At 42.6% G+C, this 288,358-nt stretch overlaps 1 protein-coding gene and 2 long non-coding RNA genes across 7 annotated transcripts; 1 reads left to right on the plus strand and 2 right to left on the minus strand.

The window, feature by feature from the left end:
• Window positions 1-13,663: 13,663 nt before the first annotated feature.
• Window positions 13,664-22,015, minus strand: LOC115947295 (uncharacterized). Of its 3 annotated transcripts, none has more exons than XR_004549599.1 (4): window positions 21,899-22,015; window positions 19,705-19,833; window positions 15,145-15,474; window positions 13,664-15,054 (listed from the first exon to the last, which is right to left on the minus strand). It is a non-coding gene; the product is annotated as an uncharacterized lncRNA (long non-coding RNA). The 3 variants fall into 3 exon arrangements; XR_004081236.2 differs by having other exon boundaries at window positions 13,664-14,447; window positions 14,728-15,474; XR_004549598.1 differs by having other exon boundaries at window positions 13,664-15,474.
• A 662-nt stretch (window positions 22,016-22,677) lies between these two features.
• On the minus strand, window positions 22,678-220,066 carry GLI2 (GLI family zinc finger 2). 3 transcript variants are annotated; one of them, XM_031053149.2, is made up of 14 exons: window positions 219,894-220,066; window positions 167,704-167,866; window positions 91,173-91,278; window positions 64,609-64,811; window positions 62,755-62,946; window positions 52,021-52,222; window positions 49,470-49,683; window positions 47,774-47,887; window positions 44,240-44,371; window positions 40,462-40,611; window positions 36,676-36,840; window positions 32,364-32,645; window positions 28,970-29,306; window positions 25,562-27,918 (listed from the first exon to the last, which is right to left on the minus strand). In XM_031053149.2, the coding sequence occupies exons 2-14, from the start codon at window positions 167,834-167,836 to the stop codon at window positions 25,562-25,564; spliced, it is 4,587 nt and encodes a 1,528-aa protein (XP_030909009.2). In that variant the 5' UTR covers window positions 167,837-167,866; window positions 219,894-220,066. The 3 variants fall into 3 exon arrangements, with proteins under 3 accessions (XP_005153866.2, XP_030909009.2, XP_030909010.2); XM_005153809.4 differs by lacking the exon at window positions 219,894-220,066 and having other exon boundaries at window positions 22,678-27,918; window positions 167,704-167,836; XM_031053150.2 differs by lacking the exons at window positions 91,173-91,278; window positions 167,704-167,866; window positions 219,894-220,066 and adding an exon at window positions 65,626-65,683.
• On the plus strand, window positions 51,926-56,906 carry LOC115947254 (uncharacterized). The gene is made up of 3 exons (XR_004081202.2): window positions 51,926-52,156; window positions 54,986-55,098; window positions 56,152-56,906. It is a non-coding gene; the product is annotated as an uncharacterized lncRNA (long non-coding RNA).
• Window positions 220,067-288,358: the final 68,292 nt, after the last annotated feature.

The following is a 288,358-nucleotide window of genomic DNA, read 5'->3' on the forward strand; positions in this document are numbered from 1 at the left end:
ATCTTAAGAAGGTGATGCTTCTCATTTTGATCTCCAGTGCTCTCAGTAGTAACCCAGGGCTGGCTTTCACAGCAGCTCCAGGTGATTGGTGTGCCTGGGCTGCTTCAATGCATCCTGGAAGATCAGAGGAGCAGCAGAGGCCTGAAGAGGCCACACTTGAAGGCAGGATCAAATACACCCAGCTCCTGCCCAACGTGTATTTATCAATCTGACTGGGACTTAAGGATCTCTAACGGGGAAATATTGAAGCTTCCCCACAGTCTGCATTACCCTTATCACTAGAGAGATTTTCTTCATAACCTGATTTTTTTTTGATGCCCTTCATGTCCCTGACTTCTTATGCCATACAACCTGCACCGGAACAGTATTTTTCCTTTCCACTGTAGATTATTGTGTATCTGATGCCCACCACACCTGCACTCAGAAGTCTATTTTCTGGCCTATCCTGTATACTTCACACTCATCTTCCACACATCCTTCCCTGTCATTCAGATCTTTGTTGAAGTTCAGGCTCAGTGGGACTGGGCAAAGTGGCAGATGCGCCTAGGACCCGTGACACTACTAGATCAAAGTTTGGCTTGAATTTTTCAGCCCCTGCTCACTTTAGTTTGTGCTTGCCAGGCTCCTTTGTGGGGATTCAGAGCTGGACCCTCCAGCAAGAGGCTCAGGCATGGAGCAAGGCACCAGCCTCAGCATCCCATGCTTTCCCCCTGGCTCTAGTGTATCACATTTTGCTTTAGGAATTCTTTGCACTATCTAAAATAATAATTGAAAGGAGGAAGGGTGACAGGTGCTGTGGACTGGGCTATGTCAGGAACCCGTAATTCAAAAGCCACCTCTAATTCAGAGAAGGTTGGAAGCACTGGCTCTGTTTCTTTGAATTTTCTGAAGACTCCATGGATGAACTACATGTCATGGCATGAAAGCAGGCACCCTCTCAAGCTCCTCTGGGCAACATGGATGAATTGGAGGTGTGCAGCTGAGCAGTTAGGGCTGGTCTCACTCTGGAATGCTCATGGTCCCAGCACTGTGCTGGCATGCATAATGCTGTCTTGGATACCTACATTTCTCGTGCAGTTTATTTTCTAAGCATGATAACCTTGGTTGGATGATGTATAATGAAAGTCTAACCCAACTGAGAGGAAGTACCAGTGATGTGTTTGAATCTGAAGGTACCTGCAATCACTTTGGAAGGTCCCTAGAGCCCTGAAGTAGTTGTTTTCTTTGCATAAGGATTCAGAGGCAGTGTGTCCTGAGCTTACATGTCCAAGATGAGTGCATAAATAGAAGCAGCTCAGTTTTCTTCAGACAGGCTCATGATAATGGTAGACATTTTCTAATAGAGCTCAGGAGACGGTGGACCTGAATTTAGGGGTTTTGTAAGTTGGAGGAGACCTGACTATAGTATTAACTGCCACAGGGAGAAAGGTCCCCAGTCAGAAATATGGCATCATGGGTCCAGAAGGAAAATAAATGTGCAGCATGATGCTGCAGACTGAACCGGACAGTGTTCAGCCTGCAGCTGGATCCACGCTTCTTAAAGAGTGGCTGCCACATGTGAAAATGATAGATCTTGGAAGGCCCATTGTCCTGTGCTAAAATACCACAGTCCCCATGTGATGTGACCCTGTCCAATGCATACTGTGCCAAAACACACTGTTAGAGTGAGATTTCCTCCAGGAGGGGCAGAGCTAGAAGTCTTCAGGTTTGAACAATGGTGAAGTGGAAGGAAGAAGGGTCATGTGCTTCAGGAGCAGGATTATATTGCAAAGAGGTCTCTAGCCCTAACCCTGCAGGAGGTTTCTGCCAAGGTTTTTCAGAGGTGCCTGGTGGGTTTGGAGGCTCAATGTGAGCTACCCTGAAGCCATAATAGAGCCAGGCAGAGGAGTGACAGCTTTGACCCCATGTGGCTGAGCCCTTTCAGACTATGTGGCTCCAGGCTTTGCATTTGGGTCAAAGAAGAGGGAAGTCTGTGTCCACCAGCCTTTGCCCACAAGGAGATATCCGAGTTGTTTGCAGTAAAGGCTCCTTGGGGGGTTCAGTAGGCTTCACTTCTTCTTGACCACAGTGTTCACAATAGTTTCCAAACCTTTTATTCCTGAGAGCATTCTTATATGCCCACACACACTAAGCAGTCCCCTCTGGACCACAGAGATGCATTTATTCTGCTTTAATTTTAACCTTCAAATCTCCCTTGGACAGGAACAATATAGAATAAACAAACCTTATGTTGAAACACACTCCTTCACAGTGCCATATTGATCTTCTAACTTGCTTTCTGTTTGGAGAATCTTGACACACTTCGTTCTTTAATGCATTAATCTTCACAGCATCTCAGAGATGCCAGGAAATGTTACTTCTCTCTTCCTTTTGCTTTTTCATACAGGGAACTGTGGCATGGATTAGTTAGGTGGATTATTTGGGGTCAGGGAGCAAAACCCATGGCAAGGCATAACTTGAGATCTTAGGTGTCTCACATTGCCTAAATGCCTTCCAAAGTGCTTGCTTTCTACCTTTCCAAAAAACCCAGCAACCAAGCTCAGCAGGGTGTGAGCCAGGATGCAGAAGGACTTGGAAGCTTTGTTTTTCTCAGATGGTTTCATCTGAGATGATTATGGATTAGATGGATTAGACCCAGAATTGATTGGAGTGGAAGGCTTGGGTTGGCCTGAGGGATTTTTTCCTGCCGGAGAAGGTCTGAAGCTCCTGCTGGGCATTGCTTGCCTCCCAGCATGGAGGAAAGCCAGTGTCCCCTGGAAATGGAAATCAGCAGCTTTCCTGCAGATTTCAGGGTGTCCCTCTCCTTTTCAATTAGTGTGTTACCAACCAGAGCAGCAGTTTTGAGACTGCTACTTTAAGGCCTTGAAGCAGTCAGGCAGGCCTCCAGGCCCTGCCTGCTCTGACACAGCGGGACTTCTCTTTTCCCTCTTTAGTTTCTTGAAGTAAGGAGCTTTCCAGACAGTTGTAACATCAAGTGTCCATGTTGGTGAGAAGGGGTGAGATTGGATCCTGTATCACTGATAGTGCTACCGGACCCCCCAAAAAGCTGAGAGCTTGGAAAGCATCTGCACAGTTGGTCGCTTCCCCAGACTATCTGTGCTTCATGAGCCTCCAGCTCATGAATCTTGGAAGGAAAGACCTTCTCTTGAGATTTGTGGTGCATCCAGTCCCAGCTAGAAATACCACAAGAAAAGCCTCTCTTGGGGAGATCCCAGCTATAACCAGGAAATGCAGAGTGATGTGAGAGCGAGAAAAATTCCAGATGTGGCCACTCTCTGCTTTATTTTTCTCTGGGAAACCAAGCTCTCCTCTGTGGAGTGTAATTTTGTCAAGCATCATTCTCAAGCGTATCTAACCTTTGTATTTGCCAGCTATAATTAAGTCAGACCCACATATCAAAGCTGTGTGTGTGTGTGTGTGTGTCTGCAAGCCTGTGTGTATGAAGACAGCTTCCAACAGATCACTTTCAGTTATCTTTCTGCTAACAGACTGAACGGAGCTGCTCACTCCCACATACAGACAGCTGCCTTGGGAGAAGCGTTGGCTTTTCTCCTGTTGGGCCAGTGTTGCATTTTCTAATTACTTTAACAAGTTCTTCAATATTCAAGTTTTTCAAAGTGAAGCAATATCTCCATCACCAAGCCTTTGTTCTCTTGCACAGTTCAGTTTTCTTTGCAGTGTTACCTTGCTTGCAGTCCCAGGCCAGCCTGTGAAACACCTTGTGTACTTTAATACTGAGGAAAGTACCTCTTTCCTTCCAAAAGAGTCCCGTTGGTGTGAGTGACAGCTACCCAGGGGGTCAGAGATGTTTGCTGGATTTTGGAGAGTTTGGTGGTGGACTCAGGCTCTGGACGGGTGTTTGCAGGGAAGGAAAACATCCTGAATTTGCCTGGTAAGTGCAAACCTGAAGATAAGTTTGGTAAGTATGTTGCGACCTCAGGTGACGGTGCTTGCTCTGCTGTGCGAGCTCTGCTTCTCTTGGCCATTGGTCTCTGCAATAACTGTGATGTCTAGGCTCTTACGGTGTCAGGGAGCAGGGGACCATCATATTAATACTCATGAGCAGCCGGATCTTCATTAAACCTCAAAAAATCATTACTCTCACCCATATACTTGCTATTTTTTATGTTAGGTAGAGAGTAGATACCCTCAGATTTCTGGCAGGTCATACTTACAATTAAGGTGAATAACAGGAACAACAAAGCGGAACTGCTGGCCATAACTCCCCCACCCCTAGCACACTTGTTTTGAGTGCATTCAGTTGGCCCCAAACCAAAAGTGCTAGTCCCTGGCAGAAACTTTCCAACATTTATTCATCGCATAGAGAGTCGACAATTGCCTCCAATTCTCTAGTTGCCAATGCACTAATGAACATCTGCCAGTGTCTCCTGCAAGTTCAAGGACTAGGGCAGGGAGTAGGGACTGAGTTTGTGTGTCTGAACAAGGGGGAAAACAGATATTACACTGTGGCAGAGCTTTGGTCTAGGGTCCCCCATGTTTCTCAGATAATGGTTTCCAAAGTCCAGCCCCTTTGGTTTACAGTTTCTTTTGGTAAGTGGGGCTTTGAATAAAGAAGTAAATGTATCTTCATCTGTCGGGAGAATAAGAGATGGGGATAATTTTTTGTTTGTAGGCTAAACTACTGTAAGTAGGTAGTCATTGCTGTTGCTAGTCCTGGAAAACCTGAGAGCTTCTGGTTGATCTTGCTTTACTACTCCTTGCTGGTGGAAATGTAAAAATTGCCCAGCAATGAATATGCAGTCAAACCAGCCATTAAGCCCCATGGTGAAGGTCTCTGAAGGACAGCTAATTACTTCTCCAAAAGCTGGGAATACTGCTCTGGAGAAGTATCCTGTACAGCTGTAATTGCTATAGAGCTTCTGCCATATCATGTTTGCACTGTTGTGTTGCTGGATGTTGGTGCAAAATTCAGCTTTGCCTTAACCAGTAGGATTAACGGCAGGTATGAATTGGGGTGGCATTTAACTCAGTCTCCTAAAACGTCGTGTGTGTGCGTTTAATGATTTCTGTCCATTTTCCTTTATAACCAGCCTTTTAACTCCCTCATTCTGTGCCTTGTCACTTACTACCATCCAGCCTGTTTTTTCCCAGTGTGAAGCTGGGGTGCAGAAATGTCTGGAAATAAGGAAACCAGCTTAAAGGACTATGTAATACCTGGTGTGTATTGCTCAGCTGTGCAAGGAAACCTAATAGCTCTGAAAAATAAGAAAGATCCACATGAAAGTTGATGTATTTAACCACTGGGGTATCTCCTTTAGGAGGTCATTGTCAGCATTTTTCTTCCAGGTTGGAGCTGTCTGTCGCTGGTTGGTTACAGGTGCCTGTGCACTGCAGGGTGGTAGTGTCAGTACGAACTGCTGTGCAGCACACAAATCATTTCTGATGAAAATTAAATACCCGAAAAAGAAATTCCACTACCAATGGTGTGAGCAAATCATTCACAAATGACTAATAAATAGCACTGCAGTCTCTCCTTAAGCTGTGATTTATCTGTCTGGAGACTTATTAAAGAAATGTTCCTGCTGTTTGCACAATTTTTATCATGGTGCTGCCTTTTGACACACTCAAGTGTCAGAAATCTCTTTCCCCTCTCTGGCAGTCCCAGCAAAAATCGCACATATGGCCCCTCCAATGTGCAGTGTCTATGAGCAAGCATACGTGTTCCCTGACATCCTGGCTCTGCTCTCCCTGGCCTTACATTGTTGTTATTTGCTGCAGCGAGACGTCCTGGTTGTGATCTGTGACAGTGAATGAGGTCTCTGTGTTCTGCCTCTTCCTGCTTTTCCCTTTCCCAGGATTATTGCATTGCTGCTGGGGGGGCAGCTTATGCAAGTATTCCCTCTTTTTTTCCCCAGGCAAAACCCACTCAAGTCTGTTCAGACCAGTAGCATATCGAGTGAGAGCAGGTCAGGCTGTGTGGGGCAAAACTAGGAGAGCAGTAGATCTTGCTGGAGAGGTCAAAGCAGGAGCTGGGGACCACAGCCCATTTTACGTGGTGTTGAAGTGTTGAAGTGTGACCACCTCTGTGGTTAGTGACCAAGTTCTGCTGTTTCAGAGGACCAGACTGATGTCCCTGCTACCGCATTACCTCTTCCCACATATCCTTCTAATCCCCATCACCTTTCAAGCAGTCCACAGCCTATTGCCCGCTGCAATCCCAAGCATAACCCCCCACGCACCTAGAGGCTTTACTTGGATTTTCACTCTGTCTGTGCACATCTGGGTAAGAGGGATATCCTTGCTCTTACCAAGCAAGGAGGTGGGTTAAACTTTCCTTATGATAAGTCAGTTGGTATAAATAAAATAGGCAAAAGTAAGATGGTTACTGGTACAAATTATTTTAGAAATTAAAAGTATACAAGCTTCCTTGTCCCACTCCCGGGAACTGCGTTGTGGCTTGGAACACTGGCTCCATCCCTCACCTTGCCTGCAGCACCAGAGTTGCAGGCTGACTGTTTTGGTACCCAAAGAAAACAAGCCAGGCATTTTCTCTGAAAATGCCACAGGTTTTCTTGCCACTTCTCATTTGTTTTGCATCCTGATGGCCTATAAGCAGGACAGGGAAATGCAGCCATGATGGCGTCAGCTAGCCCACGGCTGTTCCTACCCCAGAGGAAGGGGAGGAATGGGGGATCCAAGAATAGGAGGGGGGTCTCCAGCTGGTATTGCCCTGTGGCAATGCCAGACCCTGGGACTGGCCACTCTCTAGCCCCAGCCTCCACCTGGGTTGCTGCCTTTGTTTTTGCAATGCTCTGTGCATGCCTAGCCACTGCTGCCCCCTTGTTCATCAAGGGCTTTCTCTGCACTCTTCAGTGAGCTCAGAAATACTGAGCTAAAGCCAGATAGAGGAAAATCTCAAATACAGGACTTTAAAAACACATCTCTGTTTCCTTTGCTTTTTTCTTTCTTTTAGCTGTACAAGTACAGTTTGCATTGCTGGCTCACAAGTTGCAGCATGTTTGGGGCCAGCAATACTTTGAGGATGCCAGTGTCTTGCTGACATTATCGAATGATGGGATGGTGGGACTGTATGTTTTTGATATGTGGGACATGGCATAAGCAGCTATAGTTCTTCTGACTCAGCCTTCAAGCACTTCTGCCATCAAAGTGCAGACATAGGCAATGCTGGATGATCAGGAGTTTGTGTTGGATCTTCTTTTCTCACTGCTGTCTGGGGAAAAAAGTATTTAGCTGCCAATAAGGTTGATTTTAACTCTGACAACAGTTCCCCCTGGAGAATATATAGCATTCTGTGATGTGTAAAATTGGGGTATGATGTAATTTAGAGGTTTCTGTTCTCTATAAGATGCACATCCTATGCACATATCCTTTGAATATGCAACAAAGTATTTTCCTAAATAATGCTCAGAGTAGGAAATGCGAGGGAGAGAAAGGATCTTGGGTGGATAGCAGCTTTTATTGCCCTTTGCAGTAGTAGGACAGGGGATATTTGCACTTATGTGTCTGTCTTCACAGATCCATTGGTCGTAAGTGTCTCCAACCTTTAGCTCCCTCACAGCTGAATGAGCAGGTCTGGCTGCCTGCCTCCCTCCTCTCTCTGAAGGACCATGGCTGAAGGACTGTCCCAGGAGCCAGCCACTTCTGTTGTCTCCACACTTGACAATCCCAGGTCTTCACACGGGAGTCACACTGCAGATTGGTCTGTTGCGTTTCTGACTGTAGGCAGGTCTGCAGAGGCTGAAATCTTGTAACAGCAATGCTGGGAACAGCAGAAATAAGGTTTATTTCATAAAGGAGCTGATGCAGATGATGCTCTTCAATAAGCCAGACAACTCTAGATCAATCTCTTTTCCTTGATTTATATTATTTCAAAATCATGATTCTTTCTGTCAGGACCTTCAGGAGTACCATCACCCTTCCAGCACCAGCTGGGCAGGAGCTAGGGCTGCTGGAAACCATCATCTGGGCAGTGATCAGAGATACTGCTGCCCAGCTGTGGTCATCAGTTCCCAGTCTCTGTGGGGTCCTGTAGCACTGCACACGTGCTCATATGCAGACAAATACACATGACTGAGAAAGATTGAAAATTTCCTGCTTAATGTCTGCTGTCAGAAAACACTGCTCTGGTAAAATTGAACTATCCCATGGGAGCGTGTCAGTTCGGACAAACAAGTTTTGGGGAAAAAAATCAGAGTAACTCATTTCAATAAACTCACAGCAGTCAGAAGTCAGCTGTCAGAATGGGACATTTCAAGTTTTCAGTCTGAAATGACTTCTCTTTGGCACCTCTGTGCATTACTGTATACCATAGTATGAATTCTGACATGAAATAATGCAAAATGAATTATGAAATGGAATAATACTACACAAATCTGGACTGGAATAGAAACATGGACTACTTAAAATATGAAATATACAGTAACTATAAACATAACATAATGGAAAACATATAAAAGAAATAATCAAAAAAATGCGAACAGATGTTTCAATTGACCTGAAGGGAAGTGTTTCTAGAATATTGTATTGTAAGGATTGTTGATGAACCCTACTTTTACCTTTCCTGTTTAGTTTTTAGTCTTACATAAGAAATCTTAGATGAGTGGAAACACAGGGCAATAGGTGCATGAATATTTTCCTAAACATACGCAGATATAACTGCACGTTCTTTTATTTTGTTTGTCTGCCTTTGTCATAGAAAGTAAAGCCATCTTCAGTTTTCAGAATGGGACAAAAAACAAAGAAGCAAATTTACTTACAACGCAATCAATTGACTTAGTTATTTATGCAAGCTGTGGTCATATCATGGATGCTAAGGTGAGCTTGTAGAGCAGGACAAGCAGCACAACCTCTCCTAGACTAGCACATTTTTCAGTGGGCTGTGGTTAAGTCCTGAATCTGGAGTAAATCACTCTGCTGCCTGGAAAAGCTGCAGAAGACCCACTATTAGCTGTGTTTTCTTGAGGTGTGTCTCCATGCTACCTGTGAGCACTCACACACACTGGGATCATTGGCAAATGCTTCAAGTGCCCCCTTTTTCCCCCTCATGTCACAGCTGTGGCAAAGACTAGTGGTAGCCCTTACTCAGCAAACCCCACAGACACAGCTAAGACATATTATGGAGTCTCTAGAGCCCACACTGTAGTTAAATGCCCTTCTCTGAAAAAGTAAGGACCAAGGTGAAGAGAGCTCTCTCCTCCAGGGTGTTTCCTGCCCATATCTGGGCCAGAGGCTGGTCTGGTTGCACAAGGGATGTGGATGTTTGATCCAGTGGTCTGACACACACTTTTTCTCCCCAGCTCTGGGCTGCATTGTGCCCTCTCCAGTGCAGGATGCTGCCATTTACCTAGGTAGGTGGGAAGGTTAATCTCTTTCAATTTTTCTGCTTCCAGGGGTCTTTGGTGATCACAGTCCTTGTGGATGCTGGTGAATATGACTTGTGCTGCAGGCACGAGCAGCAAACTCAGTACCAGTGTACCTGCATATGGGAGCTCAGGTATCATGTATACGTGGAGGAGGTAAGTGCAGCTCCTGCTGTTTTGCCACATTTCTGCAAGGCTCGGGAGACATGAGGTGCTTCTTTGTGGGGCTGAGAAGAGGAAATATTACTTTACTGTAAACAAATTAATGTAAGAGTGGCCAAACCTGCATCCAGCAGTGACTCCCCTGCATTCCCACAGGTCAAGGGCAGGGTGTCTGTTTGAAGGTGGATGTTTCCTAATGCACAGTCATTGGTAACCTAAAGTAGGTTTATGACAGAGCCAAGACCAGGCATTAATGCAATAGACTGGTAATTCAATCACTTTATAGAAGTTGATCTGTCCTTTTTATTACAATTATTGTCAGCCGGGGTGTTTCGTTCCATCACTGAAAATAAACATCATTTATCATACTTGTAAAGATTAGCCCCTGACAGCTCCAGCTCTGCTTTGCATAAATGTGTATTAATGTTGGCTCTGTCTGAAGTGGAGAGAGAAGTCTGTATTTCACAAGAATGATTAGACAGTGTCACCACTGCTTTAAGTAATGTCTTATCCCGATGGATAATCAAAGTGTGGGGGGGGAAAAACCACCAAAAAAAGGCAATTTATTGCATATGTATTTTTTTTGCAATTTGTATTGAGCTCAGAAATAGCAATAGATTTGCTGCTGCGGTTTTGAGGTGCATGATGTCAGGGCTCAGGCCTGGTGATGCTTCTCCGGGTTTCAGGAGGCATGTGTGTCACAGCTTATCGGCAGAGCTGGGACTTCCACCTCTCTGCAAGGCTGCCAGAGTCTCTTCCCTTTTGAAGACCCAGCAGTCTACAACTTTGCCAGACTCTTAATGGCCCCTGCCTCAGGCTGAATTTGATTTGGAAAGTTTCAGCTAAAACCATGATGTAATTTCTGAGAGTGAGATTAAGGGAAAATATCATGCTCAGGCTAAAATATTCTTACAGACATTTTCCAGAGAAACTCTAGGGCTCCTGGACATCGGAGAAAGACCTCAACAGTTGGCACATGCCTACTTCTCAGGTCAGGGCTGTGCTTTTGCTGCTCCCATCAAAGTGCACCCACATTAATTACTGGGGTGGGGAAGGAAATCTGTTTGTCAGTGTGTACATTAGAGATGTCAGAGCTCAGCAGCCAAACTTGCATCTCCATGAGCTTGGTGAGTGCTCCAACCCCTACACAAAAGTGCGTATACCACCGCCCCAGCCAGACCAAGCCTGCATCCCTGAGCTGCAGGAATAACAGGGCTTTTGTTGGGAATTCTGCTGGTGTCAGTGTGTGTGCGGTCTGAGCTGACAGCAGGGACTCAATTCTGGGAGCACTGTGTACCCAGAGTCACCACGGTCAACATCTGCCTGGCATCCAGAAGGATCAAGAATAACTGAAGACATGAGCCGAAGTCTTGCTCTTTGCCAGTTGAGCCAGGGAGATGCCAAGAACACTCTCTTGCTTGCTGAACTGTGCATTCATTGAGAGACAAATGCACATGGCCACTAATGTCCATCACACATCGACTGTAAGTCAGATAACTGCTGTGGTGCAGCAAAAAAAGAGCTGAAGAAAAGTCCATCTCATCAGTTTTAGGTTTGGTGTTGGGACTAGTTTCATCGGTTTTAGAAACTGAGGAAATGAAACCAAATCCCATGTGTGATTTCAAGTGTCATTTTTGGTGAGCTTAGGAAGTTTGAGGATTGCACTGGCAATGCTTGTGATTTCTGGACATTACATCTGGGTTTTATGAAAGCCCCAGGTTAGGGAGTAGGGGTGCTTGTGTGAGAGTATCTGCTATCGTTGCTGGTTTTAAAAAGTTATTTCTAGTGCTTATGCCTTCAGGGGGAAAAAAATAAACCACCCAACAACATGGAGGCAGAGATCCTCAAAAGAAAATGTCATATGAAACATTTGATTTATAATCTTATAATTTCTGAGCCAGCCACCTTATTTCAGAAGGCTTGTGATTGAGATCAGTGTTAATTGAAGATGGCGCCTTAAAATTAGCCCACTGTGGAGGTATCTCATTGAATCAGATCCTAAAGGAGCAATAATACATCAAATATCATACATGAAAATAAATAGACCTCTTCCCTGCATAACTAGCAGCTACTTCTGCTATTAAAACTAAAGCATTAAAAACATGGGAACTATACTGAGTGCTTATACTGCAATTTTCTCCTTTTATTTGAATGTCAGCCCCAGTTTATTCCCTCTCAGGTTATAGTTACCACCAGTTTCACCTTCTCTGCTCTGGTTTGGTGCCGGAGGTGGTGCACACATAAAACACTGTGGTGCAGCCTGCCCTTTGCCAAAGAACCTGAAGCTTGACTCCAGAATAAAACTGAAAAAAACCCAAAACTATAACCTGAAGAAAACAAAAAGCCAAGTGTCTGCCTCAAAGTAGCCTGGGTGAAGAAGCCAGTTGTCAGTGGTGAAGGGAAGGAATGGGTGAGGATGGCATTGGGACCATTAGCCATTGTAGCACTGCTGATTTTAGCCAGTGGTATTAGTGACTGACGCTTTTTGAAGTGCTAAAAGCTTTGGACACAGATTACTATGTGCATATTTCAATTTCCCTTAAATCCAGGGAGATTTCCTCTTAAAGCATGCTCTCTTTCTTTCTTTTTTTTTTCTTTCCTTTCCTTTTTTTATTTGGCTAGATTGTGCTTGATGGGGACCGTTAACTGAATGCAGCATATTATATATTGCTTCGATAAATCTCCGACAGCCGAAGCATTCAATATCATGCAGAGCAGTAATCAGGGGAAGTCTTAATCACACTTTAAATGGTTTGGATTTATGTTCTGCTTTCCACAGGCTCCTGTCACTGCTGGAAAGGCACAGAGGCATGGTTCTGTGGTGGTCTGCCAGGACCTGGTCCAGTGCAGTGCCAGGGGCTGGGAGCACAGCCAGGGCACAGGGTTTGTGCCAGGGGTGCAGTGCTTGGGCCAACGAGGATGAACAGCCACAGGGTTATTCCTGGAGCTATTTGTACCTATTCAAAGTCCTATTTATGTTGCTTGCAGATTTTGGGGTAAAAAGGTTTTACTCTGGTGATGTAAACAGCTGCTCTTATTGCATCAAGGTTGCACAGATGTGTGGCAAGTCCTGGCTTTTTTCTGACAATGAAAAAGTACTTTAACATAGATTTTATATATATATATATATATATATATATTGAAGACATCCTCAGATAAAATCAAACCCAGCTTCTGTAATCTTTGGATTTTGCTGCTCCAGCCTTTTGCATTTGGTCCAGGAGATTAGAAACGCCTCCTGGATTTTTGTCAGGGAGTGGGAGAAGCAAAGAGCAACGACTGGCTTAAAAAATCCCAAACAAACCACAAAACCCCTAAATATAATTTTTAAACAAATTGATTTATGATTGATGACCCAACAGGACTTTCCATGAAAGTAAAACTTTCCAGCTGAGGGTCGTAGGCACAAGATGCGTGTGGGTCAGCTCACCGGCAGCCACTGCAGAGTATGGGAACCTTCCTCCCCAGCACCATCATGCACTCGACCTTCACCTTCACCCTCGCAATGATATGCAGATGTGCATGATGTCATCTCTCCTGGCCACAGGGAGAAAAAGAGGAGAAATCCTAGCAGAAAACAATAGCCCTTTTTGGGGGAAATTAACTGATTTGGTTAACTCCGCGCCCTGGAGCATGAGTGCAGCCACCAGGCATTGCCACTAGCTGGGGACTCTTGTTGGCGGGGGGGAGGTTAAAGGGCTTGTTAACCACATCTGGCTGGGAGAGCCCTGGGCTGTGGCTGGCTTTTCCAGCTCAGAAATACTTCGAGGGCCCTTTCAGCTGGAGAGAAGGATCCCCAACCCCCCTGCACCACATTACAAGTAGTTACACTGCCTGTGCCATAAATTACTGCTCTTGCAGTGGAAATTTGAACAAGACCCAAGTGGAGCTGAGACGCAGCAACTGAGACAGTTAAACAATAGTCCTACACACAGGAAACACTCAACATAATGGTGGATATAAGTTCCAAGGAGCTTTAGTATCTGACTGCTGAGTTCGTCCCCTCCACCTTTCGTTTTGTTTTTCATTCAGTTCCATGTTGTTCATGTCTCTTAATAGGGCATCTTTCATTATCATTATCCCTAATAGTGGTTTATTGTATTAGTTACAGTTAATTTAAATGTTACCGAAGCATTGAAAACAGATTGCAGATGTTTTGAAACAGATGTTATTTTAATGTTAAAACAAAATCATGAATATTTATGGATCATTATTGCCTGGGTTGAATTAGGCTCTTTAAATAGTAATGTATGGGCTTAACATCTTTTAGAGGAAATGCTCCAAAAAAGGTGAATGGAAAAACAGTGTCATATAGAGATGTGTAAATCATTTCTTCTGGCAATACTGAGTTTTCCTTCACGAACAGTCAACATTAATTACTGTTGTATTACTAAACCAGGTACTGTTCTTGTTCTATAGTTGTAGTTAACATATGACAAATTTTTTTGGAAACACTTTTCCAGCTCTCTATTCCATGGAGAAGGGGCCCACCAGCTCTGTGCAAGCAGACCTAAAACCCTAAGAATATTTTGAGGTGGAGTCATCTGTATTAAAGCAAAATAAAGTGCAGATGACGCAAGTGCACAACTCACTTGGTGTCAGTCTTTCCTACAGAAACACAAAGAGAGTTTGTTAATGCCACATGCAGACTGTCTCTGAGTCATATTTCTTTCTTTATGGAGATGAAGTTAGTCTTTAAAACATCAGCTCAAAATGGCCTTTCATTCATTACAAAGTTATTTAGTTACGGGTAGGTAACTCTAAATGACATTTCTACATCTTGCACTTTATTAGTTGATCCTAGCTGTTAAATGACATGGAGAGCTCAGCAGACTATGGCAGGGAGTTCAGTGTGTTTTGGCCAAATTTGGATGGGATCCAACCTTCTGGAGTTGAAATTTTGCCTCTGAGATGATGAGCCTCCGCACCTTCCTCTGGGAGAGCCTGGGGGCAGGGAGCGGGAAGAGAAAAGAAAAAAGAAAATACAGAAATAAGGTGAAAAATATAAAAAGTCTAAACACAGGGATGATTCCCTGCTCTGCAAAGAGGCAAGCAAGCGCTTCTGCTGCCTCTGACAAGTTGTGTCCTGTTCAGGAGAGGAACAGCCTGACAGCTTGTCAGCACTGACTTGGGGGGTGATACTGGGGTGGGAAGCAATGGGACATGTAACCACCACCCATCTTACTGCACTTTGCTTGTGTCTACTGGGATGATGTGCTCTAACCTGCAACATTGAGCATTTTTCTTTCTCCCCCTGCTCCAAATTTACTGCTTTGGAGGAAAGCCTGAGTTCTCCTGAAGCTGGCAGAACTCCTTGTCTACAGGCACAAAATCCCAGAGCAGATGGCCACACGTTTTGGCTAACCGCAGTGGCAGTTGTTGAGCATTAGGGTCTGTAATCTCATCCAGGAACATCTGAACAGCCTCCTTTGCTTCTCCCTCAGCTGAGAGGAGTGAGCATCACCCACACTTCTTGGGCTGACGTCAACCATAAACATCACCACTTTGCTGCCACAGTGCACAGCAGCGTTTTGCCCCAAGGCCTCATAACCTGCATTGTCGGGAAAGGACAGCAGTTATTATACAAGACTTTTCAGCTTCCACAGTGTGATCTATGTATAGATCACATTTTGCTACTGACCTGAGTGGTGGCATATAGCAGCCATGACTGCTGAGTTATCTTGGTGGCTGAGGGACAGCCACCATCCCTGAAGGGTTTGGTTGTGTTGAGGTCCATGGAGCTCTACCAATTGACTGCATTGAGGCGCCTGGCTACAGAGAACTTGCAGACTCACAGAAATGTTAGATTTTTTTTCTTCATTTCCAGAAACTGTCCAAGGAAGTTTTCTGTTGCAGTCAAATCTCTTGATTTAAAAGCTACACTGAGAAATACAACCAAGTGAAGAGGTGCTCCTTCAACAGCTTGAACTTGCACCTGCACTGCTTTCTTGTCCTGAGGATCATGGAAAACCTGGTACAGTACAGTACATTACATTAAGTAGGCTGCCAGAAAGGGAGTTCATTTAGTTTGATGACAGATTAATACTGATTCACAAATTAATTTTGTCTCTTTGTATATCAAGGGTGTCCGCAACTTATTTAATTTGTAATAAATATAATTATAGAAATGAATGAGCTATCAAGATTTTTAAAGTATGATCCATCAGTGTTGGCATGACTTGTAATCCTGGTCATTATAAATAAAATGGGTCTTTTGCAATATGGAATACAATTTTCCCTGTAGTTTGTCTCATTATTTTCTGACATGTGGGTTAATATTAAATTACTATGCCTTAATTTTCAAATCAGGCTCAATTTGTAAATAAGAGGTTAATAAATAACCTTTCCAGCTGGAGGCCTTATTGTGACTCCATTAAAATAAACTTTTAATTGAGATATTTGCCTCTTGGTTGAAGCCTTGACGGTACCAGCATTGTCCCATCCTGTACCTTGCAAAACAAAAAAGACACTTGCATGGCTGCCAGAAACCCCAATCCAAATTCCAATATATTCATATGGTCTTTTAGATGTCCAACATAACTATGTTATACCCTGACTTGCTCCACCTCCAGCTTCCTGACACACAGAGCGCATACAGAGCTGTTCTTCATTGTATGTGACCTTGCGCGCACTGTGAAAGCTGCAGGTGGTTGGAGCCTGCTGTCATATATTGTGCTGTACATCTTGGTGGTCTCTCTGGAAAACTCTGAGTTCTCCATTGAAGGCACCTCCAACTGGTGTTGTCTGGGCCCTGAACATAAACTAAGCTGGTTTGTGCTTTTCCCATTGCGGCTTGGCAAGCTTGGACAAAGTGCATTTCCCTTGTAGCAACATAATACACAAGTTCATTAAGGAAAAAAAACAACCAACCCCAAGACAACAGCTCTAAGATACAGTAGGAAAACTCAAAATCTCCCAGCCCACTCTTCAAGGAAGCAGATAGTTGCTCTATGAGACAGAAGTTGAACTAAGGAGCTTGTAACAGCAAATAGGCAATTTGAAACAGCAAATTTTCAGGCCTGAGCATTTGAGAAACTATTTTCAGAAGAGACCAACATGTTCATGTCTCTTTGCTTTGACCAGATCAGATCCACATCTTTCAACACCTGCCTGCAGCAAGCAGCCTTAGTCGCATGAGTGCTGTCTCTCTGTGCTTTCTTCAGCTATGAACAGTGGTAGGCTCAAAATTTGTTGTCTTGAGCAAAAAACAAACCACCACCACCAGAAGAAACATAACAGCTCAGGACTGGCTTCAAGCCCTTTTCTGTATTAATTATATGGTCTAGATTTAAGAAATGCTAATAGCTGCCAGCGTGGTGACAAAACCCCTGGAGGGGGTCTGGCTTTGCTGACAGGGAAGAAGTTTTGTCAGATTGAGAGTTCAGCAGTGTAAGAAGAGGGTGAAAGGCACAGGGAGTGTGAACAGCAGTTCTCTGCAGAGGACAGCTCTCTACTACAATGTGCAGGAGGAGGTCAACCCACCATGGGCTATCAGCCACTCCAGTGGGGTGGTCATTTGCCAAGCAAGTGGGAACCTCGAGGTAACAGTCCTCCTGGAGGCGAGTCACAATGGTTGGACCTCTACTCCATCCTTGTACTCACCTTTCTTCTTCATAGTACTGTTAAAATATGGTCTTTCACATTTCATCTGTTTTCCATTCTTTACACAGCCAAAGTGTTCTCATTGGATCCTCAAGTGTGACAGGATGGCCATGTGGTAATATAGCTAAATGAGACAAATTATGCTGCCTCGCTTGCACTATTTATGCTAGAGGAGAATCTTCTTTGGTTTTCAGCCTGATACCCACTTTGGTTCATCTGAAGATTTTTTTCCCCCTAATCTGATTAGGTTTTGTTTAATCTAACAGAGAGCACTGATTCATGTACACAAGACCAAGATTACAGTTCCAACCCTCATGGTTCTGTTGTAATTTTTTTTTCAAAGACCAGTAATGCAGCAATGTCATTCTTTAATAGCAGTTGTTTGATATAACTTAAAGTAAAAAAACCTTCTCCCCTCCATTCATGGGGTTTATTCTGAGGAGAAAAGACCTGCTTTGTTCGCCAGTTGTGCTCCAAAATGAACCATTTCTGAGCCCTGTTGAATCTGTAGAAACATCTGTAGACCAGAGCTTTTCCTGAAGTACCTTCAGCACTGAAATAAGGGCTGGGAAAGATGTTTTATCTTAGGCAATCTAATTGCAACACAGTACAATACTTTGTGTGTTAGCTGGAATAATTTTAAACAACACTTAACGTGGTTTTTCCTGTTGTAGGGAGAGACGATGCTAATCTAAAAGGCCCTCAGACCCTGACTTTATTTCACACCTTCTTCTTTTGGGAGATCTGCTTGAACTCAGCTTCTTACAAGTGAAACAGCTTTGTGGGAAGAGCAGGGGTGGAAAACAGCTTCTTGTGGGCTCCTTAGAGACTTGACTTTTCTGATACTGATTCACCCATGATGAAGCCAGCCCAGCTATCTGCATACTAAATTGCTTTAAAAAAATATAAATGACAGCTAAAACATTAATAAAGAAATATACTGATAATATTTTAGCTGAAAATACTTTTGATGTCACTTTTACAAGACTACTTGAGAAGTTATGCCTCAGCCCCATACTCTTCTAAATTCACGGTTTAGCTTTGGAAGATTTTAGGCTAAACTGTAGTTGTGCTACTAATACGTGTTAAATTTGGGAAGGCTTTTTGAATGGCATCAGATTCTAAATTCCCCTTCTAATCTGGGCAACTACAGGCCATTTTTTGGAAGTGTTCAATGATCACAAAGCTGCTCTCATCTCTAAGAAAACCCTTCTTAACTACTTTGGTGGCATTGATGCCTTCAACACCTGGACCACTGCTGATCTGTTCAAAAGGCTCCCACTTCCAGTTAGTGACGGAAATGCTGGGATTTCTTTCTTTTTTTTTCAAATTAAGTAGAAACCTTCACCTGGCTCAGCCCCAGTTTCTATTCCCTGAAAACATTCTTCATTTTCACTGACAGATCTCCTGACATTGCTAAGACAAGTGATCATTTCCTGAGAGCTCCTCAAGCAAGGTGAGACCTGTTCAGTTCTTGGATGGCTGCTAACAAGGGAAACTCACTGGCCTGCAGGAAGTGATTAGGATCACCATTTGGAGCACCCTCCTCAGCCTTTGCTGGTGTTACAGGGGTGCAGCCTCTTAGACTGGAGAGCAAAACCTGTTTTCTTCTCCTTAAGATCTCTCAGATACGGTAATGCCACCCACTTTTGGTGTGCCTGAAGAGACGTTTAATCCTCTGTGCACTTCATGTAGCACTATTGAATTTCACTTATCGTCATTATTGATGAGTGACACAGAGGTTAAATTATTCGCATCAAGACATTTAGCTCAAAAAAAAAAGAAAAAATTAATACATCACTTTTCAGTCAGTTGAGACACTTTGCTCAGATGCCAGTCAGATGGGTAAGAGCAACAGGGAGGTACCTTCTCAGTGGGCTGCTATGCCAGCTAGGAAATGGGGTCAATAAAGCCACCTGATTTACCAGGCTCTTGCTATATGATAACTGTGCAGCCAGGGGGAAGCGTGTTAGTTTCCAGCAGCACGGCCGAGGCGCAGAGACTGGGAGTGCCTTTGCTCCAAGGTCTGCAGCCAAGGGCAGGATGCTGGCGTTGCCAAAGGGTGGGGCAGCCCACCTACAGACTGTGGGCCTGGGGCTGCTTTGCCTTTCCAGGCTTGCTGCGAATCAGCCCCAGCAGTGCACCTCAGTCGCTGTTGCTGCCGTGGCTGTTTCCATCTGGGCAGGTGGCTGAAGCCCTTCACACACTGTACGACTGCTGTGCCACCACAGTCACACTGCCTTTTCAGGTGATGGCTGCTTGAGCGACAGGTCAACTGAGCAGTGAGCAAAAGAGGTAACAGATAAAAACGGTGCTTTTTTTTTTTTTTCTCTGAAAATCCTTTATATAAAGCTCTTACAGAGCTAAACTCTTCAAAAATAGATCTCTCATAGTTACATAAACATCACTACTTTGTTTTGTTTTCATCAGGGCCAGTAACCCCTCATGGTCCCTGGAATTTTGCAGATGGGAGATGCACTGGGAGACACAAAGCCATGAAGAATATCAGCTGTGCTTTGTCCAGAGTTTTGCTTCCTTCCCTGCTGCTCCCCTCATTTCATCTGACCTATTTTAACCACACAACCACTGTTGTACAAACCTTGGTACTTTGGCCAACATCCAGCTGTGAAATATGTGCTCTTCTTCTACATGATTCCCTCTGCAGGTGTCAGGAAAGCTGTTCCTCATGCTCCAGCATCAAAAAGCATAACTGTCTGTCTGTCAAACCCTGGCAGAGAGGATATTTGTGTGTGCAGAGCACTCTGGGGTCTTTCCCAAAGAGGAACAGGAAAGTCATAGCGACAGGGGAGAGAAAGGGTATTTGTGAAGGTTGTCTTTAACCGCAGGCTTTCTGTAGAGTGAACAGAGAGACAAAGGAAAGGGAAAGAGAGACTCCTTTAGAAGACATTAGGAGCATCAGACCAAGCTTCTGCTTGAAAGTCCTTCCTTAAACATCCTTTTTTTATGGAAACCAACCTGAGCTATACTTTATAAGAATTAAGACTAGCCAGAGCAACCTAGACCAAATATTTATGAAACCCTGTGCCCTGTTTGGTGGTGCAGGAGCAGGTATTGCCATGCCTGCTGCTCCTTTCTGAATACAGCCCTATAAAAGGTGGTAAAAATGTGATGGCAAAATAGCCTCTGATGGACAGACATAGCAGCCAGAGTTTACTTTTCAGTAAGCCATTGATACTTAGAGAGACATCCCCAGCAAGTTCATTATAGTTGAGCACAGCAGCTCTTTCAAAGTTGACAGCAGTCAGGCCACCATGCCCCCTGCATATCTGCCCAACTTGCCAAAGTTGGCAAAGATAATGGAAATAGGGAGGTGAAGAAACCTTTGTAATGAACCAGTGGTGCTAGTGCAATTGGAGGAATCTACAGTGGTCACAAGCCTTCAGCATGTGTGAAAGCATCACTTTTTTCTTTTTTTTTTAATTTTATTTTTACAGCAAACATATTTAATATAGCCATTTTAAGTTTTACATGAAACATAAATCAAGGAGAAATAAGTATATTGGCCACAACATAGGTTGTTTTGTAGCTTCTAAATTTCTTGAGTGTTAGGTCATTTTACTTGCAAGTTAAATAGCTGTCTGCAAGAGGCCTTGGTTGGTCATAAATTGTCCTTCCAATAATATAAAACACACCATTTATTTACAACATGTATGCTCTTCCAAGTAGATCCAACAGCTCATAAAGAACAAGAGTGCCTATGTCATCCCTACTGAGACCATTGCAATAAAGAACCATTGGAATAACTCTGTGCAATCAGATCCAGCAACAGTAGCTTTTATGGGCTCTTTCTCCCCTCCAGGAAAACCTGAGATATTAGTGCAATATTAAAGAGCTGTGATGGTTTTACCCATAGTGGGATCTTAATCCTCCTATGCTCCCACTGGTTTTGGGAGTGGAGTGAGGTTAACACTCACTGAAGAGGGTCAGAATCAGCCTTGTTAGGATGGTTTGCTTTCATAAGGGATATGATTGATTGAAAAGAAGGTTAATTGGATCTTATGCAGATGCCACAGTAGTATAAACTCCAATCTCTGGCTTATAAACAACATTTGCTGCAGAAGGGTTTTTAGCCACTAACAATTGGAGCAATGAGCCTTTTGATCCCTGTGTATTCCAGGATGGCCAAGCAGTAAAAACAGACGTGCTGGTACCTGACCTTGGGTAGGCTCTTAGGAAATCTTAGCCCAGTTTAAGTAATAAATATGCTCATATGCTGGTAGAGGTGTGCCCTGATCAAACTCTGAAGTGAAATACCCCCTAAAAGGAGCATTTGATCTAGATTAGAAACCCACTTTAAGTGTTTAAAGTAGAAAAGCAGTAGGAGCTGATCTGAGTCCCCAAAGCCTTTTGTCAACAGAAAAGCTCTGAACAATTTCCTTTTAATAATATTACTGCATTTTTTTAAACATGATTTCTGTAGTTTTTGGACTGTACAGAGGGGTGAGATATTTATCCCATGGATTTGCAGACTAACAGGATCATTAACTCATTAATCAACATCTTGTTCACTGGCTCAACCTCAGACAGTGCTGAGAGTGACTAGCTTGATGCAAGAGCTTCACAGCACTGTGGGATTCATCTCTCCCTGCTGGTGAAGGTACCTAATATAAACTGGCTACATGGTGTCTCCGTGCAATGTTTTGCAGAGGAAAAGTCACCCCATCCTACATGTCTAAACAGGGAAAGTTAATTCTATCTTAGGATAAGTCAACCTTTTGCCATGGATTATGAGAGAACCCTGATGATAGGGTAAGGATTTGTCCCAAACATACCTGATTTTACCAATCAGCTCAGCAGAGAACCTGCATGGAGGAAAATGAAGACATCCCCTTCAGTAGCTTCTGCATGAAACTGCTGGTTCCTTTGCACCAGGTGTTATGGATGATTCAATGGCCAACTGCTTTGCTCAACAGCTGACTTCATTCCAAGCTCATTGCTCTGCCCATGAGGATCACCTCTGAACAGCTTCCCCACCCTCCCTTAAAGCTGTAGCCCTATCTACACCAGCCCACTTCTATGAAACCAAGTTGAAAGTCATTCTCTTGAAACTACAAACCCTTGATCACAACCAGTGTATCTGTTGCTCACTGTATCACTGCTTCCCATCATATACATAATGGACAGATTCATTTCTCCTTCCTCCAAAACCAGTATTCAGCTTGTTGCTGTCATGGCCTATCACAGCTCTGCTGATCTGTCCTGTTTCTGTCTCTTTTGGGGCACTGATCAAGACAGTCAACAAGCAATTTTACCATGAATCTTCTGGTTGCCAAATTTCTCCAGCCCTTGTTTTAATTCCTTCTCCTGTGCTTTCTTACTGCAGTGTCATCCTCTGCCTCACTGCCTGTTTTTCTGCATCCCTATCACATTGTTGACTGGAAGCTCAAGGCAAGATCATTGCACATCCGTGCAGTGACTCACACACCAGCCCCATCAGCTCCTCACCAGCTGCTCCCAAGCATCACCAGAGTCCACTGACTGTGTTGATGTGATGACAGACCAAGACAAACCACCATTATCAACAAAAAGCAGCAACAACAGACACAAGGGATTATGAAAAAAATTACTTTTTAATGTACAAAAGGTTTATATACAGGTTCAGCATGTTACCTCCATTCTTATGATGTAGAAAACAGCTAAAAATGTTCTTAAGATATAAATTTGACAGAACAATTCACCTACAGTACTTTTAGCAATGATGTCTTCTATACATAATATATACAGTGCTGGAATGGTTATTTTAATACTTTTTCAGTAAATGAAAGAAGACCACCACTGAAAAGTCTGAGAAATCTCTAGTCATTGGAGATTTGGTTTTGCTTTTGTATTTGATCTTTTGCTAATGAGATATCTGTGAAGAGGAACTCAGTAGCCATCATTGCCCTATGCAGCTGTTCAAAAAAATCAGATTAGCAGTTGAAGGACACACAAAAGCCTGATCCATCTCAGCACAAGGGATGCCCAGTTGTACTCCAAGCATCCAGGACAACATACAATGTCCTAAAATATGTACTGCCCTTTTTCATAAATGCAAAGGCAAGGGCAAGGTCAGTAACTACAGGAGGATATATACAGCGGACTATAAAACAATCCCTTTAGACACAGCTTTCATGGGAGACACAAACAGCCAGGCACCTTGCTTTGACTTCCTGTCCTCATGCGCCCTGGACATCGGCAAGAGTCATGGGGGCCTTGAGGGGTGAAGGGTGGAGGTGAGTGTTCTGTGTGCACCCTCTGCATTTGGGATGAGGACGGGTGAGATTACAGGATGCAGAGTAGCACCTCCCTGAAACAGCCATACCCAGGACTACCCGGCAGTAACTCTGCCCCAGCCCACCACTGCCAAGCATGGTTGCTGGTGTACTGATATCACAAGGTTTGCCTGGACGTAACACATGGCATTTTCATGCCAGCCCCTGGTGATGCTTTGAAGAGTGAGCCTGACATCAGTTTGTGCAAAAGGAAAACAGACACCAGAAAGCACCTCTATAGAGCTGTCCCTGTCCTGTGCAGGTTACAGAGGCAGATGGAAATGAGAACACCACACACATATGAGGGGAGGAGGGGATACAGGAAGGGGAAAGTGAAGCTTGTCTAGTCAAACTGTGAGAACCTGGGGAGGGATGTCACACTTGTTCCCTGCCCTTCAACATATGGGATACAAAGCACTGGATGCTACCAAAGCAGGATGAGGAGAGCTTCGTCCAATGCAGTCAGAAGTTAAGCAAAGCCTCCTTTCCAAGCACATGCATCCCACCACTTCTACCCTTTTGCCTAATGACAGTAAAAATAAATAATGCAACTAAGACTTAATTCAGTGCCAGATCGGACAGGTCTGGAAACAGCTGGTCATTATTACAAGCAGTTATATTTTGGTGGAGGATTTGGCTTTGGGAGCTCCTGCTCCTCGCATCTCTTCCCCAAGGACATTTACAGGAGATTCCCACTAACCAAACTACTATTTTGACTCAAATACCTGTTTTGCTATTATCCAGATGTTTGCTTACACTGTAGACTGCAGGTGCAGTGCTGAATGGTACCAGGCAGAGTACAAAGAGTATATATATACTGTAGCACAAAGTACTAGCCAAACTAATGTCCTGGGCTTTCCATGGTATATTTTTTGGATACAGCAGCTCTTTTGATGCTGACCAAAGCTGTGGGACATGTTAATGTAGCAGCGGGTGCGTGCCAACCAGTGTCCTTGTAGGGCAGCGTGTATTAGCTCATGCTTGGCCTTGCATCAGTGCGGCCACGCACCTATTGCATGCATGGAGCCCAGGCAGAGCCCTGCATGGAGCATATTACACAGACAAAATCTGGACAGATAAACCAGCTCCTACAGTGCTGCCACAGTGCTGACCGAGCTGAAACGATCATAAAATTCTCTCCATCACCATCACTTTTGTATGCAAGCACCTCAACAAGGAAAACCCAACAGAAAGCGAAGCCATTGCAAAGCTGCACAGGGATATGGTAATGCATACTTCAGAGATCTGAAATTACAGATGCACGCGGGGCCCCCGCAGAAAGTCACTGTGCTCAGAAGGCGCAAAGTTATGCGTGTGTGTCAGTCTGCACGCTGGAGCCTTCTTGCCACGGGGGGATTATTTCCCAGTGATTGCTGTTCCCAGGCCTCTGCTCCACTCTGCACATGAGATAAACCACGTTGTAAACACATCTGATCAAAGTATGCATTCACCTTTTATGTGTCTCATCAATGTGTCTTTCCAATGTTTTCTCAGAAACACCACTATGTTTTTATAAATGTACATTTTATATACGCTTCTGGCAATACACTATGTTTGATTTTTAAAGGAAGAGAGGCCTCGGCTACTTAGCAAGAAAGCATGGTAAGGCACTTTGCTGAGAAGCTGTTTGGAATCAATGCTCTTTGCAAGGTACAAAGGTATTTACGGTATAAAACAATACTGCTGGCAGAGGGCTTGTTTGGAGACATAACTAAACCCTACTCTCATCAGAGCAGAATATATAGTATGGCTTTTATTCTGATCAAAACCACATCCTCCCATTTCTTTCTGGGGTGGGTTGAAATGTGAATTTTTGCAAACATAACTAAGGGAAAATGGTGGGGAGTGCTATTTACAGGGCTGCTGGGGAGGGAGGGTTTCATCTCTAACCACGCTCATGCTGTCTCCTAGCTTGGTGGTGATATCGTTCAGTGCTCTGGCAAACCAAGCCAGAAACTAATACTAGAGGTGCACCCATGTGGTGCTGAACTGCATGGGTATAGTTTACATAGTTCTGTACAGAGACTTTAAAAAAGAATTATTTTTAATCCCTTTAAAGTATTTAATACTTATAAAAAAACCCAAAAACCTATGCTATTGAAACAGATCATTTTTGAAAAGCACATTCATAAAACTGCTTCATGCAGAGCCCCTTAGATAGCACTAAGGCTTTGTGCTTTACTGTTATGACATCATGTTTAGAAATTTACTCTCTTCTGCCAGCGTGGTTAGCATGGAGCTCATATCGCCTATTGCCATATTGCTTATTCCCGTGGGTATGGTGGGCAGTGTCAGAGAGTTTCGTGGAGTCGTCAGGCGAGAGGAGTTCTGGGAGAGGTTCTGAAGGATGCTGGGGCTCAGGGTTCCTGACATCAGGCTTGAATGATCCCCATCGTCCATGATGGCATCAAAATCTATCTGGGGTGGCTCAAGACCTTGTGAGTCCACTGTACTGGACACCTGGTTCGCACCCGGAGAAGGCAGAGTGGCCGGCTTGCTGTTCAGTGCGCACTGCTGCTGTCTGACCCGGCAGTCTGTGTGATTATCAAAGCTGCTGTTCTGTTCGTACATGTGGATTTGACCGTAATAGTACATCAAGTTGTTTTCCCTTGTGCTGTCCGTGCACTGCTGGGCTGGTGCTGGCAACATGTCATTGGTTCTTTTATGCATGGTCTCTGCTGCCTCCTGGCCTGGGCTAATATTGTTTGTAGGGTGGGGAGTTCTCATGTAGCCCAGCTGTTGCACAGTGCGGAGGCCTCGGGATCTGTTGGCTGGGCTGGGCTCTGGTGGAGGATGAGGCTGGACCATGCTGGGTGCATACGCCTGCGCCACTGAGCCCATCATGCTCTGCTGAGGCTCAAAGCTGGGCTGGCTGGAGGTCATGACGGGCTGATGAAAGGCCTCTTGAGTCATGGGGAAGTTCAGGTGGGTTGCCTGAGCTGAGTAGTTCTGCTGACTCGGCTCGTGCATGACCTGGCCCAGCATTGTGTTCTCGCTGTTGCTGCCAACCATTAAAGAAGGGTCAGCTGCCATATCCATTTGCTGAGGGTGAAGGTGGGGTCCAGACTTTGCTGCCATGCTACTACAAGAAGGAGTGATCTGATTTGGGTTGCCACTAATTGCACTGGGGCTCAGCATCTGATGAGGTTGGTTATACCCAGTGTGCAAGCCCAGATCAGGGCTCATACCAGTGCCTAGGCTCATTGGCTGCTGCCGCAGCTGCATACAATTTAGCCTTTGGCCATCCATGCTCACATTTCTTTGCATAAAGCTCTGCTGTGTTACGTTCATACTGTTCTCCGGCAGCTGCATCTGTTGCTGATTGTAGTTCTGGTACTGACCAAAGTTTTGCTTCTGCTGGACCACTGCTAAGTTCCCTTGTGAAAATTGTTGCTTCGACTGATTAGACATCATATCAACTGTACCTGAGCTGACTTCATTCCACTGGACCGGCATGTTATTTTTATTCATGTCTGAGGAAGCATCAAAGCTCATGGGACACTCTGTCATCATGGGTCCCAAGTGGCTCATGCTCGCCTCAGCCACAGCCATCCTGCGCTGGCTGGGCAAGGCTGGAGGTTGCAGCTTCCCGCTTCCCTGGAAGCTCTGCATCTCGTTGCCATACCCCATGGAAGTGCTCTCAACTGCTGTCCCATTGCTCTGGGATTTGATGTACTGCACCACGTCATCTGGCAGCATAATGTCGTCATCTCCGATGGACGCCTCCGTCTCCCCAGACATGGCCTCCATGGCAATGTTTTCGCTGATGCTCAGTGGCCGGGGTGAGTAGGTGTGCCGGGGCAGGCTCCCGTCTGAGCGCCCGTAGCTCTGGAGGCCAAAATTCCTCCTGTCAGCGGGGTGTGGAGGATGGAAGGGGTTCATGCTGCTGGTGCTGTTGAAGCGGTGAACTCGTTGGAGGGCCTGGGGGTCTCCAGCAGGTCTCCTCACCGGGTCACTTGCCCGCCTCGTGCAGTTGCCCTGCACCTCATGAGGAAATGCGGCAGCTGATGGGTAGCCATAGGTGTTACCATCGCTGCAACGCCTGGGTCCTGGGGGGAGGCGGACGGAGGGCAAGGTGGGGTCTGGTCCATCCATTAGTGAGATCCTGTTCTTCAGGGTCATCCTCTCCATGTTTGGCAGGGGAGTTGGGGGAGGGCCCCCTGTGGCAGCAGCGTACTTGGCTTTCAGCCTATAGTGCTGAGCTGGTGTGAGGTTCAGCAGACCCGGCATGCCGCTGCACTGGCTTGCCTCACTCGAACGACGGGAGGCATCCGTCGAAATTGGGTCATAGGAGTCAGCAGAGCTTGTGTTATTGGGACGGTGCCCAAGCTGCGAAGCCTCGCTGGAACGGCGGCTGGAGAAGTAGGGGGAGATCCCTGATGATCTGCGGCTGACGGTGTAGGCAGAGCTGATGGTGCTTGTTGTGCTATCACGGCGCTCGTTGAGTTGGTTCAGCATTGTAACCTCATTGACAGACAGCTCCATTATTCTGGGATTAGGCAGCGTAGCAGAAGAACCACCACTGTTTTCTAGAATGGAGCCTGAGAGAAAGTTTACAGGGAAGAAAAGGTTCAATTAGCTGAGAAATTTCACTTACGAGTTCTTAGTGCCAAATACAGACACACATAGCCAACCCCAAATATTTTATTGGAACGATAGTGAATTTCATTTGCTGTCAGTGAATTCAAAGCTTCTTCTCCAGCATTGTGTCCATGCACAAAGAGCAAGAAGGCTGAGGGAGAAAACAAGAAGTCCCTACTGCAGTCTTTGCAATGTGTACCTCATTGATACTCAGCTGCTGAGGAAGTACTTCCACATGGGCTTCTCTTAGAAGGAAAATGTAGGACTGGTGTGAACAGAGCCAGAGGGACAGCACATAGCTACAACCACAGCTGCTCACCAGCACAGATGCACAGCAGTCAGGGATAGGAGGCTGAGAGCCCAAAAGTTGACATTCAAAGGCTCTTCCCAGAGTACACCAATAAGCTCCAATATACTAAGCCCCAAGGTTTAGTAAAACCCAGGCCCTATGCCTTATGACTTCTTGGCAAAGCTAGAGGAGCACTGAAGGGTTCATAAAAATGCCTTTATCAGGAATCCCCAGCCAGGGGGAACTAGAATATGAAGCTGCAGGCAACAGACAGGAGCTCTCAAAGTGACAAAAGGCCTGTCAGAGCAAGATCAGGGACGGAGGGCTTGTCTGGATTGCTGCTGTGCTCCAGCAGTCTCCTAGGAGGCACGTTTGCCCTGGGGGAACTGTTACTGCTGGAAAAAACCTCAAGCAGTCTTGCGCCTGCCACCAGGACAGTGAGGGCAGCTGTGGCTGGGTCCTGCGCAAGCCCAGAAACATGGACACCAACACCTCTGACTCCCTCTATAGCTCCACAGCACTCAGCATCTGGGCTTCTGTTGCACATCACCAGATGGCTGTGCTTACACCCAAGCTCTGCATTTTACCTGACATCTCTATCCAGCAAGGGCTGACTCAGAGGCAATAAGAAATGATCCTCCTCCAGGGCAGACTCTCAGTTATGAAACCTGAGTCAGACTCTGGAGGGTTCCTACAGCAGATGGCCCACACCCAGGGCTTACCATTTCCTGAGATGGGAGGCAGCTTGATGTTTCTGGCTTGTGGAGCTGGGCTCACCCATGAGCAGGAATCCTTAACTGTCTTGAGTTTCTCTTTCTTCAGCTGTTCAAGTCGTTGCATCGTCGTCATGTGTTTCCTTAGGTGCAGGCTGACTGTTGAATTACCAGATGAGACTGTTGAGTCCACAACAGGAGCATTGTCATCCAGCGCTGTCAGATCTCCCAGACTTCCCCCACTGTGCATGTTCATTTCTACTCCACTGTCATTGTTGTTGGTGCTGCCAAGGGGTGACGGTTCACTGCTGCATGACGACTGGCCACCAGGACTGGACTGACACATCTTGGGGAAGCAAAAGAGATGAAGTTGGGCCGGTGGAAATATTGATGGAAAGAAACCAGGAGCCCCACATCCCCAGCAGGCTCCACATGCTGTGCCCTATCGCAGGCTCTCCCCTCTCTTGTTACCCTTCCCTGCTGCAGAATCTCAGCTCTAGCAGAGGGCAGGGGCACCTTCTCTGGGGTTGGAGGGAAGGGCAGAACCCCACAGGTAGAAAAACTATGGTAGATTCAACTGGAGGATGGAGAGAATCCAAATGCTGTTCCTCCAAAAGATTAAGGACAGATGCTTCTCGAAGAAAATCATCACGTTACCTGGTTGTGCAAGGTATATTGCAGCAAGTACCAGCTTATCTAACATAAGATCAAGGCCTAAGTATTTCAGACACAACGTATGTCTGTCTTTAAAACACCCTAACATATAATTAGGTTAGCTGACAAACTTCCCAGTCGGATAAAAACCTGGTTCACTGTTTGCAAACTCCCACTTGCAGATAAGTCAGATAAGCACCATAAATATTAATTTCATTTACATTAGGAATTGCATATCATATTGAATAGTTTATTTGCAGCAGACACTAAATGGTCTGAACTTGCTGCTACCAGACAGGACGCCTTGACTTCTCTGCTCCAGCAAAAAAAGGGAGTGCTGAAAAGGCAGTGTACTTTGCCCCAAGCCAAAGTGGGAGTGCAAGGTGATGCAGTGTTTTACTTTGCTCTGTAGCAGCCCCTATGGGCAGGGCTGACTGGCTCTGATGGCCTCACTGCCCTTAAATCTGGATGATGGAGATTGCAATCCCAGGATTTAATAGCAAGCTGTGATGCTATAAGTTGTCAAAGGGAATCCTCATGCACTGTGTCCTCCCCCTTTCTGCACTCAAGCAAATATCCCCTCCCCCTCCCCACTGCTCCCCATGCCTCTGCCTGCACCCTGTGGGGGTTAGCTGGAGACAGCTATTTTAACACAAAGGATTTCTTTGCTCACCTTAGTACCGACTGTCCTTAGGAAGGTAGAGTAAGGAAGGGTAAGTGGGAATAAAGAACAGGTTGTTAGGACAAAGACAGCAGAAACAGAAAGGACCATGTTAGTAAAAAGAGGAAGAGGGGAGTGCAGAATACAACACAAATTGCCAACTTTTCCCTTCCCCCCCCCCCCCCCCCCCCCCGTATCACATCTTCCCTGCCTACCCTTTCTGGGGGCCCAGATAAAAAACCCTAGGAGAGACTTCCCACCCATCTCCATCTGTCTGGGATGAGACCCAAAGACGGGTCAAAACAATGGGCCTCGGAGTGGTCTGAAGCAGTGAAACCTAACCCTAACCCTACCAGCATCCTGATCTTAACCAGGAAACAGGAGATGGACATGGGCCTGCCAGGTCAGATGTTGCCCGTTAGATGTGCACAAGTAAATACACAGCTCTGGATGGGAAGAGCGGACAGGGATATCTGACTCATGGCCCTGCTGCCGGAGAGACTGCTTGACTGCAACCCCAGGAGCACAGAGCCCTAGGAAAGCAACCTCACACCTTCAGAGAAACAGGGTGGGGAGCAGTGATTGTGTCCATGTTTTCATAGTTAAAAACCAGCAAAACACATGGAGAAGAGTATTGGAGAGAGGTCATTCTGTCCAGTGGTTCTCACACTCAGTCTTTGTAACCCAATATAGAGCCTCACCACAGTAAAACTGTTCCTTCAGTCATTTAGAGACACTTTGGATGTGAAAATCCACAGTTCCTTCCAAACTGAAACATGCTGCTCCTTAGTAATGTGTCCAGCAGCACCTCCCTTAACATTTTTGAGAAAAATCTTTGAAGCTTCAGGGCATGTTGTTTCATAGGAATAACAATCTTTTCACCTGGATTCAAATCAACAAAAGCTTTGGAGCTCAGAGTTCTTCCAGTGCTAGTGAGAAGTCTGGGGACTATGGGAACACCCTCCTTTGCAGGTTAATGTCTTTACTCCTGTATCCAGACCATACGCTGCCCCACTCTAAGCTGGTGCAGCAGACCAGAACTTCTGAGTATGAAAGTGAAGAAAAACATCAAAAGGTAAAAGTGACTTGGGTGCTGCAATGATCCATCTCCTCCACCAGCAGTGGTGGGCTGAGGTGGGCTCCCTGTATGGGGTGGAAGAGACTTGAATGTGTTTGGACCCATCACTATACATACCTCATTAGCACCATCAAGCACACAACTGCCTACTAAGGAAGGTGCTGTAATGGCCAGGAGGCTGATAAATGGCCTTTGTTTCTGCTGGTGGCTGTATCTGCATGGGGCTGTAAAGCGTGACCACAGTTGACTGCAAGCCTGTACTCTGTGGGCCACAGCATTGTTCCCATATTTATCCCTGGTTTCACTTCCCTGCCTCATCATCCCACTACAACTTTCTGTGGCAGCTGGGAGTCCTGTGCTCCTGTAGACTACAGTACTCCTGTACTTTGAGCAACCAGCTGACCTTGCTGGAACAGGGAGGTTGGACTAGACAATCACAAGAAGTCCCTGCCAACCCCAGAGATTCTGTGCTTCTCAGTATTGAATTGAAATTGCTTTAAGATCCCAACAAAAGTAAACCAGTTACTTTTATTCCCACTGGTTTCATCAGACAGCCCACAACAAAGTTGTGCCACGAAAACTGCTGTGCAGCAGCAGCCTGAAAAGAAAACCAGTGAAGGACACAAGGAGGAGGAGAAAAGGGACCGCTTAAGCCAGGACTTCTGCTTCAGCTGTTGCTCAGTTTAAATTGGTGAGGTAAATAAAGCTCTTTTGACCACAACACTCCGAGTTTTACCATCTTTAACCACACAGGGAGGCCAAGCTCAACACTGGGCATCACACGGCCCCCATGACTGCATGGGTGAGAATTTGTGATGCTAGGTAGGAAGGCACAAAATGTACTGAACTGTGCTCTGACTTGCAGCTTCATCTCTGGACATGAACTTTAGGGTGTTGGCAGGTGACGGGAAACTGCCCCTAGAGGTAAATGGCATGCAAATGCTTCATGCCCCCATTGCATTGGAGAAACTAGGGGCCATGTCATTTCTGCCAAGAGCAACTGCTCTTACCACAGAATTCTCCGTCTTTATCGTTTTGACTTGTAAGCAATCTTCTGAGCTCCTTGTGGTGCTGTTGGCCTCAGGGCTCTCCTCTGAAACCTTGCTGCTCTGCTTGGCGCTTGCCTCATTGTCCCCATTTTCCTTGAGTGGAGGTGGCCTTGGGTGAACATCATTGCGCTGCTTCTTCGTGACGTGGGCATCAGGCCCGTGCACGGTCTTGACGTGTTTCCTGAGGGAGCTAGGGTCTGTGTACCGCTTTGTGCAGCCAGGGATTTTACAGACATAGGGTTTCTGTCAATAGAAGCAAATCTTGGGTTATATTTAGAACAGGTCCAAATATTCCAGTGTATGGGCCAAGCAAATACAATGAGCATAGCAGCTGCCAGCAGCAAAATGTGGAGCATCTGTTCTGGAGGATTCTGTAAGACTGGGATCACTAAGATGTGATATATGGACTGCTGCTGACCCACACACACCTGGCCAGTCATTTTATGTTGGCTGAACACCTTGTTTTCAGTTTCTGGATTAAAAGACAGCTAAGAATTCATAAAATATTTTCCTAATATTACTTTCCCGTGTATGTGTTTGCTTGGGTGGCCACAGGAATGTTTCCTGATTATGGATGGGAGGGAGGTGATGTAGGGACTGAGCAGAACACATTCTCTCTGCTAAGGTGGGGTCTACACCGAGTAAATGTCTGAGATCTTCTGGCTGATGGAATTCCAGGGAAACCAAGCCAGACTGGATTCACCCTACCCAATTTATCATACCACTCCAGCACCTGTCACCTTGAAATCTGTTATTGTGCAAAACAAACCACAGGCATGCAATGTTTTTTTCAGACGACAGCACTCTAGTCCCAAATTCATGAATCATTGATTGCCACAGGAAAACAAGGCTGAAGCCACACTTCTGAAAACAGAAGTCAGCAAACAGATGCTTTTCTTCTTTCAACTTTTATTTTATTTTTTTATTATTGAGTTTCCAATTCCAAAGTGTATTAGTGCTGCAGTTGTTTGAGCTGATGCTGCTACTCTGGAAGCTCTGAACTCATGACAAGTTCCGCTTTCAGCCTCACAGCTACTCCAAGTACTTTTCTGCCAATACACTAGGATAGGTCCATGAAAAAAATCAGATGGATGTTGTTTGAAGGCTACCCAAAATGACCATTCCTATTCTCTTTTTTTATCTGTTTTGCAATTTCATCCAGAAGCTTCAGTGTAAAAATACAAAGGATTATATATTCTTTGGAGAAAGCCAGCATCATCACATGAAAAACATTGGAAGCCTGGTTTTTATTCAACAGCATGCTTCCTGACTGATCTTGGCACATCAGTTGAACAAACTAAATCCTCGTAACACTCCACTGATGTAAATATTTAAAAATTTTAAAGCTGAGTATACCAAAGCATAGAAGGTAAAATAGTTCGTTTATGAATCTCATGCAACCTTTTGGACAAGGCATTATAGAAATATTACTGGTGCTAGTAAAACCTATTCTAAAGAACAGAACCCCCACCACACCTGCTAAAAAAACTCTACATAAAACAGTTCAAGAATTTTTTATAAAGACCCTTTCAGCACAAAAGTTCTGATTTTTCAGACACTTGTAATTAGGGTAACACAATCACTGTTGCTTGGACAGCAGACCCTCCACCAACATTATTATCCTCTTCATCAGGCCATAGCTCCTGCAAGTGAACTGAGCACAACTGCTTTTTTTGTTGGCATGCCTTCATATATCCCCTGAGTTACCTAGGTTTTGACATCTAATGTAGTGTATGCCCTACTGAAGTTAACAATTTGGGTATCTCAGATGCCTTCCTACTCCTATACACATACAACATGACAGTTCTCAGGGTGGGAGAACTGGAGGCACCCAGCAGAACTGAATTTCTGCAATTTTATCCATGTTTAGCTTGAACTGGAAAAAATGTCACTGAGTCTTTGGCTTGCTGTGAATTTGTGCCACTCTTTTGTATATGCACTGGAGACCGGTCATGGGAGGAAAGCCTTTTTCCCAGTAGTAACTTTGAAGGTATCCCCTGAAGGGATTCAAATAGTCACTGAAAATTTAAAATGAAATAACACGTAGGACATCTCAGCAGTCAAACAAAAGCCAGTGTGGTAATATATTCCAAGCCTTGAACTGCAGCATGTTTGGACCATACACCTATATCCTATTAAAGATCGATGGAGACAAACACAGGGAACCTGGAACTTCCCCCTTAGAGGACTACTGAATGACTAATTCTGAAACTGTGGTGTATCCCATGTAAACACTGCAAGCTGAGGGAAATATTTAGTAGCTAGCTAGGAACCACAACAGAGTTACTGATGGGTAATGTGAAATATTCACAGCCCATGTGGTTTTGTGAGCCAAGGTCTCAGTGCAGTTTGCTAACCTACTTGTCATGGACACAGCTGATTGCAGGACCCTCACTCACCTGCTTCTGCTGCCCAATACAATGAGCTTTGCCTAGAGGGATGCCAACTGTTGCAAAGGATCATTTTGTACATTCCTCAAAAAAAGGGTGTGAAATATACATGGCCCAGAGAACCATTACATACAGCCTCTTACAGATCTCCCACAAGTCTTGAGGCATGCCTGTGTTGCATCAAGGAGGATCACTTGGGAAAATGAACCCATCAAAGAAACAGCATTTAATAATACAGCCGAAGCCAAAATTCTGCATGTAGGGACATGGGGACACCAGGTGGCCCAACAAGAAGAGAAACTCTGGCCTGCCCAGGAAGGATCCTGGAAAAGCTCTAGGGAGCCATGCTCAAGTGATCTATGGGCAAAACCCAGCTCATGTACTGCTTCAGTGTGCACAAACCGGGCAAAGTGAGTCTGTATCCAGCACTGAAAGTTGTAGTGGTAGGCTTGATCCATCTACATGAGAATCCTTAGGGATGGAAGAGAGATGTAAAATGGATTTAAGGGCAGGAAAAAACGCTGCAGTAAAGGGAAACTTCAGTGTCTTGATTGACTTACTCAGCTTATGAGAAAGAAGATGGAGAGTGACTTAATACTGTAGTGTTATGAGGTGGAAATGGCAACACTGGACATTGGATCCAGCACTGGAGGAAGGCAGAGAAAGCATCCAGGGCTGGAAAACAAGCAATTTCTAATACCTGAAGTGTGAGATTAAATCACAACTGCCTACCTTTCAAAGGAAGAAGCATTACAATGAGAGCAAACAATGTTTTAGTCGAACACCAGTTACTGGGATTGAAGGTTGCTGAGTGAATGGGTGGTTGCACAACTTGTTGGTCCCTCCTGGCCTCAAGGTTGGTGTATCCTTAAACCAGTCCTAAACTACCCAGTGCCAGTGTGGATATAGATTAATTTTAACCTGTGTCCTGCTGGTGAAGGACAATTCTGATGGTTAGGTTTGAATACAAACCAATTAAAGTAACACTGGGATCTGAGTCATTCATTGGGTACATCTCAGCATCACACAGCATGAAAGTGCATCCTAGACTTTGAGTCCTTATTCCGACTCTAACAGAATCTCTGAAACCTAAAAAGCTTTGGTTATCACCGATTCCTGTTATGCCAGATATAGAAATGCTCCCAACAAGCCCTTTGTAGACACAACATCACTTTGAAAAGCTGTCATCCATATCAATTGTGTTCCATTCTCCAATAGTCTATATTTAACTGCTGCAAATTAGGCTACACACTGAATTCTTCATGGCTGCAAACACTATTAGAACTTTGGAATATTGTTTTTAATTCCCCTGTCAGCTAATTAGTGGTAATATAAATTTCAGTTGTTGGCTGTGGTTGATTGCAACAGACCATCACACGCGTTACAATAAAGGCAATTTCCTCTGCTCCGCAACTACTAATAGTAAGTCTTAATTAGCCAAGGTTAACAAAGCATTGCATTGTGCTCTGTCACTGTACATCAAACGATGGAGGGAGTATTATTTCCAGAGTGTCAGGATCCAGGGTAGCAGTTATACTACTGCAAGTTTGCTCCACAGTAATATTAAACACCACATGCACAACTGTAGAATCCTATTTGCACTATTAAAAATTATAAATCTGGAAATGCATTTTTTAATTTCCAAAGCCAATTAAAAAGTTTGCATACTTTAACATCTGTTTATGATTTCAAACATGGCTTTCACAGATATAAAGCTAATGTGGTCTGGCTTTCCAGCAAAATAAATCCCATTAAAAAATAAGAAAAACCTCTCATTACAGTAGGTTTCTTTTCACATGAGTCCAGCATGTAAAGTGTATGTTTATTGTCAGCAAAATAAAAAAACCCAACCCTCCACTGAGCTGCAGTGAGTCCAGGCTTACCTCATTGGAATGTGTCCTGTTCTGGTGCTTGGCTCTGTCTGAGGCATTGGAAAAGGCTTTATTGCAGCCTTCATGTTCACAGACGTAAGGTTTTTCTCCAGTGTGGGACCTCAGGTGTGTCTTTAAGTTCTCCAGGCGGGAATAGGCTTTGGAGCAACCCTCAAACTAAAATAAAAAACATAAGAAGAGTGATTAATTAACCAGAAAAAAATTATTCTCCCCCTGCTTAAACTCTTCTCATCTGTTTCTCATTCTTTCTTTTTCCTTCCCTTTAAAGGACTTGTGTTTTAGGGAACAACATCCACTTTGTTGGGAAAACTCACTTCCCTAGGCTGGCTGAGAGTTTCAGCAGTGAGTCATATTTAAGGTGCTGCTCCTTGTTGGGTACCCACCTGACATTTCAACAAGAGACTCTTTTTTCCAGCAGGGTTTAACACCCCTCCATTCCTACAAGGGCTCTCTTAGCCCTTCCCGCCATCTGTCTGCAGCTAACACATTTAGAAGCAGAGGACCTCTGCCTCTCACCAGACAACTGACAGCTTCTTGACAGTGTGATCAGCCTTGCAAACTCACTAGCACCAGCACTAGAGATGCCAGACCATTCTGTAACACACAAGCAGAAATCTAGCAAGCTTTGAAGTTTCCAAATTACAACTTGGGACTGCCCTCAGAGGATACTGTGGTCAGGTGGTTCGACATTACCAGTTTAAAAAACAAGACTCTCAGTGTTGAAGACAGATGGATATTTGGATGACAGAACAGGCCAGGAAGCTTCCTACTGGAAGGAACCCAGCTGCCCACACAACGAGAAGGAGCAGCTTAGGAAACATGGTGAGGCTTTGGATGATGTAAGTCCTGACACCCTACACTTTGGCTGGGCTGGAGGCTTCTACCTGCACCTGCCCTGTCTGCGGTGGGGGGGGGGGGGGGTTCGCCTCAAACCGAGAAAGCCACCTTAAACACTTTTTGACCAAACAAGTGGGAACTTACAAATACTGGAAGAAGTTTAAAGAAGTGCAACACTCTCTTCTAGCTAAATGCTGCACTCACTGTTCAGCTGGGAGAATTGAAAAGTCCATGTTGCACTTCCTATGCAAGCACCTTAAAGCATACTCTAAACTTCAACAAGTAGTCTCTTCTGTTGTAATGTATGCAAGCCTCAAGGTATCGTATTTTAGTCAGATCACTCAAATGCTTCTGCAAGTTCAGTCCAGATGTGACAGGACTTCACATGGCTATGTTGGGTCTTGGTCAGTGAAGAAACTGGTATCAGAGAAGGATAGATCATGCAAAGCATCTGATTATCCTGTGGGCAGCTGTGCAGTTCTATGTGTCCAGAAATCTGGCCCTTTCGGGTAGAGGACAAAGACAGCTGCATGCAATAGCAACAGTACTTGTCTCTTTGTGCTCCATGGGCATAGGACTCATCTGCACTGCTAAGGGGCCAGGCAAACATGCAGCCCATGAAACCCATTAAGCATGGGGGCACAGGCTGATCCCGTATAACTTTGTTGTGCTGGAAAAGAAGTAGGGTTACTTCAGCTTCATTTTAAGGTCTGCAATAGGTATGATGGACTTAAAGCAATTTTTCCCCACTTTCTTGAGATATCTAGTTCTGTTCAATGACAGTAGGGGCATCCTGAAAGAGCTGATTTCTTCCATAGCTTCGTCAGGGTGGGATGGATCCAGTATCCTTTCCTCAGACAACTTTCATTAGCCCATTTGGACCACAGAATATGCCACAGCTTTGAGGTAGTACAGTATATCCTGTTCTCTTACCCTGTACAAAGAGTCCTTTACAACTCAAATTGCTTACAGTTATTGAAATACATAATTCCACTTGCTGGAAAACAAAGAGAACTCAGCATGAGGCCACTTATGTGTCCATTCTGGTTTTGCTAGATACTGACACAAAAATGCACAGTTATTAAGAACAAAAGTACAGAGGCCACATTTTCAAATAAGATCCTCTCAGCAAAGCACCCTGCGCATGTTCAAAGCAGTCGTTCCCACTCTTACGTGTGGATTTGATTATATCAGTGGGAGTTCTGGCTGTCATCTGTTGAAATAATCCTTGACAAAATCCCAGGCTGCAATTTGGCTCATCTGTAGTTTTATGTACACCACAAACTTCTTGTCTGAAATAAAAGGCACTTTGAAAAAAATCACTGACAGACTTGGACAAAGAATGCTGTGCCACAGAAGGGCACTGTCTGCAGAGCTGCCATGTATCCCGGGCAATTGGAAACCAGTGGTGCTCCAGTTCAGAGAGAGCTGCTGCAACATACTGCATTTGAAGGACTGCAGTTCTCCAGGAGGCACAGGATGACTTGAGATTCAAACACACACAGCCTTTCTATTGCTCCAGTTTGTCACAACTAAGGCTTGAAAGAAGCAGGACTGTGCAGCAGACTGAACTTTTTCCTGCTCCATTACAGCACTGAAGAAGATTCAGTCCCTGTCGCTTTTTGTCTTCTGAGTCTTTCTACCAGCAATGGCAGGGCTAGACTTTGTCTCACTGCTTTCTTTGTAGCACATCGATGATCAATATCCCTTGATACTTTTAAGCAACACTGTCAACAAAGGACATAGCCCTCTGCCCCAGGGAACTTATATTCTGAATTTGATGAACACAGGGCTGGAAGATTGATAAAGGAACCATGCAGCAAGCAAATCATACACATCCTAATATTTGTAAGCAGGAGCTGGAGCAGAGCCAGGGAGGGAGCAGGGCTGGAAGTGACTAATGGAGAAGAGGAAGAAGATATGGGAGGAGGGGTCAAACAGCTGCTGAGCAGAGGGACTCATTCCTGAGACTCTGGGGAGAGGAACAGTGTAATGCTGACGGTGGAGGAGGTATGAAAAACCGGCAGGAGAAGAAGACAGGGAGCAGAGGATGAAGGCAGGGATCAAAAGACAGGGATGGACCTTCAGGAGGAAAAAGGGCTGAAGCATATGTGAAAAGAGATGGCGAACACCTCTTCTACCAATTGATCACAGCCACTAAACTCCACAGCTTGCTTCTCTTTTGTGCATCATCAGGCATCCTTGGCTGCTCCATGTCAGAAAAGAGGGCAGTGGCAGACTCCATGTGTGAGGGCAAATAAGGGCTTTAATATCTTTAGGTCGAGGTGGAGGTGAGCCCTGCTCTCTCACAGGGCTGAGAGACAAAACAGCACTCCATGCTCCTTCTCAGGCAGTGTTTAACACCAGGTACAGTACTTCTTGCATGCAGAAAGTCTGGGGACTGAGATCCTCGTGGGGCTTAAGCACTCAGTGGTTGACCTCATCTCTGGATTAAGAAAGCAGAGGCAGGAGATGTTGGCCAGCATCCCAGGCTGGATACAAGCTTGTATGCACACTCATGCATGTGAGTGAGGGAAACTTGCAGTCCCAGCAGCAGCACTGGGTGATGCCGAGTTAGACATGACTAGGGTTAAGTGGTTCCCCACAGTGTGCTGGTACTGGATTTCCTTCTTTGATGTAAACAATTAAATTGGCTACTTTTCCACCTTAAGTGACTTGTCTTGAGTCACTCTGGATCTCTCAGGTGAACTAATTTTTCCCAGCTAACACCTTGACCACTTGCCCCTTCCCTAGGGTGTAACCTGCAAGTAGCTATAACCCAGATACGGACTGGTGCACTGATCCTAAACAGAGCACCAGCAGGTACCTTGGAAGAGCCCTGCTTGCAGTCATGCCTGTGTCTGCACACACATTTTTGTGACCACCAGAGTCCAAGGTCCACTTGCCAAGCTGAGATGCACCATATCCCTGCCAGCTCACCGTGCACTTGTGTGGCTTCTCTCCAGTGTGCCTTCGCATGTGTACCACCAACATGTACTGAGCCTTGAAGGGCTTCTGCTCCCGTGTGCAGTCCTGCCAGCGGCAGACAAACTCCTTCTTCTCGCCATGGATGTGATCGTTGTTGATGTGCTGGTAAGACAGAAGGGAGAAGTAGGTCACTCCTAGAAGAGCTGATGCCAGCAAAACGCGGTACAAGGAAAGCCTCCACTGTACTTGTGGTCCAGCACTGCACCTGGGTCCCAGGTGCACAGATAACACAAGGGACACAGGAGTCAGCTCTGTGGTCTAGTGTGTCCTGCAGGAGAAGGTGCACAGCATCCAGTTCACCTGTCACTAGGTCCAAAGCATCTATGAACAGGAAATTTGCAAAAGCAATGGCACCCATAATATCAGGGAATGAGAAGCACTGTTGGTGTCTCTGGAGCTTCCTGATACCGCTGCTGGGGAGGATGACCAAGTCATTTTTGTGTCTGCTGAATCTTCCTGTGCCATATTTATGCAGCTGGGACCCTTTCCTGGGGTGCTGCTGCAGGATGGGGGAGAGGAGGAGAAAAGCTTCAGTTAGAATCAATGATCTTAAAATCTTTTCCAACCTAAATGACTATGATTCTAAGCCTGCTTGTGCACCAGCCCAGACTCCAGCCCTAAGACATCCACCTGCTGTCCAGAGCTGGCGGCTAGCAGGAAATGACAGCATCTGTGAGCTATGAGCCAGGGAAAGCTCGGCAGCCTCAATTACTGCTAGTTACTTGGGTCCCTGAAATCCTGCACTGGAGTGTTGAAGAGCCAGTCCCAGAACAGTGCCTTCCTCCATCCTGGGGGGAAGATGAGAGTCACTTTTTCCCAGCCCAGGGCAGATGAAGCCCTGCTGAAACCAAATAGAGCTGGAGATGAGACCATCAGCAGCGGTGTTCCTGCGGCAGCCCTGTCTCTCTGAATGGGGTCTTGCTGCCAAAAATAATGCCTGTCCTTGCTCCTGTGTTTTCAGCAGACATTCTCTGACAGGAAATCCTAAAATAAACCACTTTGGGTTTGGGGTTTGTTTTTTTTTTATTTTGTGCTGAGATTTTTTTCCAGCCCCCGCCTTCATCTCTGGGGCCAAGGCCAGGCACACATGTTGTGGCTTGGGATGAGACTTTCTTGGGGTGGTGAGGCAGCATGAGGACACAAAACCACATTAAAAGAGAATCACTGACCTTCATGGTCCCAGCCAAATCCAGCCCCAGTATTCTGTGTGCTGTGGCCCAATCCTGGGGGCAGGGACCTGCTGCTTGGGGCACCAGGTCTACCCAGAGGCAAGAGAAGGTGCATGATGGTCAGCTGGGCCATCAAGCACCACAGTTAAAAACTAAGAGTTAAAGTTGCATCTTGGGAGAGTCAGGGGAGGCTGGGTTTGGAGCTCAGCTGCCTATAGTTCTGGTTTTACAACACATTAGTGTGTGATGTTAGCCTCAAATGGTGGAAATCTGGTGAACTCCCCAGGAAACCATGGGCACACTAACACTAAACCACATCCAGGCCAGACTAGGAAATAATTCTCTTGGCTCTGTTTGTGTGAAAGTCAGTCTGACTTATAACCAAGACTACGCAGGACAATGCTAGGAGCTGGGGAGTACAGAGGTTCACTGCTTGGTCCTGTTTGGGCCAGAGGAAGACACATTTATGGGAGGGGGACTGCCGCCTCCTGACCAATTAACTCACTGGGCAACATCTACTTCCCATCACACAGTGGAGGAGCAGTTACACAACTTAACCACTCTTCAGCTATGGCTCCATAGACCCCATCAAATCCCTACCTGCGTGGAGGGCTTTGCTTAGGTTTCTCTCAAGTTAAGTGTGACCTTTGAGGCTGGGAGAAGCTATGCTGCTTGCAAAAATATATCTTCACTCCTGCTGTTCCCCATTGAAACTCAGTTTACTTACAAGCGTGTTGCCCACTCTTTATGGAGAATGCACCCTGCACATCCATGCATTTTGCTCTGCAGACAAACTAGTTTTTCCATGCATGGTGGGATGCCACCTTCTCAGAAGTTGGCCCATGACATCTGTATTTCATTTTCATGTATATTTTGGGCATCCCAAATCCACAACCCCATGTTGCTAGTAACCATAGTACAGAAGCCTCTGTTTTTATAACCTTCCAAATGTAGGAAAATCTTAGACATTCTTTCAAATATTTTTCTTTGGGTTTTTTCTGGAAATAAATTGTGCTGAGGTGCCTGGATCTGCCCTGCACTTTGATCTGGGCAGAGTTAGAGTTTTTCTTATGTCTGACAGGAAAACACACAAATACTGCTGGACAAGTATGAGCACAGCCCATCTGACAGGGCTGCTCTGGTTTAACCCCAGAAAAGCAACGCCCTGTGGCATGCAATATGCAACCTATTAAGCACCTTATCACTCACTTGGCTCTGAAAACCATTTCCAAATCTGTCTATACTCAAGGACTTTTTGCACTGAACCACTGGCAGAGGTGGGCAGGCACTAGCCTTGGATGAAGAGCACAACCCCAAATTATCATTTAGAATGTGGTCCCTCTAGGCTAAGATAATGTTCATATGCAGAGCTTGGGGAAATGGAGACTAATGCCTACTTGGTGGTGTCTAACCATGACTAAAATGAAGATGTATGAAAAATGGTGAGAGCAGACACGAGCCCTCAGGAAGAAGGCTACACATCAGTCGCACATGGGTGGCCCCTAGCAGGCTTGGAGCCCGGCTGAGGCAAGGAGCAAAAGGCTAAAAGGAAAGGAGAAGGTAGCAGGTCCTGTCACAAAATTTGCTTATTCTAACATTTTTCTGCAAGCAGCAGCATTGCTGGGGCTGGTGAATTCCCAGAAGCTCTGGGCTGGCTTCAAACAAATGGGGCTTACACCACAGACCCAAAATGAGTACTGGGAGGGTACTGGGCTGGTGGCACAATGGGTCTCAGACACAGATCATGTCTGATTTCACAGGCACTCACTCAGAGTTTGAGTGATTTGTTGACCCCAGAAACCAAAGGAAACCAAACGGTGGATTCCCAGGTGAAGCAGAGCACACAAAAGGTTCTTGGAATTAATTAGAACTGAAAATCTGATTAATGACTTGGTCTGGGGATCCTTCAGAGAGAAGTTTTGACACTGGTTTGGGGACATCTCTGTGATTACAGAAGCCGTATTTCCCAATTTTTAAAAAAATCAACCCACTTTCTATATTTTGTGCCCTGATACAGACTCTGAAGCATGTCTCCAAACTCTGGAAATGCTCTATTTGTGTGGGAGGAATTAGCTGAGTGGGTTAACAGCCCCTGAGTGATATGGCTCCACAGTTCATGTCACAGCAGCATAAAAGACTTCCATGGCTTAAACAAGGACTGAGGACAGTATGGGCAATCCCTGACCCATTGCTAGTGTAGGTGCATGAGGAGGCTCAGCAAATACGAGCAGTGAAGAGGGAAGGTCTCAGGCCCCTTCCTCATTTTCTGATCAGGTCCTCTGCACACAGCCTTCTGTCACTGGCTTGTGCACGAGGGAAACCGAAACTGCAGCCTCAGCAGCTGAGAAGAGAGCACATCAAATAATCTATGAAAGGCTTCTTGCAGCTAAACTTGGGAGCAGTGACCTGCTTTGGCAGTGTTTACACACCGTGTCTCTGATTTGCACCTTTAGTAGCTCCCAGAGTGAGCTCTGGCTGTACAGCAGCTAGTGATAAAAAATGAGGACAAGTGCACAGAAACCCAAATTTATCACTGGGGTTTCCTCCCAACCATTACTCACATGGACGAGCTGCTCTTGAGTGTCATATTCCTTTGTGCACCCTTCCCAGTGACAGTTCGTCTCATAAATAACCTCAGGCTCCTGTTTACATTCATCCTTATCTAGATCTTCTTTCAGGTCTGTCAGATGCTCCTGCAACACACAATGGTGCATTGTATAAGGTGAACTTCTTTCATCTGAATTCCTCCATCACTCATAGATTACAGGGCAGGTATCAACTGATCACAAAACTGTGCTCATTGTGACAACATAACATCCTCGATTACTGTGAAATAATGAGTTACAGAGTTTTGGTAGAAATGGATCAGAGTTAAGGACAAGATATGAAACACCCTGAGGCCATTGTCCCAGCAGTGCCTGGCTCCAGCCAGGTAGTGGGCAGTCCCAGGAAAGGCTTTTGACCTTTGGCTATGTTCTTTGCTGAAGCAAAACTTCTGATCTGGGGGCAGCGGGGAAATATAAGCATGAAGAAACCACAGAGCAATCAGAGCCTTATGGTTACCACACTCACTTTACGTGGGTTGAGGAGAGGGGATTCTGTTTTCTGCATCTCTGAATAGATGAGAAAATTACACCTAATTCTTATCCAAAGATTTAATGCCTGCAGAGTGCTCCACAGGGACAAAGTGGTGAGCCTTCAAAGCATTTCTCTGAGACAGGGAAATCTGGGAAGCCTGAGCAAGACCCAGTGAAGAGCAGAGCTCTGGGGGCTCTGGACTTGTAAATGAGTTACTTTAATACTGGGCATCCTGTGAGCTCTTTCCTTAACTTCTCTGTCTAGCCAGCTCCTCAGTGCTAAATGAAGCACTGAAGACTTTTCTTATGGCTATTCTGAGGATTAAAGCATAGGCAGCTACACCGTAGTATAACATACTGTATAATTAGTACAAGTCAGAGGTAAGGACAACTGTTGGTTCTGCATGCATCAGACACTTCCACTACTGTCACGCAATCAGCAGTCAATATTGGCCTAGTAATTTAGCAACACAAAACCCAGCAGGTTTTGACCCCTTCAGTCCTTTTCCTCCCAATTACTACTACTGCCTAGCACAGAGCATCCTGCCTCCAGGATGTTACTGACCATATCAGACACTGTTCCTCATGATCTGTTGGCCCTGTAAGTGTATAGACACAGCAGATCTGCTTCAGACTGCTTCTGACCTGCCCAAACAGGCCTATCTGGTTGCCATCTCCTTCCCTAACAACACCTTTGTAATGCCTACTGAGGAGCTGCCATGACTTAATGACTTAATGGCACTATATGACTTGGGAAGTGAGAGGTACTGTACAAGAGTTCAACAATTTTCATTAAATAGCTCTTGACATACATGCCAGCTGTGACTTTTCAATTCACTATTTAAAATATGGAGACAAAGAGACTTGCTTTAATTAGCTCCTAATTTCTTAAAAGAATATTGTAAGGTGGCTCTTGGGACAGGAAACTGTAGTAATTTACAGAAAGATTTCTGGAGATTCAAACTGTATCTCAGCCCAGAGCATCAGTCTGAGAAAGTTCAAAGAGCAGGTTGGATTTTTTCTCCCTGCAACTCCTATTTGGTTGAGCTGTGAACATTATTTGAACATTATTTTTGTTGGACTGCTTCTCTACAGGCAAAGTGTGGTCCCTGGAAAAGTGAATTTTTCTCCTAAAAAATCTTATTTTGTCAAAATTTTTGCATTTTCTTTTGGAAAAATGATATTTAAACAATTTTAATTTATTGAAGAGGATTACATAGTTTCATTTTTGTCAAGCTGAACATCAATCTGAATCTGTACTGGAGCTATAGTGGTATCACAAGGGTACACTAACTCAGGTCTCTCATGGCTGGTGCTCCACTGTGTTTCACAAACCTTGTCTGGATTGTTTTTTTTATAGTACAAGCCATCATGGGAGATACAGTTTGGCCAAGGATTTTAAACACCCAAACCATAACTCACATGAGGCGTTTCCAGTACAGTGTTTCCAAAACAAAATACACACATGAATGCTTTTTTGTGAATGGATGAGCTTTATACTCTGCAAAAAATGTATCAGTCAATAATTAACTGACTATAACTCAACTTTTCAGCACAGTCTCCTGCAGAACAGGAATCCCCAAATTTAACAAGTTGCTGTTGCTTAGACCAACTGAAGAGGAGACACCCACTGCGTTCAGTCTTTTAACCTGTTCTTCTTGCCAAGAACAGGCTGTCTCTCATAAGGTGCTTTCCAGTAATTTCCCGGTCGATACTGAAATGCTGCAAGACATGAAGTCTACGTGTCCCTTGAGGTATCACTTCATACACCTTCTTGTTAGGAACTATTAGACTACATTCTTCTCTTAATTTTGCCTTGCTATTCTAATTAAACCTCTTTGTACCGTTTTAAACTACTCCCCCCCTTCTTTCAGCACTTATTTCACATTTGACCCAGTGGATGAAACTCTGGAGCAAGGCTGCAGGGGTGGGCCAGGCTGATGTTACCAAAGCACTCCCTGAGGTTGGGTGCACACCTTTTCACATTACAGTGAGAACAGAGGATGACAGCCCTTGAGGAAGCAGCTGTCTGTCCCATGGCTCCTCTGCTATAGATGTTGGGAAAGCAGGTGATGGCTTTCAAATCTTTTTTAATTTGCTGCAAGAAATAAACCTGTAGCCCTATTAGCCTGGGTGATAGCCAGATTGTTTTTCAGGGCATGCATTTTTGCAGCAGCATGTAGGTGCACTCTTAAACTCAAAGCTCCAGAGAGGTGCCTCTTTGCCCTAATCATGCTGACTACAGCATGTTTATCTTTCCCTGATATGCTATCTTCATCAATTTTACCGGGCCCCTGATGACTACACACGTTGCTGTCCCCATGCATCATGCTGAGACCTGCTCCTGAACCAGGGCAGAAGGAGAAATTTGTCATCAACTCTTCCATTCACTTGACAATAACACAGCCTAATATTTCATGAAAATGAAGTGCCCAGAGCACTCCTGATAGTTTACAGTTGTGATAAAGGACAGTCAGATGGATACTGTCAGCCATTAAGCAGTTTGCAATCACAGAGCTCCGCAAAGAAAGCAAAGGCCTTTGGGCCCTTCTTGGTGTCAAATGTTGTGTCACCAGTGTAAAGGATGTTTCTAGGAGCAGTTCCTGGTTGAATCAAGAGGCTGTGCCATTTTTTGCAAGCTTTCTACCTACATGCAAGATTCCCTCATAATCTATGTTTGCTCAGAGACACTAATGCTGCTTGCTTTGCAGCACAGTAACCTCGGACATCATTTTTAAACTAACACGCTTGAAATATTTTCTCTCTCTTTTTTTCTATCTGAGCACAGCAACAGCAAGCTGAATCCCAAGCACCCACTGAATGCTTCATTCAGTCACTGTAGCTCTGCCCTGTACTTTGCTGGGCCTATACTCCGTGAGACACCCCACCTGCCTGGCAGACTTCGATACCTTGCTCCCACATGCAGCAAAAAGTGTCAAGAGTATCATTCCCAAAGACAACAAGACCCAGCAGCTCATAGCTTCAGCCCCACAACATATCTCGCACCGGGAAGATTACCTGTGTGGTTGGGGATGCTGGAGGCAAGCCCTCAACTTCAGTCTTGACTTTGCTGCGCTTGTTAATTACTGGATTGACTGTGCTGCTCACGGCTGACTCACTGCTCTGCTTGCTCTAGGAAAGAAAACCAGGCAAGATATGGCATCAGGGTTTTGGATGAGAGACAGACTGCAGCCCACCTCCTCATTAAATATTAACTTAAAAATCAGTCAACGTTGAACCTCAGGAGTGGCTGGGGACAACAGAGTACTGGCCTGCTGGCCCAGGTTTCACATGAAAATTAGCTGTGTGGGTTTGTGCAAGGCAGGGATGGAAAATAGGGAAGAGTCAAGGGCAGCATCAGCTTGATCTCACTGCTGCTGCTCCGTTTCAGAACAATCCAGTCCCTGTCAAAGCCATCAAAACCTTATGAAACCTCCACCAAAGCCATGGTTTTATTTCTCAACACTATGAAATGATTTGCTGAGAAAATGAATTCCTGGGGGAAGAGAGGAGCTCTGGTTCTGTGCGAGGGCTCCGGCCTGCTGGGTGCATGAAAGGCAATGTGATATATTTTGCTAAGCTTTTAAAAAATTAGAACAGCTTCAGAAGAAAAAAACATCTCATTGTATGTGCATAAAATTGGAACATTAACATTTTAAATACACTCTTGCTAATTACTCAAGATTGGTCCTGCAAGTTATTAAACAGAGGCATAACTCCTGCCAGCCACATTATTTTGGTAGCCAGTTTGTAAGAAGAAAACAAAGCCAATCAATCAAATAACCTTTAATAACAAACAGAGTTTGCAGCACAGCAGCCATGAGAAACCCTAAAACAATAAACCAATCTGAAAAGTTCAGTATGATACAACTTAAACAGCGATTTGAAATGGGTGTGAAATGAAGTGAAATAAATCTTTGGGGAGAAAAGCAATTCCAATTCAAACTTCCAAGGAATGAAAATGGGAAAGAAACATGATTAAAAATGTGCTAGACTTTTTCACTAGCCCTGTGCATGTAAAGGGCTTGTGCATACATGCATGTGTGAACTCATATCTAATTCTCAGGACACCTTTGGGGTGTGGGATTTTGTACACATCATGGCATTCCTAGTTTTCAAAAGCTGGCTCCTGGTTTTGCAAACCTTAACAGTAAAACCCAACAGCAGGGATACCCCAACAGAGAAGATACTGAAGAAGATAGAAAGACAGATGAAAAGGCTAGACATCCTAGGTGATGTACTTTGTTAAAGAGGAAGGGAATAAGGTGTGGAATGTGGTTCACATCAGTAGAAAAAAGGAAGGAAGGATTGATGAAGCAACTGATGAATCTTGGTTTACAGGGCTCAGGTGCTTATCTGGCAAAGCACTCCAGAGTGTGCCAATATCCCTTGATTTCAATAGCACACAACATACATATTTAAGAAGATTTGCTGCCTGAGATGACCATACATACCATGTATAATGCTTTAATGAATCAAGGCTTTTATTTCCTGCATGGGTAGGTACATGTATGTGCAAGGAATGGAGGCTGGTGCAAAACTTGGCTGTGACTAGTCCAGAAACTTTGCCAGGAAGAAGAAATAGCAATGCAAAGGGAGAGCATGAGTAAAAAGAGAGTGGGCAGAACTCCCACAGCCACCGTGAAGGGCAGTGCTCATCCCGCAGAGAACATTTCTCTGTGTGCCATTCAAAGAGAGAGCCAGATGTCCTTACCTGGCTGGAGTCAGAGATGCAGTTGCTGTTGCTGCTGATCTGTGCAGGTGGTGGGTTGATGGAGATGACTGCCATGTGCTGCCGTGGGGCGAAGGTTGGGGACGGCTGGATCAAGGGAGGAGTGTGTCCAAAGGCTGAGCTCAGGCCTCTCTGCTGGGTCAGGATCTGCTGGTATGTCACGGGGTTAATGGGGTGGGGGAAGCTGAATGCCGGGCTGCAGCAATGGGAGGAGGAAAAATGATGAGGAATTATTTTAAACAATATTTATCACATTAGTTAGCAACTGGTTCAAGTTTGGCTTCCTGGAGGCCCTAGGAGACAGGCTGCAATGCCCCAGCTAGGTGCCTTCAATGCCACAACAAGTCTGACAGTGTACTTTACTGTAAATACAGGATTTATGCTATGTGTGCCTCAGTTAACTGCTGAATCATTTTGACCCATGTATCAGGCTGATTGTAATTTGTTTCCTATATTTAAAAACAGCCAAAGCCCTTGGCAGTGAGTGCAGAAGAGGTGGGACTTGGACATATCTGGCTTTGCAACCTCCAAGGCTTCCAGGTTTTCCCAGGCAGACCTATTCTGCAGATTCACAACCTTAGGGTTATGCTACCCTGGATATAAAAAACCAGCATCACCTGGCTCACCTGGCACAGATCACAGCAGGGATGAATAACTATTCATTTAACATAGTCCAAACCCACACAACTTATTCTGCATTCAGGTGAGGGGAGTGCTGGCTCAGGGGACCGCTGAAGTATGTCACCCTTCATATGTAGGCCACTGGTTCATCTCTAATCTAGGTCAGCAGTGACCAGACACACCAGCAGCTCCTGGTTGCTTGGGAGCTAACTGAGAGCAACATGTCTGAGCCAGGATGCAGAGGTCAACAGCATTAAAAATGAGACTCTGCTTTTGAAAAGAAGGGGTTCACTTCCAGGAGTGAACCCCCTTGGCAGAGATGGAGAAGCATGGGAGATGCTCTGTTCCCTGTATGCTAGGCACGTAATACACAAACCACTAACAGGCCAAAAATTGTATATTTACCACCTTTAAGAGGTGGGCACCCTGAGCCTTTACCTTCAACAGTATTTTGTCTCACATCACTAACATTGCCCTCGGTGTGAGTGCTCAGAAAATGGGACCATAATTAGCAACATGCTTCATTTCCAATTTTGCTTTAGGGAAAATACTTATTGCTTGTGATCACACAATTAGTATGTCTGTTCCAAACCAGTTAATGACAACTTGACCAAAAGAATAAAGGGCAAAAATCACTACAGTGTTAAAAGAACTCTTGGGGTTAAAAATGCACTGCAGCAAATGAGGTGTGATAACAGGCTGGTGGACAGAATTGTTATGTTACAGCAAAGTCTAAAAATGACTTTCTGAAGTGCCACTAAGATCTGGGTCTGAGCAGGTGACAAAGTATTTAATTCCTGCCACTAAGATGCTGTTAAAATAATAACAAAAAAGTCTTTTCACCCTAAATTGCTGACAGTTCTCCTGTTCTACATATAACCCATTTTACAACTTCTGACATTCAAGATATACCTTTAGAACACTGAGAAGAGTTAAAAATTCTTTAGTATTACTTGATTATTCCCTCAGAGGCCAGCAAATGAACATTGGATCAAACTCCTACTGATTTGTTAAAAATACCTGATGCTACCCTGAAAAGCTTAAAATCTGATTATGAGATGCTATAGGTATGCTCGGTTAATGACAAGTGAAAAGACTAGAAAAATACAATTACCAGGCAAGGAGTTGCAATTTGTTTAAGTTAGAATTACGCTTGATTTCACAGTCAATTTCTAAATGATGCTGCTGGATAAGTAACTTAGAGAATGAATGTTACAGTTACTAATGACAATATCTCTTTTTTTTCCCACAAATTTTAGGAGTGTATGATCTTTATAAAGCCTTGCTTTGCAATATCAGTGTTAATTAGATCTAACATTTTTAACCGTGAAGTAATAAAAAGAATAATAACATTGTGAAACTTGGGTGAAGCAATCATGGCAGGAATTGGCAACAATGAGCTGCCTAGTGTAAGTGCTTTTTAATTAAGATTTGAACAAAACTTTACTCAAGGGCTTAGATTTATTTGAAATATGGTTTTAGAATTAGGCTCTTCAATCCACCCAGACAACATTTTTTTAAGAATGTGGACCAATAATTTGGAGAATACTTTGGGACAATCTCTTAAATCAGAGGATTTCTTAACCAGTCTAACTGCTCACAATGAGAATTTTGTTAGATGAATTTACTCTCTGTTTCTGCTTGCAGGGAGGCATGACCATACTGCAATTACTGGAAACACGTTAACCAATAATCCCAATAGAGCAACCCCCCCCCCCCCCCCCCACACACACACATATGCCACAAAGTACCCTTCCACATGCAAAACCAGATGGGGACTTTGATTTAATACATTACACAGCCCCAGTGCACAAAAGCAAAGGCTGTGAGGAAGAGGCCTCCCTTGCTGGAGGACCACTGCACCTTAGGAGGATGGTTATGTGTCCGAACGGAGCTGGTCCCAGAGCTTTACCTGATTGTACCGGCAGATAAATGACCATAGGAGCCACTTGCCGCTGAACTGCTTCTGGAGTTGTTGATATACGCCACGAGAGAGTTTGGGGAGGTCCTGATCATCGTCTGGAGATCAATGCTGGCATCAGACAGTGGTGAGATAGACAGCGCTCGTTTTCGGCTTAACCTCGGAGTCACCCGTGGGCTGGAAAACCGGGAGACTGTGGAAAGAGAGACTTTGTCAAAAAAAGCAGCAGGCTGCTCTCTTCCTGCAGGGGGGTGGGAGGCACTGAGACCTGCTGCATTCGTGACTGCTGTGGGATGTTCAGGAGCCAGGAGCAGTGCAGGGACCAGCTGCAATTTGATGGGAGGTTTCCTCTCTGCTGGGTTCTGAATGACAAGAAGTCAGGCAGCACTGTGAATGCCTGCTTGCTTCTCCCTCCTTGAGGGATAAACAGAAGCCTGTCCATCACCCCCTTTCACTGTCACTAAATTAACTTAAAATTAAAAGGGAAAAGGCCCCACAAGGTTTCCATGAGGGCAGCCATCTCTGTTGACTCTGTGGCAGAAGCAGCGGGCCAGAAGAGCCTAACGTCAGAGGTGGGATGACCCTTGGTGTATGTGTTTGTGTGTGGAGGGAGCGGAAACCAAATGAACACAAGCACAATGCTGACCATCCAATTAATGAATGAGGCGAGGCTCCAAGAGCCCCGAAAGTAAATGAAGAGTTTTAAGAAAACCAATTTGGCAGCTCAGGCACAAAGTTCAAGCTCTCCCCCCCTCCCCCCAAGGGGATGTGCCAGTGCCTGGACCCTATTAGCAATTGTCAATCATTCGGGCATGAAGTCATTTCCAACCCTGTCCCGTGGCAAGTTACTACTGTACAAATGTGGCCTCCCCCAGCATTTCAGCACTGCTAACTGGAACAAATTACTTCATTCAGAGGAAACTTTGCCCAGGCCTGACCCACCTGCAAATCTCTGGGGTGGCATGGACAGGAGGTGGGGATGAGTCATATCACAACATTCCCTGATACCAGGGTACCAGATCCAAAGCCTGCCTGAGCTCTAGCCCTGTTTGGAATGTCTCATCTCTCCAAAGCAATGAAAGCAGCATTTAGGTTGTCTATTTTTTTTTATATATTTTTAAGGGTAAAATACACCACTCAGCCATGGGGCTGGCTGGTAAGCCCCATCAGCCACTCTGGGGTGCAGGAGGGCTCAGCTGCTCCAGCTCCTTTCCTTGATGAGCACAACACTGTGTTGCTACCTGGCTTTTCCAACAGCAGTCCCTCCAGAAAGCTTGCTGTGAGTTTATCTTATTAAACATGGTGAATAAAACAGTACCTTGCCCAGACAGGCAATATAAACTGTTTTACTCTAGTTGGTTGGAGGGACTGAGTTTGGTTGCGTATCACCAAATATAAGCCTTGTACTTTGCAAGAGCATAAACTTTCCATCCTGATGACAGTGCTGGTATGTGAGAGGGTGAATGGGACATACAAGGAGGTAAAATATACCCTGCCAGTGTGACCACATAGCTCCTTGATTTGTGGTGGCTTGCAGAAGTTTGTGTCAACATTTCCCTGAGACCAGTGGCTTGGTTGCAGTCTCCCAGTCTCCACATGACTCACCCGTGTACCTAAGTGGCTCTGTCATTACCATGCCTGTGTGCTGTGTTATTGATGGGGTTTACTACTACTGTCCCTTTATTACCTATAATGTCCCTTGTTGCACAATATGAGTGACTCGCCCAAGGTCTCACTGGAAGTCTAAGGCTAAGCTGGTACTTGAACTATGCACTCTTATGACTTTTGTCCTACACCTAATAAACTTAAAGAGTTGCTAGCTGCAATGTTTTTACTGCAATACTGCTATATTGGGAATTTCTCTTGAAAATTAGAATGCTACATATACACTGAATGTGCTCTTTTTATGGTATTTTGTAAAGCTACATTTTGCAGCCTCATGGGGTGTGCAGATGCTAGAAAACATGATTCAAGGATCAGGTAGAAAACAGACAGAGCACACACTGGTCTATAAAAAAATCACCTCCTAAGTGTTAAAGCTGTTCCATGGCTTGGAGGGACTAGTTTCAAAGTTTCCTATTTCTTGTGGCTGGCAGACTCCAGCCCATCCTGTCATAATGAGTGGCACTTCTCCTGGGAGCTGGAAAAGGAGCAGACAGTTTGTAGAGGTACTATGGATGCAAAATGAAAATGAGCAAATAAACTACCCTCAGCAAAGGCTGGTCCTGCCTAAAGGCTGGAGTGGAGCATACCCAAACTTCACATCTGGTTCATGAAATCTGAGCCCTGACAGGGCCCTGGACCAAGCAACATAAGGGTTGCTTGTGTCTAGATCATAAGGGTCAAAACCTTGCTCTGTCTGCAGTATATTATATATTATACTATAATATATATTATATATAAATTATTACATTAATACCATATATTACAGTATTAATATAATTGATTTGAACTAATTAAACTTTTTTCTTCCTCCCCCACCCCATCCACATTTTGATTCAATACATGGGCCACAACCTACAAAAGCCTGGGTGCTGCCCCTAGTCCTACCCAGCCATACCTCCTTGAGCAAGTTGCTGCTTCTTTCTGTGCTTCTGTTTCCCAGTGTCATCTATTTAGATGAGTTCCTTTAGATAGGGTTTGTGTTTTATTATGTATGTATTGCACCAAGCGCAATGGGGCTCCATCTCAGCTGAGTTGTCAGTGTTTCTGTCCTACAAATAATATGCGTCTTTAAAGATACAGATATTGTTTTCTGCATTTGCATTCCCACAGTCTCCTCCTCCTCTAACAGAGGGAAGCAGGCCAGATTTGACAGTCATATTTATCTCTGTTACTCCCACACCTCAAGGGAGATCTGTTTATTAATGTGCCACTTCCCTTGATAAATTACTAAATAGAAAGAAAAGCCTTGTACTCATTTCTTGCTGTTCCTTCCTGTGATTTATGTCCACAGAGCTGGTTCAGCCATTGGTTCCCATTAATTTGTGAAGAGAAGAAGTCCTGATGTCTAACAGACACATGGGTTTTAGCATAACCAAAGTGGGCATCCCTCCCTGCTGCACACAGGTACATAATTTTTTTTCCCATATAAAACTCTGCTGTCAAATTTGCACGCTGGCCGGAGAATTCTCCAGCCCAAAACCAGTAATATGTATTGCTAGTGTCTGCTCTAATTTAGATCTTGCGAATATTGTGGGTTATATGAAATGTTTGATAGCAGATCCAACAGGTCGGGCTCTTGCTTTACACAAAAGCTTCTTAGGTCTTGCAGGCTTCCAGGGAAAACTGTGACCTAAAATCATACCATGGATGAACAATTCCTCTCTTCTCAGTGACAGCCTACCCAAGGTCCCTGGGAAAGGAAGTGTCCCAGAAATGGAGAATGAATTTCACCATGAGAAGTGCTCACTGATGCATTTAGGAAGAGGGAATCTTCTCAAAATTATTACTCAAAAGCAGATTAGTAGCACAGGGATCATTCTTAATAATAAAATTGGCCTGACCTAATCTCCTAATCTGAGGGCACTGAGCACAAACATTAAATGATACCAGACAGCAGCTAAGATAAGCATTACTATAGCTGTACACATAGGCAAGGTGTTCAGTATGGGCTGACTGACAGCCACTTGAATGTATAAGCAAAATTTTCTGTTGCCTGAGGTCCAGTGATGTTTCAAAGGAAAACCACGTATGAATTCTTCAGTAGCAGCTGTGCCCAGAGAAGTAAATGAAGGCAGGGTCCATTGTTCAGATGCAGAGACAGAGACCCTCGGGAGGATTTATCTCTAAAACTCCTTCTCTCATCTCCCCTTCAAAAATGCTGATTTATCAAAATGAACAGGGTTAGTTTCAAGACCTTTTTGATGTTTACGAAATATGCTGGGGGAATTTTCCGAACTGTCGGAGTACCCCCTTCAACATTCTCGAAAGAAAAAGACCTGGTACTGTTGTGTTGTTATTCTAAAAGATTTTTTTTTCAGACACCTAAAATCAAATTTTTGAAAGTCACATAAAACTGGGAAATTATTTTAAAATTAAGAAATGATTTTAAAATTAATTCCACTATTCTACCAGCATTTCAGTTTTTAAAATTAATTTCTCTGTGCCTTTCTACCTCAGATGGAGACTGTTTTACCTTCAATTTCTTCCCCTTGAATACAAGTGAGAGATGGGAAAACTTATTCTCAACCAGGTCCAGAAAAAAGTGATGGGCCAAAGCCTGCACAATGAAACCAGACAACTCCAAGAGAGACTGTATTGTTGCCTCCTCTGGTGTGCGATAATATTTCCAGCCAAGTACTTATACCGCATGCCCAGGATAGGTGATGGCTCTTCCTGCACCAATTTGCTCTGCATCTACCTCTCATCGTCAATGAACACCTATTAAAGCCAGCAGATGCTTTCCATTGATTCCTTTGGCTTTGGTACATGGAATAATTAGGAATTTAAAAGCTGACCTACCAACACCCTTGTTTGGGATATCCTGAGTTTGAGATATCTCGACTTCATTTTCAAACTAATTCTTTCCTACTTGGAAAAGGTGCTACATTTATACGCTCAGCTTTTGGGCATAGCAACAGCTTGGGTTTTATTTATTTGGAGTATATGAAGCAAATTAGCACCAAAAGGAAGAAACATAATTTTCTTTTTGTTTTTGGAAAGGCTAAAGATACCTTCTTAGAAATCAAAACTATTTCAGATCTCAAGCAATAACAAAAATATCCTTTGGGCTGAATTAACACTCAGGAAAGCCTAAGGCAAAAGACTGTCCAATCTCTCTTTGTGTTAGGAGGAGATTAAAGTGGAAATGTGAACTGGTGAATGGAAAGGTGCAATAAAGGTTAACCCAAAGCTCTGAGCATGGTCATAGTGTTGTGGATGGCAGTCCATGAATGTAAATAAAAAAATTACCATAAGCCTTTCCCCCTGCTTCCTCTCCTTACAAAAAGTCATCTCTGGATACAGTTTACAGTGTTTTTAGAGGGTTTGAACCCAGATACACCAACCATCACAGGCACAGCTCTACATGCCAGAGAATAAATATTACCCACATATTTTAAGACACTATTTAAAACTGCCTAGAATAACTTTTCAGTAGAAGAAACTTGACCTTATAGCAGCATTATCTTTGCAGGGTAAATGTAAAAGCCACAGCTCACAACTGAAAGATGTTCCTATCCTCGGGGAGTAAATACCCTGTTTCTAAATGAGAAAGAATTCAAGACTGAATTTTCAAGTGACACTGGCCACATCTACCAAATGGCCCTGCACAGTCCTCCAGACAGCCCACAGCTGGGGGGAAACTCGATTTCTTGGTAAAAAGATAAAAGTTTCCTTGGCAGTGTCTGACAGTGTCTATGAATTGTCACATCCGGTGGGTTGCTTGGGAACTGGGATTTTCTTCCCAAATTTAGATTTATCCACAATAGGCCAGCAATGAGCCAAATGGTCAGCTTTTACACATGTGGAGCCTGTGGTCTGACTCCAGCGGACATTCTAGTGCTATTGTGCCAAAGAATGGGATCAGATTTGGCTCATGTGGAAGGCAGGAGCAGAGGCTCCTACTCTGACCACTCACCACGGCCATGGGCCATCAGAGGGACATTACAAGAGGTGGTTTTCCTGCAGGAAAATTTCAGACCTTGCATCACACTAGAAACAGTGGCAGCAAAGCCCTCCTGAAAGGAAATGGCAGGCACTCAGTGGGAGTTCCTTCAAGGCTCCTTCAGGGCAAGGAAATCTCAGTCATCTCTTTATGGACAAGTATGTTGTCATCATCTTGACTGCAGAAGGACATCAGGGGAAATTGCTTCCAAAGGCCAAGCCTGTAAGGCACGTGGGCAGCAGATGGCTCGCCCCCTCCTTCTCCCTGAAAGATCCTCTAGAAAGAACCCTGGATCCCCTAGCAAGGCCCTGGAATAAATATACTGTTATCAAAATGGCCCCTCTTCCTGACAACTCACCAGGAAAACTCCACTCAAAGCATACAGAAATATCCCCCTCCTCCAGTCATCAGATTAAATGCAAGGGCAGCATAAAACCACACAGTGATCCCTTAATCAATAAGCAGCAGCAATAAACTGCTAACACTCTTCACATAACCAGTTCCTTACTCCCCTCTCCACTTCTGCAGCAGCAACACACATCTTACTTAGACTGCAGCAGATGCTGGACATTTGTACTGGCACCAGATGTTGTCCTGGGACCCTTCTTTTTTCCCTCCCTGGGCCTATCAACTTTGCAGTTCAAGGAATAGTAATGCTTCCCTCAAATCCTTGCTGAAAGACAAGGCTGCATTCTTCTACTCCCAATCCACAAGGTAACTGTTTAGATGACCCAACTTGCATATGTAAATTGAATTCTTTAGAAACCAGAGTGCAGCAGAATTCCAGTCAGAGCACTTATGGGATGCTCTGGGACCTTTTCTCTCTTCTGCACATATTTTTCTGGGGAAGAAAACAGTGTTGCTGGCTAGAAATGGATGAGAAATTGTTTCTCATTCTCTGAGCCTTTTCTGAGATTTCAGCATGTTTCCATTCTGTGCTGGGACAAAGAAAACAAAACAATAACAGCAAAAAAACCCCCAAAATCTTTCAGAATTTTTAAGGAAGTGACTACAGGGTGCGCCGTCTGCCCAGAGTAGCCAACAGTTGGCTTGTCATCTGTGATCTAGCATATCCAGCCTGCAAGCCCGCAGCTGCTGGTCCCTCAAGCCGCCGGTGAGGCACTTCTTTCCTAGGTCACTGAGAGGCTGGGCTCTCTCCATCTATCCTGATGTATCAATCATTTCACATAAACCTGCTGGAGGAGAGTCCTGAGCTCACCTCTCAGACTGTGGTAACCACTGGGCGGCACTGCCAGCCCTGCTCCTTATGCTGATGGCTATTAAATCCTTTACTTGAAGTAGAAAGGCTCCAATAACACTGACTGAAAGAGGCCATTGATGCTGAATGACTGTTTGATTTGGGGAAATAAAGTCCTGCTTGATGATTTGCCCATGTCTCAGGCAACTGTGCCAGACACTGGCTTTTTTGGCTATGCTGGGCTGAACAAAACTTTTTCCCAGTTAAGCTGATGGTTGTAAGTCAATACATTTGTGAGTCCCATGCACCAAGCAGCAAGAAACAGGTCAGGGTTCCTCCCTCTAGCTCCAGAACTCAGCTAAATGTCATGACAGCACTGCAGATTCATCCCTGCTGTTGGTAACTGTAAGGTTGCACAAATACAGCCCTCCTGAACTGAGCAACTACCTCTGTGCAGCACTGCTTGGACCCAAGTTGAATTTGAGATGTTTTTCCCCCATTGCCCATTCAGCATGGGCAACCAAATCACACTTTGACACTGTGCAAGCAGAAGTCATAAAGATGATCTCTACTTCCCACTCTGGCCATGACAGTCTTATTCTGAAGATCTTCATTCTTATTATATCTGAAGATCTGAATTCTTATTCCTAGAATTGCCACTGCTCTGTTCACTGATCATTTTGTCTTTATCTTTGGAGTCTCTAGTGATGAAGTAGCTTTGGTTTGTACAGTACTCTGACATCTTCTGTTGTACAGGGCTATAACAGTACAAGCATTGAGTCACCCTGGATACACTCCTCTTGAGAGAAAAAGACACCTCCTGAAGGGCTGTGGGTAATCACAGGAGCACTTGTGCTTAGGGAAAAAAAGAAGTTGGATGTACTAAACGTGCTCAGAAAGTTGTAGTCATCTCCAGGTTCATCTGTGCTCCTCATCAGTCTTTACTGCCCCAGGGATGCTCTGTGCAAGCACTCTGTCATCTGGAATAATTCACCATGTGGTACCCACTTCTAAAATAGAAATGCAAAAGATAGTTTTGATCTGGTGAATAGATCCTGTATAGTCTCAGAGGTGACCCATCAGCAATGTTGTGCCATTGGAAAGCAGTTAACTTTTGATTTGAAAGTGTAGGCTTTCCAGAAAATGGATTTAAGCCTGGATTCAAACTCCATTCTTGGATTTAGAGTCCTCTTTGGATGACAGAATGAAACATGACAGCTAACTGAAGGGTAATTTAGTCACCACTGGAACTGGCTTGAAGACTCCAGCAGTCTGCTGCATGAAACTTGGTCTAAATTCTCGTGGTATAAGTACTTCTAACTGCACAGTTAAAACCCTGCCAAAGAAATGCACCTCTGGTGCACTGTATCTCAACCACCATTTAAACACTCAGCAGTCCTGACACATGGTCAGTACCAACAAGCTCAAGCTGACCTTTATGTCCTATTATTTTTCCTGACCCTAGACACCTGATGGGGTGAAAAAAACACTGACAAACATGGAGGCACTGAGAAATTCTCCATGAAATGCAATTCCAGCAACCAGAAGGGCCCAGGTACGTGCCTGTGAAGAGCTACCATACAGTCTAGGGCTCCTGTGGGTCTGCAGATGTTTGGAGGTGATGTGACTCTGAATAGGCCAGTTTTAATATATGCTTATCTGCTGCTTTTTCTTTTGCAGGTGCCAGTGTTACCACAGGTGTGTGATAATGCTGTGTGTGGTTTAACAGAAGCTACCTGCATTTTCAGCAAACTAATTCTTGTAAAGTTATTATGTTCTAGAGCTCTCTGGAAAGAAGAGGGCTCTCTGAAAGACAGATGCTGAGGTGGTGACTCACTGGGGTTTTATGCATGCTACTGATATTCTTGTCTCAGAAAAGCACCGTAAGAAGATGCTTTATTAAATTATCTGTTCAACTATTTATTTACTTAGGCCCTGCTGATTTAAATTTTTGAAGCGACTTTCTAAAAAGAGAGAGACTCTGGTTCCTCAGCCAGCATTTCAGAGACATCCATGTGAGTTTCCGTCTCGAAATTCTCTCTTCAATCCAGCTGATGGATAAACCCAAACACATAGACCAGAGATTGGCACTGGGCTCCTGCTCCTTTTCACATTCTTAAAAAGTATCCTTCTAGTGTCGCATCGTCACATTTCCATGACATCTGAAAGTTTTCATCTCATGCAGAGCATGTGAAGGCCCAGAAAAGGCTTTCCAGTTACTCATCAACAAAGCTTGACTGAAAGATCAAAATAAATGTTTGGTGAGCCCTGGCTTTGCAGTGAATAAAGGCTATGAGCTTGGCCACATGAAACCAGGACCTTTGATGTGTGAGCCATTTTCAGAAGGCAAACAGTAAGAGAATCTTCTGACAAGGGGAGTATCTCAGATGACTTCAGGTAAAGACTGATCTTCAACAAACCAGAGGACGAGCATCTTGGTGTGTCAAGAGTCAGCCTGCATTAGCATCAAAACGGTTGTGTTTCCTTCCCTCATTGGCTGTTCATCTGGCACTTCACTGAGGCACTGCTGGTCAGAGATGGACTAATAAGGAGGAAAGCAGGAAAGAGTCTTGTTCATGAGCCCGAGGAGAACTTGGCAGTGCTGGTTTGCACCCATCTGTTATAACCACAGACATTAACTCTTTGGAGGGAAGACAGAGTGGTCTTACTGACCAGCTGCTTTGTAGCAGAGAAGCCCAGTATATATTCTGGGTGTCGTAGGCAGGATGGTACCAAGGAGCATGTCTCTCCCTTTCTGACTGGGATCCGGGTTCATGAATAATCCAGCAATTGGCAGCAAAAATGACTATTCAGGTAAAACAACCACAACAGCTGCAGACAAGAAACTGTTTGGGTTTTTCATTTTTTTTTTTTTTATTAGAAATATCTATAAGCCCCCATCACTGAAGAGCCAAAACAGCTTTTATCATTCTAAACCAGTCACTTTATGAAACAGCAAGACCACAGAGTCTTTCATCTTGAAACTTTGAAGCGGTAATGAAATGATGCAGATCTCCACTCCAAAAATTGTAATGTCCACACACAAATCAGAAGGCAGCACAGGAAACAGAAGCCAGGATCTGAAAGTTGAGCCAAGTTTCTTGCAGCAAGAAATAATCCCCAAACTGCCCTCTGTAATATCTGTGCAACCCCAGTTCTTACGAGATGTGCCATAAAGTGATAGGAAAGAAATTTCTGACAGCTCTGAAAATCATCTGTACTTCACATATGCTTCCAGATAGACTTTACCCATCTCACCAGGGAGGTGGTCAGGCCGCAGGGGTGACTCAGCACCACAGTGCCTAACATGGTTTTATTTCTTCTTCATTTAGGCAGAAGTGAGAACTTTCTAGGTTTAGAATGCCCTATACTAGCATAAATACCACATTCCTGCAATTTTTTTTCCCCACAAAGTACTAACATATCCTCTCCATTATGGTTCCCCGTAAACATATTTTTAATCCTTGGGGACCTGAGAGGTCCCAGCCAAGATGAGAGGTCCATCGTGCTCTACAGCTACACATGGAAATGGCCAACCTTTGCCCCAGACACCAACCACACTAAACATGGGGTGAGATGGGGAGCCAGAGATGGAGTTTGTCTCCAGGTACGCTGTGGTCACCCATGGCCAAACCAGTGGGATGGCAGCAATGCCCTGGTCACTGGACCAGCCCATCTAACCATACAGCAGCCATGCTATCCTCCCAAAGAGGCCACAATGTGTATATTTTAAACTATGTATATTTTATACATACACATACGGAACAAGGTGACCTTTTAAGCCAAAAATTACAGTGTAGCACCCATGGGTTTCAACAGGGCAGAGCTACCACCTGTAGCAACCTTCACCCGGGGGAGAGCCCCATCCATCTCTCCCAGAATTCCAGCCATGCCAGGGAGGACACAGACCACTACTCACCATCAACAGGGCTGAGGTAATCATGGATGTGGGCTGTGCTGGCTGCTCCACCACTCTGCATCAGAAGGTCCCCATAGGGATTTGGGTGGCCGGCCATCAGCGTCATTTGGTGGTAGTAGTCAGCAGGGTTGGCTCCTGGCGGTGGCGCGGGCAGCCCAAAAAGACCTCGCTCCTTCAGGTGCTCGTGAGCTGCTGCCGGAGCCACAGGCAAGGAGAAAAACATGGGGAGAAGGTTCCCACTGCAATGTTAGACCTCAGTGCTGACGTTGCCAGCCCCGTCTCCCCCCACGTCCCCCGCCAGCCCCGGCCGCACGGCTCCACGTAGGGCTCTCGTGACGTGCGCTTGGGCGTGCTTTTGCGGACAAAAGAAACTAAGCTGGGGCCTCTGCATTCCTCCATTTCCGCAAATTTATAAACAATCTCTCGTTCCCCCTTCTAATAATCCTCCCGTTTGGACACAGCCGGCACCCCAGGGAAGGGCGAGAGGGCCCAGCCCGCCAGCAGCAGTAACCCTGTCAGCATTAACATCCCTGCCTATTAGGAAGGAAAGACAAATGCAGCCCAGTTCCCGATAGCAGCGTGAGGAAATTAAAGCCAAGGTCTAATGCATAGAGCTAGGTTTAGTGTCTGGCAGCATAAAACCATTTTGGCTGCCAAAGCCAATTACACTCACTTTCTCCCAGCTGTAATTTTTCAAACCTGCCTCCCCACCCGCTTGCCCCATTAACTTATTTACCACTGCCTTACAAAAAAAAAAAAAAGAAAAAAAGAAATGAAGGAAAAAATAAAGAACAAAAGTAAAAAAAAAAGAGAAAAGTAACCCAAAACACAATGCCTCTTTTTCACAGGAAAGAACGAAACTGGTTTTGGAAGGAGAGGGATGGGACAGAGCACACGCACACCAGCCATCTGACCTCTCCATGATGGGCAGCTCAGAGCACCGATGACGCTCTGTGGAAGGGAAGAAGACACATCCATCTCCCCATCACCCTAGGGATGTTTTTTTAGACACTGAAGATGGTTTTATGTTGCCAGAGTCTAAGCTGAGAGACTTGTCACTCCGGTGTGCTTTGCAATGGAGAAGGGCTGCTTGCCCCTGCAGCAGATCAGGAACCAAGAGATGCTGGGGTTTGCTTGGTATGCAGAAACTGGGTCCCCAAACCCTGGCTGCTCCCTGAGCACTAAGCCTGATGTCTGCAACTGTGTAATGAAGCAGTTCTGACGAAGTAAGGCATAACTTGAACCTCCCCAATGAAAGCAGAGTTGTGTTTTCCTCTTTCCCTGCTCAGACTTTTTTTGTCCCCTGCTCCCCAGTAGGGGGTCTGCCAGGGCTTGGGGAGCATCAGTACCTCTGCATGCATCCAGTGCCAGCTCCCCCTCAGAACTGCTGCATGGCAGCTTAGGAGTAAGGAGGAAGAAAGTATGCCCCAAGACACAAAGCCAATAGGGGATAACCCAGCCAGCATTGCCTCATCTTGGCAACATCAATCCCAGCCAGGCCAGGCAGCTGGAGAGATGTGACCTTCCTTGGGGAAAGCAGAGCTCCCAGTAGACATAAGAGTAGGCAAGCTCATAAGAGAGCGGAGAGTGCTGTAGAAAGGAACGTACTTTAAGCAAAATATTTATAATATGATCCAGTGGTAATAGCTATTCTCACGCTCTGCTTTCTCTGTGCAGTGATGCAAAACAAATGTGTAGTTAAAGGGGAAAAAAAAGAAAAAAAAAGAAAGAGACAGCTCTCCCACTTCAGAGAGCAGCTGCAAAGCCTTTGCGGCTGTAAATCCCCAGGGTTTGGGGGATTTCAGTGCCGGTGAGCTACAGAATCGCTGCAGTACCAGTAGCACCCTGTCTTACCGTCAGCAGGGCTGAGGCCTCTGGCAGCAGAGATGACGGAGAGTGTGGGGCTGCCGTGGACAGAGCGGAGGTAGTGCTCCATGTGGGGTGCCACGTAGGGGTGCGGCGGGCTGAAGGGTGACTCGCTGGGCCCGGCAGGGTGCGGAGACAGGCGGATGAGGGAGATGTCAGAGATGACAGGGCTGCCACTCAGAGGAGGAGGCCTGGGAAGGAAACAGAGACACACCGTGACACATGTGCCACATGTATTTGTGGAAGGTGTCTTTCCCCCTGGGCTGTCATGAAAAAGGGCAGTGGAGAGCACGCCCCATGTTGGAGATCTCCATCTTCCTGCAGGGGGAGGCTGGCTGCATGAAGATGCTTGAGGCAAAGCCGGGGCTTGCAAGTTCCTCGGTGCCACTGGGTATCCAGATGTTTACTGCTGCCACGTGCAGACAAATCCCCAGGCAGCGCTGCCTATGAGAAGATGTAAATGGCACAAAAAGTACTTATATGATCTTGAGGCAAGCCATGCTTTGCTTGGCCCAGCATGCGTGGCTCGGCCAGCACCGGCAGAGCAGCCCTCCCTGCCTGCGTCCATCACGGCTTGCACAAACCTCCTTGACAGGTCGGCGGTACAGTTCAGAGGGCAAAAGTTCATGAGAGGTTCTATTGCATGCTTTCTGGGGGCCACCTCTGTTAAATCCCTCAGATCTTCCTCAGGCCATGCACTACCTGAGAAAGAAGTCAGTAAATGCTGAGGGGTTCAGCAGGTAATAAAAAAATAGTTACAGGCATGTTTTGGCACTTAGAAGTTTTTGCAGGGTGAGCGAGGATGGAAGAGAACGCATGTGGACATCTTCCAGATGTACCCTCCAGCCTTTTAGGTAAACCACAAAGGGTGCAAGGAGAGAAAAAAAAGTTAAAAACCTGACCTGAGAAGCAGAAAATCTGAGCTAGATGCCAAAAGAGTCAGAGCTGTCATTAGGCAAAACAAAAGAGCAAAATCTGCTTTGCATTAGCTCCCTCTGTACTTACAGACTGCTCGAAGCAGAGCTGGTGGCAGACACAGGTCACAGCAGGGACGGTGTTTTGTGCTTTGGCAAAGCTGAGGGAGATAGATGTGCACTTCATGGGCTGCACCCCCTGCACGGGAGACCATGGGGGTTCAGGGCTGCAGAGGTCAGGGATCTGGGATGTGGGCTCAGCTAAGAGACAGTATTAGAAAGGTCCTTCCCTAAGAATACCCAAGTATGCCATTAAGAAGTGCATGTAATATCTGTGTCTTCATGCACAGACAACCACAAACCCAAGGGTCTGAGCAGTTGAGACATGCCACCTGCACTTCAGGATCTCAGTCCCACCCTGCCTTATCAACACTTCAGGTGCATTTTAAATTATTTGTAATACCTACATATCAACAAAACCACACAGAAATGTAATACAAGCTTTGCAGACTTATTCAGCAGTTTACGAGCACGTTTGTCTTTGTTTGATCTTCCTTGTGTTTCTCTGTCTTTCTGATAAATTAGTAAACCTTGTGGCTTTTTGAACACTTTCTGTTGATGGGTAGTAAATTAAATGCCTTTTAAAATATTTATAGTCCAAAGTACTTTCCTGTAGCAGTACACTCTGTGGTTCACTGGTGTGAAATACCAGGCACTGAAAACGTATCAGATCTAAAGGACTCAGGGAAATACACACCCAGTGCAACACAAATGCTCGTCGGACTCAGACTGCGGTTTTGCTAGAGAAGCACCCACCAGCATCAAGCTTGTTTTCCTTTATGGCACTGAAACACAAACCTATGACGGCATGGCTACTTCAGACCTCACAACCTCCCCACCTGCGTTGCCATAGTCTTTCACTGCCAGAATTATGGGGCAACCCAAGTCCCTCTCCAAATCCCCCTCCGGTGCCTCTTGCCATGACGTCAGCCACTGCGGTGGCAAAGCTCGGGAAAGCTGCAGCCAAGGCTGCCGGGGCTGGTTTCTGTCGAGGTTGCTAATAAAGGCGGCCGAGCACGGAGCCGACCAATTTATTTCTACCGGGGAGGAGGGAGAAGTGAATCAAAGTCCCTGTTTCAGATTTAGTTTCAATTCATTTCTAATAATCTCCAGCGCCTCATCTGGAAAAAATGAAACAGGATTAAAAAAAATGATGTCATTAAGAAAACATCTGACTAATTTTTCTTCTGATGAAGCCTTAATATAAGTGAGGGGGGATGTAAATTAAAAGCAGCCCCAGTCTTCCTTGGGCCACAGAGCCTGCCTTAATACATAAGCCATGAAAGAAGTTTTCTTACATATACAATAAGTTCCCTCTTTCATCAGTACTCACAGCTTCTCCCAAAAGGGTTGTGAACCTCTTTGATGCAGTCTTGAAACTATGTATTACCAGGTTTATGAGCCTTTGGAGCCTCTACTGATCAAACTGTGAGGCCAACATCTAAAATGTGTATAACAATATGAAGGGTTTGCTGTTCATTTTCTCCATGCTAAATTGGGCAGAAATGCTGTAGTCCCTCAGAACAGGAAAACTCCACCCTGGCCAAAAAGGTAACACTGGGAAAGAGATCAAGAATTCACCCAAAATGCATCCAGCTGGAGAGCTGGGTGGTGTTTTAATATGAAGCTGGACCTCTGCAGAAAGACTGGGGTGGAGAACAGACTTCTCCTTATGGTGCTGCTTAAAGCCTCTCCTTACCCATCTGTGGATTAGGACAGAAGTGTTCTCAGCCAGGCCTGGCTCCTGGAAGCCCTTCCAGTCAGGGATAACCTGTCACTATTGTACACCCACAATTCCAGCAAAGCATCATCCCATGCTGCAGCCTGTCCCAGAAGCATGACTTCCAGTAGCTGCCTACCAGGAACGGCTCAATTGGCCAGAGGGATGCCTTGCTCCTAACTCCCCAAATGTCTGATTTCCCCCCCCCATTTTTTCCCCACTCATGTCACTGGCATTATTTCGCATCTAATCCCCAAGTCCCATGTTGTGCCATTGCATCAGCACTCTGCAAATACACAGTGAGAGGCAGCCATAGATTCACAGGTCTGCTCCTGGCAGAGGAGAACAATTAGCTGGCGTTTTTTAGGGGCAGTGGCTTATATAGATGAGAGATGAAGCAACACTGGGCAGCTCTAGCCAACATGTAGCTCACCTCCTGGGCAAGCAGAGCTCCTCACCCCCATGCCCCGAACGCCACAGCAGAGCAATCACCAGCTTGGTGTAGTGAACCAGCCTGTGCAATGGTGCCATGATGACAAATCTGGGTTTCTCAGTTTGTCCATAGAGTTTCCTGCTCAGACCTTTGCTATCCATGTATCACTCCCAACTCTTTCCCTAGATTCTGTGATGGCATAAGGAAAGCACCACAGTGACTGGGGGAGAGCTACTGGCTTTGCTGAAGCCAATGTTGTGAAAATCTCACTGTCTGCAGTGGGATGAGGGATTTCACCTGACCACATATATTTCTGAAGGAACTGGGATTCTGGTTTTCAAATAAGCTAAGGGAATTGGGCGTCCAAACGCCATTAAATTTAATGGGAGCTGGGGGCCTGTTTTCCCTGCGGTTCTGGTGAGAAGCCCATGCTCTATAATTAATGCTCACAACTTATAGAGCAATTTGCATCTCTGACGAAGCATGTGAACGTGGATTCATTTCTTCCCCCCACTCAGGAGAGGCTCTTTCCCTGCTTTCTAACAGAGGGAGACACTAAGGTGGGGGAGACATTACCTTATCCCATCTAAGGGCTGCAGAGCCTCGTGATGATGCTGAGTGCATGCACACTGCTGAAGGCTTTACATAGCAGGCTTTTACTGGTGCAGTGGATATCTCCCCTTGGAAACCAGAAATCCTTGCACTATTTACCTGGTTCCAGCCCCCTGCAGAGCAGGACTGTAAGGCAGTGAGTACACACAGCAGCGGAGGAGCATCACCAGTGCAAGGAGAGCTACTGGTGTTTGAAATGTGACATACACTGCTGGTAGCACACTGGGAGATTCTTGGTGGTTTCCCAGGAGTTGGTCGCCCATTAACTGCTCTACATCAGGAAAAAGGGGTATGTTTCACTTTCCCGCTGCCTGGGTCTTGTTGAAAGCAGCTTGTCTGAAGCCCTACAGTCTCATCCCAAAGTCTTGGGGAAGGAGCTTCTAAGTTTTTTTTGGAATGCAAGGCAAAAAATATCATCCTGGAGTTTTTAGTGGGGCAGAGCAGTGTGTCCCTGTGTGTGCTCTGGGAGCCGGTAGGCTCCTGTCTCCAACGCCACTGCTCATAGGTGTGTGTGCTGAGCTCGGTGCATTGCAGCTGGACGCTATGCTGAGGAAGGATCCTTGTGGTCTCATGGTGGAGGAGCAGCACTGTGTCTGAAGAGCTGGGCTGGCCTCCTGGGAAGGGAAATCCCTCAGGGATTGGCAAAACCAGTGCTGGCTGCTATGAATAGCGTCCTTGGGGTGACTTTTTCTCATCTTGCTCTCCCCCTGTGGTCACACATGAACAATCCCAAAATCTTGCGTGGGAGAAATGTGACACCATCTCCCTGCCACTGCGTGTGGGTCTACAGCCTCTGCAAGCAGCATCCAGCAATGAATGCAACAGATAAAGAAGTAGCATATTTCTGAAATAATCTCCATCGGGTAAATAAACTCCAGAAAAATGGGGACAATTAACCAGCACTAATGTCCCATGACTAGTCTAAATTAATACTTATGTGGCAAATATATTCATTTAGTGGAAAACAAAGGGCTGAATACTTTTCCATATGCTTAATGGAATATGGACACTTGCAGGCAATTGTTTTGCTGTACAATAAAAAAACTGTATAGCTGCTACACAGAGATAGAAGCTAAGAACAGAGCTGCTCACGGGGAGGGGTATCATAGCCTGGTACAGCTTTGCTATTGGAAAAAAGCTTTTAAAGCTAGCAATCCCACCTAAACCCCACATAAAAATCTGTGCTTTAGTTTTGTTTTAAATAAAGCTTCCTAGCTTGGTCTTTGCGAGTCCTGTGTACCCAGAACACCATCCGATGCCTGCAGGAGATAGACGAGAAACACAGGGATGCCTGAAAATTGACTGTGCTCATGGCAGACACTCTACATATAAGACGTAAACCTGCATCCAGCAGGAGACCTAAAATGCCCCAGTATTCATGCTAAACAATTCAGTCTAAACAGCTCTCAACAGCCCCTCAACTTCACCTCTGTTTATTTCTGATTTAAAGTCCCTTACAACAGGAAGGGCGAGAGGTCGTGACACTTTTGCAGTACCCTCAGGATCAAATCCTACAAAGTCCCTCAAAACAAAGTACGTTTCAGAGGTCAAACCTGGGCCACAACTATCAAATTCACACGGCATTTGATCACTCACAAAGATCTCTTCCCTCTCCCATTTATTTTGGCTCAGAGAGTGGAGGATGCTCTGGAAGGAGCAGGATGGAGCTGCCTTGCAGCTGCCTCTCCCCATCACCCACTGCCAGAGGGTGCTGAGCAGCCTGGTAATGAGGTGCCAGGGAATCACCCACATTTCCCAGTTCTCCCAGAACTACAAGTTGATAATTTTCCAGTAAAGTGACCTGATGCTCAAATATAGGACTAGATGCCAACTTATGTGTCCTGATAAGAAGATATCGGGATGGGGACTCAAGAGACACGACTGCTAAGTTTCAGCCCTCCCCTGCCGGGATGTTCAGCACAAGGGTTTTTATTTCTTTTTTGTTTGTTTTCACAGCTCTAAAATGGGGTTAATAATACAATTTCTTTTTCTTCTCCATACTCACAGAGATGAATATACAGATAATCAGAACTACCTTTGCGAATTCAGCAATTCACTTCTGAGAAGCTGTTAGGGAGACTGTGAAGCTGGACAAAAATTGCTACAGCTTCAATGCATAAATTTAACAGGCATGTTTCAAGCAGTTCCTGTTTTCTCCTATCCCCTCAACTATGGCTTTGAGGCATGAAAAGTATGGAAAATTAAAAAAACACTTTAACAGCAAGGACAGGTTCCTATTAGACATGTTTATGGACAGAAGTGGTAAATTCATCACTGCTGCAAGACTACAGCAAAACTAGATGGCTTTCTGAAAGATGGGTTCTAAGTGTACTGCAAGGTTTGGAGTTTTAATAGCAGGAAAGAGTAATTTCTCCACTGTAGAAATTAAAGAGGGAACCCTAAGGCCAGTATCACAGATGTCAGATCAGACAACTGAGGTAATTCCCTTGGGCCTTAAAAGACACAAATCTGAATATAAAATCCCTTATTTGTGGACTTGTGGTAGAGCACTGCTTTGAGAAGGGTTTAGGTAGACACTATGAAAAAGCTCACTTTGCATCCATTGGCAATGGCAGATGCCTAAATACCTTTAAAATTCACAGCTTAAAGTCTAACCTTGTACCACTGAAGTAAAAGAAAACTGCCACCGATGGCAGGAGCAACCAGAACAGGCCTCCAATGTGCAAATTCCTTTCTTTTCCACCTGTAGTATGGGAACAGTATCATAACCTATCGGTGGGACCAATTTCTTAGCACAACTTTTTTCCACCCCTTAGAAAAACATATGCAAGATTTAATGAAACTTTTAGCATCTGAGGTCAATTTCATATACTTGCTTCAGATAAGAAAAATGTTTTTACTTCAAAAGTGGGAAAAAGCAGGTAAATATCTTTCATGTTTCCTTTCAAAAGACCATTCTGTTTTCAGACATACCTGACTTCAATCCTCCGTTTCAAATACCTAAGACCAAGAACAAATGGAACAAAAGATTTAATTTCACCTAATAAAGAGTGTTACTAATTTTATCAATGAAATCAAAAGTATTTTGGCTTATTTAGAGTTTGAAACTTTTTTTTTAAATCTAAATTCTACCATTCTAAATTCTAAATCTAAATTCTAAATTCTATTGCTGGAATTTAGATGAAAACTCCCAGGCTGTTGGCAGCTTTAGTGGGAACAAGGGCAACATCTGGAGGGAGCAAAGCTGGGAGTGTGAGTACAGGAATCAGTCCTCAGATTAGAAACTCTTCTAACCACATATGGTTTCTTATTGTATTTATGCTGCATTTACCACAATGCAGGTCTATTTTGGCTGACACTTGTAGGCACAACTGCAACACAATAACAACAACAATATCAATATTTGCTTTTAAAATGGAAGAAAAATGCAAATTTTTAATAAGTAAGGTTGCCCTTCATTATACAACACACAAAGAAGCAAGACATCAAAGGTGGAAATTAGAGTTGATACAGGACCTTCAAACCCAAATCAAATTAGAGTCTTGAGGAGAGATCTTTGATTTAAGCTTAATAGTGGTGATTTTTTCTTGGGTTGTTTTATACTTAATCAGCCACACAGCCCACTGTGCAAACATATGTTCCCAAAGCACATCAAAGCAAGTAAACACTCTGTTTCAGATCCTAATATCCTTTTTTATCCAATTATCTTACTTACATGATCTTTTAATTTAAGTTCTGAAAGCCCACCTTTTCACACAAGCTTTCCTTTAGCGACGGAGGTAGAAGCATGGCCAGCTGAGTTCTTGTGAGATACCCGCCAAAAAAAACCCACAACGAATAAATCAAAGCACAGCAGATGAGTCTCTAAGATAGTTTCTTGAGAGATTAATGATGAAAGCCTTCAGAGGAGAAGTGCATTTTAAGAAGGGGAACTTCAAGAAAGGTAGCTGAGGGGGAGAATGGGAAGGAGAGTGAGAGAAAAGATATGAAAGAAAGCATGGATAAAAGTGCAAGAGCCAATGAAAGTAGTTCAGCAACAGACGAAAGGAGAGATGTAAACCTAGAGGCAATGTGAACTTCAAGTGAAAACCACCAGGCATGAGAACTTGATTCCAGTTGCCACAAAATTCGAGAGCTGGGGTGTCAAAATACTGCAGGCTCAGGGTGGGCAGGGAATGAGGGCTGGACAGTGGCATGACAGGTGTGGAGAGCAGGCAAGGTGGGAAGTAGTGAAGAAAGAGATGGGAGAGGTGTAGACATGGACCAGATCCTGATGGCAGAGCTGAGGAGGAAGCTGAGGGAGACCTGAGAGGATTAAGCCCTGGTTAGGGCATGTGTGAAATGGGTGTTGGAAAGAGGTGTTGGATATGACACAGCCATTTCTCTGCATCTGACTGATTTCCCTTGGGACACATGTTGAGCATATTAGCACTTCTGAGTGAATACTTTGCTTGTAGCTGTGAAGACACTAGGGTTCGGAAAACAAATGGGAAGTGTATGTGGATGGGGAGGAAATCTGAATTTTTGATCCCTGCCTTCTTGTCATTGTCTTCTTGTCATGCTACTTTTGGGTGGGTCTTTTGCCCCTTAAAAGGAAATAACATTCAAGTGCTACAAAAGGGTTTAACATTTTAAAGACTATTCCTACAGTACTTCCGAAAAGTCCCTTTCCATGTTACGCCAGCGCTAACCTGTTGTGAAGAGGTAAAGTAAGTGGCAGCAACACTGCAGCAGTGGTGTGGAATGGAGCTCATGGAAGAGTCAGGCAAAACATAGAAAATGCTTATTCATTCATTACATTTAAATCTGCCTTGGCTCTATACCCGTCATATCCCAGAAAAGAAAAAAAGGACCATTCCTCTTCATCATGACTGTAATACAATCAACTGGCTGCAGCATTACTCGAACCAACATTAACTAACAGAGTCTGTGTCTGACATCTATAATTTCATGTTAACAAATTAGGTAGACTCCTGCATTTCCTGGTACCTTGAATGCCCAAGAAGCTCATAACTTTTCTTTATATGCAAAATGTCAGGGAAAGGGCAAACAATGTTATGCCAGAAGACCATAGCCAAATCACTTGGTTGGAATGTGCTGTAAATCACGGGGTGAATAGAAAATGAATCTTTGTTCCAGGACAGTGACTTCCAGCATTAATGTTGCTGTTAATATGTTCCTTTCCTACTGGGCATGTCCTCTTTCCATGATCCAAGGTCCTATAACTTAAATCCCATGAAAAAACAAGACACCAAGGAAGGAAAACCTACACCCAACTACTTACAAATGTATAAACCAACTATTTATAAATGTATAAACCTGAAATGTCCTGCTTTTCTTTTCATAATTACAGGGGAAAACCATTGGTGTTCATGCTTTAGAAAGATGTGCTAGCTCTAAGTAGCAGTAAGCTGTTGTAGCTAACTGGAAGTAACCACAAACCCGTGGTTAACAAAGAGGAATAAAATGAAACAGGAACAGGTATAGCAGAGATCTCTACAAAGCCTTTCTAGACATAGCAGTTAGAGGAGCTCTGTAAGTAGAGGTGACTGTGGTAGCTGCAAATACATCTCACACATACATGTACACACATGCTAGGTATGCTGCTGGCATGCTGCATGTGTACCTACCTCTGGTGCATCATGACACAAAGAGGTAAAAGATGTTCATTCCTATAAAAGCAAAGCTTTAAGCTGGGGCTCCCTGGGTTTTCTGCAGGAATTCATTTTACTGGCATTTGACACATCTTAAACAGCAACAGCACTCACAGCAACCTCCAAAGGGAAATATTCCTGAACAATATATAATAAATACATTGATTTCTAATAATAACCATCTGCCCTAAATCTTCTTGCTGACAGGTTTAGTTGGACCAAAGGCCCTTTTCACATCTACTTCATGACAGTTCCCATCACTACATAAAGACTTTGAAGTGCCCTAACATGCAGTAAAATGCGAGATAACCTACCAAACTGTCAATATTTCTTCACTTCTAAAAGGAAATGCTAATGGCACTCAAAGAGCTCAAGACGTAATGTAAGATCTGATCCAGCAGGCTTGCTGATCTAACTACCCTTTCTTTTGCTCTGAGTATTCTGAAAAGCAAGCAATTATATGGTGAAGAGCAGAACTAGGTAAAAGTTTTCACTGATATGACTGGAAAAAAACACTTTTTATTCCAATCAAGCTTTTCTCTTGGAAGTGTCTGGAGTTTTCTGTACAAAATAAGAGAATTAACAATAAGTTGAGCTCCTCAATTTTAATTTCTTCTTTTCAACCTACCACTTGTTTTCTTTATTTATTTTTTTAATCATTAGAAAGAAAGTGAACTAGAATGAAACACAGAAGGTTTGAAAATCTGGACAACATTCAGCTGGGAGTTAAGTTTCTATAAGAAAAGATGAACACAAATAATTCAGAATCTTTCTCCAAATGAATGTGCTAAACAACTGGCATTTATAAGTCAACTCTAGCCTGCAGTATCAGACTGAGAAAGACTCTATAGCAGGAGAAACTAAATGGAATAAACAGAAGCCCAGTCCAAAGGTAAAGCCCCAGCACTGCTTGCTGCACTGTACAACTTCAACCAACTTCAAAGGAGCCAGGATGCTGCCCATATACCCCAAATCATCAGCTCATTGTAAGAAAGGATTAGGTGTTTTATATCTTATCATTCATACACCACCCAAAAGGCCTTCCTTCCAAAACTCTTGCTCCCTGATCCATTAATGTCATTCTCTACAGCTGCTCTCCTATTATTCACTGTACAATGACACACAAAAATATAACATATTTATTAAGGAAGGAATAGGGATCTGATATTCCCCAGCCGTTTACTGCTGAAAGTTTACTCTACTGTTTTTAGTCTGTGGTTTGCAAACCCATGGGAATCACAAAACCTTCTTCAGGTGCCGTGAAAGACTGCAAAAAACCCCTGCAAGCCTCCAGTTATTTGGGCCATGTTTGACAGCCCTGCCTGAAAATTTGTAGGCTACAGACTGTAATAGCTTGAAAACCCCTCACTGACCTTACGCTTCCCAAAATCTACAAAACGTTGCATATGAGACATTCTCAGAGTAATCGGTGACCACCACCAGTCAACCAACACCCACTGATGTCAGCTAGCAGCACAGCACGCACATATGACATAAGCATTTTCACTACACCAGCACAGAGGTAACCCCATCTTCCATACCTATGGTGACACCTCCCTCCCACTGCCATGCAAAGGGAGACCTGCAGACCTCATCTTTCATTCTCTTATCTCATGCAGCTATTTCTTATGCAGACACATTTCTGTATACAAACCCCATTATACTTGACCCTTGTTTCACCCTGTTTCCATTACAACACTGTAGACTCAACCAGACTTGCTCCAGTGCCAATTCTGTGCTGTCATTCCTTGCGCAGAGTGGTAATAAAGAAATCACTGTTTTAAGCTGACAAAGAACAGATTTCTTACTAAGTAAACACTGATGTTTTGGTAGGGAAATTAAGTTATAAAATTGTGTCTACAAAGGGAGACCATACAGATGGAGTTTGTTAAGAGACAGCAATACAGTCAACAGTGGTTAATTCAATTGCCTGCTACTTATCAGATTGTTTTTAATTTCTTTTTTTTTAAGGCTTACCCAGCTTTTGTAAATGCAAATGCAGGAAAACATTTCAAAGAGTCATTGTTGTCTTAGCTGGAAAGAGAAGCACACAGGCACACAGCCTTTCGAGGCCCAAGAGCCTGAGGCCCATGAGCATGTCAAGAGGCCCAAGAGCATGTGCATCTGCCATGGTTCTATCAAGGTCCAGTGGGTCTGGTGCTCACCAGCCTGGCAGGAGAGGAGCTATGAGCACAGCACAGTTCACCACCATACCACCATCCTCCAGTGATGTTTGTCCTTATGGCTGTGCTGTGGCCTCAATTCCCCTGGCCGCTTGCCTTCCTGCCTGCATAGTGCCCCACACCACTTTTAGATACCCCAAGCCTTCCTTCACCTTGAGTAAAAACTGAGCACTAATCTCAACTGGGTAAGGGTACGAAATTCAGTATCTCCAGTCAAGACTTAAGTGACTCCAACTCAATGTTAGATGTCACATCTTAACTCCCCAAAGTGCCAGGTTGACACCAAGTTGCTGCAGCTGTTTCTATCCTAAATGCAGCAGTAGCAGAGGCACAGACACACTTTATTCTCCCCTTTCCAGGGAACTGCAGCTGGGTTTGGGGTGCTGCCAGAAAAAAAAGTTTGGGGTTTTTTACAGCATCAGTGCTGGCAAAGGCCCCCAGACATCCTGCCTCACATTAACAGTTGTAGTAATGGTCCATACTGCTGGACAGGGAGCAGAAACAGGAGGTTTCTTATCACACCAAAACACTCAAAACCCACCCTTCTTTCATCTAACCAGACACCAGCTTATACTCCTGTTATGGCATCTAAGAGATACATTCTGCCAAGCCCTCAAACTATGCAGACCCAAGGAAGAGGCAGCTGCAATCTTTGCATGGCCAACTGCAGGTGCCCAACTCACATGTTATAGCCATTTCTTTTCACAGCAGCAGCCAAAGCCTGTCTGACGTAGAACTCTAGGTGGTCTGAATATAACCTCAGTGAAAGCAGACATGTTTTGGGGACAGTTTAAAATGACATGAGAGCTGTGGGATTTTTTTAAAAGCATTTTATCAGGAAGGATAAAGAAAATAATTTATTTTTGCATAGGATAAAGTTCACTATGAGCTTCAGCATGCCGCATGATGTAAAGTCTCAGGCTAGCCAAAAGGTTTTAACATTGGGTGCCCTTTAAGTGATGCACTTAGTAAAATGAGATGTGCTTAGGTTGGAACTATGTAAAGACTCTTATTTTATTAATATGAGGTAAAAATCTAAAAAAAGATATACTGCTGGGTAATTAAGTCACCAAGTGTTGTTCTACTTAAAATTCAAGAGAAGGGATATTAAACATACTCAAATTTTAATGAAAACATTTGCAGTGGCTTTAATAACTCAGCACAAAATTGTATTTAAACATTTCTCTCCAGTTTTGGAAAAAGCAAACACAGGGCCATTGTACTGTGGTCTGGGAATGAAAAACCAGAACTGCTCAGGTGCAGTGGATTATTTTACTTGTTTAGACAACACAGTGGTGAACAAACCAACCCTGGAAATCAAAGCTGTGCTGAAATCCCAGCAGCAAGGTTTACCATGTGGTAACAACTTTTGAAAGTCTCAACAGTCATCTTTTTGCAACTTCAAGTACCTTTTGCAGCCCAAGTTGATTTCAGTGGGGTGTAAGCTCCTACATGCTTTCAATGTGGGAGTAGACTGCTGATGGGATTTTGATGTCTATATACATCTGGCTCAGAGTTTACTTTGAAAATATGACTTAAGGTCCTGAACTTTGCATGTTTTGGGGTTTAATTTTTCTTAGTTATGTCTCCTGCCTGATTTGTTAAAATAAGCAAAGTAATGGGTGAAAATAACGTAGATTTTTAAAACATTTTACGGTTTAAATAATCTATAATGTTATTAGTAACCAAGGAAATTCAACTATCCAAAACTGAACTTCTAATGTTAACAATTTCCTTTTTGTGTGTCACTTTACAGTGCAAATTTTAAAGCTGTTCATAATGTAATTGCAAAATAATTACTCTTGCCCAGCACTGCAATACACATTTGGTACTTGTGAATGCTGTAAAGATTAATACAACCATTCACACCTGCTATAACAGAACATATAGACAATAAAAAAAACCAAAACACAGAATGCACAGGCCATTTTCTAAGCTCAGTCATGGAGTTACTGAGGGACAGAGCAAGTTCATGAAGAGTATGGGTAGAAGACAAGCTTCTAATTACACAAGTCCAACTTGAAAGCTCTCATTCTGCTGTTCCACAAAGCAGGACAAAAAAACAACAAATGTAACCTTAGCTATGGTACCTATGGATTTTTACTGATATTTGTCAAGCTCATTTAACATCCCCAGTGATACCAGATTCCTTGCCTGCACTATCTGTACCTTCTACCTTCATTCAGCCTTCAAGAAGAGCTTCTAAAAGTCTCTAGTTTCATTTTAATTGAAGATTTGCTCCTATACTCCAAAGGCTCTTTCATTTGAAACTCAAATGCAATCTGTTCAGGCCATGATGTACTGTAGGCAAGGAGATTATCTCTTAGCCTAACTTTCACCCACTGAAGATGAACAGGAGGAAGAGATTAGATTGAGACCATGCACTGGCAAGTAAGAAAGATTACACACATACATACACACAAATTTTTATTGCACTGTAACTTCACAGATCACAGCAATTTTGCTGGTGAATGTGTGAACCACAAAATTGCCCTGCCTAGGAGAAAGCCATCAATGAACACAGGGCTGGTAGGATTGGGTTTATGAAAGGCAAAGCAACAAAATCAATCAGAGCAGACAGCTCCTGGGTAAAAGCCAATTTGGCAATGTAGTCAAAAAACAAATGAAGGGATAGGAAACCACTGCATACAGTGCAAGATTTTGGGAGGATGCATGATCTGCTCTTCAGCACAAAACACCTTGAGGAATTGTGTGTCTCCCAGTTTATGCTATTTTATCATTGAGTCACCCTGGAAAATTCGCTCACTCAATCCACTGCACCAGTGCGACATACCTGAAGCAATGTGACATCCGCACATAAACCAAGCCCAAGTTTCTGCTCACTATCTGTTCTTATCAAAACCCATCACATAATTCACTAGAAATGCAAACTCTGCTCTGGAGAGATCAAGCATGGAGAAACCAGGATGATAGGATTCTGAGGTACATCAGCAAATCAGGACCTCAAGGGAAAGAAGTTACAGCTCACAGAACTCCTACCTTCATCACATTCGGCAGGAGCTGGCTCTTAAGCAAACAAACAAACAACTCTTTGAAGAGTTTCTTATTCTTGCGGTAATGCTGGTCTGGGCTCTGACGGGATTCAAACCAGACGCGGTCGAGGGAAGTCTGGAGTCATACCAGGTTTAAATCTCACATGCCAAGAGAGGTCAAGACCTACCAAAGCCTTGAATAGATGACTTGCAAAGAAAATCCCAGGACATGAAGGAAGTGGTGCTGGTGGGAGAGTGCCTTTCCCTCTGACTCATTAGGCAAGGCCATGTGACGATGCTCTGATGAGGAATATGGAGAGGCTGTCATTCCTATCCCCTAAAGCCCAAAAGTCCAGTGCATTTGCCTGCGGTAAAGGTCCTGTGGGACTCTTAAAAAAGGCATGGGTTGTAAAATATCTAACCTGGCTCAATTCCATTTTAGTCTTTTACATTGTGGTCATCTCATTTCTGTCTGCCCTGGGGGAAGATTTGAACTTGCCTGACCTAACCTGAAAACTGGTTTAGTTATGTGTGCTCTCTTTGACAAAAATGGCTAGAAATTTATTTGGACTTCGGAAGTCTTCTATTTTATCAAGTGAATGAAGCGGTTTGGGGTCTGCTGACACTGATTTCACTGTGAACATTTCTCTGTTTAGAGACTTCCACTGGAAACAATATACAAACAGGTAATATCTATTTAAACTTTGAAATGTATTGGATAAAACTTTGCAGGTACCTCACTTTTCATCAGTTCCTGATATTACTTCTTACAGAGAAACAGCTGGGCTGGAGGATTAGGAGAAAAGGGGAAAAGCTAGAAATAACTTTTGTATGATTTCTCCCCTGAGAACTGACTGCAAAATCCTTCCCACTGGTCTGCAGATAATAGAGTTATTCACCCTGACCTGATCCTTGCCATGTACTAATTCTCATGCTTTACCCTGACCCCCAGAAGATGCCATCACAAAACGGGTGTCTTGTGACCAGGGTAATAGAGCAGCAAAGATCACATCTTAGTTCCTTCCAAAGAGCTGAAACTATCACTGACTCCTTGAGGATCTTTTCAAACAAGCAGGACCAGCACACTGTCTGACCCAGGTGGTGATCAGTTACTCAAAACAGCACCTCAACCACTGTTAATTCCTTGCAAACTTGCTCTTCCTAGGAAGCAAGCACCAGGACATTTTATCCACACAGTACCATTGCAGTTAGGCTTCTCCAAGTTGGCTTTTTTGTCACCAGTTCTGGGATCTTTGTGATGATGCTGGACTCACAGCAATATTATGCTGAAGTAAACACAGAGCTCTAGTCCTCCTTCATTAGGCCTTGACTTCCACTTTGCCAAAATTATCTAAAGAAACATAACTGAAACTCTTTATGAGAATACCAACAAATAATCCATTACCATAACAGGTCTGAAATCTACTGCCAAGCCCATACTGACAGCAGAAAAATCTCTAATATAAGCTATGTCTACAACAGGAAGACACAAGTGGGACTTAGTAAACATTTCTATTTTATGGCATCTTCAGAAGAACACCTCTTTCCAGGACAGTATGTGAACACGCATTTAAGTGCCTCTGAAGTCAACAGATCTCAGCAGGTATTTCTAATTAAGCATATACTTGGGTGTTTCCACTAATAGGGAGAGATTTAAAAACCGTTCTGTAGTCTAAATCACTTTCTATATGTACCTCTGCCTCATCAGCTCATAATTTATTTCCAAATATCTTCTACAAATATCTCTTGTCCTTTGCTAATCCCCTTTAGATTGATCTTCCTTTTATTTACTGATTTGATGACAGAATGCGTTAATTCCTTCACCACCACATCTTTCCGCACCCTGCTTTTTACCAACTACGATGCAGTTTTCTCTTGTACTGCACTTGAGTTGGGATGTGTTTTACTTCACAGTGAAGACAAATAGTCTCAAACAAGAATATGCATGTAAGAACATCGTCCTAATGCAGCTGTAACCTTGAAACTTTCCTATTTTTAAGATATTAACCACACTCTGGTAGTCTTTCCTCTACCAGTGGTAATTTGGGACATGTGGTTACTCTGTGGGATCTTAAGCTTTCAGATGAAGCATTTAATTAGCAGGTACCATGTCCAGTAACTGGTTTGCAAATCAAAATCCATGTAAGTAGCTCCAGAACCAAGATAGGAAAGACTCTTGTGAAGGGGCAAGAGGAGAAATAAGACAAATCCTTCTCCAGGATGTTTTTACAGGATCAAAAGGAAAATATTTCAAAGGCCCTTATATTTAGGAACACACATTTATTTCTCAGAGAGACTTAAATTCATAAAGCAAAATGTGACTGCATTTCATACAGCCCTAACATACTTTTTCAGGCACAGTTGGCTACACCCAGGCACTGTTATAAGTGCCTTAGGTACATGTGTGCAGGTTAGGAAGAGGTGTAAGAGAGTGATAAAATGAGCTGTGGCAGAAAGAAATGCCTCTGCAGTGAGGAGGCTCCACCTATATGAAAGAAACACTGACGTACCACTGCACTCTTAGAAAGGTAGGAGGTGGCGGTGACGACTAACTCATATTTAATCTAATAGCGCATGCTTTGGGGAGACTATGGTACAGGTCATTCTGCTGCACAGGGAGTGGAAAAGGATAGCTTCTACCTCCCAGGCTCCTGCCATGCTATAAGGTGTGTGTGTGTCCGAGTATCACCTTGAAAAAATCATCAAAAGGCTCACAGTCTCCTGGTTTCACTATCAGCTACCACAATCAATCATATAAAAACCCAACCCCACACATGCCAATCAGGTGAGTGCAGGGAATGCTGTGAACTTGCTCTGGAACTGGAGTCTGGCCAATTGATATCAAAGAAGTCTTGAATATATTTTTTCCATAGCATATCCACCTATGAGATTTGCCATGTGCATGCTCCTGTAACAGAGGGGATAGAGGGCAGAAACCATCCCTATTGGTCCTACAGGAGTCATATGACCTGGATGTGTACGCTGGACTCCGAGCATGCACAAGTTACCTCATTAATATGTTTGTATCTTTTAACTCCATTACAGCCATTTTCTGAATTTTTAGGTACTTAACTGATTTACTATGTCTGGTTTGGGGTCCTGAGTTCCAATGAAGGCTGGGGGAGTTAGACATTAACTGAGATCCAGCGTGTTTGAAAAACTGTACCCTTGCATTATCAGCACTTGACAAGCTGGCCCTAAGGGTCAACATTATTCTGAAACCTACAATACCCACTTTCAAAACTGTGTTGGTAGCCAGACCCAGTGCAGTGGGATTTACAATATGAAATCACACACACGCTTTTTAAAATCTGACCCTTAAGTAATGCTCTAAATTTTAGCTCTGTTAGTTGTCTATTTAATATCAACAGTGAAACATAAAAGAACAGGCATGAAAAGCTTCCAAGGCAAAAACTTGTGTAAAATCACAAATTCACAAAATGGTCAGGCACACAGAAGAAAAACATACATACACGGTGTAGTGTCAAAGGCAGGGATCTAGAAAGCCCACTTAAATAGGCACATTCCCATAGGAATGCTCTGCGGATCTGAGATTTGCCAGAGTAACAGCACCTAGTTCTGCCCTCTGGTTTGTGCAGATGTGTGTGCACAGCATTAGCTGCAGGCAGGGGATCCAGATCCACAGTTCTGCCAAACAGGGTCCTTTTTTTATTAGGATTTTTTTTTTCTTCCCCCCCTCACCCCCTCAGCCATCTGGGTGGTCTGAGAATCAGACTCAAAATACCTAGGATCCCTCGAACCACATGTTCTAATCCCAGCAGAGTTGACTCAGTCCTTCACCCTTCCAGGGTAAATTGACTTCTCTGCTCTCTGTTGCGTGGGGGGAACTTTTGGATGAGATTTGAAAATTTCCATTTTGTATGGACATTCAAAACCCTAGATTTTTCTTCCAGTATCACAAGCCAGCATTCCTGCCATTAGTTTTTCTCTTTCAGCACCTTGTGTTATTTGCTTCCCATGGCCACTGGTAGCTGAGAACCCAGATTAACCAGTACCTGAAAAGTGATGTGCCATGGGCTTCATTTCACAAGTCAATGGGATGGATAGGTTTTGTCCCTTTATCTCCACATATACTGGAAGGATTTCAGAGAAACACGTGAAAATGAGCAGGCTGAGCAGACTGATATTTGAGTATATGCTGCAGGCTGCAAGCTGTGGGGAGGAAGGATATGACAACATGCAGCAAGTATCTGGAAGCACGTGTTATGCAAGGAGGTGTGCTAGTAGGAAAGGGTGAAATTCAGGGAAAGAAATAAAGGAGTGTAGACTATGAAGGTGAAATGCATGGAGAGCTGTTTATACTGAGAAAGGATTTGCTACAGAATAGAGTAAAAGGACAATCAGGAGATCAAAAGGGGGACAACAGACCTGAAAGGGGGGACATGCACATCTGTACAGGAGGAAGTGTGACACAGGAACAAATCGCTGCAACAGGTCTCATTGTCTCTCTTGTCCTCACAGCTGTAAGAAGCTGCTGAGAGTTAAAACACCATCTAGAGAGGGGATTTATTTAGGATTAAGAAAAAGGAGGGGCCAGGAGAGGCAGTGCTCCACATTTAGCATACAGAAAACTTGAGAACCAAATTCTTAACACTGGAGTTTAAAGGGCCAGGAGGCTGGCACTGAACATTTATCCATTTTCACAGGATGCTGAAAGCAATGAAGAATGGGCAATACCATTGAGACCGTTTCTGAAAGACCCGTACTCTGTTTAGAAACTCTTTAGAAGCAGTGGGAGAATAGAGTTCAAATAAATTTTTCCTAAAGCACAAGCTTAACGCGGATAAGATGGAAGCATGAAGTCACTTTTAATCTACTATAAAGTGAGGTAAGCAAAGGGATTATCACTTAAGACTTGCTGACATGAAGCTCTGAGAATGACATTTAAAAGCAATGGTGGATTACAGAGTGACATCATATTAAACGAACACATGCCAGAGGTTTACATAAAAGACCTTGGAGATCAGGCTTTTGTTCTCAATACTAAAACCTCCTAGCCTATTTTACACTTCTGGAGGTGATTAGGCTAAATTAGAGCTGCAGTTTTTCACAGCACCAGCAACTCGGTGGCCCAGATCTTCACTAAGTGCTAATGGGCACAACTCCATCTGAGCTCACCGAGGCCCCTCACTCCAGTGCAACGCCGCTGGCGTTGAGCAGCCGAAGATCCAGCCCAAATGTTTCTATGATCTGTGTCTTACTGCATAGTTTAGTGACTCTGAAACTATACACCTTCATGGTCCTTTGGGCTTCAGGTTTGAGTTTTTCCAAAGTGTTCTGAAAGCTATTTAACTAAATGCACACCATGAAACTATTCTCAATTTAGGGAACAGCACAGAAATACAAATCTCTCTCATAACAGAAAATGCTTGAAAATTGTTAACGAGATCCGAAAGAGAAAGCTGTGGGGTTTTGTGTTTGGTTGGGGGTTATTTTGTAGCATAACTTATCAGATTGGAATAGCCTACAGGAACATTCTAGCCCTGGTGAGTGTTTTGGATTATGTCTGCCCCATTTTCAGAAGACCTGATCAGCCTGTCCTCCTGCTGAGGTCAGATGTTAAGGGTGCATCTTCTCAGCTTCTGCACAGCTAGGTAGCGCTGTGTACTTCTTTCCTAGTGCCTGAAAAAGCACAACAAGCCCTTCCTGCGAGGCTGAACAAGTCACAGACCACCTAACTTCTTAGCTCTCAAAAAATCAGGAGGGTGAATATTACTGTAACGGCATTTTAGAAATGGGAAAACTAAAGCACAGATGGAATTAAAAGAATTTTTACAGCAGCACAGTATTTAATCTGTGGTCTCCTGGAAATGGAACAAGTGACCATTAAGTATTAATCCTGGTAGTTTTACAGTGAGATTGGTATCGATAGTCCCTCAAATCACCACGTCTTGTAAGTTACTAAACAGCCACTTAAAAGCAACACACTTCTGCTAATTACAGACCAGGGAGAGGTTTGAACCAGCCTTCTGGAGGGGACCAACCTCTGCAAACCATTGCCTACTCACACATTCTTATTTTCCTAAATAAATAAAAGAAGCTTGTGGGAAAGAAGGGGACAGAATAAATTGGATGTGGGAGCCCCCAAACCTGTTTCCCAAATGAGCAATGTATCTGTTTGGTGAAAGTCGTAAAACTTTGCAAAACACATAAGAAGGCCTCTCTGAGCAGCTGTTTGCTTTGACTCCGGAGGGAGCTTGCTCTATCTGCAAAGCAGCACAGTACCATCAATCACGACCTGCCAGAGATTTTCTACTCCAGTAGCAAAGTAAATATGAAAACTCACAGGTTTTATTGGTATGTATGTTCTGTGGCTCAACCGAGTGACTTCCTTGCTGCAGGAACAACCATTACCTGGGGTCCCATCCTAAACCGCCTGATGGGATCCGCAGCTGCAGCCTCGTGGGAGCGGTGTCCCATGGAGGTTAACCGAAGGCACTTTACACATATCTGATAATGCAGAAAGGCACCTCTACTGGCATGCAATGCAACCAGCTTCCCTCTGCCATCAGCTGTGGTCATGAATCCCCCTGGGTAAATGGAATGACCGAGAGGCCCTGGCATAAAATGGGGAGCACTGCAAAACCCAGACACCCCTTCACTGAATGTGTTGGAAGTGAGATTTATCAAAGGATTTCTATCCAGCAAAACTGAGGAGGGGTGTTGTGTTTTTTTTAAGTAGGAACAGCAAAAGGCACATCTGTGACAATAGCAAATTCCAGCTCTAAATGCAAGCGACACTGGTGTTTCTTGAAGCTCAGTTATAAGATGATGATGATTATTTTTTTATGGCTAAACAACATATTTTCCCTTAACCCCACTTGGCCTCCCTTGGCTGAATCTTACAAAAACAACAAAGGAAAGAGAAAACCAGCCTGAAACAGATATCCAACATGGAAAATCTTGGGTTCGTCATTAAACTTCACAAATTTATAAACACTTGAGACATAGTCTTTTTATGATGGAAAGTTTAACAGTCACCTCATCTGCCTGTGAATAACCCTGCCTAAACAGCTCCGGAACATTGGAACAGGTCCTGAAAAGGTATTCGGTAATTTTTAACATAGCAAAAAGAAAACAAACTTCAACAAGGAGGGGTAACAGGATCAGATAAAGAAAAAAAGTGTAGGCTGAGTATCAGGGAAAATCTGTAATATATTAAGATCTCAGGGAAATGGAGAAGACCTATGATTAAACCAGATAAAATCCCTACCAGAGGGAAATTAAGGGCAACTTAACACTATCATGGAGATAGAGTCTTCTCTATGTTTAGGTCTCCAGGACAATTCGGTCCTCATGAAAGCTATGGAATTTGTGACTATCCACTCAGGCTTTCTGGTTGTTTGGTTTTTTTTTGTACTATTTTATGTGTGGACAGAGGAGCAACAACAATATTTTGTTTATAAATAACATCAGAACTGCACCCTGAAACACCACCAGGATGTCGGTAGAAAAACAAGGCTGCTTTTGTTTGTTACACTGCATAATGCCTGATGGGTTTTAACCACAGTTTAGGAGCTACTGTTAAAAAGCTTATTGCTGAGTCAAGCCTAGACATGCTGTTTACAAGGGTTAGCCCTGAAGGCTCTTGCACTGGCAGGGATTTTTAAGCTGAGCTAAGGAGTTTTGAGTTATTTTTGTTGTGCTTTAGAAAACAAGAGTTGAGAGTAGCTAAGCACACCCAAAAGTGGGGAGTGGAAGGGAGCTATCAGTAATCACCTGCCACATCTGCCAGCAGCTTTCTTCTGTAGTCAACGGCTTGATCTTGAAAAGCTGATGCTAAGAGTCCCTTTGGCTTAAAGCAGATGGCTTTTCTGCAGCGACCAGGCCCCAGTGGAGTAAGCTTTTGTGAAGAAGCTTGCTAAAATACACAATACCCCTTTGTCGGCAAAGGGCCTGTTCTAACTTATGAAGTGAATTTGTTTGGTTCAGCTTTGAACCTGTTGAAACACCCTGGCTGATGACTTTCACTCCAGCAGCACTGATCTATGTTCTGCCTACAAGCACAAGCGCAGAGTGGAATTCTGAGAAATCAATAAAAGCCACGTGCAGAAAACGCATGTAACACCCACCACTGCTCTTCCTGTGCTATGGAAGAGGCAAGGATCCCAGGGAAAAACAGCATGTGGCTCTAATTTAATGCATTATTGCAATGGTGTACAAAATGAGTCTGAATCTCCAAATTTTTTTCTTTCATTTCTAAGCTTTTGAGTGCTGTAATGTACAACCTCAATATTAAACAAATGTTGCTTTATGGAAGTGGTGCCTCATACAATTTAAATGTACTGATACAATTCCCTTTATTATTTTTGCTCTAATTCTACACTCCTAGAGAAGATTTCATCCCTTATTCAGTATAACTCCATTCTGCATCGCATCCTTTCACTGTTTTCACCAGGCTGATATCTTGCCTCTCCCCTGTCTCCTCCACATGACCACAAGTTCACAAGCATCAGAATCCAGGATGATGCCTTGATTCCACAATATTCCTGTTGGTTTGAAAGGATCATCTGAACAAGATATTTTATTTTTCTAGACAAGCCAAACAAGTACCACGATTCTGACAAATTGTTCCTACTGCCAAAAAGAGCCAAAAAATTTAAGATGTCCAAAAAATGTGTCACCAAATAAGTTAAGAAAGTGAATTGTCCTAATGACAGGAGAAACGCTGAAACACCCTGGAAAAAAAAAATCATCTGGAAGTATACTTCAAGGAAATGCCAACACGATCTGCTTCTGGATATATATAATAATTGCTCAGTGATTTGGAAGGAGGCTCAAGTTCTGAAAATTATTTGTCATGCTGCTTAACAAGGAAATTGCTGAGACACAAAGACTGACACAACAGTGAGCAGAAACACCACAAATTCTTCAGGTCCCTATCTTGGCAAGTGGACATTTTATTACTTGAGTTTTCCATATTCGCAAGAGAAGAGTCCCACAGGTGGTCCTGCTCAAGAGAGCCTTGCAGATGAGTTCCCTCTGGTTAGGATAAAATAACGTATGTTCTCATTAGGTCACATGCAAACAGTGATGAAGGGGAATGCACTGTCATGTCATATCGAGCAATCAGGAAACAAACCTTTGACATGATGCAGCAGGCAGATAATAAGACCCTATAGTTAACAACAAATGAGACTCCACTTAATTTGCCATGCAATGTTCATGTAATTAGATAAATTTGGTACCAGCAAGAGAGCAGACAGCTAGAATATGGGCTTGATGAACTGGTTGCTCTCTGTCAGGCACTGATCACATTAATCATAAAGTCAAAACTCAGTGGCACAATTTTTCTTCTAAACATTAGCCATAATCTTCTAAAGTGAAAATATGCATGTGCCTTTTTTGTTTGAACAGAAGGGTGGATTTCTGCACCATCCGGATGGTGTACAAATTTCCAGAGGCTCAACTGTGCCTGCTGAGTCCACCCAGCCTATTGAACAAGAGTGACGCAACCAACAGGTATGTTCTAGCCCAGCTCTGCCACCATGTTCTAGATGATTTCATGTTGGACATCTTCTGGCCAGGAGGATGAGCACTATGTTATGACCTCCAGAGCACAGATAGAAAGACAGAAGAGTAAGACAAAAGGGAACTAGAACAAAAACTAGAGAAAAAAAAAAAGGGCAGGAGATGAGTAAGTTAAAGAGAAAAAATGGTTGAAAGACTAACTCCACAGCTGGTGAGAATTTTCCCAGTGTGGTTGTGCCATAGTCAGGGCACTTAAAAAAGAGCCATACAGAAGTGGCATCACAGTGACCCATAGAACCCCCCAGAGCCAAGAAGCAATAGGCTGCTCAGCTTTGGTGCTTCACCAGCCAGAGAGGCACCTTTCAGTGCAATGCCCAGATAGTTTCAAAGAAGACTATCTTTCCTCTTCCAAGACAAGCAACCAAGTTTTCTCTCCAGTACCTCACAGGTCATTTTTGTGACACGTGCTTTTAGAAGGGTGAAGGATCCCAAAGAAGAAGGTCAATTAGCATTTGCCAACAACTATATCTAGATACTAAGCAGGATACTCTTGGTCTGCTCACATACAAATGTGGTCACTGATAAGACAGAGGATTATTAATACTGGCCCAGATGAACCGAAACCTGATCTGACAGAACTGTACACTGGGCCAGGGCTGGTCAGTAGGACAACTCCAATAAGGTAAAACACTGTCTCACATTACTGGGAGATATGATTCACAGGTACATAACACCAGCTGATGAGCTCTTAGTGGGGTTTTGGAGAAGACCCAGTTTCATGACCCCATTGAAAAGACTGCTGTGGAGCCCCTGGGCAAATGCAGTGCACCTGATTCTTCTCAAAAGGAGTGAAGGGGAGCACCTAGCAGAGCACACAAATAACCTGCGGCAAATATCTGAGCATCTGCCATCCTCTCTTCTAAACTGCTTTGAATGTTGCCCCTTTCAGAAGTCAGTACGTGCTTTATCAGCCAGAGCTCTGGCTTATTAACTATCTCCCAGTATGGGTTTTTTTATTAATCCTTTTTTTTATAATGTTTTGCTTGTACTTGCACACAAGACCAGAACTATTTCACTCAGTCCCTTTAGCCCCCACAATTACCATGACAGCAACTTTCTCTGTCTTTTCCCCTTTGCACACAGCATGAAAGGAGCTACTCTGCCCCTTTAAGCATCCAGTTAAACTGACTGCCAGCCAGAAAGAAAACGACTTGTCTTCTGGTAGAATCCAGGGGAATGCCCTATCATTTTTTTCCTGCAGCATTTTGGAAGTGGAATAAAGCTCTCGTAGCTGTGGGACTCCACGAATCTCCTGGCTGATGTTGTCTGTGTTACTTGCCTCCCAGGGTCTATTCCCTGCTCACACCTATCCAGAAAATGCACAGCTCCACGAATAGTCCATGTAAAGCTGGGTGAACACTGACCCTGGCCAGACAGCAAGGCCACAATGGGGCTCCAAAGGATCAAATGAGAGTTTTTTAAGTGATGGGCCCTATTTGTTCTTCCTTTGCTCTTCCTGTATAATGTTTCTAGCCCTTACAGGTTCCCATGCACCAAGTACCCCGGGACTGGTCGCTCGGATGGTGGCTGAACCCTGTGTTGTTGCCACTGGTTGAGGGATTTTGGGGTGCCTGTGTAGCTGCCAGCCCCAAAAGGCTGCTCCTTAACTCCCACCGGGATGGTGCATTTCAGAGACAAGGAGAAACCCTTCCGGTTGAGTGGTGACTACCTCTCCTGGCTTCTTCCCTGCCCTGATCAAAGCTAAAAGTAGGTGAACCCACATCTCTCTATAAGCACATCCTCCAAGGTGTCAAGAACTTTTGAGCTGCCATGTCCTGGATGAGGAGATTAGCCATGATCCCCCCTCCAGAGGTACAAACCCTGACCAGCACCCGTGCTTGCTGCCCATGAGCTGCCCTGGGGAGGAGAGGCTCTTGCGAGGAGGTCATCACCAAAACCCGGGTTCCTGCTCCTCCAGAGTGGACACAAACACCTGTAGCAGGACCTACCTCTTTAACACATTTTAGAAAACACCAGCTACCTATCCTAAGTGGGCCATTGTCCAGTGAAATCAAATTGAATTACAGCATTCCTGGCAGCCTTTTGCTTCCATTCCCTCAGCCAGAGGGCAGGGAGGAATGGTACACAAGGTCTCCAAGCGGAGGGAGCAGTGCTGGGTCTTCACCAAGATGGTGCTAGAAATGTCCCAGGCACGGCATGATGAGAAACACCATAGGCACAAAAATGCAAGTCAAGCCTGTCCCAGGAACCTCAGCCGGGTAAAGACACGATAGCCCTGTACTCCCACTGCTATATAGCACTTCTACAAGTTTTACAGAGCTAAGAGCTATAGAGCATTCCTGCCAAACAGGTCAGTATGATCACTGTTTGGGGACAGTAGGGTAGAGGGTAGCCAGCAGGGCCAGCTTGCAAGGAGGGCAGCGAGTCCCAGGACCTTAGCAGTGGGATTCAGCATGCTGCGGGCAGCTGGCATTTTAGCAAGACACAGGAGCAGAGGTGCAAGACTTACCCGTGGATAGCGTGGATAGAGTGAGGCTCGTAATGGTACCGTCCTTCCTGGTGGCGCATGTCAATTGGCAAAGGAGCGTGGAAGGCCGGAAAAATGTGCTGTGGCACTGTTGAGGGGAATAGAAGAAGAAGAAGAAAAAAAAAGGGACTTCAAAAACTTTTCCTTTCCTTTTAAAACAATTTCAAAGGCACTAAATCTCCATGAATTTCAGAGCGAGAGCAGTGCAAGACAAGGGGTCTTCATGATATCAGCGCTATCATACACCAGAGAAGTGGAATGAATAAATAATCAAAGTCATGCGGAGAAATCCTACATCTTCGACATAAAAGATCTCCAACAGGGTTTTTGACAAAGACAAGCAGCTAAGCGCTCTTTGAACTTGAGGAGATTATAGGAAGCACCAAGGAAAACTAGACTTGCAACGCAAATCAGGCTCAACAGAGCCTGGCGGGATCCAGACCTGCACCGTCCCTCATGCCTAGAGTGGCAGCAAATACTTTTCCTGAAGGTCTGTACACACATGTTGGAAATATTTACCTAAAAACGTAACAGTGAGAGCAGTGCTAATGCAGACCGTCTAGGCAGTCAGAAGAGGCTCAAAAGTGCCTACTGCTAGGTTCTGAGAGAGGAGCCCAAATTGCTCTCACTTGTAATCACTTGAGGCCCTATTTTTTATTCATTTGAGAAGCTTGTTTCATCTTTGATGGAAAGATAAAGTGGTCTCAAAAGGCAGAGAACACCTACATTGACTTATTAAATCTACAGGATTTAATATTTATTATTGACCCCAAAAGTTAGCGGCGAGAATACTTGAGTGAATCGAGCTGATGGAAAATTCATCAGGTTATTTTTCCATGCTACCCCTGACAACACTGCCTGGCTGCCTGGGCTTTTTCTACTAAAATTACAGAAGCTAAAGAGATACAATTAGCACAGCATCAATAACGATACTATACAATTGCCCTCTGAATAGGGCTCATCATATCTGTAATGATGCTGCTTTCTAGATTTGTACCAGCAATCAGCTTAAATGTAAAAAGCTTGTCTTGCTGTCTTGCTCTGCCTTTACAAACAGTCAGAAGTTCATCCAAAATTGCTTGATATTGTTGCAGATCTTTCCCATTCCCTCTCTGGCTTCTTGGCCTTTCTGTCTAACTGGAGACTAAAAGCAAAACAAAAACCAACCTCCTATCTGAGCATTTCAAAACCAGATCTGTGCTCAGTATTTCACTGTGACTTGCCTCTGCAACAGGTAGCATCTCTCTGTAGAGTGGAGAAGCACCATCCAAAACCAAAGCATCAACGCTTGGGCCAAGTCTCTCGCTGATGCTCAGCAAATTCCAGTAAACACCAACCTCTTTTTCTATGAAAGACTTAAAATTCAGCCTTTCGCATCTGTGACTCCAGCTGCGACAGAGCTATGCTGACTCCATCCATCAGGGCTCTGCTCTTTTTGGGTCCGTCGTGCAAAGCCTGCGTGAAATCCCCGTGTAAGTCTTTCCCGGCATATCGGCAAGAGGATCTGAAGCTCCTACTCCCATTGCAACGTACAATCCCTGAGCACAGCACGGCACAGGCGCGTCAGCCAGGCTGCTGGGAGAGGTGAGAGACTACACAAAAACAACCCTCCTGCCAACTCTGCTGAAAGGCGTTAAACTAAGGTAGTCAGGGTGGAAAGTATTTAAGGCTCCACAGCAGACTTACTCTCCGTGCTCCAGCAAAGGGCTGGCACTGCACACTACCTCATACACTGGGAGCATTTTAGCAGCTCCTGATGTCAGGACACAGTAGGATAACTGTTAACCACCTTCCCCACTTCTGATCCCTTCCCCTCCTCTCCCAAAAGCAGCTTAGGGATGCAGTAAGCTTGCACCCTTTAGGATTTGCTTTGGCAGGGGGAAGATTCACCCTTTAACCACCCTGGGTAGGGATGATCAGTTACATAAGGACACTTGCAAGGAGTCTCCATTTTAAAAGGCAGCCAGTGTTTTTCCAGGTTAGAAATGCAAGAGTTCAGCCATCACATCCCAGCCCTTCTCATGCAGCAACAGACATCCTCTGATCTCCCCAGACCATGCTCAGCCTAAATAACTGCTATGGCTGGCAGACACCTAAAGCTGCTGTCCTTTTCCCTGAAGACATTGCTGTCCCCTGGCCACAGCTATAGCCACAACACATAGCAGATGTGCAGACCAGAGGGAGTGAGGCAAACAAGTTTTACATCATCACATACCAAACATGGTCACAAAATGCCAGACAACACAAACATCTCTTCCAGCTTGAGCCCCTAGGCTGGGCTTCTGGCAGCGCCATACAAACAGGGAGCAGGGACTCTTCCTGTGGTCTTGGGGCCAATCTGCACAGGTTACCTGGTGGCATCCCTACAGGTGAAGTTTTGCAACCTCCCAAAACAGAGTGGCCGTTCTGCCTGTAATGGACAGGTCTAGGGCTGGGTTGACCCCCAAATGGCAGGGAAGTGTGAGTTGAGATGGGGCATTGTGGTAGCATTTTAATAATATGGAATGTCATACCCTAATCTTTGGGCCCATTCCCTTTACTAATAATGATGAAACTAAGAACAACAGGTCAGCTGAACGTCTTAAAACCTAGGCCAGTTATGGTTTATTTTTTAACTGTGCATTTCTAAATGATTGATTGCTGAGAAAATATTGGAAATTTTTGTGCTAAAAGAGTCTTCCCCTGTCACTCAATAGAGCTGGGAAAAAGAAAACAAGGGGTGTTTGCTGCCTGGCCTCCTTTCCTAGCTATCTGTTGGCATAAAAATGACATCTGAAGAGAATTTCTCCCTCCTCACACTTCTGATTACTAATGGGAGAAAAATTTCCACGAACTTCCTCCCTCCCACTGGCACTGTTGGTTTGTTTTCAGCAGTTCAACCTATTTGGACCATGAGAGGACCTGCAATGTGTCTGGTTTGAGTGCCTGTTTCACTCTGCTGCTCTCATTTCCAGCCCCTCCATGTGCTCTGTGTTTTTGCTGCTTCTGAGGGCGAGCAGAAAGGTTGCTTTAGTGACATCCCTTTGAAATGCCCCACTTCAGGGCTTCCCCTTTTCTCCCATACCTGGGAGCACCAGCCAAGTCTACAGGTTCCAGTGGCTGGTGCTGTTTCTTTTTATTCTCTTCCAGGTGCCTGGTCAGAAATAATGAATGGTTTTATAGGCAATCAACTACCAATTCATAAATGTCAGCCTGGCTCTGCTTCTTGTTCCCACCCCTCCCAAAGAGGACTGAGAGCTGGCAGCAGGACAGAAACATACGCCGTTAACAAAGATGGATGTTTTACACATACGAGTTAAAAAGACAAGTATATTCAATTACTTCAAGTAAGTCACGGTGATGTATTCCTGAATAGCCACGGGAAGGGCAATATGATGATTAGGGCAATGAATTTGCCAACTTTAATCTAATCAAGGCGATCTTTTATTCAGCATTATCTGCTTTGCAATGGCAGAGGATTTACCAAACCCAAGCAATCTTGCTGATTTAACCCCAAACCTGCCCAATTAGCATTAATGATGATTGTTTTACACAGAGGGAGGAAGGTTTTTGCAGGAGGCCTGGGAAAAAGCTGGGCCACGCCACGCCATGTGGGACACAAAAGCACGACATAGTACCACAAAAAGTCCCCAAGCACTGGAGCAAGAGATAAATGTTTTCTCTGGCTCCTGCAGAAGGAAGAGAAAACCAAAGAACATATCAAAGCAGCACCCAAGGCACAGGGATGATGGGAAAACAGGGTGTTATGTACAGAAATAACACAGCTCTTCATCAAGTCCATGGCACGCAGCTCCCAGGGTGAAGCATAGCGGCAGAGCAGCAAGGCGCAGCCAGGAGGCCCCACCTTCAACCCAGCCACTGCTCTTGCAGGAATGTGTCTGCTCCGCTGCGCAGTTTGATAAGGGGAAAGACGCTGCTACCTGTCCCCACTTGTCGGAGCTGATTTTCTGGCCAAGGTTTATGAGCAAGACACGGACCTCCCACTGCTGTATTCTCATTCTTGCCTATTCAGAGGCCAGTCAACCCTCTGCTTCAAAGAGACAAGATATGAAGCAGAAACACAGGTTTAAAGGGGATGTCCCTTTGCTGAAAATCCCAGGAATCGGGGGGGGAGGCATCAGAAACAGGCATTTTTTGAGGATGATGCAGGCTTTTGATTATCTCCACAGATAAACCCATGCTTCAAGAGAAACAGACTGCATGCATGGGTTGGTATAGCAGGCAAAGGAGCTGTTTTGACATCACTCACAGCAGCACCTTTTTTTGAGCCCCAAAAGGAGAATTAGGAAGTGTCAAATAAGCTTTTTCTGTTCCAAATACTTCAGCTTACATCAGTGATTGCTAAAAAAAAAAAAAAAAAGGCAGCAGAAGAAAAGAAATCAGACCCCACACCACTGAATTGGATTTCATTTGCAGTTCGACAATAACAATTCGGAAAGCCCTTGGGAAAGGCCTTAAAGGACATCTTCTGTTCTCACTTGCAACTGGGGTGCTGCAGTAAGACTAGCTAGTGAGGCACCCTGAAAAGCCCTACACACCCCATTTGAAACACACATGAGCTGCACAGGCTGCCAGGTGGGCTAAAAATATGTGGGTTTCCTACAATGTCCAAAACTCTTCCATAGGAGCAAGCAGTCCAAGCTATGAGTGAGCTTCTTTGCCATCAGAAATAGAGCATAGATATTTTGCAATCAACAGGAAAAGTTATTTGTTGAAGGAAAAAATAAAAGAAAAAGTAGAAGATTGGTGTCTGGGTAATTCAGTACCTGCAGGGTTTTTCTCAACAAATTTGTAAAAACATCCACAAAATAACCCCAAAACAACAAACCACCAAACAAAACTACAAACAAAACCAACCAACCAAACATTTTAGAAAAGAAGAAATCCAAATACTGACTTCTTGAGATCCTTTTAGATTGATTTCTTATGGCTTTAGTGATGCATGGGTCTTAGCTTTCATAAAGGGATCACAAGCTACTTTGCAAAGTCTAACAAAGCTTCACCTCTACTAAGGTAAAGCAGCAAACATGCATCTGAAACTCAACCCTTTGTTTTTTTACTCAAAAGGGGCTGAAACAGGGCAACATAAAATAACTTGCCCAAGTCTATGCAGTAAACAAGAGCAGGTTCCCCAGCTAACCTCAACCACAACAGGCAGAAACTGTAACTTTATCTCTAAAAGGCTTCAGAGCCCCAGGGTATTGGATTGATTAGGATTAGTGGCAGAAAACTTCCCAGACAACAGCTCACGCACTCCTGTCACTGTGGTGTCATTAGCAGCTGAGCACAAGCAGCTGACACAGAAGAAAAATGGGAAGGGGTGTCCCAGAAGGTGCTGGTGAGTGTCCAGGAGTGTTTTTGCAGCAGCAATGCCATGCTGTCACGGGCCTCATCCCTGTTACTGGCACGGTGGGATGCTGCTTGGTGTGACATAGCAGCTTGCAACAGCTTCTGCTTGTTCTTTTTCTCAGGTCCAGCTTCCTTGAAAAGGATAATCGGAAAATAGCTGCATCTGCACTAGACACTACATGGAAATCTCTGAGACATCAGAGGAAGTGTTTGCAAGTTTTCCCTATCTCTAAAGCAGAAGCTCTGCTCGCTATCCACATTTTCTCCTGGATGTTCAAATCTCTCTCCTCTCAAGGGCAAGGTTAAAGATACAACAAAAATGAAGTGTCATTCACTAAGTCATCACCCAGAGAAGCCCAAAGCATCAACTGAGAAGTAAATTGTAGACAACATTCATTTTGTTGTAAAGTTTTTTAAGTCCCAATTTTACTCATTTACAGTGTACATTTTAAACGGACAAATTTTGGCGTCCAGCAACTGTGGTGGCAAACATCAGGTTTGTTCTGAAACATCAAAGAGGGGCTTGTGCTTTACTCCCCAGCCTTCCTGCAGTGATTTTCTTCATGTCAGAGCTCCCCTGAACTCAGTGGGCTTCAGAGCATCCCCAGACACCCTTGGTGTGCTAGCAGGGGAGGCAAACCCACCCTCAAACCACTGAGTGTGTGTGTGGCTACTTGACTCCCTTTGATAGTCCTTCCTGGGCGTTTCAATGTTGTATTTGGATGGCCACCCCTCCAGCAAAGTGCTGCAGGGCTGTAGGTGTCAGCAAGGGAGATGTTATTGTATTTGTGTGACGTCCCCACAATAATGATCTAGCTGTTTAAGTGAGTTGAGCAAATGAATGAGCACAAGAAAAACATCTTTGCTGAAAGTGTAGCCAAAGTTAATGCACCATTAATAATGGCTCGGGTGAATTATTGGAAGAGATAATAGGCCTAGGGTCAGGGAAGGTCTGAGACAAAGAATGAGGAAAACTGGGTCACAGAAACATGACAGAGCAGATCACGCTGATGTGCCTGTGGGATTCTCCTTGGATGAAGTCATGTACCACCATGCAGAATATTAACAGGGGAAGTCATTCCCAGAACCACCACTCAGATCAATATAGGGAGGAGGGGGAACAGACACACAAGGCTACAGTAGCTGCCTCTTAGCCCCGCATGAGCTCCTGTTTGAGAGCTTAATTTTAATGTTGTTTAGATACTTTGCAAAGTACACCAACTGTGTGCCTACCTCAAAAAGGGATAATTATGTGGTTGCTAATTACACCAATGTGATGTTTTATAACCAGAGAGAGGTGTCTGGGGGAGTACTGTCCCTCCCTGAACAGCAGCACCCTGCATTTCACAGAAAGCCATCTCAGGTTCTGCAGAAGCTCTGCTTTTCTGTCTCCAAAATCACAGCAGACCAGCCATGGAGCTACAACCTCATCTCCTGCCCTGCCAGCAGCCTGACACTAAATTACCAACTAACCTTGCTTTGTCAGAATTTCCCTTCTTTAAAATGTAGATAATAATACCTCCCTACCTCAGAGGTTTGGTTAATGTTTATACAGCACTTTAAAAATGATGTGGTAATTAAGTGCTCAGTATTATTATATCAACGTGTATAATGATTCCAGGAGACAGCACTATAAACAGGGCTGTACCATGAGTGCTTTTCTTTTGTTTGGCTTGTTAGCATTTGGTTTGGTTTTCATACAGCATACTTCAATAATGATTGGTTAATTATTATGTTGTTTTATCACCTGCTAAGTGGCTTTAACAAAAATAACAAAGGACCTATGCAAGTAAAATAATAGCAAATACTCATTCTGGCTTGCTATGAACATCATAACTGGGACAAATGCGAGGCAGGCTTCCACCAGCTCACCTGGAGGAGACCCCCTCTCCTACTCTGAGTATGACAGGCCACTTTGATACACATCCAGACAGCTGTTTCCATCCAGAGGGGTGCAGAAACAGTTTTCTCTTCTTCTAACATGCCTAATGAAGAAAGGTGGTGGTAGCCTGATTTACATAACTATTTTTCAGACAGTGTGTGTCAGGATGCTGGAGAAGACAAAGCACTCAGTGTAACTGTGGGCTGGGTAAGACAAGCCAAACTTCTCCTTCAGGTAAGTAATGAAAAGCACGCAACTAATTGCTGTTGAATAAACAGCTCAGGTAACAGTAAATATCTTGGAGGAGTGCTGGAAGAAGAAGGGGCCTTGCTGGGATGCAGATTTGTGAAAATTAAACAAGAAATAATGAAAAATATGTTGCTTTTCAGCTATAAAATCACCCCCAAAAAGCCTTGAAACAAGCATTATTATACTGACACCTCAAAGCATCTGCAGGACAGAGTCTGTATGACTCTACACTTGGAGAAACTGAGGTGCAGCGAGGAGCAGATGACAACACAGAAGGTTTGCTTCTCCATTTGCCTCCAGCAATGCTGCTGGAGCTCCTCACACACACCTGACTTCCATGGAAAGACTTAGGAGCCATTTGTTTCCCTGCCAGCCAGCAGCGAGACCACACGAGTGGCCACTCAGTTCCTTGCAGGGACACAGATTTTGGCTGTCTGTGTGCATGTGGTCCTTACTTTAAGCAGAATAAAGCCCATTCCTGGGGTTACCCACGTAACAAAGATGTTATAAAGCCCATGAGACACAGTAAACATCTCTGTCACACTGCAAATACAAGACTGCTTTACACCAGCAACCCAGAGGGAAACTCCTTGGGAGCCATCACAACAACCATCCATTCTCTTGTGGACAGCCCAGAGGAGTTTATCCTCTTACAAGGTTTATTCTACTGCTTCAGCTCAGGTGGAATTAAAATCAAAAAGTCTTTTGAAGATGCTGAAGGCTGCTATTAAGCAGCCCTCACCTGGGACTCAGGCACTGCCACATGGCAGGCAGAAATGTGGTCCTGGTGGCCACACAGCCGGGGAACACACTTCAGCCCAGCTACTGTTTTTCAGTAGGGCAGTACTGCTGAGCCGCAGGCTGCATCCGAAGTGCGGAAAGCAAGCAGACATCTGTGAAGCAAGCTGGCTCTTGCAGCTGGGATGGGGGTGAGATTAGATCAGCGAGCTTCCCTCATGGCCCTGTGGCCAAATTGAGGCACCGTTGAAGGAATTTGCCCATGATTTTGCCCTCCACCCCCAAGAAGAAAGTGGAGTGCTTAAATGAACTCAGGTCCTAATGGAAGTAGGACATTTTTCTTCATCTCAATGTCTAACCAATCCTGAAGCTCCTAGCAGCTCTCCTTAGCTCACTCCCATTCAGCACCTGACCTTTTTTAAGGTTATTAAACCTGTCAGCATTTTCCAGGGCAAAAGAACTGGAACAATTCCACTGAGGTTAAAAATGGCCTTTCCCTCTACATGGAAAAGTTAAATTAAAAATCTGACAGTTCATTGACATTTTCTACAAAAACAGAGAATTGTCATTAAGAAATCAAAACCTGAAATGCCTCAGTTGCTACCTACCATCTCCAAAACGCTGCATGAGGAGCTTTCTGCCTCAGCCAGTGAAGGACTAGGGACAGCTGCTGGTAGCAGGGTCAGAAGAATGCCAGGAAACCCTGCAAGGTGCTCCCATGCACTAGCTGGCTTTGCATCACACTGCAGGTGTGACGAAAAATGGGACACTTTGCTTCTTGGTGAGAAAACAGGAATTTTCAGAAACCTGTGGAGAGCCACATGGAAAGTTCTGGCTTTGCTCTTGTAAAATGTGTTGTATCCGAAACTTTCAAAAACTTCAAAATGGTGTTGGGAGGACATATTCATATTCATGTCTGTAGAAATATTTTCAGATATTCAGGTGGGCATCTGTGGATACAGGCAATGAATTATTTATTCTTCTACAAGAATTCCTGGGGTCTCCAGATTACTGATATGTAGTAACCTTAAGGGGACAAATCATTATTTTTTTATACCTCTGGGAAGGGTAAATAACATGAAAGCAAAGCTCTCCTTCTGCCTGAGGGAACCCCACAAGCACAAGGAAGTCCTGCAGCAGGGTGCTTGAATAACGAAACTTGGACTGCTTTCCAAAAAGCAATAATTAGAAAAGGCTCTTGATCAGCCTTGCTGCCAGCAGCCATGATCTCCCATCCTAAATAGCCTGAGTTGGGGAAAAGTTTAAGGCACAACAGTTTTCTGTCAGAAAACATTTTCCAGGAATCTGCAGCTGCTGTCAAAAGCGGCACAGAAGAGATCAAGATGGTTTATGATCTATTATATTTTAGACTACAAGAAGTACACGGAAGTGATGAACTTGAAATGCCTTGACTTTAATACAACATGAAATCTGAAGTATCAGCAGCACCGATGGCACATGGCACCTTCTCCACTAACATGTTGCTGCTGTTTCGGTCTCTGAGCTGCACTGCACAGGGCTGCTGTCAATGCCCCTTTGCTTCCATGGCCAGAACCATCAAAGGTTCATCGCTAGATGCTCTGCAGGCACAGCAAACCTGCTGAAACATATGCCACCAACGATGTGATGTAGGTGGACAACAGGGCGCAAATCCCACCTGGGACATGCCAGTCTGCCCTACCACTACATGAGCAGGAGTTTCTACCTTCATACTGAGGATTCCCAGAACAAGGCTTTCCCACCAGTGCCAGCTTTTTATTACAGGGAAGACAAGCTATGACTACCAGACAGCAGAAAACAAACCCGAAAGGCCTAATGCTGCTTATTAATTCCACAGGTCTTGAGCTATAAATGTTGAGAGTCTTGAAAATCACTTAATTGCCAGGCTGTCAAGCCAAGATGTGTTTTGAGGATGCTGCCAATCTGACAGTTATTAACAAACAAAGAGGCCACAAGCCACGACTGCACTGAGATCCTTGTTACTTCTACTCATGTGCTGCCTCCCAACAGGAAGTACTTAATAAGAATAATAATATCCCGAAAGGCCAACCTACGGCAGTGCAATTAAAAAGGTTTTCTGTCTCACTTTGAGGGGGGAAAAAAAGAGAGGGAAATTAAAATCAGACAGGAAATTCCACTAGAACAAGCTAGCTTATGTCCTAATAACACAGGATTGTGCCAACTCCAGAAAGGAGAGGAGGGAAAGAAAAAAAAAGAGAGGAGGGAAGAAAAAAAAAGGGGGAGGGGAGGAATAAAAAGAGAGGAAAACCAACCCTCTAGACTGACTCAGATCTGAGGCTACATTGTGGTTCAGCTCTGGCTGCAATTGTAAAGGGAGAAAGGCAGCACAAGCGAATAAAAGACAGTTTGCTTTTCCAGCAAGTAGCTGTTCCATAATGTAACTCTTACATGAGAGTGCAGCCACCGCTGCTTTTTCAACAAAAGACACAGCCTGATAAGCTTGAAGGGCCAGATGGATCTTGGGGCTTGCTCTCCCAACAGCTGCTGCCAGAGAATGGAAAGAAGAAAAAGAAACAAACACCCCAAAAAAATCCCAAACAGTGAGGAAGAAATCCCAGCATGCGAGGGGCAGGCAGGGAGGTGGGGGCAGACCACATGGTAGTTCAGCTTGTGCCTACCTGGACCAGTAGCAGGGAAAAAATCATGATGTCTAAAACATCTATGCAAACTTATGGATTCCAAAAGGAAGACATGTTCACGGAACAGAAAATGCCTACAGGTTTACGGGGAGAACTTTTCTCCAAGTTGTTATCATCCTGCTTCCTGGGAAGCCAGTGGCATCCTGGAGTCAGCAATCGCCTGCACTTCCAGCTGATGCAGCAATTTCCAAAAGAAAGAAAGACAGGACAAGGAGAATTGCTACTGACTGTTCTGGGGCCAGGCCAATGAATGACAAACTCTTTCATTCCCCTGTGTATTTAGTGTTAAAGCTCATTTCACAGTGGGAGCCACATCACTTGAAACAGCTAGTGAAAAGGAATTGTGTGAACCTCAGCCAACTACTGAGTGTCCGGAGGATTCTCCAGTTATCCCCTGCCTCTCTCCTGTGGTCTCCAGCAGAGAATCCCCAAGTCCTCAAGATATTTCTTTTTCTGGGTATCCCAAAGAGAGAGAAATGCATTTGATGCACATGCAAATGAGGTTCTGACAGAGAACCTGCCTCCTGTGGCAGGGACCCTGGGGAGCAGACAACCATAGTGTGAGTCCACAGGCAGCTGAATATGCTGCTCTTACAGCTCCCGGAACTTGATTTTGCATCTGAGCAAACTTCCTTGGCTCTCAAAAGTGCAACTGCTTCACATCACCTATAATACAACTCTATATTGTAATTTGACATTAGATGGAGGCACTGTGGGAGAAAGCACTAATTGGCAGTTATGACCAGGAGGCAGCAAAAGCACCAGAGGACACTGATGCCCTCAGTTGCATTCTACATGACCAAGTCCAGGATATCTGCTGCAGAGGGATGAGGAAGTTCAGCAGCCTTAGATTGGAGTTTAAGCAACAAAGGACAATACTAGAGAATGACAAAGGAGGGAAAGCACATCAGCTATCACACAGTTTCTCTGCACAATGCTTCTGATCCAACAGCAAGTCTAGCAGAGCACTGATTGTGTGTTTTCTGCTCATGCAAATAAAAGCTATTGAGGAGTGTCATCCCAAGCTGCATCCCTAGGAGCAGGTCTACAGATGGGGATGTATTTAGCATTCAAATCGACCCTGCCTCCCGCCTCCAGCCATACATTCACACCCCTCCCCGGAGGTGGCACTGGCACTCACACAATCATACAGAGCCAGCTCAGGGAGTTCATCCAGTTGAAAACTAATCACCTAAAATTTTATTGCATGGGGTTTTGGCTGAACCAGCTCCCTGAACCAGTTTACTATGAGATCGCTGGTGCACAAATCAGCAAAGGCCCTTAGGCTGCTGTTCAGCAACCACTTCCAGCCCAGGCTGCCACTGAAAGCAGAAGTCCTGACCTCCCTTGGCCACTTGTCTCCCTGTCTGGCTGCAGTACTGACTGGACTGCAGAGTGGATCCTGTTGAAAGATAACTCGCCCCTTCCCTTCAGATGGGTGAGTGTCACGCTCACAGGCCAGCTTGCAACGTGCTGGTCTGAGGGAGCACAGCTGCTTCTGGTGTTGGCCAAACTATATGTATGGAGTAACTAGGCTGACTGGCCATTGCAAACTAAATACACTTCCCCAAACCCATCAGGTAGTGCACCACAAGCTGTTTGCCCAACACACTGGCAAAACTTGTGAGAGCTGGAAAGCTGCCTTGTAGAATAAAAAAATCCCAAGTAGATGCCTAAATCCCATGAAAGCTCAGATGCCAGTGCCAACAAGAAAGGGCATGCCAACCCGCCTTGAGCATAGACCTACCTGAACGGTCTCCCCCATCACAGGGTTGCCTGCTGCCATCACGGGGACACCCGTATTGACTCATGCTACAAAAGCTTTCTCAATCGTTCAGGACAAGGCTGTGCTTCAAGTGCAGTGCTGGCATTTCTAGCCTTTCCAATCCAAACCACAGCAGTGAGTTTGCTTTCTTTAAGCATATGTTCCTCCAGGCACTAAAACAAACTGAAATCAAACTGTTCCTATAGGCAATGACTTGAAAAATTTCCCCTTCATATGAAAGGTCTGTTTATATTATTTGTAAAACATAACAAATCGAGTCCGGAAAACCCTATACAGTCTGCTGTGCGTTTTGACCAAACTTCTGTCTGGAAATTGAAGCAAAGATGTCTGCTTTCTACTAGTTATGATAAAATTGCAGAGCTGGGTATTTTTTTCTTGCATTTGTGCACAGGTGAAAAAACATCTTGGTAGCCTTCAAAGAAGAGTATTGCAAGCTTTCATGCTTTGGGACATTGGTCCCTAAAACACTCCTAGTCCACAAAGACTAAAAGGATACTGTATGAGCTGGCTTTACCAAGCATAAGGCAGCCTGCTGCTCTTAACTAAGCAGAAGGTCTAAAGAGGAGAAGGGTGAGGAAGTTATCTGTTTTACCCAGCTGTGGTTCTGGTGCAGGCTAATAACTCCCATGTATCATCCTGCCTTGGTATGAAAATTCTCCAACTGGTGTTAAAAATGCTCCCAGTGCAGTTTGAGTGGATTCTCTGGACAGCTCATGCAAAGTGCAGGCTGTTAGCATGCTGCTTGTGTAATGAGGGTGCTTAGGACTGTAAGGGGTCTCTGGAAGGCCCTGAAGAGTGATTGCAGTTCAGGAGACTCACCCACCTGGTAACACACTGATTTATGGCCTGCTCAGTTAATAGCCCTGCTTAACACAGGAGTTTGTCGAGATTAAGTAATTGCCTGAAACAAAAAGTTTATTATCTTTAAGTCTCCCCTGATGAATGACCAGGTGTTAGAAGAATCATGTGAAAGATCATCTGTGATTCCCTCCCACTTTAATGAAAAAAGAAAAAAAAAAAAAGAAAAATAATAAGGTTTTAAAAGACAAGCTTTTCCAAAAGGAGTTTGAAGCTCACAACATACACTGAAACACAGTTACAGACAGTAACAAGCAGGAGGTTTCCCATCTCAGGTGCCATCTAATTAATAGCTCAAGTAATAACACAGTTCTGTGATGAATTTTTTGCCCCAGAACTGGAAATATTTTATAATCATTAATTAATACCATTGCCTGAGAAATAACTGGTCCTGTCGCACTATAATAAGACCAGGAATAAATCAGGATGCAAAGCCTGTTTTGTTTCTCTACATCATGCAGTGGCCTTTCCTACCCTAGAAAAATCTGGAAAATTTCCATTCTAGAAAACTCTGCAGATAACTGCAAAGTTCAAAGATGCTGCATGCTAATTTCTGCTACAAGTATTACTCATCTCATTTCCAGATGCTTCAGGAAGGTTAATCGGCTTCATTAAGATCACACACACACTGCCTCATGAAACAGAGATCCAAAGAGCATCAGAGCACAAGCTTTGACACTTGCTTTGGTCCACCTGCACCCTGAGAAGAGACACCTGCCTGCTGAGCATCCCTTGAAGTGAGGCCCATGCTAGGAGATCATACAATGCAAGCCTCTCCTCCTTCATCCCTTGTTTCCTTTCCACCCCAGAATTTGCTCAGAGCTGGCACATGACTATGAGAATTTGGACATGAGGGAAACGGGACTGACAAGAAACCCTTGTTTTTGTTGCAACCACTAAGTAACATTCCCACAGCCCCAGAAGTCAGACAAGCTGCCCCTCCTCACATCACTTTGAGGCCTTCCTGCAATAAAATGGGAATTGGCTCCAGCTTTTCTTAGCGCTTCTCATATTACCTTTTAATCCAAATACATATGGTTCAAGGAACACTGAGATACTTGCATGAAAGGATGTACACCAAGAGAATGCAAACCCTGGAAAAAAAAGGATTAGATCTGCAAGGCTCCCTCAGCCCCTAACAAGTGCCACCCCCCAACTCCCCAGCATATTAATCAAGAGCCTGATGAGATTCCTTTTGAAATCCCCCAAAAGATTTCTGTAGACTTCAGTGGCTTTTGGATCAGGCTACAAACTCAGAATAAATCATAAACTGGCTGCATCTGCCAGGTTTATTTCTTTCTTTTCCAGGTTTCAGAACATATCCATTTTACTGCTGGGAAAAAAACAGAATGAAATAACTGTCAAGAGTTCAAATATCCTGTATCACTCCCCATATTAATTCAGCCAGTCAATCTATCCCATAACTGGGAAGTGAAGCAGATTACTTCAGCAGATCAAGCCACAAAACTTGTGCTGTTTCATTTACGTGCATTTTATTATTTAAGACAACCTGTGCAAACCCTTTTTTGGAGTTAAAAGTGACAATCTGGGGAACTAAAGTTAAGCAGCATGCTTTCAAACTTTTAAATTATGCTAGAATGAAGTAAAGTAAATGAAATATAATGATCACGCACCCCCATACCCAATTTTGGAGAGGCTTTCTTACTAAAAAACACCTAATCTTAAAGGATGCACAAAAAAAAGGACTTTAAAATGTGACACAATCAGAAGAGTTTTGTAATAGCAGGTGCATTTTTAATGATACACAGGACTCTGAAATGGGTCCCTGAAGCCTCATGTTTTGCATAAATTGGGATGGTTTTATTAATTTGTGGCTAATGTGTTGCCTTTTTTCTTTTTTAAATTATTTTTTAATTTTTTTTTTAATTCTACCACTTATGGCAAATTCCCCACTTGTAAAAGACCATGTTTAACTGCCAAGTTGGGTAATTCTGCAGAATTTCTCTCTATTAGCACCTGTGCTCAGTGACCAGAAAAAGGAGCTGTGCTGTTAGCTTCAAGTTAACTTGAGAGCTCTGCAAACTGGTGAGCTTCTTATGGCAAACTGATGCAGAGATAATTTAGTGTTTTATTTAATTGTTCATCACCTGCTGAAAGCAACATTAGTAGTGCTTAGAGTTGGAAAGATGCTGTACAACGGATATAACATCATACTGGACTTTTCTCTCATTTTCATTGTTATTCTGGTCTAAAATCAACAACTGCAACGTAGTAACATCAGCAGAGAAGCACAGGACAGGAAAAGCAGCCAGACTTCCTAACAGGAGAGGTTTGGGGAAGACTCTTGGATTTGCTTTGACCCAATGGTTGGGGCTCATTGTGCCATTTCAGGAAAGGATCATAGAATCATAGAATCATGGAATAGTTAGGATTGGAAAGGACCTCAAGATCATCTAGTTCCAACCCCCCTGCCATGGGCAGGGACACCTCACACTAAACCATGCCACCCAAGGATCCACACAACCACTCAGGTACTGGGCCCCTGAACTGGGGCAACAGCAAAAATGGGCATATTAAGTTCTTCAGAAATGCAGTACTGGCAGATCAAAACGTCTGTGAACACTGTGTTTTACTGACAAGACACTTCTAACTTTGAAACAGGTACTGCTATCAGGTTATTAGTGTAAGCGCTTTACTTTGAAGTATGCACTGTAATTCCTGCAATTTTACTCTTGGCTCTGGTATTTGTTTGGTTCTGGATACTTCAATAATTTGTCTTCTCACTGCAAAATTCAGACGGTAATATGCCCATCCAGAGCAGTGTATGTACCTCTCTTTGTTCTCCCTTTTACCATGAATATTTTCAGTGAGAAACTTTAAAGGAAAAAAAAAAAAGTTTTCAATGCTAGTGATGTTAGATCTCAATTTTTCCCATGAGAAAATCACTTAGCACTTCTCTGACTTCAGGTGACTCATTGCTGTTACCCTGCTGAGGCTTCCTTACTCCCCTTGCAGTGTTTAACCCAGGCATGTAATTCGCCCCGGTGCGGTAGGCGTGTTGGCATTTGCTAATAGGCTTCCTGGGATGTCACCTGGATGTGACGGGTGAGACAAAAGATTATGTGATGATTTCTGTTTACAGAGCAGTTATGATAAGCTGACATTTGCCTCTAGATGTTGGGTTTGATAACTTAAATATGGCCTACATGAGTGCTCATCCTCTGAGCCAGTAACACTTGTTGAGAGTCATTTTAGAAGATCTTTTCCACATACCCTCCTGGAAATGACAAGTAGATTTCAAATGCATGTGAATAAGGCCATAGTGACAGCCAAGGAAGCCATGGTGCCTTAATCTCTGCCCTCATATCATCACATGCCACACCACATGCATCATCTTGCTGGTAGTGAACAGTGCTCTCATGGAGGCTCAGTTTCTTGAGTACAACTCCAGTGTATCAGTATAAACTGAACACATCCATGGAATGGGGCAACCACTACCAGGGAGCATCAGCAGCCTCAGTTGAACAGCAAAACTACAGCAGGAGATGCCTTTGGAAACTGAGCATTTTCCCATCACCAACCCTGATTTCACAACTCTTAACTCGTGGGCAAACATGCCCGCATGTGCTTAAAAGGAGAAGGGATCTGGGTCAGGGACTGGGAAACAAAGAAATCACATTGCAAGACTGCTCCACAGGGACCAAGAGTGCCAGGTAGGCACCAGCACCGTGAAACATTGCTGGGGGCTGCTGGGAAAGAGCAAGGAAAGAAAGTGCCTGGACAAACCCATGCCGGCATGGTGCCTATTGTCAAAGCCAGAGCTGCTTGAAGTGATGGTACATCTAACCATACTGGTGGGTTTCACAGGACCCTATTACATTTCTCCAGGACTCAGTTTGTATCACAGTTCCTACCATGTTCACTTACTAAAAAATGGGGAGAAGAGGAGAAAGAAAAAAGCAGGGGAAGCTATGATGTGAAGGAAAAGGAAGACAGGCCATTGTGGATACCTATCTAAATTATTAATTGAACTACAATAGCCACAAATGGCTATGTTCAATTATTAACACACTTTCCTCTAATATTTTCAGTTATTCAGTTGACTGTGTGGGTACAACGATTTTCCATATTACTGTGTTTTCTCCATTTCTCAAGGTGCAATCTCCTCTTATCTTCTCTTGACTTTGTGGTATCTAGTATCAATACAAGACACATCCATAGCCCAAGACTTACCAAACACAGCTTTGCCAGTATATGTAAGTGCTAACTATCATTACTATACTGCTGGGACCTCAGCTCCCAGCCAAAAAAGGGACCTCTGGAGTATAATCCAATTCACAGACACTTCTGTCACCTCTCCTGGCAAACATCATGGGTTGACATATGACTGGGAAATGCAGGCAGACCGGTTAAAACATTTTCCTTGACTCAAATGACTACTTAATCATATGAAAAAAATCTGTTAATAGCCAGGCACATAAATTACTCCACTGTCAAATAATGCTTTGTTGTCAAATCAACATTCACCTTCAATTACATGATGTTTCTTTTTTCCTCAGCATCTGGTCCTAGAAACAAATCTATTAGCTTCAAGTCCAGTTTTGCTACACTTTCTTATGGCATAGTTTGCAAGAAGTTCCACTGAATTAATGTTGCTTCAGATGGGGCTGGATGGCACACTGGGACTTTGGAAAGCCCCTCTCTATTCAGGAAAGTGACAGAGTGCATCTTCACGTTCATCACAGCACAGTTATTCCTCTGTTTTCATAGCCTGAGCTTTGAAGTTACACGACATAAGCATCTCAGCCCAGTCAGGTGGTAAGAAAGGCAGGACCGGGTCTCCATCCACCCATGTCAGGTACATCACCAGCCCTCCACCCAGGGTCAAGAGGAAAGGGCAGTTCCGCTGCCCACACCAGGACACCTGAGACTGAAGCATGGTGGCTGGGTTGGTGACTATTTGGGCTACCAGGGGGATGATCTGCACTAGGAAATGTCAGGGCTGCTCCCTCAGCAGCCTAAGTAGAGTCCTGCAACTTTGGCTCCCAGTGGAAACAAAAAGCCTGGTTTTATCACCTCACCTCATCCTGGGTCTATAGAGAAGTGAAAGGCGAACACAGTGACTGCTAATATCTTTAGCCACATTTACTGAAACCTTTTGACACCAAGGCTATTTTTATTAGCTAAGTGCACTGTGCCTGTATCAGAATGCAAGTTTTATTGCTTACAGTTCAGCCTTGCAAAAAGCCTTTTCCAATCACTGTCTGGGGTAATGATAAGCCCTAATGACACAGGGGGAGGTTACAGTACCTCCTAGCACAGCCTGGCACTTAGAACAGCTATGGATATCCCACGCATTGCTAACCTCCCTCAGCTTCCACTCCCTTACAGAGCTCTCTGTGCACCCAGGCTGCGTTTGCAAATACCCGGCTTGGCCAGTTAGCTGGACAAGTAGAAAGCATACCTGCAAAATGGGCATGAAACACAGGTCTACAGTTTTTTCTGGCTTTCTAAACTAGCACAATAAGGAGATTTTACTACTTACAAGTGGATGGTACACTTGGTGTTGTCTTCCTCCTTCTCCCAACTTTCTGACCAGCAGTTGCAATACCCAGCAATACCCAAGTGCCTCCAAGCAGCCCCACCAGGTCAGAAAAGGCTCATGGTGCCCCATCTCCAGTACTGACCATCTCCCAGAGAAGACACCAAGGTCAGAAGACACACACCACAATACTCCAGAGTATTGCGGATGCCAGGCAATATCCCACCTCGGCTACTGAGCCAGAGGTGTTCTTTTTTATTTAACAAATGTTGAGAGGTTTCTATTCCAAGCTGTGCCTCAGTTTCCCCACCATCAAAATAATAATAATAATAATAATAATAAAAAAAAAAGTTGTCCTTAATTTTACAAAAATTTTTTATTAACAATACCAATGCTTGCTAATGGCTTCAAAGAGCTTGGACAGAAATCCATGCATATGTATACAAAACACATAAATTTCATTTTTTCTTTTAGTTGCATGGGATTCCCTACCTGCTTTTGTTTGTTCATTCCCCAGGACTGTTGTCTCTTTCAAGCCAGTAGTTTAGAGCGATACAATCTTAGTGCCTAACACCCTCAGAACATTGCATGCAACACCAATATTGAGAAACCAGGAACTTTAACAGATGCAGTCAGACTGCTCGCAGTGGGAGTTCAGAAACAAATAATTCAACCTTTCATCACTCTCTAATCCCAGGAAAGATATCAAGGTTAAACTACTGAGAAAAATACAGCAAGTGCTGAACAACATGGATTTCACTTTGGAAAGGTATAATTAGCTGCTAGCCATGGTCACCCACCTCAAGAATTTGAACCTACAGTAATTTCTCCCTTCACAAGATGCATGACCCAAGTAGGTGCATTTGCCATCTGCAGCCGTGGCATGGGTTTGGTGTCAGCCACTCACTCTATAATTGGTTCTTTATTGTGAGTTACACGAAAGGCTCCAGGCAGTCCCCACAGACCTTGCCCTTGATCTGGGTTAAGATACTTTGACCCATGATCCTTTATAATAAATGATATCCCCCTGTTAAAGAATGCTGCCTTCGACAATATGGGCCTGCCCTCAGGAAATGGGAAAGGAATTTTCCTGTAATGGCAGATTAAGGAAATTCCACGCAAATTTCATGCATTTTGAATAATCTTCTGAACCGTGACGAACCAGCTTCCCCTTGCAGGGATCCTGCTCCAAATCACTGTAAGTGAAAGACAAATTTAGCTGTTGTTTTCTTGGCGGCGAAGCGCCGTGTTTTGCTTGGACTCTGCAAGTCGAGCCGAGTGTGGCTCTCAGTGCAGCTCATCCTTTGGGTTTGCCTGCTCAGCAGACAGAAAGCACCACCCGGGCACTTGTAGACTCATGTGCAAGGACAGTTAAAGTTTAAAGTTTACAGGCAGCCCAATGCAGCCCGTTGAGTTGGGACAAGCTCCTGTGCAAATATCAAAGAGGATTTCTTTTTACACCTATACTCCCCATCCTTGGCCCAGCAGGCAACAAAGAGGCAGTGAAACCTTCCCTCCTGGTACTGGCTTTCTTCCTCTGTTTTTGGGAGCTCATAATACCCTGGATTTGCAATGGAATCATACTCAGCAGCTGCGTGTCCCACGCTGGTGGTGCCTGGTTAGAAGTAAGCCACCCACTAGTTGTCCTTTCCCAGGTCCCCTCCTATGGGTCAGCTCTGAATGTCCTGCTCTCAATATTCTCCTTTTCCTTCATTTCTGGCCTCTCTACCATCTCCCTAAACATGATGACAAATGGGTGTCCCTTTTCTCCACCTCCAGTCCCCTCTCCAGCTCCTTTCTTAGGGGACTCCCAGCTCTGAGGGTGTTAGCACTCTCCAGTCACCCTAACAACCCCTTTCTCCATCTCTTAGGCACATCATTGCTGCTCCTTGGCATGTCTCCATCATCCTCAGCCACCACAAAGAGTTGTCCATCTTGCATGTGCACCATCCCTCCCAACACCTTTCCCCAGCACTTCTGAGCTCATGCCCTCAATTTTAACCTTCAGCCAAAGTCCTCACTGAGGCATGGTCATCTCACATCCTCCTGGTTACCACAGGCAAACCAGGAAGTGGCAAAAGAACATAATCAACTTTTAAAATTTTAGTTTCCTAAAGAAAATAGTCCATTTAAAAGGACATGGTTGTGTTAGCTGGACACAAGCATTTCTTCCCCAAAGTAGTGTGCGGTGATAGCGAATTCCATGGGACCATAAGAATTTCAGATCATTACGTATATTTTTAGATATCTATGTAATACAAATTATACACATTTTCACTGTTCCTCCATCAGTTTATATCAAAATATTTTCCAGATACTCATGAAAGTATCAGATGAGGAAACTTTTAGCTTACAAAAAAAAACAAGTCTTTCACATGCAGCAATGTTAATGAGACTGCAGCCACAAGGAGTGAAAGCACAGCAGAACAGTGTTGTAGTGTATCTGTCAGCCCTCATGTATGCCTTCAGCAGAGGAGGCAAATAAAGTATTTTGCCAAGCTCCTGAAATCGCATGATGTGAGGACAGACTCTTGCACAGCTTCACTTACTGGAAAATGAAAAAATGCAAGCAATTACCAATTGTCATTACCAAAGATAAATTAGGTGATATTTAAAAGTGATGCTATTTTCCTAGCAATCAACATCACAATAAAAGTCAGGGTGACTGTCATTCTGAAAAGGATGGCACTTCCTTGCTTTGAGTAAATAATTTACGATACCGAGATCTTCTCTCAAACAAAAAGTTTTGGAAAAGTGTATTGCAGTTAATGGCAAAGCAACCAACAGCACGCTAGCAGTCTGATGTAAAGTCTATTGAAATCAATGGGAGTCTTTCCACCAACTTCATTGGGGTTTGGATCAAATTCTCCAGGAGAATAAGCTATTCTGCAATATCCATTATTATGGACTGCTTTGTCCTGGTAATTAGATGCTGGGAGAGCACAGCATGATTGTTTAAGGCACTGATCATTCACCCATGGAGACCTGTGTTCAGAGCGCGGGTGGGTCAAACTCAAAGAGGGTCTGAATATTCCCACTGACACCCCCCTGCATTCCCAGCCCTGCTGCTGCCACCAGGTAGACATGATGGGCAAAGGGAAAAGAAAGCAGAGGTGGGGCTGAGCTGGCATTGATGTGCCAAGTGCCTGCCCAAATACCCCTGTCTCCTGCTCTTCCTCCAACTCCTCCATTTTCCCCATGCATCATCATGCATGCAAAATATATTCAGAGAAAAAGTGGCTAGCCAGCAGGTTGAAGGTCTGCACAAAGCACCTCTGTCTGGCCTCAAGCATTTTACACGGTGTACTGAGCGTCATCAGTGTTATTAACTATGCAGGCAACACGTCTTCATGTTTGCATCGTGTTTCTAAGGTAAAACATACTGCTCCTTGGAGGATAATTCTGAGGGAGGGACTGCCAGTCCCTTGCAACCAAAATACAAACAGAAAGGGCAAGCCATGCAGAAAGGACTCCCACCACGAAGCTATATGTTTGGCTCACTATGAATATGGGAATACATACCATTAGCAGCCAACAGAAAAGACAGTATAGCCTGAATTCTCAGAGAGGACCAGGGATTGCCAGGACATAACCAGAGGATCCATTTTCTAATATGTGTCCTGCACCCAGTCCTTAAGAAAAAAACCTGACACCAAAAGCAACTTCCTCCTCAACTCCCCAAACAATCAACAGCCCCCTATCTTAGCTGGTAGGAACCCACCAAAAACCAAGCAATGCCCAGACTTTTGAAAGTCACAGATAGGAGCTGTTTATCTTACACAGGGCAAAATCACACCACTGGAACCCTTCAGGCGTCTACACAGAGTCTTCCTATAAAGACAGAAACGAAGAGGAAGGATGAGGGGATCCAACTGGGTGGCCTGGCTCTCCTGCCAGAGGGAAGCTTTTTCTCTCCTTTCATTATTCAGGAGTTAGTAGTCGAACTAAGTCGAACTGTTGAACTAAGCTCTGCTCCTGTGATGAGGCTCAGTGCAGAGAGTGAGCAGACCTATGCACATCTGTCTGTGGGAAAAATAAACCCAAAACAAAAAACCCAAACAAACAAGTAGGTTCAGCAAGTCGTGGCTGGGATGAAGACAGAACTACAGGTTCTGGATCCCAGTCTCTTCCCATGCAAGACCTGCAAGCTGACAAATAACATGGAGAAGTTGCAGGCTAAGATGATTAAAGGCATTCCCTTGCACAGTGCAAAGCTAAGGTGTGGCACTCCTCACTGTAGGATGATTCTTGCACTAAGAGGATACACCATTTCAGAAAATGACTCTACAAATTCATGGAAGACACATCCCATAACGCCACCTGCAATTCAGACAATCCTTGAACTGGAAGACTTCCGAGGTTGTGAGAACACCCCCGCGAAGCTGCTTGCACACCTGCTTGCAACTGAGCACTTACTCCTGTCTGAAACTGGAGCCAGAGGCAGATAGACCTTGACTTTGACCTAAGCTGATGCTGCTGTTCCTGTGCTGATATCTCATGGAGCCTCCCTTCTCTTGCACATTCAGAGTGTTGCAAAACCTCAGTCCTGGCCCTAAACCAGCTCTTGGTCAGGCAGCTGATTCTCTTGTACCAACAGCAAGAGGTTCTGCTTCAAACCTTGATACTTTGACAAAGCCAACGGCCTCAAAAACACCCTAGCTTACATATAAAGCAGTTACTGTGCACCATGCCCCAGCTATAATGACTAGTTATCTCTCTGCTGCTGCAGGGCCTCAAAAGCCCAGGATACAAAGTCCTACCTCCACCACTGCCCATCTCAGGTGTCACAAGGTTTACAATGAGAGGGTGGAAGCTGCCTACAAAAATAATTAAATCAACCAAGTTAACTGAATGTGTTTGGATGAGTTTTGGTTATTTCAGCATGAAAATACCCCCACCCACATCAGACGAGGACAGACCTGATGGCAAAAAAGCGAAGGCTGGTGTCAAGCACCGCTGTGGAAGTGAGCTCCGTGCAGGCGAAAATGCAGCCTCCCTCCCTACACTGCTCCAACATCTTAGAGACCTGCAAAAGCTATTTGCAGTGAGAGGCTTTCTTGTAAAACATAAATGAATACCAGCTGCCCGGACAGCCTCAGAGCACAGCCTCTCTCCTTGGATGGGCTGAGATCCCTGGGGAAGCTGACTGGGCTGGCGGGACATGCCTCGTCTGTTCGTCTGGGAGAGACATGTGGGAAGTGAGTGGTGACAAGGCAGCAGTGTTTTCCTCTTGAGGTGTCAGTTGGTATCAAACTAAGTGCTTTTCAACCTCAGAGGGGAAAAAAGTTGCTTTTCATCATCCCTGATCTTTTAAAAATATACCTCTTTCTAACCTGAAAACAAATCCCATTTTATCTTGCCCAAGAAGTAAGACTGAGTCTTCCTCACTGGCCCAGAGGCCCACCTTGAATGCGCCCACCCATCAGTCCCCGCCTTCAAGCGCAAGCGCATTGCCACCCTGACGCTGGCCTCCAGCAGGGTCTCCCTCTGCATATCCCAGGGCTCTGGCTCGCCTGCTTTGCACATTTCTTTCTTTTTTTTTTTTTTTTTAAATTTACCTTGGAAATAGTATTTCCTGGCAGCATATTAATGCTCTTTTCAATGCTCAACGAAAGTCCAAACAGCAGCACAGACCAGAAGCCAACTGCCTAAGCAATGAGAGCGATACCTGCTTTGTACATAATTGTTTATAAGTTGCTAATACTCGCATTAATACTTCATTTTATTTTACCTATGTGTTTTATCTGGTTAAATACTTAATTGGCCTTTCCCACTATAAAATGTCAGGGACTCAGTTTCACTCTTCTTGTGCAGAATATGACAGAACTGACTTTGTGAGCTTTTTCTGTGGCAGATGGACAAACACACACTACACTTGAGGCTGCTCTTCAAGACTTTCACAGTTACAGGACATCGGGACACCAGGCTTTCCCAGCTTCCAGCTGGGGCTGAGCAAGGTCCATTCCTATCAAGGACAGCAGCTTCAGGCACTGAGGTGCCATGGCTGCACAAGTGTATCACAGTGACCATGCAAAGGAGATGCTGAGGTGCTGAATTTAAGCACTTTCCTTCTGGGAGATTTAACCTCCGAAATTATTTGCAGGTGTACACAGCAGCAAGTAGCACTCTACCACCCATGTTGTGAGAGCTGAATCCTCACAGCACCTGAAGGTTTTCCCGTGGGTAGGAAGTGGGGCAGGACAGAGGCAGCTCTGAATGGTTGGCTGGGATCACCAGCCACAAGCTAACCCAAACTAATGTTGCTGTGGGCAGAGCATGGCAGTGTGGAGTGTGGGGCTGGTTGCAATCCTGAGGTGGCCCCAGGGGAGGCAGGAGAAGGGCAGTGAACACCCGGACACACTGGCAGGCTGTGAGCCTCAGAGGAGCTGCACTGCTGGAAGCCACTTTCATTCCCTTGCGGCAGAGACCTCTACAACTCGTATCACTTGTGCCTTCAAACCATGATGAACTTGAGGTATCAGGAATGCTAATCACTGCTCAGCTGAACATTTCCCCATAATAACCTTTAATGACTCTGTAATTACTCTTTAAACCATTGACTTTGCAATCATTTTTTAATTCCCCTTTGCCACATCTCTCCCTGTGCTACCAAGCTGGAAGGCTGAACTGTAAGTGAATATTAGCCTGCTAAAACGAGGGTTGCACCATTACAACCCTGCTTAATGCAGGGGCTTTGAAAGAGTTGGGAGGGCAGGGGGAGGGGAGGGAGGAAACAAAAAGCACAGCAAGATTTTCCCCAAATTGCTTTCCCTCAAAACAAAGCCCTACCACTTTGCTAAGCTGCTTTAGGGAACATTTGGAAAAAGCAGCAGAGATCCCTCAGCGACTTGCTCTACTAACTCTGCAAATAGACAGACTCCCATGCTGTGAATGACAGCTTCCAGTTGAAACAAATATTAGAAACTATATAGTGATAATTCAGGGACAAGGCAAGTCCTTCTGTGAATGAACCCGACTGAATCTGCCCATTGGAAACCTGCATTTTGTCAGAGGGGGGATACAGAAGCAGTAAAAGAAACTTGAGTGTCCAAGACTCAGCATGAAGCCAGCACAAAGCAGGCAGGGACAGGCAGTTTCTTTTCAAGCCTTTGCCCCCAGGAACAATGGCCCTATTGCAACCACCCTTTGCTTTTCTTCCCGTGATTAACATGCAGCCCATGTGGGAAGAATGGGAATTTATTCTGCAGTTGAGATTCCAGAGGTGCTATCGGGTCAGGTGGCTAATCGTTAAATCAAACTGCTGTCATCTTCATTCAGGTCCTGTCACCCGGGGCCACGTTATTACTTGGGTTTATGCAAAATAAACAGCTTTGCTAAACATTCCTCTAAAAGAGGGTCAAATAAAGAAGGAAAGGAGGAGGTACACCACTGGCATCAAGTAGATCCTGCATTCCCTCCTACCCCTGCTCCCGCTCTGTACTGGGCTGATTAGATGGGGATGGGGAAAGGAAGGGTTTCTTCAAGTTTTTGGGCTTTTGTTTTTATCAGCAGGCCATTTTTCTCTTTTCTAATTCCACTCAAGGCTCCTTAGTAAGTACTGTTAACTTATTCTTGTCTGGGTCTGGCTAATTCAGTTTCTTTCTTGAATTACATAGACTTACAATTCTGTATTTTCTATAGGTGAACTCAGCCATAAGAAATCTCTTATAACCCCTCCATAAAAGACAATCTCTCAGAGGCTTCCTTCAAGACACATATAGAGATGCTTAATGCAAGGCACTCAGAAGGAATGTTAATGGCAGTAGCTCACACACACATTTTTAGCTTATTGGGTTATTCAGAAATCCACAGCTTGCCACTTTAACAGGTAGCTGAGAAAAGAAAGTCTGCTGAAGTGTTCTCAGTCAGTAACAGGCCAAGGTTCTTGTGAGGGAGCAGATGTGCTGACTAGTACATTGTGTCAGAGGGAAAATGGTGGGATTTTGCATCACGAAGAGAAATGGCTTGGACCACCTCCCTTGCATCACTTCCAGTTTGGTTTCAAAGAGCCCATTTTCAAGGATATCCAACTGCATGGATCCAAATACTGGCTCATTCAAGCCCCTCCCACTGCAGAGCACCCCAGTCAAGGACCCTTCACAGAGATTGTCCCAGCACCATGTAATCCAAAAGACCGTCCATTCTGCATGGCAGCCTGATGTCCCCAAAATAGCCAGGATGCAATATATGACTGATTGGAGAATAGCAGAAATGTTGGAGCAGCACAACACCCATTCACATGAGGCTGCCTGCTGTTCCTGTCCCCAGACTGGCAGCAGTCAAAAAGAAAAAAATCCAACCAAAAATCCCACCCTCATAATTAACATTCGCCTGCCTTGCAAGACACTTTTAAAAATATGTTTTTGTTCTATGTGGCTTGTCGATCCCAGGCAAAAAGTCAAAACTGGGATTAAAACAGAAGGACTGTAGCCAGGAGACTGTCACTTCTGGTTTTTCTTCCCTCAAGGATTAAAAAGTTACTTTTAATTAATGTTGTTTCAAGATGTCAAGCCCGGCGCAGCTGCCCCCAGTGCAGCTTCCAAAAGCTGGTGAGTAAGGCAAGCACGCTCAGGCTCTTCCCACACCTCTCACAGTCTGCCTTTCGTGGCACATGCTCCTCCCCAAAGTGGCGTACATTAGCTACCCCTGGGGCGCAACGCTGCCCATGAAGATGAGACAGCAGTGCCAGTGTGCACTCCCGGTGTGGGTAAACACAGTTAAACTCCAGCTTTGAAATGCACTCGGTCTGAGATGCCCCTGTGCAGGCTTGAGCTCCAGTACCTATCGCAAAAATATTTTCATTGCCTGAGCTCCCTGGGGGGAGGTATCGATCCTTCCCGAGAGCTGAAAGCCTGTTTCATGTATGAAGAAATCCCCTCCTAGCCCAAACATTAAAACATCTAAGCATGAGTCCAGCTTTGCAGAATTATGCCGAGTTATTACTGGACTGTACACAAATTGGATGCTAAACACACACTGGGGTGTATGACTAACACATGTCGCTTCCTTCCTGCATGCTCTGGCAGCAAGTTCAATTGAAACAGGACTGTCTGAAAAATCCTGCCCCAAAAGGTCAGACACAGAGAGTGTCTCGGTCCTTCTGGAGTTTCACAGAGAATCTGGTATGAGGGAAAATTACGGCAAGCAAAAACTGAAGCAGAAATTTGACCACAACCCTGACCCTAATTGAAAATGCCTCATTGCTAGTTCAACCACAGGCAGACAGACATGATTTAATCCAACTTTTTCGCTCCTCTCACTGCATGGAGCTCGCTCGCTCTTTTGCTGGTCCTCAGGGGTATAAAACATATTTTATCCACCCACGATAGCCAAGGTACATATGCCACAACCACCAACTATGAATTTATTCAAGGTGTGCTTAGAACTTGGCAGGGCTAATAACATGTGAAACAGTTTAAGGTGCCCTGGAACATCTTTTAAATCATATGTCTGAGGAATCTGGGGAAGAGGACAATGCCAAATGTGCTGGGGGGCTCCCTAAACAAAAGTTTGGGTGAAGTGGGAAGACCAGGACAAGGCTCCCCACTACCCAAAGGAACAGTGAGATCCAAATCTTGAATTGCACTTTCCACAACTACGTGAAAACTCAGTGTGTTGCAAGTGGAGAGGTCTGGTGGCCCGCTCTGCAGGCAGTCTGCCCACAGCCATGAAGGGAGCCAGATCTGCCCTGCCACAGCCAGGCCAGCACCTCCCCACACATGGGGCCATAGGGCTTTGAGGGGAGCATGAAAACCCTGGCGCATTTTAGCCCAGGCTGCTTTCATCCCTCCTGTAAGGACTCCACAGATAAAAATGTGAATAATCTGGTCACCTTTCACCTTTGCATAACCTCTCTGGCTGAGGGATCAACAGCAAGAGCTGTCAGAGCAGCCAATCTCCCTTCCTTCGCCTGCAGGAAGTGAAAGGGCTGAATCTCACCAAGTGCACAGGAGAGACAGGAATTAAAGCCAGCCAGTGAGCAGGAAGGCTGAGAGGTACCAACGCAAGACTCTGATGGCCCAAGAACAGAAGAGATTTGCTTTATGAGTAGAGGCCAGTGTGAAGGTTTTGCCATTAAAGACTTTCACAGTATTACCTTTTTTCCTCTATTTTGCAGGGCTTATAGATAATAGAAAATACGCTGTATAAATTGTCTCCCATATAAGCCCATCCATTTGCAAGCAACTGACAGTAAGTCAGAAAGCAAATTATTACAGTCAAAACAAGCAAGCAAACAAATCCCATCATTGCTCTGAAACAGGTGGCACAAGAGAACTTACCTCTGTGCATATTATTGGAAAGAAATGTCCACCAGCTTGGGATCGTCTCACTCCACGGAACAGGAGGATTGGAGCCATGTGACCATGGTTAAAAAAGAGGGATAGAGAGAGGAAAAGGAGCCGGGGGGGGGGGGGGGGGGGGGGGGGGGGGCAGAAACCCCAACACACACACAAGAGAGAGATCCCATTCATCTATAGATTGTTGAGGGTCAACATAATGAGTTCTGCAAACTGGACCAAGAAGCTCTGCAAGGCATTATTGCTAGTAAATAAATCACTTAGCAGGAGAAGAAAATGCATGTATAAATCTTCTGTGCTGGTAGCAGCATGTTTCACTACCAGCTACCTCCTGAATAACATGCCAAGAAAGCCAATAGAGAGAGTTTGTGAATGCATGTCCAAATCTTCTTAGCAAACTGTCATATTGATCTAGCACAGCCTAAGGAAGCCTAAGAAGACTCAAGGAGTTTGGGCAAATGCTTGTGTTAGTGTTCCCTTCCTCTTAAGAGTTTGCTGAGACGGCACTTCAGTGTTTCCCAAGTAGTGCACCTCCGACCCTGGCAATCCATCAAGTGAATGCAAATTGCGGACCAGACAAAACCAGGCAAACAGCAATGCTGCTTAATAATAATGTACTCCCAAAGAGAAGGACTTCCTCTACAATGATTGCTGTGTACACATTTAAACTAAACACCCAAACTTCTTATTAGCCTCATCATGATTTGTGTTTTTGTTCCCTTTGAAATGCTCCAAAGTAAATGGTACAAGTTTACTCAAGGCTAACCTCAAACAGTAGGCTTCTGAACTGTGCAAACGAACAAAAGTTGGGCTATATATAGATAGCCCACGTTTATTATAAGTCGCTTTTGAAAACCAACACCCAGCAAAGTAGAGCTAAGGAGCATGTTTAAAAAGAAAATAATCTCGGTAATCACCACTCTCTTCACGTTTGGCCTGAACCGCCCTAATTTGGTGGGGATTGTCAGGACAATGCCGTGGACAGATTCCCTAAAGGTCCATCTCTGGCCATGTCATTAGCAGGAGTCAGATCAATCAGAGGAGGGGGTTTTATTCTGATCTGCACAAGGCGTTCCTGCTGCCAGTATTGTTTCTCAGCTTTCCACACTCAGGGGAAGAGAAAAAAAAAAAGGTGGAAAAAAGAAAAAAAGAAAAAGGGCTCTGGAGTGCTTATTTATTCACTGCATGTTAAGCACAGAAAGTGGTCCCACGAGCATGGGGTAGCCCAAAATATCACAGATCCAGGGGCTGACCTTCTGTGAAAGCACTTTTGATCCAGCTTTTAAGAAATGTGGTTATCACAGAGTGTTTGTTTTAAACTCCTGTTAATGGATTAGGCAGACCTACACAGAAACTCACTGAATTCTATTTAACCATGTTAATTTAGTTCAAGAACTAATGACTATATTCTAATGAGCTTTCCATTTGTTGCTTTTCACTTGGATTTGCACAATCCCTTCTGTGCAATGGAAGTTTTCCTATCTGTTATAATGGGAACATTCCCAAAGTATCTAAGTGCTTCGGTTTGGCTTGACTTGGACCATCGCTACTGCATTTTTTAGCTTAGAAAAGAAAAACACTGCCACACACATGCTCAGATTTGTCATGGGTTCACAGTAAATGTAAATACACAGGAGGAGAACAGAGTGTGTGCTGGCTGACACAGGCTGGCAGTAGTGGCCCTTGATGGAGGGGATCAAAATCACTTTTCCATGGAGTCAGGCCAAACCCACCTGTGAGTCACTGCCTTCAAAAACCCATTGCAAAATCTGTGTTGTAGTCTTCTAAGGCTACTAAGGCTGGACCTGCAATAGCAAGTTGCCTCATGTAACCCCCCCCCCCCCCAATACATTAGAAATCAATCAGTAGATGAATTAAAAAGCAAACAATTAGAGTATGATTTTACTTCCCATATTCTCAGCCATTTGGATCTTATTCTGGAGCACTCTGGAAATCTTTAGTGGTGAGTATTGATACTACTGTGCATTTGGTTGTCTGTAAAGTGGTGCCTGCTGGCACTACACACACAAAAGTACAAAAATACTGACTTCAGTACAGAGCAACACTGATATACTGCAGCCATAGATCTGTAACCCTGCGGTATTAGACAAAAATACTGCAATGTACTCACTGATGCCTGTGTTTAAGGATAGTCTAGGTATAATTGCTCCATCCTGATCAGTTATACAAACTCATTGTAAGCATCACTAGAGCCAGACATCATAACATTACTGCAGGGGCACTACCACAGCCAAGAAAAAAAAACCAGAAATTTGGCTTTAAGATGATTAGAACTGATTTCTAAGCAGCTGGGCCAAAAGCATCAGAGCTAATTATGAAATAACAGGGCTTTGCCCAAGCAGATCCTGATGGTGGGTTTCAACATAATTTCTTCTTGTCTTTCCATCATAAATAATGAAAATGGCAACCTGTTGGTGACTTTGAAAAACAAACATTACACCAAGAATAAACTATGACCAAATGGCCATCATAACTCAAGCATACAACAGAGCAGAAGAACGAAGAGAACATTGATGGCCTTGCAATTGGCCCATACTTAGTCAACCCCAAAGTCATGGAGCTTCTGTGGGATGCAGCCACCAGTCTAGGCTGCTCCAGAAACCACCCCAGCACATGAGCTGGACCTGACCTGCACTAGTAAGCAAGTTATATTCTTAGTGGGAATGGGCCAACATCCTTCTGGCCTTGACTTAATAGATGTAAATGTGTTTACATATCTTTGCTGCTACTGTGTCCAGTACCACAGTTTCCAAGCAGGAAGCCATTGTGACTGTGTGTGTGAAAAATATAGAACATCCTGTTTATGGCACACCATTCAGTATTACTAGGAGCACAGCACTCAAATTGTCTAGGAGAGTGCCTTCACAACAAGCCACGCTCAAGATCCATACCTTCCGCAGAGCAGATTGAAGAGGGTAAAACAGAGACTCACCACACTCAGAAATATTTCAAGAGCATTTTAAAAGATTCTGAAAGTCCAGTTTGAGACTCTCTCTACGCTGCTTTCAGAGAGCGTATGTCTCATGCTGTTGAAATATACAGCATACTTATTTCAAGACAGACAACCTATACTGACAGAATCATACAATGGTTTGTGTTGGAAAGGACCTTCAAAGATATTCAATCCCTTAAAAGATTGTCTAATCCAACACCCCTACTACAGGCAGGGACATCTTTCACTAGATCATTTTGCTCAAAGCTGCATCCAAGCTGACCTTGAACACTTCAAGGGACAGAGCATCCAACAGCTGCTCTGGGCAACCTGTTCTAGTGCCTCACTACCCTCACTGCAAATAATGCCTTCTTAATGTCCAACCTAAACCTATCCACTTTCAGTTTAAAACTGCTGCACCTTGTCCTTGGTAAAAAGTCTTTTTCCATCTTTCTTATAAGCCACTTTTAAGTGTTGAACAGCCACAATAAGGTCTCTCCAATGCCTTTTCTTCTCCAGGCTGAACAACCCCAACTCATCCTGTCTTCATATGAGAAGTGTTCAAGCTCTCCGGCCACTTTCTCTTGCTTTGCAGGCCATGATGTGGTTGGCTTTCTAGGCTGCAAGCACATATTGACAGTTCATGTCTAGCTTTTCATCCACCAGTAACCCCCAAGTCCTCTGCAAGGCTGCTCTCAATCTCTTCATCTATTTGTACCAGTGATTGTCTCAGCCCAGGTGCAGAACCTTGCACTTGACTGAACTTCATTAGGTTGGCATCAGCCCACCTCTCAAGTGTGTCAAGGTCCCTCTAGAGGGCATCCCTTCTCTCCAGTGTGTTGACTACATCACACAGCTTGCTGATTACACAATCAGCAAACTTGCTGAGGGTACACTAGATTCCATGGTCCACATCACTGATTAAAACACTGAATAGCATTGGTCCCAGTAGAGACCTTTGAGGTACACCACTCAAGGGTAATAATAAAAATGTATTAACAGTTCTGCTTCATTTTGTTGATGTTCCTCACTGAAAAGCCTCTATTGTAGAAATGCTGTGGGCATCTGTCAATACCCTATCCTGGCACAACCATTTTGAGCTGAGAGGTATGCAAGAGACTAGTACTTCATTTCTCTTTTTGACTGAATTAGTCACAGAACCATCAAAGCAGCTCAAAACTGCATCTCTAACATGGCTGCTGAAGAAATTAACTTCTCATTCTAGGATCCAATGGTAATGCTGGCTCACTGACTGTACTTATGGTTTCTTCACTTTATTAAAAGCCATTTAGATCTGAGATAGGCAGGGATATCTGTATCTGATGTATGCTCATGCCTCCTTCAAAAGCCACAGCTGGCATTGCTCATGGACCACGCAGTACCCAACACAGTACTTCAGTAGGTCATGTGGTGGAGGTGGAAAGTGCAGGTTTGAGCAAAACAAGGACAGAGGCCAAGGATGTGATTTGCATTTGAGAGTTTGTCCCTGCTTATCTTGTGCCTGTTGGAAAAGCTCTGCCTGAACAATTAAGCATTCTGAGCTTAAAGAGGCTTCACAAATCTTCTGTGAGAGAGATTAAAATGTTTGCACAAATTACAAATTAAATTCAATCTCTTCCCACATCTCAAAGCTTTAATTTTTGCAAACACTCTAATGCATGGCTGTACTTAAGAAACACAAATTAGACCTACAATACAAATTGCAGTGCATTCTTTAGGAGTTAGTCTCTTCTCAATACAAACTATTTGTTCTGAAACTAAGTGACAATTTCATCCTTTTTCTCTCTCCCTCTTCTTTTTTTTTAGGTTGCTGCCTAGAAGCACTGGCTGTGCAGAACTACCACAAAATTTTCCTATACATCAGAGAAACCAAAGTCATAAACTGAATTTAAAATAAGGAAATAAACAAACATAAGATAACCACCAAAGGGAAGTGAAACATTAATGCTATTATTTTTAATTTAGGTTTCAGAGGAGGCTTTCCTGAGTCTGGGAAGGGCAGGATCTTAGCATGGCATACTGAGCTTAGTTAAGGAAACTGGGACATGAAAGCTAAGACAGTGCAACAAGGGCATAACAACCCAGGAATAGTAAACACTCCATCTGCTGTGTGATTCACCTCTCTGGGCACTCACCAACCTGCAGCACTGTCCAGGCCCCAGCCACCAACTGACCCCACTTGTGTGCCCACAGATGCGAACAAAACCATAGCCAAATTAATATCCTCACTACAATTTATGATCATATTTACAAAGACATCCCTTCAAGTTGACACAAAGGGCACCACCACTGCACTCGATGCTTTGCCATTTCTGCACCGTGTCACACTGAGCGGAGCCTGGACTGGGCAGAGGCCTTTCAGGTGCTCTGCTAGGGCTTTGGGGGCTGAAGGTACCCAGCCACTGACAAAGGCTTTGCTATGAGCAGCAGAAACCTTCTGGCTTCCTGGACTCCCCAGGGACATGCTCAAGAGTGTGAACAATGGCTAGGTTACTTAATAAACAAGGAGAGCTGGGCAGCTGCTCCAAAACACAGACACACACCCCCTCAAACCCTGAAACTTTGCATCGTGATTCTGGAGCAAAAGGTGATGAGCAGAACTGCAGTGTTGAGTGTTAAGAGATTTGCCCCAGAGGCTACTGTAACCCTCAGTGGTGCAAGAAACAGGATGGTGTTTGGAAGCTCAGCTAATGCAAAAGTCCTGTTTATATTATAAATATTCTAAAGATGACCGAGCATCAGGAGTTACAGCTGAGTGAGGATTTCTGGGCTTGTCCAGAATCACTAATCACTATAGAAAAAAATCCCACCTCACTTCATGTATGCAAATTGTAGCTTAGAAAAACATATAACTCTCATTATACCTTTCAACACATACACTGTTTATTTCTGCCAGCACCCGATGCTACGTTAAAGTGCATTCAGTTTCAAACTATTACTGTCTGGACCCCTACTACATAGCATGAATCGATAAAGCATGTAATTAGGGTCAAATTTTTATCTGATGGCCACTGAAAAAAAATTGTTTGTTTTGGAAGGAGGGGTAGGGAGGAAGAGTTTGGTTCAAAACCAGTGTTTATTTTGAGAAGCCTGGGCAGAACTGAAAAGCATTTCAAGAATAAAGAATATTTTCTTTGTTAAAATCTTTAAGCAAGCCTCATAGTAGTGAACTGATGATAGGATAGCATTCCTCACTGCTAATTATAAGCAATGTGTTAAATTTCATTCAGTAGTAAAGTAGCATAGAAGTACAATGAAAAAGCTCCTGCACAGCTAAAATACCCCAAGTTGCCAATGAAAAGTAGCTGAAATAACATACCATTTTGGCCAAATCTGTGAACATAAAGGATGCATTTATATCAGTGGTGCATAGAAAAAAAAAAAGAAAAGATGATGACAGTGCAATTTCTGTGGAATACTAAACGATTAATGGCAATAAAGATTTCTGTACAACTGGGAGAAACTTCTTACAGTCTCAGCTCCTACAAAGCATACCGCATGAGCTCTGATAAAGAGTGTCTATAGAAAGGAAGTCCCTGCCAGCTAAGATTCTCCCAAGAATGTATACACACAAACTCTTGTGAATCAGAACACTCCCAGATATACACTGCTAGTTCAGTGAAGTCAGATGACTGTCTCAATCTCTGGACTAAAAGTTACCTTTATTATCATTTAAAAAGCACAGCAATTTGTAATGAGAAAATACTGATCTCTGAGAGGTGAATGCAAACAAAGATTAAGAGGCAGCCCTGGCCTCTGGAAACTCGGGAGCTCAGAGGGATGTTCAGGGGATAAGTATTTCAGAGCAAAGTACAAAGACACTGCTGCTCATCTCACCCACAAAACAGTCTCTGAATAAATGTTGCTGGGTTGTCTCAGAGGCATGCTGATTTCTAGCTACTGCTTAATGGGACTACTTGTTACTACTCAACAGGAATACTTATAACACAGTTTTGCCCCTAGAGACTTGAACTATTCAAGTTTAGATGGATTTCAAGATGCAGTTTTTCATTTTCTTTGTCCTTAGTATGCCACTCCAGATTGGTACCTGTAATCCATTGATACAGAAGGCACTAACATGCAAGTAAAATTATTTCTGCCAAACTGAGATAGCTTTCTAGATTATTGTATATTAATAATAGAAAGTAGCATTCATGTACAGTGGAAGGACTGTACTTCACAATTGCTTATATTTTAGAAATTCTCAGTGAGAAAATTCCTTTCTTCTCTTTGATGAAGAAATAGCATTAAAGCTTTTTCCTCCCCAGATTTGTCTGAAAAGTCTTTCCAGCTTGCCTTGGTAACTGGGAACACAATCCAAATTGTTCCCAATGCTCCCATAGATCTAGTATCATATTGCAAATAGGTCCTAGTCCAATGCTTACTGAAGTCAACAGCTACAAACTGATATGCTAACAGATTTCCAAGGCACTGCATGTAAGCATGTAAGCACAAAGCATAAACTATAGCCAAATGAGGAGCTAAATGTAGGACTCCCAGCACTTCCCAGTCATTCTGTTCTCCACCAAGTAACTCCAGAAGTTATATAGGAAAATAGTAAAGTGACCCCTTTTTGTAATTAGGAAAAGCAAAGATTCCACTGCAGCAAATCAGGAATATCAGGAGCAGTGAGCAACCAGCATACAAGGAGCCACTGAAGCAAAGCACCCTGCTGGGCACTGCTGTGCATTGGCTGCTCACAGTCCACAGGAGGAATGTGGGGTTTCCACAGAGCAAAAGGAGCAGAGTGCTTGGATGGGCCATCCCACACAGACTGAAGGCTAGTGTGAATCTCACATGCTAGAGGTCACAACCTGATCAGTCCACGTACCAGCTCCCCAGGCTGTCCCCCCATGACTCACCATACCTTCCTCAACCTTTGTTCCTCTCACCAACATACCTGTCCTGACTATTCTATGTGAACCACTGTGAGCATGTAACCCTGGTGTTATTTTGCAATGCTGCCATACCTTCACAGGCAGTAGGCTACACCAGCTGCAGCCCACTCCCAGCAAAGAGGGAACAGAAGCTTTGATGTAACTCCAAGAGAAGTGGATGTGCATATAATTGTGAAGGGATAGCTACTTCACTGGAGCTTTGATTAGGGAGGTTACAACATGCCTAACTACACAGTGAGCTCCAGCATATGCAAACATAACTCCCAAAAGTTTAAGGTCAGATTTTCTTAGTTCTTTTGTATGAATTTAGAGTGTTTTTTTTTTTCTCTGTAGCTGCCAAAATGCTAGCTGTTGACAAACTAGTTGAAGTGCTACCAGAGCATCTTTCATGAGCTGACTGCATACATCTGAACAGATACATACCTCATTAATGTGCTATATTTCAAGCAAGAGAAAACAATGCATGTCAAGAGACTATAAACCACAAGTACAAATGATCCAGGTCACCTATGATGAATATAACCAGTGTTACATGAAACATGACACCTGGGCTCTCTTTTCTTGGAAAAGAAAGATAAAAAAGGAAAATGAGAAGAGATGCAGAAGGGTTCCAACTTCTCATATCTTTTTCTCTTCTGAAAGCTGATGGAGCCAAAGAGACTTTTCAGATTTTTTTTCCTCACTGTTGTGTACACAGGATGCTTTCCCCTCCCACCAGAACCCTGTCCTGCAGGAACATCAAAAGAAACAGAGTTTGAATTCGGATTACTCTCTAAATCCAGGATTAGGCTGATGGCTAAAGCAGAGAAAAAGACAGAACGAAGCAGAGGATCTGAGCCTGGGTCTAAGAGACCTGGTTATCCACTTCTGCATCCTTCTGAGATGAAATTACAAGAAATGATATTTTTCTGGCAAGAGTCTGGATTCCCCCAAACCAGAAACTCAGAAGCTTGACCTCGGGCAGAATTCCCTCCTCTCCCTCCACAATACAGGGAACCTGACGAGCTGCTGATACCAAAACATTTAACTAATTCTTCTAACTTAAAGTTAGGCAGTTAATTTAAGCTTCTTGTTGAAGCAAAGGTTGGGTAAGATATGGTTCTCCGTGCTTTGCTTGATTCTGTATGGTTTTCTGAATAAAAGAGCAATCTGTAATTTCGATAAGTTTCCAGCCTGCAAGTATATCCTGAAAGGTGCAAGTGAAAAGAAAAACCCAGTTCATAAATTATTATTATAGAAGGAATATACGACAAGCAATGCTCTCTGTATATTCATTAGCCCTTGCCTACTTTGGAAACTAAATCTTGAGAGATTTTATAATTCATGCCTTCATGCTCATCAAAACCTTTTTTATAGCAATCACTTTTGTGACAGATTCCCCCCTCCCTTCATTTGAAGTAAGCAGAGTTATGGAACAGTCACACTACAAAAATACCTGCAAAGTAGTAGCTGCCCAGGAAAAGGCCTAGATATAATATGACTGCTGATTCTTGAACTGCTATGCATGCTGTGTATGCCTGGAAACATAACAAATGTGCATGGCTTGGCTTGTAGCACCTAATTTGCAATAATATTGAAGTCCCCCACAATAACTCATTTACTCTTATAATAAATATATAAAAAAAGACAAATTGCTACATCGAACATGCATTTTCTTCACTGCAAGTAGCTGCTACCCCAGGGAGAAAGCCCTGTGCTGCTAACTAATAGTAAATCCTTTGGAAAATCATGTGTCATAATGATGGACAACCAGGGAAAGGGTATTAAATAGATTTAGAGGTTAGATACTCTAACAAGAACAAAAGAGGCCTTTTGCAAGCTAGTACCAATCAGAGCTGGCTCATTGGTATGATTAGCACCAAGTCCAAAGAAAGTTTCCATTACAAGACAAGACAAGAGGGAAAATTTAACACAAAACCTTTCTAGGAAGATCAGTTTGGGACAGGACAAGTCCTGAAAGATCAAGTAACTTTTTGGTTCTCAGGAGACATGGATTCTTCAAACTACATTTAGGCAGGGGTGATTTTGCTCCATCTTTTGTTTTATCCTTTGGTGTATCATTCATTACCTGAAGCACATCTACGGCAGAATGTATTACAATTATATGATCACAACAAAAAAATATTGACATTCTGAAAACACACATGATGGCCAAAAAAGAGAAAATGTGCATGTCATAGGTTCAGCACTATCTAGAAACTGAGGCAATACATGGTAACACCATTACTTGCTTCACCTTTAGAAAACTACTCATATGCATAAGTTTACACACAAGGGTAATTTTTTGGCAGGAGGGAGATCTAACTACTTGTCTTCTGCAGAACTGTACAAAATGGAATGACCACATCCGGATCTAAACTTTAGATCCAGCCTGGATTTTGGCCTAAATGGTTTTCCACCCCTGCTTTCTAATTAGACTTGATACACTGGGAGTGTGGGAAATGTAATTCATCATAAATGTCTTGAGTTTACTTCATTCAGAATCAAAGAACAGCCCAGTCTTGACAGAAACAAAGGGAGAGAGTGTTTTAATTTGTATTTTTGTGGACTCCCTTATATCTTTCACATCTGCAGAGCACCCAGCTATTCTCTGACTGGCTCCAAGTTTCTTCCCCCAGAACATTTTCTATCATTTCTGATACATCAGCCCATAGTGATTTATTGCTATTTTGCGACCATTATCAGTTTACTATTTTAACCAATACACCATAAATCAAGAAGAAGAATGTTAGGTGGGACTTCATAGTGTAGCTTTCATTCATTACCTGCAAAGATCATAGCCATTTCATAAAAACCAATATCAGAGAAAGAAGCTTATTGGCAAGTACCAGTGAAATTCATTTCATGCTTCAAAAGTCTGTGATTGGTCTGGTAAGAAAAACCCCTCAATTGTTGGAAATAATTTTTTCTTTTAAACCAGCAAACACCAAGACTGAGCTATGTCAATTGTCTGCTGCGCTTTCTACTCAAATGCAGTGGAGACCATTCCATATCTGTCCTTGTAAAACCCACTGTGCTTACTATTCATGAACTGCTGGAGAGAGAGATACATAAAACACAGGTTTCTAATACATTATGCTTGCTGCTCCAGAGAGCTGTGGCACTCTGAAACCAGACTCTGGGAAAGTCAGCTGAACACTTGGTGCAATGTTTCACGCTTGCATGGGGGAAAGACATAAAGGGAATGACATAAGGACTATCAGTTTGGAAGTCGACTCAAGATCAAAACCAAAAGCCTCCTCCACATGATTTTGTGGAGAAAACTGAATGAACTGGGCCAAATTCCCTTCATTAGTATTTGTCATTCCTGCATGTCTGCTGTCCTACTTAGTCCTGGGCTTTTCTCTAAACTGCTGGGAAACTTCTCAGGCTAGTTTTAGATACCTCCTCTCTCCACTCACTTCTCACAACACGAGTGTTATAAATCACTGTTCAGTGTCTTGATATAATGGCCTATTAGCAACATCCACTCTCTAATTGGGTCAAACCTTGTGTCTACCTTTTCTGTCCCAAATGGAAGACTCATTCCTAGCTTTTTTTCAATCTTGCACAAGTCTAGCTGCTTGAACAAATCTATCTTTACTAATCACAGGGTCTCAAAATTGAGCAGTTATCCTCTCAGTCATCTCTGTTGGAGAAATATCAGCGGGGCTGTGAGTCCCACCAGGAAACAATCAGGGTGCTCTGTCTGACTGACAGCAACCTCTCTCCTGTACTGTGCTCAGGGAGCTATGGGCATGACTGGGAAAAAATCACTGCCCCTAGCCCTCTTCCCTGTATCTGGTGTGGACAAGACAGCTTCGCTTTGTGGAGGAAGGCAGTGTAGTTTCATAAACATGAGTGGTGCTGTTAAACTGTCCTGCAGGGACAGAGAAAAATATCCTGCCCCGATTTTGTCACATGTACAAATGCAACCAGGGAGAGTAAAGTCAGGGTTCATCTCTCGTTCATGTAACTTTTGTTAACTCCCCTTCATCTGTGGAAAGAGTCTTCCAAGAGTAATCGCCCCAGCCATTTTACAATCCGCCCTCCATATTAGATGAAGAACCCTCCAGATGTGCATCTCTATGCCAGTGGCTTAACCGGTTTAGCATAGACTGCATATCACACTTCAGGTCAGGTCAAGTTAACATATCTATGTCATATCAAGCGACATATCTAACTTCAGGTGACTAACCTAGCAGAACAAGCTGTGGAGGCAGGAGGCATTGAGCCTTGGTCTTCCAAAATCACAACCTGAGCTCCAAACCAGGCCAGTTGCCTTTTCCCAGAAGGAGGAGCCTGGGTTCACAGCTGCATTTGGGCATGGAAGGGTCTGGAAGCAGCTCGGTCTCTTGGTGGACGTGAGTAGAAGGTCAGTGAGTGGGAGATCTACTCTCCAGCCCATCTCTGAATGTCACCTGACTGGAAGCTCCTCTGCAAGGGGGCCTCCCTTGCAGTACAGATATATTGGGAGGTCTCATTAGTTGCATGTTGGGGAAGCGCTTGGAGAACTGACATGCACAGCTTTTAAAGTTCCCTTCCTGTTTTCTTCTTTTCCAATGAGAATAGGCTCAGCTGCCTCCTTCTTAGCCTCCTTCCCATAGCCAGACTCTCAGGAGCACGCATCAAACTTGGGTTGCACAGAAAGCACAAACAAATACTGCTAATTTACACTTTAAGAGGCAAAAAAGAAACCTCTCCCTTCGACTTACCATTTGTTATACAAATGCCTTTCACCCTGTCACAGTTACTGGGAGAAAGCTGCTGAACTGGAGCTGTAGAGCTCCTGCACAAGGCTTCTTGTAGTCGCATATGGACTGAACATCAAGTGGACGGCTGTGCACAAAGGTGTGGTTACCATGAATCATTTATTACCCCAGCTAAAGCTTTAGGAACAACATTCACTAATGTAAAAGATAACTTGACTCTGGGAATACTGCTGACACGCCGGCTGCATATTTTACAAGGAGAAAAGATTCCTTTAGGTCTGTTTGTTGCATTAACCCTTTCAAGCCTTCACTTTTACTGCAAGAATAGTTTGATCTTTTATTTTCCTTGCAAGCAGAGAATAACAAACAGCAACCTGAGTTTTTATTTAAGTTTCTACATGGTACACCCAACCATTTGAAAAGACCTGGGGATTCTGAAAAAATGTTGGAAAAGAAAGCTCTCACCAAAACCAGGAGCAGCTTATCCTTTTTTTCTGAATGTAGCCAGTTGTGCAGCTACCTTTAAAATATATGAACCACACTGCACCATTATAAGTAACAACACTGGAAACAGCATGTTCTGTCCTCTGTAGATCATCAGAACATAACATTAGCCAAAATTTATCTACGGGCCAAGTGTAAATGCATAGTAGGAAAAATTGACCTTATTCAACAAAAGGTATTACATTAATGATTCTCAAAGATGCTCAAGAATATTTTCTTAACCACTCTTGATTAGTGGTTTAATGTAGAGAACAAACTTGCTCACCAGTTAGTGTACCAGTATGGCACAGGGGTGCGCACCGCACCTTACCAGTGGAAGACCACTGCCAAATGCAAAGAATTTACACTCTTCTGCATACAGAGAGCAGCCAGGTAACTTCTATCTGAATGACCTTAAGAAGAAGTCACTTAATGACTTCACATTAAGAAGAACACAAGAGACAACTCCAACCACGTCTCTTTCTGACAGTGTGCACCAGGATTAATGCTGAATTGTTAACTATCTCCATAAAGATAGGCAAAGAGCCTACAGATTTAAACACATACTACACACAACACAACAGGCAAGAGAAATGATGCCCATTCTGCCTCTGGCTGCAGCTCTGTTGCCCTCCAAGAGGCCTGATTACTGTCACAGATGCTTCCAGGAGCTGGTGTATTTACTTACACTTCTTTGGCCCATAGAAGCAGCACAAAGTGTGAGAGAGAACCCCCTCTCACTGCTTTTCAGGGCTTCTTCTAACAAAAAAAGGAAACAAGCCACCAAATATAATTCACTAAACTTGTGCATGGAGAAGAGCCTGGGCTGGGCTTTTTAAGCTGTTTTAAACACTCTTTAAACTGGGCTAAATAATCTAAGTATTTAATCCCAGATTTTAACATTCAACTATTTTAATCCATATTCCTCTTCCCCTGTGGAAGCATCTCACTGGAGGTGCGCAGGGTCAGCAAGTGACAGGAACATTGTGGGTACAGCCTGCACCTGGACTGCTGGAGCCAGAAGCTGCTGGGTGTGAAGGGTCTCTGAAGTGTCAGCATTCACTTCTGCTCAAAGACATTTGGATTCACCAAGGACACGAGGGTCATCTGTCTTCAACTTCCCCAGTACTTGACACACACTTGACACACATCCTTCTGAACAGAAATGGGTTTTTCTGACCACGTTTGCTTATAAATGCAATTTTAATTATTTTTTTGCATATATAGATGTGTTTATTTGTATCTATATATACACCTATTACATATACATATGATTCACACTACCAGCATTTAAGAAAGGTCTGACAAACACACAACTGTTTGTTTCTCTTGGTGAGAATATTATTTTCTCCACTACACTAATCTACTCTCTCAAGCGGTATAACCCTTTTCTCAGTCACCAACCTGCCAGCCATGCAGCCTCTATGGGACAGTCCCTTAGAAATCTCTTTGTAGTGTGTAATTGTTGAGCATCGCTAACTACTTCCTTCTCCTCTGGGGCTATCTGTCCTATGCTGAAATATGTAGGCTTAGGCAGTGGGAAACTGGAGCCACACATTAACTCAGCTGCCCTGTAATATGCTGGCAAAGAACACTGGTAAGACAGTTTTCTTAAGACTAAGAAGGAGAAGACCCACGGTGAAGGTAACTCTTTCTTGGCAGAGTCCCTCCCCTCCCCCTGCAGCCACATCGAGCTCATTCCACACATCTATAATGAATCAGGCTCCAACTCATTAATAAAAAATGACAAGCCATCATCTCATTGAATCTTCCACGCTGGAACAGCATGCAGATAAAACCCCAAACTCTCTCTCCTCAATTCCTCTGTGGCCCAGCAGCTAATGAGACTATGAGATGGACAGGACAAAGTGAGCTGCAATTGCACAGAACTTAACTTGTGAGAGAAGGGGAAATAACCTTTTCATTACATTCATGAGACTTTAATTTTAATGCCTTTTCTTTTTTTTTTCTGTCTGGACTAACAAAAAGGTAGGATCAGAGGGTTGGTAGGGCCACCATGCAGGTTATGGAGTTGTAGGAGTGTCACAAGACACAAAGGAGTTGAGTTTTGCTATAGTAATGAGCTGTTAGGTCCTCCAGACCCCAAGCCAATGCAATTCAGAAGTGCAAGTTTTCTAAGTGTTAGCAAAAATCAAATACTATGAAGGTATAATAAAATAAACAGCCTAATGAGATTCACAGACACTGAAGTCTCCCTGGGGAGTTTGCTGGTCACTTTGAGTCACAGACACTTAAATCATGCCTCCTAATCTTCGCTCCAACATCTCTGACCCACTGATACGATGCTCACAAAGGCACAAATTAAACATTCTGTGTTTCCAAGAAAGATGAGAAGCAATAAAGAGGGATCAGCAAAAGGAAACAAACTGCATTGTCTACTTGATATTAATAACTGGATCCAGCCACATCCTTGTTTAATAATCTTGAGTCATACAGCAGAGGAAATACAAATTACAGATCACAATTTGATATATACAGCACCAACTTTATTCTGCATAACACCCTTCATGGAAACTACAGCCCAAAATGTTTTACACAATTAGAGGGGATAAAAAACAGCCAAGAGGGAGAGAGGAGGACAGAGCCAGTTCCACAGCACTGGGCAGGGAAAGTTTCCCACTGAGACATGGAAGAGGACAGGCAAGAATGGGAAAGGTCAGTAGTCTGATCAGCAGTGGGGGGACACAAGAAGTGACCCATGGAGACTGCATGATCAGCCAGGGATTGCCATAGAGGGGAGGTGATGTGTCCTTGCATCAACCCTCCATTTCTAACGCCTGGCCCCAAGCTGCTGCTTTCCCCTTCTGTCTAACTTTGGTTTTAATCCCTTTAATTTGCACATGATGGAGACCTCCATTACAGTGCTGTAGGTCTGTGGTTCAGACTTCACGGGTGGTTGCAAAAGAAACAGAAATATCATTTTTGAGCATAGTGAAACTGGGGTTTTCTGTTAAGAAAACAGAAAAATTTTACTTTGGAAAACAAGGAAAAAAATGTTTTTTCTCACTAGACAAATGAAAAAATCTGTTCAAGAACAACAAAAGAAATGCAAAAGTTTGGGTTGCTCAAACTATCTTGCTTTTATTAATAAAAGCTTTAATTATATAATCACATATCATTGTTGTCCCCAGGGCCTTCATCTTAACCTTAAGGGAATAGCTTCAGACTAGGGCAGACATTTAAGAAGGTATATGAGGGAAGAAAGTCATTAGAGTGATACAAGCAGGAGGTACAGCGCCGCACAAGCCATTGGAAGTAAAATATAGCTAAGTACTGGTGGGCGGCTGGGATTTTTAGCTCTAGGGTGATATATAATATTAGATCATAGTTATTTGCAATGTGATAGTGCTATCTAAATCCCAAGGAAAAACCATCTCTGCCCCACTCTTTGCATGTGATGCGGGGAGATGACCCCGGTCCAAAAAGTCTGTCATCTCAGCAGATGACAAAATGAAGCTGAGGGATGGGGTGGAGTAGAAACATGATAATGCTGAGATAATGAGAACTAGTGATAAAATACTATGGTTAAAACATGCCAGCTGCTCCCTCATTCTCAAGACCCTGGATCCCAGCTTAGCGACACTACTGCTTATACTAGGCCAAATATATGGATGATTCAACAGGAAGGCCAGAAACTGTCAGCATCCTGAACATCTTCAGCCAGCCCACCCCTACAGCGGGAATAATGAAGTCAGTTTTACAAACAAAAGTTGTGCATCTGCCAGTTCCGACTGCAGATTGCACATTCCTGCACCACAACCAGACAACGGAAAAAGAAGAGCATCATGTTGTGCTAGGGTCAAGTAGTCTTTTCTTTCTTTCCCTTGTGTGCTGTAGACAGAGTGAAATTATGTTTGCTCTCTGGAAAATATTTGTTTGAATAATAATAATTTAAAAAAGCCCAGACCCTTCACATTTAAATTAAAAAAAAAAAAGCTAAGAATTAAGATCATCTCTTCAGGGAAGCTTTTTTTGACTGTGAAGACTTATGGTTTTTGAGTGTGCAAAAATGCTGAGTTGACAGTGTGAACTGCCCACGAAACTCCCTGTAGACTTCCCCCCAAATAAAACAGACGATTTAAGGAGTACGAGCTTTCCCACAAAGCAGAAGGATGTCATCAAAATGAAGAGGTTAGGCACTTAAAATGCAGGCCAAATAACAATTCCTTTTCAATTTCATGCACATACACAACAGGGTTTCCTTGCACAGACATTTAAAAACCAGGGGCTATAAATCAGTATTTCACACCACATATGGACAGCCTGGCTCCTACCTACCTTTACTGGGATTGTTTTCATCTGCAACTACTATTTGCAGCCTAAACTGATATCAGTAAATAAATGTTCCCTGAATTGTGCCTTAATGAATGATTACCTGTGGCCAAGTGGCTGTGGAGGAGTTCCTAACCTCAGAACCCAAGACCAACACCTTCCTCCCCAAACCCAGGAGATGAACCCAGGTTTAACATCAAAGAGATTGGGCATAGGGATATCTGGTGTTCAGGACCCAAAACACAGGGGGTCATATTAAAATGAGATTACATACACTGTTTAGTATATAAAAGTATAGTGACTTTTTGCTAAAATGCTATTCATGACCATAATGTTGCAAAGCCGCTGCAGCTATAGGTGATTTAAGTTTTGTGGCTGTAAGAAAACATGGCAGTGTAAGAAAACGTCACTCCCATTGCACAGAGATGAAAATAGGAACACAAAGGATGGGAGGTTCTAAATTCCTCAGTGCTAATTTAACTAGCACTTCACTTATTTCCTCCCTGCCCTGTGTTGTCAATTGGGAGTTAGTGTCATTCTTTTCAAGCAGTAGAAGAGCTGAACCATTGCTGTGTGCTTTAAGAAAATCCCAGGCCTAATGACTTGTTCAAAACAACTGGAGTAGTTTGTGACAGACCATGTCTCTCTAGTCCTAGACCAATGCTCTAATAGACAGACAGACAGACAGGCAAATAATTAAATCACTTTTCTCTAAACCTGAGGAGTTTGTAGTATTCCTGCAGCTGACCAGGGCAGTGAGGGAAGTCCACGCCACTGCAAGCATGGGTATGCAGGCAAGGCTGCTCCACCAGCCATTCCCAGGAGCCATGCTATACCCACCACATACATGAGATCAGAGAGCCACTGACATGCATATGACACCAGAAACAATGGCTGCACCTCAGCCTGTGATGGGGAAAGGATCACACAAAGCTGGGGCAGAAGGGACGTGGCAAATCAGCCAGGGAGGACTTACTCTGAGATCACCCATCTCTACTGAGCTCTGCTCCCTGGTGCCAGCAGTGGTAGGAGCAAAGTCCGGAAGATACCACAGAGCTCAACAGTCCAATGCCACCGTCAAACGCATCTTCAAGGTTTCTAGGGAGTACTGAAATGGCACGTGCCTCGCTGGCCACATCAGGATTGGTGCTCACAAAAGCCAGCGTAGGCTTTAAAGCAGCTGAAATACCATCCACCTGGCTGCCCGCACTTACTGACTTGGAATTGTTTACTTTTGCCTTGAGAATTACAAATGATTGTACACACCAAAGAAGTGCCAAAAACTACATGAGGACTTGGGAGGAACAGAAACAACTCTTCCACGCATGGACCAGTGGTCCTGCAATGTGGGATAAACTTGCAGGGGACAAAGGAGAGAAGAAAAAAGAGAAATTTCAGCCAATTTCCCACCCACCTCACATCCCGCACCAATAACACAAGGAGAGAGAGAAAAAAGAAAAAAAAAGGAAAAAACAAACAACCAGAGCTGTGTTTTGTACACAGACTTCCTGGGTTGCAGGCTCTCGGACTCACTTTACAAAATCAAGTTATCTGAATCTTAATGCGTTGTACAGCAGGAATTCAAAGCTCCGTCTTTACCCACTAAACTTGATCTGAGGCTCAACTTGACAATGTTGATAAATATGTTGCACTGCATTATTCATGTCTTTTCCCTTGCCTTCCTCCTGCCTCTGCCTGGCAAGTGGCAGCTGCTGCTGGTGCAAAGTTGTGAGCAGGGAGCAGAGAGACCTGCCCTGTACAAATACCTGCAGTAAATAAAAGATAAACTAGATATGTTTCATGGTGACATCTGCTGCTTCTCCTCCTCCTCCTTGTGCTGGGCTCTCAGCACAGCAGCCTCTTGAGGCGGGGGGTCTGAGGAGGGGGCTTGCAGGCTCTGCAGCTGGAAGCCACCACACTAGGGTTTTGGCTGCAGCTGTATTGAATAAACCACTTGGATGAGGATAGAAAACACCCCAGTGCTAAAATATCTAAGAGCTGAAATTCTGCTGAAGAGCATCAGGAGGAGATCAGTGGTTTACAATGTGAGCAACATTCCTTTAGCTACTCCTCATCATCGCAATCATCATTATAAATCTTGGCAACTGTCAAAAAACATCCATTGTTTCTATCCCTCATTTCTTTCCCCTCCAGATCTGCAGACTTAGTGACGAGGATATTTTGTTGTGGTTTAATCCTCAGTGGTTTATTCAGGCTATGTAGGGGACCACCTCTGATGAAGACACTTTGCTGCAGCAGTACAGTATGAGCAGTTGTACTTAGTGGCCAAATAGGGAGAAACAGCAACTTCTCTTCCATGCTGCCAAAGGGGCTGAAACTTACAGTATCCAGGTTCTTCCTCTGATGCCATGACCTTAACCTCTCCAACCTGCAGTTTGCTCATTTATACACCACCACCACCAGCGTGCCCCAAACAGGGGTTATGTGGTTTCAAGAAAGCTTCTCTGCTCAGCTGCACAGAAATAGCATCTCATCTATGGCCTTTCTGACACACCATACATCTTGCTCCAACAGGCAGTCATTAAGTGCAAAAGAAAATTAGAATCAAGTCACATCTACACTTTCCCTGCATATAGTCAGGGATCCACAGAGATTTCAGGCTGCTTAAAGAAAAATAAACAGGAAAATGTATGTATGCACACACACAGTCAGAGCTTCTGCAGGGAGAAACTTTCATACTGGTGAGCTGTACTGTCGTGCCACAGCTTAGTCATCACAACATCTTACTCTTGAGTCTGCAGTGCTGAGATGATGCCACATTAGTGTTAAATGAGGCCATACCGCAAGAGTCACACAACAAAATACGTGCTGTGCTATCAGGCTGTAACACTCAGGATACCCTTGGACTTGCAGAGCGGTTGTGGGAAAGGCCTAGAAAAGGAAAGGTGCAACAAAGCTGCAGCACAGTGCAACCCCTGATGCAATCTAAAGCCTCAAGAACAGTACGGTCACACTGAAATGCTATTCACATGTTCACCTTCCCAGATTGAGACATTTCTGCTGCACAATTGTTTGGAAGAAGCCAAAGGAAAAAGACTCCAGAAGTAACAGGACATCTCTGTAGTCACTTTTAGTGTCTAAAGACTCCCTCTACCACATTTATTGTTATTGTAACTAATACTTCATGCAGCTGCCAATTTGATCCTTATTAAAACAAACTGTGTGTCTCATAGGAACACTGGTGTCCGAATTCTGGGAAAAACCAGTATTTGGAATGTTCTGCTGCTTGGGGCAAAGAGCTCTTTTTTTTTATTCTGGGGGGGGGGGGGGGGGGGGGTGAAGAGCTTTGCCAAGTCGGGATTGTGAATGGTTTTCCCCATTTACAGCCTCCAGACCTTTATTATGCTTGGGCTGCAACATATACCCAGCTCCACCTCCACCAGACCAAAACTGCTACTTTGCCTCTGAGTCAGCAGGCAGAAATGTGCATCCTTCACTCCACCCCTGTTCTGAGATAAACTTTCCTTTGGTTCAGAGGCTGGTGATAAGCAAAGGATGAGATATGAGACTTCTGGAGCTGGGTAGAGGAGCTGCTTACTCCATGCACTCTCTGGCCTGTACCATGGAGCTGGAGCGCTGCAGCCACGAAACGGGGTATCCAGGGCTAATGGCCCACTCTTTACACCACTGATTTCTGTTTGCTTTCTGACTCCCGGTGCAAATGCACCAGTTTTATTCTTTTCTCAGGGGCAGCTGCTCATCTGTAGCTGTGAGTGGCCAGAACAAGCTGCAAAATATAAATATAATATTATGCATGATTATGCTGCTTTTTTCTTCTTCTTCCTCAGCCAGGGGCAGTTGAATATTTAGAGGTTTGCGGGAGAGGGCCTGTTACTTGCATGGTTTTCTTACATCTGTAGGACTTTAGTGTGACAAAACTACCTTTAATACATTCATTTATGAAAAGCAGCATCTAGGTGATCGTGAAGATGTCTGTTCCTGCACTATTAACTGTGCTTGATCTATTTAGTTCTAATCTTTATATCCATTAATTTTTTTTTAAAGGATGAGGAAACAACTCTAGTACTGTTTTGTGAGGATTAAAATGTCAGGACAGCAAGAATTACTATATTTTTATACAGCAGATTTTGAAATAAATATTTTTGTATTTGGATATTTTGGTTTGGATAGCAAGCTAAAGCATGGAAGTCTGGCCTCAGGACAGAGTAGTTCTACACAGGGCTGGTGTGGATTTTGCAGTTTGGACTGATGAAGTTCAACTGCTCCAACAATGGATTTAAAAGCTAAACTTAGGGAATACATTACCTGGTAGTTGCTTAGTCATTAGATTTTTGCTTTCAGCTCATGTTCTTCTGGCCCAGTTTTGCCTGAAGTCCCGGTTTCTCTGTTCAGAAAATCTAGCTGGAGCTGTCATACCTGTCACCCACAGTGGATGCCAGAGCCCTTGCCAGGACAGAGCATGGGAGAGGGAGGTGTCTGCAATGCAGAGCCCTGACTGAGACCTGCTTCATTCCCAAGCCCATCAGTGATGGAATCTCTGGATGCTTGGCTACAGGCCACCCCCTTATTAAATATGATTACAAAGTGGTGCTTTTTCCACCAGTTGAAGTTTGTACTTGTCAGATCAGGAAAAAAATATACATATTAAAATGCATTTCTCCTGATCTGACATGTCCAAACATTATCTATGCACCCAAACACACGCACTCATACATATATTAGCCTACAGTAGATAACTGCCTTCCCCAGTGTTTAGACCCTGAAACCTGAGGATTTCCCCCTCAAGTTGTGTTTTATTCGGTCTAACCAATCATGAAGATAATCAGTTGCAATAAATGTATCCTGCAGAGCCTGGAAAAGGGAAGGTGGCATATTCAAGTACAAGGTATTTGTCAATATACTTCTCACAGGTGGCTGGGAACCAGGAGCATATGCCATCCCCTAGGCACTTCTGGCCAGACTTGGATGCTCTTCTCCCAGCAAAACACCAACCCCTACTGGGAACACTCCTGCTAAATCAATACAGGTATTCAGAAAGTAATTAGTCAGAGAGTAGGGAGATCTGAATGTCCTCCTTTATAAACATTAGCTAGTTAATTTTCAGAGTGTCCCTACAGAGACAGGCAAATATGATGACCATTATCTAAAATATATGACAAGAACATTACTATTATTAAACCCAGAGCCTGAAAAAGAATTGGAAAAGCCCCACCAAGGAAACATACATCAGCATTAGACTAACCCTACGGTTTAAATATTCTCTTAGCAAAACTCACAGATGAACGTTTACTTTACAAGTGCCAAAAATAACTTTAAACTCTGTACCAAAAATTCTTACACTCTCTTAATGTACATGAACTTTCTTTGCAGTCGTCAGCATCCTCCTGTCTTTTCCTCCTCCTTCCCCCTGAGCACTTCTTGTGGGACTGATAGTATACTGAAACAGCCCTTGAAAGACTTTGAAAGCCTGTTGTGGTGCTCCCAGGGCTCCCTCTGTGCTATGTGAAAGCCACATAAAACAGAGCAGCAGTACCTCTGTGGCAAGGCTTGGCATATCTCTGTGTACTGAATCAACATAATTATTTAGCATCCATCTCTCCCCGTGTGATTTCTTTATCCTGCTATTGTGTTGCAAAGAATGAAAACCATGAGGAGCTGATCATCCATGCATCCTCCCTCCTGAGTAGTTTTTTTTAAGTCAAAAATTTCCTGGTTGTGACAGAGGGAATCTGAAAATTGGAAACTGCGAGCCTTGGAAAAAGCACAGCCAGAAGCAGAGGTGGCTGTCCAAGTCTCAATTTGGAAAAAGAAAAGGAAATTGGGATGGTCATCTGTAACATACTGTTCACTACTGCTTCCAAGCGTAACAGATTTTGTCACATGGCTCCTCGGGGGAACCTTTTGCGGTAAGAAATTAGTGTTGACAAGAATTTAGAAAAAGTAATGAAAAACCTGAGCATCTGTATGGATAACACTGACAAACAATAAACAACCACATTAAAGGATGAGCTTGGGAAGGAAGTTAAATATTCCACTGCTTCTGAGACAAGTTCTTGTGCGTCTCTTTTCTTAAGGAGGTAGCTCAATATAGCAGACAGCTGAACTGCTGAACCATACTTTTCTAAGCCTTAGAAGAACCGGAAAAATGAGGAAATTACATCCTGTGAAAAGTGAGGAGTTTTATAGTGGAGAGATGCCTAAGAGGAAATCACTGTTCCAAAGAGATCAATAAATGACAGCAGAGATCTCACACTGACAACTCCAAAAGCTCCTTCATAGCCATCCTCTTCCAATCTTTCTCTCATAATCAGAGAACAGAGGACTCTTGTCAAAACAAATTTGCTATTTGTTAAGAAAAGTACCCAAACAGAACAATTGGTAAGTTGCATGTTTGTACTTACAATGAAAATCTCACGAGGCAACTTCTCTATGGCAGGTGAACTGTATTTTTCCTTGTGAAAATTCTAACTGTACGTGTGTAAAGGTCAACAATCTAGGTGTATTCTGTGTATCAAAAGCCTCATACATAAATGGTGAACTCTGCAAGACAAGATTTTTTGCAGCTATTAAATGCAAATAGTTACTATGTGATCTCCCATAGAAATCAAATGAATAAAAATAGTTTCACATGTGCATAATATGGCATACAGATGCTCCTTATACAACGTGAAGAGCCGTTACAGTATAACTCATCTGCGATGATAATCACTTCTTTCTTAAGGGCTGGAATCCCAAGCAGAAGTGCACATGTAATTTCATGCCTGCTTCTGCATATGCAACTGCTGTCGCTGCAAGCATAAATTAAATATGCATATTGCTACATAAAAACACAGTCATTTACAGATGTGAATTTCTCTCAAACTCTTTCCAACTTCTTCTCAACTACCTGACTGGACTTCTCGCTTGGGGCTAACAGAGTCCCCTTTTATGCTCTCCACTTATTTACTGCATTCCCAGAATGTAAGAAGGAAACACCCACACATAACTGCAAGCACCCATACAAAATTGCAAAGGTAAAGAGCAAAATCAGACAGAACCTTGCAACATTTATTTTTTTACATTGCCACCCATATTCAGCCCAACTTTTGTGCTCAAATTAGACTTTAAGCACATGTTTAAATATCACTGAACTTAGTGAGGACAACAGCAAAGCACACTAGAAGTAGAGCACTGATGCTTATGGGATAGGGATGCAACTTGGTGGAGAAGGTGCTTGGAGCCCTACAGACAAGGAGCAAGGGGAAGCAGGACCACCCGCAGACAGCAAAGCACAGCCCTACCCCCCCTCACCCCCCCCGCAAAAGATCAATGGTAGGCTTTACCCATATCTCTGTCCTGCTGGGCACTAGGAATGGGGCTGCAGTCATCTCTTCAAGCCAGCCTGCAAACTAGAAAACTCCAGTTTCAAATGTGAGGTGTCTGGACAGCCCCCAAGAGGTGAAATATTGGAGAAAATGGTGGTAGAGAGCAAGACAAATCTGACCTTGAGTAACCCTGCTAATAGCAAAAAAGTTCCTCCACACAAACAGACAAAACTTTCTGCTCCCATTTTAATGCTGAAATGCTTCAGACTGGTTCTTCTAACTTGTTAGCTCCTCCTGGACTGACATCATGTATGCCTACAGCATGGAGCAGGACTGCTGGCCTGTGCACATACAAACATACGTACATACATACACAAACACACATGGAGCTCTAACAAAATATTTCCAGTAAAAAAAAAAATAAAAAGCAGAATCTATCCCTCTACTATTGACATAGTGTAAAAGTCATGCATAATACTGCATACTTAATTGCACTTTAATCACCTATTGGATGTGCTGCCTAAAAAAGAAGGGAGAAAAAAGCTGCTCATGCCTTTTAAGTAATGGAATGCTGAGAAATGGTGTTAAACAAAATTTGCTGATACATCGTTGCCAAAACTGCAATAATGATAAATCCACTGTAAAGAATAAAATGTCTGTTTGCAGGGGAGAAATGGAAGAATCTGTGTTCTGAATTCCACTGGAAGTGTTTGAAATCCCACCCTTTAAATAGCATAGTTCGGTGCCAAACTTCACAAAATCTGCTAGTAACCACTTGTAAAATTATCTGAGAATCAAACCAGCAACAAGTTTTGCTACCCATGGGTGTTGACTGTAACCATATGCAATGAAGGTAAGTATGAAAAATAAGAATAACAAAGATTACATGAATGTTTAGTTATTGTTTTCTTACCACCCTCCCTTAACCAGTGTTGTAAGAGCATAAAGACCTCAAAATGTTTTCAAGAAGCTTCTGCAAGGTCAGGATGTCCTTCCAGCATTCACTAGGTCTGAAATATCATGGAAGCAGTTTCTCTTGAGGAAAAGGACTTACAAGTCCTTGGTTTTCTTCATGGATTTGTCAAAATAAGTTTTAAAAAAGAGCAGCTTTTCTGCCTTCCCCCTTTTATTTATGTGCAGAACATGAATACTTCTTTACCTCAAAGGACTTGATTTGCTAAATCACTTTGAAATCCTCAAAAGCTACTATAAAACCAGTTATCTTAACTGAGATCAGGACAGGAAAAAGGGTATAGAAGGAACCCTACTGCGTGAGTTTGATAGCACCATGTGTGTGACCTCCATAGTACGACATGGGATTTAGTGTCTCAGGGCTTCACTCTCAAAGAGGTCAGTCTGACTGCCTGTCAGCAGCAGTGAATCATTTGGTTTTGATTTTTTTAAAGTAACAATAGAAAGTGGGGGGAAAAAAATAAATAACTGCAACAAAGCAATCATAATAAAAATCATTTGGAACTATAGAAATAAAATTTTAACAACTGGGAAATAAGGGAAACCCACTTTGTAGCTTAACCGGATCAGTTCCATCTGTTTTTTTAAGGGGTGAAGCCTGAACTGAGGAATCTGTGTCACACAGAGGCCGGCAGGTTTGTGAACTCTATCGGGAGTGCTTACCAGAGTTGGTCTTAATCGTTTTCCAAGACACAAAGCCGAGATCAAGATGAATCTGTTTCCCACATTGTTTCCTCCCAACAGGGTTGGATTTCAGATTTGGCTGGATTAGAGCAAAGCCACCGGAATTCCCCACCTGGACATTAAGAAGGTTGGAGGCCTTGATTTCAAAGGCGAGTGGTATGCAGTAATTCCAGTCTGGCCCCACGGGACTACAACTTTCATTTCTAATCAGTGAATTGTCTTTGCTTTGTGCAAAACATTTTTTTTTTAAGAGGAGGAGGGAGATTTCATTACATCTTCCCCTTTACTATCATTTTCTTTCTGAACCAACATATTTTTAGCCTAAGTACTAATGAATTAAAAGCAGAATCATTAGTTCACCTTTTCCAGAGAAATTAATAACAGGGCTGAGATTTTTAAATCCCATACTGTTCTCTGCCTCACCCTGAATTTCCTCATCTGTTCCTTTTTCACATTATCAGCTTGTGCTCAATGTCTGCACTGTGCTTTAGTCTCACTGTATGTTCCAACGGCAATGACCAGAACCTTACCCATCTGCACCTTTATCCTATGACTGCATTTACCCAAAGGTACAGACCTATTTCAGCTCAAGGTCGGAGCTTCTCAAAAGCTTCCCTGGTTAAAGAGAAGAATGGGGACCATTCTCTTGCAAAGCCAAAAATGTTGCAGCATGCATGAATCCCCACGCAGAATCCTTTTCCCTTGTAGATCCGCTCAAACTGGACCAGCCGCCTGGCATCCGATTTGCAAAGCACTGCCTGTCCTCAGATCCCTAGCAGGGAGATAGGTCCTGGTACCTTTCCTCTGTAACTTGCCTCCTGAAGTCCTGAGCACAGACAGATGCACTGGCAAAAGCATCCAAACAAACAACAACAAAAAAAAACCAACAACAAACTAAAAAAAAGACAACAGTGAGGAGGAAAACATCATTTTCCTGTGCAGTCTGAACTGGGGAAAGTTTTAACTGCAGGAGCAGCCCTTCTCCTAGTATATACTGTGATCTCCACTGGAGTAGTTTGTTGACACAGAGGAAGCTGGTGAGGCCTCTGTGAAATAACACAAATGCCAAGCTTCGAGTAACAGGAGATTTTCTTTCAGCAGTTCTCCCATGAGACGAAAGGGGGTTGCACCAAATCAACAACGCCAAATCCTTGTTTCTGCCACCACTTCTTAGGACCAGCAAGATGCACTGATATAAGTATGTCCCATGAGAGATGGGGACATGGTCTGGAAAAGTCCAATTGCTTGGCTTGGCAAACTCTAGCCTATCTCAATGTTTTATCCATTGAGATCCAGCTTCCATTAGCTCCCCAGGAAGGTTTATCCTGCCACAAAAAATTCCTGTTCCCTTTTCCGGTCAGTCATGTTCAACTCATTTTAATAGACTTCATAGGAAAAACTTTGATTTTGACCCCTGCAAAGAATTGCTTCTGATGATAGAAACAGAAGCAAAGGTAAGAACAGTGTTTGCATCACCCACATGGCTGGGAGGAATATTGAATCTGGAGGACAGAGACGGTTACACAAGTTATCTCAGATGAGCCCAGGATAAAACCTTTTCATTTCCCTCTGCTGAAGGTCAGGTGCTGCTGGCTCACTGGCTGGCAGAAGCAGCAGGGCTTGGCGTAGCTGGTGGAGTTACCACTTCCACAGCTGCTCCTGCTTTGCCTTGAATCAACTTATCCATTATCAACCCACTCCTGAGGCTCAACAATTTACAACAGGCATTTAAGCCATCACCCAGCTCCGTTTGCCTTAAACATCACTCTCTCAAGTGAAGCACTTCAGGATGCTGATGACAGACAAACTGCTCGGGCAGTTACACAACAGTGCAAAGGAAAAAACCAGCCAGCCATGGTCCACTCATTGGCTGCCCTAAGCCATCCTAACCAGAGCTTTCATTCACCTTGCAGATTAAGAAAACAACTCCTGAAGTTAACATGAAAAAGCATCCATTTCCCTTATTTGGTTCCAAATAGCAGTCCTGTTTCATATCCATGAGGGCAATGAGACTTTAAACAAAATGCAGGACTGGATGTTATTATATACCAGTGTAATACTGCAATTTAGAGAAAATCTCACATTCAAAGGAAAAAGAACCACCATGTCCCTGGATTTAGAACAATAACCGAAAACAAAAACCACTGACCGCTTGTTCAGAAAAGCCAGGGTTTCTCCTCATTAGACTTAGCCCTACGTGAAGTGCCACACAACAGGGTAACGAACCAAAGTGTTAAATAAACAATCAAAATCAACTCACAGTCAAAAAGATTAAAAAATCTTTACAATCTCTGTGTGATGATGCTTGAAGGTTTTTGTAAGAACACATTTCTATCTATCTGACAGCATATGTTTTCAATACAGACATATTTGGGCATGCACGTTGCTATTTTAGTGCTAACATTTACAAGCTTATTTGCTGAAGGCAATTTTTAAAGACATTTTGTCAGTGGCCAAGTCCAACTCCCATTGAAGTTAACTGGAAGACTCCCACTGACCTCAATGAGAAACAGCTCAGACAACCAGAGCTGGAGTTGGAGCTGCCAAAACTCAATGAAACAACTCAAGTTGAGGACACAGCTCTTGGAGCAAACTGGGTAAGCCCAAAAAGAGAACACCACCATAAAATATAACAGAAGGGTATCCATTAATAAAATTATTGGGATCTGGTGCCATGTAATTTCTTCCCTGTCTGCGCCAGGGTAACACATTCACCCCCATGCCGCTGCTCACCACCAGCTTTGGCCAGCAAGATGGTTTGTGGGGCTGTAAACTATTGCTTGTGCTCACTGAACCTGAATGTGAAAAAAACAAATAGATAAAAGATAAAAAAGTGCAGAGAAGAAAGGATGTTTTCAGCAATCCAGAGTGAACTTGTTGAAATTACAAGAATTGTTCAGATTCCTAATGTCAAGTACAGACAAAAGTGTTTGGAGAATCCCTGCTTTGCCCTTGTCTTTCAGATAATTATTTTCCTCTACCTCATAACAACTAAGAAAACTTTGTTTAATAGTTTCTAATATTGCTACCACAACTGTAACTGTACTTCTCTCATTTGAGTGAAGACAGAGCTTGAAAAAATTCCTTGCAGACAGTTTTTTTTCCTCTTTTTCTTGTTATAAAGTCTACACATGATACAAGGGCACAAGGGATGGAAAAAGTATTTAATTAGTATTTCCAGAAATATCCTCGCCTAACCCATAATGAGGTCATGCCAGATCATAATCCTCCTCAAATACAAGAGACAAAGTGATTTCCTTTCATACAGCATCCTTTTCTGGGTGCAGCATCGAAAGCTTTTCTGTGGTTTCAAAGGGAAAATAAAATCAAGTCAGTCTGAGTGGGGGAAGTCCAGGAACACCTAATACATTTTCCTGTGAAATTAATCTGGCATGCCATACCTCAGTGAAGAGACGGGTGAGATTTCATACAACCAGGAAGCTTTCTTTTAAAGAAAATAGAAAAAAAAAATACATACACCCCCCCCCCCCGCACACAAAAGAAAAACCAACCCTCCCAAAAAAAACCCCACAAAACCACAGCTCCAGTCTCCATGTGCCCAATTGAACCCCTTTGAACTGTCTGCTCAATAATATTTCTCTTAGATCAAGCAGAGATGTGTTTGGGGTACCTGAGTCTGTTTGCTGTCCTTCCTACCTGCAGGAATTTAACCTGACTCCTGGGTGGACCCTGCAAAACACAGAGCACTGAGGATGCTGCAGGTCCAGTGGCCCAGGAGTTGGCTGCTGTTGACAGGGCTTGATTTGCACCAAAGTGCTGCTGACAGCAGATACAGCCATGAGACCCACCTTCACATTACAAGGTCACCCCTTCTCCCATAGTGCTTCCAGCAGCCATGGCACTGCTGGATGTTGAAGACACTCCAAAAATTAAAAACCAGACTGCCCCTCATGTGGTCCCTCCTGGAAATGGCATAGGGAGGAGCAGAGGCTCCGAAGCTCAGTGAACACTGAGGCCACATAGCCTGTTCACCTTACAACACACTTCACAGGTTTTCATTATGCCTCTCTGCAAGAAGCCAAATAGCTTGAACATGGCAAAAATACTAACTTGGAGAAAAGCTTCCTATCTTGACTTGATGAAAACAACAAGAGCCTGAAACCCCACCAGCTCCCATAGTGGCTTACCCAAATAATTATTCAACTTGACTGTTACATTCAGGCAGGGAGCAAAGCTTGGGTGGATGCTTGAGTTTAGCTTGCAGCTGGTGATGGCTCATCAGCTTTTCCCCACTGGAATAAGGGGCTAAAAAGTACAAAGCATTTTCTCTCTTTTAATAATCTGAAATTGAAGTAAATCAGAAACAGGACATTATCTGCTGTATTTGCCCTCTTCTGCAAACACAACCATGTGTTATTTCACTACAGAAATGACCAGGCAAAACTGATTTACTGAGCACTCATAGGAAGCCAATGGTTCTCCACTCTTCTCTCCCATCCCCCCCAAGTTTATTGTTGAGTTCTTGGAATATCAAGTACAGTGTGAAATAATTTAATGGTGGGGGGATTTTTCACCCTCCTTCTCTATCCCAATATGACTAAATTTATTGATTTTGGATTGCTGTAAATTATAATGCAATTATCCTGCTGCACAAGCAGCTTCCGATTCCAGAAATTAAAAAGCAATTCAGGTAAATGATCTTTAGCTATCATGGTGCATCCCTGCAGAACTCATTAAGCTAGGGGATTAAGAGCACACCAAAACTCTTACAGGGTGGGTGACATTAAAAACTATCATGTCTGAAAACACAGAACGTCCTCAGAAAGTTAACAGCGGCAAAGCTGCTGGTGAGGCATTCTTTTTCTTTCCTGATGACTTTGAGATGCTATCAACTTGTACATCTCCCAGGATTTCTAATGCTTACTTGTTGACCTGTTTTAAAATAAACACCCTTCCTTTGAGACAAGAATGCCATTAGGAGGGAAAATTTAAGAAATTGACAACTTCACACTGTCATCCATAGAACTTCATTATTTGATATCATAGGATCTCAGGTGGAAAAGCAGCTCCCGAGAGCTTGAGTCAGCAAGTACCTTCTGAGGTCCGAGGCTGCCAAGTGGCATGGACGAAAGCTCATACCAAATTTCTAGCCAGCTAAGGTTAATTTTCCATTTTTTTTTTTTCTGAAGAAAGCTCTATCTGGTGAAATCTCTAAAAGATTAATCACTGACTGATGGTAGTCACAGAAGATATTTTGTCATATATGCCCTTTGCCAGCACAACTGTCCTCAACCCCTCTGTCTTTCCCAAAAGTTTTGCCTCCTAAAACTGCTTGCTCCCAATTCAGTCAGTTAAGGCTGTCCTATACTGTTGTGATGCTGCAAAGCAACCATCATCAGGCTTCAGACTGAAGGTGGCTACACTGGTTGGCAGATGAAAGGATACGTGTGCACGTAGTTTGCACATCATTAAGTTCGTAAAATGCTTTGAGGATGAAATGTGCTACAGAAATATAACAGGTTATTAAATTCCTTGGTGCCATTTCCTACATCTAAGTCTGCAGTGCTCTTTGACGGATTGTGGCCAAACCTGCTACTGCTTTTAGCTTCCTGGGTATTTTTTTTTCCCTTGCCCCAGGAGAATAGATGTTACCCATAAAGCGGATGAGTCTTTCACACCTTCTGGTCAGCCCCCACAGCTGCTGTGCAGACACGATGCACGGGGAGTCCCTCCAGCTTGCAGGCTTCAAGTGTGCAGCCTCTCCACTCATTTCCTCTGAAAGCAGAGGCTGCTGGACTTGAAAGACCCCACTTGCTCACCCCACTCTTCCCTAACACAGCCCTTAATTAAAACTGAAGGCAGCTACTGCTTTTGAGTAGGACAGTGCAGATCCTTGGGATATTAGCCAAACACTACAGAGATTTATAAACTTGTCAGAGTGGCCAGGGTACTCAGAAAAGAAGCCAAAACCTTCAGTTTAAAAATCCCCTACACCATCATAAATTTCAATTTTATCTGCAAGTTATTCTCACTGTGAAAGTTCAGTAGTTCTGTTATTTCACTTCTAGTAAGAACCATGTCCTAATATGGACATTTTTACAGCATTCAGCCGAATTCTGAAGATATACGACATACCCCCGTAGTCTTTTCTCCTGTTAAAAACAATCTATTAACTCAGAGTTTCATGAAAGCCCAAATCATAATATCTGGTCTCTGTTTCTAGCAGAGGGCTCAGTAATCCCCCTCCCTATCTCAACAGCACGATTACGCAAGCAGTACAGCAGGAGCATGGGACATCAGTGCAACTCTCCGTTCTTTTTTGGGATGCATGCATACTTTTCAAATTTCCTAAAACGAGAGATTATTTGGTTTTGGCCAAGCATCTGAAACCACTCTCAGGCCACACACAAGTTACTGAGTAAGCAGATGACATCCTCCTCTGAAACCCTTACTGTCACAGATTTTGGAAACATGTACTTCAACCACCTCAGCAAATTGTTTCCCCTGTGCATTGGTGCTGGGAGCCCAAGGCCTGCCCTCCCTCCTCCTTCTCCTCCTCCTCACCCCCTGCTGGCTGCTTACAGCAAGAAGGGCATTAGTGCTGGACTGAACCTGTTCCAGTTCTTTTATAAAGATTTAGACCGTATAATTTGACCATAGGCAGCTTTATTGTCCTGATTTATATGAAGCCTTGCAGTGGTTTGGGTTTTTTTTTTGTTTGTTTGTTTTTTGGGGTTTTTTTTTTTGTAAGAAAGCAAGATTCATAGAAGTCCTTTCCCTGCTCCAGCTTGAGGACAGGCTGTGGGATCACCAGGGCTTCCCACAGGGGCTACCTCTCCCCTCACCATGGTTTTGGAAGGGCATGCACATACTGCAGGAGCTGGCTGAAGCTCCTCCTCAAGCACAAATCTTCACCGTGGCACTCACTGTGTATGTCACACCACTTAGCTTGCCCTGCCCAAGGATGGTGCAGATGATGTCTGGGGTGAATGGTGCTGGCACTCCCCTTACCCACCGGTGTGATACTGTGACAGAAACCTGAACATCTCTCCCTCTCTTGTCCACTAACCATCTAGAAAATTTCATAGGAGAGACAGCAAAAGGCATCTTTGACCAAACCATCATTTTTGCAATCCAAATAGCAGGGGATGAAAATCCAGGCAGATTTGCTAAGAGAGATGTGGCTGTAGGGACAGGCATGTTGCTACCAACCATATGCATTCCCAGGGCACACTAAACCTGGGATCTGTATTAGTATTCTTCAGTAGGCATCTGGCAGACATTAAATACCCATCTCCCAAGAGAATCTGTTACCTCCTCATGCTTGATTGGGTGAATATAAGTGAGAGCTGTGCTTGTATCTGCTACCTGAAGAGCTAGATGAAGTCTATCTGAAACATGCCAAGACCCCGTATCTGTCATTACCATACCAATTTCCTGAATAAAAATCCTGCTTGTATTTAATTTAATCTGTTCTCTGTCTCATTATGTGGCCAGAACATGTTGTACTAACTACAAAGACAGGTCAGTATGTGACTGAAAACCTAATTTCAGTTACTTACCTAAAGGATTACTGCCTGGATGAGCACCATGTTTCGGAATAACGAAGTCCACCAGTGGTTCTTCCCTGTCACTGGCATGTGAAGAGCTAATTTTGCACTGGGCCAAGGGATCATCAGAAATCCAGTCATCTCATCTTTATAACCTCATCTTCCCAACAAACATGGACTGAGTTCTAGCTTCTCTATCTTTTGTCTTTTTCTGCACCCAGCTTCTATGAGACTGTAACTCTTTTGTTCAAATACTTCACGACTTTTCCTTTTGCTACCGTTCTCTTGAAGATCTCATAAAATGGTGCTTTTTGGCTCAAACCCTGCTGTTACACCTCTGGACAACAGCTTGTCAAAGGCCTTCCAATTCCTCTACATAGCTAAACCTTCCTCCCATGCCTCTGGCCCAGGCTACCTCTGCTGCTCTGTAAATTACAGAATCATAGAATAGTTATGCTTGGAAAGGACCTTAAGATCATCTAGTTCCAACCCCCTGCCATGGGCAGGGACACCTCACACTAAAGCATGCCACCCAAGGCTCTGTCCAACCTGGCCTTGAACACTGCCAGGGATGGAGCATTCACAACTTCCCTGGGCAACCCACTCCAGGGCTGCTATGAGGTTTCCACATAGCCTTCTCTTCTCCAGGCTGAACAACCCCAACTTTCTCAGCCTGTCTTCATACAGGAGCTGCTCCAGTCCCCTGATCATCCTCATGGCCCTCCTCTGGACTTGTTCCAACAGTTCCATGTCCTTTTTATGTTGAGGGCACCAGAACTGTACACAGTACTCCAAATCATCTTATCTGAGCAAACACTTTTGACCATAATCCACCAATGGTTTCCATAAAGGACTTTGAACTTCTCCCTACCACTTAGAGACTGCTGGCACCTTGTTTCTTACCCCATCTAGAAATAATATTGCAGAACTTTGAAACAGAAATTACATCCTCCCTAGTTATGGGTTCACACAGCACTGATCAAAATCTGCAAGATTTTTTGCCTCACTTAGGAGCATAATGATTGTACAGAAAAAGTATTTTAAAATCACCTGCAAAACTGTTACCAGAAAACTCACACGTGACATGAGCCACCGTGCACTTCATGTGCCCCCAGAAGCAGATCAGTAATGCTGGGCTTGGACATCTGCACCCTTTGTTAGCACCTGGAGAAATACCATCCCCCTTTTGTGGTATCTGCAACCATGGCACTGAAGGGCAAATTCCCTCTTCTGCTCAGCTTTAATTGGCTGACATAGCTTTCAAATTCCCACTGTGTCTAAGTATGGCTTGGGCCACCAGCCCTGTTCCTCACAAAACACAAGGTTAAGTGAACAAAATTCAGGAGGACATTTCTATTCTGCCCTCGGGACTTAACTACTGGAAGGTTTTGAAGTTCGAAAGGAATAGTTTTTCATTTGGGTCACAGAAAGGAAGAATAAACTAAAACCATCTTTACAAGAGACATTGCAGAAACAGACAGTGAGGAAAGGCCCTTTGGGCTAGATACTTAGAGAAGCTCATTTCTATCCTCATTCAAGTGCTACAGAGGTTAAAGACCTGCTACAACCTGCCATAAAAGGCAAAACCCACATTAATAGAAAATGTGTTTCCCTCCCCCACTCCAAATGTATTTTTTATGAGTAAACATTTCTGCATTAAGACTTACTGTCTTCAAAGATCCCTTTTATGTCTTAAAGGTAACCATTTCAGTGATCTTATAACAGCCGTTACTTATCTTTACAATGGACAATGCACATGAACTCGGTGTCTGAGACTTTCATTTTGCTATATATTTTTTAGTAACTACTTATAAATCCAGCTTGTTTCAAGTGTCAGTGACTCCATGTGGCCAAAAGACAGCCTTGGATCTTATTTCAGTTGCTGTAAATCACAGAATCATAGAATATGATGAATCTTATTTCACATTGTTTTAAGTGGAATTAAAAGAAGCATGAAATTTACAAAACTCTTTTTCCTCCCAACCCTTTTAGCTTGCTTACAGAAGTGATGCGGCATGCACAGAGCTCAGAAAGATGCAAATGTTTTTCACACATTCAGCCATCTCATATCTATTTTAAGAGTCCCTGTTCCAGCATCTGAAATACAGGACCCAGCAGTAAAGACGTTTTGAGGACGTCTTTGAAACAGCACACTAAGGTTCCTCTGGAGTTTTCCAAAGGGAAAAAATTGCACCAAACAATAGTACTGTCAGCGCCTCTGCAGCTGATTACAGTATTAGAGTGTGCACGTGCACAGCAGGCTAACGGGAAGAAAAGGTGAAACTAAGGGTTTCTCTGAAGCTGTCATCGCACATCAGTGATTTTATCCTTCCATCACCTGGCCCCAAGAACAACACCATTCCTAAGACTCTAATTACAGGGACTTCACTAAAACCACTATTTACTGCTCAGGTCAGGGTGAAACCCTGAAGCTTCGCGTGGTTTCTGTAAATTCATCCAAATTTGGTCTGTCCAAATATCTGTCCAGCTACTTGAACCTCAGCAAACCACTTGATGAACCTCATTCACAGATTATGAATGTAGGAAAGCCTCTTAAAATGGGAAAAATAATTTTGTCTTGTTTCAATGCAAAATACAGCTATTAACAACACGATGTTCTCCAACTGAGTTTGCCAGGTAAGACAGCTTGGAAAACTTTCTTATTCCAGAGCACAGGGTGACTCCTTGTAACACAGTCAATCTCTATGTATCCCCAAACTGTCTGTCCACTGTGGGTATTGAAAATACCTTCGCTGTAAGAACGTAACCTTATCTTCCCTAACCCTGCAAATCTGTTTTATTGGCCCCCTTTGACAGCAGCAGGTTGACACTTCAGACATATGAACAAGGTCACCCTTGTAACACAGCGCCCAGGGACAGCAGCACCCTTTTGCAGGCAGGGGGAGGGAATGGAATGGCAACCTCTATGTAGTCTGACCTGTTAAGTGCTTCAGTATGACCAGTGCCATAAACATGCTAACCAGATGCTGATGGATGGGCCCGGAGGCCCAAAGAACAACGCAAGTTCATTATATAAATGGGGGAAAGAAGGGAAGTCAAGCAGCTTTCCTAAAATCATGAAGGAAGTTTGGGACTGAATCAGGAACTGAAACTAATTTTCTCCAGGCTCAGTTTTGTGCCCTCACTGTAGGGAGCCACCAAAAAATTGGGTATCTTCACACAAGCAGCCTCTGGGAGTCGGGTCAGCTTCCCACAACACATAATAATTCCTCTCGTTAAAATGTGAAGTGCAAAGAAATGCCTAAAGTCCTCACCTTTGAGTTTCTCTGTTTTTAGTTTAAAGTGTGGCTGTAAATGCCTCAGAAAAAACATCACCTGTGAACTGATATGAACAAGACTTAGCTTAACCTCGAGCCTCACAAAAGAACTACTTCCATACATTCACATAGGACACCAATATTCATGCCAGCCAGCATGAAGAAGAGGATGCTGCTTAGTCCCCCCATCACTGTTGGTGCACCCCACAAAGAGCAGCCATAAACTAAGGTGAACCCCAGATAGAAAAGTAGAGCTGAGAAAGATCTGTCTTTCCCTCTTCATAAAAAGAGAAAAAAAAATCCACTTGGGGAAAATCTGAATATTTCCCACCACTTTGAACCAAGAGGCAGGAGTTCTGAGCCCTCACCACTCTCTCTAGGCTCATAGCATCTCATGGGGTGCAGAAATATATCTGTTTTCTTTAAGCGGTTAAACTATTGTTGAAACAGTGCACATGGGCCCAGGGGCTTACAGGAAAACACCTCCTCTATTGGATGGCTTTCAGGAATGCTCAGACACTGATCTTTTACATCAATACAACTGAAGTCATCAAGATATCTACTTATCTGTTTACTTAAGGATGCATCTGTTGCAAGCTGTGATTTTTTGAAAATCTGTCAGAGTCAGGAGCTGATCCATGTAGGAGAAGAGAAGAGAACAGCTTTCTGGCCAAAACAGCACCATTCTATCCCTGCAAATGTTGCTGTATTTTAAAAATCAGATATTAGTGGCAGTAAATATAAATATTTTGCTTGCAATACTCCTGTTCTTATTTACAATTTACTTAAAATTGGAAGTGATTTCAATGGAATACAGTCTTAAAAATATCTGAGATTCCAGGAGATGGAAAGAGGTATAAAGAAAGAAAAGAAGAAAAACCCATGGAGGTCTCTAACAAACTGTAGAAAAGATAGAATTGATTTCAGACAGGTTTGTGTGAAATCTTTTTCATTTGTGCTCATGTGGGAGCACACTCAGTGGTATATTTTTTTTCATTTTAGACTGAGCCTATGTACCCAAACGTTTGCTCAGCTCTTTCCACCAAGGTTTGCTTGATTTCAACCCAACACCGCTATGAAAATCACATAAAACACAGTGCAGGTGACTTCCACACACATGTAAACTCACAAGTTTAACATAATCCTAAACCAGTTAGCATGAAGAGACTATATCTCACTTAATTAGTTTGAGAGCTAAACTTGCAATCTTGGCTGTCTTTTATTCTCTGTCACTACCATTAAGATCAGCGAACTCATCCTGCTAAACATGGAACCCACACAGAATTCATGGGATATTCATTTATTTCAGAATTTAAGGTTTCTTCACGTTATGCCCCACTTGGTTCTGAGAAAACTTGTAACCCCCTAATTATGAGCCCACTGTGCTAGGTACTGGACAAAGGCACTGCTAAAAATGAGTTAAAATTCAATAAAATCCTGTTAGTGCTAACAGAATATTTTCATACCCTTATCCAACAAAAAAGAATGGTACTGACTTCTGCAATGTGATATTCTTAAGGGCACTGTATGATGCATAAACAACTTGTGTTCAGCTCTCCTGAAGGAAAAGAAATAACTCCTCCATGTTTGGCAGATGAACATGAAAATTTGCGCCATTTGACCACGATTACATGGCATGTATTTGAGAGAGGAAAGACTTGCTAGTGGATACGGTGACCCAGGAGACCTGGGCTAAATCTTCTTTATCACCATGGATGACCCATGTATGCCATCTATGAACTTCCAAAGTTGCAGAGGTAACCAGCTTTTGACATCTATGTGAAACAGCTGCACCCATTACAGACACTTTGGCTTTGGAAAATCCAGACAGCACAATTAGTGTTTTCTAATTAAAAAAAAAATAGTGCAACAGAATGGGCTGTGTCCTTCCAGGCTTTGGTCATCACCACATGAAACCATGAAAACAGACTGCCTGGCTTCATGGGGTACAGTTTAAGGAGGAGATGAGCAATGCCAACTCCTCCTTCCACTCCAAAGTGATTGGATGTCTTCTCAAGGCCATGCAGAAATTCTTTAGGAAGTGCTGGGAATAGAAGCCCCATTTCTCGGTTCTGGTATTGGATGCATAGCATTTCTAAGAACATTTTTCTCTGCCACTTGTCTGACCCTGGGAGCAGTCCCATTGCTCTGTGCAGGCAGCCATGGAACACTCTGCCAAACCCTATCAATTATTTAGTGTCAAAAGGAAGACTTAATCTGTGTGATAAAAGAATATATTTTATCTAAAGCTTGTTCCCCTTAAACTGATTTACACAACTGGCCTCTCTAGTTGCCTCCCTTAACACAATTATTTACTTTTGCATTAATAGCCTTCCTCCACTTAGGTTATATTTAGGTGCTTTTTGGAGCCTTTAGAATTTACTAGTGTTTTTCCTCATCTTTTTAGCAGAGATTTTAAATTGCCCATCTCTCTGAACAGGCCATTAAAACAATAGTTTTGTCAATGCTGGTGAAAGGCTGAAGCAGCTCTGGGAAGCAGCTCCCATAGCTGTGTTGACACTGGGGTGTCAAGTTTGCCTCCAACTTGATAAGCCAAGGGGTGAGATTTTAGTTCATAACTGATAGTGAGGGCTATCTGTAGCTCACCAGGCTACACACTGATGAACATGAATGGAAGACCTTAAAGCATTAATCTAGTCCCACCTTGGTTCCTTGCTTTAACACCACCCTTCAATTCTGGTCAAGTCAGGAAGACTGGGATTTGTCTGCCTAACATTAGTCACCTCAAATCAAGGATGAAACCCTCAAGGGACCAAAGCAGGCGTCTCCAAAGCATGCAAAGGGATCCCAAACTAGACACCTAACATTTAGGCAGTCAGCTTCAGACAAAACAAGTCCCAGTCCTCGTCCCCCATGATTACAGCAGGCTCAAATGCCACAGTTAATGGATGGTGCTAGGAAAATTAATTTATAAAACATGTGAAAATCTCATATGTTTAGGCAAAAAGCTGTCAAGATACTAAAATCTCAAACTATGGGGACATACTGGCAGCACAGAAGAGACAATCCAGGAAAAGCATCATAGAATCATAGGATAGTTAGGGTTGTAAAAGACCTTAAGATCATCTAGTTCCAACCCTCCTGCCATGGCCAGGGACACCTCTCACTAAAGCATGCCACCCAAGGCTCTGTCCAACCTGGCCTTGAACACCGCCACGGATGGAGCATTCACAACTTTCCTGGGCAACCCATTCCAGTGCCTCACCACCCTAACAGCAAAGAATTTCTTCCTTATATCAAATCTAAACCTCCCCTGTTTAAGTTTTAACCCATTATCCCTTGTTCTATCACTACCGTCCCTAATGAAGACTCCTTCCCCAGCATCCCTACAGGACCCCTTCAGATACTGGAAGGCTGCTATGAGGTCTCCACGCAGCCTTCTCCAGGCTGAACAGCCCCAACTTTCTCAGCCTGTCTTCATATGGGAGGTGCTCCAGTCCCTTGATCATCCTCGTGGCCCTCCTCTGGACTTGTTCTAACAGTTCCATGTCCTTTTTATGTTGAGGACACCAGAATTGCACACAACACTCCAAGTGAGGTCTCACGAGAGCATAAATATAATCCATTATCACCACTGGATTTTCCTACTTGACTGTAAATGACCAACCCACAAATAGGTAGGTTCAGCATAATTTAAAAAGAGTCACTTTTCTGAAGACTAAACTAGATCCATGGAAAATAAAAAATATTAGTACTTGCCAGAATAAGCTTGTGGAGCTTGCAAAACAATAGAAAGGTGGAAGCTAATATTATCACAATTACTATTATTAATTATAATAATAATACACTCACAAAATTCAAAGGTCTTTCAAGTAGTACTTAATGATTGGGATCACCAGTGCCAGAGCCAGCCTGTGAATAATACCTTTTTAAAATTTGATCCCATAAAAGCTTTTCATGTTGGTATGCAATCCTGCAATGTGGTTAGGGATGAGACTAAATTACTCTGTCTTCAAAGTACCTTGGCATCGGTATAGGGCTGAAAGTGTAAAACCTTTGGTATGACAGTGTGTGGGAGCTGTACACAGTCAGTGAATGTTTGCTGATGTTATAAATCATAGAATCTTTTAGGTTGGAAAAGACCCTTAAGATCATTGAGTCCAACTGTAAAGTTGATACATCATTAAATGCTTTGCTGATGCAGACTGTAACATCTTCTGTAGGGACTACGCAATGTGAACAAAAAGACTGTAAACATTAATGGTTATCCACTCTGAGGTTCCACCTTTGCCCACAAGGCTGGCTACCACATAGAAGAACCCAGTATAGAGGTTTGGGAAAAGGGTTTTCCCCATGAGGAAAAGAAAAAAAAACAACCCAAAACCTAAAGAACCCAAAGCAAACAAGTGACCACAAAGTGGGACTCTAATCACTTGTTTAAGCAAAGATGTACTGCTGACTGTTTTAAAGAGGAGTCTAGAGAGACTCAACATTGATGGCTATGGATAGAGGAGAAAGGGCAGACAGAAGAAATTATGTACTTTTTGTGGCACAGTTTTGTGGCAATCTTAACTACTAAATTTCTGTCTGTGCACCTGAAGAAATAAATCTGTTGCTTCCCAGAGTGCTCTCCACCACGTCCACACACCAGATTATGTTAAATGAACATAAAAATAGTGCAATATGGCTTCAACTTCATCCATTACTACAGTGATCCTTTTTAACTATCCCACTGAGCAAGTTTCAAGCAACCAGTATGATTCAAAGCTGGCAGGTCTTCACAGGCCTTGATATCCTGTGACTGAAGAACAGCCTCATCGTTGCACGAGTCTGAGCATCTGAGACCACTGGGTGCACAAAGGGACATGAGCAGGTACACAAGAGAACTGTAGGCAACCTGGCCAGCCAGGAGGGCTATGGTAGCAGAGAAATCCACTTTAAGACCCGACAGAATTATTTTTTTTTAAGACTAATGGAAATCTCCAGGGAAGCAATCAAAAATTGCATTTCTATCACTCTTGCGACAGTGTTGCACTGAAACCCTACCCAGTATGGGGGCCACTGAGCAATATGCAGTAGATATGCAACAGACAGTGGCTGTCACAAGAGTTTAATGGTCTAAATTACAGGATTTTCCCAACATTCAGTTTTAACTACTTTCCTCCTTCCCTTCTACAGCCATCCCAGGCTTCTCTGTTAGCTGTGTATTTCAACATTTCAAATTGCATGCACCAAAGCAAGGCAGGACAGGGAAGCTAAAATGTGCTTGTAGTGCTTATATTCCTTTTCCTTGAAAATGTGAACAACTGAAAGAACATTCTTTGGAGAAGATCCCTGCCCCTCCGGGGTGGACAGAAGCAATTAAATCATTGGGCTGTTCTCCTAAATTTGTCTGAGTCTCAGGCCACACAAACTATATATTTTTTTCAGTGTGCTGAGCTCTGCTGGGATGTTGGCATTTCCTCCTCCTCATTTACATGGTCTTCCCATAATCCAGCACTAAGACAAGCTGAACTGCACATGGACTCCCTGCCAATGCCACTCGGGGTTTGCTTACAGAAGACCTCTGGAGAGCGATGGGAGGTGCTCCCTGCCCTTCTCTTCTGCCTATGAAAGGGCTGAGTGTGCTACTTCTGTAGCACTGAGCATTCCCACCAGCCCATAAATCAAGTGACCAAACTCCATCCCAATCTCTGATCCACTGCAGAAAAGCCCCACACTCTGCCCTCACAGCACAGGCAGGGCGAAGAGCTGTATTTCATCAACTGAAGCCTTAATATCAGAAGAGAGTCATTACCTCCTGGAAAAAAAAAAGTGCAGCCAGAGTCTCACTGGTTCTGCAGCTTGGTTTCCCCATGTTTACACCAAATGACTTGTTGAACTTCATTATATACAAAGTATTTCCATAGATCAGAGGCAGGGAGACCTGTGCAGCTAACATAAAATAAATTACCACCCCATGATAAATGGTTCTATTAGCAATCCAGATTGTTAAACTCAGATACAACAGGATGAAGGGAGCACTGCCCCATTCATTCTCCCTGCGGCAGATACTGAGTTGTAAATAGGTTATTTTGTGTGTAAATAACACATTAAAACTCAGCATTAGCCGTGTCTTTTGATAGAGAGGAAATTGTTCCAAATAAATAATCTCGGACAGGAATGTAAAGTAAGCCAGATTTAATAGTGCATGCCTGCTGCAGCCGTGTTAAACATGACTAAAATGATAAACCCCAGAATATACTAATAGTAAACTATGCTCTGACATCAAAGTAATGAGGCTGTATTTTTACCCAGCTTTAGAAATGCTAAAATTAGTCTTGACAGAGCCAGACATCAGAAAAATGTTTCAAACGTAAACACCATCAATTAGGAAACTTGGTGTTTGTGTCATGTGGAGGGTGGGGTGGAGAGGGAAAGGTGCATTCTGGGCATTGTTAAAGTCAGGCAGTTAGCATTTAGGAGAATTTGTATTTAATTTTTATTACAGGATGAGAAACCCATCTTCCTAAATATCTCTGCCTTTGAAAGAGAGGCTCATTTAAATTTCTTTTCCAGCCACATGCCTGGGCTTCCTTACGCATGCTGATATGGAGGATGTTGCAGTGCTAGCCTGAAGGACACAACCCAGTCTCACTCACTTGGGGCTTTGCTCCAAAGTCTTCTACCCTACACAGCAATATGCACTTCTGCATTCAGCAAAAGGGCTTTCTAAACATAGTGTTATGTGTTTACCCTTCCACAAGTAGAGGCACCAAAAGTGAGAGGCTCTTCAGCAGATTTGACTTGTCTATAGCTCTTACATACTGTCATTAAAAACAGTTACCATCTCTGTCACACATACACATGTGCTCCTACATTCTGTCCTTAAAAGCAGTTTCCATCTCATACACACCTACACACCTACATGCAGAGGAGAGGAGCTTTGATTCTTTGGATGGCATGATTTATGGAAAAATAGAAAATCAGGAGAGACATTCCTGATGTCATTTCTGTGAGGCCAATTTCTGAACATCTGATCAATGAGTTACTGTAAAAAAATGTCAGAGATCTCTAACATGGCAGGTTCAGTAGACTAAAAATACGAGTTGCATATTGTTAGTACAAAAGGACTCTTCTCCACTGACAGCAACACCAATCTCGTTTCCTACAACCATAACTTAACTTCTTCAAGGCTGGAAACATTTGGCACAAATATTCAAAGCAAGGGAACTAGAAATTGAGACTTACAATAATTTAGTCTAAATAATAATATAATTAACTAGTTATTCTTCAATTATTTAACTATTATTCACTTTCTTGCTTCAATTACCCTAATTATAAATAAAACCTTATGAATCTATTCAGTCTTATGAAGGAGAAAGAAAACCTTATGATCTGAGAAACATGCTGTGTTGGCACTCCATCTGTGTGACTCAGTAGAATAAAAGAGAAGAAATGTGTTGCAAATTACATTTGTTTGGCTCTGGAGAGCAGCTTGGTGATCTGCAGTACTAGCTAAGCCTTGTTGCCACTTTCTCACATGCTAGTACAAAGAGGAAAACCTTTACAACAAATAAAATAAAGAGTTTGTCTTGGATGAGAATAAAGACTTGTTTGTATGGCCCAAAGCAGGGTGGGGAGCTCAGATGACCTCCCTTTAAAGCTGTTACTCTACTCAAACTGAGCATTGTAATTAATTTCCATGCTTCGTTTGCTTTCTTCATAAGAATATGAGCATAAATATGTATATTTGTTATGAGTAATTACACTAGTTTAGTGAATCAAATATGCTATGTTAGCACGAGCACCACATAAGTACAGTCTCATCACTACCCAGCCTTTTTGTTATCAACTTCTAAATCACACCTTGCAGTTAACTAATGTTAGAAGATGACTTTGTATTAATTTTTCTACTTACAAGCACACGCACCATGCTGCTCCCTTTCAGAAGCATGTATTATGTCTAGCCAGAATTCAAAGAAAAGCTCTCAGAACCAGAAGAACATGTGCATCACTTGCAGAGTCCTAGAGCCAGCATCTGCTCATGTGCTGCTTCACTGCTAGCCATTTTAGGTCATTTATGACACTTCTCTCCACAGCAAGACATAGATTTCACTCTTTACATCTCATTACACAATGCTTTCATCACAATTCTCTGACATCTTCAAATAATCACTTATTTTTGCACTTCCTTTTAATAAAAGGACAAATATTGAGCCCTTAAATCATTCTTTTTAAAGGTGAGAGCACACTGCTAATGGGACATATAATACTGGACTCAAAAACCAAACAAATCTCTGGGGATACCAAATGGACCAGTGGATACTCCACCTTGGGTGCATCCTCATTTCCATCACATCTCTGGAAATGCAGTGCTGCTTCCTCAGCGGATGCTTTCCCAAGGCAAGTGGGGAGAACGTATTTACTCATAATAGCATATATGTGCGTTCTGAGTTCTAATATATTCTTGGACTTCATTGACACCATTCAGTCCTTTGGATCTGCCAATCACTGAGATGATGTTTCAAGCAGGTTGCCTCAGTGGCTCCTACAGCCTCTGCTGCTTCAACAGGAATCAAAATCTGCTGGGGGACTGAAACATCTGCATGTTGCTGTCTCTGCCTTCCCCCTATTTCTGCCACTCAGCAAGCTTTCCTTTCTGCCACTTCACGTAGTGCTCACAAGGAAGGTGGCTCAAACCCATTCAGAAGGATGAGATTGTTTTTCCCTCCAAACAACTCTGTGTAAAAGATTTTCTAATTCTTCTTAAGAAAAACTTTCTTTTGGCTAACAAAAGCTAACAAAGTTTATCAAACATGTGCACTAATCTGGTAGATTATAATGTAGCAGCTGCTACCTTATTTCGCACATCTGAATCCTCCTAGCTCAATGTGGAAACAAAAACCGAGTAACAAAGGTGTTGAAAAGGAAGAATAGATAAACCAGATTTAAGCGATTTGGACTGGGAACTATCTTCAAAACTCAGCCAGCAGAAAACACAAACACTTCAGCCGAGCTCTGTAGGAAACAGAGGAGCCTGCAGAGGGGTCATGCTGCTCTCCTGGGGTGATGAAAAACCACTGTGCAGTGAAGGAAGGGAAGGGGAAGAGCTCATTTTGAGGTAGATTCTGGCTAGCAATAACGTACATTTTTAAGAGGGGAAAAAGAACCTGTCTGCAAGGTTTAGACAGCTTGGATGTCTCTTGCCACATCTGAGCTGGTGTGGACCCTTCTAAGTTTGTCTCCTTACACCCTTATGTCCAGAAATAACACCCAGTCCCAGTCCCCAGCAAGGTCACCATGATGGTCCCCAGCAGTCCCCAGCAAAGTCCTGATGGGCATAGCTTTGCTCACACCTGGCACCACCATGAAGGGCCCTGACACCAATTTGGAGCTCCACCAGCTCACGTGTGCAAGATGTTTTCTGGGGTTGTATTTTGTCTGGCATAGCCAGTGAAAGGAGGCAAGAGCAACAAGCAGACATGCACATTGCCACTCTCCTCTCTCTTCCCAGTGCTACACCCAGCAAAACCAACCCTATGCGCCTCAAGGGTGTCCAAGAGAGCTTCTCAATTTACTTCAACATCAGCAGGACCAACATCTTGCCAAAAACACTGATAGAAAAAGAAATAAAGAACTGAGCTATTTCTGACATTAAAAGGAATGGTGCATGTAGGGGGGTTTCTTTGTGAACCTTCTTGTACTGGGGCCAGACAATCCCAAAATTCCTCTCTAACCACTAAATCCCAGCAGCAATGACTGAAGATGGTGCAGTCTGTTAGCAGGATCATAGCCAGCACACAACATCCCTCCCTGACCACAATATCAGGGGGTCCTCTGGCTCCAGCCAGGTTCCATGGAGGAGTGGCAGGCACTATGCTGCCAGCAGCATACAGCACTGGCTAGCTGGTGGCAAGCAGTGATAGCATGCCTCAACTCTCCAATGGCCACCACTCACTACCCATCCTCTCTCTTGCCGCAGCCCAATTCACTGGGAGAGGTGGTGACTCATCACAGTGCAGTGACGTTTGGATGCCACGTGGTTACACAGGTTCCTGCTCCTGTGACCTCCAAGGGCCAAGAACCCCAATAAACTCAGCGTGTTCATGGGAGGACAGATGCCACAGGACTTATTAAATTCTTACAGTCTAATAAAAAACACCCCTGCTGCTTTCAAACTGTGGAAAACATAAAGTACCTCCTTGTGCCACTGCTGCTCCTGTAGCTGCTAAAGGAGTGGGTTTCTTCCCCGTCTCCGTAAAGCCATTCCCCTCCAGAACGGCACCTTTCCCTTCTTTTTTCCCAGCAGCTGTTGAAGCAGAAGTTTCCATCTTAGACGTGCATCTTCCAGCTCAGCGACCCTACAGGACATAAAAGAAAAACAGATTCTGCTCACTACTCACAAAATGCAAAATCAGCCCCATGAGAAAGCAGCTGATAGTTTAGCAGACCTCAGAAGTAAATGGCAAGTGGTAAAGGTTTCCTGGGATTCTAGGTCCAGAGGCACAGCCAGTACAGCAGCCACAGACAAAAATGGCACAACCCTGCAAAGGGATGGATATTCTGACATCCACTGGCTTCAGGAAATTGAAGACCTAAAAGGATCAGGACCAAAACACATGTTTTCCCCACTTAAACTTGGGCTACATAATAAAGCTTATCATTCCAAAGGGCATTCCAGGACTAAACAAGTGAGACACAATAATTTAGTGTGTATAAAACCAGTTTGTCAATCCTATACATGACCTAGCTCATCATACACAAAAAAACCCCTGACTCAGCTAAAACCTTCCAATAAAAATAAAGGAAGAAAATACTTTTAAGATTTTTTTTTCCTTTCCCCCAGTTGGTGCTTATTCTGTGTGCTGGTTCTGAAACAGTTTCTTGACCAGAACATTTCAAAAGTGCTTACAGATAATCTGCACCAGAGCTCATCTAGCTCTCACTGGTGAGGACTAAGATCAATCAATTCCTCCGTCTCTCAAACAAGTTCTATCCTACCAGTCACATCTGAAAACAAGCTACAGCTTTACTCCTTTTACATATGGTGAATTAAGTGACAGTGAAAACTCCACGAACCAAGTAGATACCAAAGCAGAAATAAGCTGGTTATTTCAATTTATGTCCATGAAAAATAACAGCTCCTGAACTTTTTGTCAGCCTGATAATTTGTTCTGCATGACTCAAACTTAACTGGTCTCCCAAAAGCAAACATATGGACTTCCCAAATATAACATAAAAATGGGGCTTCTCTTAAATGAGGAGGCATGCTTCATTTTTGACTGAAAATACTGTTGTTCTCCCTGTTTTAACTTGTTTTATTTCAAATGTTTCCATGACCCCTGATTTCAAAGAACCCACACAGTTAACCTGGCATTACCAACCACTGGCTGGTCTTGGGAAAACCCACTGCTAATTCCTCCTTTCCTTTCCAATTTTAATGCAGATCTGAGATTTTTTTCACATGCAAATTTTCAGATGCAAATTTTTCAGCTCCTGAGATATGCTAGAGCACACTGTCTGTTTACCTTACTGGAATTAATGGGATCAGCCAAAAAATGTCTGGGAAACCATCAAACTTTTCTGCCTGTGGGTAGTTTTACTGCCATTGTGCCAGCTCAAACTTCCCCTCCTTCACTCTGAAGGATTAACTGACTCCTGAACATCTTGGATTAAAAAGTTAACTCTCCTAAACAATTTAAAGCACATAAGGATTTCAGGAACTCCCATGTGTGAATTATAGCTTTTACCCTTTAGTTGTTACTGAACCTGGTGTAAGCACTTCATTTTGGGATTGTGGTGTTGTCGTCTCCTGACTATTTTGCTGGTTTTCAGGCAGGTTTTGTGCTATAACTTGAGGGCAGACAAGCAGAAAAGCGAAGACCCTTTTCCTCTGCTACATGATGAGCTCCATGGCTCAGCACAGTCAGCGTGTAGTCCCATGCTCTCAGACTCCTCACACCTACCCCTGGAGACCCTCTACATTGCACCACTGTTCAAGACAGGCTGTCCTAAACAACTTCCTCCTCTGAGATATGTTAAGACTTCCCTATAAACATGAAGCCATTCTTGCTATCCCAGAGGAGGTTGGCATGTGGTGGATGTGGTCCTGCAGCACTGTCACAGCTGCCTGGGCTCCAGCTGGATGGTGGCTCACTGAGCAGCTTATACCAAGAGCCCTCAGGTACTGCCTACTTTAATGGGACAACTAACTGATGGACCTTCAGTCACTATCTGCAGCTGTGACCAGTGAAGCCTGCATTGGAAATTACAGGACCCACAATTACAGGCTTTACTTATGACACAATACTCCAGTGAATACTGAGATGGCCCCTCCAGGCCCTGCCCTGGCATGTGCTGAGACTGATGGCAAACATGGGATGAGTTCCTGAGGGCCAGGACTTTACAGCATTTTAATCCAGAAATCAGGCTAGGTTACAGACCACGTATGAAATAAATATACTCAGGCTGGAGGAGTGTTTGACCTAGGTCTGACAGCCTGGGCTTCTGTTCGTTAAGCAAATAAACTTCAGAGGCTATATTAGGAGCCCCCCACCTGTTTCTTCTTAGTTCCTCCTTTCAAGGCTTTGCACTCTTGTTTGAAACCAGACGCTTGCCCTCACACCCCTCCCAGCCTCCTCCCTCCGGGTTACCCTGACCCTCGGGGCAGCCTCATGCCTGAGGAGGCTTCCTCAGGGACTGCAGAACACAGCAGCCAGGGAGGGCAAGGAAGAAACTACTGGTAGAAATTATTCTCCTGTGAAGCTAGCAGGTTAGAGCAATGCTTGTTTTCATGAGAGGTTCCTGAAGTGATGTCTCTAAATCCATGGCACAGACACCTCAGTAGGGACCCAGTTTTTCAGATGTGTTGTTTATCCAGCTGGAATTTGACAGGAGATCAGGCCCCTATCTGAAAAATCCAGCCCCTGTAACTGTATGCTCTCTTTTCAGATGAATTATGAATTAAAAAAAAAATCCAGTGTCTCCAATAAATGGTTGCATTAAACAAGTAAATCCTTCACAAATACTGGATTAGGAAAAAAAAAACCAACCACCAAACCCAAATGCAACTCCTGTAATCTTACAGGATTTAGGTAGTAAGTCTATAATTATTTTTGCTTCATAAAGGTGCTTGGGGAAGAGCAGGCTGGATGTGAGGCTCCAGGCTTTTCCCCAAGTCAGTGACAATCAAAAGTTATTCTCCTTCCACAGCCACCCGTAACCAGAGCTGACCAACCTAGCCCAGGAGGACACAAGCATCCACCCAGGCCAGATCCTGCCCTGCTCAGCATCTCTGTCCACAGACTGGGACAGAGACCAGTGAGCAAAGGAACACCAACACTGATTTCATATTCCACCTCCTGAGGTTTAATGGACAATGGCTGAGAGTCAGCTGAGCAGACTCCCCCACTGTGCTCTGGTGCTGTGGATGACCAGAACACAGAGCTGGAGCTTTGGAGATTTAAGTTCTCATCTTGGCTCTGTTACAGTCTCCTCTGTCCCTGGGCAAAAAGCTTAACCTCTCTCGGAGCCGGTTTCCACAGCCATAAAATAGGAAATAGTACTTTGCCCTATTTGCAAAGTGCTTTGAGATCCTTGGAGGCACAAGGCTATGGAAGTGTTTTTATTACCAGTATAAGAAGATATATTGATGGAGGCAGTCAATCCACACCATCCAGGAGCACAATGTTCATTTTTTAAGCAATACATAGTTTGCTTTCTGTTCAATGCTAAACTTTTTCCGCTGCTCTGTGCCACACAGAATTTATAAATTCAATGACAGATTAATCTTAGCAACGAGCCATTTGGCATGAAAAAGGGTTTCACAGGGAGCCTGCTTTTTCCTGTAAAGAGCATGCATTTAGGAGTGACTATACAGAGAAAGACCCTGTGCACTTATTCAAGCACAAGTCTCTGCCCTCCGTCATTACTCAGAATTAGAAACCCAGAATGGATTACTCAGATTGTTCCTAAGGTTTGTAGCTTTCTCTGCAGGAAAAGGGTTGGGTAATTGATTTTGACACTAATACCAGCACTATTCATATGCCCTGTAATATAATTCTGCAGTGACACTAAAAAGGCAGCCATCTGAGATCTGAACAAGGAAAGTGCTATATGATTTGCCCTAGACAACCCCAGCTATTTTAACAGCTGCGTTGTATATTAAAAGGGAGAAATCCCAACAGAATTAAAAACAACAAAGTCACATTTGCCTTTGAGGGAAAAACAAGAAGCCATAAACTTTCCTAATAAAACAATCCCTCCTGCTAAGTGCTCAAGAAATGGTTGAAAATACTGTCCCAAAATACCTGTCTCCTTTGGAGGGCATTAGCCAGAGCAGAACTGCTAGCAAACTTGGGAACAAATAGATGCTCATCACCCATAGTCCCTGCATGCCCTTCTCTTGAAAAGACATTATTTCCTTCTTCAGGATTTTTCTTTCACCAGGAAACCCCCTTCTCCTCCCTTAGACAGAGTAGAAAACTGTGTTTTCTGTGAAAGCTTTTCTGTGAAATGCAGATCACTAATTCTGGCCACCTTTCCTCAAAGACTGAGTAGCAGTGACAGAGCAAGCCTCTGTGGAAGAGGGTAGGTGCCACTGGTGATGTTGTGACATGGGTCCAGTCCTCCAGAAGCCATCACAGTTGCTGAATGCCACCTTCTGAAACCCTGCAGGGTGAGAGGAAGGGTTTTGCAGAGGGGGCTTCCAGAAGACATTCTGCTTTTGTGAATATTTCCGGCTTTCTCAGACCAATGTCTATCTTCCTCTTTATCTTAAGTCCATCTCTACCTGACCTCCTCATGCACAGCCCCAGCAGTGCCAGTGAGGTGCCATCACGCCCAGCAGGACATGACAGACATGTGTTTGCTGCTGACAGCAGCACTACCTCCACTGCAGCACAGCCAGGATGAAGCCCCACTGCTGCTGGCTCCTGGCATGATTGGGAGCTGGGGTAACTGGTGGTAGCCTCTGCACAGCTCTCACCAGGTTTGTCCTCATACACCCACCAGGGAGATACATTATCTGTTCTGCCACATCACCCTCCTCATACCTTTCATGACGTGCTGTTCTAGTTAAGATAAACAAAGAGATACTCCCACCATCTCCTCTTTTGCAGTGGACTGTGTCATACAGCTAAACTCTTCTGACTACATGATCTGCTTGTGAAATTCAGTGTCAGCCAACTGTTTTGAACATCGGCTTAATACAGTGGCTGCTGTGATCCTATTCAGTCTCCCAGGATTTGAGCCAAATTATGTTCTCAATTACACAGAAGTAGCAGCAGTTAACCCAGTGAAGCCATAGGCTTTATACCACAGCAAAACTTGACCCCTGTATTTTCGTTTATATCAGCAATAGCTTCAAATTACTAAAAAAAGTTACTTCTGTACACATGCCGCTACTAACTGTTGGGCTATACAAACATGCTCTCTATTAGTGAAGGATCTTATAGAAGGAAGTGCTTATAAACTATCAATCTCAGCTAAAAGCAGCATAAGTATGAATTCAGAACTAGCCACTTTGAGGGTCCTCCTGACACCACGTTTCCCATCTTGACAGGGGGGTTGGAAATAGATGATCTTAAGGTGCTTTCCAACCCTAACTGTTCTATGATTCTATGATTCTATGACATTGCTTAGGAATGGTCTGCTTGGGCCAATCCTACCAAGTTGATTACATGTGGAAATTAGAGCTGTATGTTGGGGCATGTGTGTGTAGAGCAGTAGCTGTCCATCTAGAGGCCCTTTCTGCCTCCTCCAAGCTTAGAAAGTGCTGTGGTGTGTCCCAGCCAGCTTCTGGGAGACCTTATGGGATGGGAGAAAAAGAAGCAGAGACAGCCCCACAATGACAGGAGTGGTGTTAGAGCTCCTTAGGGCTTCTGTTTTTCTACCTCCTCCCCAACTCCTGCTTAGAGAAGAGCAATACTGGGGCTGCTGAAGGGAAGAAGGAGGGAGCTGTGCTGGCGTTCAGCAAAGAGGATAGAAAGACACACAAGTTCTGCTCACCCACTCCCCGAATGTAGGCCTAAAACTGGTAAGAAAACTGAGTGTTCAAACGGCTTCACCAAACAGTTCCAGCCCATGGCAAAAGTTGCATCACTTAAAAAAATGAAGAGGCAGAAAAAAGAAAAGGGGAAAGAAAAAAAATAGAGAAGAAAACCTCCAGGATAGTTGGCAACACTGCAATAGTTATACAGGTTCTGGAATGTACAAAGGCTGAAATCAGAGACTTAGCATCTCTTTTGAACTTCAAAAACAACAAGTCTCTTCAAATCACTCTGTTAATTGGCTTTAAATTAGAGTTCTACATTAATGAACAAATCTTTCGCATACGGCATGAAACGGATACGCTTCTAGATTAACTTCCTGATCAACACCATCTGCCATTTCCATATGGCAATGGCAAACCAAAAGCACTAGGAACAAGTCATTCTTGCCTGACTGTGAGGGGTCAAAGTGCACCCAGGACTGCCTGGTGCTTAGCACCATTTCTCTGTAATGTGATAACTTCAGAACGTCACCTCCAGCCAGCTCCAGAAGATCCAGGGATATTCCAGGCACCAATGGGCGCAACTCGGCCCAGGGAGGTAAAGGATGAAGGCAAAGTATGAAAAAACGCATGATGGGTAGGAGGCATGAGGGAAGGAGGATTGTTTGCAAGGGTCATTTGCTGGATGTGGAAAAAGCAGTGTGTTCCTGAAGATGGAAAGGAGCCTGGAAGAAACAGAAGAAATAAGGGGAAAGAGGGATGACCTAACAGATTGGTGTAGGTAAGAATATGAGTGAATGGAAGTACAAGCACAAGGCAGGCAGCCAATGACAAATCCTGTAGAGAGAGAAAAGAGTAGCATGAGAAACAGGAAGAAGGAGGCTAAAGACAGACCTGGTACCAGAAAAAATGGAGATACATAGTCCCGCTGGGGCACAGTATGACATCTAGCATGGAAGACACAGGGCAAGGAGGCATGGCACAGGGAGAAGATGGAAAATATTCCGGTAACTTGCAGGGAAGCAAAATGGAGAGATGCAAGGGTCTCTGATGGAAGAAATATGCCAAGGAAACAGCTCTAGGGAATGCAGCCCTCCACTGTCTTCTGTCCCTCTTTGCAGTTGGACTACCCAAGACAAAGATACAATCCGCTGCTTCATGTGGTGCCAGGCATATGAAAAGTACACCTCAGAAAGGGTCAAAAGTGGTGTCCTGCTTTACATTGACACTGACTACAGTGGCTTCCCATTTGAATCAGACAAGGCCAGTGGGGTTAGTGGTGGTGATCAGAAATTATCACCATATGCACAATCTTGAAGTATTTAGCTACCTGCTCTGGAGCTAGCATTCACCAGCTGGATGCTCCTTTGAGACCTTCCAGCAGGGACACACAAAGAGTGTAATGTCAGTGTCTGCACAAGGACACTCAGCACCCTGGAGACCCTCATCCTGGGCAGGACTGACAGATGTGGCACAGGACTTACAGGAGACATGCATTCTTCAGGAACGTCAGCCAGAGGCCAGGCTATCCGAGGACATTCCACAGCACCAGATGACAACACTGAGTCCACTGGATTGAAATATAAGTGGTGTTTCCCATTCTAAAAAGTTGCTTAATTTCTGAGCTGTGCTTACTGGAAAAAGGATAATATTGAATAAAGGAACTGAGATTTCACCCCTTCTTTGCGTTTAGCCTTCTGTTTGCATTTTTCACGAACACTAATGTCACTTTTATGTTGCCGCTTCCTTACAAATACAACCAATTTATAAATATTAGATTAATATGAATTATTACCCCACTTCAAGTATATTTTCAAGTTGCCAGCCTTAGAGCCCTGAACAGAAATTGTCTTTCAGATACTGGGTTATATATAATTACAATACATCATCAAAACATACGAGCAGACATAAAAGCTCAAAGCCAGACACAGATTCGGCACTGGTCCATGCTGAGGCATGCCGGCTGGGGTACATGACTTTTCTTCCTCTCTCTCAGAATTTATCTTTGTGTCATACTTTGGAAGAACCGAGAAGTTGAAGGAGTGAGGACTGGAGGGAAGAGCCTTTTGTGGTGAAAGATAAAAACAAAGTCATGCTTGTACCTTTACAAAGCCAAATCCTACATGTCTTATCATGAGAAAATTTTTACTATGAGAATTCTGACAGGCAAAGAACTGTCAAAGAAGATAATCAGGACACTCCTGTATTCAGACTATGTGTTAGCGTACTGTAAAAATATGGAAGGATACTACCAAGTAAACAAAATTGCTCAAAAGTGATACATCACCATCATAACTGGTCCATGAACCTTCACTTGGGTTTTGTTTATTTGTTTGGGTTTTGTTGTAAGGGTGAAAGGACTTTGGCAAGAAAGTTGTCTAAGTTGGTTTTTTTGATGTAAATACAAAGAAGTTTTCAATTTCCTATTACAGAATTTTCTGGGTTTTTTTTGGTTTTGGTTTTGCTCTTTTTTTGGGGGGGGATGGTTTTCAAAAAAAAACAAAAAAATGAAGAAGAAAACCAAAATATTACCTATATGTGTGCACATGTATCTAATGAAAAAATATTGTTTTCATTTTAGGAAAACTGCATGCTGGAATAGGAAAAAAAAAAAAAGAAAAAAATAATAAGATGAAGAAACTGAAAAACCCCTTCATCAAGTCTTCATGCTCCAACAAGAGCAGAAACTGTTAATAACTAACATGTCAGATAAAACATCTGTGGTGGTTGGCAGGTATACCAGGGTGGGTAACAGCTAAACACAGACTGCATTAAGACCAGGGTGGAAGACCAGCATTTAAACTGTTTACAACAAAATTACACTCTAAATCCAAATCAGTAATAATTAACCTATTGACTTTTCAGCAGCCTTATGAGTTAAAGATACAAAGAAAGTAAATTGAACATACCATGAATGGAACAGAAACTGACTCTGAACAGAGGTGTTCATACAGGTTCCACGGAGGGGGTGAGCATCAGTGCAGGAGATCTAGCTAAGAGGAAAAGAGCTGCCTTGAAATCAGATTTGAGGGAGCTTTTGAAAAGGTGGAAGTGAATGTTTTGTTGACTGGTGGTGACTGAAGGAGAATCTTCTCAGGGCTTCACTTCCGTGCGGCAGTAATTTGGGCACTTTCAACTCTCATGAATGAAACCTCAAACACAAACCACATGCAGTGAAGTTTAATGGGTTTGCTTTATGTAGGGGTGGGATGAGTAATATTGTCTTGTAGTGACTAGTCCACCCAGATGACATTGAACAGGCTCCAGAGCTTGGATAAGAAAACCCTCGTTTGGCTCCAGGAAGGAAAACCTTTATTTTGAGCAATGAAAGATAAAGGACTGCATCCTTGCAAAAATCCCTATGGCAACTGGGTTCTTTCAGAACATGTTTCATTACAAAATTCTGGTTTATTTTTAAACATTCCAGTTCACTTCATCAGCCTATTGAATGCTCCCTCCAGAGCCACACGTGTAAGTATGTAGGAGAGAAGCCTGGGAAGAAAACAAGAATGTAATTAAAAACAAAAAAGCAACACTTCAATTGGCTCGTGTTCCTCTGCTGAACACATACACCACACAAGCTGCTATTCCACACTGGGTAGAAGCACATATTGTCTTTGTAAGGCTATAGTTGCTAGCTAAAGGCAGGATGCAGACCACATAAAATGGTTGACAGTTCATAAATGGGAGAATGGAGAAAAATTCATCCAGATGGGAATGGGAGAAAAGTTTCTAACAGGATCATAAAGTATTTGGGGTTGGAAGGGACCTATGGAGTCATTGAGTCCAGCCTCATGCTCACAAGTAACAGAGCATATACAAAGACCAAAACTTCTGAAGGATCTGACAGTAGATGGGACATACCCATGAACTTCAACGCAGCCTAGTCTGCAAAGACACAAGCACACCGGTGAAGATTCAAGACCAAGAGTCCTTGCAAGGAACTTTATATGAGAGAGAACAAAACTAATACTCTAAACAGTGCTCATTTCTGTAAGCTGCAACTCAAGTTACAGGGTTATGGCTATATAGGATTCCAAAAATTAACAGTTAATTAAGAGGTGAAAGGCAGAGCCCCACAGTTTTCAGCAGTGTAGGTCCAGCTTCTACAGCGAAGAGAGACTGTACAATGCAGCTGACTGTCATTTCATGGAAGAGAACGAGCCTTTCAGGAGACAGGCTAAAGTATTCAGGAGGGTATTAAGCTAATGACAAAAGACAAGGGTGAAAATGAGCACTCATTTAGCCAGAAATCAAGATGTCAAGATTAAAATTAATCAAGGTACCAAGGGACTCAAAGAGAAAAGATTCCTTAACTGTGTAGACTCTAATGCTGCAAACCTGAGTAATAAACAAGAAGTGGAATAGCTCATTTAATACACAAATTAGTCCTGACTGGTATTACTGAATTGGGTGGAAATATTCATATGATTGGAGAGCTACAAGCACTTTACGTATCAGTGACTGGAAAAAAATAGAGTCATGAAGTTTGTCAGTGACAAATGACTGCAGACATGGTAAATAAAGATGACTGCTTTGCACCAGTGACATGCTCTCCATCCCTAGGCTAGATACAAAGATTATATATTTTAAAACAACCACATACAAGGCCACACATCTGGGAAACAACTGATGAAAATGAAGACTGTGTTTTGAGAAACACTGGAGAAAACCTGAATTTTATGGTAGGCAGACAGTGGCTGACAAGTTCTGTGGAGGTTGCCAGAATCTCAGCAACTCAAGAAAATGTCATTGTCCACACAGAATTTGGGAGATTATAATGCCTCTCCTAACCCTGAATTGATTTAGGGAGCACTCACACACAGCTCTCTTGTTCACAATCCAGGGAGAATGAGGAACATTGGAAAAACTCCAGTGTTATGAGAAAAATGAAAGATTGCTCAAAGGAGAGGTGCTTGCAGGATGACTTGATCAGTAATATTATTAACACTTACACAATTAGCAAAAATATGGTAACAGATGCTTTTTGACCCAGAGGTAAGAGACATTACAAGAATCTACAGCTAAACCAATTACAGTTGCCTAATACCAACTGCAAAGACTAAGAAGTTAAACTAGAGACATTAAAATTAGAAACAAGGCTCCCAGTTTCAACAAAAAGCAGCACTGGATTCAGGCTGGTGACAGACTCTCTAGCACTGTAGAGCAGACATTCTGTTCAGATATTTTTCCTGAAGAATGCTATAGTTTAAAACCTGTCACTGGACGTGGATGGATTTAAGTATGAGAAAGTCCTCTGATGGTGTTATATGGAAAGTTAGACTAGATCAGCACCTTCATCCTCTGTGATTGTATGCACTTATAGATCAGTATGTTATAAACAATTTGCCATACCTTCATAGATCAAAACACCTGCATTTATAATGACTGAATCTTACCATACGTGTCTCTGCTGATAAGAAAAACTAACTTCTGCCTTCCAACTTCTCTATTTTTTTCTTTTATGATAAGGACTTAGTAAGACTCAAGTAACAAGCATCTTCCAGAACACTGATAAACTCTAACGTGTTTATGTCCTGCCAATGGCAATGTTGTCGAGTATACATTCCTTTACTATGTAGTTATGTCTACCATGCTACAAGTATTCTGATGACAGAGGCAGATATAAAACCATTCACCAACAGAGCATCATGCAATTTTTGCTTGGTAACCTGTAAGAACTGACTTGGTTTCTTGGTCTGGCATGCAGCTGCCAGCATCAAAAAAATAAAGAAATAACACTGATTTATTTCATTCTCTTCTTGTAAAATCTAGGGGAAAAACCACCCTTCTCCCCACCCCAGCAGTGCAGGAAGCAGCCTACAGAAGACTGGAAATCTGAAGAAGCCAATCCTTCACTGTCTTGCAGCAACTGTTTCACCTCCAGAACAAGCTGGGCTGTCATGCCAGCACATCTCATGTCAACAAAACTTACTGGAACAAACCCAAGCTAGCAGTAAACTTTTAGCAAATGTCGTCAGGTTGCTATGGCTCAGATGAATAGCTCAGGAACCACGTTGGGCCTATGCAATTGGGCAGTTGAAACAAGTGAAGCAAAAGAAGTACATTTGATGGTAACCAAGGTAGGGACTGAGCATTGCAAACTACGTTCACTCGTTGAGCCCCCAGAACTGTTCACAGGCTATACCAGACTTTGGGGCAGTGACTGGTCCAGCTACTAGACAACACACACACGCACAAGATGTTTTTTAATATTTCACTAGGTAAGATGCAAATCATTAAAGCTAGCCTGAGAAGACCCTGTAGATACTTCCTTCTTGTCTGATTTCATTCCTTAATACTATCTAATTCAGGACAAAATACAAAGGATTAATATAAATTCTTCAGGAGAGAGTCCTTTTATATGAGCATGTGTGTAGAGATACAGCTTTTTAGTACTGCTTGTAATAGTCGTAGAATCATAGAATAGTGTGGGTTGGAAAGGATCTTCAAAAGTCATCTAGTCCAACCCCCTGCAAATAGTAGGAACATGTTGAACTAGATCAGGTTGCCAGAACCACATCCAGGCTGGCCTTGAATGGCTTTGAGGAGAGCACATCTACCACCTCTCTGAGCAACCTGTGCCAGTGTTTATTCCTCACATTCAGCCAGAATTTCCCTTCTTTTAAAATCATAATAGTTATTTACCTTGTAGTTATTGTACATTACTTTGGTTGCATATTAATGCATATGATAATTATATTCTATCTCTGTATCTTTTTTTCTGCAGACAGGCTTGATGAGTTCTAGAGAAAACAGTCAAAACAAGATAAGTCTTTTACCTCCCATCTACAACTCCCTCCCTCCCTCTAACGTTTCATCTGTTCTTCTCTAATCACCTCACTCCTCCACAACCATCTTCTAAACCATGTCACAGACACTTTCTTGCTTTCCTTGCCCTTTCTCTCTTCTTTCAGCTCTTTTTTCTCACAAACACAGTCTGCTTTGGTCTGCCTCTCTCTAAAAAACAAAATTTTGGTTTTACCTGTAACTCTCATTCCATCTTCCTCCTCATTCTTAGCTAAGTTTTATCCAGTCTTCCATACCTAGTTACCTCTGGAACTTCTCTCCACTAAATGTTCCTTACATTTTAGTCGCAGATCACCTTAGTTCATACCTGATTTCCTTCCAACCACATAGAAATTTCAGTATGCCTCTCAAATAATTTCTCACAGCTGTCTGGCTATGATTAGAAGGTGGCAAATGATGCCAAATTTAGAGGTGGATAGCATCTTGTTTGTTACTCAGGTCTGAAATCTGGGGTGGTCCTCAGCTTTCTCCAACCTCACTTTTTGCCTCTAGGCCACCTCTGACTCCTGTTTCTTAGTTCTGCACAATGTCTCAGAGTCTGGTGCTTCCTTGAGCTTCCTGCCACTCACCTATGCATGTGAACATAAAACACCAGCCTCTAAGCAATTCATTTACATTTACAAGTTCCTTTACATTGGCTCTAATGGGTACAAAGCTGGTTTCACAGCCATTCAGAATGTGGGAGCAAAGAGCATTTTCCTAGCTTGTCACTTTGTTCCTGTCACTTTCCTTTACATCCTTTGATGGCATGCTCTTTTGTTTTGCCTCACCCATTGTCTCCTCTTTCAAAGCCCATCAAAGCCTACCACACTGTGCTCTCAATCTCACTGGCTTCAGGGAGACTTCACCAAATGCATATGCACTTCCTTTAGTCGGGGCCTAAATATACGCTCTTCGAGTCAGTTTGGCCATAGAATCATACAGACCAGAGACAGCCGTCCACTCCCAGTCTCATTCATAGCTTGTTTTCACCAGTGAAACTATTGACTTGGAGTGCCTTCTGCTCTACTACAGGTCTCCAGGATGAGAAGCAGATCCCGTTGGAAAATAAGGACCCAGTGAACATATTGTTAGGATTCATTGTTCTGATTTTAGGAGAAATAAAGGTTCTTCGGTTAGTCATAGTTTTACTTAAGTAAGGAAATTATATAACTAATTTATCATAACTCATTTATCACAATTCACTTGTCCTTTATTAAAAGAAAGAGCATATTTCTTATATCCCCTTGCTCTCTGCATAACACAGTGTCAGGGCATCTCAGCATTCAAAATTATATGCTAGAAATACTGAAACACCCCTTCAAGTTTTCATCCTAAGTGCTGCCATAACCTAGAACTTGACTGAGAAGCAAGTTATGTTTCCCTGTACTGAAAAAAATCAAAACCATATGTTACCTCCTATCTTTACAGTCATCCATTTGAGCCCAAACTGTCATAGAACTGCAAGCCTAGGGCTGGAGGACACGTCACCAGCTGTAGATGTCCACATTATTTCTAGTCTACGCCATGTCCACAGCTACCCACCATCTGGTGCCACTTCGTTCTCTTGCGCTCTTCCCAGCCTTTCATATGTTACATATAAAACAGCTCAACACACTTTGTATTTTGCAATCAGTAGCTCCACTTCACACTCAGGTTTTCATAGATTTATTGCTAACTTATAAAAAGTTTATTAGAAAAACTACAGAAAATGTATCTTTTGTAAACAAGAAATTGCTGTCCATCCGCAAATCATTCATGGCATACTGAGAAAACATTACATGTCTTCCCTTAGCATTCCTGTAAACCGAAGAGTGGCTCTTTGTTTATGTGAATATATGCAGCCAAATGCCTTCAGAGAAACAGACCTGAAGCATGCACGGGGTTGGCTTTTCATCACTGCACCCCACTGAGACTTTTAGAGCAGAGGACTGCTAGCTGTGAACATTCATCAGTGTTTAAAGCCTTCCCATTTGCTGGCAGTGCAATGATACAAAACAGACACAAAGCCACGTGGCTCCTACCCTGTCTTTTGGTTGGGACCTGGACATGACCACTCACACTATGTGTCTTGAAGAAAACTTCCAGCTTTACCAGACCTGTGGCCTTTCAGGCTACAGCCCCTACAGCTACACAACTGCACTGGCAGCCAAAGGCATATTTCAGTATCGTGAGAATCAGCAATCAAAGGAATAAACCGTCAGTAACTCCAGCACCACATGCAAATTACAGTGCGTGTGAGACCTCAAAGCAAAGAACATCATGTGTAAATAACTCCAGGGAAAACACACAGAGGAAGAGGTCTATTTGTTAGAGGATGAAATGATTCCTGTCTCATCAGGTGCAATGGAGCAGCCCTCAACAACCAGGACAGGTTCACTGTGAAAAAAGCTGGCTGCATGTGCCACTGTACCAGCCCACTGTACCACTGAGGCACTATCTTTGCCAACAGTTGTGACTATTGCCAATGAGCACAAAACCCTACATATATTTAACTGCAGTACCTGCTTTGGAGGAGAGCAGAATAAACTACAACCTAACAAGAGGAGTGATAAAATAAAGGCTCAAAAAATTACTGTTGTTTCTAAAAAACCCAGGATGCAATTTCCTGAGGTACTTAACCCTGTCTCTATGCAAAGGTGCGCAAGAAACCAAACAGACACTGAAATAGAACTAATTATTGCCTAGCCTGTTTTGCTATTAACAAAGTCAAGGGAAGAATAAAGTAATTAGGGTTGGAAAGGACCTTAAGATCATCCAGTTCCAACCCCCCTGCCATGGGCAGGGACACCTCACACTAAACCATGCCAGCCAAGGCTCTGTCCAACCTGGCCTTGAACACCGCCAGGGATGGAGCATTCACAACTTCCCTGGGCAACCCACTCCAGTACCTCACCACCCTTACAGTAAAAAATTTCTTCCTTATATCCAATCTAAACTTTCCCTAAAAAGTTACAATGAAAAGGGTATTTTTAATGCATTTTTTTCTTCCATGACAGTACATGAGGATAGACAGATGACCAGACAGCTTTTCATTCAAATGCATCTTAACACAGAGTGAAATGGTTCTGTAAGTACTTTTTTTACTATATGTTCATTATAAAAAGGAACCAAAATTACTAGCTTCAAGAAGACAAAAGTGAGTTGAAAAGTATATGATAGTCCCAAATATCCAACAAAAGAGTTTCATTAGACACCCATTTAAAACACATTTAATCAAATTTACTTTGGCTGAGACACTCTGGTTGCCCTGTTGATCAGCCCTCTAGATCCACGAAATCTTAACCTACCCTGATCACAGCAGTACACAGCACAATTGCTTTTCAGGCCACCCTTGGAAATTTCTCTGTTGTGCATTCCTGGAAGGGGGTTACATTATCTAACTAGTTCTGCTCTGCAATATCAGGGCTAATCACCAACGTACTTAACAAATGCAAACATGCACACCTTTCCAAAGCTCTTTTCCCAGAACAGCTTGATTTTACATTGATACAGGACAGTGACAAACAAAAAAGATGTGTAGGTTTCTAAAGAGTTACTCTATGCTAGCAGAGGAAATATGCACAACCATGTACTGACAGTCACTTTTCTCATCAAGTTTTAGTTTTTATTGGTCTTGGGTACTCTGAGGGATCAAAAAGTATTACCTATCCTTCCCACCCTCCCTCCTATATTTATTTCTCTGACCCACAAAATCCCTCTGCCTTAGCTTCCAGCCTTAGCTTTCACCTTAGACAGGACCCTTGCTGAGAAGAAAAATGCCCTCTAATTCTCCAGTCCTTCCCAAACTTCCTGATCTGCCAGTAAATCCTGGGGCTAATGCATCTCACCTCCTACAGCTGGTTCCTTTGTTCTGCAGAGGGTCCGTCACTGTTGTGCACCCCCATAGGAGAGGCTGGAAAAATTCTCCTTCACAGTTGTCCTGAGAAGTTTCTACCTGTTTGGTGAACACCTGAAGTTCAGAGGTTGATGATGCGCCTATCCACAAACACCAAGTCATGCCATGATGCAGCAGTTACATATCCTCACACAGACAGACTCCCCAAATTGTCACAGTGCTGCCTGAGGACTGTCATGTTACAACAGACAAATGGTCCTGCTCATCCAGCACCCTGTCTGACAGCAACCAGTGATGGATTCTTCAGACTAAAATACAAAAAGGTCATTTTCTTTGCCTGGTATCAGAGCAAGTTAGCAAAGGGCAAGGAATTTTGCAGACTGGGGCAGCAGATGATCTTTGTGCTACACAAGGTGAAGTGAGAAACTGAGGAGGAATCTCTATCATAATGTGTGAGCTTGCTCGTTTGTAGGCAGAAAGTATTCAGAGGTCCTCAGACCAAAGATTATACAAAAGCACAAAGTATTATCAAAGATCCTCTAGATTTGAATGCTGTAACCAGAAACACAATTACCTTATCACAAAAATGTCTCAATCTTTCTTGCTACTTGCAGAGCTACATGCTATTTAACTAAATGCACCATAAACATACTTTCATTTCTCGAGTTAATCACAATTGCCTTACAGGAGATTAACACCATAAAGCACTTTCACAGCTGACATGTCTTAAAAAAAAATCCCAGAGTTAAACTTGTATAAATAATGTAAGTGACATGGAATATAATTATTAAATGTTGTCATTTTTGAAGAAAATTAATTAGCAATAGCTGTAGCTGTCTTGTGTCTATTTAAGCAGTGTGTATCTCAATTAAAATTTAATTGCAACAGATTCAAGCACAGCAGGGAAAAGTGATGGAAATGAAAAGCAGCCTGATTCTATATTGCTGTCTACAAGAGAAAAAGTAGTAGAAACTGAGGGGGAAGGGGATGAGAGAGGCAGGAAGGTAAGCAAGCAAATTCACAGAACCATGCTGCTGAGCAGTCAGGTGGCTGCTATTTGTTCACAAAGTAGCTGACAGGTATCAGACACACCAGCACAAACAGAAGTAAACCCAGCTGCTATTGCTTCGTATCACAGTCGATGTACTTTCATACCCACTGTGGTATGAGACAGAATCCATCTCCATGTTACTGTGCCTCCTTGAAGTCATTCTGGAGATCCCTAAAAACCCTGAACAGGACCAAGAGGAGCTTTCCTTAAGGAAGAACCAGAAATATCTTGGATACAAAGTCCTGAAGCTCAAAGTCGCTACAGGTACAAAGATTTGTTTTGAACAGTAATAATCCTCTCCAGGTGACTGAAAAGCAGCTGGGGTCTTATATGGCTTTGGATATCTTCTCCAACAGAGGCAAAGTGTGACTCTGGTATCACCATCATTCATGTGGGGAGGATTTTGGATGTTCATGACAAGATGTTCTAAAGACATTACACAGCCAGGAGTTAGATACTCTGACCATCTCTGCACATATGTGGTGTTCCAGCGTGGCTCTAAGAAATCCAGCAGCCAGTCCATTACACTGCTTTTAAAATATGATCTATGTCTTAACCAAAGTATTGAAAACAAAGCTTTTCCCCCAACATTCATTTCTCAAGATCTAAGTTATCTACAACCTGCTTACTTCAATGAATAATTCACATCTCAGACAAAAAGGGAAAAAAATTATCAAGTATAGCTGTAGGTGTGTAGGATGCAAATCATACTTGGGGGGGGGGGGGAAAGCTGCACAATCCTGAGTTCATGTATGACAGGTAAATAAAACTGGAACCAAAAATGAAAAGTTCAAGCCTTAAAACTTGGCCTAAATAGAAAAAACTTGCATCACTGAACTATATATGTGTTCATATGTGTTCTGTTAGGACTTACTCAGCTTCCAAATGATATATTCCCGCCAAATTCACAATAATATATTCCCGCCAAATTCCCAGGGCACATGCGCTTTCAACCTCAAAATCGAATTATATTGTTTCTGACTGCCATCATAATTATAATGTAAATTTACAGTACTTGATCATTTTGTTGATGATGCTAAAGTCATAAAAGAATCCAACTCATTCCCCTACCAGTATGCCCAGTTATAAAAAAACACGTTGCTTTCTATGTCAAAAATAACAATAGCAACCTGAAATAGTATGTTATGTATTAAGTATAGAGATAGTGATGTTAACAACAGCTGTCATAACAACAGTACTTTCACAGTCTTAAAATGTTACTAAGGTATAGGTATGATATAGCCAACAGTGAAATTAAGATTTCATAAGCATTTTATAAACCTTACCCAGTTTTAGCTTAAATACAGACAATCTAACTGCTGGTTTGTTACCAAAAGCTTAGATTAAAAGTGAAAATAAACATACACACATGATCTAGCATGAGAGTCTGCAGTTATAACTCTATTATATACCCTTCCTGGTAGCAGCAGGTGGTATAACACAACTTGGGAAGTTCAGGCTGGACATTCAGAAAAGTTTTCTCTCGAGGCGGGCTATGCAGTGCTGGAACAGGCCACCTCAAGAGGCTGTAGCAACCCATCTGTGGAGGTTTTCAAGACTCCACTAGACAGGCCATGTGGATTATGTGATTCTACACAAGTGGAATTGAGAAATCTCAAGATCATCCATTTAGATAAGGACCCTCTGCTCCTGTTGCTTGAAATGTTCAGCAGTGACCCATTTCAGGCTACCATTCCAAGGCCACCATCACCGAAGTACAGAGGAGCTGCTGCGTTTACCAGTGTGCCTTTTTGCTAAAAACAGTCTCAGGTACACATGAAGTAATGCAAGAGAACCTGCATCAAAGGTGCAAATGATGATGAACAAGCTGAAACATGAACTCAAAATATTACTTCCTTCTTTAAAAACAAAACGCAAAACATTTCACTGGAGAAATATTGAACTTTCAAACAAGATGATCAGCAACCGCTTTCCTTCTGCAAAACAATCTAAATCTGGGGAACAAAAAACAAAACAAACCCCAGCTTGGTTTACAAAAGTCTGCAATAATTTTTTAAAGTTTATCAGATATTTTCTATCTCAGCCTAACTAAAGGCTGAAGGAGACAGCCTGTTCACTGGAACATACCCTGATCTCACAGATCTAATGCATGAAACACGTGCCTCTCTGTCTACAGCACCCTTATACAATTTACATGTAAGTTTCCTGAATGTTTTCAAATACACTAAATAACAGGGTGCAATTTCTTTTAAATATCTGTTCAGTTTTCTGCATATTAATATACAGTTATGTGCAGGTTTTCTTTTGTCTACTACTAACTGGGACTTAAGGCAATTTTTGTTTCAAACATTTTCAGCTCACTGTGAAGCTAAACACATATAAATTTCAGGCCCTGAATCAGACTGTTGAGCATACCTTTCATCACATTGCATTATTTGGTCTTCATTTAGCTGTCACAAAACCATTTCCTTTCGTCTACAGATTAATTACAGCCTGGTGAGGTTTCAGCATAAATACCTTCATCCATTGGAGCCTCTGCAAAGACAGTGATTCATGCAGTATCTATGCCTCTGGAAGGAAAAATAAAGCTGAGGCAGGACATGCAAGCTGTGAGCGGATCCAATATCAAAAGAGCTGGATCCTCCAGTGAACACCCAGCCGTACCAACACAAATAAGTTTCTGCACAACTTGTGCAAGAGCCACAGCTAAACATGAACCACTACTTTAGTTCGGTGCTAAGCTGATTTAGATACACCATTCATTCATCTAGGACTAAAGATGACAAGGCAGGAAGCATCACTCAGTAATGAATTATATGTGACACAAAAAAGCCACAGGTGTGGTTTGAGAGGCTATGCATAGAGCCGCTGCAGCCCTGGATTCCAGCTAATTGCTGTAAGTAACTATGGAAAATGGACAGTGGGAACCTCCGCATAAATGTGGAGAGCAAAGCAGTCCAAGAACACATTCCCACTTGTTCAAAGCAGCGAGATACACCATTTAAATATGTCAACTGTATCTGATGACGACCATGTCAGTATATTAGGTCTGGATGGTTAAATACAAAGGGCTCGATTCTTTGCGGTGCCAGAACCGTGCTGTCAGCGAGCTGGCGGCTGCTGCCTGCCTCGCAGCTGCCTGCTGGCCACAGGCAGAGCTTTCACTCCCACCGCTTGCTTGCATCTCGCACACGGATGCAGTCTGGCAGCACAGTGTAGAGTAGCCCCTGACTTCACCCTGCTCCCATGGGTGCCCATGTCTGCAGGGTCTCTTCTGACTGAGGTGGAGGGGGTTGCCCTGAAGTATGCTCAGCCTTCTGCTTTGTGCCCCTTTATTTGGGGCACACTGGGAAGTTCCTCTCCTTTAAAGCAATGCAGACTGGAAAAAGAGAAACAAATATGAGGATTTTCACATATTAAAAACCCAAGTATAGAAGGCAGAGCTTCTAACATCTAAAATGCAACAGAATAGGTCCCAGCTTCTGATCAGGTCAGGACACAACTCTTCTGTGGCCTTCACAAGGTCACCTCTCTTCCATGAGCTCCCAGCAAAACCATCCCAACAATCCTCTCCTGCCAGCTTCTTCCTATTGAGCAAGTGGAGCTGTTTTATCAGCTACTGTGGGTGTGCATAAGGCCACTTGTGTGGCACATTTAGCAAATAAGAGCTAAGCAAGAGATCATGGATTCAGCTGAACTCATCCTTGCAATCACTGTTGATGCTTGTTCACATTTTCTCCTTAACAGCAAAATACCCTTAACTCTGGTGGCAAGTCAGATCAACCTCCATTCCTACCACACGGGAAACTTCACAAAGGGCTGACTTCAGGACAAAAAAAATTCTATGCAAGAGCCCTCAAAATGAATACACATTTACCCCACCCTCTGTCATGTCTAGCTATTCTCTAAAAGACAGCATATTGGATTCCTTGAAATGCCTCCTATGTATCTGATCAGGTATACAGAGCACAGAGATCTCAAGACCAATGTTTGCTGCTTCCTCAGTGGTATCCAGAATATATTTTGCATCCTTCAGTGGAGAGGAGCTTTGTTCTTTGGTTTCAACATATTTCCCCCCTAAGGTCGGGCCATCTGCTGCATGGGGACCCTGTGGCTTTTGGGCAGGTACCCAGCAAGCTCCACCCAGCCACCAGGGACAATCCCAGCAGTATTCTGGCCTCAAAACCACGCAGAACAGCTAATCCCTTCCAGTGTAATGTCCTTGCCAACAATAATCAACTGGTGTTTTGGAGAAATCACCAAAGAGAGGGTTTGTTGGGTTTTTTTTTTTTGTCTGGCTTTAAGTGGTATTAAATATTTGCAGCCCTCTTCAGTAACAAAGGACACAACAAAAGAGGAGCTAAGAAAAAAAAAGTCCTGCTTCTTTAGTTGTTTTTGCTGAATTTGGAAAGGTTCCTAGATCAAAGCTCAAAAAGCTGCAAGTTTATGTAAGGCACATTAGCAATGCTTAGTGAGGAAAAACTAGTGAACCGTGTTAAGAAACACAACCAACCCAATCTGGAGGATGTAATCAATGGACAAACTTCAGGAAGAACAATTCACCAGGAGGAAGTGTGCTGAGAGCCTTCACACAATTCAGTGGGAGTCACCCTGAACACAAAACCAAGGCAGGTCACAGCATGCAAAAGCACCAAGAGGAGAGATACTTTAATTCATTAGATTGTATTTTACAAGAAAAGGAGCCTCTAGGGAAACCATTATTCTCATATAGATGTACTCCTGTGAAACAGAAGAAAAAATACCTAGACTCCCTGATGCGAGAGGTCAAACAATTATGATTTCCTTAATTTCATATCCAGTTGGGAAATTAAACAACAGAACTATGAAAGCTTTACACTTCATTTTGAAGAAAGTGGCAATTTAAATTAATTTTTTTAATGTTATAAGAACTGATGAGTGAGTAGAGGAGGGGGCTTTTCCCTAGTGACCTTCCCCACCACCCTTTTCAAACAATCTTTCTCATTCAATGGAAAAATGAATAAATAAATCAGGGGAACATGAAGTCTTACATGAAATACTGACTCCTTCACAGACAAAACACTAAGTGTAGCTTCTTATGAAGCCGTTTTATTACATTAATACTCTTCTCTGCACAACCCCGTGATCTTTGTCCACAATGTACTCCTCAGAATTGGGAAGTCTGGCTTCCGGAAAGAAGCAGTATCCTTTCCTGATGCTACAACATTAAGGAATACTTTACAGGAATAACAGGAAACAGGAGACCTATGGTCCATCTACCTTTGGGCTGCATCTCTTACAGAAAAGCTTCTGATAAATCTCAATAGAAAGACTTTGACTCTTCCACAGCCCCATGAGCTGAACCATAGTCATAAATATATTCCAGGGGTTTATTTGCAAAGAACTTGCTCAAGGTCTTGCCCTTAGACATGGCTCTTTCTAAATATGAAGCAAGGTAAGTCCCCATAACACAGGATGGACATGGAAGAGAGAGATTTGGAGGGCACACCGAGAAGCCTACATAGTTTCTGCACTGTCCATATTCATAGTATTCCCATAGCACCTTCTTGTCAGTAAACGGCTGCAATCTGGAGTCACATACTGCTCTCTCAGAACTACCCAGCACACGGTATATACAAAATGTCATGGCAGCAGCCAGACAGCAAAGAGCTACAGCCGGGAAGAGCATGTGATTAGTATGAAAACACACTAATGCTTGACACAGAAAAAATAGGCTCAGGATACTCGACTGCAGAACAAAAACAGAAAAGAAAACCCCATATTAGCTCTTACACAGGGATAGTGAAAACAAAACCAGTGTCTGCACATACAGCTGTCCATAGGGGATAAAGATGAGAAAATGAATTTAAAGCTTTGTGTTTCAAGTAAGAAAAAATAGGAGTAAGAAGGCTTTTTGGGGGCCAGAATGAACCCATGGAACATCTGCTAATGGGTTCAATGGGTACTGTTATGCTGAGGCTCAAGACATTTTTTAAAACTTTACACCTAAAACCAGCAAGGCAGCAGAACTTACATTCTCATTACAGAGCTACAGACTCTGGCACCCACATGTCACTTTGCAGACATTAAAGGTTTTCTAATTAAAGACAAGTCCATTTGCAAGACAGATGATTCCAGTTTACTGGCAAGTCTGTTGGGAGACATGACTGAACTACAGCTAAAGGCATGCAGCTCACAAGCAGGACAGACCAGGACAGTCAGTCTGTGTCCCCAGATGCTAGTGCAAATGGTAGGGAGAAAATCACACAGCTGTAAGCACTGAGAACCAAAATAGTTTGTGTCCTGATGCTGTAAGAAGTTGAAGAAAAGGCATCTGGACCTACAGTTACAGGGATGTAGAAACGTCCGGTCAGAAGAGGGAAAACACATTAGCCTGACACTTGTAGGCTGCAAACTGTTGGTGTGCATCTGCTCGGACTAGCCCCTGGAGACCAGCTCTGCTCCTGGAGCTGCTCAATGAGAGATTCAACTCCAGCTGCAGCATAATCCTAGTCACTGATAAGCAGCAGTATCATTGTAACTCTGCAGAAGCAAGACTAAGTGCAGATGACACCTAGGGAAACCACTGCAAGGCCAACTCATTGAATAAAACAAAAAGGCTAAGAGACATTATTTAGCCTATGTGATACCTGACATGCACGATTACCTCCAGTGGCCTGGGAGGTCAATCGATGGATTTTTTTTTGTTGTACTTTCCTGCACACATTATCTTCAAATTTGTGCCCCACCAGCCATCTCAAATGCAGCTTGTCCCAGAAAACAAGAAGGCAGCTTACACAAAACTGAACCTGGCAGACTATGATCCTACCATCTCTTCTGTTTCCATCTTCCCTCCCATTCTCTTGCACTCACATTAATGCAGTTACAGTGTCAATCAGTTCAGGGAACTGATCCTGCCAAAAGTTGATTCTGAGAAGAAAGAGAGAAGGGGAAAAAAAAAGAAAAAGATCAGTTTTCAGCATCTGAATGTGTATATTGTGTGGCCATATGAGTGCCAGAGGGGTAAGGATGGAAACAGGACTGTAACAGCTGGATCAGTTTAAGTTGCCTTTGACCAACATCTTGTAGAGGAAAAATTCTAAATACATCTTCTCATATGAACAGCAGAGAGTGGGAAGCCTGGTGCAGAGGGGCCAGAAAAACCCATGAATGGGCCCCTACAAGGCACCTGGGACAATTTTTCAGCCTCTCAGAGGCTGGCATTTGCACTGATGGACTCATGATGGGTTCCAGGCAGGGCATGCAAGCTCCAGGTCTTCTCCTGAGAGTGTCCCTGAGAAACTGCCATTGATCAAGAGCATTCCCAAGTAGAGCAATTCTGGAAGTCTTCTGAGAGAGGAGAGGCCTCCAGGCAGCAACTAAAGAACAGCATAGTCAGGAGATGTGTAAAGCTCTGACTACTCTGCATTATCTTGTCCTCTTAAGCTTTATTATAACTATGTTTAAAGCACTAACACTGGTTTTAATAAAAAAATGCAAACTGGGCAGTGGGGCTTTCACACAGTCACACTGAGGGAAGTCACAGTGCCAGTAAGGCACTCCTCAATAGCTGCTCCTCTGGAGACATTCTCCTTCTTAGCCCAACAGCCCACCTGCTTTGTTTCAGGCTGGAGTGCTGTAAATTCCCAAGGACACTTCTGGTCTTCGAGCAACACAAAACTTAAATTTTTTGTTTAAATTTTAGTTTGCTAATCCAAAAGATTACAGCCTCTGGTGGGGCAGCTGAGGTTCTGACTGGTTTTATACCCACTGATAGAAATCCATGTCACCTAAGTGCATCTCCTAAACATGTCGTGTCACACAAGCAGGCAAGTCTGACTAGATTGCTAAATATCCACCTCTTTCCTTAGTCACTTTAAACAACCATCTCCCTCCAGCTACCACGACACATGGACGTGATGGCCCTGCAGGTTGTCTTACCTTTATTATCCCTGACCAGACCCTGTGCCAAGTTTTACAGAGCTTTGTTTCTTGAACTGTGAAATGAGGAAAACTTTGCTGACTCCTCTCTGTTAAAATTCTTTTGTTTGTGTTTTGCAAATGGCTTTAAAGAACATTTATCCCAATAAGGAGTGTTGTGCAAAGTATTTTAAGAGTTCCTGCAAAGTACACTGCGTGGGATCCATAAAACAACACTGCTTTTTATCTCTCTGCCTGCCTGCCGCTACATCTCCCGCGTTAGCATAACAAAGTTGATGATGGTTAAGGCATAAAAACAGATTTTTGGAGGGTAAAAGAGCTACAGCCAGTGGCTTTATGTGTATGGAAGGAGCGTAATGAAAGCAGAGGAAATAGATCAGTGGTGTCTTGAGTAAATCTCAAAGTTTTCCAAATTGAACATTCTTGAAAACTGATATTCTCACCCTCCTAAATCATTGTGCATGGCTGGAAATCCTGCTTCCAGAAAAACATTTGAAGCCCCTTCAGTGTGCAGTGAGGTATGTAAAGAAAAAATCCTGCCGCCTGGATTTTTTTATTGTGGTTTCTGAAAAGCTGCACTGCTGGAAAAACTCAGTGGAAAGTGCAGTTTTCTGTGGATGGTAAAGAATGACTTTTTCCATGCACACATGCAGAGGGTTTTGCTTGCACGGCTGGGGAGGAGTGGCTTTCCCCCCCTCCCCGGACAGCAGGCAGGGTGTGAATGTGGAGTCAGTCACTCACCCACAGGCTGCTCTATTTCCTGGATTTAGTGAGTGGTCTTTGTTGGAGCTGAAAGGCTGCAGCTGGGGTGGAGGATACAAGTTCACCAGGGGTTATTCAGCTCCAGACAGCCTTCATAAAAGCACAAGTAAGTCAGAGCAAACTTTCTTAATATTTCTTCCTTTTTTTGCCTCCCCCAAGCAATGAACTTCTGAACTCTTGTTATTTTGAGTTAAGATATGACAGGACAGTAGAGGGCTGCTAATTTGAACTTTGCTGATCTGCACAGCCCATAATTCACACAAACACACACAGAGCAAACCAGTTTCTCCATACTTCTCAGCAAAGATTTAGTAGTGGAGAGTATGGCTGAAGTCTGCTATTACTTAGACAGCTAGGTTTTCCAAAATACACAAAAGTACACCTACTGGAAACAACTAATATTTTAAAGCACCCTGTATGCATCAAGCCCGGGAACAAAATACATTACGTGATGTATTATCCTTTTGTTTTTATTATGTACCTTTGCTTTGTCACTAATGAGTGGAACTAAGTAATTCTTACAGCTGTGAGTAAATTCACACAGAGGTGAGTTTCATAACAGGGAAAGCTCTAAATTCTGAGGTCGCAAAGCAGAAAGGAAATAACTCAGACATTTCTGATTCATTGACTACCTGCTGACAACTGCTTGGGTACCTCCATTTAGTTCCTATGCAACTGGTGATCTTCTGAGCAGCTTCCCCAACTGAGCTCTGCTCTGGCAAGACTCCATTTTTGCCTGGCTCTACACAACTCTATCAGCAATATGCTACACATGGCATATGTGTACCAACATGTATGTAACAGAGGTCAGGAACCTCCTGTCACAAGAGGCTTCCAAGGGAAAACATCAGATTGATTATACTGAAAACGGCTGTGGCTGTGCATCAGTTCAAAGTAACTGCTGGTGGGATGGGCCAGGAAACTGCCCCATCTCTCACCAACTGTCCAGGCAGGCAGACAAAACCTCCAGCTCTGAGGTTCCCAGGCAGCCCCGTCTTATGGGCTGTCTTCCACACCTGTGAGCCTGGACACCCATCCCAGGACACTGACAGGAGCAGAAAGCTGGTGAGTTCCATGAGCCCAACCTCTCATGAAGCTTGAGGGGCTTTCAGCCCCCTGCTTTGTCAGGGCAGACAGCTGCTCTCCTTAATTTTGGAATAATCAGCTAAAACCTGTTGTTTTCTTGATTTTTTTTTTCTTCCAGAGAACGAAATGCATAGCATTTCCTTTCTGTGAGACACTTTTAAGGGCTTTACTGGGTAACAGTGTGAATTTTCCCAAAATAATTCCCCCAAAAGCAGAAATATCAGGTACCACCAGCTCTAGTTATGACAGGTCCTTTCCTGTCAGACAGCCAAATTTGAGATCCATCTTATCCTTGGGCAAATCCCTTTACAACCTTTCTTTGCTCCCCTTTAGCCAAACACATGAGTTTCCAAAGACTGAAGAATCCTACATGTGAACTGCTTGGAGAGAAGGTGGTGATTCATAACACAAGGGAAACGTGTGATAAAGCAGAGTAGCTTATCCCAGCTGTTGAAAGGGATGTGTAGAAATCCATGCAGGACTAAGATGCCAGGTTTCCATTTTCTTTGGCTGTTCAAAGGGAGAGATGAAATCTTTGCATCCTGCCAAATTGTAGCCCAACTGGAATGTGTGCTGTTGTTTTGACAAACTGCAGCTTCCTAGAGAAAACTGAATTTTCACATCATAAAGTTTCCTTAAGCTGGCTTCAGGCTTCATAGTTGCAAACCCTCAGCTACAAAAATGTTACTCAAAACCAGGAAAGTTTAAGGGACACCAGCACAAGTATGTGTCTGAACCACATCTCCAAAATCTAAAGCCTGGTTTGGCAGCTCTCAATCATCCCAAGCAGCACTTACACATATGGTTTATCCAAGTCCTGTGTTGCTTTTCACTGGGTGTTCATATATATATATGATTAAGTCCTTCTGGCTCAATACAAACCAGAGTTTCAGATCCATTTTGATCAATACCAGCAGTTCTCCTCTCTATGCTCACATGCACACACACTCCTACAACAGCTATCAGGATTTATGGGTGTAAACCATAATAAAGGAAGAATTCAGGGAAACAACACTGGTTGGTTACTAATTATTTCACCTTCATTTCTACATTTCCAAGGGAGTTTTAGCCCAGTTCAAGTTTCCAGCCTGGCAGCTCTGGAAGTCATTTGCAAATGTCTGTGCTATGAACGGAGCGTGCTAGGCACTACCAGGCTGGGGAAGCCCAGTACTAGATTACATGACCTCATCAGCAAGCTGCCAGAACACTGCTAAACCTGCCTTATCACTCACTTATCTGATGCTAATTTAAAGGTGCTGGAGCTTCAGTTCACCACATGGCACAGACTGATGGAACCCAGCTCCAATGCTGCCCTTTCTTTCTGGCCCTCACAAAAGATGCTGAGGACACAGCTCAGAGTCACGGCCATTCAGTTTCCCATCTTGTCAGGGAAAAGTGACAAGAAATCATTCATCCAGGGTTTACATACTGCAAAGACAGCTGATTTTTCAGAACATCTCAATAAATCCTTTGAAATTTGTTCTGCATTAGAATACAGTATCCTGCAGTGCTGGCAGGTGGCCTAGACCTTAAAGCATCATGTACCTCCAAATTCTGCAGGACATGGTGGAACACAGGTGGGGACCATCAGTCACCAAGAATCTGACCTCAAAGGAAACACAAAGCACCATCAAACTGTGGTCCAATTCCCTGGTCAGGGAGCCAAGGATCCCCATTCCCAGACACTAATATCAGGTGTCCTGATACCCCTGACTGTCCATCTGTGATTTAGGTTCTTAGCACATGCAGCTGGCATGTAGTGCTCAGGCATTTTTTTAAAAGGCTTTGAGAGGTACAGATACAGAATACTTGTATGTGTGTTGGTGAGCAAACAGCCCTTAGTTATCGCAACAACCTTCAGTCACCACCAATCTGGATTTTCTGTGAAATGAGAATGCAATAAAGGAAAAAATTCCATCACCTATGGCTGGTGCTAGCTCCTCAGATTTTTTAATAGAAGTGCAAAGTGAGTGAATTATGCACCTCCAAGGATGAGCTAGCTCACCTGCAGTGTATGGCTGCTAGCAATAAATAAGATACAAACTTTTACAGGTATCTTCCTTGGACAAAAGAAGTTTATGTAATTTTTTTTCCCTGGGAACACAGGATACAAAAGTAACCAAGGGCCATGTTAGCACCCAACAAAACAGAACACAAATACAAACTGCAACAAGTCAGAGCATTTCCTACTCTAAAAGGTAAACAAAATAAATTTCTGTTGACACAATGCAACTTATAACGGAATAACTGCTCCATTGCTTATTTGTTCATTTTTAAACCCCAAGCTTGGCCTCCGATGGATCTTGTGGAGACACATCTTATTTATACATAAACAAAAATACATACTGTTAGTATATGCAGCAAGTATAGAAGGCCTAAATCCACTCCTGGGGAATGCTTAAGCTCAAAATCAGAGGTAGCACACAGTTTTTACATGGAGTTACAAGGACATTGAACAGTATAGCACATCAGCAGCACTTGTAGTCCTGACGCCATTAGTTGAATCCAGAGAATTTCTCCTACCGAAAGTTTACATCTGTGCAGACCAAACCAAAGAGCTTTCTTTGAAAGCTGGAAGAGATTTCACCAAAAGCTAAATAATTATAAACATTTACTCTTAGAGGCCCTCAGTGCTGGGCTGAGGAGTAGGACTCACAGGAGATAAAGGCAGGGCAGTAGTAATGGAGGAAAAGACAGTGGACAAATTGTGCAATAATCCAGTACAATTACCTAAAATCTCACCAGCCTTAAAATGCTGCTAAAGAAAATGAAGTGTGTATTTCAATTCAAAATAATGTGATTCCATAGTGTGGCCTTCATGCACACATATTTATGAGGTTTCCCATAAGGTATAATAAAAAGAAAGGTGCACTTGCACTTGCCTGACCCCTTCAATTTGGACTTCTCTTTGGTCCTGCCAGAAAGTGGGTTTGGCTGCTGCTCTGTCCTTCTTATGGGGCAGTCAGAAAACATCTGTTTCACAGTAGAAGGGGAGGAGGAAAAGCTACGCACATCTGAAACTCTTTTGCAGTTGCTATAGGGAAATGTAAGGGGATAAACTACTGTCTGATTAAGCAAATATCGACATCAAATGAATCCTTTCACTGCACAAGCTGGCTCAAGATTTTTCATTGCCCTCAACAGATAAGGAGGGAGGGCACCTTTTTTTCTTTTTTACACTGATAAAATTATACTTACCATGCCTTATACAACTGCACCAGTTGGCTCTTACAGCCCAGGCCTCTAGGAACTGAATTTCTGAAGCTTCTGCTGGCACCATGGCTCCCACCCTTCTCCTTGGCCTTTCAGCTGCAGATTATCAACCCACACCAACAAGGTGGAAATACTCCAAATGCTCTGAGTCATAATTCAGCCCCGCTGTGAAGGATTACTTCTAAAATATAAGCTTGGGAACTGGGTGGTACAGACACACCCACAGTAAAGTAGAGGAAGGACAGGAAGCTGCAGGCACACAGTGACATTTAGCAAGGATGCTGCAAGACCTCCTTCACCAAAGAAAGTGGGCTGGACTACTGTGGTGGTCCCAGAACTTGCTGCAGTTTATTGTGAGATGCCCTTTCCCACAAGTCCTCATGCACATCCCCCAAATGCTCCCCTCAGTGTGCTCCAGGCCATGGCTTTGCAAAGATGCACTTCACTAATGGGGCTCAAAGGAGTTGGCAACAGCAGTTAAAAGAAACCTGACCATGTTTGCTCTGTCCTTTTTGTGGGGAGTGCATGGCTGGGAAGTTTGCTTTGTAAATGTGTAGGGCCCAAGTCTACTAATAGAGGTGCAAACGTATCATGAATCAAACTCCAGGAAAAAAAAAACAACCAATGTCTCCTGCAAATGCTATTAGTGAACCCCAGCTGCCTAATTAAAATTCCTGTTTAAAGTGGCCTCAGAAATAAGGTTGGGAGAAGAACTGATACTCCTGCACTGCAGTGAAACCAAACCATTTTTTTAAAAGTGTGGAGTCATACTGACATAAATGATTTATTTCTGCTGAATGGAAACCACTTAAATTAAGGTGGCAAACTTGAGGTAGCTTAGTGGTTATGCTACTCTCCCGAGGCAAGGGGGCCTGAGCACACATCCACCCTTGATCTGGATAGGAAAAGTGGTTCAAAGCAAAGCTTTCCTATCCAGAAATGTGCTCTCACCATAGCCTTGGTAATGGGAAGGGCTGCAATGAAGACACAATTGTCCTGACATTTCCCCACATACCAAACTCCCAATTAAAAGCATTCACCAAATTAATCCAGTTCTGAGGAAACCAAAACTGCATTTTTCAGCAAACAAAATATTCATCCACATCCAGAGGAGAATGAAACCCTTCGGCGGTTCTTTCTTCCCACAGTCTGAGAGAAGATATAATTCAGAAATTTCCCTGAAGCATACAGACACAGACCTCTTCGGGGACAGCATGAGCAATACAAAACACATTTAAGAACAATTATAAAAGACACTTTCAGCTCTTGTCTCATTTATGCTCCAAGCATGCCTATGCTTTAAAGTTTTCTGTCCTCCCTCTCTTCAGCTGAATAGCTGAGCTGCCACTGGATGCTAAGTGCTAGAGCTGCATTTGTTTCTCTAATTACATGAATCTGCCATCTTCCCCTTGCCGAAGATAAACTACCATTTTACTTGAGATGCTCTAACTTGATTTACACAGCTAGTTTACCTAATTTTCTAATTTAGCCCTTCAAGATAAGGAAAAACAAAATGCATTCAAGAGAGTTACTCTTAAGCATAAAGAGTAGAGAAATGAACATTTCCTCAGTTACTGTGGAGGACATTTTAAAATGACAGACAATGCAGTGTGTTCTGCCAGTAGGAAAGTGATCCTTTGACCTTAGTTTGCATTTCAAGTGAAGTGAAAAGCAGGAGAAGAAATGGGAGTTTCTAAAAGAAAAGTTAAGGTACAGTATTATAGATTTATAAAAGACCATAGACCATGTGCATCAATGAGATCTTGTTTGTCCTGATTTCTTTGAAGCAAAGTGAAGATTTCCTGGTTTTTACACAGAGCCGCAGTGTAACTTTGATGTATATTCCAGAGACCACAAATGAACTCAGCCCCAAACGGTAATACTGTGACACCCAAATGGGGAGTAGTGCAGGAGGTAAAAGGAGGTTCTGATCAAAAAGTGGACACTACCAAGCTGGACAAAGTTTCTACACCAGTGGGGCAATCTGAGCTGAGCGGCAGCTCAAGGGGCTGCTTGCACCTGTGCCCTCTCCTCCACTGCTGTGATATCAAAAGCCACTACATCACATCCAGACACGGTGCCTGTGTTGGAGGGCATAACAGCTTTGGTGTACAGTTTGCATGCCTCTGTATCAAATACATAAAAAACAAAAGGCATGATTTGAAACTGGCCTTTATAAAGACTCTGAAAACTATGGCTTCTTAATAAACAGGGTTGTGCCCTAAGTAGTGAGCAAAAAGACTACTGCTGGAAGAGCATCCCATGGCCTAATTCATCACACTGTCAAAAAGCTTCTCCCATTATTCAACTGAAATTTGCCTTCTCTTAAATTTCATCCCATTACTTCTAGTTACACCCCATTGTACCACTATAAATAATTCTTCATAGCCTTGGTGTTTACACCCTTCAGATATTTGTAGATTTATATCTCAACCACCCTATTTGTCATCCTTTAGCCAAGTTATCCATATTCAGCTCTTTTGGTCTTCCCTCGTAAGTCAATCCTTCAAGCTCTGTTGTTACTTTTTTTTTTTCTCCTGAACTCTCTCCAATTTGTCAATCTGTAGTAATGGAGTGAAGCAGACCTGAATGCATTACACTTCCTGCAGTTATCAGTGCTACATCCTCAGTCCAAACTGCCTCCTCACCACAGGATGAGCACCCAAACCCTCCCTGAGTCCTTTTAGGTTACCAAAAGTACTAAATTTGTAGCCTCTTCATACTCAGTCACTGACTCCTGAGGACTCTGGTATCCCCATAGATGCTTCTTCTTAGATGTCTTCTCCTCTGTAGTCTAAGTTGTTTGGAGTTTTTTTAACTCAAATTTGATTTTGAAGTGCTGTGCCCCTGCTTGCATGCTCTCCACTCCAGTTATCATTTGGTAACTTCACCAAACACCAAGTCCACCTGCTATGCAGCTCGTAGCCTCAAGGGTTTGGATCTCCATCCAGGAGGCCATACTGGGACACTCCCTTGCCATGGTTTCCACTTGCTTACCTTGTGCCATCACAGTGCACTTATATGTACCACCTCTTCCACCAGAGGCTTTAAACCCACCAGGAAAGGGGAAACTGCACCAGAGCCTTCTCACCTGTGCATTGACTGGGGATCCATAGCTCTGTGCTAAGCCAGATACTTTACTTTTAAAACAGCCTGGATGGTCACAGAAAATGCAGCCCCCTGCAGAAGCTCAGTGCAAAACAAAGCATAAACAGATGACATTTCTCCAACACCTGCGTTGTCATAAAGTGAGTGCTGTTCTTCCCCATCCTGTGAACATATCCTGCTGCAGTTTCTCCAACAAAATTTTCTGAACAAATAAGAGGACTGTTGAAAATAGCTGACAGGAGGGTAAAACCACAACTGAACCGGCTCTCGGCTGTGCAAGCAGAAGCCTCGCAGCAGGACAAAGGCCCTCGAGAATAACCCTGGGTGGCAGAGCTCAGCACCAGGGCAGGCGCTGAAGCCTCCTCTGGTGACAAGGGCAGACTCCTCAGAGGGAGGTGAGCCAAAGCCCAGATGACTTCAAACAGAAGAGCTGCCGTCCAGCTTCCGCTTCTAGCACAAACTCTTCGCTACTGCTGGTCTGCTTGGAAGGAGACTGTGACCACTGAGCACTTTTCCAGACCATGGTGTGGTCTGTCTGCAACATCCCCTGTTTGAGAAGTTAGCCCATGAATCTTTGGTTCGGACTTACAGCAGATGGGCACTCACTTCTCTTCAACACATTCATTCTGTCTCATATTAACACCATGTCTTCACTACATGACTTTTGAAGATAAAAGCTATTTTGCATACCTATTAAAAATAGTCATTTTCACCCTAATTTTAACTTCCATTCAACATCTAAAAATCAAGTCCCAGTGCTGCAGACAACCATCTAATAGGATCTTAGACACATAATTATAGGCATGAATGATTCATTCTGTTATTAAGATAAAGATTACATATACACTCAAGATATTGTAAACTCAGCTCTGTACAGACAACAACAAAGCAAAAGTCATCAAAACTGCAACAAACACTAAGGTACTAAAGCCATGTCAAGATGTATTCAGCCAGGTGGGACCGACCAGCTCCAGCTCAAGGCCTCTTTCACCAGAGCTGAAAGTATGGTGGGGAAGGACAAAAGCTGACCCCTCAGGGAACAGCTAAAAAAAGCATCCAAAAACACACAGCAAGCTCTGGCAAGAGGTTTGAATTTGCCATCACTTAAATTAACAGAAAAGGAATCCCCAGGAGGGAGGAAATTTGGACTCTCTCCAACATGCAAGTGTGCTGTGTGTGGAGCTGGGAGGGGCAGGGGGAAGAGCCACACACAAGCACCGTGGACTCAAAGGAAGCCAACACACACACCTCCAGCAACTCCAAACCTTTATAAAGTGCATGAGCTTGGTGCTTGGCTGGTCTTGACTATGTTGACAGGGCATTGGGAGAGAAGTTTATTGGGGCTGACCTCAAACAGGATTGCCACTGTCAGTCATCAGTTTGCCATGAGCTATCTTCAGAAAACAAGGGCTTTTATACTTTCAGAAGCCCTGCAAGTTATCTTAAAATGTCTCAAGAGTTTCTGAAAACTGAAATAAACTAAAGCATCACAGTTGGCAATATAACTAATGTAACATTGCTGGTTTACTCACTGGAGTTGCCATCAATTCTGAAACAATGTGCGGGTTACACAGACTTCCAGATAACTCAAATGCCCAATCAGCATCCATGTAGCTTATGACAGAAATGATAGCTGCCCTACTCTTCTATAAAGGCCTAGAGCTGTGATGTATTCTGGATTAAGTCCTTCTAAAACACCTACACAGATGCAGTTTCCCCCACAAAACTCAGTAATATGTTAAGAAATAATTCAGTCATGTAAATTTAACTGAAGCTGGTAAATCTAATAACATCTTTCTAAAAGCAATAAAATGTTCAGACCTTAATCCTTTTAATTCACTGTTTATCCCCTTGGCACCTAGACTATTTTTATTCTAACCTCTTTTGCCGTAATAAAAAGTTAATAAAAGAACACAAGTTGTCCAACATGTTGCAGAACTAATGAAGACTGGTTTCCTACAGGTTTGGTGTCTTATGTCCCTTCTTTCCCCCATGGTATTTAACCTGGCTGCCAGCAGGTTGCCTGCAAGTCTGTCTCTGTGACTCTTTCATGTCCCTCAAATACACATGAGCCAAGAGGCACCGCATGCCATGGCTGGCTGTGAGCAAAACGTGGTTTTGCACTAGCCCACAGGTCTAGCACAGCAGAGAGCTGATTATTTCACATTCCAGCCTTCTCTGCTATAGGGCACTGGCTCTTCCACTGAAGATAAATGAATTTAGACAAAGATCCCTTACCAAAAAAAAAAAAAAAGGAAGACTGTAAAAGGTCTTGAACTCCCTGCATAATGCAATATTTCTTCTACCTAAGATAGTCCATGTAGGCATCACTACCAACCAGAGCCATAATGTATACCACAAATGCCTTGAAAAATAAGGTGATCTTTACAAACCACAGGAAAGGGTCTCTCAGAAAAGGAAATGGCAGAGAAAGCATTGCTTTCTGAGGAGCCCCATGGGAAATAACCAGACTTATAACCAGCTTTTACATAAATCAAGGAGATCAGCCTCATATGCCACCATGACAATGTTACAAAGGAGAAGCCTGCCACACGCAGTGCAAGTCCCAAACCTGGAGGACATTTCTAGTTTTATAACAGTTATCTTGCATGGCCCCTGCATACCTGCATGCAGACGAGGCATGGTGCAGAACATGTGTACCACTTGTTGCCTATGGAGCACTGCAGAATAAGTGGCCACAGGGATCCACATAAGGGGGAAACAATAACACACCTGAGGCTGGAAGAAAGCTCTCTTGGTCACAAAGCAGTCATCACTTGCTAGCTCTTTGTTATGAGCTTGTGTTATGAGGAGCAGCCATGCTCCCTTGGTGAGAGTACCAGAGCTGCAACATTTACCAGTATTTCCAAGGGACTAAGTCAAGCTACCCTCTTACATACGCTTATCTTGTGAAAATATTTAGTCACCCATTCTCCTGCCTCTACAAAGTTACGTTAAATACTGATTCAGGGCCTCTTGCCTCTGGTATTGCAAAGTACCCAAATGGCCCTACACAACCCCTTTACCCATGGCAACCATGACAGCAGTAAAGAGAAGGCAACTTGCAGCATTGCACCTTAGAGTCTCTTCAAGGAACAGACCATAAAAAGGAAGACTACAGAGGGTGGAAACAAGGACAGGTAGCCTGGGAGGAATACACATAAATTGGCCAAGCAGTCAGGTTAGGAAATCTAAACCCCCAGTGGAATTAAGACTGGCCAGGGACATCAAGGGCAATGAGAAAAGCTTCTATAAGTACATGAGTGATAAAAGGAAGACTAGGGAAAATTTGGGCCCCGTCCAGAAGGAAATGGGAGATCTGGCTACCTGGGATATGGAGAAGGCTGAGGTACTCAATGACTCTTTTGCCTCAGTCTCCACTAGCAAGAGCTCCAGCCACACTTCTCAAAACACAGAAGGAAAAGACAGGGACTGGAAGAACGAAGAATCACCCACTGTAGGAGATGATCAGGTTTGAGACCATCTAAGGAACTTGAAGGTGCACGACTGGAAAAGGGGAAACATAACCCCCATATTTAAAAAGCAAAAAAAGGAAGACCCAGGGAACTACAGACCAGTCTGTCACCTTGGTGCCCAGCAAGATCATGGAGCAGATCCTCCTGGAAACTATGCTAAGACACATGGAAACTAAGGAAGTGGTTGGTGACAGCCAACATGGCTTCACTAAAAGGAAATTGTGCCTGACCAATTTGGTGGCTTTCTGCGGCAGGGTTACAGCATTGGTGGGTAAGGGAAGAGTGACTGATGTCACCTACCTGGACTTGTGCAAAGCATTTAACACTGTCCTGCACAACATTCTTGTCTCTAAACTGGAGAGGCATGGATTTGATGGGTGAAGCACTCAGTGGATAAGGAACTGGATGGATGATCACACTCAAGCAGCTGTGGTCAACTGCTCAGTGTCCAAGTGGAGATCACTGGAGGCTGCTTTCCTCAGGGGTTGGTACTGGGACAGATCTTGTTCAACATCTTTGTTGGCAGCATGGACAGTGGGATTGAGTGCACCCTCATCAGGTCTGCTGACAACACCAAGCTGTGCAATTCAGTTGATACACTGGAGGGAAGAGATGCCATCCAGAGAGACCTTGACATGCTTGTGAGGTGGGTGAGCACAAACCTCATGAAGCTCAACCAGGCCAAGTGCAAGGTGATAAAACATTCAGTTCTGGCATGCCTGACACAAGAATAACATGGACCTGATAGAGTGAGTCCAGAGGAGGGCCACAAAGATGATCAGGGAGCTGGAGCACTTCTCCTGTGAAAACAGGCTGAGAAAGTTGGGGTTATTCAGCCTGGAGAAGAAAAGACTCTGGGGAGACTCTAGAGCAGCTTCCAGTACCTAAATGGGCCTACAAGAAATATAGAAAGTTACTTTCCGCAAGGGCATGTAGCAACAAGACAAGTGGTAATTACTTTAAACTGAAAGAGGGTAGATTAAGATTAGATATAAGGAAGAAATTCTTTACTATGAAGGTGGTGAGACACTGGGACAAGTTGTCCAGAGAAACTGTGGCTGCCCCATCCCTGGAAGTGTTTCAGGCCAGGCTGGATGGGCTTTGAGCTACCTGATCCAGTGGAAGGTGTCTCTGCCTATCGCAGCAGGATTGGAACTAGCTGGCACGTTCAGGTCACTTCCAACTCAGACTATTCTATGATTTTCTGTTTGGGAAACTGTACCTCTGGGATTTCTCTAGAAAATGAGAAAGAGCCAGAACTGTTAAATGACTCCAGAGAGCTCAAAAACATTCTAAGAGATGCTAAAGGCGGGTTAGCATTAACAACAGATGCACTGAGTCCTCATCCAATTCTGTTGCCAGACGTAGGCAACCAGTCCATATGAGCAGTGGCGTTTTCTGCTCCAACTCCTCATCTCAAAACTGCATCTCTGAGGACTCCGGGTGCCTGGGAACTGTAGCCTCCACCTTCCTCTGCAAACTCTTCTGAAGGAGGAAGGCTGCATTTGGACAGCAGGAGACAAGAGACTTTTCTTGAGATCCCTTCAAATAACTGATAAAGGCAACCAGTGCCACCTGAGTGAACATTTATAAAGCTGTACCCTGAGAGGAGCTAAAATATTTCCTTAGATACATCTTTTATCCACTAAGACAAAAGCTGGCCTAGCTCCAAATATGGCCCAAATCCCCCCATATCTTGTCTTGGTGAGGTACTGGAATGGGTTGCCCAGGGAGGTTGTGAATGCTCCATCCCTGGCAGTGTTCAAGACCAGGTTGGATGAAGCCTTGGGTGATATGGTTTAGTGTGAGGTGTCCCTGCCCATGGCAGGGGGGTTGGAACTAGATGATCTTAAGGTCCTTTCCAACCCTAACTATTCTATGATTCTATAGTGAGTAGCACTGGCCTAAAATCAAGCAGTTTTAGAGCCTTGCTACAATCAACACAACTCAGTCCTGAACTGTTTTGTGTAGAGTCACCATTCTTCCTGCGTCTCATGGTTTTCTGTCACCTTTTTACATTGATACCATATAGTACCTCCAGTGCCACTGTAGCCCAATCTGCATCCTGTTCTCCAGCAATCTTCCCCATGATATCTCTGGTGGGAAATGACCTTTCGTCTTCCTTTCCATAGTCAAGCCATATATTTCAGCTTGGCAGGACACAGCACTTGCTCTCCCTTAGGTTGGTGAGCCCAGCACTTGCCATATCCCAGCAGTATTTTCTGCCACTACCACACAGCTGCTTGCTGAGCCCAGTTTGATAGACACAGCTCCCCAATAAAGAGAACTGCTCAGGAAGGGGTCCCAGTCACAGCAGGACTTGTCGAACTGATATGTCAAGAGACACAGCCTGCTTGAAACCCTGCATGGGATGGTGCCAGCTTTTCTTCTGAACACTTTACACCTCATCATTCAAGCAGCACACTCATAATTACACCTAAACGTGGAACACAAACTTTCTATTATTGTCTGGTTTTCATAAAAACTGATAAATCATTCATTTCTTCTGGAGAGAAAACTCCAAGCCTGACACCCAAGACACAGGCTGGGAAAAAAAAGAAAAATAGAAGGAATAAAAATGGAATACGATGAGTTTTCAGCAGAACTCTAGCTAGCACACATAGGTATGCATGTATGAGCTCTTATACCAGCTGCTCTGGTTTTCCCAGCCTTTACTATCTACCCTTTGTTTTAACATAACTCCTTAACAGTTTCTTCCTTATCAGAGATGTGATATGAAGTTTAATCACCAGACCAGCTCAAATGCTCTTTTCTGCAGAAACCTAAGTAACAGGCTTTCCCTAGCCACACTTTTTTTTAGTGCAGTGAAATTAATAGAGATGTTGAGTGAAAGCACTGGCTGCCTCTTGCCCCTGCTGAAATCAGGAGCAGACCTCCTGTGGAAGGCAGCGCTGGGAAGCAGCTCTAATGCAAAGCAGCCTTTACCACCCATGACAGCCACAGTGCTGGGATGCTGTTGCCACCTCTTCTGCCATATTCATCCTGGCACCACACAGATCAGGAGAGTGGAATCCCATGGCCACACTGCTGGAGTGACACCAATGGGTGGCTCTGCTCTGACCTCTCATGTGTACACAATATGGCCATCAGTGGGATACCTCTGCATTGTTGTGGGCTGGGGGGTGGGCAAGCAGAGGGGTTCAAAGAACTTTTTAGAGGCAAATCCCGAGAACCACTCTTGCTTGGAGGGACTCAAGAGATCTGGACTAATTTGCAAGTTTGCTTTCAGCTTACTTCTTGCAATCTTACAGTAAACTGCTTAACCTTGTAGGTAATAAAGTGAGATGCCAGTATTTTCAGCTCACACTATTCACACTATGCTCTAATCTAGTTTGCATGTTCGGTCCTGTCATTAGCTGGAGGAAACATTAATCCAAGACAGTAGAAAAGAGGGAGTGAAAAATTGTTTCTGGAAATGCAATGATTCTAATGGCAAACGTTTGTTATCTAGACCCACAGCTGAGTTAAACTAAAACATATTATATTCCATAAAAAAAAAAGTTTGAACCATATGTTTAGTCATTTGTGAGCTCTTGATCCTAACACACAACATAAGCTGCAATATCAGTGTCAAAAGTGCTTGATTTAAAGTATGAGAGGCAGAGTCACATGAATTCAAGTTAAAATCACTTCTGCAAGTCTGTGGATAGAGACCACTGAATGGAGTGACAGGTACAGGGGAACAGATCCCATTGTCTGCGCAGGAGGGGAGGAAGAGGAAAGTTTATTTCATTAAAAGCTTTTCTGTGCGATTGGCTAGGGATAAGATAATATAGCTGGGGGGAGGACTAAAACAGCTAACGAATAACACATGGTATGCTTTCAAAACATACAGCAACATGTGACATTCGTCTGCGAGTCTGGCACTGAGGAGCCTGTGGTCTGGCAGCAGTGAGAATTTCTGCTTTTTATTTCTTAAATCATCACAGGCATTTGAACTAAACCCCCCACTAAACAATATGAAGGGAAGAACATAAAATCAGATTTTACGTACCGTACTCTCAGTCAGCCATTTTCTCAGTGGATTTTTATCCTCCAACTCAATTCCCACATCATTAAAGTGGTGCTGTCTCTTTAAAACACAACACGGGTCTGTGCCAAAGCCTGCAATAAGAATCACTGGCACCAAAACAGTCAAAGCTCAGAGCTTAATTCTCTACTTAATAAGACAATTAAAGAAGAGTATTTGGATACAGCAGTCTGCAAGTACCAACACAGAGCACTGATGTCTCCAAAGGCATGTTGATCTGAAGGCTTTATCAGAAAGCATCTGTCGCAACCAGATGCCATCAACACCTGAGAGAAATGGGAAATAAAGTAGGTTAATGTGGCTGCAATACACACAAAGGTTTGCACTGCCCAAGTCCCTATTTGAGCATTTTAGAGGGTGCAGGATAAAGTGCCTAGATGAAAAAATGCAGGTACAGTAATGAAAACTGGAGTATATGTACATAGCTGCCTTTGTTAAAAAATAAAGTAAAAAAATCTTGTGGAAACAACCCAAATTACAATGTGTGTTGTGTATTTGATATCTTCACTGCCATAATCATAGGAAGGCTTCTAGGAAGCCTGTTTTTTTAAACACTGTGCTTTGATAGATGTCTTAATATACATGGTTGAACTGAGGAACACAGATGAACACAGGCACCAGTGATTGCTCATGTGGACTCTCTTGACCATATCTGTCTCTAAGTTTCCAATCAAATCATTCTCAGATGTCACCTCCCAGCCAGTTTCATCCTGCAGAGCTGAACCAAAGCTACAGAAAAAGATAACAGCAGCAATATAAGAACTAATTAGTCATTTGATTAGCTGGTGAGAAGACAGGGTGCTGCAGTTCTGTGACCTAAAAATGCCACCAGTGACCTTAAAACTCCACCTCAATGGTGTCCGGAAATCAGTAACCTCCGGGGAGAGAGGGAGAAACAGATGATGCCTAAACTCCATCAACTCACATGAGATGTTGAAATAGCATAGATATTAAGTCAAGGAGAGGTGTGACATTTGAAGCAATCAGCCAGCAAAAGAGCACCTGCAGCACTGTACTTTGTTTGAACTGCTGCACCAACGGCTCCCAGTCCAGCCTACACGGAAGCTTCATGGCGATGCCTGATTTAGTGCACCCAGAAGGCATGCCGTTTGGCATGCAAGAAGAACTGACCTCATCCTAGCAACTAACAACATGTAGCAAGAGAGGAAAAAGACCCAAACAAAACCCAAATTGCTTCCCTTATACTACAGGAGGGCTAACACCCAGCCAGCTCCAGCCACATCACACCAGGAGAAGAGAGCAGCCAAGGAAAGGAGGGAAAAGCCACTTTGAAGAGGACATCCTGAGTGGCTGCCATCTTCACCTCCACTGGAGAGTCCTACATTGCACTGAGAAGATCTGCTCCTGGTAACCCCCGTGAAAGCGCTTATTATTCCACATACAGAAACAGGAGAAGGACTGGGGTGAGGTTTCCTTAGCCTGCAAAGCTGCATCTTCAACAGCAAAGGAGGAAGACACCAAAATGACCAGGACCATGGATCCCAAGTTAATTTGTACCCCACTCTGTCAGCCTGACAGCTGGAGCATGCCACCATCCGACTCCACTCAAGGTGCTGAAGATTTCCAGCCTAATCAGAGGCAATGTCTCCCTGACAAACCATTAGTGGATGTGGAAGTATCCAAGTTGACCTGAAATAGCAGAATGGGCAGCAGAGAGCAACATCTGCTTGCTGTCAGTGAGTTTCCCCACCAAAAAGCCCTCCTCATCTCCCACCTCTTTCAACAGCTTGGATAGCCTCTGGCTCTTGGGTATCTGTACCCTGAGATTAAAGGAAACGAAAGAAAACCTTGGCAAAGATCCCTCTGCCATCTGCATCACTGGAAATGCCCTCTGGAAAGCAAAGGAGGAGCATCCCTCACCTTGCAAGCTCCTGGGAGAATGGTGCAACCTCCAGCACTGCCCCTTTTCATCCCCATCCCCTCGACACAGATCCAGACCTGCCTTTCACCACCCACCTCCATCCTGTGTGCTTTGTCCCAGTGGGATGAACTTATTTCCAGAACCAATGAATTTCTCAGAATAAGTCCAATGCAAGAGGCCTTGGCATAAAATGCATAGGTAGGAACATTTTCTCAAATAGAAAATTGTGAGAGTGCTTCAGGAGGGTCAGTCATTAGTTGCAGGATTTGCAGAGACAATTGAACCCCAAAAGACACAATGTTTTCCCTTTCATTCCATTTTCTTTAAAAAAAAAAAGATAAAAATGGAGAAAAGACCCAAACAACACACATAGAATCAAAGGCAAAAACATCAACCATGGACATGGTTGGGTAACACATGTGCTGCGCTCATCTCTGTATTCCCTTACAGTTAGCAAAGTTAGGAATGCAGTTACTACAGCTTACAAATCGAATTTAAGATTTCCAAATATGCCTTACTGTGAACTGGAACAAAACCCCCTAAATGCTGAAATTCTCCACAAAAGGAATTTTAAAATTATTTCTTGAAGCCTACTGGGAAAGTACTTGTATCACTACTGTATTTCCTACAATAGAATTGTATTTAAAAATTCTAAACAAAAGCTTACTTCAACACAAAACCTGTAAAAAAAATTACTTTTTAACACCCTCAGAAATCCCCGATCTCTTTTTTTTCTGCCACTTTTTGACAAAACTAACCTGATTTTGGAAGAGGATTCAGTGTTGATGACGCCAAATATTGGAATATGACTCCATCAACTAACTGAAGTCAGGAAATACCAAAGCTGTGGTTGCCAAAGCAACATAATTAACTTGATCACGGTACATACACTGTGCACCACTTTGCAAATGGCCCTTTAGCACCCAGCTAAATCCTTGGCTTGAATGGTGCATCAGGATGAATTTCTCCTTCCAGTTCTTGAAGAACACACACAGCAAAAGAAGTTGTCAAAATTACTAAAAGCCAAGTACCACTCTGCTCCTTGGCCAATGATCCCCTGGGCTTGAAGAGGTCAAGGACCAATTCTTGAGTCTACTCCCACGCCTAACGGCCGTAGCAGTCATGAAAACACACGTTCCTGTTGCACGGAGCAAAGCCATTTTTGTAAAGCTTCACTTTTAATTCATCTACATTACCAAATTCAGGAGGTTTGGTTCTTTTGTAGCATAATCAGTTAAGTTCTTACTACCTGGGTACAGAGGCCCAAATGTGGGTGCTAAACCTTGACCCTGGGGCCACAAACTTCAAAACCTGAATGCTGCTGTCAAGTAACTCAGTGTGTACAATGTATCAAAAATAAGCTTCTGTCTGTTCATTTGGAAAAAAAAAATAAAAAAGATAAAAAAATTGAGTGATGGGCTTTCAGCCTGTCATCAGACCACAGTGACCTCAATTTTTTGAGAAATAAAGTCAAAATCTATTCTTATCTTCAGAGATTCGAGATGTATTTATGTGTCAAACTTTCTCCCCCTTGTCCTTAGCCTTTGGGAAGCACACTAAAAATGATATCAAAGCCTGAAAACCCTGCGATTACATTCACATTCACCTTTGACCCAGGATGCCGATAGCTCTCACCAGCTCCTCGGCTAATACTCACTGTATGGCAAAGACAGCAGGTCTGGGAGAAGCTCTTGGTGAACTGTTCAGGATGAAATAAAGGCCACTTTGCATAGCAAAACCACACAGGCCTGCTCAATTTTTAAAGGCCAAAAAACTTCACTTTGGCAGTTTTCTACTGCTTTATATCCTCGAAGAATGTTTTACCAGCATCTTCCTCTCCCTTACACACAAATGTTTGATTATTCTCTTTGAAATGTCTCTAACATCTACAGTAGTAAGATGCTGAATGCAAACACTGATTGATTCTTTCTTAGACATCAAATGTGCTTACACAGCAACTACACACAGCAAATGCACACAAATCTCACATTTCACATTTAAAAATATGAACATGTAGTCGGTTTTTTTTTACTCAGACATAATGAATGAGCTTAAATATTAGAACTTGAAATTATTAAGTAAATCATGGCACCTGTAAAGCTTCTATTTGCATAACATTAATTCATGATGGCATGTAAAACAAATTCATCATTCCCACTATATTGTAGTCTGATTTATGTTGGAATTGGAAAAAATAAAAATCATGAGCACAAAATTATGTTGACGAGATGTACGTGCTCTTCAAAGCCCAAGATTTTTTTTTCTGAATCATCAAAACAACTAAATTATGGGGAAGAAGGTTGGGAGAAAGCATCTTTAAAAATGAATAACACACTAGTGTCACACACACACTCTTCAGTTATTAATGTCAAGCATGGTGAAGATACTCTAGAAAATCATTACCATTCATAGCTACTAACAGCCATTAAATTTCAATCAATTCAACTTAACACAAGTGTACTTCAGCAGCCCTTACAGTTCCTCATAGAGGTGGCTCAGAAAGTCCTGACTTATTGCATTGTCCACTGCACAAAGAGGCATTGCTGAGGATTGCCCTGAAAGGGAGCTATCTTGGTGTTGGGAACTGATGTTCTTTTAATACCATTGCAATCAAGAGACCTTGCTTTTAAATAAGGTATGAAAAAGGGGCTCCAATAGGACTCCACAGGTCTATATGGAAGGGAGCAATATACTGATTTCAGCTAAGAATGCTGCTTCCCTAGCTAGAAAAAAAGAAAATATTAAAAAATATATAAAAAAATGTTGGGAAGTTTTTAAAGGGTTTGCAATGATTTTTGGTAACAGAATCAAACTGCTCAACACGGTGCGACACAACTTCCAGGTGATCCACTTCCTTGAAGAATACAATTAATAAATGCACACGACATTTAAAGAAAAAAAAAAAGATTTAAGTTCCAGAGATTGGATATTTAAAGCTCCCAGTGATGAATACAAGCCACAGTGCTTGTATATGACAGTATTTCTGAATATGACATTATCTGAATTACATTTGTAACACTGGAAGCTTTTTCACTGCTGCTGCAGGAATTAAGCTGTGCAGCTGACCATTCCTTGCAGATCCTGGGGAGCACCAGCCAGACCGCTGCCAGAGTACTTGGCACCTCAACGCAGGAGTGAGGGACTGGGACCACAGGGGGCTTATCAGCCAGGGGCTGCACCTACACTGGCTTCCACTGTGCAGCACAGGATCCCAGAGAAGGCACAGTCCACTAAAGAGATTTCATTAGTTTCATATGAATGAATTATCTACACTAAAATCACTAAAATCACACATTTCGCAGGGGATAGAATTTTTTATTTTTTTTTTTTTTTAAACAGGAGCCCAGATTTTCCCATAAGGGCTCATTCTGCCTGGCACAAAATCCTTTCTTCAGATTTAGAGGCAGTTTAAGATTGCAGGTGTGTATTCCTATAGAATAGACAGTCACTCAGTGCACAGATGTGCCATTACTGCACCTGCACCTGAAATTACAAGCTCGAGTATGGATGCCGTTTTGTGGCTTTTAGCTCATCCCTTAAAAGTATCAGCATTGATGGTACTACTTGTTACAAGAGTATTTGGGACTATTCTACAGAACTCTATGGGTTTTTTTTCCCCTGGGGTTTACACCTTAGCATTTAACATAGAGGAGCAGTAAAGTTCTTTGGAATCAAGAAAAATCCAAGAAATCTCTCAGACAGATATATGCTCCACTTTAACTCATTTCCCTACACTTACAAGCTGCACTAAATGCAATAAAATTAATGTTAAAAAGGGTCTTTATTGAAAAATCTTTCAGTGACAGGATCAGAAAGTGCCAGAGTTCAAGTAAATCGTTCCATGGAAAATGTTAGCAAAGCTTAATCATAATGAAAGCCACATTTAATTACAGCTTTTTAAGTCCATCTGGGAAAAAAGAAGAGACTTAAATATGTCACCTGAGATGATCTAGATACTGAAACTATTTGTAAGTTAACAAAAGCATTTGCATCACAAAGCGCTCTGGGGCAGCACCACGGCAAAGCAGATGTGTAATGAACAAGGATCATAGCACCAAAACAATCAGGATTGTAAATAACTGATGCTAATCTGCAATAATTTAAATTTGGGTTTAATTGCTAGGCAGCAAATACATTTTATTCTTGAAGGTAAATGCTCTGTGGAATACACACTTATATATATTTAGAGGCAGAAGCTCCACAGCAAAGAATCTGAATGTCAGGAGAGCAGAGAAGAGGCAAGGAGCAGGGTTGGCTCTGACATGAGATCACAGCATTAAACAAACTTTTCCCTGGAAGGGAATTAATAATACTGCCATCCCCACTGTATGTACTGTAAGTGCTGCAGGACACAATGATGCACATGGGAAGAGAGAGAGAGGGTAGTGACTATAGAACAAAATTCAATCTAGTGCAATGAATTAAAAGTTCCTTTTATTTCTCTGTTGTTTTTGGTTCATTAAATTTTCCACAGATTTGCAGAGAAGAAAATGTGATCAATAAACCTTGACAAAAGTGAACATGTGAAAAAGGCGAGAGAAAGGCACAGGAAGATAAAAGTGATATCCCGATCACAGATTTCAGAGGCAGATGACCAGAGCTTTGGGCTGCTGAATAATCTGAATAGACCATCATTTCTTTACAGCCTTTTACTTTCTTTTCCCTGACTGTTGGAACTCTTCATTCAATACAATAGTAAATGCACTAAAACTTTTTTTCTTATGCTAATGGTTGAAATCGGGCGCTCACAGTTAAAACACACTTCCCACAAACTTGTTTTCTTAAAAAAAATAAAAAATTTTAAAAATATATTAACCTATTCAAGTTAAACTAAAATGTCAAAGACAGTTTAAGGCTTGCTTTCACCATTCCTCAAAATTAATGGTTTTCTCCCCAGCAGATACAAAAAGAAAAGACTTGAATAAGGATAAAGCTGCTAAACTCTTTTCATATGAAAAGAACACTTAGAAAGTGAAAAAGAATACATCCAGTACAAAGATCCTGGCACCTACAGTTCTAATTTGTATTGTTTCCTAATGGAATATTTATAAATTGCAGAAAGGTGACAGCCAATTGCAAATAATTGTGAAACAATAAGATTCACCAGAGACTAATATATGTGGGCAGCCATGCCCATGACAGTACCAGAAATACTGCCACTCGAGGAACGCTTCCACTCATTACAACAGGAGCCCAAAGGAGCCTATTTTCGAATGCGTTCTAATTTTGATGACCACTTCCAGGCACTGAGGCCTCTTTTTCATCAGTACTAGATATCCACAAATCCTAAACAACCTTTATGTCTTTGAACTTCTGAATAACAGGACAACAACTTTCCTGTTCCTTCCCTGCCGTACATTTCAGCTTTTGTATGCTTGGTTTTGTTTCACCAAGAAGTTAAATGGTGTGGGGTGTGATTATACAGTAGGCAAGCATGAACGAAGAAAAGTTATGTGGCCTCTGCTGGACTTACACATCTAATATGTATTCACTCACAGCTGGAAGTTGCCTGCAGAAAATTAGACCTGATTACCCACAGTTTCCATTCCAGTCACTTGTTAATAAGGGAAACTTGCAGTTTTGCCTCTTTGACTATCAAGATAACCCATCAAGATCAATTCTGTTTACTTGTACATCAAATATGCACCTTTATGCCATCTGCTGTACACACGTGTCAAGAATCGTACATGTTGCATGCACATATATGTGTGTACATTTAAGTAGAAATGCACAGGTTTGCATTTTACTTACCTTTGAACCTGATGCCTTCTTGCCATCATTCATACTAACACTCATCCTTCACTATTATTTTATTTAGTGCTGGTTTAATTATTCCCAAATACCTCCTGTTGTTTTGGTTTTCTTTAAAAAGGCCCTGGCAACAGAGCTCAAGCAAACCCTAAATACCACTTAATGCTTTGTGGCAAGTTGTCCAAATGCGCAACTGTTTAAAATATTTATCCAGGTATATAAGGGGGTTGTGCAGCTCCCTAACAATGCCCTGGAATCTTTCCCATCAGTAAAAAAGCAGACAAAAAGCAGAGACTGCTTAACCTCAATGCCTCAGCAGCAAGTGAGAAGTGCAAATATCGCATTTCTATAAAGCCCTGGAAGCTTCATAGAAATGGAGTGGCAACTAATTAGTTTGATACTATAGTCACATCTAATGTTCCTAAGCAGCTTCTTTGAAAAAAGCTGGCTCCCTTGAAATCCTTGGCAGATTATTAAGTGGAGGCTTTGTGATGGAGCAATAGATAGGTGTTTGCTGCACAAATGCATACAGATTTTGGTGACTGCTTACTGAATCCACTGCCTCCACTAATCTGCACTGGAAACTTCACTATGAACAGAGCACTTCTCAAGAGTACAAAAGCATGGAGTATCTGTGTACCTTTCAGACTACAGGGCAAACAACTGGCTTACAGTAGGCCACCAAAAACAGGGGAAGGTGATTAATCAAGTGTCCTCCCTAATTATAAGCAGAGAACAAGGACAATGATACTGATATCAGGTCAGATGCTCTACCATAACCTTAAATTAAAAAAAAAAAAAAGATAGGGGCAGAGAACTGGAAAACTCATCAGAAAAAGTCAAACTCTAAATAAAGTATCGGGATCATGAAAAACATATTTTCAAGTTATACAACCCTATAGTGAACACATAACTCTTTCCCTGATCACATAGCCCCAGAGCCTGTACAGCTTTTATGAAAATGTGCCACTGAAAGGGAAGTTGTGGTACGGACATTTAAGATCATTAGAATCACAGAAACTATAGTCAAAAATAGCTCTTTGACATAAAAGTTTAAGTTGATTTTCAAAACAATGCCAAAAATCCTGGTCATTCTATATATGCAGCAAAAAGACTGTGTTTTGTGTGACTTCAGTGTGCCATTAGGGAATGCAGGCTGTTGTGTACTGGATATATGAGGTCAGGTTCTGTTTTCTTTTATACAAATATAAACTGGAGTAGCTGTATAGTAGTAGATTTATATTGGCATATGCATCTAGTTCACATTCTTCTGTGGCTCTAATTTTTCTCTAAATGAATGACCTAACACAAGCAGTATTTGTCCATCTGTATACATCCCCCCTGACACACTGAAAAAAGACATTGAAAGGAAGTTGAAAACAGTCCTCGAGATCTGTTTTCCTTTGAAGAACAGCAGTTGCATTTCTGGGCACTTCAAAGTCACATACTTTAAGCAATAACAACATTTGTGATGAAGTGAATCTTACCTCACCTTGCTTTAAAGATTAGCTCTTTCACAAACATGCACTAGAGGCTCAGCTATACATATACCCGTAGATTAACAGTTCATCTTCAGTGGATCAGGCACTTCTCGGTGCCACAGATAGGTCATATTTTCAATCAAATGACAATTTCTCAAGAGTTGTTTACAGTGGAAAAGCCATAATGAATTTCATTCACTTCTTAAAAAGTTGACAGTTTTGCAATAACATTCAATATGACACTTTTATTGCAATTCAAAGTTTGACAGGTGTCAACATTTCCTGAAGTTCCAGCCAAAATATGAATTACCATATCCACTCATCAGAAAAGTTGAACCAAACCAATTCACACTGTAGTTGCTGTATGCAGCAATTACCATGCATTTCAAACATCCCGGGAGCATAAACAATTATTTAGTAGGATCCCCTTTTCCCAGTGAATGTAGTTTCTTTTCTAGTTAAGTGAATCAGAAGTGAATGGGTTTTTGTTGGTTTGATGAGTTGTTTGGGTTTTTTTTAAAGCAAGGTAGCTAGAACAGACAGATCAAATCAGCAATTCTTCTAACAAATCAGTCTATTCCTCTTCTCTATATTTTAAATTTCATGGCTTATTTACTTTACTTTTTTGGCACCAATTCCACAGTGCATGCCAATACAATATTTGTTTAAATGCTGTTTTATGCAGCATGCTAGTCAAACGTTTACTTTCAAATTCTTGTACATCCCAAGAGTCTCAGTTGCAAAAAAAAGTAAAATAAAATAAAAGTGAAGAAGATTGCCAGGGAGGGGGCTGACAAAGTCCCACAACTAGTCCCTTTATCTGTGGCTGGAAAATATGAACACGATACACCAGAAAAATGCTAATTTCTACTCCCACCGAGGCGGACACGCAGGTTTCCAGCCCCTGCGCTGTAAGGAACACGAGGGCAGCTACAGGCAGCCCCAGGCTTCGCTGGCTCAGCCCCGGTGATCCCCACACCTGGGCGTTCGCTCACCCGGTACCGGGAGGCCATGGGGGGCCCCGGCCTGGGCTCACCCGGGGGGCGCCGGCAAGGCACGGTCCCGCGCAGTGGGCACGGCTTTGCGCGCACTGCGCCCAGCCACCGCGCCTGCGGAACAAGAGCAGCCCCGTCCCGGGAAGTTTTGAAGCCCAGGCTGCAGGTTAGCAAGACAGAAATTAATGTATACGTCTATGTAAAAGCCCGTAACAGTCAGGAAAGCCGGTAGCGTGGCCAGCGGGGGAACCACTGATAAACCATCCCAAGCCCCTGCGCTGGAAAAGTCAGGTTTCCCAGGAAATGATGGCAATCACTTCAGGCAGAAAAAGCATCTAGATGAGCCCATCTCCCTCCCCTCCTCTCTGATTGTTTTAAAGCCAATGAGTTCGAGGGAAAAAAACTCTCAACTCCCTAAGTCCTTAATAGGATTGGAGTCCGGGTCTCTCCAAGCCGCTCCTCATCACACAGGGATCAAGTTGCAGTAGGGAATTTTTTAAATTCCTCAGCAAATATACTTGTCGAAAGATTGCCCCTCCCGTGGGTGACAGGGAAGGGGGGGGGGAGGGGGGGGCGCGCAACTTCGGTCCTTTTTCTTTAGAAATAAAAGGCAAACTCTCTATTGGGTTTGGGGAGCACGGCCGTCCTTCGGGACCCGGGGCAATGCTGTCCCGGCGGCGGCTCGGGGCTGGGACTGTCATCGCAGCGCCCGGGAAAACGATCAGGGAGGCACAGCCCAGAGTCCGGTCCCGGGGGGATCGGGCCGATGGGGGGCACACGCCAGGCACGCACACACACACAGACACAGAGACACACGCGGCGCACCCGCCCGGCTCACCTGCGGGGGGGACAGGGGATGGGACCCCCCCAAGAACACCCACTGCGAGGAGACCCCTTCGCAAAATCTCTATCCTCTCTCACCCCACCCAACCCCGGCGCAGGGTACCTCGACAAAAGTGGAAGGAGAAAGAAAAAATATATTGAAAAAATATAAAAAACAACAATGAAAAGACACAATGAGCATCAACTTTACCCAAAAAGCGGAGCAGCAAGTTTTCAGCAGGCGAGCCGTTTCTGCGGAGCGGAGCTGCTCCTCCGGACCCCCATCATAAACTTGGGGGAGGGGGGCGTGGGAGGGACTTTCCCTCCGTCCTTCCCTTTTGTGCCTCTCCCCCTGCTCCGCTCCGCTCCTCGCCAAAAGCTGCCGCGAATCCCGGCTGCGGAGCGATGTTCTCCGGATGCTGCCGCGGAGCAGCTCCGCGGAGGCGGGCGGGAAGGGAGGGAGGGAAGGCGGGCTGAGGAAGGCCGGCTGGGGAAGGCCGGGGGCAGTTTGGAGAGGTGCGAGGCGCCGCGGTTGCAGGGCGGCTCCTGCTGCCCATCAGCACGGGCCGGCGGCGGGACGCGGCGCGCACACATATACATGCTTCTATATAGATGTGTATATATACACACACTCATTCATACACACAGGTTGAAGTTGAGCAGCCTGCAGGAAAGACGCTGGAGCGCTTTCAAGGTCTGACATAGGAGGGAAACTGGCTGTAGGGCCTGTTTTCTCTCCCACCCTTCCTTTCCCCCCGCCTTCAAATAAGAAAAAAAAAAAGGGGAAATCAAAGCCTTCCCATCTTTTTGGCGCGGGAGCAGCGGAGCGCTACGGATCCTCTCTCCTCCCCCATCCTCTTTCATATCGGATAACCCCCTCGCCTCGACGAACCTCACCGTTTTGGATGAGGGTCTCTCCCGCCGGGGTGAGATCCCCTCCCCTACCCCGGCCCCGGAATGCCGCTCCGAGCGGGGCCGCCGGCAGCACTTCCTCGCCCCCTGCTCAGCTGGAGCCCATCTGCCACGAAACCACAAAAATCCCGCGTCCTCGGGGAAAGTAACCCCCTTCCTCCTCAGAACAACAAAAGTTTGGCCTTGTGCAGATTCCCTCGCTCAGAGGCGGGGATGGTTTTCCTCCGACTTTGGTGTTTTGTTTGTTTGGGGGTTTTTTGTTTGTTTGTTTGGGTTTGGGTTGGTTTGGGTTTTTTCTCTTCCCCGGGAGTTTGCGCTGCTCTTCAAGCCTCCACCCTGCCGGGGTCGGAGGCAGCAAAGTCCCAGGGAGCATCTCTGCGGCCGGACTGTGGCTGTAACCCGGTTTGGAGCTAGCTCCGGCCCACGGGAACTTCAGCCTCCAGCAGCATCTTCGCTGGGAAAAGCGTTCATTAAAGACTATTCCCTAAAAGCGGTAACCGACCTCACTGGAACATGATAATCTAATCCACATATTTTGGGACTGAGGCTACAAGGAGAGGAAAAAGATCCTTCAAAAAGTGCCCCGTTCCAACTCCCCAATATCTGCTTTCTCTACTGATCTGGTGCATTAATAGTGATACCAATGAGAAATACAGCAGTTTTAACCTGGACTCTGGCCAGACTGGGCTTGTTACTTGATTTGTTTAGAACCTTTCAGCTATGGAATTTATCTAAAGTTTAAAACGTAGTCAGATGCTGCTGTGGAGGGTCACTGAACTGTACCAAAAACAAGCTGAAACTCGTTGTATCATCAGGGTATCTGACTCCAACAGGATTACGGCCAGTACCATAGCAACCACATGCCACATCAGCCCCCAGCTTCACTTTCAGTCCCTTGGGCAGTGTTAACATTTGCCAGCGGATTTGCCCTACACTCAGCCCAGGCAAGTAGAAAACGTGCCTTATGCTACTCAAAAACTTTCCTCTTCTAGCCTGTGCAAAGCAACCTAGCTGGACACCAGGCTCCATGCCACAATTGTCATCCTAAAAACCTGATATCAGCCTGGGGGCCTTCTGTCTGAAAGTTTGCACTCCTCTATTTCCTTCTTTTTTAATTTCCTGGGGAGTGGGACATGGCATTAGAAGACTACAGCACCAACTTTGACTATTTCAGGGCAACAACTGACTCCCAGGCACCCCCAAATCCCATTCATTTCATTCAGATAGCTTGGGGAGAACTGTGAGGCAACAGGTTATTTTGTCAGTCACTAACATTGTAAGTTTTTAGGGGGTCAAAAACTAGCAGTAGCATGCACCCACTATGTCACCCAAAGAAATTCACTTCTCTCTCCATGGTATGCATGCAGCCTATGCTGGCACAGCAGCTCAACCTTACCCCATGCAGGTGGGTAATTTTGTGCTGACAGGAGTTTTGTTGCACCTCCTACAGAAGAGTACCACACATTTGAGAAGGGGGCTTTGGTTACCAGAAGCAGGAATAAACCAAGTCTTTGATCTCCAGAAAACAAAGTGCACTTGTATTCCCAGGTTATTTTACCAGGGAAAGATGACCCTAGCAGCCTGGGAGGTGGGTTAGAATAAGATGATTTTGTACAATAAGAGAAGCTGGCAAAAAATGTAACATTAGATGAGTTCTAAATTCTTGCTTCATAGTTACAAACACAGGTATATCCAGACTGTTGGCCTAGAAGAGTTTTAAAATCAAACGAAGGAAGAATTAAAGGATTAATTCAGAGCAGTCATGCAGTTAGGGACAGTTTTCCTTTCAAGAATTCATACTTGTGAATCCTTCAGAAGATGGCGATTTTTAAGCCTGAAAGGAAACACCTCATTTTGTCAGAAGTATGATGGCTGGCCACGGCCAGAGTTTTTGGGGAACTTTGAGTTGGCTTTTACATTATCTGACTGCTGTAGCTCATCCATCCTTTCCTCTCCTGCTCTGCTCATTGAACTGCCCTCTCTTAATCTTCCATAGGTGTCCGAGATTAAATAGATGACAGAATGATTGACATTTGGTATACATAAAAGAACCAAAATATGAACAAGGGGTCAAAGTGCAGCTCTTCCCTCTGGTCTTCCCTCCCGCTCTTGTACAACCTGATAGGGATGAAACCAGGTAGCAATATAAAGACATATGACAACGTACACTTACTATACCTTGCTGTAGCATGAGTGCATGGATATAGAGGGTACATTAAAAAATGTTCGGGTCTAAGGGAAGAGTTTTTAATCACAGTTTAAAAAGAAGCTCTCACAATGGTGAAAGATTGACATAGCACCAGGTCCAGGATTGCTAATCTGGGATCTGTCCCACTTCTGTAAGGTCAATGGAATGAATCTAAAAGACTAGCCACAAAGGGGACAAATGTGGCTTATTAGAATGTCTGATATAGTTCTGAAAGAGGACTGTAATTTTTTATTAAATAAGATATTTAAAGAAAGTTGTTGAAAAAACAGTGGGGGATGCTCCTTTCTGTTCTATTAGTGTCTATAGGATTTATTTCTATAATGATAAATTAAAAAAGCCATTTGAATATTCCAAAAGATACGGGTAGAAGCTACCAGAAAAAATTTCTCATTTAAATATGCCTTTCTTTTAGAATGAAGAAAATAATTACATGTGGGATGATCACTAGGAGACAGAGGCCTAAAATCATGCTTCGTGCAACTTACACCTTTATGATGTCTGGTTTAAGTCCAAGTGGGACTTTTTAAATCCAAGTGGGACTTTTAAAATCAGTTCTGTCCTGATTTAAACAGCTGTACCAGCTCTTGGGTCAATGAAATTGCACCAAGTCTGATTGCACCCTGTATGTGTAGAATATAATTAATCACAATGATATTTAATACATTAACAATGTCATGTGTAATGCTGGCTTAGAATTTGTTAGGAGAATGGGTAGGATTTTTTGGCACAATGAATTCCCTTCTTTTTTTAAAGTAGCACTGTTACCTGAGGGAACCAGTAACTGTGGGTAGACAATGAGACAGTACTCATCAGGATGATATGCAGCTCTGATTCCTATCTGCCTCCACGTATGTGTTGTCTCATGTTTAAAGCTTCAGTGGTAAGTTCCTTGAGGCAGGTGCCATCTTCCTGCATTCTACATTTTGATTAAGGCCTATTTTATTCTTCCTCTTTACCAAGTATACCCAAACTATAATTTCAGTGCTAATTCCCTGATATTTTTTTTTCTTTTTTCCGTTTTTTTTGGGTTGGTGTTTGTTTTTTTTTTTTCCCACTGGAAGGATCCATTCTTGCCAGATTTAACCTGTATTGGGTCATTAATATTGAGCTAATGCAATAAACTCTTTTAAGGTTTTTCCATGATTACCGAAGGATACATCCATGCTACATCAGCAAAGGAGGTGTTACTTTTATTTACTGCAAAACTGTCCTGGAAGTCTGCCTTTCATTTCAGAGAGCATGAAAGATCATATTCAACTTTAAAAACAAATTGAAATGTCCTGCTAAAACAGGACCTTATTCACATGGCTACATACACTGAAATTACTGCTTGTAAAACGATAAGCAAGTAATTTGAATGTGCCTTCACCATGAACTAGGAATGTACATGCCAATCTGTTTACCTGTCTTAGAAGAAAGATAGAAGCTTCTTCAAAATGCACAGAGCCTGTCATGTCTGCCCAGTTTTCAAGAAGTGTCACACTTGTGGCTGCTCTTTGCCAGACCCAGCCTGTTCTCAAATGGTGAGAGGTCCCTTCTCCCATTCAGCTCTGAAACAGAAAGCATGTTTTGCTATAAGAGTAGGGACTCCAAGCTCCAGCAACCAAATTACAGAAAATTTAACATGGAAAGCTTGGGTCTGGGTCTATGCCTCTCACTGTGTTCTAGTTGCAGAAAAGCAGCAGTACATCATGCTTACCTAGGGAAAGGAGAGTAAGTGGCACAAGAGAAGCATTGCACTTTGGCACGGATGTGAGAACAAAATGCACAGATTCTGAGGGACATTCTTTCCTCATGATCCTTTGCAGTTTCTCATTCTTTATTCCTCTTCTCCCTGTTCCTCTAACTGCAGGCCCTTTTGACAGACAGGGAATGGGCTACATGGCTATGCCTACCTGGGGGTTTGAGAATGGAGACAGGCAGCCCACTAACCTAGCAGGGACTTCTGGACTTCATTTGTCCCGAGCAATGCTTGATTCAATGAGGAGAGAGGTAAGTTTTCCTGCCCAGTGTTGGCTGGGTTACTCAAAGTGTGTTGTCTTTTTAGAGGGAAGACAGGAGAGCACGGAGTGGGATACAAAACCTAGTTAACTAGGGTACCTGTATGTGGCATTGTGTGAAAAATTGCAAAGAACTGGAGTTGACAATGTACAGAAAGCAAACCTCAGCCACTGGTAATGAGATTTGTTGGAAGCTATATTTATATTTCATGAGGGAAAGCTAAGGAAAAGACTTTTCATTCACGCAAGAAAGAGAAAATTTCTTGGGATTTGCAGAAGACCAGAAATCCCTGTCTGTACAAAATGTCTAATCTAGTGCTTTACACATTACGCTATACTGCATGTACACACTGTGTATCAATGTATATATACTGATGACCAATTTGCATGGATTTGCCCTGGTGAAATATTATCTACAGTGGCCAGGGATTCTAATAAAAGTTTGTGCTTTCCACCAGAAAAAAACTCCAAAACATTATCCATTTAACCTTTATGGTTCCATAAGTATTAATTAGGATATCTAACACTCATCCAATAACAGATAAAGATTCACTGATAAAGCTAGAAAGGAAATCCTGATTCCTAGACCCAAGTTCAGGCTACTAGATGGTGCTGTTCCAAGAAGACTCCCCCTGTCAGACCTCAATCTTCTTTCCACTGCCTTGACTTTCAGGGTGTATATAGTGAAAACATCTCACCTTATTTGCTCTTGTAAGTCACTTTTTGTAAGTCTTTTTTGAGGAATTACAAATCTTCTAGTTGAGATTTCAGCAAAAGCATGGACTGCCACACTAGTCCTAGTTTTAGGAGGCTGTAAAGGAAGAAAAAGATTAGAAACAAGAATATGACCATATCAGCCACATCTCAGAGTTCTTGTGTACCTAAGGCTCCTGAAGATAAGATTTCCAAGGGCTACAGAATGATAGCCAAAGTTGTATAAATGCTAAGAGTTTTGCAAGAGGCTCCTAATTTTCACTACTCACATTTTCAGAGGTAGCTTGCCTTCTTTGAAAATAAGGTGTCTGTGAGTTATCTTAAGTCAGGCACCTAAAACATCCATCCTTTACTGTAAATCTTGACTAATATCTTATGATGATGAACAAAAAATGTGGTCATGGGTATATGAGACTGCTGGTTGAACAGCATGAGGTGTCTGAAGACTCTATCAAGGCAATGTGAATTTCCATTACATTTGTTGAATAAATGAGTGACATCAATATGTAGAATCAGAAGGACCCCAAATCCATAAATAACAGCCCTCCTATGTACTGCCCCCAGAGGTCCAGCCTGGTTTTGCTGAAGAGACAAGTAATGCTTGCAATCATACCTAATATATTTCAAATCGGTTATATTGTTTATAGATTGCTTATGTCAAAACTGGTGAATTCTCCGGTGTGCTTTAGGATTTATGCATTCTAGTTCTTTGAAAGGTTTGTTCTTATTTGTTGCTACCTGCAAAAATATATCTCTTGGCCCCAATTCACAGTGGAACAATGTTAGGTCATTATTCCTTGAATTGTTAGGCTGTAAAGAAGCAATTTCTCACTAACCTGTGACACAGGAAATTGTGATTCTGATGTCAGGTCATTTCTGGAGTTCCTTTTACAACAATCTGTTTTTCTGTCAGCAAATGACATTTATGTATTATTTTCAGAAAGTGTAGACTTCAGTGGTTTTTTGTATGTATACATTCGGTATTTCTCTTCTGCCTCTTATTCTGCATAGCCTGGAGTTTTAATATATGATTCAACTGATAAATAAATATATTTTGATTGATGGTGCAAATACCTGCTAGCTGGTACCAGCTACCTGAAAGTACTTCTCAGAATAGTTGAGTTTCCTGTGTTTGTTTTCACCGAGATTTCTTTTATGAAGAATTGCAATGAATGAATAATGCTTAGATACTCCTTTTCTCTAGCTTCTCCGCTGAACTTAATGTGCTGCTCAGTGCTCAGTACAACAGGAACACAACCCAAACTGTCATCATAGCAAGATTTTATACCCTGTTTAACAGGGTTTGGTGTTATGAACCACAATCACTAATGTGGTTCAGAACTTCTTCTGACAAGAAAACAGGTATGTTTTGTCAACACACTGCAGCCTAATGCAGCTATTTTATTCTACTCGTTTGAAATTGGGTAACATGTAAAACATTTGACAGACGACAGTATGCATATGTTTTACCAATATGTATGCATATTGACTACACAGGAAGTGGTTTACTGGCAGAATACGTTTTGCATATACTTAGGGAACAGATGCTATAAAGTTACACATCACAGAAATGAAAGTTATAAGATAATGTACATTTCAATGTACATCGTCAAACCTTTCCACGAAAATAAACCACTTCTGCCACTTTTCTTTGTTATCAGGTTTTAGGATAATATGTACAGAAAGTTAGTTGTGTAACACTAATATAATTCCTTTCTTCTGGAAAGATTCTCCTGTAGTAGAGTATCACTGCGATGTAAGTGTCTTTGTCTTAAGTACAGTAGGTATTTAACGATTCAAGAAAATTTAGATCTGTTAATACATTTATAGAACAATGGCATAAGCAGGTACTGGCTAGCAAGGGCCTCATAAACTTTCACCAAAAGGCTGAAAGGCATTTCTACCACCTTCTAACTATTCACTCATTTCTATCCATTGTTTCCAATGCATGGAGTTTTCCAAAATGGAAGAAAAATTACAACATTTGTACCAATAAACAAACCAGCACCAAGCAAAGTCCATCCCTACAGATTTCTAAAATTTGGAGTGGACAAACCCATGGATAGAAAACGTAGTGTGGTAGTAATCTCGTGTTCAAGAAAAAGAGAGATTATGTTACTAACATGTATTTTATTAATCCTTGATTTCCTCAGAACAAGCAATCACAATTTTTTTTGCATAAAACATGAAAAAACCCATGATATTTTGTTAAAATAAAAATGTGGGATACATCTGGTTCTGTGGTGAGATGACCTATTAATAGTTCAATTAATCTTCTAGTATCACTGCAAAATTCTTAATTCCAGCTGGCAGAGCCAACATGATAGAACCTAAATACTAACTCTAACATTTTGAAAATGACAGGAAAATGTGGGCACCACACTAAGAATCTAATGTAGGACAGTATTGCTCTAGATTTCCGATGTATCAATGCAGAGAGAGAGAGAGAGACTTGTACACAGGTCATGCCAGAGCATGTAAGTCAGGCTGTTGTTGTAAATCCCTCTTTGGAGAAGCTGTGCTTTCCCCCAGCCATGCAGGCAGCCCCAAGGGGAGCTGAGCTTCTCCAAGCCAGGTGCTTATGGTGTGAACACCTCCGTACTGACCATGCAGATTGTAATCAATGCAAAGAACATTCCTCTCTGCAAAGATCATCTTGAGATGCTGACAAACATTGAATGCAGCTCAGCAGTCCCAACTTACTAATAAATTCCAAATGCCAGAAAGAACACTGTTTAAAGTCTTTCTGTCATTTGATCACAGCACCCCTAAGCAGCAGTAGGGTCCCCTGAGAACAGGGTTGGTAACTCAAGCCAAACAGTTTGCCCCATCTTGAGACTTCCCTCAACACACTTCCCACAATTGGTCTGAAAAATACGCAGTATTTTGGTATGAGCATACTTAACTCAGAAAAACTTTTCTCACACCATTAAATTACATTTTCCTCTTCTGACCACACAAGAATAAATTGTGGTAAAAATAATCAGATATACCCTGAAGGATTGTGCTTGACCTGCCTTTTCCTCGGCTTTCACAGAACATCACAGTCAGCGTCTGAAGTGTGCAACACCTTTGAAGACAGTGACTGGAGTGAGCTTACCGAATATTACAGTGCTTTCCATCAGCCTGCATTGGGTCCCTGATCTTCCTGGGGGTATTGCACACAGCACATCTCTGTGCTTCTTCCCAAAAGCTATTTAGCCAATGCCCATTTTCTCCAGCTTAGCTAAAGAGTCAACTGCCCAAAACAAAGTTACTTAATCAGGTTCTGGGTAAGTCCAGAGTAAAAATAATCAAAGCAAACTCAGAAAAATAAAAAGGGCAGAGCTGATGCAACCTGAGGCAGTGTATACTATGTAGCCAAAAGGTAGAAAGCACAAACTGCACTGTAAAAGAACAGCTCATTCAAGGACAGGCACAGACAGAACCAGGAGAAAGCCTGCAACAAACCAAACTTTCAGTTCAAAAGACCATAGAAAGCCATGGGTCTTGCATGGGTGCAGACCCCAAGGAAATGTGCCATCATCCTAGCTATAGTGCTTTTTGAGAGCAAAGAGCTCCAGCCGCAAGTGTGGTTGAGGGCATTGCACAGTCTGCAACTGAGCTGCAGAGCTGCAGTCTCCTTCTCACTGCCACCTCTGCAGAGAGTTGCTGTGAGCTGCAGAACACTCAGCTCCCATGAAGCAACCTGAGATAGCTGAGCAGAAGGTACTACAGAGGCTCAGAGCATTTGTGTTGTATTTTCACTAGTGGCTGTTACTGGGATTACATAATAGTAGGAGAGGGACGTGTGCTTCTAGTGCAGTGTCAACAATACAGTCACAAAAATTCAAGTCAAGGTGCAGCTTTGAACAACTCTCATTGACAATGGTAACAGTGCAGCAAGGGGAACCTCAGCCTCATGAAGTACAGCCACCAAAGTGGAACTGCTTAGTGACCTTCAGGAGCTCTGCATAATGCTGTGGGAACTCTTAGTGCAGAACATCTGGAGGAAGAGCTGGGAATGAATTACGTATTTCTACAAAATACACTTCCCTAGATTTGAATTAGTAATCACATTTTTTCGACCACTTCAGTCTCCAGCAAGGATACTCCAATATTTGTTCCCACAAAAAAGGTTTGTAACATCTTTTGGAAACAAAGCGGTTAGAGTTCCCACCTTGCATTCCATGCGAAGGATGTCCAAGCAAACATTGCCTCCTCACATCACCCTGGGACATCGTTTCAATGCTGAAGCAGAGGGAGGACTGCCATCAGCTGAGTCACCAAGACCACTTCCTGTAACTCCTCTGTGGCCTTTGAAGGATCCATCGCCTGACTGGCACTGACCTTGTCTGACCTCAGAATATTTTTGAGAGCCCAGCACAAAGAGATATGAGTGGGGGCTAGTATCTGAGGGGCTCCTTCATGCACGCTGAGCTGCATGGTTTCGCTGCAATGGGTAAAAGGTTATGAAGGAAAGGAGCAGGTAATTCCCTGGTATGGAAATCACACACGTGAAGACAATTGTACAGCACCCAGCCCAGACACACTCAAGCAGCAGTTCAATTGTGCTGTAGTGCATGGAAAGAGTACAAAACCCACAAGAGGCAGATCTGATAGAGTGAGCTGTGTGGATGCTCTCAGACAAGCAGCAAGGAAATCCTCTGAAGCTTTCCATCCTGTGTTCTCTGTATATACCACATCTGCTCCAGAATGATGGAAGACTATTTTAGGCACATTTTATGGAGTTTTTAAAAATGTTATTGGGACTATATTTTGCATCCCTTTGCCAGTAAAGCCAGATGACTGCACCATGGGCTACATCTCCAGATGGTTTAAATCACTGGTCTTACTCTAATTTGCTTCAGTGAAGGATCTGCCCCCATGAGTCTAACTACACAAGGTACATGGAACTATAAAGAATGAGCCAAATAAGCTAAAACAGTGTTTCTAAAAATAAATGCCCACAAGACTCCAAGTGCCACACATACATATTAGGTCTATCAAAATAGTGTTGCCAATCCCAAGCATTCAAAATTTAAGAGATGGGCTTAAGGTTGGCTTTAAAAAAGCCCGCAAGGTTAAAAAGAAACAAGCAAAGAGTAATATTTATGTACCTCTTTTGGTTTCTATTCTTGGGGTTTTTTGAGTCTTCAAGACAAACCCTGGTCCTGTTTTAAAGCTTTTGCTATTTTTTTTTTCTTTCTTTCCCTTTCCCAGGCTAGAAACTTGCTGCTAAGGAAAGAACGTTAAAAGAGAGATTCTCATGTAATTGCCTGACTCCAGAAACTAAGCTTTTAAGAAGAATATCATGAGACTCATGATAAAATCATGAGAGTTGGCAACACTATTAGGGAGTTGGAAATGATATAAAGCTCCCACTTCTGCAGTCTATGAAATATTGGACATTTAGTCACAAGTTTTTTATGCACAGAAATCCTGTCACTGCTGTGTAACTGTTTTTTTCATTGCCACAGGTCTTCGGCTTTCCATTAGATCAATTCAGATAGTTTCTAGGGATCTTCTGTTTGTGTGTTGTCAAAACAATATTTGGCAACAAAAGACTTGCAGCAGATTACAGACGGACACAAATGGGAATGAGTTTGAAGCAGGCTGGGAGCCTGAAGGAATGGCTATGTCTGGGGAAAATGAAATATGTCCACACAGCTTTATTTGCTGGACTTGTACAGCTCTCTGAAGAGCCAAACTCTCCCTGAGAGATGGATCTGCAAATCCACCTTTTCATTACCAAGTTAGTAGGATCCTGGGGCAGGGAAACCAGGGGGAAAAAAGCCCGCAAAACCAAATCCTGGAGAATTGCTTTGGGAGCTTGACATCTACAAAAGTGCATGGAAAATATTACCATGTATCAGCAGTAAGGAAGCTCCCAGCAGCATGGGGCTGCAGGATTGTCCTGAATATTATGTTCAATCAGTGCTAATCCACCACAACAGGAACAATTCAAAGTAGATGTCTGAAGAAGCAAGATCACTGCCTTCCAAGATACAGCCATCTCTGAGCAGCGTTTGCCAAAAAAAATAAAGAGGCTGGGTGACCTTTGTGTGCCTGATGCTGCCACAGTCCAATGGGTCAGTTCAGTTGTAAAAAGCTCTAATTAGCACCACAAGATGCCAAGGTTCTTAACTAGATCGCAGGAAAATGGGAGATTGCTCCATGCCTTTGAAAACCTATTAGGAAGCATTGATCCTCCCAAATTAAAGTTTAAAAGACTTGCACTACACTTAGGAAAACAGATACACATAGGTTTGAGTACATCACACCTCTCTGGGGCTGTTAAAAGGCCCCCATTGCTGAGACAAGAGCACATGACAAAGCAGAAACTTCCATAAGTGCAATTTGTTGTTTGCCTTTGTATGCAAAGCTCACACATGTTCCTTCAGAAGTGAAATTTCAGGTGCCAGTGGCTGCTTCACAACTAACAGAGCTTGGATCTCCATCACTATTTGAGCTGGGCATGTGAAATTTGCGCTGTGGTTTTGTATAGAGACACGTTTACACTTAAATAGCTAATCTACTTCCTTAGCAGAGACTGCAGTCAGGAAAGCAGTACAGCAAACTTAGTTATTGGTAGGGGAGAAATAAATGTGACCAATACTGATCTCTCTTACACCAAAATAAGCAGGAAAAAAAAAATCCATTAAACTTTGTGAATGACACTAGCACAAGTCCATCCCCAGAAGAATTTCTTAAGATTATAAATTTAAAATTCCAGATGAGAAAACCTGGACTCAGCTGAATGATTCATGGTTGTCTGTGATTCATGGTCGTCTTTCCCAGGATCTGTACCAATTTATGGGTTTGAGTGGAAAAGGAAAAATCTGGTAGCTGTAGTGGAGTTTGCTTTGAATTTTGAAACCAACCCTAGGAACTGGAGAACCTCACACAAGCACTGGAGCACCAGCATTGCAGATTTTATTGCTGGGACTTTCTGAAGACCTGGACCTGCTTTAGTGAAGGGAGCTCACCACTTGCGAGGGAGAAGGACACTGAAAATATCTGCAATACACAACCAGGAGAGTTATCAACTCTTAGAAAGTAGGCTCAATTCCTTTAGGGTTTTGTGGTATAGTGCTGGACTTCCTGAAATGCCCAGTGTCCAGAAATCCCAGAGAGCCACAGCACATGTCCAAGATCTGTACAGAAATATTTTGGCCAACACATTCCTTTTTGAAGATCCCCAAAGTAGCTGTGCAGGTACTACAGAGCTGCAAAGTGCATGCATCTGATGCTCTTGGGAACCATACATCCTGCTGCATATGCACCAAAATGTCAGAACGATGTATAGTAAACTCTATAAATAAGCAAACAAACATACTGAATTTTAAACAAATTGGTGAAGAATGCATTACCATATTTATTCTGGTTTTAATGTTTTCTTTGTACATGAAAGAGCTCAACTACAAAGCTGGCAAGTTGACAATGCTCATAAACGCACAAGAATTTCAACTACGACAATCTGCCATCTAGTGGAAAAGTGAAAATCGCACCTCAACCAGGCATTGAAAGTGCTAAGAAAAAAATCGCAAAGCACATAAAGAGTGTAATAAACTATTTTAGAAAGGTGGGAGATGCACCAGCAAGGTTCTCCATGGAGAAGTAGCTCCAGGATGGCATTTAACCTCCAAAGGGCAGTGTATCTGGTCAAAAATTTGTAACAGATATGTACAACATGTATTTATACCATATATGATGTTCATAACATTACTTGTGTCTGTGCACTTGCATGTTTACAATATAACTAGGCAGAAGTTAATTAAAAGTCATCATATCCCATCCCTTGGATGTGATAATTGAGCTCAGCCTGAATTATCTTCTAGCTACCCAACAACATAATTTCACACAGCTAAGGGAGACTGCACGTGTTTTCAGGGCAGTCCTAAGATGCAGAGAGAGCCAGATTTCCCCAGAGGAATCTGAATGATTCTGCTGTCAGTACCCAAGCAACGCTGACCTGTTTCCAGAGACCTGGGCACATGTTGCTAACTGCTTTCCTAATAGTGAAACATCTCCACCACTTCCACACACTCTCTCATTTTGAAGCACAGGAAATCTAATACTCAGGATATCCTTAAGGACAGCAACTTCACTGAGTGGGACACATCACTGTAGCAGTGGGAAGATGCTATTTTTGGAGGGAGCTGCTTAGCAGTGATAATCTGTAAGGGTAAGCACTTTCCAAGAAGTGTGCAACTTTCTCTTTATGGTAAATGTGTTCATGGAAGTTTAATGGTAACACTGGCTGTTAGCTGTGGGCTATCCTGCTTTTCTGTCATCTCTGGAAAGCATTTCATAGCTGTTGCTGGTTGGCTTTTTGCTTTGCCTGACTCTGAGAAAAAAATAGAGGTATCACCAAATCACTCCTCAATTCTCTTACATGCTGTGATCCAAGTAATCCCCTCCATTGCGGACAGGGATATTCAGAAGGGAGGCTGCTTTTTGGTGCCTGATTTTAGGTCTAGACAGAGCTAGTCTGTTTGCTACTATTGGTTTTATACAGATGTGCAGTTCCATGCGATGGGAAGATGTAATTTTAATGACTGGCTCTGGTTTGTTCTCTACAGAACTCAAAGACTTTTTTTTTAGTATGAAGTTTCAGTCATTAGTTTATGCAAAAATGTAATTGTCTAAGTCCAACTCTGCCATCTCCTGGTAGATTTTAAAAGGTACTGTTCAATCTAATAATTCCTGGTGATATCTGTATATGCTGGATGTAAAAGATTTTTGCTAAAGATGCATAGCAGCCTTCCAATATCTGAAGGAAGCCTACTAGAAAACTGGAGAGGGAATTTTTACAAGGGCATGCGGTGATAAGCTAAAGAGTAATGGCTCTTAACTGAAAGAGAGTAGATTTAAAATTAGATATAAGGAAGAAATTCTTCATTATGAGAGTGGTGAGGAACAGGTTGTACAGACAAGCTGTGGCTGACCCATCCCTGGAAGTGTTCAAGGTCTGGCTGGCTGGGACTTTGAGCAACTTGGTCTACTGAAGGTGTTCCTGCCTATGGACCTTTCAACCCAACTCATTCTACAATTCTATTATTCTAAGATATTTATGGTAAAGACACTCTTCATTGCTAGAAATATCTCCACTTGTCAATGAGAGAGATTAAAAAGTGAATTACTACTGAACTCTTTTCTTTACATTTTGTCTTAGATAATGAAACATTGACATTTGTTTCACATTTGTGAAGAGCTGGCTTGTAGTCAGGTTCACTTCCCAGTTCTCATGCAATAGCTCCATGCTGCAGTGTCTGAATTATAAACAGGGGAGTATTTAAACTCAGGCAATTTCTTTTCCTCCTCACTGAGGTCTATGTAGAAGCCAAGTTTTGAACAAAGCAAGTCAGTCAATTATATGCAAAAGTTATTATAAAGCAAAGAACCATTTAAACATTTTGGAAAACAGATTCTATGCACAGTGCCAAGAGGCAACTTGAAGTGCTATCATCACTGAAACCAGTGACCTAGCCTGTCTTTCCCACTGGGACTAGATAACTTAAGCAGAAGGAGTAATAAACCGCGCTGTCAGAGTGACTCATCCTGGTCTTTTTGTCCCTCCCTGTACAGCCAGCAGCTGGCAAGCCATGGAAAACAAACACCTTGTTTTCACTGTGATGATGCAGTCACGCCTAGTATAGCAACATGAACTTCCCTTCACCCTCTATCACCATTTAGTTCTCAAATGACCACCTCTTGAAATGAAATCTTGCCTTATTCAGTATCTGAAAAAGCCTCAGCCTCATCTTATCCATGCCTGGAAGAGGTCTGAAGTGCTTGTCCTCTGTGCATCAAACAAAAGCCCTGTGCACCAGCAGGGAGCTGAGCTTCAGACACAGACCTGAGCATACCAGTCACCAGGTCCCCAATATCCAGGGTGGTTCAAAAGACCATTGACTTGTCAACCTTCATTTTCATCCTCACTGTCTAACGCTCAGCAATCACTGATGCATGTCTACTTGCTTCACCTCACTTGCATTTGGAGCTTTGATTTGAAGCCACATCAAATTATGCCAACCGTTCAAATATGCAGACATAGATTAAATGTTCTTTTGCAACCCTTCCCATTCCTTTCTTTTACCTTTCTTTTCTTCTACTACTGTAATATATGCACTTAGAACTGCAAAGTCATGAGAAAACCAGTAGAAAATAAAAGGAGCCACAAAGGACCTACAAAATAGTGCCTTACACCCAGCCAACCTCATCTACTACCTCCTGGTCACAGCAAATTATGATCTTTGTCCTCCTGGTTTCATACCTGCTGCAGCGAGTTGTCTCCTGTGGCACCTCAGAAGAGGCTAAGCTTGGCAGTTGAAGAAGCCAGATGTCAGGATCTACAAAGAAAGTTTTCAGCAGTGGCAGCTGCTTGTCAGATCACGTTCCCCCAAAGGCTTACGTTTGGCTCTGATGGTGCATCTGTTGGTGACTGTGGCTGGTCTTCCTGAAAGCCATGTGTGGGATCCACTCCCAGAGGGAAACTCAAGTTTCTTCTCCTGAAAGCAGTCTCCACTGATTTGCAGCTCTGGGAACTTGTTCTTCCTTTATTCTCATATTCTCAAATTGTGTTCAATTTGTATAAAACCGAATTAGTAAAAAAGGCTTTTTTCCATAATTTCTACTGAATTTTCTAATGAATTTAAAAGGAGAATGAAATCCCTTTTAGTTGTGGGTTGTTTGTTTGTTTGTCTTTAAATAGTAATTTCCATAATAACAAATATATACATTCTTATTTATAAAAGTTTTTATCCATTGGTAGGAATTGGCTTTGGGTGATTTATGATGAGCATTAACCTTCATTTGAAGTAGAGGAAACCAAGTAGAGAAACTGAGGCAGATCCTTTTGAACCCAGGCACTCCATAAGAGCTTAAATCTCTTTGCTTATGATATTACCTTGTAACCATAATGATCAAGCAAGGCTTGAGAATCACATTTTAGAAAAGTCAGCATTTACCCACAGATTGAAAAGATTTAGGATAGAGTAAACATGCAGACCTGTGTCATTAAATGAGACTTCACCTTGACCAGGTAGTCAGGTAAATACCATGTCTGTCTTCAAGAACTCTTCCCTTTTCTTCTGGGCAAGTCTATTGGAAGTTGGCTTTGTTACTGCTGCTGGCACTGCTCTTGTCACTTGGGTACAGACTTGGTGCCTGGTCACAGACCTGGGATTCAGGATTTTGGCTGCCTGTAAAAGGAGGATAGCACACTCACAAAGAAGGCACAGTATATTGAATATATTGAACCTTCTCAGCCACTTATTTGGACACTGAAATATATCAGCAATATCTGGTGCAAAGGCATTTCTTTTCAGATTTTAAATTTATTGGTCTTTAATTTTATGAAGTGTTCCTCCTTAGGATTTTCTAAGGATGCCGGACCAAAAGAGTACTCTTGAATTTCCATTTGCTTAGCCCAGACCCTTCTTTTCCTGGGAAGTTTCAACTTTTTTTTCCCATTTCCCTCTGTCCTTGTAATTTCTTTGATTTTTTTTTGTCAATGATGACACTGCTCACTGAAAACACTGCTGCTGCTGAATGCAAGGCAGCATACAGGCTCTTAATAAGGATCCTGTACATCAACTCAACATAGGCACAGGTAATACTGAAATTTAATCTGAATAACTGTAGAGGATTAAGAGTTGTCACAATTTCTATGGCTACCTAAGGAGCCAGCATCTAACATATGTGAGGAGCCTGGTCATTATTCAGTCTCCTGACACCATAACCCTGTACACAAACAGAAATTCTTTCTTTTTCACATTTAAACATCATACTTGTGCCTTCCCTGCACACAAAGTTTTCTGGAATAGCCTCATCTGAGTTAACTGTGATGATGTGAACTGTGCTGATCGAGACATCCTCAATGTATTAATTTTACAGCAGCTGTGAACAGCAGCTTAAAGGATTACCACCACAAAAGCTTAATGAGTGGGTTATCATAATTACATTAAAAGAGAGACAGGAACTACAGAGAAGCCCTGGCATAAAAAGAGGGCTTTCAGAGGTGAACATCTGCCTGCTCATGATGACAATTGCAGAGGCTTCAGGGTGTGGGCTAGAGGTTATTCTCTAGTGCAGGCTTCTGGCACAGATGTCCACATGGGCCTCTGCTTTGACATCAGCTGCAGCACCTCCTCCCCTGTCTTTCAGGGGTACTGTCTCGCTGCTGTTGGTATTTGCAAGGGGATCAGATGTGGTTTACCATGCCACAGCACATGGGCATAGTCAAGGAATCCGGCTGATTCCTTCTTGTTACCTCCAGGCCAAAGAGATGCTCAGCTGTGATTTCTGTTCTACCTCCAAAGCCAGAGAGCTGTGTGGCTTGTTAAAAGGTCTGTTCACTTTGAATCAGTGCTGTTACCATCATGACAATTACAATTTCTCTTCTTATGTCTTGGCATCAACATAGAATTGTAGTTTTCCCTACCTGTGTTGCACTTTTTCTACCCGCAGTTCAGGTGATGCTCAGAGGCTGGGCCAGGGACGGCCACCAGTCAGGCAGTAGATGGCACCAATGCACAGCAGTTATTGTGTGCGCAAAAAGAGTCACAATGCAGAAAGAAAGAAATCCTAACTTCACACTGCTGTCACTGCTTCCAGCCTTTCTGTTTAACCTTATCTGATCTCAGGACATCTTGGCTAATAATAATCTCCCCATAGGAAAACTCAGATCCCGGAATCCTCCCGTGTAACCACAATCACAGCTCTCTCTGATCAGTTTTCCTCTTTACTTTTGATTTTACCATTGTAAAGAATCAGCACAAGAGATAGGAGCTGGGATCAACTCATCTCTCTGCTTCATGGTGGGAGTGTATCACTAATATCTTGTACCTCTGCCTTCCCAACTGCGAATCTGCGGCATAGTCAGAGTACCTGTGCACACACCTGACTGCAAGTTGACAACCAGATTTGGATGTGGAGAGAACTTCTCTGGGAGGTGTACTGTTGGGTCTCATGCGGTGTGTGTCTCCCTGCCTTCTCTGTACTCTGGACCTACTTCCCAGGAACCATCCATAAGTTTTCGCTAAAACAGATTGTGAGCTATCACAGGGACATTGGACATCAGCAGAACTGTGTCTTTCTTGCTCTTTTTCTGCAATATATTATACTTTCAGTTTCACAACTTTTACTACTGCTTTTAAGTTTCTTACAATGTTTTATGGCCCGTGATGTGGATTCTTTTACAGATGAAAGAGGCACATATAGGCACATATATAAACCCTTGAAACCTTGATGTGTGTCGACATGGTTGTCTGCAACTGTTGAGGTCTGTTGCTTGTGCAGTCCTAATTTCTTGGTGCACCAGATATTGCCTTACACTTTGTTTACCTGTACTCATAACTCAGCTCTGTATCTGCACCAGAATGAGGAACTCTTGTCTTCCATGGGTTTGTTTACAATGGGGAGCACAAGGCAATATAGTCATTATAGTGCCATTCATTGCCATAGCACTATCTTAAATACCTCCTGAATGACAATGACAGTGCCATTCACTGCCTTCCCTCCCTGCTTCTGTAGTTACTCAAGGCTCAGTTCCAGGCTGCCAAACTTAGCTAAGTAATGCTCATGTTAGGCCAATTGTTTGTGCTGCTTAACAAATAAACTTACAAGGGGTGTTCATCTGAGACCTGCAGGGTCACAGTTTCTCCAGAGACACAAAGAGAAATACCTCTAGAGTTGCAAGAGACTTTTCTAGCTACCATATATCAAGTACCTCAAAACATTATTTCTATAGAACAGATCATTTCTGTGGAACTTTGAAAAGTGATTAAAAAAAACAAGAAAACCTGGCAAAGCTGTCACTGTCCTCCTACATCTTTTAGCCAGCTCTTCTTTTTGATAAACTCATTATCAGCCCTGTATAATTTTCATATTCAAAGCAATTTTTCCATTTGTTCTGCCTCCTTCTCTCCTACTCTTGTTCCACTTACAAAGGAGTTTGTTTCAAGGAACTTTCAGTTTTAAGAGCAAGTTTTAGTTATGGTGTGGTGCCTAACTGAGTTCATTAAAAGATAAGCTCTCTTTGCTCACCTGAGTCAGAATAACCTTATGCTGAATAACATTGAATTGAGGGAAAACTCTTTGGCTCAGGAAGAAAAATTGTAAAAGTCTACAAGTCTCAGTGACTTCTCCAATAGTTCTTAAAATCCTCCTCTCTGGGGATTACAGATGGTCCAGTAGACCCTACAGAGAAATTTAGGGACAAAGACTCTCCAGAAGCACTGATTTCTCTTCTGCCCTTCTCAGAATTGCTTAAATCTCTGCAGTCTCTTTTCCTCATTTCTTTTTCTTTCTTTCTTTGCTAGGGTGCAGTTACAAGACCAGAAGTAAACAGTCATATATTTGCTCTGTGTTAATAAAACCATATATAGGGTCCTTCATCCCCTGTTCTGAGAACAATAAAGTAAAACATTTATGAAGAATTAAAATCCACTTTGTTCTGAAACAACCTTGAAACCCAAAGAAGGATTTCACACCAACAGGCACTTTTAGAACATTATGACTCATATAAGTATTTCTGGGTCAGAGGAAAAAAGGGCTATTTACCTTTCACTGAAGAACAACAGTCCTTCAAGAGAGAGGAAAAACAGAATTGGAACAGTCTAGCTGGGTCATCCAGATCAGGTATCTACAGTCCCTGCCACCATATATGAATGATTAGTATGGAAAGAAATACATACTCTCTTTTTACCTACCATATAGCCCTAAACATCTCTAATCACAAAACAGCTCTGAGTTCCCATTTTAAACTTTCAGCATCAAAGATCAAAAGCTTCAGAGACTGGACCATGCAAGAAGACAAGAACAAGATATATTAACAACATAGCCAGCTGGGGAGGGGGAGGGAGAACGGGACACTGTGACTCATGGGCATTTGCAGGTGAACCTGTGTGGGTGATCTTATATTAGTTATATTGATAACTATTACTTGACCAGTTGCTATAGGTAGATACAGTATACAAGCTTTGGGACATACAGTCCCTGGGAAATGGACTGTGCTGCAGAAGAGGCCAAAACTGTAGGAAGCAAAGTCAGATGCTGCTATTTGCTGTATAAATATTCTTCCCTCAGCTCATATCTGGTCACTGATTTAAATATGGCCGTGTAAGGAAAACATACCAAATAGGTACATTAGTCACAGCACAGCAATACCCACTGAGTGTATGTTCACGTCCTTTGGCTCTGTGTATCCCTGGGAAGTGTCCTCATCTCTGAGTTGTGTAGGTCCCAAAACAAAACTCATCTTCTTGCCATGTTGAGCAGGATGTGCCTCTGCCAGGATATAAGAGTGAGGGCTATCAGGAGCTCGTGTTATTAGGACTTTCTGTACACCAGAGAGCTTTGATGCAGATCAGCAGAAAGCCAGCAATGCCAGCACATTTTAAAAGACAGCAGACTCTTCTTTAGTTGACGCTGATGACGTTTACACTCCTTTTTAGGTGTACAGCCTCGAGCATCAGTGATCTATGGATGTCAGAGCTTAGAAAGGTACGTATCTTAAGATGTCTACAGGGCACGTATCTTGATAAGACATGGTATCCTTTGAGACACGTATATGCAAAGGTCTATCCCTGTGGGAATTCCTCTCCATCATCCCCACCCAGCAGTCTTGAAGGGGCTACAATTTCTCTTTCAGAGATTTAGAAGCTATTTAATTAGAGGATGCTGAAAGGCCTTAAAGATCATTTTGAATAGGGAGCATCAGCTAGTTTAGCTTTGTCAGAGGAGGAGGATGAAATAAAGGAAGGCGACTGCTATTCTGGCTCCTACATATGCTCAGTAGCTAGACCTAGTTAGAAAAATCTACTCTGACGTTCAAGGCAATACAGTCCATTTGTCAGCTGATCAGCTTGATAAGGACAGTCAAATCTGACAGCAACAGATAGAGCGGAGTGAGGACTATCCTCCACAGCTCAGCAGTGTCATAGCAATTCAGAGGGAACATGGGCCTTAAAGTGTTTTTCCAACATGGAAGAAATACCTAAATTAGGATCTGCAATTGTGATAATTTTGTGTCATTGAAGTACCTTGGGGGATGGCGAGAGATATATGAATATCTAAAGAAACATGTTCCATAAGATTAAAACAATAAGGCAGAACACATGGGAACATCATCAGTACTGGGAATCCTAACATGCTTGTTCTGTGCAACCACAGTTATGATTTCCCAAAGACAATATGACATCTTAATTGTCACCTAAAGGTGATACAATATCAGCATCCATGTTTGTAGGAAAGCAGCTAGGGAATACTGGATCACATCTGTGTGCCCAGCATTAATGTGTCTTCTGTAACTGATGCTGAAGTTAGAAACTCAGTCTTCCTAACAAAGTAGTAGAGTGCTTAATCCCACTAATTTCAGGTGCCTAACAAAAAAAGTTTTAGGTGAAGTCCTTCTAAAGAAGGAGTTGCTGTGGAAGTGATGTTTTTGGGAGACATGAAGCCAGACTTACCAGCCACTCAAAAGTCCTGGAACAAAAGCATGGTGCATTGACTATATTAGAACATAAGGATGGTTGTAAGTTCAGTGTTGGATCAGAGATCAAAAAAGATCCCTGTAGTAGTCCATTGTGAGTCTTGCCATTTATGCTTCTGCTTTACACATTTTAAACTATTTTAATTCATGCAACAGCTTTTCCTCTTCTCCAATCATTCCCACAAAAAGCATTAGAAATAAGTTTTAGACATCCAGGTAGCCTATATGAATTGGCTTTCCCTTATCCACATGCTTGCTGCCCCCTTCAAAGAATCCCAGTAAATTGTGATGCATGAGCAGAAAAAGGTTCATTTAAGTTCCTTGCTACACAATTCTCTGCCCATCAGATACTGGCCAGTTGTCTTATCCTGATGTATTTCAAGGGAGATTTGCTTTTATTCTTGATGCCCTTTCATAACAGTTCTTAGGGTGTTGAATAAAAGTACTCTTTGGTCACTATTACAGAGCAATTCTTTGACTGCTTGATGATCTATTCCTTCAGCCATACCTCCAAGATATTTAAATTGCCAATAAATTTGCAGATGGTACTTTTTTCACTTCCTTTTCTGAGGCAAATAAGACACTTATACTCATCAGCTGTGGGCAGACAACTTGACATAAAAGGCAGGGTTCAAAGCCTGAAATTTTCTGCATTCTAATTGCCAAATTGCAACAAAAATAAAAGATCTTATCTGAGATAAATTGCTGTTACATAATTAACACTACTTACATGAAAATATGTTATGTTCTAAAAATGCTAGAGGGTAAAAAAAATACAACAACAATGATGAGATGAAGGAAAAAACCAGTGTACTCCAATTTTCAAGCACGAGTGGGAAGGAACTGCAGAACGCTGGGACAAAGATGTGTAGGACAAATATATCGCCTGCTTGTGTACTGTTACCAAAATACTCACTGAAACACATGGGGCATAAACAACCCTATTTAGAATACACGATTGCACACATAGTCAAAAAGCTGGGAAAATAACTTGAAAACCTAATGAGCATCAAATGGATACTGTGGAGGAAAATGCCAGAGAAATGGCAGGTGTGAAGGCTACGTAAGATCATCTTCGATGAACAAGTCAAGAGGGTTATGAGTACTTAAGATTTGTATCACTTCTTCAGATTATAGATGATAGCTCTTAACAGGAGGATGCTACTGACGAATTACATTGTCAAAATATTGTTGTTATATAGGCATGAAGGGTAAAATATGTTTAAACACACAGTTTTGGATATAGTGAGATATCTGTTCAGCTCTAAGGAAAAGATGCAGATATTGCTTAAAAAGTAGGATCTTTTCTGCAATCAGAAATGTGCATGCTGGGATAAAAATGTTCATGTGAGCTGTTGGCATGACACTTCAAGAAAGATACAGAGTCTGAAAAGAATAAGCATGAAAGGTCATGGATTATAGACCTCTGACCAAGAAAGTGTTTATGACATTAGTGTATTTGGAAGATGCTTGGGATACATAATGATCTGCAAATATCCAAAAGATTACTTTACAGAGTCAGTCAAAATTTGTATTTAGCTGCTTTTAATTTGTGACAAAGAATAGATTGATATCGAAGTTACTGACTGTAGGGGTAGAGAAACTGTAAGATCACCTAACATGACTGCGGAATCCCCACAATGGGAACTTCTTTACAGGCATGTTAAATGACTGTTGGGGGATATACAGGTGGAGTTGATCCTCTTTTGCACCAGGAGACCTCTTAAACTCCCTCCAGCCCCATCAGTGATGTCTGCATTTCTATGAAGTTATGTACAAGATTAGGTGTTAATGAAAAGATGATGATGACTTAACTCAGCATAATTTTGTTGAACTCAAATCTGTATATTGTAAAGACTGATTTAAAAAAAAAAAGTTCAGACTTTAAAAACAGAATTTCCCCTGAAAAATGTTTTTTATAAAAATACTTCAAATGAAAACAAATATTCTGATTGAAATTAAAAAATGCTCTAATTTAGGAGTGTTTCCCTGGTAACCAGAGACACTGTCATTCTATGGTCTTATTCTTCCTGTTCTCCCCTGTGTGCCAGGCTTCCAGCTTGCCCAGCACTCCTGTGGCTGGAACACCTGCTAGGATTGCTCCCTCTTCTCCCAGAGAGTGGACCATGAAACATCATGGTATGTGCAGCCCAAAGTGGATGCAGCCCTGGAAGAGAACAGGATGAAGAGGAGCCCACAACACACTTTCAGTGAAACCACATGGCAAAATACAAGTCAATTATCCTTTTTTTTTTTAAATTAACTTTTTTGTTTGTTTGTTGGTGTTTGGGGTTTTTTTGTTGTTTTTTTTTTGTTTGGGTTTTTGCTCGTTTGTCTTTGTGTTTTTTGTTTGTTTTTGTTGGTTTTTTTAGTAGCTGCCCCTTGTCCCCCATAGATAGCTTGAAGACCAAAAAGCAATTTCTGAGAAATTCCAGATAGCATCTAATGCCTCATGGGAAATTATCTAATGCTGTGTTTTTTGACTACTTTGGTCTCCCTTAGGTGAAGAGGCTGCTTTTGCCAACATTCATTGTAGCCACTGGAAGTGTCAATATTGCAGCTTCCCCTAAAGCAAAATTCAACCTCGGCCAGGCTGTGCCTGGGGGCTCAGCACTGGGCTGAAAATATGAGAAAACAAACCACTGATAAAATAAACATACCTTCATCCCAATTCAATGGGAAGTCTATCACTCCATATTAATAATGTCTCTTCCAGACGAATGATCCGGCGGGACAGCAATTTCACTGTCCTGTGTTCACATTTCAGAGGGGGACTCTAAAAGGAGCAGCTGGTTGACTTCATGGAATAGGCCAGCAATTCCAGCAGGGCCCAGAGGGGTATTTGAGGCAATATACTTCAATAACAACTTCATGCAGTGCTCAGGTGAACGGCAGTGCCCCACCTAAATATTTGACCTGAAGCTGCCACTGAGCAGGCTCTCCACGCTGACTTCTTTGATGGATCAATTTGGAACGTGTTAATGGCATTACTCAGCACAATAAATAAAATGCAACTCACCTTAACATTTCTTGGAAGTAGTCATGGAGTTTATGACACCCAGTGGGAACAGCAAGAGAGGGTCATCTGGAAGGAACAGGGAAACATGCCGAGTGCTCACATGGGAAATTTCAAGAAACAGATGGAGAAAATATCAGAATTCTCAGTAGCCCCCAAGGAACAGATGAAAAACTTTTGGATCAATAAACTAGGGAGTGAAAGGCTCAGAAACAAGGTTTGTGGTCAGATTTTCTAGTCCACGTACTGGGAAATGCTAACGATCCACTAGATCCTCCAGTCTTCATGGCTGCAAATGTTTGAAAACTGAGGTGAAGCAGTAGAGAGGGTATTTCTCACATTATTTATGGGAAACAAAAAATTATTTAAGTGGAAAAGAAGGATTTTTATCCTCTGAAGAACCTCAGAAGGAATCTGAATTTTTGTTTTTTAGATGATAAAATCAGTAGAAGAGAGAGAATTTTCTAACCTGATCATCAGATCTGTTACTGAAGACTCAATTGGTGCAGAAACACAACACAGCAACAGTTTCAGATGGAAGTGCCATTTGAGGATGTTAAATTACCCAAAGGATCTTTCACATGAATGCTCCAGACTGAATAGCATGTGCATACACATTCTAGTCATGGGTCCAAAACAAATTAGGAAGCTAATACACACCCTCCGCTGGGATTTAATTGACCATTAGTTTCCTAGGTTCTGAAAAATCATGTCATTATACCTAACTTATTTCGACATTGCATTTTACCCCCATAGGATCCCAGTGCTATATACAGTTAAAAAAATGCGTCCTCCACCACAAAAATGCAATTGCTTTTTGAGGGTGAAAGCTTCTGCCCAGCAACACTCCACAACTCGTGTGGACATTTTTACTCAGGAATTGAAAAATACCATATCTCGCTACAATTACACAGAAGAATGTGGGTCAGACAAACATAATTACCAATTACAGAGTTTAGGCGAAGATGTGGCAGTAACAAGCTCACTGCTGGGAAATAGCATAGCTAGTTCTTAATAATAAATTTCCTTTAGACATCAGCCTCTCCCCAAAGATTCACACAAATAAAATGTAGCAGAAATATAACAAAATCCCTTCAAATGTCTAAAGGGAGTTTATCTTTTGGGAAGAAAATGAAAGATAAAAATTGAAAGTCATTATAATTTCAGGACTAACTGTAGCTATTCCAAAAAACCACCTTTCATGAGCAAGTTCTTGGGATTTCAGCAGTGCAGCAAGTTTCACAACCGGGAGCTCAGCTTCGATTCTGAGACTTAACGCCAACCCCCTAGGATTTGATACCTCTAATAATGCCGAACTGGTGGCTTGGTTCAACATTAACTTGGAAAGTGGCAGTACCAGACTCAAAGGTGTAACTTCTACAGAAATAACCCAAAATATTCTTGCCAGATCATCCTTACGTGTATACCCTTTGATCTCTGAAGCTGGTTAGCCATGCTGTGGGGTGACTAAATTTGAAGATAAGTCTAAAGAAGAACTGAGCTTTGTGCTTTGTTTGTGAGCCATTAACCTCCCTGTACATGGGGCTCTGTTTGGAGCAAGCATTGGCAACATATTGCTTGGCTTGTTTCCTTTGAGCATGTGATTCACCACCTTCTGTATTGTGATCAGTGGTAAGCCAGCCCTAAACACCCGTTAGCTGCAAAGCATACGCTTTATGTGGCAAGTCCTCTGATTTGATGGTTTCTTGCATTTCTCATGAAACAGTTAATCTTGTGACTCTCTGAGTCTGAAGATTTTGCAACTGTCACAAGGCTGCACCAGACAGGTACCTCGGTCAGGTATTTGGACTTTCTTTAAACTCCATAAAAATAACAAACAAAAGGGTTGACCTTTTACCGTACGTGCACGAATGCAGGATTTAAACAGATGCAGAAAAGATCAAGAATTTCAAATAGGCCCAGGAGAATGTCATTCTGCAGGAGTATATTAGGGTTCAGCGTAAAATCTCACCATAGGAAAAGAAATTAAATGAAACAAAAAATAAGTGTAAAACCCAGGAGTACTAGTAAAGGGGTTGAACACTCTACTCTAGTTCCTGGTTTCTGACACTAATAGATATAACAAGGTATGTCTCTTTCACAGAGCATATGTCCAGGTTCTACTAATTCCAGCAGCTACAGCTCCATCCTTATTTGAAGGACATTATAGAAAAGTAAAACATAGCAATCAAAGAGATACAGACAGTTCACATAACTCTGCACATGTCTAAGAAGTACGTCATCATAGATAACTGTATTATTTTGTTTTTTATCATAAATCTTTCATTAACCATCTGTAAGTCTCAGTGGTTTTCAGATCCCATGTTCATGCCTAGAACAATATCCACTTGAAAAAAAAAAACCTAAAGGCAGCTTTTTAGGTAGGGAGAAGGCAGTTACTGAAACAGAGGTAGGAGTAAGCCACTGCCTCGCACTTAAAACCAGCCATAGGTACTGTGATGCTTATACCTCACCAAGATACTAGATTTTATTCTAAATAAGTAAAAATGTCCAAGTGACAGAGGCATTACATGTCTACAAGATGCCTTTCTAAAAAAGATATGCTGTGTTTCAAGTATGAGTTACAGGACCAGATGCTGGAATCTGGGTGAAGAATTATAGGCTGCGTTTATAGGAGGTCAGGTCTGGCAACCACAATGGCCTGAAAAATTTATTAATCTCATTTGAAAGATGGAATGCAATCTTTAAGTTAATATAAATACACCATCTGCAGCAGTGAGCCCTGAGGAAGGCATCAGAATACGGAGCAATTTAGGCAGAGAGGAATGAACCAAATGTGAGATAAGGCCAGAATGAAAAGCAAACTCTGATGTCTGTTATCCCCTGGAGAGGATGAGGTTCAGGCCTGAATCCGGTGCAGAGATTCCCAGATCTAACCTGTGTTTCTGGAGAAATTTTACTAATCTCACTAATCCTGGGTGCAATGCAGTTCATCAAAATGAGAGTGAGGAAATGATCTGATGACAACATGCACTTACACATTTACATAAAGAAAAGATTCTGCATCCAACACGAACTACTTATTTTGCAAGTCATTCTGATTAGCAAAGAATATATCAGTCATACAGCTGGAAAGTGACATTATCTAAAGAGCTTATAATTAAAAGTGGGCAAAATGAAGACAACTGCAGCTCATGCTTCCCAGTGGCTAATATCCTCCAGCTGAGGAAAATTATGAGAAAACAGTGAGTGAGAGGAAGAAATCAGAGACAAAAACATGAATGAAAATCAGAAGTTCTTTCAGAAGAGAGTCAGACCATCAGCATCACCAAGAACAGACTGGCTACCTCAGTGGTAAACTAAAAGTATTTTAAAGGTTCAACGAATGGGAGAAATACAGCAACTGCTTGAAGTGCAGAGTTGTGATGCAGAAGAAACTGATACTGGAAAATAAAGAGATTGGGGAAAAATCAGCCCATGGAGATGCTAAGCAGGATTTTTTTGAGGTTGTTCAAATTGCATAGAGTAAAACTACAAGCAACAACATAAAAAGCCAGACTTGCTCAATAAATGTTTCTGTTTGGTATTTTGGAAAGTAATAGCACAATGGTGTTTATATGAGACCAAGGTTGAATAAGTTACTTTCCCGCCCATTAGGAAATAAGCAGGATGTTAAACATCATCTAGTAGAGATAAACATTTTTAAATCAGCAGGCCTGGATAAATCACACCCAGGGGTCCTAAAATATTTGAGTGAGAAGAACTCTGGCTTGCTAATGTTAATTTTTAATAAATTTTAATATCAGAGGGATTCCAGGTGACTGGAAGCAGGTTAGTAACCTGGGAAAAAAGAGAAAGTGAGAGACAGAGATAAAGAGAGAGGGAGAAAGGGAGAACAGGAAATCAAGTGCAATTACAGGGGAGTTATTGAGCAGTTAACTTCACATCAATCCCAGGTAAAATAGTGGAAAAGCTGAGACAGGACTGAGCTGCCAAAACATGAAGGAACAAGATTTTAATTACTGCCAGTCAACATGGGTTTATGGAAAATAGCTCCTCTTGAATAAAACTGGTTTCATGTTCAAACTGCAAAAAAGCTAACTGTATAGATGTAGCAGGCTTTCTCAAGGCTTTAGACTTAGTGCATGACATACTTACTAGATAAACACTATCTAACATGAAGGAAACTTATGTTAAACAGCTAAGACATGGCTATTTAGCATAACTCAAAACCCAGCTGCATCAATCAGACCATCATCAAATGAAGATTGCTTTACTGGCTTTCTGCAGGGCTTTGAAGTATGCTTGGTGCTATTCAGCATTTTCACTGGTTCTCTGCAAGGGAATATGAAATCAGCACTAACAGACAGATGGCTGACACAAATATTAGCAGTCTGGTAAATAATGACGAGGAGAAAATACTCATGCAGAGAGTACTTTGGGTGACTTGTTAAAGGGAGTCCATTTGAACTAAATGAAGTCAGTGTAAAGGTGATCTATAAGGCAGAGAGCAAGATAAATCTTATGGAACTCAATAATTTGGGAATCACAGTGGGCAAGTATGGCAGCATGAAATTTCTAATTCCAGAAAGACTTAAAAAAGTGGCAAGTTGTTCCCATGAGCCGTATACCTACAAACAAGCATGGAGCCATAACATCATTTTACCTCCTCACAGTACAGCATCCCACAGAAGTCTGGAGTCCAGTTTTAACCAGTCTCTATTAACAGCTTAAATGGCAACAGAGAACTGTTAGACAGACATGACAAATGAAGGAGACACCTGATCATGAGAGATTTAGAGACCCATCTACTGAGTTTTTTGGGAATAAAAAAATGAGCAATATCTTGATTACACTGCATAGTTACTTCCAGACACCAACGCACTGGATACTAAAGGGTTCTTACATCTGGCAGAGAAAAACATAATGAGAACCGGTGACTGGAAGTTGAAATCAGAGATTCAAAATGGTCACAATTTTTCAAACAGTGACGGCGATTAACCACTGTGACAAACTTCTAAAGGAAATGATTGATTACCCATTTCCTGATGCATTCATATCAAAATTAGATGCTTTTCCAGAAAATGCATTTTAGCCAAAATAAAAACTATGCTTAATTCAAATGCAAAGTATTGGGTAACAGCATGAAATATGAAAGTCCATGACATGCAGGAGAGAAAACGTGATGACTGCTTGGTACTCTCTGAGTGCAGAAACTTTGGATGACTGCAAGAAAAGATAGCTCTAGTGTGATATAGCAATGCAATCCAATAGGGAAAAGGATTTTAAAACCAAACTTGAAAACAAGCTAAAGAATTTAAAGTGATTCTAATTAACCACTGAACATGCCGATGGTGCTACAACTCCAACAACTGTACATCTGAGCTGTATTTCTTAAAAAATAAATCAAAACCAAAACTAATAAAAAACCACAGAAAAACCACCTCCCCCCCAATCCCCCCCCCAAAAAAATACAACAAAACACCCACAAACCATAAACAGAAGAGTGAGACAGAGAAATAGCTGTAAGCATCACAGATTAATTATCTGGGGGAGTTGTAGAGTCACTGGAGTTTTCAAGACTTGTTTATGCAAAAATCTCCATAAGGAACACTTTCAGTTCCTTGGAGAAAAGGAGGATAAGGGGTGACTTCATTGCTCTCTACAGCTTTGTGAGGAGGAGAAGTGAAGAGGAAGGTGCGGATCTTTTCTCCCTGGTATCCAGTGTTAGGATGCATGGTAATGGTTCAAAGCTGTACTGGGAAAGGTTTGGACTGGACATTAGGAAGTGTTTCCATGCTGAGAGGATGGTCAAACACTGGAACAGGCTTCCTAGATAGGTGGTTGATGACCCAACCCTGTCAGTCTTGACGAGTAATTTGGACAATACTCTTAACAACATGCTTTAACTTTTGGTCAGCACTGAACTGGTCAGGCAGCTGGACTAGATTCCTTCTAACAGAAGTATCTATATTTATCGATATTATCTAGAATATAGAAATATTCTAGGTCACTTCCAACAGAGATATCCTATCCTATCCCATCGCATTCCCACTGATACTGCTTAGGACAGGGATAGGACTAGATTACCTCCTAAGGTCTCATCTACTCCTATCATTTCTGTGTTACAATTCAGTTAAAAGGATGCTAAAAGTAGCAGGGAGGGATAGGTCCTCTGTTATGCAGAAGGTCTAATTGAATGAGAATTTGAGCATAATGTTATGTGGTGTTACAAAACTTCCGTGTCTGATTGACACTCTGTTTAGAAGGTAAGTCTGCCTGCTTTTTTATTATTCTTCTTTGGATATGCTAGTGTCTGGGAAAGATCAGAAATGGAGGTTCTTGTTATCTAATACCTATCTCAGTACTTACCTGCCCTGAAGCCCTGTAGCAGTTCAAGTGCTTTTGAGAAATGATGTTTTTTTTTTCAGGCCATCTGAGGCCAAACTAGCTCATGGTGAACTTGAAAAGCAGAAAATCAAAAGCACCATGCAAAGGTGGCAGGGACTAACATGTCCTCCCCAGCAGGGACACATCTGAGTCGAAATGATATACAACCAGGCCTGTACAAATAACTAATTTTTCAGTTTGCCAGGTAAACTTGAAGGGAGAAAAAACATTTACACTGCCCTGAAGTGAAGTTCATGTTTGTTTCTTGATGGAAAGAGCTATGAAAGAAAAAAAAAATGGTTATTTTCATCAGTCTGACTAAACTATTGCGTTTGATTTGGAATTGTTTTGTCTTTGTGGTCTGTTGCATATAAACATACATTTATGGAATTTTTTTGAAAAGTCAACCCCTAATGGAATTTTTTGAGTGGTGAATAAATGATTCACCCCCCAGAATTTTTGTGGCTTTGTTCAGACCTTTCTATGCATTTCAGCTTCAACAGCTACACTGCTGATGCAGGTAGTACCAAAATGCATCAGAGACTCACAGAATTTAAAAAACTGGCCATATACAGCCTGCAATGGGAAAGCCCAGATAAGCTCCATGAAAGGAATTAACCTCTGGAAACTTCCCTAAAACACATCACTGAGGTGGAGAAAGTTTTGTGGAGGTCTCCTGAAAACTACTGGACCTGAATAGAAGAAAATGGAGATTCCTGATTTTTTCCACCCCCCATTCAACACTCTATTTAGTGAGAATTGTTTTGTTTTCTATCCCCCACCTACTGCTGCAGCTACACAGCCCTGAGGATCACAAAGCCAGTCACCCACCTTTCTCAGCTACTGGACAGAAAGAGCAAGTGAGTTGCAAGACCTCATCTGAAAATTTCTCAGCCAAAACATGTAAAACAAAGAGATGTTATTTTTCCTAGAAGGGAATCTAGATCATTAGACTCATCCACATAGTGCTGCAAGACATGTTTTTCAGACACATTTATTATAGAAAGGTAATATCCTAGTGAGCACCTACGACTTCAGCTCAGCTTGGGATATACCTGTGCAGAAAGAGTGACCCCACCAGTTTGGACAAAGACATGGGACTTGATGGAAAGTTCAAGACCTTCCCAGGAAATACAAACACTCTCTGAAAACGCAGCACAATGAAAACAAAAAAAAAATTACAAAATTGTCAGTAAAGGGAGAATAAGGGAGAATACTATCTCTGTAATAGGCATATCATAGGCATGATAAGAGAACGGATACTTAACAAAATAGTGAGAAACTCTCCATCATTTCTTTTTGCTGGGATTGGAAAACTCTAGATTTGTGAAAATACGTTCATTTTTTAATTTTGCAGAAATGTGTTGGTGTCAAGGGAACTTGCATCAAGAGCAGAACAGAGGTTTTTTTTTGCAGACAGGAAGATTTAACATTATTTCAAGCAGATACTATAACCAAAAGGCCTGAAAGTCCTTTCTGTTCTGGTGAATTATAGTAATTTAAAAAAAAGAATACCCTTTAGAGATTAAGAGAGACTGATATGCAGCCCATATTTAGGATGTCCATCTTTAGGGAGCTCAGGTCTAGTTTGTGCTCAGCTGCATTCAGAAGGCTATCTTCTATCCAGAAGGTTAAAGGGTGTAAGTCTGGAACCTCAAAGAGTAACTATTTCGACATATTACACTTTGATTTACTGTTTCTGTGGGGGAAAGTTGTAAAACTTGAGACTGCACTGGTCTGTTCACTTGACTGTGCCAAAATCTCCACCATGGTGCTGCAGACTGGCAGCCCTCATGCTGTCAAGCAGCCCTATCTGTTCACGTAGTACAGTGCCCAGGGGTTGTCTTTTGTTCAAGTGCAAGACAAAACATTTTATAAACTGACAAGTTTTATATTTAAGATTAAATTCTGGTTTTCCAGCTACGACCTGGAGTCCCTACATATTCTTATCTACCTTCTTTAAATTGTTTGCATTACATTATACTTTGCCTAAGTATCCGGCCACCTTAAGGAGAAATAAAAAAGTATTTTCTAAGACAATGCATTTGCATGATGAAGGGCATTAGATCATAAACCTGAAGGATTCTAAATTTTGCTATCCGCTCGACTGCAAGTGCATTAATCAGGCCCTGTTTCAGTTTACTTTTACAGAGCTCCGCTGGATTTGCAATGCAAAGAAAAAAAAAAGGATAAAAAAAAAAGAAGCTAGCACCTCCTTTTTGTGCCATGAAAACAGATCGACTTTGCCATACACCCCAGGTGCAAATCCCCTGAAAAGTGAAGGTGCCATTTTTTCAGCCTCCTCGTTGCCTGCCGTGCTGTCAGAGCCACATTTTGAGGGCTGCACCAGGAGGGGGCAGGAGAAAGCCGTCCGTGCCTTCCCACTTAACAGAAACCCTGGCAAAACCGATTGAAAACTTCCCCAAGCTCCAAGTTAGCTTCTGTGCGCCTGGCACGATCCCTCTTCTACACACATCAAATGATATGTGCAGAGCACTCAGAGTATGGATTATTTGCAGGCAAAGATTCTGCAAATACAGGTTTGTAATGCATCCCACGGTGCGGAGGCCAAGCTGTCTAAAAGCCTCTTAGGTTGGTCCAACTTTGCTTCCTACCCAGTTAGTAAGAATTTTGACTTTGAGATAAATGTGTTTTGCCTAATTTTCTCTCACATTCCTTTGACATAAAGACCATCTCAGCCTCAGCATCTGTGCAGCATCTCAACAGATCCTTACCTTCCTCTGTGCAATAATCAACAGCAATAATTGTGCAGTGGATGAGACTGAATGTGGTCTTGTATAGCTCAAGGCAAGGTAGATAAATGGTGATAAAGCACCTAGGGGTTATTTGAACCCAGCAGCCCAGATACACATGAGAGTCACTTCCATATCATGTTTAACATGGCTGGGCAGGTCTCAAAAGGTGCAGGGCATGGACTGAGTTTGGGTAAATCTCAGTCCTCAGAGAAAACAACTGCAGACACCTATCTTTGCAGGGGGGAACTGAGAACTGAGGATGGTAGGGAAGACTCCTATAGATTTCTAAACTTCCAGCTTCTGGGAGGGTCAGGGAAAAAAAAGTAAAAAACCCTCATCTTCTCTTGTGGTATTTTGGCATTTCTGCTTTCAATCATAGCCAGAAACCAGAAATGTGAATTGCCTTATGAGAACTAAATATGTAAGGAAAAAAAATATCAACCAACCTTTGCTGAACAACAAAGAAGGCTTGGCTTATGTTGGTTTCCAACTATGGGTGAAGGTTCAAGTCACTTACTTCAAAAATACATTACTCATGAATGAGCTTTATTAAGAAACCTTGTGCTCCTATAACTCTTTCCATGTGAGGTTTTCAAGTACTTTATGGAATTAAGCAAAACAACCCTGGGAGGTAGATTAGTTCTAACATCCCCACATTACAGATGGGAAAACTGAACACTAAGCACATCTGTAGGAGAGCCAGAAATAATATTACCTAACTCTCATGTACTGCTTTTCAGCAGTAGATTTCACATCTTTACAATGGAGGAACCATTATCCTTATTTTATAAGGAGGCAAAGTGACTTGCTTAGACTGGCCAATAGCTGAATGGAGCAAGAGCAGCCAGTTCTTCCCAGGCCTGGTAGATCCAAGACTTGATTTTACTAACTAAATGACCAAACCACGGTCTCTTTCTTGAATATTAAACAATTATGCAAACACACAAAAAAATAAACACAAAGAAAATACATCAGGGTTGATTTTTGGAAGCTAAAAATCTGTTTTCTCATATTGAAGAGTTTATTGATGGACTATATCTCATATGCTACTGATGGACTGCATCTTTGCCTTGCTAGTGAACATGGGAAAATAAGCAAAGGTCAAATCTTTTCACATTAATCCTGTGGTATTACCTGACCACAGACAGCATCAGCAGAAATATTTAACATCAAAGAAGTCTGTTCTATGGTCTTTTTGATGTTGCAAACCTGAACACAGATGAGATAACTTGAATTTTCACAGGAGTAATGACACATGAACACAGAAGGGGTCATGACGTTGCTGCTTTAAAAAACCCCAACAAACTAACAACCCTGTCCCCCCAGATAAAACTTCAATTTCCTTTTGACAACCTTTTCCCTTCTTATAGGGAAAACGAAGTTTTGAGCTCTTTTATTGTAAAGCTCTCTTGAATTGCACCCAGTTGCCTTTTGGCAAGGTCTTGTGTCCCGGAGCAGGCCCCCAGTGACCTGGGCACTCAACAGACAAATCAGGAAAATGGTGCTGTCCCCAGAGAGCTCTCCATCTAGATGCATTGAAGACACTGTTCCACCTCAAGAAATCCTCTTTGCTTCCTCTGTGCGGTCCCATTATTCTGAGCCCAGGACTAACAGTCTAAGAGCACGCAGCATAGAGGCTTTTGAGCTAGCAAGTAAAACAAGGAGAGCTCATACAGAGTTCTGGAAGGAAAAGAAAAATGAACAAGAAACTGATAAGGACAAGCTGAAGTTGCTGCTCCCAAGGCCATTTCAGAGCTAGAAGAGTGACAGGTTAGAGTATGCTACCCTGGCCCAGCTGTAATTCGGAACATTTGAAAGCACAGTGGTGCTTGTCTGCAGAAAAATGAATCTAGAGCAACCACATTAATATACTGTAATTAAATAAATTATAAAGATTAAGATCATTCCACATAAATTATAAATATCATCATATAAAGAGACTTCATGAGTCCCCAAAAGGGGCTGAACTTCAGCCAATCTTTAAAACAGTTTTGGTAGAGTTGCCTGTGGACAGAACTTCCTTCTCTAATTCAGTCAATCAAGCATCCTTCCCAAAGGCTGAGCCAGATTAGAGCTGATACTACACTAGTGGGAAGGATACAGAATCATTTGCACATGACTAAAAATGAAATTCAGAGGGCAACAGAAACAAATCCCCACTTTCATTTTATGTATTTATCCATTTTGTAAGCTTTTAGCACAGGTGGGCAACAGGCGCATTCTTTTGCTCTTTGCTGTGCCCCAGCTCTGCATATGTCTCATGAGTCATGCTTGTGACATGTCTTCACCACCTGCACAATAGTCACACTTCTCTGGGGCCCAGTGACCGTGTGAGTGGTGGGGGTTTTGAGGGTTTTTTCCCACTTGCAGAGTCCTTTTAGATCACTAGAAGAAAATTCTGCAAACCTGTGTTGCTGCTACTCTGAATTTCAGATGAGAGATCCAATCTGAGCGATGTAGACATTATTGCTGTTGCCATTTGGCTACAGAAACTGACCTTTTACTGTACTGAAAAGAGCCAGACACTGCAGAAACTGATGAGAATCTCCTCCACTCTGTTGTGAAGTCTGATAAACCCAGAGGACTTCATGTGTGCCTGACTGAGTGGGCAGACAGAAGACAATTATTCCTTTTTCACTTGCATTAAGAAAAAAAGGGTCATTCTCAACAGCTAAAGAGTTACTGTAATAACAGTATTTTACTTATTTAACCAATCTCCAGCTTTAACTGATATATATATCTTAACGTCAGCACCAACCATCCATTTGAGGACCAGAAAAATACTTTTATATCGAAGTGCTTTTACTTGCCTTTAAGTACAGATGTGGAAATGGAGGAACAGACGCTTCCAAAGATTCTTCTCTGACTTGGGAACAGCAGAGATATCTCCAATTTTCGTGTGCTCTTCCATAGTCCCTGCATTGTGTATATGTCCAGATTTAAACTCCCTAAAACAATGCCTGCTTCATCCTCCAAACAACCCTATTCTGTATGGTGCAGAGAAACACACTCACAGGTTAGCTATCCACAGTATGCAAAGCTGTGCTTACATTTGGCTCTTGACACACCTCGCACTGGTGTGGCAAGTAAGCAGTGACAATACACAAGGTAGAAAGGGATGCAGCTTCTAGGAGTGTTTGGATCTCCCAGAGCTGATGCACTTGTTCAGACTCTCAGGGTTAAACCAATTTTTACACAAGAGTTTTTACGCAAGAGTGGAAAAGCCTACAAAGAAAGTAGGGGACAGAGGAGTTTGCCTGTCATTGTACAGCAACCTAGAGCTGACTGCTGGGATCACCAGAAATATTTTTCCCATACTTTCTGCTCTTGCAAGGCTCTAGAGTGTTGCTAAAACTCTTGATCACTCTTGCTTTTTTCCTTTGATTTTATTTTCTTCGTAGTTGAAAGTTTTGATTTTTTGCTGTGATGTTGCAATGATGCAATCAAGCCTGGGGAAGCAGCCTGGGGGCTGCTAGAGGCTGGATGACCCAGAAACTGGACACCATGATCCAGATTGTCCTTCCCAGCACCATGTTCTTCAGCTTACATTCACTGATAGCTGCAGGACAGTCTCAAAACTAAAATACAGTCCTTTTTTATACTAACCAAAATGCAGCCATAAAAGAAATCTCTCTTGTTTAGTCATCTGGACTGCTGCCGGAGAAAAAATGAACAAGAGGTTTCCTTTAAGTCCACTGAGCAGAACCTTGCACCGTTCACATCCCTGAAGGTGATATGCTCTCATCTAACTAGAGCATCTGCTCATTTATTGTCCCCAAGAGTCATCACCTGGAATTGGGAACATCAGGGTTTTGCTTGAGTGCTCAACATTAAGTTGTTGGCAAATCTTCACTGTAACATTTTTTCTTATCTAACGATAATTTGATGTATGAGAAACCCGCCGAGTGAAAGCATGACTATTATGCGAGCAAACAATACAGCAGTATGTCCAGTATTATCTGTGAAATGTATTTCAATACCTGTGTGATTAATAATGGATTTGGAAGCACAGTGAAGTATAAATAATCCAAAGCAATATGCAAACTTCTGGGAAGGAAAGGGATTAATACTAGAACCAAACGAGGCTCTGGAAAATGTAGCACTCAAAATAAATTAGCCAAAATGCAGGATCGTCCCTCAGTGTAATTAAATAATAACATAAAACTCACAGACCAACAACCCAGTGGTTTTCTCCAGTAAATATAGAACAAAAAAATCAGCAGTAGCCAAGTTGCTTCTTAATTATACCAACCACTTCAATAGGAAAACCCTATAAGGGCTAGGAAAAAATTGCTGCTAAGGCTGGGCAGGCTTGCCCTGTTGCATAGCATTCCAGGGAGGGAGCTTGGAAGCAGAGGGAGCAGATCTGTTCTACATATTTTGGTCCTTTTAGCACACATACTGGCAAAGAGCAGCCTTTAGAAGAGGGCATCATAGTTTTGCTGCCTTCCAAAGAGGATTCCAGAAGAAATTTGACCTAAGTGTTTACTAAGTATAAGACATTTACATAAACTTTGCTCTGTTGCACACTTCAGACCCTCAGGAACCCTGTGGTCTTTCTAGTAAAAAAGTCAGTACCAAACATCTGCACTAAGCAAAGCAGTCTTCCTTTGCTGAGAGTTGTCACCTGCTTTGCAGGGTGAAGAAGGCTGATCTCGATCTACAGGACAGTGCAGCATATTCACTGTTTCATATTCACAGAGATATGTTATCTCTGAAGACATCTTACATACCATGAACTACCCAAGTGCACTGTTTGGAAATACAAAGGACACCGAGAAAATGGTGCCAGAGACCAGTGAGGATGCTGATACTTTCCCTGACCAGCAGACAGTAAGATTATTATTAGCTACTGTTTTAATTGCCTTGGTGATGTGAATTTTCTGGCTTTGCATGCTTCCCTTTTCCTTGATTCGACTCTTTTAACACATGGACTGAAATACAGGTATAAATTAAGGTGTTACAATTTAAAGTGTAAGAAACTGGTGTGACAAAACAGCATGTGCACAAACTGGATCTTTTTTAAAATGACCCAAGAATTGCCTCAGGACAAATCTTCTTTCACTGAGTTAACTGCTATTCACTAAAGCAAAAAATACATAGTACAAGAGTAAGTCCTTGAAAGAAAAACAGCCTCCTAAACCCACAAACCCAAGCAAAATCAAAAGACAACTTGTTCACAGAGATAAAGGGAAAAACAGAGAGAATGCTTTTAACAATGACTTTTTTCATTCTCTTTTTTTTAATCTAGTATCAGTATCAAGAGCTGAATGGAGAGAGCCTTTGAACAGCACCTGCATGGGCCAGCAGTGAAGGTCACATACCAACTTACAAATCTCTCCCCTTTGGCACTGAAGAGACAGTGTTACATTCCTCCCTTTGTACTGACATGAAGTGGCTTCAAGTCCATGTCCAAGTCTAAATAGTCATGAGCTGTAACCCAATCATAACTGGTGAGTTCTGTACACCAGCCGGCAGTGGAAACCGGAGACTGCAGATCCCCAGTCTCCTGTACACCCCTGCATGTCCTCTGTCAGCTCAGCTTTTTCCCTTCCCTACTAGCAACATTGGCTCTGATTCTCTCAGGCTGGCACCAGTTTGTTGGGAGACCTGTGAAATGAAGTGTTCAGAGAAAAACACAACTTCCAGCAACTTTATTAAGGAAAGCTGTGGGCTGGAGTAGTGGAATAGGTTCCTTTCACCAGGTTCAATTGCATGAGAGTCTTGGAAAACTTTTGGCAGTTTGCTGCAAGTTTATTGAAGCAATTGCTGCATGCTTCAGTCCCTTCCCTCTTCCTTAAGCAAAAGTTTAATGAAGGCAAGCAGGAGAAAGAATTTTTTGTCACCCTCGCTGACCTGTTTTGACTTTTAAAAAGGAAAGTGATAATTTGATTGAAGGGTATTTCAACCATTGCTGCTGAGCCTCTCAGCAAAAAGCTGTACATTTCTTCTAGAGCTTTAAATTGTAGGCACTGGCATTCCCTGCAACATATAGGGGAGGTGCTTGGCACTTGTTCTACCACAGTTATTCTGCAGTAGTACACAAAATGTCTTTTTTTTTCCACTCTGCTGAAACTCAATCCTGTAACTCCTTTTGTTAAGGGCTGTTGGAAATACCTCAGGTGAAAAATATATATGGCAGTATTCTATCTAGTTTTCTTAATTAACAAGTGATGTAATCTGGGATAAGGGATTGTATTCTGTCTAAAAAGGGATATGAAGGATTAAGGGATTAGTTCATGCTATATTTTGGAGAACTTTATAACCAAACAGAAACATACAAACAAAAGCAACAGAGTGATAATTGATTCCACCATATTCATATGCTGCCTTCTTCTGCTCATGCTCTTTTTGTAGAGGCGGGCATAGAAGATGTGTGCCCTGGGAAAAAAAAAAGCCCTGAAGAAGCTGTGAAAGCCATTGTGCAGGAGTGAGGGTGTAGATTTACCCTGCTTGTCTGAAGAGAGATAAGCCATCTTTAGAGAGCACTGGCTGAAAGAGTTACACATTACATGTAACTACTAAGTCAGTGCTTTGCAAGATACCATTGTGGACCTGAAAATCTAAAAACTGACCTTTTAGTGCTTGCCAGTATCTGGGAGATAACACTTATTCTTCTGACAGCCATTGCACTGAGAACATTTTACCTCAAGCAGACATTATGCTCACACAATGGATCTCCTCACCCAAAACACTAGTGAGATGATGCTTATTATGAGGTTGACAGTCCTATTATAGAAACACAGCCAGAGCTGCCAGGCTTTTAAAGAAAAAAGTTCTGTGTACTGTGTGCTTGTGACAGGCGTTAATTCTAGCCCTGAGATGGCAACATGGTTATAGCCTAGGTGCACCAGAGACTTCTATGGGTGCTTCTGGTTCTCCAGAGACAAGGCAATTCAGTTTGAGTAGGATCACTGGAGTTTCACAAAACACCCACTCTTTCCAAGCAGCTGACTTGTGCTTGAAGCTGTGCTGTTGAGTGGTGATGTACAAAAATTCTAGAACATGTCAGTTGAATCAATAGTCCACAGCTAATGCCCCTTTAATCCCAGTTATATATGAAAACATACATGTTGGGTATTAAAAATATTGCAATCCAAATAGCTGAGCCTCCTTGCACCACAGAGGATGTTTTAAGACCACTAAAGACCACTTAAAGCTAACACAGTTTTTTGGAAGTGTTTAGATAGTCACAGCACAGGAAACCATGGAGAAACCAAAGATCAGCAGAAAAGTTTAAAGACAGAATTGTACTTCCAGGCAAACCACTCACTTCCCAAACATTATGGAGGTGCAAGGCATCTGCTGTGTAAAATTTTCCATGCACCATGACAGAATTAAATATATGGCCACACATAACGATAGAGCATCAAAACACAAAGCATTTAGATTCCTCATTGCATAAACTTCCAGTCAGCTAATGAGGAGCTTACAAAACAGGCCAGAGCTGCTATTTTCAGATCTAGATGTTGTATTTTACTTGGAAGAGTTTAATATATCAATAGAAAATGACAATTTTTTTTCCTTGTGATGTTCTTCATCCCAATAAACTGCATACAAATATTCTATGTGTCAAGACTTCTTCAAGCATATTCCGGCTCATCAAAATCCCAAATCCTCTAATTCAATTAATATTACTCAAATTAGCCATTATGCAGTGGGTGAGGTGCAAAGTACCTAACGTCATCATGACATAATATTATCAAGCAGTGTTGTGACAACTTTAGCATTTTAGAAAAGAAGAGCTTAGCCAATCTTACACTGATTGGATTGACAGCAGCAAATTATTGGGTAGTCAGATAAAATTCAAGTGTATCCAGATGAAATTGAAATAGGAATGGCAGCTATTAAAAATAGCTTTAAAGACAGCAGCAACTTCCCAAGTTGTTAAATAAGAAATAACAGTTATCTTCTGGATGTTATTGACAGTTGTCTTTATAATATCAGCAACCATATCACATCATTAGAGTGTACTGCTTTGCAATATTTCAGAAGATATAAATTAGCCCTTCAAGAAAGGTTCATGACCCTAATTTCATTTTCTCTAAATAAATCCAATGCAATGTCCTCAGAGAAGATAATGAAGATCTACAGCTCACCTAAGGAATCATTTAAAAGTCCATTAATCATCTTTAAAATACATTGTGGTGACATGTATTACCAGATTGTCCTTCTAAAGAACTGTATGTAAGATATTCTTGGCATGCAGTAAATTGCACAATACTGCCATCAGACTTGGTTTGTCTTTACTGGAAGATGTGGAAACTGGAATATCAGACTCAACGGAAAAAATCTTTGATTTGCAGTGTCCCAGGATAACAGTTGAGGGAAGCCAAACATGCAAGGAGAACAGAATAATGAGATAAGAAAGACTTAGGAAACAAGACATACAACATAGGCATACAGTCTTGATGGGAGGAGAAATATTTGTTGTGAAATAACATGCACAAAGGAACATTTAAAAAATCCTCAGTCAATCTCTGCCTGTGCAAGGCATCTCTCAGCTCTTTGAACACTCCTGTCCATTGTGTCTAGAAAGGGCTCTCATAAAAAACACCTGGCAATTGCATAAGTAAACATTAAGTGTGGAGCAGAAGCTGACTTACTTCATTTCATCAAAACCGTACAAAATTAGTCATAGTACAAAACAAGTTTCTAAACAGTAACAGATTACATATATTTAAAATAATTGTAATGTCAGATAAAAACATTTTGCAATTCCTTTGTAAAATCAGTCATCTGTAAATTATCTGTTTAAACGTTTTGCTTAAACTTATATGCAGAATCATTAGCGATAGTCGTGCTTTGAGCTGAAGTTATGTTTCAGTACAAAATGGAACACTACTATTACGTCCACTTAGACTGTCATTTGCTGATAGTCTCTACATTTAAAAAAAATAGTAGCTGTTACTAAGTGCCAGATGCTGTCAGAAGTGATGAAGATGTTAATTTTTAGTCTTCACCACTTTACATACTATCTGATATTCTGTTTCTCTGATGAATGTAGATATTTATGAACTGACTACAGTGATCTTGCAGAACTCGAAATTGGTCTGCACTATATGATGATGACTAACAAGTTGACCATGATTAAAAACAGTCCTGTAACTAAAGTTAACCTTGAGCTTAACTGAGGGTCTGTGGTTTTTTTAACTTTGACTAAGTCATTCTAACTGCCAGTAAGGCGAAAATTATAAAATCAGTTACTTCCAATCTAAGATATTAATCAAACTCCTTTGCTGTAGTTTGACATTAGTTTCCTCTGTCTTTATCTGCCTTTTTATAGAAATTTTTTTATCCCTCTGGAACTTCAGGAACTTTTTGTTCAACATTTTCTGGTGAACACAATCCCACGTAACTGTTCAGATCTGACAGTCTGTGGTCAATTAAACATTATTTCCCTCTGGTCTTCATGCATTTATGCTGTATGTGCAATTGACAGTAGGTCTCTGACAGAAATGCAAGTATGGCTAGTAAGATACTGAACACAGGATAATTAGGTGATCAGATTCAGAAGAGGAATGAACCTCAAAAGCAGAAAAAAAAAAAGAAAAAAAAAGAGAAAAAGAAGGGATTGATACCAAAATTGATGAAAGATGAGAAAATAACCAGACCTTCAGTTGTGGTCCAGAAGAGGTGACCAGATACTACAGGAGGAAATGCCTTGTGGGGTTAGAGGCAAAGCCTTGAAAACTGAAATAGTACACTGGGTTTGTGCTTTGTTGAATAATGGTTTGGTTTGATAAAAGTTAGATCTGGGACTGTGCACTCAAACCATTTCTTTATGTCTATAAAGACCACTTGAATGTAAGTAAACTACAGAATTAATGAGTTTCCATTTTGACATCGCTCTAACTGCAGCAATTGTTCTCTGCAGAACTGAATCATGTTTCATCTTCACAGGTCATATCACCAAACTACCTCCAGGCAGGACTTATTCGTTCCTTCAGATAAAATATTATAAAACTATAGGAGCATAAGGCATAGGTTTAAGTTAGAAAAAGTAGATCAAGTAGTACTGCTGTAGTACTGGACACTAGAAGCTTGAAGGACTGTTATTCAATTACCTGTTTCTAGCTGTCTCAACAGTGTCACTTGCAGCTGTACACACAGCAAATTCTCTGTTTGGTGAAATGCACTTGAAGTTCTGTCTGAACTAGGGGCTCCAGAACACAGAACCTCAATGGGGAAAGGAAGCAGATCTCCATGCTGACTTATTTCAGTAGATGGCTTTGTATTTCAAAACCACAGTTTTAAAATTGCCGAATGAATGATACATTCTGAAAACTGTGAAAGGTAACATTTTGCACTAGTGATTGATGACAGATTCACATAAAGGTTTTGTAGTTTATCTAGGTATCAGTGTGGTGGTATCACAGATGTAGATGGAAATAATGTCTCAGAAGCAGAGGCCATGTCCACTTATGTCCTAATTTTGATTTCCTGGTGTAATGAGCACATAAGACTCATGCTGAGCCTGCCTGACTTTATTTTTTTTTTCAGAGGACCACAACTAACACTGAAGAAAAGCCAAATTTCAAAAGATGGAAGAAAATAATAACCAATTACTGTATGTCATTTTGACGATCTAGAGCTTATACTGAAAATAAATGTTATTGAACAAGTGAAGCGTATGCTTTTACATGAAGAGGGTGACAAATTCTCTTTAGTTCCTTTCTTTGCAGATGGAGGTTTGCTATTATTTTTGTAAGTAGCCAAAAGAGTAAAGACAAAATGACAAAAGTTCAGTTATTCAATATGATAATGGAAATCCTGGCTTTTTAAAGCAAAGAGAAAACTGAGTAGGAAATACACAATCTGGAGAAAGAAAGCCACAGACTTACTGAAAGGTGAAACAAGAGCAAAAGCTGATAGCAGAGAAGCTCAAAAACCCTGCATTTCCTCTTCCTGCTCTGCAGTCATTTGCAGCAAGACCTAAGCAGCCTCCTGTAATACCTGTGTGAAGAAGCTTACTTTATCTGGATATTCAGGTGCAGGTCAGACACCACTCCGTTCATTTCCCAGGTTCATTTTGATCATCAGTTAGTCAAAAATCAGTATCACGAGCTTGCACTTTAAATTGCCAGATAAGGCTCTGATGCACAACTGGAGAAGGAGTGGTTTGGGTCATAAGTCTGTGCCTTGCTATGACTATCAGCCATGCTACATAATCCACTTTAAAAACTGTGTATTTCTGGCCCAAAATTCATCAGGCTTTAATACAAACAGGGGGAGAGAAGACATAAGACTGTAATAGTCACTTTCTTATTTTCAGCTTATAATTTTCTGTGTTCATCTTTTTATTTATCCACTCTTAGCCAGTATTTTCTTTTAGCTTCTATTGTCCTTCTGTCTCAAGTGTGTATCCATTATATATATACAGAGAAAAATTTAAAGCTAAGGGAGGATGCTGGTAAGCTGGTGGCGTTCTCTTGTAATTCACAATTCTTTTCTCTCCCCATTCTGCATTTTGGTGTACCAGCAACATCAAGAGAATTGAAACATGCTGCATGTGAGACAGGGGAACTGTGGCTTACTGGGGGAACGATATCCAGCTTCATGTACTTCTTCCCTAAAGCCCTCTTCTTTCCTTAGTCTTTTCATTTTTATGCTGAAAACTCTTCTTACAGTTCCAGTTTTGTTTGCATGTAAAACTCAGCTGACTTTTAGAAGCTCTCAAAATATTCCTACACCTTCTGAACTACAAGACAGATTTCTTTCAATAAAATTACTCTCAGGATTTCTGTCATTATAATTTCAGAAAATATTACATTTCTGGTTGGATCTGGAGCCCTTGTCTATATTTTTCCTTTTCCTCTGATGGAAGCAGAAGTTTCAGGTAGACTTTATATCACTGAAAAGTAGTTTTTGCATACTGTCTGTATCCAGATTTCTGGTCTGTTTAGTCCATTGGACTTTATCAGTATCTCCCTAAACTTCACAAAGTTTGTTTTCAAATACAAGCTAATATTAGTGACAGAAATATTTGTGTTTACTCTTTGGCTGATTTTAACTGGAGCAAGTCAGGATTCCCTAACTCAGTAATATTTTCTTACAATACTTTCTTTCAAAAGTAGTACTTTTTGCTTACTGAAACTAAGTCTGTGATAGCATTGACTCTGATGGGTTTATTTACCTTTGTGGAAGGAAGTATATCCACTCTTCCATGTGGAAGTACGTGGGATCTACCCCTATGGGTATTTGCATTTCCACTCTGTGCTAAGAAATTACATTTTTCTCTAACAATGCAGTTCCTAGGAGAGGGATAAATGTTGCTAAGAACAACAGAACAACACAGAAGACTATAACCAATTCCAAGAATTGGTTGGAGACTCACAGCCACATCTTAGCAACACCCATGTGTTGACAGCACTGTCCTTCCCAAAACCACTTGTCATAACCTATTCCTGCACACAGTGTCTTCAAGACCTTCCTGTCTATCCCAATGGAGGTGGATGGCCAATGGAGATCTCTGTCCCTCTTATCCTTACTCCACACCATGGTGACCACCCTAAGCAGGTAACTCTTGTGAAGGTGTATTATCATGTATGGCCTTTGTGAGCTAAATCATTTAGCCAGTAATATATGCTGGGTCATAACCTAACAATACATAAACCGAAACTATCATCCTGCTCCTATTACTGGGCATCTGTCAACTTCTACTTATTTGAGTCCTTATCTCTCAGAGGTTAATTGCAACTGGCAGCTGCCTCATGGTAATGGGCCTGTAAGAACAGCCATGTTGTATGCACCGCAGCCTCATGGCACTGCGCAATGTGTTATGGCCATATCTACAAGTAAGGCACTGTGGTGAGAGAACAGAGGAAGCAGGCAGGCCTTGCAGGCAGAGCTATGAAATAAATTAAGTATTATTGCAGGGATTTTTTTAATCAAGAGATAAGCTTTGCTTTGTTAAATAATAGAGCTAAAAGTTTTTCTTTGCTGCACTCTGCTCCAAGTGCATCTGTTCTGTTGAGGTAGGGAAATCGTGGTGGATATCAGTTCAGCTCCTTATAACACCAGTTTGAGAGTGAAAAGTAAACAAAAGAGGCTCTAGGGAAAAAATGACTGTTTCATAAAATGTTCTCAGCTCAAAGCAAGAAGGTTAAAGAAATAGCACATCTAAAACTCAGAACAGCAGAATAGTCTGTTCACTGGATAATGCTCAGCTTCATTTGGCTTCAGTTCAACCACCTTGGAAAAAGAGGTGAAGGAAGGTGACCTACAGGCCAGCTACAAATTTCCTGGTGTCAGCCCATGTGTGCACAGTCACACAAATACTGTAGCATCAAGGTGAGACGTCTGCAGAGGGAGGGCTGTGGGAGCACAGGGTGTGATATCGGGAGCAGCCCCACACTCTGCCCTTGCAAAGGGGGCAATGAGCTCCAGCGCCCACAACTGCCCTGAAGGCCCACCAAGCTGCAACCCATGAATGTTTGTGAAACTCTTAAAAATGAGTGCATGGCACAGGGACTGTAAATTTAATGTAGCAAAGACCTAAAAGAAATCTTGTGTGAACACAGAAGTCAGCTGGTATAGTATAGATGCATGTAGATATAAATAGATTTATATTCATATATTATGCTCTTTTCTGGGGGGGGTCTCTCTGAAAGCTGTAGCACATATACTGGGTATTATGTGCAAGCCTAAGGATTTCAAATAATCCAAATACCTCTTCTTTTTATCCTTTTCCACAGAATTAGTACAGCCTCTAAACAAATCCACAAATCTAAACAGCAGAAAGCAGAATGGGTATTACTTAAAATTTATAAATAACATCACCAAATAACACGAGAGGTACAACCATGTAACAAAATGAGAAGTAACATCAGAAATCACTCTTCCTTAAATGTATTTTTAGTGCCAACATTTTTCAAGATCATATTTAATCAGTGTATTAATTTATCAAGTTTTGGGCACAGGGATCATCTCTTTTTCAAAGGAACTTTAGTTCAGTGGTGTCCCGATCTTGGACAGTTTTTGTTTGTTACTATAATGCAAATGCATAATATTAGTGGTTAAAAATAATACCTTTTAGCAATGGCTTCAAGTCTATAACTCAGCTGAGGATGACTCACTCTCTATAGGATTTTGTATTCTTACTTATTATGGAGTTCACTGGCTTGCTGAGATTACAAATAAAATAAGAATTTTTATGGGGAAGTACAGCAGTAATGGAGATCAGCTTCCGAATATCTCCAAAACAGGGAAATTAAACTGCAGCAACAAAAGCTGAGAGGAGCCTAAGGGAATTTGGTGTCCAGTTATCATTAATTTTCTGAAATCTCTGCTCATGCTGGATTTTCTGGGATACATTTGTAACTTTGCACATTGGTGAGCAATAAATTTATGGAACAAACTTCATGATCTTATGCCTTGGGGGACAAATTTTGTACATATTTTTTTTAGTGACAGACAAAAACTGAAAGAACAGCATTGGTATAAAAATTCTTTTTATGTTATCAGGGTACTTCATGTTTGAAAGACAGGAAATAAGAGTCCTTCATCCTGGTAATTTTCATCATTTAGCCATAGGTAGGAAATATTTTTAAATCACACCCATATGGATACATGAATATTTTTTATGGAATAATTTTGTTTCTGATGGTTGAGCCAGCATTAACAGAACCTCATAATTTACTGGTTCATTATTTTTATTATATCCTATGACCCTTATTTCTTTAGTTCTTCCAGCACACTACATACTATGGAAGCAAGTTCATCTTTTTTATGACAGAAACACTAAAACACATATCCCTTAGGACAATCTTTATTTCTAAGACTGGAAGATAATATTCAGAGAGATGAGTGATAGGCATCTACCTGCCACTGAGAATAGATGGACCCTAGGCACTTACTCCCTGAGCTTTTGAGTATCTCTTTCTTGTCAGCTTTATTACTTTCTAATTTCAAATCTATTGGACCATTTTTCAGTATAGTCCTATAACTTGTCCATGATTAAGGAGTAATCCCTACTGGATGATGTCCAAAAGCCCTCAATTAAAGTTATGCTGCTAACTGCCCAGTCAAGAGACAGGATCCAATAGTTCAAGGTACCAGCTCCAGAGAAATGCAGACATACGAAGGGCTGGTTTTTTTAAGCAAACTTGAATGGAGATATTAACCCCATAATTCAGCAAGTGGACTAAAAATAACAGAGTACAAATTTTACACCAAAGAAGTACACATGAGTTTTTTGCTTTCCGGGTTTCTGAAAAAAATCCACAATAAAATAACTGTAGTACCTTAGTACTGAAAATACATAGGTTAGTATTATAAAAGACTAACAGGTAGCTGGTATTTTAGGGCTGAATTTTACCAAACCTTCAGATACTGTCAGGGAAAATAAGAGCCTCAATATGCCCACAGCTGAGAACCTCAGAATGAAATTAAACTAAACGCCAAAGGATAACTCTGTCAAGATGAAGCCCTTTAAAAACAAAAAGCTTTTGAGATTGATAACAATCTTTTTGTTTAGTGGCAGGATAGAATTGCAGTCTGTTTTCTTGGTCTGCTAAGAGGCTTACAGTATTCCCCTAAATTTTAGCTATGTTTATTTCACCATAGATTTCTGCAAAACATATAAACTGCTTACTTAATGAAGTCTTTAGACCTCAGCAGGCCCTTGCATGATCGTGCAGAAATAGAAGGGTGCATTAAAGCTGCCTACCATTCCTAAGGAAGGGTGTCCCACACAGTACCTCAGCTTCCGTCAGCTTGGATGACAGTGTGGGGCTCCCGCCCACCCATGAAAACAGGTGTGTCAGGCAGAGCAATGGGGCAATTTGCTTCAAGGCTGGAAGAAAATGTCTTATGTTTGCACAAGCACAAAAAAATCACACCAAAAGACATGTCTTCTGGACTCCTCAGCCTACTACTAAACTAATCTTAAATTAGCTAATCCAAATAGGCATCTTGAGCAACATTCCCTCTAAAGGTCAGAAAGCAGAATAAAAACCAATGAAAAGATTTCAAGATTTTAGCTTTTCTGCAAGATTACAGCAGAAAGTAAAATCAGTGTCATCAGTGAAACATTATTTTTGAGACTAGAAAAGTAAACAAATAGAAAATTTGATAGCTGTATAATATATACTGGAGCTATAAAGCTACTTGCTGGTCAGTATCTGTACTATGAGTCATAATTCAATGAAGCCAAGTGCAATCAAATATTCAATACCTCTTAGCTTTTGTTCATCAGCACCTAGGAGTTTATAAAAAAAAGAGTGTTTCATTATCACATTTTAACAGGTAAAATGATAGCTGAGACAAAAGAGAGAAAGTGATTTGGTGAAGGTCATTCAACAGGCACAAGGCAGAGCTGGGAATATACGACAAGTCTCATGAATTCTCATCCAATGTTCTTGCCATCAGATAGTGCAGCCCTTCACAGTAACTCACTGTTTGTCTGCTCTTTCAGCAGCCTGCTGCAAATTACATTCTTCACTCTAGATAACTGGGTCCCTATATACTGGAGGAGATAAATACTGTTAGTGTGCAGAAAATCTAGAAGGTTTCATCTACAATGAAAGTGGCCAAGAAAAAACAGTCAATCTTAAGCTACCAGTAGGTAAAATAAATATCCTTCCCTCCCTCATGTAACAGAGGCTGAATAAGGTCACAGAACAAGTTACCACAAATTACTTTGATCTCTATCTTTTCATCTCAAGGCCTGAATTTAGAATTAGCAGTACAGCAAAGCAACCAATGAGTTAGAAAAGGGATGCCTCAGAGAACCCTCATGTGTACTCCTATACATTTCCAAACATTCAAAAGCAAAATGTCAGGCTACAATTGGATTTCTTTGCTTTTTCCAGCCGCATGCATGTGGAAGTTAATTTTTGGGCATCTCCATGACCATTCTTTAGCAGGTGTTGAAATAAAAGTTTGCATTTCCTGCTCCTTAAAGGTTCTTAGAATTAGGCTTCCAGCCATAGGCTTATCTAAAATCCGTGGAATCCAATTAAATCTGTACTGACATCTAGACTGAATTATCTTTTTGTGAGCTATTGGTAGCATGAATAAGAAGTTTGCATTGAGCTCCTGTTGAAAGCAGCTGGTGAAGTGAGATAAAGTCCATCTTCTGAAGTAACATCTGACTGACATGCATGCCACACAACTCAAGGAAGTTTTTCCTATTTTTCAGTTGTCAATTGGCAACTATTCCTGCAATTGATTTCCTTACCTTAGTGTCTGAATATCCATCTTCATGATGGCTGTTCTAATTACAGACAACTATAAGCATCTCAGTTTTGCGAGACAATGTTGGGATTATTTGATGAAGAACTAAAGGAATCTAAGAAGCATCCTCTTGCAAAATGTCTAACCTACATAACTGAGACATCTCCAAAATTTAAGCATTTTCTTGCTTTCTTACTAATTTACCCTAGTCCTTCATTTCCCCAGATGCAGGGTTGAAATAAAATGAGGTATGGTTCATTCTATTGTTCTGTCTTCAAGAACTGCCAATTCGTTTTCTCCGTTACATGCTACCACAAGCAACTGTTTTTCTCACTATACATGTTCCAGTATTCCCAAATGAAGCCACTAATGCAAGAAGGTGTTGACTGTCAGTAAAGAGTTCAGGTGCTGGGAGAAGTTCTGCTGGTATGATTCAAAAGCTATTTTCCTTTCTTCACTGAATAACCCCTAAAAAGGGACACTGTCAGATTTCAACATGCAATTGAAAAATCATACCATTGACAACTTCAATTCATTGAAGAGTCTGCAGTTTTTATTACAAATGTCTAGCTACACCCCAACAGGAAAATGTTCCTCACTTTAATTCCCCTGAAGACACCAGTTGAGCAATTATTTTTCAGTTTGCTAAAAAACAGCCAGGGCTGTCCTATACAATGATTGCACCCCTACATCTAAGATACAGCCTCTAAAATAAACAAAATAGTAAACAATTCAACTTTTTCATGAAATAAAGATATTGTTTTGTAAAAAGCATGGCCAGTAAATAAGATATTTTTCATCAGGAAGTCCCAGGATGGATCAGTTGTATGAGATCCTCTGAAGATTGGAAAAGTCATGATAACCACTTTACAGATCCTGGAAGCTAGTCATGAAAAGTTCATTTTCTTGCTAAACTTTTCACAAGCAGAATAGAAGAGAGCTGCCTCTTCTGTCCTTATTACAGAATTACCCCCAATGCAGCAGCATCTGTAGCAACATTTAGTTGTTACTTTTATTTAAAAATAAGAACAGTCTTATTTCTAGACTCTACCGCTGTCTAATCTCTATAATATATTGCTACATCTATTGTTGCTGACTTAGAGTAAAATAAAATCAAACAAAAAATATCTGACAGATACAGAGCCGAATGTCAAAGACCAAAACCAAATACAGTAATAGTAAAATTATTATAATAAAACGTGGTAATAGCCAACCTCCAGGATTTTCAAAGGTACCTCACACTCAGAATCTGTTTCAAGAGCTTTTCTTTTCAGCCATATCAAATAAACCTGATTAATTCTAACAAAATTATATAAAACATCTTATGTTACAACAGAAAGCATCTCTCATCAGGCAGGGAGACACAGCAAGAATCATACAAAGACAAGCTATTTCTACTCCTGAAGCTTTCCATGTATTAAACAACTGTGTCTAATTCTGTAGGGAGGAGGAATTGATTTTAATAATAATGTTTTCCAAACTACTACAACTACTTAAAAAAAGATAAAATCTGTCATTCCTGAACTATGAGCACATGGGATGTTTCTCAGTGAAGTTCTAGAAATAGTCCAGCTTTCAGACTATAACATTTAGAATTCCAACCTTAAACATTAGAGAATGTCAGTCATAAAGCCTCTCACTATTTTTTTCACAGGTGTATATTGTTCACCGCTTTCCAAGCCAACGTATCATGGGGAAGAAGAAGCACATCCTTACTCCTATCTGAATCTACATGGTATCTGCAGCAGTAGTTCTGGAAGCAGCATTTCAGAACACAGAAATGAAGCTGATGACCTCAGGAGCATGAAAAATACACTTATTCATTTGACTGAAATTTATAAAATGTGTAACACTACTTAGTGTACCACCAGCATCACAGATGTAGACATTCACACATGGACACAGTACATGCCCACCTGGCATGTTCTCTCTTAACTTCACTAAACAAACAGTTCAAATGTAGCACTATCAAAAATAATGAATAGCACTGGCATGAAATCCCAAGATACTAACCAAATGGATTAAAAGAATCTTTTTTTTTTTAATGAACATACATCAATTGCAATTAAAATACACACTTAGAATAGAAAATAAAATCATTAACTGAAAAGGCATGCATTAAGATATCTATCTATTCTAAAGGAACTGAACAATACCCAACTTCTTTTGTTCTTATACAATACCATTCCTACATAGACAATGCTGCACTCAGCAAGGACAGATTTTGTTTCTTGCACTTTGTGGGAGGGTTTCAATCAGTTTTTTTCTGGGTTTAGAAGAAAGCAGGTGAGGATTAATGAAGATGGAATGCATTTTTTCTCCATTTGAATGGATTATTTTTGCCATTTGTGTTTTAAGGGGTATTTATCAGGGGGAAGTAGAATGCAAATCCATTGGATTTTGATGGATAGCTGTAGGCAGTAATAGGTCACCTACCTGTCATGTTTATTCTTTCCCATTTTATGATAGATGTTACTGCTATTAACAGACACACACAGTTTGTACTTAATTGCTTAATTTTGTATCCCACTTGTGGTTATGACTCTTGAAAGGTTCAAAATCAAGGCAAATTTTGGCTACATATAATATCTCACAGGAACAAGTATTGAAAACAAGGACGTTTAATATAAGCTGTAGAAGAAAAAAGCAATAATCCACCTCTTAATGTTCTTATCTCTCATTAAAATCTTCACGAAGAGCTTCCATAGAAAGATCTCTGGCAACAATTTTTGTGTAGTATTACATTAGTGTAATTTTCATCAAACAATGGAAAATGCAACAAATCATTCCTATAAATAAAAGAGAAAGATGAATGACAGGATTTTTTCACGGAGGAGCCAATGATACTCTAATTAGCAACCCAAGGATTATGCTTAGGGCAGATGAATCCCCCTAAAGTGTGAGCAGTATTTTTACCTCCTTCTATCAGGAAAGGAAAAGTTTAGGTCATCTGAGGGAAATCAATGAAGCAGAGAAAAAGACAATTATACCTCATTTTTTCCTCCTCCAAAGACAACCTGGACATTCCCAAGCTGGGTGTTGGTCTCAGCACACACCGGGAGGTGTGTGTGCCCATGCAATGTACGATGCTGTGAGCAGGGCGAACATCCTTCTCCCCCAGCAATTACCCTCTGTTAATATTTGATAGACAGCCAAAGCTCTTCTGTGAAGAAAATGAGCAAACCACCTATGTAAAAAATAAACTGCTTTTCAAGAGCATCCATCACTGAAAGGGGCTGATTTCCTTGTCCTCAAACAACCCAGTTCCTAAGGCTCCTGGGCTGCCTCCGAATTGCAAAAAAAAAACATACTGGGGGTTCGCTATATGGTGTAATCTGTTTTGTCAGACTCACTCATTCATTTTCTCTCTCTTGCACCAGCACAGGGTGCCTGATTGAGAAACCAAGGAACAACTAAACTGACCCATATTGCTGTTGCAACTCTAGTAAACTACACATATTAATACCACAGCATCTAGTGCAGCATTAATAGTTGGATTATTAGTGGCTGAACAAGCAGGCTTAGGCAGTCTTTATTAGGCTAATGAACAGATTTTTCCAACCAATGTCCCTAATCACCATGCCTGCCTGCAGTAAAACTGCATGAATAACTGTTAAACCAGATACAATTAAGGTCCTTACTGGGATTAGAGCTACGGAGCGGCTGTTCCCAGGCACCTAGATCCCTGTTTCCTAATTCTAGTTAATAGGAGACCTTCTGCCTGCTTTCTGCCTTAAGCCAGTAAAGGAGAAGCCAGGGGGAGGAGCAGGGGGAGAAAACCCTTTGCAGAATACCAGATCCTCTCTCCTAACCTTTCCTGGATGAATAGAGACGGATTGTGAATCGTGCAAACCTAACATCTTCTAGAACAATGAGGCCCTTCAGCAATAACAATAGTACTAATCATAATAGTAGGCAGCTCCAGCCCCTTTCTATCATGTGCAAACAGTTGGGGCAGAATATGAAATTGCTTTAGAAATAGATACTGACTTTTCCCCCCCCCTCTCCCTTTCACTTGCCTACTAAGAATAGCCTAATTTATTCATGCTTTTATTTGGCAACAGAAACTAGGCTGACCTGCCTCCCTTTTTATTCACACAGATAAAAGGGCTTTGGCAAAAAGGCAGAGGACACTCTCTGCATTTAAAGGTGTCTAGTGTTGCTCTCCAAAGGAATGACAGAATGGTTACTGCTTCTTTCATTGGTCCTTCTCTGCTCTCTGGCCTTCATCTCCTTTCTCTACGACTTTCTTTGGGGCTGTTCATGCCATAAAACTAGGTTAAATCTGGGGCGGAGGGGAGGGACGAGAGTAAAAGAAACTCAAGTGCCTTCAGCATCTCGTTCAGAATAGTGTGGCACTGTGCAGCTACAGAGATCCTATGTGTAACTCACAGTCTTGGAGCTCCAGGAAGAGAGCATGATTTAGAGATTTTGTTGAGAGTGAGTGTGTTTGTTGGGGGCAGGGGAGAAAGGGGGCTGAAAAAGGGCTTGCATTAACCCTTCTTTTATCTTTGTATAACAAGAGCTGCTACTTAGAAAACATGAGTCATTGAAGAGACACCTTGCATACCAAAACCAATCCATATGAGACAGCCTCACTGTATACGTACCGCTTACGTCCTCAGCTGTGTACTCACAGCAGAGCCCTCCCAAGGAGCACATGCAGCCAAGCCATTACGCTGAAGACAGATAACAGAAAAGTTAATTGCTAAGGACAAACACAGGGATCTTTCAAGCTGGACAAAACTGATGTGTAACCAAACACAGCTTCAGTGCCTGCCTGGGTGTGCATCCACTTGGGTGAGCAAAGAGCAGGGTTATCTCTTGTTGGATAGGGGTAAGAAAGCTTCTGTCTGGGTGAGTAAAGTTCATCTGCTCCCTGCTTGATTAGTAAAACCTCAGTCTAAACAATAATTTTCAAAAACCTATCAGAGTTGTTTGGTCATGTGTTTTGGCATTCCTGATGGTGCTGCAGAAAAACAGTGGCACTGACTGACTGTTATGCCAGGGAGTGTCTGCACAAGATAGCCACAACCAGTCACCCACAAAGTCAGGTCTTCTCCAGGCTACTAGAGCCTTCCCATCTCCACACATTTCTTTCCATGGTAATTTTAAAAGGGTTTCAGGTGATTTTTTCCAATGATTGTTCCTATATTTAAGGTTCCCTTTTCTCTTGAGTTTAGGTCATTGCATGCAATATATTTGTATAAAACTTGATACAGAAAGTCACAGAAAAAGGAGGCAAAGTAATTGTCTATATCTGAAAAAAACAAACACTGAAGGTGTTGATGTGCAAGACTAGCTTAACAATGTATCCTGCACTTTTAAAATCAACCACACTCACCACAAATCAATACTTGCCCTACTGAACATCCAAATCCTGGTATATAATCCAAATTTATCACCCAAGTGACTGATTTTGTTCCTTCTGCACCTTTTGGACTACCTTATTTTCTCAGCTATGCCAAAATAAATATGAATTCAGCAGATATATTATGGCTCACTCCACTGTAACTGAGAGCAGAATGTGACTTGTCTTCTTCTCAGATGCATTATTAAGGAAACTAGTGGGAGCACAGATTTTCCTGCTATGTTATCACATGATAAGGTCGAGTTGATCTGCAAAGTGAAACCTTTCAGAATTTTACTTGGCAGTTTGCTTTAAAACATCAAGTGGTAAATGGTTTCTGCTCTATTTCAGTTCTCATGAACACAGTTCTTTTACAACTGAACCCTTCAACAGGTTAGCAAACATTGTCTCTCTGCCAAGACATGCCATTTCTTTTTTTGTAGAATACTTCTTTTCTTCACTCCTCTGCCAACCCTTTTCTCCACACACTGCTTTCAGATTGCCAAGACGTGATCGTGTGCTTTAAAGTTGATTTTGGAATTACTTGGCATATCTTCTTAGCTTTCATCTATTTTTCTATCTGGAAACACAATAGAAAGCTTTGACTTTGGAGATTTTTTTTTAAGCACCTGTTTTGAGAACCTATCAAAGTGCTAGACTGATTTTGTGTAAAGAACTAAACTATCAGGGTTAATATTCTTTTCCATATACAGTTGAGAAAGGTTGAAACTTCAAAGCTAAAATACAAATTTAACCTCCCTGCAAAGCTCAGGTATTGGCATCTGCTTATCAAGGTGAAAAATGAGATGTAAAGAGGAAGTCTTATGCAAGAAGTAGATACCCTAATCCACTCCAGCACTGTCCAAGAGGGATTCCCTAGTGCATAGACACCATCTAACCATATAAAATGTACCAGATTTGGCACCCAGAGGGTTGTGTCCTTAAGAAGCCTATTAGAGTTAAAGGCACTATTAGTAGCTGTGCTCATGTCATCTCTCATTTTGTTGCACTGGTAGCAAAATATCAGTCTCACTTCTCTCTCTGATCAAAAGATCTTTCTGAGTCCTCAACTCATTCTGGTAGCTCTGTCCTAAATGCTGTTTCTATTTTTTCCACACACTGTGAAGTTTAGCCTCAGTAACCCTGGAGTTCTTTCCCTATCTTCCTACTCCTTACACAGCCAATAATCATATTTGCCATTTTAAGAGTCAGCATCTACATCCTGGTAGGAGTTCTTGAATGAACTTCACTGGCCTTCCATTCTCCACATGCCATTCACATAGCTGTCTTTATGTTGGGTTGCTTCTTCAGTGTCTTGAAGTATTCAGATGCAAAAATATCACATGAGCCACCACATGTCTGTTTACAGCCTTCCTTCCATTGCCTTGAGCTCAATATAAAAATATGCTCATTTACATAACCTGTTGTCAGACATGCATACTTAAAGGCTAACCTGGCCACACAGCACAAAATCATGAGCTTGCTTGCCAAGGCTTTCCACTCCTACTCTTTGTAATAGGTTTCAGAAACATCTACAGAAATCAAAAATACCTCTTCTGTCACGAGAACATAGGATGACCAAACACCGAACAGCTTAGAGCTGCATAAATGCCATATATTTATAGACCAAAGATCAATAAAATACCTATATTTATATAGCTGGAACTTACAAGACACAACCCAAAACAGAGATATTCTCTTCAATCAGCTCTTGCCATAAACACTGGCAACAAACATATCCTATGGAGAAATGACCCTCAAGTAAGGTTTTGTGGGGTGTCAGATGCAATCTATCAGCCAGAACAGTTTAGGTTTTCCCATGTAGAGAAAGATCCAGGATTTTGGAGTGAAAAACTGTTTTAATGCCTCTTTTCACCCCCTTTCCATGGGCTGTTGTTACAGGTTTGGTGGGATCAGTGAAAGGCTCAATGCGTGACAACAGAACAGTAAAAGCAGGTTCAGCAACTCTTCCTAGCAGCAGAGAGTCTATACTTTCTCAAAAATAGTCCAAAACCATCATCCCAGGGTACAATATGAAGAAAAATAAGCTACTCAAAACATGCAAAAAAAAATCTAAGTAAAATGTGACTTCGTTAATTTTTCCCAGAAGAAACATATAAATCACTTGCTACCACCTGTTGTCTTCTGCCAGTTGAAGGACAGTGGATTTAAAATTCAACTCTGCAAATTTGTCAAAATTCCTTATTTCATGCCTCAAACCTTTAATTGCTTCTGACTGCCTTCAGGAGTTGCACTGGAAGAAAAGCCGTTGTGCAAGGCAGCTGGGAGATCTCAAGCAGTTCCAACTTTTCTGAGTTAATTCTATAGCCTGAAAGCAAGCCAAGATCTTGGATTAACACTAGAAGGGCGAGGATTGTGGCTTCAGAGTTTGTTACAAACAAAAGCACATTGTCAGTGGATAGCATCAAATGGTACTTCAGTGAACCAACCTTGATACCCTGAATACTTCAGTGAAAGCATTCCATGACTGCCATTTATTTCAGAGCATCATCAAACTCTGGTGTTGTTGCAAGCCCATAGGGACCCAGGGCATTTTAGCTTAGCAAAAAAAAGAAATGCACACATGCACCCTTACTCTCCTCCTCCTCCACATCCCCCTCTCACCCACCCCCCCCCCCCCGCCCCCCCCCAAAAAAAAACAAACCCAACCAAACCCAAATTCCCACACTGCATATAAAACCTAACAAAAAGTTTACCCTGCATAGGTTAGCTTTCAGGACCTTACATGCAGGACCATAATCAGACTCGTGGAAATTTTAGTCAAATTAAGGAATTGTGTTTTATACATTATACATTATGCTTATTTCGGACTGCAACAATCATTCCCCCAGCCAATTTTTGTTTAAGATGGCAAGTTAGCAGTCTACCTAGTTTTCCTCTAGACTCCCAGAAGTCTTAACAACGTGTAAATTCAATGTGAGCCATATGCAGTTTGTTTAACCTCTCCAGGTGTTCTGGGAAAGGACTTTTAGCCTCCTGCTGATCTAATTTCATCTTCTGTCTTCACCTTTCCCTTAAAACCACAGCAAAACTATTAACTTAGCTTCAAAGAAAGTCTTCAAAGCAGCTTGTCAATTTTCCTTAAAGAAAAACTGAACAGATCAACTTCCTTTTTTTCTTTTTTTTTTTTTTTTTGCATAAACAACCTGAAATTGGGATCCAAAATGAGCATGGTATTAAATTTCTGTTTTATTTCATGCTCAAAGTGCATGGAGTAATCTTTATGGTAATGAATGAATGGTTAGAGATTAGGAATACATCAGCTGAGTTGAACACAGACCCCACGAGGACAGAGAAGAAGAAAAGAATAATCAAGTTATGAATACAGCCTTTATTACGATAGTGCAGTTCTAGAACATCTAATTTATGGTTTCAGTAGAAAAATTTATGCACTATTAGTTCCAGATTTCATTAGACTTTTGCACGGTTATGATAAGGATGTGCACATCCTTGGAAACTTGTAAAAAAATCTATGAAAATTATGCATACTGAATTCCCCAGGCCATAGACCACATGTCTGACATGACGGCTTCTCAGGCAGACCATGTTCTTCTCTGGGGTTGTCCTTAGAAAGAAAATTCAGCAGGTAGAGCTGGTTTTTTTCCTCTGTCTTTATAAACCCCAACACAGTGGGATTCCTATAAATTGGGATTTTAGAGTGTTAGGATAATGCAGATAATAAAATCAAGACAATAACAGCATGAAACAATGCAGGAAACCATATTCGGCACTGTACAACATATCTAGCTTGCAAGAAACCTGAGCCAACTAAAACCTGCCCTTTGCTTTACAACTTCCCCTGCAACGTCTTAAAAATGCATTATTTTGGAGATGGGATTGCAACCAAAAAAAAAACACGTCTATTTTTTAGTTTGCATTGTGTAGGATGGTTTCTTTTTTTGAGAGTACAGAGAACTTAATGATCTACTATCAGAGACTGGGCTTCAGGTCAAGAACCCATGGCCTTCAACATCCAACATGAAGTCTTGAGACAGAACAAATATTTCTGGGATAAGCACCAAAACATGCCTTAGAGCTCCCTGCGTTCCCTGCATTCCTTAGAGTTCTGAGGATGCTTCTGTGTGATCTGCTTTCTAGATCAGCCCATTTACATTTGGGGGTTCCCAAATCTGAGCAGCCACACCATTTATTTTATCTTCTAAGACATATGACCCAGCTGCATGACAGGAATTGACAGAAGTACCAGGGAGGAGTTGTAGCAGATGGTTTAGTGGGAGGTGTCTGTGCCCATGGCAGGGAGGTTGGAGCTAGGTGATCTTAAGGTCCTTTTCAAGCCTAATTATTCTATGATTTTATGATTCTATGATACTGCTATACCTCCAGAGATGAATGGTTTTAGCTGCAGTTGTTTTTAGCTAAGAGTGAAGGAGCACAGACTACAGGAGGAAGGATTTTGGAGTAGTCAGCTTGCTCCTGGCTTGACTGGTAGTTAAGTAACACTATATACAGGACACAACTAGTAATCGGGTCATGAATCTCTGCATATAGTTATTTTTATGAGAAGCCAAATACATTTGGCAAGCCTGATGTCATTTTATGTAAGATAATTGGTAAATAGACAACAAATGAGAACGGAGAATAACACTTCAGCACCACAAATCAACAAGGAAATTCATTGTTTATGATGCATTTCTCAGAGCTTTGGTATCCATATCTACATTTAGAGACATGAAAGATTCACTAAACACTAAAGATTCACTAAAAGATCATTCATGGGATGGACATTTTGGTGATCCCAACATAAAGGACTGGTCTTGGCTGCCAGGAGCTACCAGCTTTGTGAGGAGCTGTGACTTCTTACCCTTGGGCACACTGTATGGGGAACTCCAGCCTCCCCATCCAGATCCCAGATTCAGAAGGTGTGAGGGTACAAGACATGTCCCAGGAGGCACTGAGGAAAAAACCTGGATTTCTATGCAGAGCACTGGCTATCTTTTTGGATAGGTTGATTTACATCACATCTGCCAAGAAACAGGCAGCTGAATTTTACAAGCACTCTTATCCAGCACAAAAAGAAAGAGCAAGCAAGGGTGCTGGTAATAGCCAGGCTTTGAACAACCAAGACATCCCCATTGCTTTCCTTTTCAGTAGGAGCTATTTTCCTTATTTGTATTTGTGAGCTGGATCTTGCCGTTACACTGGGTCCTACTGTACTTTGGTTTATTGTGATGGTAAAATAAGCAACAGACCGAAAGGACACCCTGGTACCAGTCACTCAACCCACAGTGGTGTTATAAAGCAACAACCTTCTGCTTTGCTAATGTGCAAGCCTTAAGCAGTTTAAGATACTGAGAAAAGAGCAAAAAGCAAAGACAAGAAGCAATAGCATAACATTAACTTCTGGGTCATTTAATACAGCTCTAGTAATTTTCTTGTCTCTGTGTGCCAATTTTAAAACTGAAAAAAAAAAAATCATCATATCTCTTTGTATACATCCCAAGAAACTGTACCAGGTACTTCCAGTTTGTCTCTGCTGACTTCTGTTGACTTCTGCAAGATGATGAATGAACATATTGAGGAATAGAGCCATAATTCTGCTCCAAAATCAAATACCAGCTGGAAACAGAGAAATTATGATGTTGGATTTGTCAATGGGGATGTCAATAGCAGTAGCACTTAAAGGTTTTATGAAATACTCTTCTTGCAATCCACCAGATCCTGTAAAACTGCTCAAAGGTTGCCTGTTTGGGTCTAATCTAAATCTCTTTAAATTAGTAGAAGTATAATAATAGGCTTTAATGATCTCTGGATCGGTATTTTTAATGACAAACATGTCTGGAACAGCAAATTTTACATCCCTTAAAAGTAAATATTTTGGTTTAAGCTACTCTTCTACAAAAAAAAAAAAAGCGCTAGGAAATAGATTGTGACTAGCCTGCCTCTTGGACAGATACCTTTGATTTTCTTTGTGAATTACAAGCAAATAATAAAACCAGCAATTTGTAACCAGAGTTAAGCTGAAATCCGGGTACACTGTTATTTTTCATCCTGGCCATTATTTGAGGAAGAAACTGGCTACAGGTTGGCATAGCATTTGCCTAAAATGTATTTCACGCTGTTGGTTTTGTAGTAACAGTATTTAAGAATCTGCCAGGGAATTAGTAAAAGTAACTATGTTTACTAAGAGTAATGCTAACCAAACAGCTCCAGACAAAGACTCCTATGCTTTACAAACCTTTGCACTCTGCCAGAAGAATGTGGGAAAAGAGTTAATCAATAAAAGACAAAACAGACGCATTACGTCATCACAACGAAAACTCCCATAGCCTAAATACTGATCTAGAAGGAGAAAACTGAACCAGTGACTCCAGTGATAGGAGTAAAACTTTGGTACCAGCAAATGCCCCACTCTAGTTTGAGAAATACTTGGCTCCTAGTAAAGTAGCAATCTCTGGTTTTGTCCCACAAAATGAAGACAGAGATAAAAAGCAAACACAAAACTGAATTGTTGTTAAAACAGTGTGATATCTTTAGGCCAGACTACGCCTTACAAAATAGTTGTAGATAGCTGATTACAGAGAAGCATCTGTCATAATTCTGGTCTCTAAGTGCTACCATACCCTAAGGTAGAAATAATACATGTCTATTACTAAAAAGCTGGCAAATCATGTAACTGTATGTCAGTGTATTAGCCACAAAATATGTATGTGGGTATGATAGAAGAAATTATTTTAAGAAAGAAATAAAAAACTACTTTAAAGCTGTGCTCTCCTCCTGGAATGAGGCTTTGTTTCTAAGTCACACACTTTTCTAGAAAGCTCAGTGTCCACCATAGGGACTTCTCTGAAATCCCTCTGTACCCTTTAACATAGCACAAATGCTAGTCAGCTGTGCAGACAGTGAGGCACAGACACTGCCATTTGAAGTTCAGTTTCCAAGATCACATGCGGTATATTTTGTTCCTGACAGTCATGCCTACTTTGTGCAGCACTGTCAAGATTTGGTCCTTCCTACCATCAAAAGTGTCAGAAGGAATAAAAACAGTCAACAAAAGCTTTCAGCAGGTAGAAACCACTACACAATAGTCCTCACTTTTTAACTAGAACTGAATTTCTCAAACTTTCTATACACTCAGCACAAATTAGGGTTTGATTCAGACTTTAGGCAAATGCAAACAACAGCCCCAGACCGGACAACTCCATGCACAATGCTCACCTACTTACAGAAGCTTGATCATTTGAGTGTGCTACAGCTCGCCTGTCGTTCGCTTCATGCTGCTTTTGGAGCTGTTTTTTCCATTTGTTTGTGTTGAAGGCTGCATTTGTTTTCTTTCCTTGTACTGAAAAAACTGGAGTACTGTTGACAGTAAAATTATTAGGCCCTTTACCCTAAAGTTGTCAACCAGTCTTGGCTGTTAACAGATCTAACAATTAGGTAATTAAAAGTATGATTGACAGGCAAACAGCGAAAGAAACCAAACCTGTTATTGCACCCCTTCAGAGCAACAAATAAACCCTCTGTACGTTTTCAGTATTCACTGGCTTCAAGAGGCCTAATTATCCCTGAGTTGATGAGTATGTGCATAGCATTCAGAAAGTGTAAGGTTTTCATGTCACTTTTTTTTTTTACTTTTTTTTTTAGCTAGAGACCTTTTTCTCATACGTGTGCACGTTTTGAATATAATGCTAAAATACTGGATGTCACCCTGAGTGCTGGAAATAAGCCTAACAGATAATAATATCCTATCAGGAATACCTAGGAAAAATATCTCACTCCAGACCCTTGGAGTCAGTGATACAAGTGCTATTTCCCTGTCAGAAGCAGGCAAGCGCATATGTTTAGTGCTGCACTTCAAGGTATGCAGTCAGAGCTGGTCTCCCATACGGGACCAGCCTATATCTGATAGTAACAGAGCTGTCACCATGCGTTTCCCATTTTCTGCAGTGTGTGATTCTGCACCCCGCTGTGTATCTCCTTCGTGGCCACTGATTTGATATGACATATTCTGAGAGGCAAAACACCTGGTGATGTATTTAAAATAAAACCAAAAACTTGCTGCTCTTTTCCAATTTAGACATCTAAAGAGAATTCTGCACTGTATGGAATCCTTTAATTTTTTATTCTCTTCTTTTCAGATCACATCCTCTGCCTTTCTCACACACAGACCAGGCAATAAATCTGCGTGCTTCGTTTTTGGTGGGCATCGTTCAAAGGCTGATTTGTTAGATGTAATTACATTCACAGCAGTTTGAAAGAATTGTGCTAAGCTGCCTGCCCTTCAGCTGCAAGCCTTGGTTTACAGTGCACCCTATTAATATGCAACTGGGCAGACAGATGAAATGCCCTCAACAGGTCTTAGATGTTTTTAGCATCTTAGTCCACTAACTTTGTAAACATTGCTTAGCTCTGGGAACAGGGACTGCTGTGCTGCACAAGCAATACTTTTCTGAGGGAACAGGAATTGGGGCTCACAATCCCTCTGAGAGCCCAGAAGCCACCTGAACAGCTCCAGGGACAGATATTTACCTTTTCCTGTGGCTAACCATCTGAGCTTGCAAAACCATCTCTTCTGGCCAAGCAGAATTCACCACACACAGCCAGGCTAAGAGGGGAGGGGAGAAAATAAACACCTCTAAAAAACTGTCCCAGCAACCTTGCTCAACAGAGCCAGGACATCTGGGTCTTCAGACTAAATGACATTAGAGCAGGTGACTACATATGGGAGGGTTTTTTCTGAAGAATAATCAAGACAGATGACAATACAGCTCCACTGCTGTCTCTCTCCTCCCACTGTATTTCCTCCTCTTCCTACACACTATCGTATCTCTTTCATGTCCTCTTCAAAGCAGCATTTCAAACCAAGAGACGCAGTTAGAAATGGCTAGCTGGAGAGAGACTGTTCTCTCAAGTAGGATACAAAAATTGAGATGGTGAGGCCTGCTATACAGGAGGTTATTTCTTTTACCCATTATTTTTACAATCTCAGCCAAACTCATCACCAGGGATGAGATGCGGAACAACTGTTAATGCAATACCTGCAGTTTCTTAGCTTTCTTGCTTCCTAATTAATGAAAAAAACCCAACCTCACAGGTTTTCCAGAGCTGTGATAATCTCACCACCAAGGCTGACACACAGACCAAGCAAAATGCAGAGGTTGCCACAGAGGAGCAGAACTGCCCACCCTCATTTTCTGATGGATTTGATACATAGGTACTGGAAACTACTCCCACACTCAGCCTTTCTCCCCTCTTATATTTCACTGCATCTCCACCTTGCTTCAAAACACCTCTGTGATGCACCACCAACTTGGAAAAACACATCACCTCTTGTGGGATCTGGACAAGGGGAAAAACACATCACAGCAAATACTGAGCTGTGTGCAGGTGGTCTGCCAGCAGACATCTCTCATTTTTTGAGACTTGAGACATTCCTCTTGCCTTGTGTCAAACACATCTGGAAATGGTACAGAAGTTACTAAGGATAAGGAAAGACTGGGTATACAGTCACATCACTGTTCATTCCTCATGCAGCCAAGCTAATATAAAATAAAAAACAACAAAAAAATACACCTTCCTTGAAGTTTGAGGAGGAAAGTGTGTTTTTTAAGTGTCAAAACTACAAATACATAGAGAAAGTCAAAGGTTAATTACAGGGAATTAGTTAGCCAGAAGCTGTGTGAAAGCAGATTTATATCTGTAGAGCAAAGAGAATGGCTTAGTTATCAGGGTAGGGTTTGACCTAAGGGGAATTGAAAACAAAAACAAAAAAAAACAAAACCAACTAAAGATCAAGTCTCTGACTCTCTGTAAGATTTAAGGATGAGAAAATTTCCTAAGTAACAAGCTATTTTTACGACACCTATTTTAAACCTCTCTATTCATGAGGTGATTTTTCTTTTATTCATGCTCCTTCAATCTATTATACAGACCATACTTGCTGAGCTACTACATTTTAAGACCATGCAAACTGTAAATATTGGTTTGTATTAAAGACAGGTCTGAGTCACAGGATTTAGCATTTGAATCCAGACTCAAACTTTTCGAGGTTCATAGGTGTTTTGATTCAGGCCTGCTCAAAAGCCTTGATTCTGCAAGATGCAAAACACTTTCAGCTCCCATTGAAGTCCAAGGCAGTTGAAAGCCCTCTGTACTTTGAAGGGTTGGGCACATAATTTAAAAATCTCTGTTAAAAAAAATCCCCACCACACAACTCTCTCTTCAATGATCTATTATTTAAGGGGCATGAATTTAATTACTTACTGTAACTAAGCTCAAGAAAGTTAGTCTTCTCACTTGGAAGGATACCAAATTTCCAAGTCTGCATATAGGCACAATCACATGCAGTGTGACCTTAACAAGATTTATGGCGTGGTTTATTAATTCTCTAAATTGGCTCCATAAATCTACACTAGCCCTCACTATTTAGCTGAGTAAACGTCTTTGATCTGTGCAGAAAGAAGAAACATACAAATCAGATTTCTTTCATAAAGGTACTGGGCCAAACTCTGCCCTCAGAGGTATGGTCAGCAGCTCCTCATCCCTCTCTTGGTGGCAGGAATGCACAGCAGTCTGGGCTGCCACGTGCAACATCCTCAGTTGAAACAATTTGGATTTCTAGGAAATAAGCATTTTATCTGTGCAGTGCTGCTCATTTTGCAGTAATTAGTAAGACCTGGGGAATTTGGAAGATCTTTTCACGTGGCAGAAAAATGAACTTTGCTTCATTTTGTTTACAGAAAACTATTACAAGATAACCCTCCCTACAATTATTTCACTTACACTAGAACAACACTGGCATTTTAACAAAGATAACTTTATTCAATACCTAGACTATAGGTTTAAGCAATGGACTGGCTTCTCATGCTCCACAGTAGCTCTCTGGACTTGCACAGCTCTGTTCTGTGATACTCTACATGTCATCTCACAGGAAGTTTTCACACAGCAGTTTTTCTTCTTACCTATAAAAAGCTATACTGGGACTAGATGTGGCTTCATTCTGGCAGATTGCTAAAGCAGTTAACATTGCTGCTGCCACCTTTTAAAGCATGACTAAAACCTAGCAGCCCCACTAAGCTTCTTGAAAATTTCCACAACAGCAGAATTCAATCATTCTTTTAGAGCATGTGAAACACAGTGAACACAAGAAACATGTATCACCAGGATTCTCAAGTCTCTTCCATTTTGGTCACGAAAATGAGGGAAAATTTAGAGTATATATTACTTTCATTTGCGTTTTGAAATTTTACATCAGCAGTCAAATTAAGCCATGATGTGTTATTAAATAACAATGTGTTTGCAAACTCATAAAACCCCAAAATTATTCCACTTACTTAAAATCAGAATTTGACACAACACATCTTTTGCATTTATACCACACTGAACTTAGAAAGCAGCAGCATGTTTGCTACCATGTCTGGGGAAAACTGAACAAATGATATGGGTCTTCAGTTCAGACTTGTCGTCTTCAAGTTTTTAGGCTCTTCATAAAATTCAGATTTGAGGTTTGGTTAGTTTCATTTTTAGTCTCAGTCCAAAAGCATTTTCAAATACAAACTGAATTACCCCATATGCTTATGAGTCTATTAATGTAATTCTTTCCTGTAATTTCTAGTTTAAGTTTAGGATACAACAGCTCAACCTTTTGTGCTGAAAACACAAAGCACAAAGAAGCCAACCAGGTTTACCTCTTTTTTTAGTTATCAAGGGGCAAGTGGAATCTTACCAAACTGGA

The sequence above is a fragment of the Melopsittacus undulatus genome, chromosome 4, assembly GCF_012275295.1.
Source record: "Melopsittacus undulatus isolate bMelUnd1 chromosome 4, bMelUnd1.mat.Z, whole genome shotgun sequence".
NCBI lineage: Eukaryota > Metazoa > Chordata > Aves > Psittaciformes > Psittaculidae > Melopsittacus > Melopsittacus undulatus.

Excerpts from the sequence above, each read along its gene's own strand:
- GLI2 (XM_005153809.4), bottom strand. The coding sequence starts at position 167,836 with ATGGAAACTTCTGCTTCAACAGCTGCTGGGAAAAAAGAAGGGAAAGGT. Across the intron at positions 47,888-49,469 it reads GCATCTCTGACTCCAGCCAG|AGCAAGCAGAGCAGTGAGTC; the intron begins GTAAGGACATCT and ends TTTCTTTCCTAG. Across the intron at positions 29,307-32,363 it reads TAAAGACGGAGAATTCTGTG|ATGTGTCAGTCCAGTCCTGG; the intron begins GTAAGAGCAGTT and ends TGCTTCCCCAAG.